General features: G+C 42.5%; 4 protein-coding genes and 3 long non-coding RNA genes across 13 annotated transcripts; 5 read left to right on the forward strand and 2 right to left on the reverse strand.

Moving 5' to 3' along the window:
- Nucleotides 1–1,418: 1,418 nt before the first annotated feature.
- Nucleotides 1,419–61,346, forward strand: LOC135542300 (interleukin-17 receptor D-like). Of its 2 annotated transcripts, XM_064969174.1 has the most exons (15): nt 1,419–1,790; nt 39,264–39,353; nt 44,456–44,522; nt 45,277–45,402; nt 51,639–51,757; nt 51,998–52,118; nt 52,338–52,382; nt 52,650–52,801; nt 53,839–53,904; nt 54,052–54,106; nt 54,350–54,460; nt 56,264–56,448; nt 57,154–57,313; nt 57,560–58,432; nt 59,175–61,346. In XM_064969174.1, the coding sequence occupies exons 1-15, from the start codon at nt 1,671–1,673 to the stop codon at nt 59,300–59,302; spliced, it is 2,418 nt and encodes an 805-aa protein (XP_064825246.1). In that variant the 5' UTR covers nt 1,419–1,670; the 3' UTR covers nt 59,303–61,346. The 2 variants fall into 2 exon arrangements, with proteins under 2 accessions (XP_064825246.1, XP_064825247.1); XM_064969175.1 differs by lacking the exon at nt 39,264–39,353.
- Nucleotides 61,347–69,399: 8,053 nt separating this feature from the next.
- Nucleotides 69,400–195,725, forward strand: LOC135542302 (rho guanine nucleotide exchange factor 3-like). 3 transcript variants are annotated; one of them, XM_064969180.1, is made up of 12 exons: nt 69,400–69,746; nt 108,273–108,339; nt 118,206–118,268; nt 175,396–175,503; nt 180,330–180,506; nt 183,949–184,011; nt 184,779–184,875; nt 185,052–185,128; nt 190,234–190,491; nt 190,610–190,780; nt 193,881–194,067; nt 194,259–195,725. In XM_064969180.1, exons 1-12 carry the CDS (start codon nt 69,712–69,714, stop codon nt 194,669–194,671), a joined length of 1,716 nt encoding a protein of 571 aa, XP_064825252.1. In that variant the 5' UTR covers nt 69,400–69,711; the 3' UTR covers nt 194,672–195,725. The 3 variants fall into 3 exon arrangements, with proteins under 3 accessions (XP_064825252.1, XP_064825254.1, XP_064825253.1); XM_064969182.1 differs by lacking the exons at nt 69,400–69,746; nt 108,273–108,339 and adding an exon at nt 113,697–114,256; XM_064969181.1 differs by lacking the exons at nt 69,400–69,746; nt 108,273–108,339; nt 118,206–118,268 and adding an exon at nt 170,543–170,935.
- A 9,015-nt stretch (nt 195,726–204,740) lies between these two features.
- Nucleotides 204,741–208,312, reverse strand: LOC135542304 (uncharacterized). Its single transcript, XR_010456045.1, has 3 exons — nt 208,211–208,312; nt 205,353–205,390; nt 204,741–204,990 (listed from the first exon to the last, which is right to left on the reverse strand). It is a non-coding gene; the product is annotated as an uncharacterized LOC135542304 (long non-coding RNA).
- Nucleotides 208,313–208,513: 201 nt separating this feature from the next.
- LOC135542301 (protein TASOR-like) lies at nt 208,514–230,107 on the forward strand. 4 transcript variants are annotated; one of them, XM_064969176.1, is made up of 18 exons: nt 208,526–208,869; nt 210,716–210,861; nt 210,961–211,053; nt 211,140–211,212; nt 211,449–211,540; nt 211,626–211,760; nt 211,940–212,070; nt 212,157–212,188; nt 212,368–212,473; nt 218,206–218,309; nt 218,983–219,086; nt 219,195–219,267; nt 219,383–219,648; nt 219,880–220,420; nt 221,328–221,608; nt 223,595–223,718; nt 225,505–227,381; nt 227,552–230,107. In XM_064969176.1, exons 1-18 carry the CDS (start codon nt 208,644–208,646, stop codon nt 227,669–227,671), a joined length of 4,524 nt encoding a protein of 1,507 aa, XP_064825248.1. In that variant the 5' UTR covers nt 208,526–208,643; the 3' UTR covers nt 227,672–230,107. The 4 variants fall into 4 exon arrangements, with proteins under 4 accessions (XP_064825251.1, XP_064825248.1, XP_064825249.1 ...); XM_064969177.1 differs by having other exon boundaries at nt 208,527–208,869; nt 221,331–221,608; XM_064969178.1 differs by lacking the exon at nt 208,526–208,869 and adding an exon at nt 208,918–209,913.
- A 6,760-nt stretch (nt 230,108–236,867) lies between these two features.
- Nucleotides 236,868–238,075, reverse strand: LOC135541159 (uncharacterized). The gene is made up of 3 exons (XR_010455926.1): nt 237,760–238,075; nt 237,154–237,310; nt 236,868–237,064 (listed from the first exon to the last, which is right to left on the reverse strand). It is a non-coding gene; the product is annotated as an uncharacterized LOC135541159 (long non-coding RNA).
- A 9,610-nt stretch (nt 238,076–247,685) lies between these two features.
- Nucleotides 247,686–250,994, forward strand: LOC135542305 (zinc finger protein 468-like). Its single transcript, XM_064969183.1, has 2 exons — nt 247,686–247,955; nt 248,407–250,994. Exons 1-2 carry the CDS (start codon nt 247,775–247,777, stop codon nt 249,324–249,326), a joined length of 1,101 nt encoding a protein of 366 aa, XP_064825255.1. The 5' UTR covers nt 247,686–247,774; the 3' UTR covers nt 249,327–250,994.
- Nucleotides 250,995–253,292: 2,298 nt separating this feature from the next.
- LOC135542306 (uncharacterized) lies at nt 253,293–261,914 on the forward strand. Its single transcript, XR_010456046.1, has 6 exons — nt 253,293–253,542; nt 254,276–254,676; nt 257,706–257,911; nt 260,202–260,313; nt 260,427–260,464; nt 260,645–261,914. It is a non-coding gene; the product is annotated as an uncharacterized LOC135542306 (long non-coding RNA).
- The last annotated feature ends 26,444 nt before the right edge of the window (nt 261,915–288,358 follow it).

Here is a 288,358-nt window from a genome sequence, read left to right on the forward strand (position 1 = left end):
ACCTCTGAGACTATCACAGTGCAGGTGCATTTATACGGAGACTTGATTACACACAGGTGGATTGTATTTATCATCATTATTCATTTAGGTCAACATTGGATCATTCAGAGATCCTCACTGAACTTCTCTAGAGAGTTTGCTGCACTGAAAGTCAGGGGCTGAATAATTTTGCCACGCCCAATTTTTCAGTTTTTGATTTGTTAAAAAATGTTTGAAATATCCAATAAATGTCGTTCCACTTCATGATTGTGTCCCACTTGTTGTTGATTCTTCACAAAAAACTCCATACAGTTTTATATCTTTATGTGTGAAGCCTGAAATGTGGCAAAAGGTCGCAAAGTTCAAGGGGCTGGGCTCCCTGCCTGTGCCATTAAACCCCTACAACTCATCCAGAACGCCGCAAGTGTTCAATACTTTTGCAAGGCACTGTATCTATACCTTATGTCATGCCTTATTGGAATGGATTTATTGATAATATCTGTTGGAAAAAAGTTTGGATGTTGCCACACACATACCTACTTGTTAACAAAATTAAGGAAGTTTCCTTAAAATGATTCATAAATATTATCCTGCCAACCACTATATGAAGAAGTTTAAGGAAAACATCAACTCAAATTGCTCCTTTTGTAATGACCACCCAGAAACAGTTGTGCATCTTTTTTGGCATTGCATGCATGTAAGAAAACTGTGGCAAGACATCAGTAGGTTTGTAATTGAACACATTTATGAAGATTTTACACTATTGTGGAGAGATGTACTGTTTGGATTCTTTACATACAATAGAAATAAGCGGAATCATTTTTAGGTAATTAATTACATTATTCTTTTGGCCAAATTTCATATACATAAATGTAAATTTACAAACAGAAAACCACATTTTCGTACCCTACAAAAAGAAATCGAACTGTATTTTAAGACGGTTAAATGCTCTACTAACAAAAAAGCTGTTAGAATTGTAAGTATATGCATGTCCCTTAAGGTAAATGTGTAATTGTAATGTGATATTGTACCCCCTAGCTCGATTGTCTATTGTTTGTAATCTATGTATGCTTGTGTTCCCTCATGTGCTTTATGTATTGATTTGATATTAAAAAAAGAAAAAAAGAAAAAAAAGTATGAGTAGTCCAACACAGCTTTGGTAAAAGGAATAATAGAGCCATCTTGCGGGTATGTTGGTTGTTGTTTTGTAATATGTAAATAATGTAAAATGTAGGCTACAGATACCGGTAGCCCTTATGGAAACTTGAAAATGTAAGGTTTTCAACCCATAGGAGTCAATTGTCAAATGTTCTCTGTATTCGCATAAGTCAACAGCCTTGGGATGCGTCAAGACATATTACAGGTTGAAAGGGGGCGTATACCTGAGGAGCAGGTGGGGACAATTTAGGAACTTTATTGGAGATTTCCAAGACAAATCTGATGAGATTGTTTTTTTTTAATTCAAAATGGTCACTTCATTTGTACAATTCCAGAGTGAAAGAACAGGCTCACATATTTGCGGTGGGCAGAAAGAAAGTGACCAAACTATATGCCAACCAACTTCAAGAGCTGTAGGTAGGCTACCAAAGGCCACAGCCCCACTTTGGGGTGGAACATTAGACCAGCATTACAGAGACATTCTGGGACGGATCGAGCTCCACAGTAGATAGTCTGCATGGACTGGAGAGGGTATGGCTGCGCGAGCGAGACTATTTCATCTAGCCACAATTGTATTCCTGTTTTCGAACTACTACTCCGCCTCCCAGGCACCAGGCACCAATAAAGGAAACTCGGACAAATGCAACAATAAGGTAAAAAAAAATTAAACATTTTTTAATCAGGGATTTCTGAAAAAGCTGCAGATAAACGTCGTGTCATGAGCGCGCGTCAAATTTCAAGTCTCGTAGCTTGCTGAGTTCTTCTCATGTTCAGTTTTGACATTTTCTTTAAACCTAGTTGTGGAAATTATAGGAATTATAGCTATTTTTCCCAAAACATTTTGGGCGAAAGTTTTTTTTAAACAAATGAAGTGAACACTTCATGAAGTCAAAGCTTTGGTTGAAAGATATGTATATTCTACTTTACCTTTTTTTCCAGTCTAGTTTACAGTGATATTTTATAATAATAGTCTATCCCAATAAACCCACGAAGGATTTACATACAACCATGTTGCCAGTGGTGGGAAAAGTACCCAATTGTCTTACTTGAGTAAAAGTAAAGAACTTGTTTTTAATTTATGGATAGGCAGGGGCACACTACAACGCGCAGACAATTTCCGAACGAAGTATTTGTGGTTAGTGAGTCCTCCAGGTCAGAGGCGCAAGGGATGACCGAGGATGTTCTCTTAATAAATGTGTGAATTGGACCATTTTCTTGTCCTGCTAAGCATTCAAAATGTATAGAGTAATTTGGGTGTCAGGGAAAATGAATGGCGTAAAAAGGACATTTATTTTCTTTAGGAAATGTAGTGAAGTCAAGTACAGATACTACTTAAGTAGTACTTTAAAGTGTTTTCACAGAAGTACTTTACACCTACAAAAACATGGAAAGGGGAAAAACGAATCTAACTAGTTATGGACAGTTGGAAATGGCTATTAGTTATATAAGGTGAAACTGTTGCAGGTGATAAGTGGTGTGTGTGTGTGTGTCTCAGATCCACTGTCTCCAAAAAGGTGTTGACCTTAGTACAGTCCCATTTCACTGCCAGTTGTCATGATAATGTTGTGACAGTAGACATGGCACAAGGGGTGTTAGGGACCTATTATTTTAGAGGGGGCATGAAGAATAATGATTAAGGAATAATCATTATGCCTATTTCTGTGTAAAAAAAAAATAAAAAAAATAATAATAATTCAAAAAGTGCCAAGAAACATTCAAAGACCTTGAAATTTTCTGGATTGACTGACCTTCATGTCCTAAAGCAATGATGCACGGTCGTTTTCTCTTTGCTTATTTGAGCTGTTCTTGCCATAATATGGACTTGGTATTTTACTAATTAGGGCTATCACAATACAACTGATTGGCTCAAATGCATTTAGAAGGAAAGAAATTCCACAAATTCAATTTAACAAAAATGTATCATGTTTAAAAATGCTTTTTAGAACTTTCTCACTGACGGCACAAACCATCATTCTGTAATGTCAGCCAAACTATGAAACATATTCATTTGCAAGTGATGGACAGTTGAAGAATGTAACTTTTTCATAATGGATATATCTGGGAATTGCATCCTAGGTTTCAGTGGAAGTCTGGAGGAAAAATGCAATCAACACATTTATATAACAGGTCATGTGTCCCAAATGGCTCCCTATATAGTACACAACTTTTGACACAAAGTAGTGCACTATAAAGGGAATAAGATTCCATTTGGGACACAAGCCAGGTGAAATCACCTCTTTGGTTTCCTTTTGTGCTTACAGCCACAGTCCCGCCATACTACATGGGACAACGAGATAGTTGCTTGAAGAGGGTCCCTGTCGTACCTCTATGGGCTGGTTAAAATGTTTAAAAACATAGCAGAGAACTCGACACTTACTGTAACGTTTCTCTGAACTAAATTAAATAAGGGAAATGCATTATTCTATTTTGAAGAGTACACGGTCCACACATAATGTGTATTTTTGTTGGCATAAAATAAATGTTTTGATTGTAATTTGGAAGGCTGCTGCCCAATTGTTTCAATGGTCTGCTGTACTTCCTATTATGTGGACAGCCATGCGATCAGAGGCAACAATAACATTGATAGCAGCAATAGCACTAATCACAATGCGACTCTGTTTTCGGTTCCTTGTTGTGAATAGACTCCAAAAGACAAAACCATAAAACAAGATGTCAATTTGTGTCTGATGTATGAGAAAAGACAGAATTGTGAATTCCCGGAGTGTAACCCTACATTAGTGTGTTTTGCACCCATTGTCAATGTCCCTATTATTCCTAGTCATGCCTTGATTTACAGTGTCAAAGGGATGGAAAGGACAATGTTTTACAATGTCTCCAGACGTACACAAACAGTGGCCTGGCCAAGTCTTTTATTGTGGTGGCCTTGGGATCTCTTACCAGCCCTGGCTTGACTGCACATGTGGGACACATGTTTCCTTCACTTTGTCTTTGTTAATCACAAACTCTCAAAAGAAATAACCCCCTCTTGTTCTCTCTTTTCTTATGTCTGTAACATCTGGCTGCAGATGATTGATGTCGGGGAGGGAGGTGCATTTGCTTCATAGTGTTGATGGTGTGTGGAGGGAGAGCGAGTTTGTAAGAGGGAGAGTGTGTTTTCCTGCTGAAATTTGTTCTGTGTATTTTTTTAATTTATCCTTTTGTTTAACCAGGTAGGCCAGTTGAGAGCAAGTTCTCATTTAAAACTGTGACCTGGCCAATATAAAGTAAAGCAGTCCGACACAGAGTTACACATGGAAACTGTGTGTGTGCCTTGCTCGCACCTGTGTGTGTGCATTGTGGTAACAAGGTTTAGAGTTATTCCTCTCCACCTCCTTGAGGGAGCATTGAAAACCACCCAACCAACTCGTATCCTTGGAGGCAGTTTTGTGTCTGTTCTGTGGGAAAGTTCCTGGTTGGCTAGCTCTGAATCGGGACAGAGCCATTGCCCCGGAGCTTTTCTCAATGAGGAGGCCTGGGCCTTTCAGATGCATGGCTGCCTGCCTTTGACAGGGAGGGAATCCTGCTCCTAGGGAAGAATGGCTGCTTGGCCCTGGTAAACGGGAGGTATGTTAAAAGTGAATTAAAAGTCCAGTGTGTCTGTCCACCCTACCAGGGTGCACTGCATTGTTGATAGGCTGGTCAGAAGCTAGCTTTATGAATGAACCCGTGCAAGAAATGAATAAATAATGACATGTTCAGAGTTAGAAATAAGTTTTGCTTTTGTGTGGAATTGTTTATCTAATTAGATTTTATACAAACGTGCGCAGCCGCGTGCACACACACACCCACGCACTTTCAATGACTGGCCGTGTCCGAATACCCATATTAGCGTTTTAAATACTATGCGAAAAAATGTTTTATATAGTATGTGAAATTTGGAAAAGAGTACTCTGAATGTGTCATCTAATGCGCGATTGCGTTGAGTCCCGTCATCCTTTCATTTTGGTACAGCGCGTAAATGTATCTGATTATCAGCTGTAGTCAAACACCCAAGTCGGGAAAGACCAGTGACTTCTACTAGATCAAATGCCGAATTAGTATGCAGTATAAGTATGTAGTACGCTAGTATGGGTATTCAGATACAGTGACTGTATGAGTCTGACAGACTGAAGTCATTACCACCAATTATCCAATCTTTCCTCTTTACCTCATCAGTGATCTGCTACCCAGGGCACTTCCTACTTCCTGCCAAAGGCTCAGAGCCCAGAATGAGATTATACAGTGGTCTCTTCAAAAGCTTGAGTCAGACATCTCTATGAAGTTACGATACAAGGTACTCGCCTGTGTTTCAATATGACCCGACTGCCCAGTAATTTAATTATGACTACAGTGACACAACGGCTCAGACCCCCAAAGTGAGATTACACAGTGCTCCCTTCAAATGCTAAAGAAACACAAGGTACATTCCGGTGTTCATTGTTACTCCTCAGTAGTTATTTTATGACTACCACCATACAATGTGGGCAGCCATAGAGGTTAGGGTGCTAAATAAAGTAGTTTGTTACCTTGTGTTGCCGTAGGAAGTGTTACTGCACTTTATGCTGTGTTGGTTTGGTCGCTCAATATCCACAATTTTAGTTGTTTTTCTTCCATGGAGTTGAACAAGTAAATATAATTTATGCATTTATTTGATTAGGGAAGAGACAAACGTGTGTATGCACATTAGTTTCTATTTCGCCCTGTCTTAATCATTCTTTCACACCCCCCCTCACACAGCTTAATGTGGGCCCTCACATTTTTCAACATGTTTTGTTTGACAAAAGGATAGATTTGGAGTGAGAGAAACTTGGATTTTTCGGCAGGTACATATGCAGGATTCTACACTCCACAGCGTGGCCTTCGCTCCAGATCAAAACTCCAAACCTACAACCTAATTTTGACAAATTTAACCAGAGAAATTACTGCTTCCAAGTTTTTATTTTTGCAAGCTATACGGAGGGTGCTCTAGTCAGCAAACAGCAGAGACCTGAGGACACCATTTCTAAGCTGGAACTGAGCCAGATACAAATTCAATTAGCACTTCGGTGTGAAGTAAAAGGTATTTGGGCACAACAAGTGTGAGTCTTTGAAGTGTCCTCTGAAGCCCCTTCCTGCTGTTCAAAGACCATTCACTGGCAATTTCAACAAGAAATCTGCCTCCAGAGATAAAAGCTTCTCCCAAGTGGGTGGGGCACCTACTCCCATTCCCTGCTGCTCTTCTAGGATTCTACCTGGTGATCTGTTCACCGTCTGGCCTATCTCCCCGTCTGGTACAGGTACCTCCACCACACTCACCCCTCTCACCTGAGCTTTCACTCACTTCCAGCACACACACACTGTTGGGGCGAGTGACTCTGAACTTACGATGCCTAGCTCCAAGTCGTGTGTGTGTGTATATATATACTTTTTTTTCTTGTGCATTTTGCAATTTGCCTCATGACTCCTGCATACTTTGACTACAAACTTTCTTTTCCCAACCGTGGGACAGGCTGTTTGTTCCCACACTCGGGAATCTCTCTCTATTGGTTACAGACTTTTGGCCTCCACATCCTATTCTAACCACCTCCTCGCCGGCTTTGTATTCATGTTACCTGATGAAAATGCTGTACAATATGATCTTGTTTCCATCTGATGCACATTCAAATGTCATAAATCTGCACTGCAGAGCTCTCCTTGTCCTATGCCGTGCCTTGATTATATTACTGTTGATGATATCTGGAAATGGGCCAGGGTATACATGCACATCTACTGTTGCTAGCCCCAATTCTGACTTGTGCTCTGATATCTGCTTCACTGATTTCTGTTCTTGTAAAAGCCTGTGTTTTCTGCACGTTAACACTCGAAGCTTATTACCTAAAATTGATCAATTGAAAGTGTGGGTTCACAGCTCCAATCCAGATGTGTTGGTCATTACTGAGACGTGGTTAAGAGTGTTTTGAATACTGATGTTAACCTTTCTGGTTATAACCTTTTTCTACAAGACATATCTTTCCAAAGGTGGGGGAGTGGCAATCTTTACCAAGGATCACCTTCAATGCTCGGTTGTCTCCACCAAGTCTGTCCCCAAACAATTTGATTTGCTGGTTTTAAGCTTTGAACTTTCTAATAGCATCCAGCAACAGTCAACAAAGAGCTATCGTCCTCCACCAGCACCGGCCTGTACCCTACCTGCCCTAAGCTCTCTCTACCTGGCCCCTTACACTAAGACTGAATTTGTCCTGCTTGGTGACCTAAAATGGGACATGCTTAAACCACCTGACCAAGTCCTAAAGCAATGGGACTCCATAAAGCTTTCTGATTTATCACCAATCCCACAAGGTGTGACTCCAACCACCCAGAAAAGGCTACTCTCCTCGATATTATCCTCACAAATAATCCTGATGGGTATCAGTCTGGTATTTTCTTTATTGACCTTAGTGATCACTGTTTTACAGCTTGTGTTCGTAATGGCTGCTCAGTGAAATGACCTGTCCTGATTTGTCATCGACGCTTGCTAAAAAACTTTAAGGAGCATGCCATCCTTCATGTACTGGCCTCTGTGAAATGGTATAGAATCAGCTTGATCCCCTCTGTCAAAGACGCTTGGACCTTTTTAATGTTTTATTTTCAGTGGTATTGTTAACACGCCCCCATAAAGAAAATGAGAATTAAATACAGGTTCAGCCCCTGGTTTGACCATGATCTTGCAGTTACTCTACCTCAAGAATTGCATTTGGCGAATGGGCTCGGCACACGCATACTCGCGTGACTAGCTCGCATTCAGCCAAATGAGAAATAAGTGCACTCAAACTATCCAGAAGGCCGAAGTTAGTTACTTTAAAGAGCAGTTCTCTCTCTGGGTCTAACCCCAAGAAGTTCTGGAAAATTGTAAAATTCCTGGAGAATAAACCCTCCTTCTCACAGCTGCCGATGTCCCTTAATATTGATGTGGTTGTTACTGACAAGAAGTACATGGCTGAGCTCTTTAATCACCACTTCATTAAGTCAGGATTCCTATTTAACTCAGCCATGCCTCCTTGCCCGTCCAACATTTCCTCCTCTCCCACCCCTTTTAATGCGACTATCCCCGATGCTTCTCCCTCTTTTCCCCCTGCCCCGCTACAAAGTTTCTCCCTGCAGGCAGTCACTGAGTCCGAGGTTCTAAAGGAGCTCCTTATACCCAAAAGAACATCTGGGTCAGATGGTTTAGACCCTTTCTTCTTTAAGGTTGCTGCCCCTATCATCGCCAAGCCTATCTCCAATGTTTTTAACCTGTCTCTCTTTCCTGGGGAGGTTCCCATTGCTTGGAAGGCAGCCACAGTTCGTCCTTTATTTAAAGGGGGAGAGCAAGCTGATCCTAACTGTTATAGACCTATTTCAATTTCCCCTGTTTATCAAAAGTGTTGGAAAAACTTGTCAATAATCAACTGACTAGCTTTCTTGATGTCTATAGTATTCTCTCTATGCAATCTGGTTTCTACTCAGGTTATGGATGTGTAACTGCAACCTTAAATTGTCACCATTTTCATAGATTCTAAGCAATATAGTGTTGCTATTTTTGACTTGGACAAAGCTTTTGATATGTTAGACAATTCCATTCCTGTGGTCCGGCTAAGGTGAATTGATGTCTCTGAGGGGTCTTTGGCCTGGTTTGCTAACTACCTCTATCAAAGAATGCAGTGTATAAAGTCAGAAAATCTGCTGTCTCAGCCACTGCCTGTCACCAAGGGAGTACCCCAAGGCTCTATCCTAGGCCCCACACTCTTCTCAATTTACATCAACAACATAGATCTGGCAGTAGGACGCTCTCTCATCCATTTATATGCGGATCGTCTTATATTCAGCTGGCCCCTCCCTGGATTTTGTGATAAATGCTCTACAACAAAGCTTTCTTAGTGTCCAACAAGCTTTCTCTACTCTTAACCTTGTTCTGAACACCTCCAAAACAAAGGTCATGTGGTTTGGTAAGAAGAATGCCCCTCTTCCCACAGGTGTTATTACTACCTCTGAGGGTTTAGAGCTTGAGGCTAGAGGTCGACCGATTAATCGGAATGGCCGTTTTTAATTAGGGCCAATTTCAAGTTTTCATAACAATCGGAAACCGGTGTATATATATATTTTTTACACCTTTTTATTTCATCTTTATTTAACTTGGCAAGTCAGTTAAGAACACATTCTTATTTTCAATGATGGCCTAGAAACGGTGGGTTAACTGCCTCATTCTGGGGCAGAATGACAGATTTTCACCGGGTCAGCTCGGGGGATTCAATCTTGCAACCTTACAGTTAACTAGTCCAACGCAATAACGACCTGCCTCTCTCTCGTGGCACTTCACAAGGAGACTGCCTGTTACTTACATGCAGTAAGCCAAGGTAAGTTGCTAGCTAGCATTACACTTATAAAAACAATCATAATTACTAGTTAACTACACGTGGTTGATATTACTAGATATTATCTAGCGTGTCCTGCGTTGCATATAATCTGACTGAGCATACAAGTATCTAAGTATCTGACTGAGCGGTGGTAGGCAGACGCGTAAACATGAATTCAAACAGCATTCTTGTGCGTTTTGCCAGAAGCTCTTCGTTGTCCGTCAAGCATTGTGCTGTTTATTACATTACATTTACATTTAAGTCATTTAGCAGACGCTCTTATCCAGAGCGACTTACAAATTGGTGAATTCACCTTCTGACATCCAGTGGAACAGCCACTTTACAATAGTGCATCTAAGTCATTAAGGGGGGGGGTGGTGAGAAGGATTACTTATCCTATCCTATTTATGACTTCAAGCCTATCAACTCCCGAGATGAGGCTGGTGTAACCGAAGTGAAATAGCTGGCTAGTTAGCGCTCGCTAATACCGCTTCAAACTTCTCTCGCTCTGAGCCTTTGGGTGGTTGTTTCCCTTGCTCTGCATGGGTAACGCTGCTTCGTTGTGGTGACTGTTGTCGTTGTGTTGCTGGTTTGAGCCCAGGGAGGAGCGAGGAGAGGGACGGAAGCTATACTATTACACTGGCAATACTAAAGTGCCTATAAGAACATCCAATAGTCAACGGTTAATTAAATACAAATGGTATAGAGGGAAATAGTCCTATAATTCCTATAATAACTACAACCTAGAACTTCTTACCTGGGAATATTGAAGACTCATGTTAAAAGGAACCACCAGCTTTCATATGTTCTCATGTTCTGAGCAAGGAACTGAAACGTTAGCTTTCTTACATAGCACATATTGCACTTTTTCTTTCTTCTCCGACACTTTGTTTTGCATTATTTAGACCAAATTGAACATGTTTCATTATTTCCTTGAGGCTAAATTGATTTTATTGATGCATTATATTAAGTTAAAATAAGCGTTCATTCAGTATTGTTATAATTGTCATTATTACAAATACATAAAAATACAAATCGGTGAATTAATTGGTATTGGCTTTTGGTCCTCCAATAATCGGTATTGGCGTTGAAAAATCATAATCGGTCGACCTCTACTTGAGGCAGTCACCTCATACATGTATTTGGAAGTATGGCTAGATGGTGCACTGACCTTCTCTCAGCCTGCAGCTTTGATATGTGCTAAAGTTAAACGTAGACTTTGTTTCCTTGATTTAGTTGCTCCTCTTTCACCCCAGCTGCCAAACTAACCCAGATTCAGATGACCACCCTACCCATGATGGATTACGGAGACATAATTTATAGCTTAGCAGGAAAGAGTGCTCTCGAGCGGCAAGACGTTCTTTACCATTCGGCCATCAGATTTGCCACCAATGCTTCTTATAGGACACATCACTGCACTCTATTATACTCTGTAATCTGGTCATCTCTGTATACCTGTCGCAAGACCCACTGGTTGATGCTTATTTATAAAACCCTCTTTGGCCTCACTCCCTCCTATCTGATACCTACTGCAGCCCTCATCCTCCACATACAAAACCTGTTCTGCCAGTCACATTCTGTTAATGATCCCCAAAGCGCACACATCACTCGGTCGCTCCTCTTTTTAGTTCGCTGCAGCTATGACTGGAACGAGCTGCAACAAACACTACAACGGGCCAGTTTTATCTCCATCTCTTCATTCAAAGACTCAATCATTGACACTCTTACTGACTGTTGTGGCTGCTTTGTGTGATGTATTGTTCTCTCCCTTTTTGACCTTTGCTGTTGTGCCCAATAATGTTTGGACCATGTTTTGTGCTGCTACCATGCTGTGTTGTCATGAGTTGCTGCCTTGCTATGTTGTCTTAGCTATCTCTCTATGTAGTTTTGTGTTTTTGCCCGATATTTGTTGTATTTATTTATTTTAATCCCAGGCCCCCGTCCCCGCAGGAGGCCTTTTGGTAGGCCGTCACTGTGAATAACAATTTGTTCTTAACTGACTTGCCTAGTTAAATTTAAAAAATAAATAAATAAAATGGAGTCAGAGGAGAGGAGCGAGACGCTTTCTTGTCATTATCCAGCATTCTTGCAGCATGAACCACAACACTCCAAATCCCACTGTCCCTCACCATGCAGACATTTACTTGTGTGTTTTGGTGTTGTAACGGTGTGTTTGGTAATGTCATTTTGCAGATTATCTCGCTCTCTCAGCTAAACCTGGCTGGCCAGGACTAGAACAGACAGGAAGCCCTTCAGCTCTTTAGTCCCTGGATCACTGGCTCAGGCTTTGGATCATCACTCCAGCGTCCTGCTTTAGCAAAACACACATTATTGGGAACCCACGTTGTTTAATTATAAGGCTCTCTTTCAGCCCACCATAGGGCTACAGTCTTCAAAAAGTCTGAGTCCAAGACTCTATTTTTTTCCACTAAGTCTTCACATATGATAAGGAAATGTTTTTTAAAACAATCAAATTGAATGTTTTATTGTTGTCTAAAGCTTCCCTTTATGGCTTTCTCCCTTTTTTTAATTGAATGTAGAGGTCAACCGATTATGATTTTTCAACGCCGCTACCGATTTTATTGGAGGACCAAAAAAAGCTGATTTAAAAAAAAAAATATTTATTTGTAATAATGACAATTACAACAATACTGAATGAACACTTATATTAAGTTAAAATAATACATCAATAAAATCAATTTAGCCTCAAATAAATTATGAAACATGTTCAATTTGGTTTAAATAATGCAAAAACAAAGTGTTTGGAGAAGAAAGTAAAAGTGCAATATGTGCCATGTAAGAAAGCTAATGTTTAAGTTCCTTGCTCAGAACATGAGAACATATGAAAGCTGGTGGTTCCTTTTAACATGAGTCTTCCCAGGTAAGATGTTTTAGGTTGTAGTTATTATAGGACTATTTCTCTCTATACGATTTGTATTTCATATCTTTGACTATTGGATGTTCTTATAGGCACTTTAGTATTGCCAGTGTAACAGTATAGCTTCCATCCTTCTCCTCGCCACTACCAGGGCTCGAACTCAAACACATCAACAGCAGCCACCCTCGAAGCAGCGTTACCCATGCAGAGCAAGGGGAACAACTACTAGAAGGCTCAGAGTGAGTGAAGTTTGAAACGCTATTAGCGCGCATCCCACTAACTAGCTAGCCATTTCACATTGGTTACGCCAGCCTAATCTCGGGAGTTGATAGGTTTGAAGTCATAAACAGCGCAATGCTTGAAGCATAGCGAAGAGCTTCTGGTAAAAAATGCACTAAAGTGCTGTTTGAATGAATGCTTACGAGCATGCTGGTGCCTAACATCACTCAGTCAGACTGCTCTATCAAATATCAAATCATAGACCTAATTATAACAACACAGAAATACGAGCCTTAGGTCATTAATGTGGTCGAATCCAGAAACTATCATCTCAAAAAAATGTTTATTCTTTCAGTGAAATACGGAACCGTTCCTTATTTTATCTAACGGGTGGCATCCATAAGTCTAAATATTACTTTTACATATCACAACCTTCGATATTATGTCATAATTACGTAAACTTCTGGCAAATTAGTTCGCAATGAGCCAGGCAGCCCAAACTGTTGCATATACCCTCACTCTGTGTGCAATGAATGCAAGAGAAGTGGCACAACTTCACCTGGTTAATATTGCCTGCTAACCTGGATTTCTTTTAGCTAAATATGCAGGTTTAAAAATATGTACTTCTGTGTATTGATTTTAAGAAAGGCATTGGTGTTTATGGTTAGGTACATGTTGGAGTAACCACAGTCCTTTTTGGCGAATGCGCACTGCATCGATTATGTGCAACGCAGGACATGCTAGATAAACAAGTAATATCATCAACCATGTGTAGTTATAACTAGTGATTATGATTGTTTTTTTATACAAAGTTTAATGCTAGCTAGCAACTTACCTTGGCTTCTTACTGCATTCGTGTAACAGGCGGGCTCCTCGTGAGGCAGGTGGTTAGAGCGTTGGACTAGTTAACCGTAAGGTTGCAAGATTAAATCCCTGCGCTGACAAGGTAAAAATCTGTCGTTCTGCCCCTGAACAAGGCAGTTAACCCACCGTTCCTAGGCCGTCATTGAAAATAAATGTGTTCATAACTGACTTGCCTAGTTAAATTAAGGTGTAAATAAATCTGCAAAATCGGTGTCCAAAATGACCGATTTCCGATTGTCATGAAACCTTGAAATCAGCCCTAATTAATCGCCCATTCCGATTAATCGGTCGACCTCTAATTGAATGTCAAATCCTAATTGACTAAACACAGCTATTGTGTCACATTTGAGCAGCTGGGGGTCAGCCCTGCTCTGCCCATGTCTGCTGGGTAAGACATGGGGGTCAGCTACGTTCTCCCCGCCTGCTGGGTGAAGCAGAGGAGTCAGCCTTGCTCTGCCCTTGTTTGCTACATGGACCAGGGGGTCAGCCACTCTCTGCCCCTGTCCACTGTGAATACCAAGGGGTCAGCTCTGCCTCTCTGGCCCTGTCTGCTGTGAATACCAGGGGTAAGCGCTGCCTCTCTGTCCCAAATGGCACCCTATTTCCTATTTAGCGCACTACGCTCTGGCCCTGTCTGCTGGTCAGGACATGGGGTTAGCAACCTTCCTCCACTGGCACGTGTAGTGTGACTGCTAAGGTTAACTGTGCAGAAGCTCCCTAAATCCATTTAACATGGAGAGAGGAGGGGAGAGAAGAGACTGTGTGTGGTTTCAAAGCTGTAAAAGCCATCAGCTTAGCAGAGAAGCCTGACAAAGAAGTCAAGCTTTCATGGAAGGATAGGACTGTGTCTGGTAAAGTCATGAGTGTTAAAACGCATGTGTTCACTTGCACTTGGCATCCCCCCTCCTGAGGGTAGTTGGGGCATTCTTCACTGCCACGGAGATTTGTCTCTTGCGGATACCAAGGAGGCCCACATTTGTGTGTGTGTGATCATTCCTCCGTGTCTAAGCACCTGTTTTTGCCTTTTGTGAGAAACTTGGCCCCTTCGTAGGTTAAAAACAGGCCCTGTGTTTACAAAAATTATCCAGTGAGTTCTTGCTCAGTAATGTCATAGCATATGGTAATGTTTCAGAGGGTCAGGCATGCAGGCCGGAAACAAAAGGGCTTGTGTCCCAAAATGCATCCAATTCCCTATATTTAATGCACTACTTTTTATCAGGGCCTATATGCCTCTAGTCAAAAGTAGTGTACTTTGTAGGGACACTGGCATACCGGACAACGCCACAGCCAGTTATAAATCTTTTTAATTTCCGCATGTACTTGGAAGCTAAGTATTTGTTTCTTGGGCTTTAAGAATGCAACTGATCAAAGTGAATCAGGCCTTGAAAAATAAATAATTTAACTGATTGAATGTAAGGGGATATCGGTAATCAAAGTCCTTGGTCAAGGCTAAGACGACGCCAGCGCAGTAAGTGGAGCTCACTCATGTTCAAAAGCGCATATTAGACCGAGAGGCTGATGGTTCTTAGGTAGACCTTTTTTCAGTTTAGAAATCGATCTCCTCGCAGAAGTGACAGTTACAAGGATGGTTAAAAACAGCTTGATTGCCGTAGCAACATCAGAGAATCTGGGAAGAAGGGAGTGGTGTTGCAGAACTGCTGTATTTGAAGCATCTTTAATTGAGCCTCACATTTGAGTGCAACCCGAGGTAAGCAACCTGTATTCGAAATAATGCTGGGATTTTTATAGTTGATCAGAAGCAAATTATAGTTGCATGTTTCAATAGCATACACAAAGTTCTTAATGATCGCTACCTGACCTGAACCAGTTCACGTTAGTTAGCTAGGTTAACTTCTAAGTTGGCAAGTTAACATTACCATCCGCTTTCCTCAGAACTCTGTTGCCTCCGCATACTTCACTTCTGTGTAATAACCCACGGAACACTTCTAAGCAGTGGAGGAAGCAAGGGAGTACATTTATAAGCTTGGTTTCTGTATTACGTAGCACAGGTAGGCAGCTGCACAAAAACGTTGTAAGTTGGGGGTGTGACGTTCCAATACTCTTAACAAGGAATAATGGTGTTTCTCATATCAAAATGAATGACTGAGCACAGAATGCATCCCTATGCGTCCTACAAATGGAATATCAGAGTAAAGAGTGTGATGTACTATCAGAATGAGAGCTTCAACCGCTGCCATAGAGGAGGACAGTGAGTGACTGTCATGCTTGCGCTTTTCAGTTATGGACAAGGAGCAAGTTTCTAACCCAAACTCCTCAACAGTTATGCTACATATTACCGGAGCAACCCCCCCCCCCCCCTTATCCCAAATTGGCGCGGATTTTACATTTTATAACCATGTCACCAGCCGTTTCAAACTACTCGCGGGCCGTGAGTTTTAAGTTTTTATAAAAAACAACCTTGTTTAGTCAATTTACCTGGCTAGCTAGCTAACATGGTACCTTGGCTATGCACAAATTTGGATGGTACAGGGAAAAATACTCAATGATATGCTTTAAATTTAGGATGCATATGCCTAATGTATTCTAAGCTAAATCTGAATTAAAAATAATCTCTTTATGGTGTGACATTCTGTTGGATGCTTAACTTTTTGGAGCTGTGTGCAATCTTTTTTGTGCGAAAAATGTATCACCTTTTTTTGACCCTCAAGTTTGCATCCCTATAGGGAATGGCGTCGAGCGTGTACATTTAAAAACAAATCTGTCCTCGGTTGCAACACCCACTACGGACTTCCAAACTGCTTCTGGAAACAACGTCAGCACCAGAACTGTTCGTGGGGAGCTTCATGAAATGGGTTTTGATGGCCGCACACGAGCCTTAGATCATAATGCGCAATGCCAAGCGTCTGCTGGAGGGGTGTAAAGCTCGCTGCCATTGGACACTGGAGCAGTGGAAACGCGTTCTCTGGAGTAATGAATCACGCTTTACCATCTGGCAGTCCAACAGACGAATCTGGGTTTGGCAGATGCCAAGAGAATGCTACCTGCCCGAATGCATAGTGTTAAGTTTGGTGGAGGAGGAAAAATGGTCTGGGGCTGTTTTTCACGGTTCAGGTTAGGCCCCTTAGTTCCAGTAAAGGGAAAACTTAACGATACAGCCTACTATTACATTCTAGACGATTCTGTGCTTCCATCTTTGTGGCAACAGTTTGGGGAAGGCCCTTTCCTGTTTCAGCATGACAATGCCCCCGTGCGCAAAGCAAGGTCCATACAGAAATGGTTTGTCGATCAGTGTGGAAGAACTTGACTGGCCTGCACAGTGTCCTGACCTCAACCACATCAAACACCTTTGGGTTGAATTGGAACGTGGACTGAGAGCCAGGCCTAATCGCCCAACATCAGTGCCCGACCTCACTAATGAATGGAAGGACATCCCAGAAATGTTCTAACATCTAGTGGAAAGCCTTTGCAGAAGAGTGGAGGCTGTTATAGCAGCAAAGGGGGGACCAACTCCATATTAATGCCCATGATTTTGGAATGGAATGAAACAACTAAATGACCATGCATTTTTCTTCTATTGGAATATTAATGCTTCCAATGGAGAACAGACACTGCCACATCCATTTGGGATATTATAACAACGAAGACTTAAAAATAAAAAATTCCCCTTGGACATCAATATGTATTGCAAAAAACATTAACATAGGTGTGGGGCAAACAGTGGTGCCGTTTTCCCCAAATGCGTATTCCATATTTAAGACGACTTAACTTATTCAACCTCCTTATCCCGAATCCAGAGAGAATTCAGTCTGGATTTAATGTGATGCATGCCTATTCATGTTCTTACCAGTCGAGGCTGCATAGGGGAGGATGGCTCATTTAATATTAACGGAGCAAATGGAATGTCTTCAAACACATGGAAACCATATGTTTTGACGTATTTTGATACCATTCCAGCCATTTCCACCAGCCCATCCTCCCCAATTAAGGTGCCACCAACCTTTATGTGGTTCTTACATCGTTGTGTGGATGAAATGCCAAGTGGAGAATTTTTATTTATCATCTCTGCATATGAATGTGGCGGTTTAAGACATCCATGACATTCTCTTTAATGCTAGTCTGTCAGTGTGAAGAACGTATTAGGTTTTGACATGGGTCTACAGAGTGGTTTCTTGAACCAGACCCCTAGAGAGATGGAACTGGGACTCCAGTGACTCATACCACCCCTGGAGCATACATCCATTCATGCACGCACACACACACACACACACACAGCTGTGAGAGAAGGGAAAAGGAGGGGAGTAAAGAGCGAGTGATTAATTAGCGTTAATAGAGCTTGATAAAGGACACAAAGGTAATTGTCCCAGGAAAAAAGGTTGGGAATGTGAAATGGGAGCCATATGTTGGGGTAATGAGAACCGCATGGTGGATAGGTACTGGAGAGCAGCTCAGGGAGGGAGAACTCTAATTAGTCCAGCCCTGACCTGTTGGAGGATGGGACTGGAGTAAGGGGAAGAACCACGGCAAAACCATAGACCAGTAGCATTGGGATAGGGCTGAAATAAAACCATATAGCCAGGGGAGGGTTAGAGGAAGGACTGAAACCAGCATGGGCATCTATGGTAGGGGCTGGGATAAGGATTGTATGTCTTATTTGTTTATTTAACTAGGCAAGTCAGTTAAGAACAAATGTCTTATTTCAATGATGGCCTACCAAAAGGCCTCCTGCGGGGACAGCGGCTGGGATATAAAATAGGACAAAACACACATCCCAACATTTGTAGAGCGGTTCAGGGGTGGAATGATTTTTATTAGGAATTACTTGTGGTACTGAAAGCATCTACAATTTGGATTTGTCGTCAACATTCTGATGTCAAGCCAACAGAATCGCATCTGCTACAGTGAAGCTCTGATTTAACTTTCTATAAGAAGGACCCTTCAGGCCAACAATCTCTCAGGCATAATCTACTATGATTGTTTATACTGCCTCACGGATAAATAAACACTGTTGAACCTTCCATTATTTAAACAATCCAAGTGTGAAAGTAAGTAGATGTGGCTGCTGCATGTGTTCTCCGTTGTTGTTTTGCTGTTCCTGATGATTTGTTGGACAAACAGAGAAGGGGTCTAGCGTTTTGGGTTTGTTTGTTTATCTTTCATCTGTCCAGTTCAGCCGTGGACTTAGTCCCTCTGGGAGCTGGCTAGCTAAGAACATCATTTTCTCAGAACAATCAGGGCCTGGTTTCCCAAAAGTGTCTTAAAGGCTACGTTCGATAGAACCTTTTGTAGGAGCAACATTAGATTCTGAGTTTCCCAAAACCAATGTTACTAAAGTTGATCTTGAAAACGATTGTTATTTAACGACTGACTCAGACCAGTGACAGAATAAGTACCCAATTGACCCTTCGCTAAACTCCGCCACCAAACGGTGATTGTCCAATCAGAGAATTGCACCCGTAAACAATGACTTGGACCTCAGACACTTTTTCAAAAAATCGTCATGGCGTCTATGGGCTGCAGGCAGAAATCCTTTCTCTGCTACAAGTGAACAGAAAATTGTGAAACGGTGGGACACATGTAAAGGCTGGTTTACAGTTTGTCTATCAACATGTCTGTAGACAATTGTCATAGCAACATCATGAACAATCTACTGTCATCTGACCTCACTTGTCATTGTAGTTTTTTTTAAGTACACTGCTCAAAACAATTAAGGGAACACTTAAACAACACAATGTAACTCCCAAGTCAATCACACTTCTGTGAAATCAAACTGTCCACTTTGAAAGCAACACTGATTGACAATACATTTCACATGCTGTTGTGCAAATGGAATAGACAACAGGTGGAAATTATAGGCAATTAACAAGACACCCCCAATAAAGGAGTGGTTCTGCAGGTGGTGACCACAGACCACTTCTCAGTTCCTATGCTTCCTGGCTGACGTTTTGGTCACTTTTGAATGCTGGCGGTGCTTTCACTCTAGTGGTAGCATGAGACGGAGTCTACAACCAACACAAGTGGCTCAGGTAGTGCAGTTCATCCAGGATGGCACATCAATGTGAGCTGTGGCAAGAAGGTTTACTGTGTCTGTCAGCGTAGTGTCCAGAGCATGGAGGCGCTACCAGGAGACAGGCCAGTACATCAAGAGATGTGGAGGAGGCCGTAGGAGGGCAACAACCCAGCAGCACTACCACTACCCCCGCCTTTGTGCAAGGAGGAGCAGGAGTAGCACTGCCAGAGCCCTGCAAAATGACCTCCAGCAGGCCACAAATGTGCATGTGTCTGCTCAAACGGTCAGAAACAGACTCCATGAGGGTGGTATGAGGGCCCGACATCCACAGGTGGGGGTTGTACTTACAGCCAAACACCGTGCAGGATGTTTGGCATTTGCCAGAGAACACCAAGATTGTCAAATTCGCCACTGGCGCCCTGTGCTCTTCACAGATGAAAGCAGGTTCACACTGAGCACGTGACAGACGTGATAGAGTCTGGAGACACCGTGGAGAACGTTCTGCTGCCCGCAACATCCTCCAGCATGACCGGTTTGGCGGTGGGTCAGTCATGAGGGGGGCCGCACAGCCCTCCATGTGCTCGCAAGAGGTAGCCTGACTGCCATTAGGTACCGAGATGAGATCCTCAGACTCCTTGTGAGACCATATGCTGGTGCGGTTGGCCCTGGGTTCCTCCTAATGCAAGACAATGCTAGACCTCATGTGGCTGGAGTGTGTCAGCAGTTCCTGCAAGAGGAAGGCATTGATGCTATGGACTGGCCCGCCCGTTCTCCAGACCTGAATCCAATTGAGCACATCTGGGACATCATGTCTCGCTCCATCCACCAACGCCACGTTGCACCACAGACTGTCCAAGAGTTGGCGGATGCTTTGGTCTGGGAGGAGATCCCTCAGGAGACCATCCACGACCTCATCAGGAGCATGCCCAGGCGTTGTAGGGAGGTCATACAGGCACGTGGAGGCCACACACACTACTGAGCTTCATTTTGACTTGTTTTAAGGACATTGCATCAAAGTTGGATCAGCCTGTAGTGTGGTTTTCCACTTTAATTTTGAGTGTGACTCCAAATCCAGACCTCCATGGGTTGATCAATTTGATTCCCATTGATAATTTTTGTGATTTTGTTGTCAGCACATTCAACTATGTAAAGAAAAAAGTCTTAAGTATTTCATTCATTCAGATCTAGGATGTGTTATTTTAGTGTTCCCTTTATTTTTTTGAGCAGTGTATAAATACAAAACGTCAACCTCTGCATGACATCAGCAGCCCAGTACTCCAGATAGAAAGTATGCTATTTTAATACCAGTAAACTACTCAGTTTAAAAAAAAAAATGATTTCAGTAAATGTCAACCTGACAAGCTAGAAAACTAAAAGCAATTTTCTAAATGTTTTGGTTGATGGCTATCCAGCTGGCTAGGAACTAACATCTTCAGCTGCTTTTTAAAAATGAATTATTACAGGAAAATATACCCACAACATTATTTACAAGGTAATGGAGAGCTTACAGCAAATAGCTCCACAATGTGACTGAATAAAAGTGGAATAAAAGTAGAATAGCCTATCTGAGAATTTTAGAACTCCTGCATCTTGTCAGGAGGATTTGGTCTGGTTGCTGTGGCAGTCCGGTAACCATGACAACAGACATTGACAGTTGCAGAGACTCAGTGGCAATATGTGGCTTTTTGGGCGACCTGACCAAATCCACATATAAATGTGAGTTTTTGGTCTATCATTTTACTTGAAAGTAAGTCTAAGAAGCGTTAGGTATGTTCTGTGTGCTATTTCTATTCATCCTGTTCCTAATTTTTGTGTTTCTTTTGTAGTTTAAAAAAATATTTTTGTTCACCAGCTTGAAACAGCTGAAACAACATTTTTGTTTATGGAAAATATACTGAATGAAAATATAAAGGCAACAATTTCATATAAGGAAATCATTCAATTGAAATGTATATAACAAATAAATATAAAACAGCTCTGGTGTACATTCCTGCAGGCAGGATGCCAATTGCACGCTTCCTCAACTTGAGACATCTGTGGCATTGTATTGTGTGACACAACTGCACATTCTTAAAGTGTCCTTTTATTGTCCCCAGGACAAGGTGTAAATAATTGTGCTGTTTAATCAGCTTCTAGATACTTCATCCACCTGACAGATTTGGCATATCTTGGCAAAGGAGAAGTGCTCATTAACAGGGATGTAAACACATTAATGGAATTTATTTCAGCTCATGAAACATGGGACCAACACTTTCACATGTTGCGTTTTATTTTTGTTCAGTGTAGATTGCACAGAGTTAAAGATGGAGTAACCAAAGTCACTGCTACTGCAACATCAAACTTATTACAACTACAAGTCTACCAACACACTGAAGCCTCTGATAATGTGATCCACATGACTCAGTTACATTTGCATCCACCAGGATCCATTTCTGACAGAGAAATATTTAAACGGTGTAATATCAGAGTTACTGCAAAGTCCGCTTCAATGTGGCTACCTTAAGAGAGATGATGGGCTCATGGCAGACAAGGGGTTTCTCATTGAGAAAGGTGAGGAGGAAATTGGCCTGAGATTGAACATTCCTTCCTTTGCAAAGTCCAACCTACAAATGCCAGAACCAGATGTCAAGATGACAAAGAGCAAAGCATAGGGTGCACGTGGAAAGGACAATAGCCAAAATTTAAGATGTATTTTTATATATGGTAAGATCCCTAACTACAGATTCAAAACATAAACCAGATATGGTTTGTGGTTAGTACGCTGTCCAACTTCCAGCCACACATTCTTAAGAAGTAGACTCGTCCTCACACACCCATGCAGACAGACATCTGTATAGGTATTCTTCCTAACATACAGTTGAATTTAAACTTAGTTTTTCACAATTCCTGACATTTAATCCTAGTAAAAATATCTGTTTTAGGTCAGTTAGGATCACCACCTTTTATTTTAAGAATGTGAAATGTCAGAATAATAGTAGGTAGAATGATTTATTTCAGCTTTTATTTATTTCATCACATTCCCAGTGGGTCAGGGGTTTACATACACTCAATGAGTATTTGGTAGCATTGCCTTTTAAATTGTTTAACTTGGGTCAAATGTTTCAGGTAGCCTTCCACAAGCTTCCCACAATAAGTTGAGTGAATTTTGGCCGATTTCTCCTGACAGTAATGGTGTAACTAAGTCAGGTTTGTAGGCCTCCTTGCTCGCACACACTTTCAGTGCTGCCCACAAATTTTCTATAGGGTTGAGATCAGGGCTTTGTAATGGCTACTCCAATACCTTGACTTTGTTGTCCTTAAGCCATTTTGCCACTATTTTGGAAGTATGCTTGGGGTCTTTGTCCATTTGGTAGACCCATTTGCGACAAAGCTTTAACTTCCTGAATTATGTCTTGAGATGTTGCTTCAATATATCTACATTTTCCGTCCTCATGATGTCATCTATTTTGTGAAGTGCACTAGTCCCACCTGCAGCAAAGCACCCCCACAACATGCTGCTGCCACCCCTGTGCTTTACGGTTGGGATAGTGTTCTTCAGCTTGCAAGCTTCCCCCTTTTTCCTCCAAACATAACAATGGTCATTATGGCCAAACAGTTATATTTTTGTGTCATCAGACCAGAGGACATTTCTCCAAAAAGTATGATCTTTGTCCCCATGTGCAGTTGCAAACCATAGTCTGGCTTTTTTATGACAGTTTTGGAGCAGTGGCTTCTTCCTTACTGAGTGGCCTTTCAGGTTATGTCGATATAGACCTCGTTTTATGAAAGTATGAAACACATACTGTTGTACCTGTTTCCTCTTCACTAGGCCCTTTGCTGTTGTTCTGGGATTGATTTACACTTTTCGCAACATAGTATGTTCATCTCTAGGAGGCAGACTGCATCTCCTTCCTGAGAGGTATGATGGCAGTGTGGTCCCATGGTATTTCTACTCGCGTACTATTGTTTGTACAGATGAACGTGGTATCTTCAGGCGTTTGGAAATTGCTCCCAAGGATGAACCAGACTTCTGCCCAGACAGTCTACAATTTTATTTTTCTTGAGGTCTTGGCTGGTATCTTTTGATTTTTCCCATGATGTCAAGCAAAGACATGCTGAGTTTGAAGGCAGGCCTTGAAATACATCCACAGGTACCCCTCCAATAGGCTAATTGACATAATTTGAGTCAATCAGAAGCGTTTAAAGCAATGACATAATTTTCTGGAATTTTCCAAGTTGTTTAAAGGCACAGTCAACTTAGTGTATGTAAACTTCTGACCCACTGGAATTGTGATACAGTGAATTATGGTTGAAATAATCTGTAAACAACTGTTGGAAAAATTACTTGTCATATACACTAACGACTTGCCAAAACTATAGTTTGTTAAGAAGAAATTTGTGGAATGGTTGAAAAAAGAGTTTTAATGACCTCCAACCTAAGTGTGTGTAAACTTCCGACTTCACTGTAGCATGTCCTGTCCTTGCCTCCAATCTGGCATTGACGCAGTGACCTTCTGCACAACGGAGAGGGCACTATTTCTAGGTCTCAGGAATGCTGTAGTGATGCACGAATACATATGTGTAAGTTCATGGACGTCTTTTATTATTATGCAGCATTTGTAATCCTGCTGTAACTCTTGTTTGTAATATTATGTATTAGTATTATGGCTGAATATGCTTGATTTCTATGAATTCTATTTTTTTTTTTTGTAAATCAAATGTTTGTTTTAAAAGTTTCCTCAATTGCTTTACCTGGGAGCTCAAGGCACTGCCTATTGGGTACTTCTCCTTACCTACTGCTACTTCTAATGGGGGCCTGTTAGCAACGTCAGGCACACCTATGAGCTAAATTTCTTTCAGTACGTTTGAATCTTCATTTGTTACTTCTGACACTGTCCTGAGAACAGTAGGCAGCAGCCTCTGAGTTAGTGATTGCTGTTTAGCAGTTGGATGGCCTTGAGATTAAAAAACTGCTTCTATCTCTCCGTCCCAGCTTTGATCTATTTGTACTGACCTCACCTTCTGGATGGTAGTGGTGTGAACAGGCAGTGGCTCGGGTGCTTATTGTCCTTGATGATCTTTTTGGCCTTCCTGTGACATCGGGTTTCATTGAGGACAGTTAGTTTACCCCAGGTGATGTGTTGTGCAGACCCTCTGGAGAGCCTTGCGGTTGAGGGCGGAGCAGTTGCCATACCAGGCTGTGACACAGCCCGACAGGATGCGCTCGGTTGTGGATCAGTAAAAGTTAGTCAAGGTTTTGGGTGACAAGCCAAATTTCTTCAGCCTCCTGAGGTTGAAGAAGGTCAGCATCCCAGAGTCACCTCTTCACTGTTGACGTGTGAGACTTTTGTGGGTACTATTTAATGAAGCTGCTAGTTTAGGACTTGAGGCGTCTGTTTCTCAAACTAAACACACTAATGTACTTGTCCTCTTGCTCAGTTGTGCACCGGGGCCTCCCACTTTTTATATTCTGGTTAGAGGCAGTTGGTGCTGTTCTGTGAAGGGAGTAGTTGTATTGTACAAGATCTTCAGTTTCTTGGCAAATTCTCGCATAGAATAGCCTTAATTTCTCAGAACAAGAATAGACTGACGAGTTTCAGAAGAAAGGGGTTTGTTTCTGGCCATTTTGAGCCAGCAATCGAACCCACAAATGCTGATGCTCCAGATACTCAACTTGTCTAAAGAAGGCCAGTTTTCTGCTTGTTTATCAGCTCAACAGTTTTCAGCTGTGCTAACATAATTGCAAAAGGGTTTTCTAATGATCAATTAGTCTTTTTAAAATGATAAACTCGGATTAGCTAACACAATGTGCCATTGGAACACAGGAGTGATGGTTGCTGATAATGGGCCTCTGTATGCATATGTAGATATTCCATAAAAAAATGGCCGTTTCCGGCTACAGTCATTAACAATGTCTACATTATATTTCTGATCAATTTGATGTTATTTTAATGGAAAAAGAGTGCTTTTCTTTAAAAAACAAGAACATTTCTAAGTGACCCCAAAATTTTGAATTGTAGCATACACACACACACAGTTGAAGTCAGAAGTTTACATACATACACCTTTGTCAAATACATTTAAAGTCAGTTTTTCACAATTCCTGACATATAACCTTAGTAAAAATTCCAGTCTTAAGTCAGTTAGGATCACCACTTTATTTTATGAATGTGAAATGCCAGAATAATATTAGTGATTTATTTCATCTTTTAATTCTTTCATCACATTCCCAGTGGGTAAGAAGTCTACATACTACACACAATTGGTATTTGGGAGCCTTGCCTCTAAATTGTTTAACTTGGTACAAATGTTTCAGGTAACCTTCCACAAGCTTCCCAAAATAGGTTGGGTGAATTTTGGCCCAATCCTCCTGACAGAGCTGGTGTAACTGAGTCAGGCTTGTAGGCCTCCTTGCTTGCACACACTTTTTCAGTTCTGCCCACAAATTTTCTATGGGATTGAGGTCAGGGCTTTGTGATGGCCACTCCAATACCTTGACTTTGTTGTCCTTAAGCTATTTTCCACAACTTTGGAAGTATGCTTGGGGTCATTGTCCATTTGGAAGCTTTAACTTCCTGACTGATGTCTTGAGATGTTGCTTCAATATATCCACATAATTTTCTTTCCTCATGATGCCTTCTATTTTGTGAAGTGTACCAGTCCCTCCTGCAGCAAAGCACCCTTACAACATGATGCTGCCAACCCTGTGCTTCACGTATGGGGTGTTGTTCTTCGGCTTGCAAGCCGCCTCCTTTATCTTCCAAAGATAGTGATGGTCATTATGGCCAAACAGTTCTATTTTTGTTTCATCAGACCAGAGGACATTTCTCCAAAAAGTACAAATCTTTGTCCCCATGTGCAGTTGCAAACCGTAGTCTGGCTTTTTTTATGGCAGTTTTGGAGCAGTGGCTTCTTCCTTGCTGAGCGTTCTTTCAGGTTGTCGATATAGGACTCGTTTTACTGTGGATATAGATACTTTTATTCCTGTTTCCACCAGCATCTTCACAAAGTCCTTTGCTTCTGGGATTGATTTGCACTTTTCACATCAAAGTACGTTCATCTCTATGAGACAAAATGCGTCTCCTTCCTGAGCGGTATGACCGCTGTGTGGTCCCATGGTGTTTATACTTGCGTACTATTGTTTGTACAGATGAACGTGGTGCCTTCAGGCGTTTGCTCCCAAGGATGAACCAGACTTGTGGAGGTCTACATTTTTTTATGATGTGATTTATTGGCTGATTGCTTGACATCATGGGAAAATCAAAAGTAAAGAGGCACTGAGTTCGAAGGTAGGCCTTGAAATACATCCACAGGTACACCTCCAATTGACTCAAATGATGTAAGTTAACCCATCAGAAGCTTCTAAAGCCATTACATTTTCTGAAAATAATTTTGGAAATAATCTCTGTAAACCATTGTTGGAAAAATTACTTGTCATGCACAAAGTAGATGTTTTAACTGACTAGTGAAAACTATAGTTTTGTTAAAAAGAAGAAATTTGTGGAATGTTTAAAAAATGAGTTTTAATGACTCCAACCTAAAGTGCATGTAAACTTCTGAGTTCAACCTTACATACATACAGGAGGGGACTGAGTATGCACCCTTGTGGGGCGCCATGTTGATAATCTGTGTCAGGTAATGTTGCCTATCTTCACCATGTGGTCCAAGGACCTAGCTTCATAGGAAGGAGTTCAGACCCAGGGCCATGAGTTTATAGAGCACTATGGTATTGAAGTCTGAGCTGTCGTCTGAACAGCATCCTCACATATGCAGTCTTTTTGTCCGGGTGGGTAAGAGCATTGTGCAGTGTAATGGCGGTTGTGTCGTCCATAGAGCTTTCAGGGCGATCGGCCAATTGGAGAGGGTTGAGTGTGTCGGGAAGCGAGGATGGTCTTTTGACTAGCCTCTTAAAGCACTTCTTGATGATGGAAGATAGTACTACTGGTTGGTTGTCATCCAGTTGAGTTACTTTCCCTTTCTTGGCACAGGGATGATCGTGGACATCTTGGAGCAGGTGGGTATAGAGGCTTGACCTACAGAGATTTGAATAATATCTGAACACCAGCCAGCTGGTCTGCACATGCTCTGAGGGCACGGCTAGGGATGCAGTTTGAGCCGGCAGCCTTGCGAGGGTTAGCACGTTTTAATGACATGCATACATCCTCAGTGTGTACCTGAACTGTAGTTTGCACGTTTTGGTTATTACTTTAAAGCATTTTGTATCACATTGGCCAGCAAGCTAGGTGTATTACTGTAGAGAAACCCTGCCTGTTTTGAAGACCAGCATTGCGTATGTTTACACCACTATGGTGGTGTTAGTACTATAGCTTGCCAGCCAGCCAAACTTGTACAGTTAGCGAGCAGCTGCTACTTGCTAGCTAGATAGGTAAAATCTTGCTGTATCACCACCATTTCACCAGCATCAGCCCATCCAACATCTCCCAGCAGTCAAAAAGCAAATTTTTGGTCATGAATTTGTACTATATAGCCAATTTGACTTTGATGCTGTGGTAACTAGTGACAATGCAGTAACTAGTGACAATGCCCACACGTGTTAGCGCTAACATGTTTGTACGTAGGTAGTTCCAAATGAACTAAAGCCAGCCCTATAACTAACACGTAAGTCAAAAAACACTTACACGTCATTGACATGTATTTCCGCAAAGTTCCTACTTCAGATTTCCGACTTCAAGCCAAAATATATCATACTTTTAGTAAAAGGTTGAAACATGGTGAAACGGCCACGTCCATTTGCGGTATTGCATCAACAACGAAGGTACTGCGAACAGTTTAAAAAATAATAATAATAAATTCCACCCCTTGGACGACATTGTGCTCTTGTATCGCGTGTGCAATGTCATACTGCTCGAAGTTCCTAAACTCTGCACCAAAAACAATGATGGTGGGGCGGCCAGTGGTGCTGTTTTCCCCTTACTTCAGATGGTTTTAATTTTCTCTTTTATTTCCTATTTGTGCTGTCCATTTGATTTCTGATTAACATATTGCTCACACAAACAAGGTCTGGCCTGTCCCTTTTCAAAAGTGGGGTGATTTGTAGTTTACAAGACACAACCAACAAATGTTACTGGTTTTAATTAAGAGCAAGTCTTTCTGTCCTTCCCTCCAGGCAGTAAGATTAGTTGCCCCCCTCCCCTTTTCCTCCCTACCTCTTCTTCCTGCCCTCCTATGCCCCCCTCCAACCTCTTCCCCTCCACCCGTTTCCCTACTCCCCAGTGGTATAAAGTAATTAAGTAAAAATACCTAAGAACTAAAGTATTTTATCTGTACTTTACTGTTTATTGTCCCAACTTTTCATTTTACTCCACTACATTCCCAGAGAAAATAATGTACTTTTTACTACATACATTTTCCCTGACACCCAAAAGTTCTCTTTACATTATGAATGTTCAGCAGGACAGGAACATTTTATAATTTACACACTTAACAAGAGAATATCCCTGGTCATCCCTACTTCCTCTGATCTGGCGAACTCACTAAACACAAAATCTTAATTTGTAAATTATTTGTAAGTGTTGGAGTGTGCCTCTGGCTATCTGTAAAAAAAGAAAAAAAAGAAAATGGTGTCTGTTTTGCTTAATATAAGGAATTTTAAATGATTTACTTTTGATACTTTAGCATATTTTAGCAATTAAATTTACTTTTGATATTTAAAACAAAATACTTTTAGACCTACTCAAGTTGTATTTTACTGGGTGACTTTCACTTTTACTAGTCATTTTCTAGTAATATATCTTTTACTTTTACTCCATGACAATTGTCTACTTTTTCCACCACTGCTCCTCCCCTTCATCTCTCCCTCCCTCCTTCCAAGGGTGAAGCTGTAATGTAAGTGTAATTCATCAGTGTTTGGGATTTCTCTCAACGAGGCGTGCAATCTATTTACCAAATGAGAGATGATGGTGTACATGTTTCTTCAAAAAAGTTTTTTTTTTTTTTTTTAAGTCTGATGTTCAGGAGAAGAAATGGATGGGGGCAGAGCATAGGCAGGAGATCAAAGAAATAGTTGCCTTTTAATTTTTTTTGTTTTTTTTTACAGATTTCTCAGTTAGTTTGTGTGGAGTTGTCTCCATATGTTCAGCTGCTAATGGGTAATTTTGAAAGGGAACCATCTCCACCTGTAATAATGCTGGATCTGCTCAGTTCTGCTGTGTTCTCTTCAATTAATTACACGTGTTGTGAGGATATTACGCCGGAAAGAAAAACAAGTTGTCTTTAATCCTCTTGGCTCTTCTGAACACTTTGCACAACTGTGACCAACCGATATAAATAATGTTCTCTTTTTGCTTTTAACTACATTATAATTTTGACCAACCTAAACATCTGTCCTTGTGAGTGGATTTAGCATAGAGGCCTGTGTTTTAACAATATCCTAACAGGGTGAGAGACGCACATGTTTCCTTAACCGAACAAGCATCTTGAAGGGTTTTGCTGGGCTCGGGGCAGAAGGCTGGCGTGCATGTGTGCGTGAGAAGCGGCTGTCTCTCAGATGATATAATTATTGTTATTCTGGAGAGAGGAGCAGGAAGGAACACCTGGTTTTGATAAGTCTGGTTCCGGCAGCTAGAGAGGAGGACGCCCATAGCAGACCTGGGTTCATATTGTATTTGAAATCCTTCCAAATACTTTAGCTGTGCTTGATTGAGAACTGGAGACAGGCTAATTACAAATGTGAAAGTATTTGAACCCAAGTCTGGCCCGTAGATAGCAGCCCTCACCTACTGTCTACCTGCTGCTGCAGAGCTGTATTCAGACAAGTCCCCACTGAGATTTTGCACACTCCTTATGATCATACCCTGTCCTGGCTACAAAGCTATTGCTGCCCACATGTTGTCTGTATAGTGGTGCAGGTTGGGTGTAGCATAAGTGCCTTTGTCTTTATTCCTATTGTGTTCAACCACAACTTCCTGGTTTGTCTCTTTTTGATCTTGGAACTCATTCCGTAGTAGTTAGGAGTCCGCTAAAGCACGTTGACCACCTGTTGAAAAAGCACTATATGAATCGAAATCTATATTTTACATTTATATTGATTTTAGTTGGAATTGTGGGCCCGCATTACCAGTTGATCCACAACTAATTAAACCCCTTTCCTCCCCTCCCAGCTCCAGAGAGTATGGTATGTTATTAGTCCGGTCCGGCCCAGCCCCCCTGTGTCCTCTACAGCCCTATAATATTCAGGGAGCAGTGTGACCGGGGCCTGACCCTCTCCTCCATCTACCTCACGCTCAGCCAACAACATGGGACCCCGCTGGTCTGCCACATGGGATACAGCCAGTTAATTGCACCACACCACCACCCCAACACCTCTCACCCTGAGCTGTTCATTTGAAGTTTTAAGATGCCAGTTGACTCTTGAGGCCATTTGACACACAGGGGTAGAGAAGGAGAGGAGAGGGAACATCAGAAGGAAGTAAGGAGTGCCTGGAGTCTTCCCTCCCTCTCTCAGTTCAATTCAAGGGCTTTATTGGCATGGGTTACATATGTCAACAATGCCAAAGCAAGTGAAGTGACCATTACACTCACAAAGTTCCAAAAGAATAAAGACATTTCATATGTCTTTCATATTCACAGTGTTGTAATGATGTGCAAGTACAAAAGGGAAAATAAATAAATCAAAAATCAAATCAAATTTATTTGTCACATACACATGGTTAGCAGATGTCAATGCGAGTGTAGCGAAATGCTTGTGCTTCTAGTTCCAACAATGCAGTAATAACCAACGAGTACTCTAACTAACAATTCCAAAACTACTACCTTATACACAAGTGCAAAGGGTTAAAGAATATGTACATAAAGATATATGAATGAGTGATGGTACAGAGCGACATAGGCAAGATGCAGTAGATGGTATCGAGTACAGTATATACATATGAGATGAGTATGTAAACAAAGTGGCATAGTTAAAGTGGCTAGTGATACATGTATTACATAAAGATGCAGTAGATAGAGTGTAGTATATACGTATACATATGAGATGAATAATGTAGGGTATGTAAACATTATATTAAGTAGCATTGTTTAAAGTGGCCAGTGATATATTTTACATCAATTCTCATTATTAAAGTGTCGAGTTGAGTCCGTGTGTTGGCAGCAGCCACTCAATGTTAGTGGTGGCTGTTTAACAGTCTGATGGCCTTGAGATAGAAGCTGTTTTTCAGTCTCTCGGTCCCAGCTTTGAAGCACCTGTACTGACCTCGCCTTCTGGATGATAGCGGGGTGAACAGGCAGTGGCTCGGGTGGTTGTTGTCCTTGATGATCTTTATGGCCTTCCTGTGACATCGGGTGGTGTAGGTGTCCTGGAGGGCAGGTAGTTTGCCCCCGGTGATGCGTTGTGCAGACCTCACTACCCTCTGGAGAGCCTTACGGTTGTGGGCGGAGCAGTTGCCGTACCAGGCGGTGATACAGCCTGACAGGATGCTCTCGATTGTGCATCTGTAGAAGTTTGTGAGTGCTTTTGGTGACAAGCCGAATTTCTTCAGCCTCCTGAGGTTGAAGAGGCGCTGCTGCACCTTCTTCACGATGCTGTCTGTGTGGGTGGACCAATTCAGTTTGTCTGTGATGTGTATGCCGAGAAACATAAAACTTACCACCCTCTCCACTACTGTTCCATCGATGTGGATAGGGGGGTGTTCCCTCTGCTGTTTCCTGAAGTCCACAATCATCTCTTCAGTTTTGTTGACGTTGAGTGTGAGGTTATTTTCCTGACACCACACTCCGAGGGCCCTCACCTCCTCCCTGTAGGCAGTCTCGTCATTGTTGGTAATCAAGCCTACCACTTGTGTCTTCCGCGAACTTGATGATTGAGTTGGAGGCGTGGGTGAACAGGGAGTACAGGAGAGGGCTCATAACGCACCCTTGTGGGGCCCCAGTGTTGAGGATCAGTGGGGTGGAGATGTGGTTACCTACCCTCACCACCTGGGGGCAGCCCGTCAGACCCAGTCTCGAGCTTGATGATGAGTTTGGAGGGTACTATGGTGTGAAATGCTGAGCTGTAGTCGATGAACAACATTCTCACATAGGTATTCCTCTTGTCCAGATGGGTTAGGGCTGTGTGCAGTGTGGTTGAGATTGTCTGTGGACCTATTTGGGCGGTAAGCAAATTGGAGTGGGTCTAGGGTGTCAGGTAGGGTGGAGGTGATATGATCCTTGACTAGTCTCTCAAAGCACTTCATGATGACGGAAGTGAGTGCTACAGGGCGGTAGTCGTTTAGCTCAGTTACCTTAGCTTTCTTGGGAACAGGAACAATGGTGGCCCTCTTGAAGCATGTGGGAACAGCAGACTGGTATAGGGATTGATTGAATATGTCCGTAAACACACCAGCCAGCTGGTCTGCGCATGCTCTGAGGGTGCGGCTAGGGATGCTGTCTGGGCCTGCAGCCTTGCGAGGGTTATCACGTTTTAAATGTTTTACTCACCTCGGCTGCACTGAAGGAGAGACCACATGTTTTGGTTGCGGGCCGTGTCAGTGGCACTGTATTGTCCTCAAAGCAGGCAAAAAAGCTATTTAGTCTGCCTGGGAGCAAGACATCCTGGTCCGTGACTGGGCTGGTTTTCTTTTTGTAATCTGTGATTGACTGTAGACCCTGCCACATACCTCTTGTGTCTGAGCCATTGAATTGCGATTCTACTTTGTCTCTATACTGACGCTTAGCTTGTTTGATTGCCTTGCGGAGGTAATAGCTACACTGTTTGTATTCGGTCATGTTTCCGGTCACCTTGCCCTGATTTAAAAGCAGTGGTTCGCGCTTTCAGTTTCACGCGAATGCTGCCATCAATCCACAGTTTCTGGTTTGGGAATGTTTTAATCGTTGCTATGGGAACGACATCTTCAACGCACATTCTAATGAACTCGCTCACCGAATCAGCGTATTTGTCAATGTTGTTTGACGCAATACGAAACATATCCCAGTCCACGTGATGGAAGCAGTCTTGGAGCGTGGGATCAGATTGGTCGGACCAGCGTTGAACAGACCTCCGCGCGGGAGCTTCTTGTTTTAGCTTCTGTCTGTAGGCAGGGAGCAACAAAAAGGAGTCGTGGTCAGCTTTTCCGAAAGGAGGGCGGGGGAGGGCCTTCTATGCGTCGCGGAAGTTAGAATGGCAATAATCCAAGGTTTTACCAGCCCTGGTTGCACAATCGATATGCTGATACAATTTTGGGAGTCTTGTTTTCGGATTAGCCTTGTTAAAATCCCCAGCTGCATTGAATGCATCCTCAGAATATGTGGATTCCAGTTTGCAAAGAGTCAAATAAAGTTTGTTCAGAGCCATCTATGTGTCTGCTTGGGGGGAATATATACGGCTGTCATTATAATCGAAGAGAATTCCCTTGGTAGATAATGCGGTCGACATTTGATTGTGAGGAATTCTAAATCAGGTGAACAGAAGGACTTGAGTTCCTGTATGTTGTTGTGACTACACCTCGTCTCGTTAAGCATAAAGCATACGCCCCCGCCCCTCTTCTTACCAGAAAGATGTTTGTTTCTGTCGGCGCGATGCGTGGAGAAACCAGTTGGCTGCACCGACTCCGATAGCGTCTCTCGACTGAGCCATGTTTCCGTGAAGCAAAGAACGTTAGTTTCTGATGTCCCTCTGGAATGCTACCCTTGCTCGGATTTCATTAACCTTGTTGTCAAGAGACTGGACATTGGCGAGAAGTATGCTAGGGAGTGGTGCGCGATGTGCCCGTCTCCAGAGTCTGACTAGAAGACCGCTTCGTTTCCCTCTTTTACGAAGTCATTTTTTTGGGTCGCCCGCTGGGATCCATTCCGTTGTCCTGGGTGAAAGGCAGAACACAGGATCTGCTTCGTGAAAGTCATATTCTTGGTCGTTCTGATGGAGAGTTGACGCTGCTCTTATATTCAGTAGTTCTTCTCGACTGTATGTAATGAAACCTAAGATGACCTGGGGTACCAATGTCAGAAATGACACGTAAAAAAAAGGCATAGTTTCCTAGGAACGCGAAGCGAGGTGGCCAGCTCTGTCGGCACCGGAATAAACGTAAATATGGGTTGTATTTACAATGGTGTTTGTTCTTCACTGGTTGCCCTTTTTCTTGTGGTAACAGGTCACAAATCTTGCTGCTGTGATGGCACACTGTGGTATTTCACCCAGTAGATATGGGAGTTTATCAAAATTGGGTTTGTTTTTCATCTGTGTAATCTGAGAGAAATATATGTCTAATATGGACATACATTTGGCAGGAGGTTGGGGAGTGCCCATCTCCCCCTATCCCCCAGGGAGGCAGGCAGGGAGGACCAAACCAACATCATCTAGCCGCATGAACAAAGGCCTATATATGGGGGCTGTAAATGGCCAACGTGTAGAGAGGGAGGGTGTCGTAGACACACACACCTACCTCTCGGCCTGTATCAGAGGTGTGATGCTGTGTTCAGGGGGCTGTGAGACTGCTGATTGGATACAGGTGAGGCGGGTGGAAAGGGTTCATTGCATGCAACTGTGTGTTTGTCATGTGTGTTGCTGCATCTGTTTGTGTGTGACCTCCAGCCTCCTGCTGAGAGCAAGGTGTTAAACCCCAGGACAGCAGGCCCAGGAGCCCATAAGTAAAACCCCAAGGCACCACTTCATTCCCCTGCTAAATGAGAAATTAGGGAGCTACCGCCTTCCTCTCTGTGGTTGTAAACATTTTGTTAGTTAGTAGTTAGCCTTGTAGCTACCGCCGAAAATGTGCCTTTTAAAACTCTGAAAAAGCCATCAGCAACGTTCATTTGACTCACAATAAAATGTCAGGTCTTTGCTCTGAAGATTGAATTCAGAGGAGTGAAGCCCAAATCACACAGATATACGCTGTCAGCCAAGTCAAAATTTGCAGGCGAGAGCAGAGAACATCAATTCACATACACTGTGTTGCGTATGCCAATGTATTTCTCACCAGCACCCATAATAAACAGTTGTATTTGTTATGTACGCTATGTAGTCAGTGTGAATTATTGTGTGTTCCTTTTTGACTCCCCTTACGTCCTACAGGAGCCACCCTACCGGTCTGCTCTAAACAGTATATAAAGAATTTAGCTAGTCTTGTTCTTTCTACTAACGGTATTCTCTCTTGAAATTGGAGTTCCTTTAGTTTCCCAGCCCATAGCCTGCCTAGGCTATATGCCTGTGATCGACTCAACACCGGTAGGCATAACGTTACTGTCTTCAAATATATTATTGGCACTGGCATTAATAATATCATAATCAACACTAAATAGACACTTTAACTAAACATGTCATAATTCCAGATGTCACAGTGCACAAAGTCTATTTTCTGGCAATTTATCCTCGTATTTGTTCCTGCGTTGCATAGCCGTGAGAATATACTTACTTTCAAATTTGACACTCATCAACACTCACGGCCTGTCTTTTCTCATTTACTACCATGCATTCTAATTCCAGCGTGTACACGCTCGTTCGCACGCATAAAAAAAAGAAAAGAAAGAAGCTTTTCGTTTGATTTGGGCTTGTTCAATTGTTAAATTCATCACGATGGAAGGGTCACGCTTCAACAAATGCCTGCAAGCCTGAGGGTTTTACATGGCTTATGTACTGGCGCATAATGCACTTCAGATTGGTCGGAACAGAACTACCCATACTTCAAATATGGCGTTAACAAAATAACAAAAATGTACAAAAATAAAGGGTTCAAATTGGTCAACAACTCAAGTTTCCTCTCCCGGAGAATGTGTCTTGGTCAGCAACCTTACTGCCCAGAGTAGGCAGAGCTCGCTTCCAGAAGAATTCCTCAGTGGAGTGGCCCTTTTTTAGCACATCCTGACCACAAGTGACGGGTTAAAACGCACACGGTATCTGACACGCACAGTACTTGAGTTCTCTCTAGGGATATACAGTATATTGGATTAGAATAATTAAGGATAATTTGCTTCAAATCTTAATCTTCAGCTCCTCGTAAAAGACTGAGGTCTGTCTTTAGCTGAACGTGTTGGATGGAGAGACTGGGAGAAAAGTGTTGAAATGTGGAAAAACATGTTTAAGAGGATGGAGCCTCTCCTGTATGACCTTTGGGAAATCTATTGATGAATAGGTTATGGTTGGGTTAAGAACACATGGAAGTGATACGGATGGTGGTGGAAGGTGGATACCACAGTTAATGGCTTCTCCTGTTCAGCCATGGTGGTCTAGTCTCTAGCCAGTCTCCCTCTTTCTGCTTCACTCCAAACACACACAAATGTTTAATTTATTTAACTAGGCAAGTCAGTTGAGAACAAATTCTTATTTACAATGACTGCCTACACCGGCCAAACCCGAACGACGCTGGGCCAATTGTGCACCGCTCTATGGGACTCCCAATCACGGCCGGATGTGATACAGCCTGGATTCGAACCAGGGACTGTCGTGACACCTCTTGCACTGAGATGCAGTACCTTAGATCGCTGCACCACTCGGGAGCCAACGTCTGTGGGTAGGGGCAGGGAGAGGTGGGAGTTTGTGTATGTTGATGGTGTGTTGATTGGGAGCGTGTGTGTGTTGGTGGGAGAAAGGTTTGAACTAGTTGGGGGCCTCCATACACATCCTGAGAGGAGGAGAGGAACAGGCAAGTTCAAGACGTGCTTAAATCATGCATTGACGTCAATGGAACATTTTTGCAACAACTCAAGTTCCACATGGGGATCTGAAGGTAGGACTCAGGGTTTTGTAAATTTGATAAGTAAATAAATGAACTGATGCAAATTCTGCTCCATTACATGTATTTACTTGATTCCATTTCACTACCTTAGGCCTCACAGTAACAAGGCTTACTATGGTCTGAATTAGAGGTCGACCGATTTTGATTTTTCAACACCGATTATTGGAGGACCAAAAAAGCCAATATATTTAAAAAATATATATATATTTTTTAAATATTTATTTATTTATTTATTTATTTATTTATAATCATGACAATTACAACAATACTGAATGAACACTTATTTTAACTTAATATAATAATCAATTTAGCCTCAAGGAAATAATGAAACATGTTTAATTTGGTCTAAATGTTTTTGCATTAATGTGTTGAGAAGAAAGTAGAAGTGCAATATGTGCTATGTAAGAAAGCTAACGTTTCAGTTCCTTGCTCAGAGCATGAGAACATATGGTGGTTCCTTTTAACATGAGTCTTCAATATTCCCAGGTAAGAAGTTTTAGGTTTTAGTTATTATAGGACTATTTCCCTCTATCATTTTTATTTCATTAACCTTTGATTATTGGATGTTCTTATAGGCACTTTAGTATTGCCAGTGTAACAGTATAGCTTCCGTCCCTCTCCTCGCTCCTCCCTGGGCTCGAACCAGCAACACAACGACAACAGTCACCATCGAAGCAGCGTTACCCATGCAGAACAAGGGGAACAACTACTAGAAGGCTCAGAGTGAGTGACGTTTGAAACGCTATTAGCGCGCGCTAACTAGCTAGCCATTTCACTTTGTTACACTAGCCTCATCTCGGGAGTTGATAGGCTTGAACGAAGAGCTGCTGGCAAAACGCATGAAAGTGCTGTTTGAATGAATGTTTACGAGCCTGCTTTCTGCCTACTACTGCTTAGTCAGATACTTAGATACTTGTATGCTCAGTCAGATTATATGCAATGCAGGACACGCTAGGTAATATCTAGTAATAACATAAAACATGTGTAGTTAACTAGTGATTATGTTTGTTTTTTATAAGAAGTTTAATGCTAGCAAGCAACTTACCGTGGCTTACTGCATTCGCGTAACAGTCTCTTTGTGGAGTGCAACGAGAGCGAGGCAGGTCGTTATTGCGTTGGACTAGTTAACTGTAAGGTTGCAATACTGGATCCCCCGAGCTGAGAAGGTGAAAATATGTGGTTCTGCCCCTGAACAGTTATTTAACTGACTTGCCTAGTTAAATAAAGGTATATAAAAATATATATATATTTGAAATCGTCAAATCTCCGCCCAAAAATACCGATTTTCGGTTGTGATAACTTGAAATCGGGCCCTAATTAATCGGCCATTCCATTTAATCAGTCAACCTCTAGTCTGAATGGTCTGTTATTGTTTCCCAGGCTTTGTATAAATCTATTTCCCTAGTTGGGGTTGATTGTGTGGCATTCTGTCTCAGCGATAAGGGCATCATTTTCTAAAATGGCAGGATGGATAAGATCTTTGATTATACTGCCAGTGCCAGCCAGCTATCCAGACTGTCAGTCAGCTATACAGTAGGGTCAGGACTCTTTAGTAGCATGGCAAGGAAACAAAACACAAAGTGAATTTAACTTATTTAGGAAAACAGCCCTAATGTTTGAAACATACATCATGTTGTCATCCAGAGTCATGTATATATTTCCACAAGCTATAATACACAAGAACCAGAGTTTGGTCCACTTTGTTAGAATTTTTGCACTGGAAAAAATATTGCGATACTGTAATCTTCCCGGCCCTACTATACAGTCAGCCAGTTATACAGCCAGGCAGCCGATCCCCATCCCCCAACTGTAGGGTCTAGTTTACATTGCGTTTTCCTTATTTTGTATAATTCACCTTTTAAATTGTAGTAACAGCAGTGGTGTAAAAATACTTTGAAGAACTAAAGTAGTTTTTGGGGGTATATGCACTTTACTATTTATTTTTAACTACTTTTACTGCACTACATTCCTTAAGAAAATAATATACTTTTTACTCCATACATTGTCATTGACACCCAAAAGTACATTTAGAATGCATTGACAATTCACAGATTTATCAACAGAGAATATCCCAAATGCAAAATTCTTTACATTTTTTAATTATTTTTTCTTTAAAAATTTTTAAAAAATATATATTTTTCCCCCAGAAACACAAATGAGCATACAAGTATGTTTAAGCATACATAACTGTTGGGAGTGTGTTGCCATACCTTTTTTACCCCCAGGTGCAGCAGAGCCTGCACACTAAAGATGAAGTTGCAGCAGATGTCTTGACCACACCCAGGCTGCTGTCCAGACAGTGGAAGTGCTGGAAGGTGTGTCCCCGGCACTGTTTCATGTCCATGTCACCTCCCTCAGAACCAGTGAATATCTCCAGGTTCTTACAGCAGGGCATCATCTATAGAGTGCACAACAATACAGGATATGGAATTAGGTTTAGTATGGAGTTGAATTCTCAATTTTAAAATCCTTAGACATTGGTAAAAAGGTAAACAAATGTCGGGCACTGGAGTTTGAGGAAGGTTGAGCGATACAGTATGTGCTAAGTAGTGTATGCAAGGCATAGGAAGACTTGGCGATTCAATGGTCCAAACCTGGCGTTCTCTCAGCGCAATGAGGTAGAAGCCATCATTGTCAACTTGAACGATAGTTTTGTTACAAACTGTTGCCTGTGCCTACTCTGGTGTTGGCACGTCCCTCCGAGCCAACAACTTGCAGAAAGGCCTACAGTGCGGGGTAGGCACTGCGGGTCGGTTATGATGAGATTATTATGGATAATATTTGTATTTGTCAAACGGCATCAAATCATCGATCATCATGTCACTAGAATAAGACCTTTGACATTTATTCGAAAGGAGCATCAAACTCATACTGAGCACTTTCACCATCCAGTGAAATCATTATTTATTTAAAGGTGAAATAAAATAATAAAATTAATCTGTAGCCTAATGAACTGCATGGTTTCCAGAGTCGTAAATGGGAGGACCACACTTTTCATCACGACTCCCAAGTTTACTTCGGTATGATGGTTATTATACAAGATACATTTTTACAGACACAATGTCCCACCATACAGTATAGAAGCATCTTTCTAACCAATAGACAGAAGCTGGTCATCCTCTCTACATTACAAATGTCCTGTGCACAATGTCTTCATACAGCATCAAAGAAATTGGAGGAACACTCAGTATCACTAGTGATTAAGTTACGGGATGATTGGTGGATGACCTGGTTACCTACAGGAAGTCCCCAGAGTGCTGTGTATAGAGGAAAGCCAAGTTACCTTACTTGGAACAGAATTGACACTTGTCTCTGTCAGCTGAGCAGAGAACAACTTCAAATTGTATGCGGTTAGCCAACATTGTAAACCGCTATCATTTGATTCCGAGCCTGACGTCTGTTGGCTCCCCCTTCTCAGTCACTGACCTCTTCCCTGTCTGTTCTCAACCTACCTCTCTTCTGCCACCCAGTCATGCAAATCCTCCTCCTCTACTAAGCTCCTCGACTTAGGTACAATGCTCTTAGTTAAGCCAGAGTTGTATAGAAAACTAAACCACCTTGGCTTTGGTTAAACCACATGGCTAGATGGCTAACATTAACCTCGCTTGCCCTTATCAATAGCCTGCTTTTAATAACAGAAGAACAAATAGCTACTTCAATATCAATATTGAAATCCATATTTGATTATCTAGCTAGTTGGTTAGCTAGTTTCTCTACTGGAAAACTATCAAACTTACCTCTTGTCAGCCATCATTCACCAGCGTTGGGTGTTTTGCCCAACATTTTGTGTGTAAGGCGTCACTTTCAATCACCAGAGGGGTGACTTCCGCATGTCTTTCAACTCTTAGTCACTGGAAAAGTCCCTCGATCTTCGTTCCTGGCATTCCCTTAGGGGTAGTGGTGACGACAGATGCGTCACTCACGGGCTGGGGCACAGGTCATCAGGGAAATGCAAAAAAACAGCGTATGGGCCTCATCTCCATATTGCTCACATAAATGACCTTGAATTTCTGACGGTGCTTAAAAAAAAAAAAAAAAAAATATATCCCATTTAGCAGACGCTTTTGTCCAAAGCGACTTACAAGTCGGCTGGGGCCACTACTTTTTGCATATGGGTGGCCCCAGTGGGAAGCGAACCCACGACGCTTGGCGTTGCAAGCGCCATGCTCTACCGACTGAGCCACACAGGACCTTCTTTCAATGAAAAGATCACGTCTTGATCAGAATGGACAATACGACTGTAGTGGCGTACATCAACAGCCAGGGTAGCACTCACTTCCTGTGCTTACAGACTATCCGTCAGGATTATTTTGCTGAGCAGAGCACACCTACCGTCTCTACATGCGACTCATGTTTGGGCATACTGAACATAGGAGCAGACTTATTGTCCAGAGGGAATCCCCATCAAGCGGACTAGAGACTCCTTCCCTCAGTGGTGAAACGGATCTCTTTGCGTCTCAACAAAACATGCACTGCTCGTTGTTCTTTGTGCTAGCGGGAGACACACCACTGGGGGTGGACGCTCTAGCACACCCTTGGCCGAGGATTTCACTTCACTCTTTTCCTCAGCCTCGTACTCCCCACTCTGGCCAGAGTGAGGGAAGAAGGCATATCTCTCATCTTGGTAGCCCATCGATGGCAAGGCAAGCTCTGGGTAGCAGAGATGATGCTCTTGCTATACGGTGAGCCTTGGCAACTCCTGTTAGAGGGCTCTGCTGACCCAAGTGAACAGAGCTATTTATTAAAAAAAAAAAAAAAAATCCAACCTCAACCGGAAACCATGGCCCTTTGGGCCTGGCCCGTGACAGGTTAAATCTGGTTGCGAGAGGCTTGCCTCTCGGGGTCATAGACTATCCATAGTGCTAAGGCCCCTCCTACATGCTCAATGTATGGAAATAAGTGATTCATTTTGACAAGTTGTGTGACTGAAAAGGGGATCATTCCTTACCAATGCTCTGTATGCAAGGTTGCATGCTTCCTGCAGGACCTTTTGGACAGAGGGAAGGCTTTCTTCACTGTTAAGGTCTATCTCGGCCTGTCATGTAAGCTTGTAAGCTTTGGAAAGAACACGGTGGGACACCCCTCCCCCGTTATGTTGTTTCATGATTGGGGCATGTTGCTTACATCCAGTTCCCAAGCATTTAGTCCCGTCATGGGATTTGTCAATTGTGCTTGAGGCTATTTCACAGCTGGCTTTTTTTGAGCTGCTGGAATGCGTGGAGATGAAGCATCTCTCCATTTTAAGACGCTCTGCTGGTCATCCTTACACCACAAAGTGAGTGAATGAGCACGGTAGTTCACCATTCTTACAGCACGGTAGTTCACCATTCGTGCCTACAGTTTGCCCAGGGCTTTTCCAAGGTTACATATTTGCCCAAGCCCGCCTTTATGCCTAAGGTTAGCAGCAATTACAATCGTCTCGCCTTGGCGCTTGTGGTGTTCCAGCCTGCCGCCTTTTCTATGTCCAGTACGCTCATTGCGCATATACTTGGATAGGATGAGAGCTTTGCACAAGTGTGTCCAACTCTTTGGCCCGGGCACCTCCCTTTCTCGTTAACAATTGTCACATTGCATTGTGAAAGCTAATATATTGGCCCTATAATAGCAAGGGCTTACTGCCTCCGCAGGGCCTATGGGCTCACTCCACCAGGGGTATGGCACTGTTCAAGGTCATCTCCTTACAGGGTATTTGCGATCCGGCTTGTTGGGCATCCCCTGTTACTTTCGAGGTTCTACCGACAAGACGTCACCGCACCTGTGTAGCCTACGGGTTGATACGTTGGAACTACCTGGCTTCGAGCTCGTGTGCGATCCGAGAGTTGGCCATATATCCCACCGTTTTTATTTATTTTATACATTTTTTTATTTCACCTTTTATTTAACCAGGTAGGCTAGTTGAGAACAAGTTCTCATTTGCAACTGCGACCTGGCCAAGATAAAGCATAGCAGTGTGAACAGACAACACAGTTACACATGGAGTAAACAATTAACAAGTCAATAACACAGTAGAAAAAAAAGAGTCTATATACATTGTGTGCAAAAGGAGGTAGGCGAATAATTACAATTTTGCAGATTAACACTGGAGTGATAAATGATCAGATGGTCATGTGCAGGTAAAGATATGGTTTGCAAAAGAGCAGAAAAGTAAATAAATAAAAACAGTATGGGGATGAGGTAGGTAAAATTGGGTGGGCTATTTACCAATAGACTATGTACAGCTGCAGCGATCGGTTAGCTGCTCAGATAGCAGATGTTTGAAGTTGCTGAGGGAGATAAGTCTCCAACTTCAGCGATTTTTGCAATTCGTTCCAGTCATAGGCAGCAGAGAACAGGAACGAAAGGCGGCCAAATGAGGTGATTGGCTTTAGGAATGATCAGTGAGATACACCTGCTGGAGCGCGTGCTACGGGTGGGTGTTGCCATCGTGACCAGTGAACTGAGATAAGGCGGAGCTTTATCTAGCATGGACTTGTAGATCACCTGGAGCCATTGGGTCTGGCGACAAATATGTAGCGAGGGCCAGCCGACTAGAGCATACAGGTCGCAGTGGTGGGTGGTATAAGGTGCTTTAGTAACAAAACGGATGGCACTGTGAAAAACTGCATCCAGTTTGCTGAGTAGAGTGTTGGAAGCTATTTTGTAGATGACATCGCCGAAGTCGAGGATCAGTAGGATAGTCAGTTTTACTAGGGTAAGTTTGGCGGCGTGAGTGAAGGAGGCTTTGTTGCGGAATAGAAAGCCGACTAGATTTGATTTTAGATTGGAGATGTTTGATATGAGTCTGAGATGTTGAAACACAAAATTGAAAGAGAACTTCAGGTTACTTGCATAACCCCGATTCTCTGATATTATGAGGGAGACATCTCACCACATTCCCCTACTTGCAAGTGATCATCTCGAGCAAACCAAACGTCCTCACACAGAGGGCAGGCGAATAGCTCTTTTAGTGTGAAGGTAGGGGCTTCCTCATTCGCCACTCGACCTGTCTCCGACAGACGTGTATGATTTTGGTTCTTCAAGCTACTTAGGAGATTCTGGTGAATCCCGCTGTAAGATGACTCACTCATAATTTAAGAGAACTGGGGTCACTCAAGTGACCTAAAGTTTTTCGTTGGATTACATTTTAAAGTGAAAAATCTAGAGACCTTGCCGTAATTCCGTTACCGTGGAATTGCCCCTCTTACTTTCAGTTTGGCTGGCAATACAACAGTATTCCAACTGCTGGGTTATTGTGTACTGATCCAATATTTCATGTTATGTACGTAATTCTATGGATTATTGTTCAGGCTGATTTTCTTCGCATTCCTGTGAGGCCGCAGCCTGTCCGTCTGAGCATCGGCAACATGAGGTGGTTGTATTGATGTGTATTACTGTCTGCCAGTTGTCCTTGTGGTTTCACCATCTTTCTTTCTTGCAGGGGCTCCAGGTCCAGTCAAGTTCTGACGGGAATGGTCGGAAGCGAGGGGTCACATTCCGAACAGACAGTGAGTCCTTTCTTTTTCTCTCTCTCTCTCGTTATCGCTCTCAATGTGTTCACTATTTCACATGGCCTAGCATGTAAACTGCCTTCCCTTTCCATTCCATACTAAAGTTGACCTTTTACCACCTCAAGTTGCCAATTCTGTCTCAGACCCTCCGTCAACAAGAAGCTAATATCTTGAAGTCAACGTTTTCTCTCCTGTAACAAATCCTGATCCTTTTCACCCCCCACCACCCCAGCAGTCAGCTGCTATTATCCATGACTGTCAGAGGGAACAGCTTTTCTGAAAATCCCCTCTGGTTTAGCATCACAATTGACTGCAGCTCAAAGCCAGGGGGTGTGTGACACAGCCCACTGCTCCTCTTCCTATACCTGAGCAGACATAGGGATCATAGTCAAAAGAGGGGACAGCTCCTTACATGGCTGCACATTCTTGTCCCCAGGCTTGGCTCAGAGAGAATCTCACCCACTCACCTGTCCATTAGTCTTCATCCAGGGGGCCCTGTTCTGAGCTTCCCATCTTAACCACGCTCTGTGATCCATCCTCTTTCTTCTCTTTAAGGTGTGATTTGGGGGTGATTCTCTGTGCGGTAGAAGAGGGAGTCTAATTTTAGGACTCAACACTGTAAACAAGTTTAATTGTGACAATAAGGTTGTTTTGACTTTAAAAAATCAACAACCTCTCCTCTCTGTCATTAGCATACTCTAACTCTGATATCCTCTTTCTTGTCGTCTCCTCCTCTGTTCTCCTCTGCCAGACTGCTCTGTGAACTGGAGTCCATTGGGGAAGCATGCCATCCATGGGGTGAACAATATGACATTCAGCCACCTCTCCTGTGACAGCCAGGCTGCTGTGGTGGTCCACTGGATGACCAGCCCTCTAGGTATGAACCATATGCCCTACGCATTTTACATTCTTCCATATGATAAAATAGTAATTATACAGACTAGAGATCAACGGGCAAAATCGAATCCAGTGTCTGAGGTTAGAGTTGAGCAGTCACTCCTAGTGTGCGGAAATCTGTATCCAGAAGTTAGTGGTCGACCTACTTTGAAATGTTTCTACCAAGATTGTTTTGGGTAGATCATATTACATCTGGGAGACACTAACATTTTAAAACCCTCTGTATGTGTGCGGGAAGACACGTGTGCTTCCTACACCTGGTTGCACACAGGAGTTGTTTGTTTATCTTCATTATCTCAGACCATGGAGAGTCATTTGTAGAGGTAAGAGGTTCGAGAATAGGAGGGTAAAGAAAAGGCTCATCTTCAAAGCCCCGTGCTGTGCTGTGTTTTTGCGCCTGTCCTCATCAAAGACCCAGGGCAGTTTACCTTCCCCCAGTAGGCTTACTCTGCTACCCTGACAGTCACAGGTCTGCCCCTCAGAGGGAAGAGAGGAGGAAGGGATCCATATCTTACTTCTTCAAACAGATCAGTGTTGATGTGTGTGTGTGTGTGTGTGTGCAAGCACTGTGTGCGCACGCGCAAGCACTGTGTGTTTGTCTTAAGTGTCTCTGTTGGCATGCTATATGTGCGTGTGTGTGACAGAGAGAGCAAGACTGAAAGGGAGGCTTCCTCTTCTGTCAACTGAGGCACTGCTGAAGCCATGGCTGATCCTCATGACAATGTAGCCTGTTATTCTCCAAGGGTTAATCCCTAGGACAGGGGCACCACTGCTCAGGTAGAGGGTTAAAGAAAGAAGCAGGAAAAATAAACTAAAAGGGCAGAAGAGCGAGAAAGAGGGGGGGGGGCTCTTTCCTACTTTGAATCAAGTAGTTAGAAAGCTGAAGCTACCGACGCCAGGGGGGCGGGGGAAACACTCCGGAAGACAGCCCAACCTGTCTGACAGCTTTTTCCTTCCAGTTTTTTCTCTCTCCTCTGTGTCTGATGTGGTGACGGTGAGGCTGATGGTATCTGTGTGGCGGTAGAAGAGGTAAAGGACGGAGTGGAGGAGGTGTAGAGTTACCACCACCACAAAGAGGAGGCTCTTTCAGCTTCTAAGCGTACACACACACAGCCTCCGCTCCCCACAGTGGTAATAGAAGCCACAGGGAATGTGTGTTTTCTGCCTCTGCTGATGCCTTGGACTGATAAGGAAGAAATGTAATTAACGTGGGAGGTGCGCTGGCACACTTTGAAGGGCACGGGAATACTTCCTTGGCACGCAGACACCCTCTCTCTTGTCCTCTGCATACCTGGGTTCAAATACGATTAAAAATACATTTCAAATGCTTAGCTGTGCTTGCTTGAGCTTGCCTGTTGATATGAATAAATGGAGAAGTCCTAAAAGTGCAAATCCTGCCCACCTGGTACTCCAGAAAGGCTAAAACAAACACACAGTATTTTAAAGATTTCAAATGGTCTTTGAACCCAGGTGTGGTTCTCTGCCAGGGCACAGCCTCTCTCTCCTGCCAGCTCAAATTATGGTCTCTCATAAAAACATGTCTTATACTATGCCCTTACCTCAAGTGTGTGTGTGTGTGTGTGTGTGTGTGTGTGTGTGTGTGTGTGTGTGTGTGTGTGTGTGTGTGTGTGTGTGACTAGCTAATGTGTGTGAACTCCTACTAACTTCACAAACAACATCTGCTTCATGATTAGGATTTACATTTTCCTCACAAAATTTGTACTTTGGTCATGTTTTCGCAATGTTTTTATTCTTTGTTTTGGGCCCCAGTTAATATTGTTTGTGCTTTATGGAAGTTACCCTAGAAGTTAAAGTACAGTTGCTAACGGTAATATATTGTGACCTTGGGTTTTATCTGACATTTTTGGGTAAAAAAATGTGTTATTCACATAGTTGCTCTTTTTAGATGGTCCTTTACATGCGAGATACAGTGAGCTCCTAGTATTGGGCCAGTGACACCATTTTTTGTTGTTGTTTTGGCTCTGTAATGATACAATGCCTGAGGCTGAAGTGCAGCCTGTCAGCTTTCATTTTAGGGTATTTTCATTCATATCGGGTGAACTGTTTAGAAATTACAGCACTTTTTGTACATAGTCTCTCCATTTTAGGGGACCAAAAGTATTGGCATATATATGTGTGTGTGTGTGTGTGTGTGTGTGTATATATATGTATGTGTATGTGTATATATATATATATATGTATACACACACACAGAGAGAGTTGAAGTCATAAGTTTACATACACTTATGTTGGAGTCATTAAATCTCGTTATTTCAACCACTCCACAAACTCTGTTAGGACATGTACTTTGTGCATGATACAAGTAATTTTTCCAACAATTGTTTACAGATTATCTCACTTATAACTCACTGTATTACAATTCCAGTGGGTCAGAAGTTTACATACACCAATTTGATGGTGTCTTTAAACAGCTTGGAAAATTGTCATGGCTTTAGAAGCTTCTGATAGGCTAATTGACATCATTTGAGTGAATTGGAGGTATACCTGTGGATGTATTTCAAGGCCTACCTTCAAACTCAGTGCCCCTTTGCTTGACATCATGGGAAAATCAAAAGAAATCAGTCAAGACCTCAGAAAAAAACATTTGTTGACCTCCACAAGTCTGGTTCCTCCTTGGGACCAATTTCCAAACGCCTGAAGGCACCATGTTCATCTGTACAAACAATAGTACGCAAGTATAAACACCATGGGACCACGCAGCCATCATACTGCTCAGGAAGGAGACGTATTCTGCCTCATAGAGATGAACGTACTTTGGTGTGAAAAGTGCAAATCAATCCCAGAACAACAGCAAAGGACCTTGTGAAGATGCTGGAGGAAACCGGTACAAAAGTATCTATATCCTTCCGGTTACTAGTCCAACGCTCTAACCACTAGGCTACCCTGCCACCCCTCCTCTGTCAGGAGGAATGGGCCAAAATTCACCCAACAATTGTGGGAAGCTTGTGGAAGGCTCCCTGAAACGTTTGACTCAAGTTAAACAATTTAAAGGCAATGCCACCAAATACGAATTAAGTGTATGTAGACTTCTGACCCACTGGGAATGTGATGAAAGAAATAAAATATTAAATAAATCATTCTCTCTACTATTCTGACATTTCTCATTAAAATAAAGTGGTGATCCTAACTGACCTAATAAAGGGAATTTTTACTAGGATTAAATGTCAGGAATTGTGAAACTGAGTTTAAATGTATTTGGCTAAGGTGTATGTAAACTTCCGACTTCAACTGTATGTTAAAGTAGTCATAAGTTTAGTATTTGGTCCCATATTCATAATTACATCAAGCTTGCACACATATTATTTTGTGCCCAAAATAATTGAATGGTAAATAATGTTTTGTCTCATTTTTGGAGCCACTTTTTTGTATATATGAATATATGTTGCTCAACACTTCGACATTAATGTGGATGCTACCATGATTATGGATGGTACGGAATGAATCACACATCATAACCCCTCGTCATCAAAACTTGTTCCTACTTTAATACACACAAGTGAATTTTCCCCAATACTTTTGGTCCCCTACTGTTGGGGGTACTATTTACAAAAATGTCTATACGGTTCTCTCGATGTGGATGAAAATACCCTCAAATTAAAGCTGACAGTTTGCAGTTTAACCTCATAATCATTTCAAAGTCAGTGCTGGCACACTGAGCCAAAACATATATGTCAGATTTTTTGAAAATAATCCATTTATGATATAACAAAAAAAAGGGAAAATATGGAAGTTCTCTGTGCAAATACCTTTTTAACTTGGTGCTATAAGGTTAAATCCAATTACACAATGCTTGGTAGGCAGTCAAAAAGAATTGCATGTAAGAGCTACTTATTGAGTCATGAAAGATGAAGACGAAACTACAGTGCATTCAGGTTTCAGACCCCTTCCCCTTTCCCACATTATGTTACGTTACAGCCTTATTCTAAAATTGCTTAAATGCATGTTTTCCATCGTCAATCTATACACAATACCCCATAATGACAAAGCTAAAACAGAGAAAAAAACCTGAAATAGCTTATTTACATTTGTATTCAGACCCTTTTGCTATGAGACTCAATTGAGCTCAGGTGCATACTGTTTCCATTGATCATCCTTGATGTTTCTACAACTTGATTGGAGTCCACCTGTGGTAAATTCAATTGATTGGACGTGATTTGGAAAGGCACTATATAAGGTCCCACAGTTGACAGTGCATGTCAGAGCAGACACCAAGCCATGAGGTCGAAGGAATTGTCCGTAGAGCTCCGAGACAAGATTGTGTCAAGGCACAGATCTAGGAAAGGGTACCAAAACATTTCTGCAGCGTTGAAGGTCCCAAAGAACACTGGCTTCCATCATTCTTAAATGGAAGACGTTTGGAACCACCAAGACTTTCTAGAGCTGGCCGCCCGGCCAAACTGCGCATTCAGGGGAGAAGGGCCTTGGTCAGAGAGGAGACCAAGAACCCCATGGTCAATCTGACAGGGCTCCAGAGTTGCTCTGTGGAGATAGTTGTCCTTCTGGAAGGTTCTCCCATCTCTGCAGCACTCCACCAATCAGGCCTTTATGGTAGTGAGCAGACGAAAGTCACTCCTCAGTAAAAGGCACATGACAGCCCGCTTGGAGTTCGCCAAAAATTACCTAAAGGACTTTCAGACCATGAGAAACAAGATTCTCTGGTCTGAAGAAAACAAAATTGAACTCTTTGGCTTAAATGCCAAGCGACACGTCTGGAGGAAACCTGGAACTAACCCTACGGTGAAGCATGGTGGTGGCATTATCATGCTGTGGGGATGTTTTTCAGTGGCAGGGACTGAGAGACTAGTCAGGACCGAGGGAAAGATGAATGGACCAACGTACAGAGAGATCCTTGATGAAACTCTGCTCAGGACCTCCAACTGGGGCGAAGGTTCATCTTCCAATAGTACAACGACCCTTAGCACACAGCCAAGAAAACGCAGAGGTGGCTTCGGGACTAGTCTCTTGAGTCACCCAGCCAGAGCCCGGACTTGAACCCATCGAGCAGCTCTGGAGACACTTGAAAATAGCTGTGTAACGACTCTCCCCATCCAACCTGACAGAGCTTGAGAGGATCTGCAGAGAAGAATGGGAGAAACTCCCCAAATACAGGTGTGCCAAGATTGTAGCGTCATACCCAAGAAGACTCGAGGCTGAAATCGCTGCCAAATGTGCTTCAACAAAGTACTGAGTGAAGGGGTCTGAGTACTTATAAATGTGATATTTCCATTTTTCTACATTTCTAAAAACCTGTTTTTACTTTCATTATGGGGTTATTGTGTGTAGATTGATTAAATCGTTTACAGCCTCATTCTAAAATGGAGAATTTTAATGTAACCAAATGTGGGAGAAGTGAAGGGTTATGAGTACTTTCCGAAGGCACTGTTACTATTGTCCCTGTTCTCGCCTAGTAAGCTATAGGCTGTCTAAAATGCATTGGTGCTTTTATTGGAATAGAACCACCATAATATGAATTAAGCTAAAATATCAGAAATACTTTTTTAAGTAATAAAGGCAGAAAAGCAAGCGTGAAAGCTTAATTATATAACGGAATGTTAGTGGGATTATAGCCATATCGACACAAGAATGGAACGGGGAATTGAATGAGTCGCATTTAAATTGAAATGACCCAACTTTTGTCAGCCTTTGACCATACAAATATTTTATATAGTATTCTGCCCATTTTCTATTTTTGAAGGACTTGTATGTACAGTTGTTTTTAGGTACAGTGAGCTACAGGCCTACATAGGCAAGTGTAAAATGCATTTTGTTATAGAAACACAAATTCATTCATGTTAGGGAAACACCATAATATTCAGCTGAAATATCAGAAGTAAATCTTAAAGGCCAGGATCGGCTTTCTTTTCGTCGAGGAGAAAAGGGAATACATCTAATTGCAGCGGTCAAATGGTGTGGTAGATGCGCTCAACCATCCCCTCTGGTGGTGTGAACAAGCATTAACGGTAAACACATAAAGTGCCACAGCATACCGCACGCTATACTGCTGTATGACTCAACTTTTAATCGAGGAACTCCTGTATGTGATACGTGGGGGGGATAGTGTCACGGGTGTGGTGCTGTCATCTGACATGGGTGCATTTTTGTCACCGATTTTGAATGTGCATGTTTCTATTCAGGTATTGAACGTGTGTGTGTGTGTGTGTGTGTGTGTGTGTGTGTGTGTGTGATTCTGTCCAGGTATTGAGCATGTGAAGGGCTTCAGAGTATACCTAGAGGATAAGAACCCAGAGGGCAAACGGTGTCAACACATGATCCTCAAAGACCCACGACCGCTCAACTTCTCCTACAAGACTGTGGTAAGTCACACCGCACTCTGCTAAACAGGTTTTTTTTTCTTCCATGCATCTGGACGTAAGGTGTGCGAATGAGCTTAGCTCAAGTCTTACCAAGTCTGTGTGTTTGGGTGCCGTAGCCGTTCAAAGACTTGATGACTGAAACGCATCCATTTTGACTGCTGATAATACATTGAAGCAATACTTAATTTGTGAGTGCTGGCTGATTTTTACTCCGAAGTATGCGCTGTTATTCCCTGACAGAAGATGAGCTCACAGCCCTTCCCTGGCCTGGCCTATGAGACCGATTACATGGTCCGTGTTGTTCCCTTCCCCACCGTCATGAACGACAGCTTCTTCCCCCCATCCTTCCTGCGCACAAACTGTAAGTGGAATACAGCTCAAACTGCAGGCCCTATTTGTAGGCTAGATCTCGAGCTCAGAGCTAAAGTCACGACCACCAACTTGGAATGTCAATACAGCCAGGACAGGAGTTTTTCTTGACCTGATCGGGAGGAAAACTCTTGGCCCTATTGATAACGTTGTAGCTAACAGTAATAGTATTCTAACTGTTGTTGAAGACTCCTGTTGTCTTTGTTTTCAGCCTGTGAAGTTCTACTGGGTCCAGACAACCTGGTCTGCAAACCATGTAAGTAATCAAGTTTCCCATATCTGTTTGCTAATACTGTAATTACTCTCGTAACAGCATTGTTAAAATGTAATATATTGTGTAACATAGGATATAATATTACTAATTGTTTTGTAATTGAGTTGCGTGTCCGTTACGGTTTATTGAAATAATGTTATGAAAGAATTTTGTGAAAAAAATGATTATGGATGAAACCACCAGAAATTCCTATAATGCTCATATACATGGATTAATCTCTCTCTGCCTCTGTCTGGTGGTTGTGACCAGTCTGGAAGCCCAAGACTCTCAACATCTCCCAGCTGGGCTCCAACCTCCATGTTGTCTTCGACCACGCCCCCTCCACCTTCGGCTTCACCATCTACTACCTGTACTACAAACTACGACAGGAAGGACCATTCAGGCTTAAACGCTGCAAACCGGTAAGAGCATGATTACATTATGAGTTAGCCACGTCGTTTTTACTGGTGAGGCTTCGCTACGAGTGCCGATCTGTCCAGTGCTGATCTGCCCCAAAGTCCATATCTCATTCATTATTATCTAATAGGGTCAAGGTAAAATCCGAGATAAGCACTCCCACTCTGAGACATTTTTTTTGTAACATGGACCCTGAGCGGCTTTGAATGTGTTTCACAGACATTGAGGAGGGATGTTGTACGGTTATGGTATGTTGACGTGTCTTGTCCTCGACCTCTATCTTCCGGGCCCCTACCGCCTGGGCCTCTCTCTGATGTCTTATAACCTCCTGGGACACACCATAGACTATCCTACTTTGACAGTCAGTCAGTGACAATTCGAATCACTGAGGTAGACCACGGTTTAAATACCATTTAAATCATTTCAATACTTGACAGGTGCTTGTTTAGGTTTACCTGTTGAAATTGAACATTTTGAAAAGTGAAGGTGCAAACCCTGTCCATCTGGCTGGCAAAAGCAAATCACATATGAAAGGACGCGTTTGATCAGACTCCCGCTGAGTTACTGAAGATATTCCCAGCAGAACATAACTTCATTAATCAGGGCTGGAGGAGAGAAGAGTCTCCTCTCTCTCACACATGTTGCCAGAACAGACAGCACTTTGTATCCAGGATGCGTTGTTTTAGCTGTGGAGAGAAAGAGAAAAATCATATCTCCCCTGTTCCTCCTACTGTCGGGCAAGTCTTCTAGTGGCCCTGCCCTACTTCTTCTGTCTTTTGAACAATGATAAAAGCCAAAGCCCCCCCCCTAGCTAGCTGTAGCTCTCATTCAGGTCCCCTCTCTCACATACTGTGTTTTAGAAACAGGACCTGATTAGGTCCTCAACCATATGATTGGTTTAAGAGGTGAGAAAAATCAACTATTATGATGTCAGTATTCCAAACCCTCAGTCAGAAATGCATGAGACTCCTCAGCTCTGGACATTGTATCACTACAGAAACGGCATGACAATAATGCACCGTTCTACTCTATTTTTGCAAAGGAGTTTAATCTGCCCATAACGACATGCGTTCTTCAAGATGTGATACCAGGAACCTATGCGATTGAGGTAAAGCATGATTCTCACTGCGCTGGTTAAAAGTAGTGCACTACAGGAAATAATGAGGTGCTATTGTGGACGCAGCACTGATGGAAACCCACTGAAGCCATCTCAGCTGACACACATTTCCTTCCATATATGTAATTTGTCCTTCAGCTGAGAGATGACACCAACACTACCAGAAGACAGGCCCAGTACCACGTAAGCCAAGGTGAGCTGCCTGCTACTAGCTAACATCACAGTATTGCCTCTGGACTGACACCCTCTTACTGAACTCACATTACATTACATTACATTACATTACATTACATTACATAAGCCTGGATGACTGGGGCGTTACCAAAGTCTCCCGGGTGTTTTATGTTCACATTGCTGAGTAAAAAGCCCATTCATAGTTTATTGGTAATGTATTTGCTTGTTATTTAAATGCCTTTCTGTCTGTTGTCCGTCTCAGTCCACTCCCCGTGGGCAGGGCCTATCAGAGCCATGGCCATCACTGTCCCTCTAGTCATCATGTCTGCCTTCGCTACACTCTTCACTGTAATGTGCCGGAAGAAACAACAAGGTACTTTTCGTCATTCATAATAATGAAACATTTCACACTCAGGGCTCTATTTGCAGGTGGTATTTTAAGCCAGTGCAATTGTCAGATGCAATTTTTTGACCTGTTAAAGCTGTCTTCTATTTTCAAACCCTAGCACCAGGATTGGTAATTTATCCGTCTTGTCTTAACAGTCACTTCCGCTGAGGTGGGATGGGTGGCAATATCTGAGGTGCGTCCTTAAAAACATGCGCCAAAGTGCCAATTTCAGTATACGCTGGTGGGGATATTTAAGACCAACTTAAGTCTGGTCTTAGCGGTAACGCGGTTGGTTATGGTGTGGATTCTGACAACGGAAGCACAGCCTATCCAGCCATGACGTACAGTGCCCATATACACACGGAACAAGAGACGTGCATTTTGTGCCCCTAAACCTCATATCTAGAAACATAAGAAACAAATGTTTTTTTTCCCCCTGTTTTTGTTTTGATTATAAAGCATAGCCTCCCCTATCAATTAATTTGTATTTTGTCATGCCCACTACATTCGCCAAGTAGTCAAGACTATCGATAAAGGGTTTGGCTTATGAGACTGCTTTGGAATCATTCTTAATCACCAAACTTTTATTAAAAGATCAAGTTTGGCAGCTGCAAAACAGTGAGCAGGTGCCCCCTTTTGTAGGCTATTCCATTATATTAGCCAGCTCCTGTTATTATTTTGGATGTATGTTAAAAAAAATAAAAATAATAATAATTAGGCTATATGCCCATCATGGAAGGAGAGGTGAGATAATCTGGTATTTAGATTTTCCTTGAACAATTGCTTGTTTTCCATTTTAGTTTGATTAAAAAACAAACCGTTAGTAGGCTACTATAACAAAAGATGGATCAACAACAATCCGTCAGGTGTCTGTCTTATCCTGGACATGGATTATCTAAGTAGCCGATCCATAAAAGTTTTCTAAATGGTCAACTTGTGTGGCTTTTGCCAACATGCTTTTGCATTATTCACAGGACTACCTGCAGTGCATACTCCACTTCGGCTTGGATCCATCCCATTCCCAAAGAGCGCCTCCTTGTTCCGTCACCAAAGATGTGCTCCTTCAAACACAGGCTATAAACAAATGTCAGTCCTATAATGCCATCTCAGTTGTAGGCCCAGGTTACAGTATATCTTGCCTATTAAGAACGTTACGTGCCCCACACATACAACTAGTATTTCTATTTGAGGAGATTCCTAAAGGCCTATACTCGTTGAAGACAATTACGACAATGTTGACTGGCAGCACTAGATAGCAACAATAAAACATGTTTATTTTTATCACTCGTTACTGTAGTCTGTGCTATTTAATAAACCGTAGTAGTCTATCAATCCACAATGGACTAGGATGATAATACTCCGTGCCCCCAGCCGATTGAAGTTGATGACAATGCAAATACTGTCAAATCCTACAGAACTAGAGACAAATGCATGCAGTATTAAGCCATGAAATGCCTTGATTGGCCAAGCCCTCGTCACACCTACAACTTGTTTATTCATCAAACCCAGCTCATAATAACGGCTGTTAGAATAGCAACAAAAAACAATCTGACACACTCCCGGACCTATAATGCTACTTACCGCCAGCACTTAGATTTACCAATGACTTAGGTTTGTAAAAAAAAAAGAAGAGTCCCTCAGAATGTAGACTGTCTGTTTACTGAATCTACCTCCGTATCCAACATTTACAAACATTAGTAGACGTTTAGTAGAATAGGCCAATGCATTTCCCTTCGCCTTTCTTTGTCTTCATATTGTATTAATACTGTTGTAACTTGATCTGTGCAGAGAATATCTACTCCCATCTGGATGAGGAGAGTGCCGAGTCATCGTCTCACACCACAGCTCTGAATGCAGACAGACCCTGGCCCCGGACTAAGGTGTTTGTCTGCTACTCTACTAAGGACTGCCCCAAACACCTCACAGTCGTACAGAGCTTCGCCTTCTTCCTCCAGGACTTCTGTGGCTGTGAGGTAGGAACTAAACTTCCCAAATAATGTTCCTTCAAGCACACAACTTTGTAGCTAGGTTATGGCTCCAAGGGCTGGCTCCAAGGGCTGGCTCCCCCGGCCAAGGGCTGTGCTTTGTGCCTCCTGCTGGTTGATCCCATGAAGTGTGTGTCAGGACCCGGTGGGGTCTCCCAGTCACTTAACCAACTGAGCCAGAATAGTCAGCAGAACCCAGAAGATGAGGCAGACACAGCAGTACTTAAGACGGTGTATTTAATAAAGTAAAAAGTCCTTCAAATTCAAATCCAATATGTGATGGGGTTGGAAAATGAGATAAAAAAAATGAACAAAAACAAAAAAACAGAATTCCACAAGAGTGTGCTTTGTGTCAAAGGGTTTAAATAATAATCCTGCAAATGGGGATCAAGGGAAAAAACACAAGGTCAAAAAGATCCCATGAAATCCTGTGTGTGACTTCATAGTAGAATTAGTAGTAGCAGCATATATTTTATAATAGTAATAGTCTCGTCCACCAGCCCGATGTGATGAGTTTAGCTCAGTAAATACTCAAAAATGGTTTACTATTCTGTAATATTAATCAATAATAGTGATGATGATATACCATTGGAATCTGACAACGTCTCTCTGTGGTGGTTAGTCCTGCAGGTGATATTATAGTTTAACCTCGCCTATTCCATTCGCCAGTTCCTATTTTAGAATTTTTTTCAGGTGACTCTGGACCTGTGGGAGCACCTGCAGATCTGTAAGGAGGGCCAGATGTCCTGGCTGAGTCGGCAGATAGATGAGGCTCACTACATCATCACTGTCTGCTCCAAAGGTCTCAAGCACTATATAGAGAAGAGCCGCAGGGGGAAATCACCAGCCAGAGGTGATTTGATATATTTTTGGGGGGAATGATTGTTTGATTTAATTTGTTTGACAAATGAAAACCAAAAGTGACCAAAACATTGTCAGACATCTACTGAATTAACAACGGCAGTTACAACAGGTGTCCTTTTGGTTATGTTCAGTTGAATAAATGCATATACAGCCAAGTACATGCATTTTAACAAACTATCAAGGATAAACTCAAAGTCACTGATTTACTATATGTCCATTGTCTCTTTTGGTGTAGGTGGAGCAGCTGCAGCAAACGGAGCAGAGCTCTTCATCGTCGCAGTGGCCATGATTGCGGAAAAGCTCTGTGAGGCGCGCAAGAAAGACCAGGACCTGTCTCGCTTCATGGCCGTCTACTTCGACTACTCCCACGAGGGCGATGTCCCGACCATGCTGAGCCTGGCTCCCAAGTTCAAGCTCATGGATCAGCTCCCTCAGATGTTTGGCCGCCTCCACTCCCGCCAGCTCAGTTTACCGGAACGCGAGCCGCAGCCGCTCAACATCAGCAAGAGGAACTACTTCCGGAGCAAGTCAGGGCGGTCTCTATACGTGGCCATCTGCAACATGCACCAGCACATCTCATTGGAGCCTGATTGGTTCGAGAGGCAGGTGAAACCCGCTCCTCTGGCACCGCGTGACGGTGCCGGAGCATCATTGTCATCATCGTCGCTTCGCATGGAGAAGTTTGACTCTGGGCTGGTGCTCAACGAGGTTTTATTTAAGTTGCCATCAGAAAGCGAGGGTACTCTGAAGAGGAATGTGCTGCTCACGTCTCTCCCTCCCAGCCTCAGCCTGGCCCACTGTTCCCTGGACAGACCCGGGGGGCCTGGGAACAGCCTCTCCAGCTCCAGCTTTTCTCAGGGGGAATCTGGGTTCACGTCGGGGGCCTCGTCTGGTTTGGGTCCTCTGCCTCTGAGTTCTCTGAGGCCTGTCGTAACTCCCCAGGCTGGAGATGGGTCAGCCAGTCCCCCAGAAATGCCCCGGGACTCTGGGATCTATGATTTGTCAGTGCCCTCTTCTGAGCTGTCCATCCCCCTCATGGAGGGACTGTCACCTGACCAGGCTGACTCCTCCTCCCTGGCTGACAGCGAATCATCTTCTTCTGGACTGGGTAAGAGACCAATGATGTTTTATGTCTAAAAATTCCTAAAATTCTGACATTTTCATTGCAAAATAGTAAGTGGTCAAAGTAAGTCCAAATTGAGAATGATTCAGATTTAAAGCCCTATGCCTAAAATTATGCTACATTTAAGTACAATAGGACTGATAATGAACTAGTCAGATTTAAGAATGAGTCATCGGATTCGGAGATGATTCAGTCAGTGACATCATTTCAGACATATACGGACATCATACCAAAGATATTTCTTAATCCACTCCTCACTCATATCCACCACTGGTTGTTTCTATTCCACCATTAGTGCCATTTAAGGTTGCAAAACTACTGTTAATTTACCAAAATTACCAGAATCTCCTGTAATTAACAGGTAATCTATGGTAACTTTGGTCATTTATACTTGAATAACTTCTAAAAAATAAAAAAGTTTGTCGTCCATGAGTTTCTAGCGGATAGACCAAATGGTTCAAGAGAAAATTGTCTAATTAAAAAAGCATCTAATCAACAATGGCATCTCTTCCAACTATTGACTGCCACCAGTTTGGCACCAAAACATTTAAAACAAAGACATATTGACATAGTAAAATAATCGAAGTGTGTAAAAACAATGTAAAGGATATTTTATGCTGAAACCCTCATATTAAACACCAACGTTATTCACTAGTGAAGTCCAGTGTGTGTTTGTGCCTCTGAAATTTGCTGAATATCTCTTCATTGTGTGTCTGTTTATCTCCAGGTGATGAGGAGCCCCCTGCTGTCAGCTCTCTGCACTACGCCGTGCCCACCATCTGTAAAGCTGAGCTTCACCACCACCATCTAGAGCAGTCTGAAGGACTGGGACTCTTTCCTGTTCCTCCCTTGTAGTGAACATTACATTACCTGGACATGCATGGCCTGTTCATAAGGAATCATTGGATCAAGCCCAGTGACCAAGCCCATGGAATCAAGTGATGTCATCTGCTTCAGAATCTCTGTGGGCTGATAAAACACGGAGGAATGATGTCACGTTTTAGAACGCCGAGGGTGATGTCACTGTTTTGTGAACCTTCTAAGTAGTGGTTGTGTGACTGTGAAGGCAATGCATTATTAAACAATGGTTGTATGTTTTGCAGTGCTGTCCTGTAATTGTTAGTGGTGTAAAGATGTTGAATTCAGACTACACCAGATCTGCTTTTTAAAACACCCCACCCCATACCAGGTTACCAGTTCATCAAATGGCCAACATCAATGTTTCTCAACCTTGGTCCTCTGGTGCATCAAAGATGTGACACATTTTTGTTCCAGTGCAGAAAAACCTGCTTCAACTCCTCTACTGATAATCAAATCCATGATTACTCGAATCTGGTGTGTTAGTGCTGGGCTTGAACACAAATGTGTGACTTCAACGATGTAGTTTGTTAAATACAGGGACAATTATGTTTTGAATGAAAGATCATTTGTTTGTTACTTTATTTTAATTTATTGTCAATGATGAAATAACTTTTTAAAGTATTGTACACCAACACAAGGATACAAGGTGCTGGAACTGAGTGTCAAAGCACTTTTACTTGTTTAAAAAAATGTAATTCTCGCTCCAATTTGGTTTACTGATAGAAAAGGTTTTGACAACTTGTGTAAGAGAGCAGATAGGTTGGGAGTACTCACATTTGTATCATATTTTTCAAACCAGCAGTTATGAAAATGTTATCTCACAGTAATGTACAGGTTTGATTTTAGGAGCATTCTCATTTTATAAACTAAATGCCTTTATTTGGAACTTGGGAAATATACTGTTATTCAACTCTTACAGAGCAAAAAAGTAACCCCATCTTTGTGGGTCTACTTCAGTGTATGTTCTAACAATGTTTTAATGTTTTCCAGTGCCAGTCATTTTGACAACACATTGTTTTTGGAAATAATTAGTTTTATTCCAGTTTTGTATAGTTTTTAGATCCTTTTTTTCTCTGTTTTATATATACACTTTGTACTGTTTTATAGTACTCTAATGTAGGAAATAAGCAAAAAATGAAATTGTAATTTGTTCATTATTGACGCCTCGGACAACCAAGTCAAGGAGACGAGATTTAGAAGGATGGCTCGGTGAGACACAACCCATTTTCCTGCTCAAAGTGTGTAACTAAACATGTCATTGCAAGAACACAATCTGAAATATCATTTACACCCTTTTAGATGGCAACATAGATGTATATTTGATATCTGCCCATTTGAAGTGGCAACCGATTTCACCAGTAGCACTGTGCCAAGTGCACCGTAAGTCCAAGGTCAAGATACAAACTGGTAGTTAAAATACAATGTAACCTATTGCATGTTTTAGTAACTGTCAAATGTGGTGTAATAATTGGTTGGGATAGAAATATTTTTTCACCCTACCCCTACATAAATCACGTTAGTTTGCCTATTATAAACTTTATGGCTTGCATTAGGACTGACAGTCCGTCAGCACTGCTCAAGTTCAGTAGCAATATGGGAAGTTTATTAACCATTATTAATCTACATTCAAAAAATTAAAAAAAGATTATGTAGATTACCATCCCATGGTGAATAGACTCTACTATTCAAAAGAGAAAATCACTGTAGAGAGAGGATTAGAAATCACACCAATGACTACATTTCCTATAGGCCTACTTGGTGCTGAGTAATGTAGTGTGTTACACTCTACACAACTCGATTCTGATACGGGGGTCCGGAACATAATTACAGATCATTTGACTGCAAACCTTGCTTACATTTGTATACGATCACGTCTCTATTATGTGTGGGAATACTTGAACAGATTTCCAAAATTAAAATCTCTTGAAGCAGATGAAACAGTGAAAAATCTATAAAACAAGCATGTTTTTATTTATTATGTTTTGCTCAAAACTTGGGGGTCCAAATAAAATCACTGGCCACCAGTTGGGGAACCCTGCTATACTGTATCTCACTGTAAAAGACCCCTTGCTCTCTCTCACACACACACACACATGGTAAAAGTAGTTTAATATTGAATATTCGGTTTTCTCTCGTCAACAGCAATTGAAATAAGCATGCCAATGACTATGAAAATGTTACATTCTGAATCGGGGTTGCATGGAGAACAAAACACAACTTAAAAACAAATTTTAAAAATGATTTTGGATTTCAATCTTCAATAGCTCTTAAAGAGTGCAGTGCCTATGGAAAATTATATTTTCTGAATTGGGAAGACGGCGAAAAATACAATTTTATTTGGATTATCGGATTTCCACATTCAATAGCTCGTAGCTCTTTACACTGGTACCCGTAGACGGGATGCAAATATCCAATATTTTGACAATGATAATCGCCTAAATTGGAATGCAGTGGCTGTACAGTAATATGCTATACATGACGTCAGAGCTCATGTTCTCCACTTCACAGCTCTGTATGGGTTTTGACTGACAGACATTCTGAATAGGAGTACAGCGAGCGACAAGAAGTTGCCCCCATCCCTCCCTCTAATTGGACAATGCTGTAAATTACGCTGACTCAATGTATTTTGTAAAATGAGATGTTGAGGATTATAATAAATCCAGCTTTGTCATACAAGCAAGTCAAACACCAGTGTGTCCAAACGTGCACTTCTCATTTCCACATCATAAAACTTAAATAATATACCGTGTCAATGTTTTTGATCACAATGTTTGGTGTAACATTCCAAGATGACATGGCGTTATACCCTGGGTTGTCCTGAACAGAATGAACTTATGTTTGCTTGTTGTACTGTATACTTCAGGTATTGTATATGTACAGTGCCTTGCGAAAGTATTCGGCCCCCTTGAACTTTGCAACCTTTTGCCACATTTCAGGCTTCAAACATAAAGATATAAAACTGTATTTTTGTGAAGAATCAACAACAAGTGGGACACAATCATGAAGTGGAACAACATTTATTGGATATTTCAAACTTTTTTAACAAATCAAAAACTGAAAAATTGGCCGTGCAAAATTATTCAGCCCCCTTAAGTTAATACTTTGTAGCGCCACCTTTTGCTGCGATAACAGCTGTAAGTCGCTTGGGGTATGTCTATCAGTTTTGCACATCGAGAGACTGAAATTGTTCCCCATTCCTCCTTGCAAAACAGCTCGAGCTCAGTGAGGTTGGATGGAGAGCATTTGTGAACAGCAGTTTTCAGTTCTTTCCACAGATTCTCGATTGGATTCAGGTCTGGACTTTGACTTGGCCATTCTAACACCTGGATATGTTTATTTTTGAACCATTCCATTGTAGATTTTGCTTTATGTTTTGGATCATTGTCTTGTTGGAAGACAAATCTCCGTCCCAGTCTCAGGTCTTTTGCAGACTCCATCAGGTTTTCTTCCAGAATGGTCCTGTATTTGGCTCCATCCATCTTCCCATCAATTTTAACCATCTTCCCTGTCCCTGCTGAAGAAAAGCAGGCCCAAACTATGATGCTGCCATAACCATGTTTGACAGTGGGTATGGTGTGTTCAGGGTGATGAGCTGTGTTGCTTTTACGCCAAACATAACATTTTGCATTGTTGCCAAAAAGTTCAATTTTGGTTTCATCTGACCAGAGCACCTTCTTCCACATGTTTGGTGTGTCTCCCAGGTGGCTTGTGGCAAACTTTAAACAACACTTTTTATGGATATCTTTAAGAAATGGCTTTCTTCTTGCCACTCTTCCATAAAGGCCAGATTTGTGCAATATACGACTGATTGTTGTCCTATGGACAGAGTCTCCCACCTCAGCTGTAGATCTCTGCAGTTCATCCAGAGTGATCATGGGCCTCTTGGCTGCATCTCTGATCAGTCTTCTCCTTGTATGAGCTGAAAGTTTAGAGGGATGGCCAGGTCTTGGTAGATTTGCAGTGGTCTGATACTCCTTCCGTTTCAATATTATCGCTTGCACAGTGCTCCTTGGGATGTTTAAAGCTTGAGAAATCTTTTTGTTTCCAAATCCGGCTTTAAACTTCTTCACAACAGTATCTCGGACCTGCCTGGTGTGTTCCTTGTTCTTCATGATGCTCTCTGCGCTTTTAACGGACCTCTGAGACTATCACAGTGCAGGTGCATTTATACGGAGACTTGATTACACACAGGTGGATTGTATTTATCATCATTAGTCATTTAGGTCAACATTGGATCATTCAGAGATCCTCACTGAACTTCTGGAGAGAGTTTGCTGCACTGAAAGTAAAGGGGCTGAATAATTTTGCACGCCCAATTTTTCAGTTTTTGATTTGTTAAAAAAGTTTGAAATATCCAATAAATGTCGTTCCACTTCATGATTGTGTCCCACTTGTTGTTGATTCTTCACAAAAAAATACAGATTTATATCTTTATGTTTGAAGCCTGAAATGTGGCAAAAGGTCGCAAAGTTCAAGGGGGCCGAATACTTTCGCAAGGCACTGTAACTGAACTAAATGACTATCGCCCCGTAGCACTCACTTATGTCATCATGAAGTGCTTTGACAGGCTAGTTAAAGACCATCTCACCTTCGCCTTACCTGACACCATAGACCATATTTGACCAAGAAGGAGCGTGATGGTGCTGCATCAGATGACTTGGCCTCCACAATCCCCTGACCTCAACCAAATTGAGATGGTTTGGGATGAGTTGGACCGCAGAGTGAAGGAAAAGCAGACAACAAGTCAGTGTTCAGCGTATGTGGGAACTCCTTGAAGACCGTTGGAAAAGCATTCCTTATGAAGCTGGTTGAGAGAATGCCAAGAGTGCAAAGCTGTTATCAAGGCAAAGGGTGGCTACTTTGAAGGATCTCAAATATATAAAATATATTTAGATTTGTCTAACACTTTTTTTTGGTTACTAGATGGTTCCATATGTGTTATTTCATAGTGTTGTCTTCATTATTATTCTACAATGTAGAAAATAGTAAAAAATAAAAACCCTGGAATGAGTAGGTGTGTCCAAACTTTTGAATGGTACTGTATATTTATATTTCGCTCTGACATTGGTCATGATATTTCTTAACTGTAAAAATGTTCAGGTTTATGTGTATTTGTTATTTTAATTGTATTGCTTTAGGTGTTACTGCACTGTTGGAGCTAGAAACAGAAGCTTTTCGTTGTACACGCAATAAAATATGACAAACTTTGTCCGCAACCCATAAACCTTTATTTTATTTGTGAAGAAAATATTCCACAGATCATGCATCTGAATGCACTCATGACTCCATTCTAGGTGTACTGGAATTACTGTTTCTCTGAATTGCATTGTGAAAGCCTAACACTTTAAGATCATATTTTATGATTTAGCTGGGCATGTTGGCAAAAAAACAAATGTTCAAATTATGCCCCCCTGACCCAGATTGCAATTTATAATGGAACATTTTGGGATAAGTATTGTTGTTTACGCAATCCCAAAATGTTCCATTATAGATTGCAATCTGGGTCGGGTGGGCATAATTTGTAAAGGTAGGGATGCAGGGCTGTGTTCCAAACAAAACAACTACAAGTGTGCCTCGTCTAGTTACTTGATGGCACAGCTACTGTAGAAGGATTCAAAAAGCATCTTTAAATTAAAGACTTTTTTAACGTTTATTTAACTAGGCTAGTCAGTTAAGAACAAATTCTTATTTACAATGACAGCCTACCCCTTTCTTTGAGTGATACAAGTGCATTGAAATGACTTAGGAACTGTACACACTTTGGAGAGGTGTGGCCATTGAAAACACCAGTTAAATCTCTCACTCAAACCCCCATCATTATTTTGTCCATTGTTGCACCTAGCCCATATTTTCCAATAATATTCTTATCATGCTACTGAATGTATCCAGAATATTTTCAGATTTCGTTATCAACAAATGAGGTGAAACGTACAGTAAATAGAAAATGCACATGAATCAACAGTGTAATGTTTTTGGAATCAGTCTCGTCCGGTGAACTGTTGTGTCCTCACCTTTAGTCTAGTAATTTTACCATAATCTCCAAACTGTTACTTTTTAATTGCTACCATGTTTTTTTCCAGTGGTGTAAAGTACTTAAATAAAAAATACTTCAAGGTACAACTTAAGTAGTTTTTTGGGGTACTACTTTACTTAACAATTTATATTTTTGACCAATTTTACTTCACTACATTCCTAATGAAAAGTATGTACTTTTTAATCCATACATTTTCCCTGACATCCAAAAGTACTCTTTACATCTTGAATGCTTAGCAGGACAGGAAAATGGTCCAGTTCACACATTAATCAAGCCTAAACTCAGGAAAAAAAGAAAAGTCTTCTCACTGTCAACTGCGTTTATTTTCAGCAAACTTAATGTGAAAATATTTGTATGAACATAAGATTCAACAATTGAGACAAACTAAACAAGTTCCACAGACATGTGACTAACAGAAATGGAATAATGAATCCCTGAACAAAGGTGGGGGTCAAAATCAAAAGTAACAGTCAGTATCTGGTGTGGCCACCAGCTGCATTAAGTACTGCAGTGCATCTCCTCCTCATGGACTGCACCAGATTTGCCAGTTCTTGCTGTGAGATGTTACCCCACTCTTCCACCAAGGCACCTGCAAGTTCCCAGACATTTATTGGGGGAATGGCCCTAGCCCTCACCCTCGGATCCAACAGGTCCCAGACATGATCCGGGCTCTTCGCTGGCCATGGTAGAACACTGACATTCCTGTCTTGCAGGAAATCACTCACAGAACGAGCAGTATGGCTGGTTGCATTGTCATGCTGGAGGGTCATGTCAGGATGAGCCTGCAGGAAGGGTACCACATGAGGAAGCAGGATGTCTTCCCTGTAACGCACAGAGTTGAGTTTGCCTGCAGTGACAAGCTCAGTCCGATGATGCTGTGACACACCGCCCCAGACCATGATGGACCCTTCACCTCCAAATCGATCCCGCTCCAGAGTACAGACCTCGGTGTAACACTCATTCCTTCAACGATAAACGCGAATCCGACCATCACCCCTGGTGAGACAACTGTGACTCGTCAGTGAAGAGCACTTTTTGCCAGTTCTGTCTGGTCCAGCAAAGGTGGATTTGTGCCCATAGGCGAAGTTGTTGCCGGTGCCTTACAACAGGCCTACAAGCCCTCAGTCCAGCCTCTCTCAGGCTATTGCGAACAGACTGAGCACTGATTGGGGGGGTTGTGCGTTCCTGGTGTAACTCGGGCAGTTGTTGTTGCCATCCTGTGCCTGTCCCGCAGGTGTGATGTTCGGATGTATCGATCTTGTGCAGGTGTTGTTACACATGGTCTGCCACTGCGAGGACAATCAGCTGTCCGCCCTGTCTCCCTGTAGCGCTGTCTCAGGCGTCTCATAATCCGGACATTGCAATTTATTGCCCTGGCCACATCTGCAGTCTACATGCCTCCTTGCAGCATGCCTAAGGCACATTGACTCAGATGAGCAGGGACCCTGGGCATCTTTCTTTTGGTGTTTTTCAGAGTCTGTAGAAAAGCCTCTTTAGTTTCCTAAGTTTTCATAACTGTGACCTTAATTGCCTACCATCTGTAAGCTGTTAGTGTCTTAACGACCGTTTCACAGGTGCATGTTCATTAATTGTTTATGGTTCATTGAACAAGCATAGGAAACAGTGTTTAAACCCTTTACAATGACGATCTGTGAAGTTATTTGGATTTTTATGAATTATCTTTGAAACACAGGGACCTGAAAAAGGGAGGTTTCTTTTTTGCTTAGTTTCCGTGTTGTGATAATTGCGTTGTTGTTCTACAACCTGTTAGTTCATATGTCTTGCCACCATGATATATAAGCCTAAGGCCGATAAAATAAGAAAACACAGTGGCAAAATAAATTCAACCACACCTTTGTTTCATCACAAAATTGGAGAGCAACATCTGTCTGGCATATTGCATGTAACAAACTGTTACAGGAACCTACCAATCAATCAAGTTAATATTTCCGATGTTTACGGACCACTAAACAACTATTGATTTAGAACCCCGGAGTTACCGCAAGTCGCAAAGAAAACAAGAGCTGCCTCCACTATTCCAGCACCATTTCAACTTCAACATTTCAACAGCATTAAATCAAAAGATTCCAAAAACAAATTAGTCCGATCAACGTAAGCTAAATATCATGTGTCTGTCCAAGGTACTGATTTGTGTGTGTGTGTGTGTGTGTGTGTGTGTGTAAGTATAAAAAACAAGTTGACCCACCCTGCTTGTAAAGAAACACCAATGCTATCCTCCTCTCTTTCATGTTGCCGAAACGGTCTATGACTCTGTCATACAGTACCCGATTTTAGTTTTTGTCGTCCAAGGCTACCTGGCTAACATGCTTTCTTGCTTGCCTAATAGGAGCTGGCAGGGTGAAAAATGCACTAAAATAAGACCTGTTTTTTCGCGGTTACTTCAAAACAACGGCAAGCAGTTGGGAATATAGTCATCTTATGAAACTAGACTCCACGGCGGATGCAATAAACTAGTTTCTATCAGAAAAGAACATTGTTAAAAATGTCATGTGTCCAGGCTACTATCTACACGGATTTCAGAGCACTCTCGTCTGAGTGTACCAGAGCGCAGAATATCAGAGCACAGTAGCCTAATAAACAAATAACCACATTTCGTTAATAAAATAAAGATAAAAAATACTCTTTCAAAATGCAGATGTTTCCTTAGTTATGGATCCATAACAAATTACTATGGGAATAAATATCACTGATTTACAGAAATATTGGGACAAAGTTGTCTAATGAAGGCAAATCATTTTGAATCCTCCAATCCTGTAGCTTACTCCCGACAATCATGTTGTACAGCGCCATATTTTACATCCCAACCTAACGGAAACCCTTAGGGTTTCATTTTTCTCTGAATGGAAACACCATAAGCCAAATTTCTTAAAATCAATCCCATATACTATGTTATTACAAAAAAGGTTTTAAAATCTCTGTTAATGCCAATACGGAATACTATCAAATGGTTCTCAAAGATGCCCTCTGGTGGTCAAACTAGCAATAACTTGCATTAACAGAAGAAATGGCTGAGAATTAAATGACGTGCCACAGAATGCTGCAACAGCACGCAGGGTGTGCCGCAGTATGACACAACTTTTAAAGGAGGAACCACTGTAACTTCCTTTCATGGGCAACGATTAGCCAGGTAGTTAACATTAACCTACTACATCGAACTACATATTGATCTTTCATTCTTTCAGGCAAGAGGCACAATGTATGAATTTATGGTTGGATCAGAATCACCATTATTATCATTGGTCCAAATCCCGATCTCCATCCATGGTTAATTTAGGAAAGGGCAAGTTTTAGCTACCTAGCTAGACACCAGTAAACAACAAAACCACAAGATGCAACAATTCAATTTATTTTTCTGTAAATGACATTTGGCTTCTGATGTGATTGTTGTGAAGCCAAACCACACACAACAATGGTGTGATAAGACGATTCAGACTAAAGCTCACTCAGTTTAGCTCAACACTGAATTGCTATTATTGTATTTTTTTTATCAAGGGAGGCCAAATGATCGCTGGCTTCCCTTTTGTTCAATGCCACGGGCAGCAACACTATCATACTATTTTTGACCAGACAGCATCAGATAGATGGGCTACACATACAGTGACAGAGGGGCGCTGTTGTGCTCGCTCGGATGCTTTCTCCAGCAAGATACATTGTCTCTTTTGAATTGAATGAAAATTAGGAAACACAGAGAGAAGAAATATAAATAATTGCTGGGGTTTTTTTTCATCCTTTTTGGGGGATGAATCTTTTGGTATCCATGAATACACGCCACTGTTTCATCATCATGGCATGTTTGGTTCAATAACTATTGACGAGAGAACCGAATATCCAATATAAAACACATTTTACCTTGGTCTCTCGCTCTCTTGCACACACACACACACACACACACACACACACACACACACACACACACACACACACACACACACACACACACACACACACACACACACACACACACACACTGTTGATGGGCGGTGCTTGAAGCGGCGATACAACTCCACAGTGGACCATAGTCTCTGTTTCATGATGCGTCAACGCATGAAACAACTGTAGCCACAGAAAAAAATCAACCAAAAACCTGATGGTTAAAAAACGAAGCCATGCTACTTCAAGGGCGATGCGTTATGGATGTAGATTTTGACGAGTCAAAGTGAAAGTTTGCCATTGACGACTTTTTTTTATTATGATCGGAAAAACTGTTTTATTCAGATTTTATGATCGGACTGTTTTGAGTTTACAGTCCATGTATGACGACAGAAGATCATAGTCTTATTTCCTCTTTCCAATAACTTGACCGTTTTTCGGGGAATAACCTACATCACGTTGGAACACATCAAATCACATGCAAACAGGCAATGGAAACAAAGAAGTTTCAAGGTAAGATGTTTTTTCTATCATACAAACTTTCTTATGTAGATAGCGGAAACCCAACCAACAAGATTTGCCATAATTGCTTAATCCATACAGTTGATACCAACTACGAAGAAGTTATTATATGATACTTTTCGTGGGATACATTGTGATGTTGCAGCCTAGTGTCAATAAAAACAGGTTTTCATCATAAAGTATTATATCCATATTCTGACTTGAGCAAATTATACCTTGCCTGAACCTGAGGAAACTCATCAGCGACACTAAAAATGTACTTCCGGGTCACGGAATTTCAAAACGTTCTAAATAATAGTCCTCTGCTTAATAGTAGAAGTGTCAATAATCTGTATTTATTAATAATATATGAAAAATAATTGTCTAAACATGAATAATGATTCATATTGGTTCATATTTAAGTGACATTTGCATTACATTTAGGTTTTAAAATGTCTTCCAATGAGAAATAAATGCCACCAATGCAAATAACTGGATATGAAATACATATTGGCTTATAGAGCAAAAACAATTCTAGGTGCCACAGTAAAAGTGGTTTATTGAATACTCAGTAGGGTCTGTAGAATGCATAGATGGTGTCCTTTCATTTGGCACTAAATAATTAGATCCCCTATACTGGTCTTGACAAGAAGAAGAAAAACTACTGTCAGTGGAGTTTCTCTTCTGCACTGTTCAACAGTGGTGGGGAAAAAGTACCCAATTGTCATACTTGAGTACAGATAACTTAATACAAATTTACTCAAGTAAAAGTGAAAGTCACCCAGTAATATAGTACTTGAATAAAAGTGTACAAGTATTTGGTTTTAAATATACTTACATATCAAAAGTAACATTGCTAAAATATACTTAAGTATCAAAAGTTAAAGTATAAATAATTTCAAATTCCTTATTAAGCAAACCAGATGACACAATTTTCTTATTTTTTTTGTAATTTATGGATAGCCAGAGGCACACTTCAACACTCAGACATAATTTACAAACGAAACATGTGTGTTTAGTGAGTCCACCAGATCAAAGGCAGTAAAGATGACCAGCGATATTCTCTTGATAAGTGCGCAAATTGGATCATTTTCCTGTCATGCTAAGCATTCAAAGTGTAACAAGTACTTTTATGTGTTAAGGAAAATGTATGGAGTAAAAAGTACATACTTTTCTTTAGGAATGTAGTTAAGTAAAAGTTGTCAAAAATACTTAAGTAGTACTTTAAAGTATTTTTATTTAAGTACTTTACACCTCTGCTGTTCAACAAATCCAGTAAATGTATATGAGGAGTGTCACCAGAGATACTTTGGAAGAGATCGGAAACTACATTTGAATTGTATTAATGGCCATTGTGTATGTTGCCCATGCATCGTCAATGGGCCATGCGGTGCATTCTGCAATTATGAGACAAGGAGAACTCTCCTTGGAGTCAATTGGGCGCTAGCTCAAAAACTCAACATGAGCATGAATTTCGTCAACAAGAAGTACAATATTACAAATCTTTTATGAGATGAGAGAAAATTAACTCTGTAATATCATACGGCTTTGGAATCTTGGCATTATGTACTTTTTTGAGGAAAATCGGAAGGTTTCTCCACTCATACCCTGACTAGCTTAGCATAACAATGTGAACGCGATTGGTCGATAGTCTGCTGGGCGTTATGCATTCCTCCATTCATTGCCTAATGCGATTCCTATCTCCTCCTTTCTCTAATATCTCTGGTGTCGCAGAGGCTAGAACCTGAGTGACATTTTTATTTTACCTTTATTTAACTAGGCAAGTCAGTTAAGAACAAATTCTTATTTTCAATGACGGCCTAGGAACAGTGGGTTAACTGCCTGTTCAGGGGCAGAACGACAGATTTGTACCTTGTCAGCTCGGGGGTTTGAACTTGCAACCTTTCGGTTACTAGTCCAACGCTCTAACCTACGCTGCCGCCCCACATTGAGTAATATTCTTATTCTTCTGTAGTAACATAGTCATTGAGTAGGTTGGGTAGTGCTATGACCAGTTAGTATATTGTAGACTCAGTGACTGTGATGAGGATGATAATGATATAGTAGTTTATAATAGGAAGTGTATCTCAATAAGGCATCTCCATCTCCAAACATTCTCCAATTGTCTTTTTGTCCACATATTGACCAGAGTGAGGTCAGTATGAGCTTACAGTGTATAATTTACATTTACATTTTACATTTAAGTCATTTAGCAGACGCTCTTATCCAGAGCGACTTACAAATTGAATAATGCCACTAAGGAGTTAAAACGTGTCAGAACATCTCCTTGTTCTACTGTAGCTGATGACTCAGGTTTCCCTAGTCCTCTGTGATTTACTGTCTGTGTCTGTCTATCTACCCAGCAGAGTCAGTCCTCATGGTCAGACACTGATGGCCTCTGCTACATGTAATGTTTTGTCACATCTTTGTCCTCCCATTTGTGGTCTTTAGGAAAGCAAATATAGCATCAAGGTGTTGATGCCTCTCTGTGGCTTGTTTTTAAAAATATTTATTTAACCTTTATTTAACTTGGCAAGTCAGTTAAGAACAAATTCTTATTTACAATGACGGCCTACACCGGCCAAACCTGGGCCAATTCTCCGCCCTATGGGACTCCCAATCACGGCTGGTTGTGATACTGCCTGTATCGTTGGAACCTTCAGGAATTCCAGCTACTGCCTGAGAGTTCTGATTCTTCTTCACAATTCCATTTGTTCCAGTTCTCAGAATGCTTTCTGTTCTATTCTGTCTCATCCATGTGCTTATGACTGTCACATGATGACAGAAATGAACTATAAAGGAACTGTATGATTGTTCTGATCGGCCTCTGCCTTTCATAACAATTTTAGATGTCTTTGATTGAGAAATAGGAATGTTTCTCTGGTTAAGCTCCGGTCGGTATACTAAGCAGTCAAAAGCCACCACGACGGACGAGGCTACTGGCTGTTCACCTGTTGTATCTTTCTAAATCAGCAGTTGTTCAGGCCTCAGCTCTTAAGGCAACTGTTAAGTTGAGTTGTGGTAGTACCCTGGTTGTCTACACTGTCTCGGGCTTGTGCATACCAGGATTTGTCCGGTATGTGGGCAAGTCACGTTTTTTGGGGGGCTGTGAACACATGGTGCGAACTGAACAGAACAGCAGTGGGTGAACCCAGGTGCGTGTTCCAATTGGCACCCTATTCCCGACACAGTGCACTACTTTTGACCAGGGAGAGAATAGGGTGCCATTTGGGACCAGCCATGCCAGGGCCAGGCCAGAGGAGAGGACCAGCGGAGCGTGCTCACCAGTAATCCCCAACCTAATCCCCTTTCAATGTGTCAGACAAAATCATCTTTTGATATGGACTGACGGCCGCGCTGCTCCTCCGCTGGTTCGCGCTCCACGTCCCTTCCCGGGATTAGCTCTCTCGCCTCCAAATTCTCGCTCTCTCAGAATCCTTCCCTGTGTTTTCTACAGATGGTAGGAGTTCTCACTCTGTCCGGCTTCCCTCAGCCCAGTCCTCTCACAGTCAGCCTCTACTTATATGGTTGCTCCTGCCTCTATTTGCCCCAGGGTAGATAGGGACTTTCTATCTCTTCCTCACACACAAGTTCACTCACTGAGTTCAGCATGGCCAGTGAGGTAATGGCAGATTTCGGGAAGATTGTGTGCATGCCTGATTGCATAGTGGTAGTGGGAATGCTGCTGGAAACCTTCTGCGGAGGACTGGACCATCTCCCTCCCTCTCTACCCTCTCTCCCTCGATCGCCATCTCTCTCACTTGTAGGGCAGAAGGTGGCTGTGTGTTTAGTAGCTGTCTGTAATACAGTATTCCACTCCCCTCTTTAAAAACAATCCCCATATACTGTAATTATTCATTTTCTGTTACAAATCTCAAGGATCCAATGGACAAAGCATTTCTCTCTGGAAAGAAAGGGAGATTCTTTTCACGGTTATGGTTACAACACTTCTCTATTAGGTTCAAGTGAAAGGGAACAATCAAGATTATGTCGCCCCTATTATGCCCTGCTGTCCTTAATGAGGAAGAAATTAATTCTGCTCATGTTGCATGCAGTCTCTATGTAGTGCCTCAGTTGATAAAGTGTCTTATTACTATAGTATTATATAATAATTATCATTATATAATAGCTCATTTGATGGGGTTGTCCTTTGCCCTTGAACCATATGTGTTGTAGAGTGAGTCAATGCTGTATTCCCACAGGAAATGGAGGCAGGCGGAGTTCTGAGAACACATTGTGGTGTTCAAATCAAATCAAATGTATTTATATAGCCCTTCGTACATCAGCTGATATCTCAAAGTGCTGTACAGAAACCCAGCCTAAAACCCCAAACAGCAAGCAATGCAGGTGTAGAAGCACGGTGGCTAGGAAAAACTCCCTAGAAAGGCCAAAACCTAGGAAGAAACCTAGAGAGGAACCAGGCTATGTGGGGTGGCCAGTCCTCTTCTGGCTGTGCCGGGTGGAGATTATAACAGAACATGGCCAAGATGTTCAAATGTTCATAAATGACCAGCATGGTCCAATAATAATAAGGCAGAACAGTTGAAACTGGAGCAGCAGCACGGCCAGGTGGACTGGGGACAGCAAGGAGTCATCATGTCAGGTAGTCCTGAGGCATGGTCCTAGGGCTCAGGTCCTCCGAGAGAGAGAAAGAAAGAGAGAGCACACTTAAATTCACACAGGACACCGAATAGGACAGGAGAAGTACTCCAGATATAACAAACTGACCCTAGCCCCCCGACACATAAACTACTGCAGCATTAATACTGGAGGCTGAGACAGGAGGGGTCAGGAGACACTGTGGCCCCATCCGAGGACACCCCCAGACAGGGCCAAACACGAAGGATATAACCCCACCCACTTTGCCAAAGCACAGCCCCCACACCACTAGAGGGATATCTTCAACCACCAACTTACCATCCTGAGACAAGGCTGAGTATAGCCCACAAAGATCTCCGCATCTGCACAACCCAAAGGGGGGGGGCAACCCAGACGGGATGACCATATCAGTGACTCAACCCATTCAGGTGACGCACCCCTCCCAGGGACGGTATGAGAGAGCCCCAGTAAGCCAGTGACTCAGCCCCTGTAATAAGGTTAGAGGCAGAGAATCCCAGTGGATAGAGGGGAACCTGCCAGGCAGAGACTGCAAGGGCGGTTCGTTGCTCCAGGGCCTTTCCGTTCACCTTCCCACTCCTGGGCCAGACTACACTCAATCATATGACCCACTGAAGAGATGAGTCTTCAGTAAAGACTTAAAGGTTGAGACCGAGTTTGCGTCTCTGACATGGGTAGGCAGACCTTTCCATATAAATGGAGCTCTATACGAGAAAGCCCTGCCTCCAGCTGTTTGCTTAGAAATTCTAGGGACAATTAGGAGGCCTGCGTCTTGTGACCGTAGCGTACGTGTAGGTATGTACGGCATGACCAAATCAGAGAGATAGGTAGGAGCAAGCCCATGTAATGCTTTGTAGGTTAGCAGTAAAACCTTGAAATCAGCCTTGCTTTGACAGGAAGCCAGTGTAGGGAGGCTAGCACTGGAGTAATATGATCAAATTTTTGGGTTCTCGTCAGGATTCTAAGCAGCCGTATTTAGCACTAACTGAAGTTTATTTAGTGCTTTATCCGGGTAGCCTGAAAGTAGAGCATTGCAGTAGTCTAACCTAGAAGTGACAAAAGCATGGATTAATTTTTCTGCATCATTTTTGGACAGAAAGTTTCTGATTTTTGCAATGTTACGTAGATGGAAAAAAGCTGTCCTTGAAATGGTCTTGATATGTTCTTCAAAAGAGAGATCAGGGTCCAGAGTAACGCCGAGGTCCTTCACGGTTTTATTTGAGACGACTGTACAACCATTAAGATTAACTGTCAGATTCAACAGAAGATCTCTTTGTTTCTTGGCACCTAGAACAAGCATCTTTGTTTTGTCCGAGTTTAAAAGTAGAAAGTTTGCAGCCATCCACTTCCATGTCTGTTTCAATGATATACAGTATCGTGGTCTGGGGCTTGGGGCTGGTCCTCCTAGCAGTTACAGGGAGGAGGTTGTGGGCAGTGTGAATCTGTCCCTCCCTGCCAACTATGGTACACTGCTACTAACAGAAAGGGTGATACCTAGTCAGTTGTACAACTGAATGCATTCAACTGAAATGTGTCTTCTGCATTTAACCCAACCCCTTTGAATGAGAGAGGTGTGGGGGACTGCTTTAAATCGAGATCCACATCTTCAGCGCCCGGGGAACAGTGGGTTAACTGCCTTGTTTTGGGGAAAAAGTACAGATTTTTACCTTGTCAGCTCAGGGATTCAATCAAGCAACCTTTTGTTTATTGGCCCAACACTCTAACCACTAGGCTACCTGCCACTCAAATACTAGGGCTGCATGATATGGGCCGAAAATCTTATTTGCGATTTTGTACCAAATTTGCGATTTTACACTGAACAAAAATATAAATGCAACATGTAAAGTGTTAATCCCATGTTTCATGAGCTGAAATAAAAGTTCCCATAAATTTTCCATATGCACAAAAAGATGATTTCTGTCAAATTTTCTGCACACATTTGTTTACATCCCTGTTGTAATGGCAGATTTCCTCCTCTTCTTCTGAAGAGGAGTAAGAATTGGACTAAGATGCGGCGTGGTAAGTGTTCATGACGATTTTAATTAAAAATAACGATAAACAGCTGCCTCTGATTGAGAACCATATCAGGCCAAACACAGAAATAGAAAAAACCTAGAAACACAAACATAGACTGCCCACCCCAACTCACGCCCTGACCATACTAAATAAAGACAAAACAAAGGAAATAAAGGTCAGAACGTGACAACTGTTAGTGATCATTTCTCCTTTGCCAAGATAATCTGTCCACCTGACAGATGTAGCATATCAAGTAGCTGATTCAACAGCATGATCATTACACAGGTACACCTTGTGCTGGGGACAATATAAAATAAAAATGTGCCGTTTTGTCACACAACACAATGCCACAGATGTATCAAGTTGAGACAGCGTTTGCAATTTGCATGCTGACTGCAGAAATGTCCACCAGAGCTGTTGCCAGAGAATTTAATATTATTTTCTCCACAATAACCCGCCTCCATCGCAGTTTTAGAGAATCTGGCAGTACGTCCAACAAGCCGCAGAACACATGTCCCGGTTAGGGGAGGCCCAGCTGGGATGTCTTTGTCCCATCACGCTCTAGCGACTCCATGTGGCTGTACAGTGCCAGCTGTATGGTGTTTCCTCTAATACATTGGTGTGGCTGGCTTTCGGGTTAAGCGAGCAGTGTGTCAAGAAACAGTGCAGCTTGGCAGGGTCGTGTTTCGGTGGATGCATGGCTCTCAACCTTCACGTCTCCCGAGTCCATACAGGAGTTGCAGAGATGGACAAGACTAACTGCCAATTGGGGAGAAAAGAGCTCAAAATAAATACAAATAAAACATAAATAAAAACATGTAATTGACCCATTGTCAAATGCACTGTTTAAGATCCACAATGCAGAAATCGCTCTGGCATTTTTTGGTTGCAAATTCTTTTGTTTCAGTTTGTGACAAAACAAGCACGTATAGTGTATAGAATCATTGTACCATCTAAACCGCTGTGAAATTGTAAGGGTTTTCCTCTGGTGAAAGAGAAGCAGACCAAAATGCAGCGTGGTGGTTATTCATGTTCTTTAATAAAAGGAACTCGACATGAAATAACTAACAAAAACAATAAATGTGTGAAAACCTAAACAGTCCTATCTGGTGAAAACACAGAGACAGGAACAATCACCCACAAACACAGTGAAACCCAGGCTAGCTAAATATGGTTCCCAATCAGACACAATGACTAACACCTGCCTCTGATTGAGAACCATATCAGGCCAGACATAGAAATAGACAAACAAGACATCCAACATAGAATGCCGGCAGCAGCACCGGACAGGCGGGAGACTCAGGCAGCAGCGCCGGACAGGCGGGAGACTCAGGCAGCACAGGAGAGGAGGAAGGCTCTGGCAGATCCTGGCTGGCTGGCGGTTCTGGCAGATCCTGGCTGACTGTCGGATCTGGAAGAGTCTGGCTGACTGGCGGTTCTGGCAGACTAGCGTATCTGGAAGAGTATGGCTGACTAGCGGTTCTGGCAGATCCTGGCTGACTAGCGGATCTGGAAGAGTCTGGCTGACTGGCGGATCCTGGCTGACTGGCGGATCTGGAAGATCCTGGCTGACTGGCAGATCTGGAAGAGTCTGGCTGACTGGCAGATCCTGGCAGACTGGCGGCTCTGGCTGCTCCATGCTGACTGGCGGCTCTGGCTGCTCCATGCTGACTGGCGGCTCTGGCTGCTCCATGCTGACTGGCGGCTCTGGCTGCTCCATGCTGACTGGCGGCTCTGGCTGCTCCATGCTGACTGGCGGCTCTGGCTGCTCCATGCTGACTGGCAGCTCTGGCGGCTTCTTGCAGACTGGCAGCTCTGGCGGCTCCTTGCAGACTGGCAGCTCCTTGCAGACTGGCAGCTCCTTGCAGACTGGCAGCTCCTTGCAGACTGGCAGCTCCTTGCAGACTGGCAGCTCTGGCTGCTCCATGCAGACTGGCAGGTCTGGCTGTTCCATGCAGACTGGCAGCTCTGGCTGCTCCATGCAGATTGGCAGCTCTGGCTGCTCCATGCAGACTGGCAGCTCTGGCTGCTCCATGCAGACTGGCAGCTCTGGCTGCTCCATGCAGACTGGCAGCTCTGGCTGCTCCATGCAGACTGGCAGCTCTGGCTGCTCCATGAAGACTGGCAGCTCTGGCTGCGCTGAACAGGCAGGAGACTCCAGCAGCGCTGTAGAGGAGGAAGGCTCTGGCAGCGCTAAACAGGCGGGAGACTCCGGCAGCGCAGGAGAGGAGGAAGGCTCTGGCAGCGCCGGAGAGGCGAGGCGCACTGTAGGCCTGATGCGTGGTGCTGGCACTGGTGGTACTGGGCCGAGGACACGCACAGGAAGCCTGGTGCGGGGAGCTGCCACCGGAGGGCTGGTGCATGTAGGTGGTACTGGGTAGACCGGACCGTGCAGGCGCACTGGAGCTCTTGAGCACCGAGCCTGCCCAAGCTTACCTGGTTGAATACTCCCAGTGCGGCAAGGTGGAATAGCCTGCACTGGGCTATGCAGGCGAACCGAGGACACCGTGCGCAAGGCTGGTGCCATGTAAGCCGGCCCAAGGAGACGCACTGGGGACCAGATGCGTAGAGCCGGCTTCATGGCATTTGGCTCGACGCTCAATCTAGCCCGGCCGATACGCGGAGCTGGAATATACCGCACCGGGCTATGCACCCGCACTGGGGACACCGTGCGAACCACAGCATAACACGGTGCCTGCCCGGTCTCTCTAGCCCCCCGGTAACCACAGGAAGTTGACGCAGGTCTCCTACCTGGCTTCGCCATACTTCCTGTGAGCCCCCTCCCAAGAAAGTTTTGGGGCTGACTCTCGGGCTTCCATCCACGTCGCCGTGCTGCCTCCTCATACCAGCGCCTCTCCGCTTTCACCGCCTCCAGTTCTTCCTTGGGGCGGCGATATTCTCCAGGCTGATCCCAGGGTCCTTTACCGCCCAGTTCGTCCTCTGGTGTCCATTACTTCGCTTGCGGCACCTTGGGGCGGCTACACTCCCCTGCTTTAGCCCAGGGTCCACTCCCGTCGAGGATTTCCTCCCATGTCCAAGAGTCCTGTGTCTTTGGCCGCTGTTGCTGCTGTCTGTTACCACGCCGCTTGGTCCTGTTGAGGTGGGTGATTCTGTAAGGGTTTTCCTCTGGTGAAAGAGAAGCGGACCAAAATGCAGCGTGGTGGTTATTCATGTTCTTTAATAAAAGGAACTCGACATGAAATAACTAACAAAAACTATAAACGTGTGAAAACCTAAACAGTCCTATCTGGTGAAAACACAGAGACAGGAACAATCACCCACAAACACACAGTTGAAACCCAGGCTACCTAAATATGGTTCCCAATCAGAGACAATGACTAACACCTGCCTCTGATTGAGAACCATATCAGGCCAGACATAGAAATAGACAAACAAGACATCCAACATAGAATGCCCACTCAGATCACACCCTGACCAACCAAAACATAGAAACATACAAAGTAAACTATGGTCAGGGTGTGACAGAAATATATTGTCCATAACCAAACATATTGCATTTTCAGCTGGTGTACAAAACCGAAAGTAAAAAATGCAAAAATGAAACTTAAGAATAAGAAGCATAGCATTAACACACATAGAACATATTTACTGCTTCTTAGACTTGCCTTCAATGCGAATGACATATCTATAACACACATTTCTATGTGAAATTGGTCCGGTCGCCCAAAAAGTGACATATTGCAGCTTTAAGAATGGGAAGCATAGAAATAATGCACATAGAACAGATCTACTGCTTCTTAGACTTGCTTTCAATGTGAATGACAGATCTATAACACACATTTCGATGTGCATTTGGTTCTTTCCATACTATGGACTTGGTATTTTACCAAATAGAGCTATCTTCTGTGTACCACTCCTACCTTGTCACAGCACAACGGATTGGCACAAACACATTAAGAAGGAAAGAAATTCCACAAATTAACTTTTAACAAGGCACACCTGTTAATTGAAATGCATTCCAGGTGACTACCTCATGAAGCTGGTTAAGAGAATGCTAAGAGTGTGCAAAGCTGTCATCAAGGCAAAGGGTGGGTACTTTGAATAATCTCTTTTGTTGAATACTTTTTTGGTTACTACATGATTCCTTATGTGTTATTTCATAGTTTTGATGTGTTCACTATTATTCTGCAATGTAAAAAATAATAAAATAAATAAAAACCCTTACATGAGTAGGTGTGTCCAAGCTTTTGACTGGTACTGTATGCGCATACAACAGACCTAAGATTAGGGCAGGCTATAGCCATGCCTCTTTCTGCTGTAGTTGTCTGCCAACACGTGTGTGTGTGTGTGTGTGTGTCTTTGTGCTGGAAGTGTTTAGATGCCAGTTTTCCTCGCTGCAGAATGGAAAGTGTGTGTTGTTGGAAAGTGTGAGAGCAGCACCCTTGGGTCTGGGCTGGAAGGCCTGCTGACACACACACACATGCGTACACCCACTCATGCTCATGCTTACTCAAACACTCACAACATCCAACAGGCTCTACCCACACGCACATGCACACTGAGGACTGAAAATGTACATTATGAAGATACACATTCAGACAATCCAGCCAATAAATCCAATCGTATTATTTTACATCCAAAGCCCTTCTTTAATTTCTGCTCCTAATCCGACCGTGATATTAATGAACCCAGACTGTGATCGTTGCAGCTATAGGGCTGAGACTGCAGCTATAGGGCCAAGACTGCATCTCATGACTTTAGCAGGTGTAGACAAATAGCCATAGAGCATAATCCTAAAATAAGACGTATTCTCCCCTGCAGCACATTTGAAGCCTAGGGTCCCAGACACTGGATAGCCCTGTATTGCCGGGGCCGTGGACTGGCCTCCATCCCATAATACGTCATATTCTGCTGCTGTGAAGAGAGACTTTCTCAGACTGAAACCTGAGAGCTAGGCCAACGCTTTGAAATGGAGCTGAGGGGCGAGAGGGGGAGGGAATGAGGGATAAAGGGATGGGAGAGAGGGGGAGTGTGGAGAAGGAGGGGTGAGGTGAATCGGTGGCATTCTGTCAGATCATAACATACCGCAGACAGGAGCTCTGGCTACCTCTCTCCTCCTCCCTCTCGCTCTCGGTCGCTCTCTCAATTCAAAGGGGCGTTATTGGCATGGGAAACGTGTTGACATTGCCAAAGCACGTGCAATAAACAATAAACAAAAGTGAAGACAAAACAACGTCAACAAAAAAATGATTAGAATTTAACAGTAAATATTGCCCTCAAAAAGGTTTTTAAAATATAGACATCAAGTGATCTGTTATCAGCTATGTACAGTGTTTTAGCGATGTGTAAATAGTAGTACAAATAGTAGGGGAAGATAAATAAACATACATATTGGTGGTATTTACAATGTTGTTTGTGTTCCACTGATTTCCCAAGATAAAATATTTAAGTGCCTTTGAAAGGGTTTATGGTAGCAGGTGCCAGGATCACCGGTTTGTGTCAAAAAATGCCATGCTGCTGTTTTCTTTTTTTTTTACATTCAATGGTTTCCTGTGTGTATAAAGAATGGTCCACAACCCAAAGGACATCCAACTCAATATCAGGAAGGTGTACCTAATGTTTCGTACAAAATCCATGTCTCGATTTTCTTAAGGCTTAAAAAAAATCCTTCTTTAACCTATCTCCTCCCCTTCATCTACACTGATTTAAGTGGATTTAACAAGTGACATCAATAAGGGAACATAGCTTTCACCTGGTCAGTCATGGAAAGAGCAGGTGTAATGTGCAGTGTGTATCTGCTGTTTACTTATTTAACTCACCTCAACGACATTGCTTTCAACGTGTAGGGACGTGTATGAATCCGTATCACCAACCAACATAGATACATCCTCTTCCACAGTGAAAAGTCATGGCCGCTTAGGCATGATCATTTTTGAGTAATGAAGTGATTAAAAAATATATATATATACTGTATAAACAGTGGGGCAAAAAAGTATTTAGTCAGCCATCAATTGTGCAAGTTCTCCCACTTAAAAAGATGAGAGAGGCCTGTATTTTTAATCATAGGTCCACTTCAACTATGACAGACAAAATGAGAGAGAAAAAAAACAGAAAATCACATTGTAGGATTTTTAATGAATATATTTGCAAATTATGGTGGAAAATAAGTATTTGGTCAATAACAAAAGTTTCTCAATACTTTGTTATATAACCCTTTGTTGGCAATGACAGAGGTCAAACGTTTTCTGTAAGTCTTCACAAGGTTTTCACACACTGTTGCTGGTATTTTGGCCCATTCCTCCATGCAGATCTCCTCTAGAGCAGTGATGTTTTGGGGCTGTTGCTGGGCAACACGGACTTTCAACTCCCTCCAAAGATTTTCTATGGGGTTGAGATCTGGCTAGGCCACTCCAGGACCTTGAAATGCTTCTTACGAAGCCACTCCTTGGTTGCCCGGGCGGTGTGTTTGGGATCATTGTCATGCTGAAAGACCCAGCCACTTTTCATCTTCAATGCCCTTGCTGATGGAAGGAGGTTTTCACTAAAAATCTCACTATACATGGCCCCATTCATTCTTTCCTTTACACGGATCAGTCGTCCTGGTCCCTTTGCAGAAAAACAGCCCCAAAGCATGATGTTTCCACCCCCATGCTTCACAGTAGGTATGGTGTTCTTTGGATGCAACTCAGCATTCTTTGTCCTCCAAACACGACGAGTTGAGTTTTTATTTTTCTATTTTGGTTTCATCTGACCATGACATTCTCCCAATCTTCTTCTGGATCGTCCAAATGCTCTCTAGCAAACTTCAGATGGGGCCTGGACATGTACTGGCTTAAGCAGGGGGACACGTCTGGCACTGCAGGATTTGAGTCCCTGGTGGCGTAGTGTGTTACTGATGGTAGGCTTTGTTACTTTGGTCCCAGCTCTCTGCAGGTCATTCACTAGGTCCCCCCGTGTGGTTCTGGGATTTTTGCTCACCGTTCTTGTGATCATTTTGACCCCACGGGGTGAGATCTTGCGTGGAGCCCCAGATCGAGGGAGATTATCAGTGGTCTTGTATGTCTTCCATTTCCTAATAATTGCTCCCACAGTTGATTTCTTCAAACCAAGCTGCTTACCTATTGCAGATTCAATCTTCCCAGCCTGGTGCAGGTCTACAATTTTGTTTCTGGTGTCCTTTGACAGCTCTTTGGTCTTGGCCATAGTGGAGTTTGGAGTGTGACTGTTTGAGGTTGTGGACAGGTGTCTTTTATACTGATAACAAGTTCAAACAGGTGCCATTAATACAGGTAACGAGTGGAGGACAGAGGAGCCTCTTAAAGAAGAAGTTACAGGTCTGTGAGAGCCAGAAGTCTTGCTTGTTTTTAGGTGACCAAATACTTATTTTCCACCATAATTTGCAAATATATTCATTAAAAATCCTACAATGTGATTTTCTGTTTTTTGTCTCTCTCATTTTGTCTGTCATAGTTGAAGTGGACCTATGATTAAAAATACAGGCCTCTCTCATCTTTTTAAGTGGGAGATCTTGCACAATTGGTGGCTGACTAAATACTTTTTTGCCCCACTGTATATATCAAATGACTGCATGCCCTATTTTCTGGTGGATGATAAGTTGTAAGCAAGTTCATTTTGCAATATTGACACAGATATTGTTAGAAAAACAAGGCCATTAGCGGGCCGCTATACTAATTAAAAGAAAGGCCGTCGGCGACCGCCATGGGTTTTATTTATCAGTTGTTTATGATCTGATGAGGTGTGGAGTTGAAGTTGTATTGTGTACCTCGCGAGGTGTATCGTGTGTTCCCAGGAGTTGCAATGCTGAAGAATGTTGGGTGGGGTTAGGAGGGCACACATTGCTCAGGAAGCAGCTGTAAGGGGGAGTGTGTGTGTGTGAGAGCTGACTTTCCTTTCCGGACCCAGGTACAGTGAGCGAGATCAGGAAACAGAGCACTGTGAATCTCTCACGGTGCCCCTCCCTTCTCTTGCTCCCTTCTCTCTCTCTCTCGCTCTCCAATTCAATTCAAAGTGGCTTTATTAGCATGGGAAACATTAGAATCAAATCAAATTTATTGATCACATGCACATATTTAGCAGATGTTATTGCGGGTGTAGTGAAATGCTTGTGTTCCTAGCTCCAACAGTGCAATAGTATCTAACAATTCACAACAATACGCAAATCTAAAAGTAAAATAATTTAATAAAAAAATATTTAACTATTAGGACAATCAATGTCAGAGTGGCAAAATCCAGTAAAATAGAATACAGTATAAGCATATGAGATGAGCAGTATGTAAACATTTTTAAAGTGAGGAGTGTTCGATTATTAACGTGGCCAGTGATTCCATGTCTATGTATACAGGGCAGCAGCCTCTAAGGTGCAGGGTTGAGTAACTGGGTGGTAGCCAGCTAGTGATGACTATTTAACAGTCTGATGGCCTTGAGATAGAAGCAGCTTTTCAGTCAATCGGTCCCAGCTTTGATGCACCTGTACTGACCGCGCCTTCTGGATGATAGTGGGGTGAACAGGCCGTGGCTCAGATGGTTGATGTTCTTGATGATCATTTTGCCCTTTCTGTGACATCGGGTGCTGTGATGAGCTTAATGATGAGCTTGAAAGGTACTATGGTGTTGAAGGCTGAGCTGTAGTCAATGAACAGAATTCTGACATAGGTATTCCTCCATTTGAGTTACGGCAGTGTGATGGTGATTGCATCGTCTGTGGATCTATTGGAGTGGTAAGCAAATTGTAGTGGTCTGGGGTGTCTGGTAAGGTAGAGGTGATATGATCCTTAACTAGCCTCTCATAGAACTTCTTGATGACAGAAGTGAGTACTGTGGGGCGATAGCCATTTAGTTCAGTTACCTTTGCTTTCTTGGGTACAGGAACAATGGTGGACATCTTGAAGCAAGTGGGGACAGCAGACTGGAATATGGAGAGATTGAATATGTCCGTAAACACTCCAGCCAGCAGGTCTGCACATGCTCTCAGGACGCGGCTGGTGATGCCATCTGGGCCGGCAGCCTTGCAAGGGTTAACACGCTTAAATGTCTTACTCATGTTGGCCATGGAGAACGAGAAGCTACAATCCTTGGGGACGGGCTGCGCCGGTGGCACTGTGTTATTCTCAAAGCGGGCAAAGAAGGTTTTTAGCTTGGGAGCAAGACGTCGGTGTCCGCAACATGTTGGTTTTCACTTTGTAATCCGTGATTGTCTGTAGACCCTGCCACATAAGTCTCGTGTCTGAGCCGTTGAATTGCGACTCCACTTTGTCTCTGTACTGATGTTTTGCCTGTTTGATTGTCTTATGGAGGGAATAACTACACTGTTTGTATTAGACCATATTTCCACTCACCTTGCCATGGTTAATTGCGGTGCTTCGCGCTTTCAGTTTTGCGCAAATGCTGCCATTGATCGACAGTTTCTGGTTTGGGTAGGTTTTAATTGTCACAGTGGGAACAACATCCCATATACACTTCCTGATGAACTCAGTTACCGTATCCATGTAAGCGTCAATGTTATTCTCAGAGGCTACCCGGAACATATCCCAGTCCGTGTGATCAAAACAATCTTGAAGCATGGATTTCATTTGGTCAAACCAGCGTTGAATAGACTGTAGCATGTGTACTTCCTGTTTGAGTTTCTACCTATAGGAAGAGATGAGGAAAATGGAGTTGTGATCTGATTCGCCAAAGGCAGGGCGTGGGAGGGCATTATAGGCATTTGTCAATGTGTTGATATAACTTCGGTAGCATTTTCCTCAAATTTGCTTTGTTAAAATCCACAGCTGATTTACAGTTTACAAAAAGTCCAGTGTAGTTCATTAAGGGCCGTCGTGGTATCGGCTTGAGGGGGAATGTACACGGCTGTGACTATAACCAAAGAGAATTTCTTTTGGAAGTAATACATTTGGCATTTGATTGTGAGGTATTCTAGGTCGGGTGAACAAAAGGACTTTCTTTATGTTATCACAATCACACCATGAGTAGTTAATCATGAAGCATACACCCCCGCCTTTCTTCTTCCCAGAGAGTTCTTTGTTCCTGTCTGCACGATGAACTGAGGACAATATATGGGGATAGTATATCCCGAGAGAGCCATGATTCCGTGGAAGAGTATGTTACGGTCCCTGATGTCTCTCTGGAAGAGGATCTTCGCCCTGAGCTCGTCTACTTTATTGTCCAGAGTGTAACGGTTGTCGTATGAAGGAGAGGAGCAAAGCGCAGCGTGGTAAGTGTTCAACTTGATATTTAATAAGAAACGTGGACACTGAATCAAAAACAATAAACGACAACGTGAAATAACTAAACCGAAACAGTACCGTGTGGAGCAAACACTGACACGGAAAACAAACACCCACAACTCAAAAGTGAAACCAGTCTACCTAAGTATGATTCTATATCAGAGGCAACGATTGACAGCTGCCTCTGATTGAGAACCATACCAGGCCGAACACAGCAATCCCAAATCATAGAAAAACGAACATAGACAACCCACCGAACTCACGCCTTGACCCCCCTCCCTCCCCCCAAAGGTGCGGACTCCGGCCACAAAACCTAAACCTATAGGGGAGGGTCTGGGTGGGTGTCTGTTCGCGGTGGCGGCTCTGGTGCGGGATGTGAACCTCACACCACCATAGTCCTTCTCCGCCTCTCTACCCACCTCCGTGGCCTCTTTAACGCGGCGACCCTCGCCGCCGACCTCGGGCTGGGGACCCTAGCCACGGATCCCGAATGGACAGGAGATTCCGGCAGCACCGGACGGACGGGAGATTCCGGCAGCAACGGACAGGCGGGAGACTCCGGCAGCTCCGCAGTGAAGGGCGATTCCGGCAGCTCCTGGCTGACGGAGAGCTCTGGCAGCTCCTGGCTGACTGACGGCTCTGGCAGCTCAGGACAGACGGGAGACTCTGGCAGCGCTGGGCAGGAGGAAGGCTCTGGCAGCGCTGTACAGGCGGGAGCACCTGTAGGAAGGAGACGGAGAGACAGCCTGATGCGGGGGGCTGCCACCGGAGGGCTGGTGCGTGGAGGTGGCACCGGATAGACCGGACCGTGAAGGCGCACTGGAGGTCTCGAGCACCGAGCCCGCCCAATCCTACCTGGCTGAATGCTCCCCATAGCCAGGCCAGTGCGGCGAGGTGGAATAGCCCGCACTGGTTTGTGCTGGCGAACCGGGGACACCATGCGTAGGTCTGGTGCCACGTACCCCGGCCCGAGGAGACGCACTGGAGACCAGATGCGCACCTGGCTCGATGCCCACTCTAGCCCGGCCGATCCGGGGAGCTGGGATGTAGTGCACCGAGCTAAGCACGCATACTGGGGACACCGTGCGCTCCACCGCATAATATAGTACCTGACCAGTACGACGCCCGCCACGGGAAGCACGGGGAGTTGGCTCAGATCTCCTACCTGACTTAGTCACACTCCCCGTGTGCCCCCACCCAAGAAATGTTTGGGGCTGCCTCTCGGGCTTCCAGCCGCGCTGCCGTGCTGCCTCCTCATACCACCGCCTCTCCGCTTTCACTGCCTCCAGCTCAGCCTTGGGGCGGCGATATTCTCCAGCCTGTGCCCAGGGTCCCTTGCCATTCTGGGCAAATAATGTAAGAAATAACACACAAAAAGACAAAATACTGCAAAGTTGCTTCGGAGCTAGAAGCAGAGCTGCCATGTCTGCCTGCGCCATCTTACTCTGTTTACATCTTACATATCTTTACATTGCCAAAGAAAGTGAAATAAACAATAAACAAAAGTGAGAACAAACAAAAAACTACATCAACAACAAAAATATAAAATAATATACAGTTAACATTACACTCAAAGGTTTCAAAAGGATAAAGATGTTCCAAATGTTATTCACAAATTATTTATTATTTACATTTTTAAATAGTTTGGGCAACTGAGAAAAACAAATTGATACAATTTAAGGCCAAGTGGCAAACAATAATGGAGGCACTAAAAATGGGGATGTGATTATGCAGGTCTGGGCAGATTAGATGTAGTCATTGTTTGTGTGTGTCAGTAAGTTGTTGTTCGTATGTATAAGTTGAAAGGATCTTTATGTCCTGAATACAAAGTGTTATGTTTGGGGTAAATCCAACACAACACATCACTAAGTACCACTCTTCATATTTTCAAGCATGGCGGTGGCTGCATCATGTTATGGGTATGCTTGTCATCGGCAAGTACAAGGGAGCTTTTTAGGATAAAGAGAAATGGAATAGAGCTAGGCACAGGCAAAATCCTGGTAAAACCTGGCCTTCCAACATACACTGTGAGCAAATTCACCTTTCAGCAGGACAATAACCTAATGTAAAACACAAGGCCAAATATACACTGGAGTTCCTTGCCAAGACGACGTTGAACGTTACTGAGTGGCCTAGTTACAGTTTTGACTTAAATCAGCTTAAAAACCAATGGAAAGACCTGAAAATGGCTGTCTTGTAATGATCAACAACCAATTTGACAGAGCTTGAAGAATTCTGAAAATATTGTACAATCTAGGTTTACAAACACTTAGAAATTTACCCAGAAAGACTCACAGCTCTAATATTTACCAAAGGTGATTCTAACATGTATTGACTCAGGGATGTGAATGCTTATGTAAATTAGTTATTTCTATATTTGATTTTCAATACATTTTCTAAAATGGAAAAAAAATATGTTTCCACTTTGTCATTATGGGGTATTGTGTGTAGATCGGGCTCGTGGTAATGACTGGAGCGGAGTATGTGGAATGGAATCAAATACATCAAACACATGGTTTCCAGGTGTTTGATGCCATTCCATAGGAAAAACTCCTTAGAAGACAGGAACCTAGGGAGACACTGTGGCCTCATCCAGGGGCCAACCAGAAAGGATATAACCCCACCCACTTTTCCAAAGCACACCCCACACACACACAACTTAAAGGATATCAACAGACCACTAACTTACGACCCTGAGACAAGGCTGAGTATAGCCCAGGAAGAAGTATAGTATGTTTTCTTAGATTGACTTTTGCAACCTGACAGTCAGTTATGGCCTGTAGTGGGTTAGTTTTGTTTTAAAGGGAAGGTTCATCTTCCCTCATATGCTGTTACTGGGCCATGAGTTGTTCCAAGTCAGGTCCCCTGGTCAGAAAAAAAATAACTCTGTTGATCAGGAAATCTCCTGGCCATACTCTGTCATAACTGCATAACCGTTCAGTGTCGACGAGAGATGCATTGGTTGATGTTGGGCACCTTTTGACCACTAGATGGCCCCAGAGGTTTGTTTTACTGAGAGGGGGATTGACTGTTGAATGGAGGAACATGAGTGAAGTTGTGGCATTTTGTCTGCCCTTTCTAAACAGATGGAAACGGTCACCCTATTCTCATCAGGCCTGTTCTAGCCATCCATTTTCAAGATGCATTGTACTGTCACCATTTTATCTAAAAGTATTTTTAAATATCCTTATCTTGCATTCTGAAGTGCTGTTTTGGCAAATGTTCATGTTCTGCATGAAATTTGTTAATCTTTAGTTATGGAGCTTTCCATTACTTTGCTTTTAATGGATTACATAAAACATGCAAAGGGGATAAGGGAGTACAGTAGTGTGTATGGAACAATGGAAGCAGAACTCCCCTGAGAGTTCTGAGTGAATCACAGACATAGCCTGTTGAGTGGACATGGGCTCATTAGACTCCAGTCCATTTATGGTCATTTCCTGCTCAAGGGCTAGGTGTAAAATAACAAAGGTTAAAGGCAAACTCCACCCAAAAACAATCTTTTAGTATTTGTTTCATTCGTCCATTATTGACATAGTCCCAAAATGTTTTGCTTGTCATCAATCATGTTTTCATATGTAACTTTCAAAGTACAGAAATTATCCCCATATGATGTGCGTGTTTTCTACAGATGGAGGACAGGAGAGAGGCTTTGTTTGTGGAGTCATCTAACTGAAAGAAAGACAAGGTGATACTGAATTTGGAACTCAGCATAAAAATGTACTTTTTATTGTCTTTTGTTATTATTGAATCAAATGGTACTATCAGGGGGGGGGGGGGTAAAGGACACAACACAGGAAGGAATAACGACTGACGTCATTTGGCAAGATAGCCCCAGCACCACCAGACAAACTGTTGAAATTGGCTGTGAATGACAGCAAAAGATGAGAGAGGTGTAATATTTGCACATTGTTATGTTAGCAGATCACTGCTTCTACCGTTTTGTGTTATGGTTGGTTTATTCTATATGGAAGCGATACGCTTGAAAGTTATCAAAACACTTTGTTTAGAATATCTACACAAGTTGAGCAATTGCTTTCTTCTCATATTACTCTATGTAGGTTACTCAGTATGAGAAGATGGTCATCCTCCTGCATCTCACATCTGCCTGTAGTTATTCAACTCTGCCTGCCAGACCCGTGAGGCAAACTCTGTCATATCCAGGATGGAATGGCATGCACTCATGTCCATTACCTGTAATACATTGCATAGATGGAATGGACTATATCACCCACTGGAGACATGAAGAGAGAACCTCACCCAGAGAGCTGTGCATGTCAGTGTGTTAGACAGAACCTCACTAACTAGCTAGCGAGCATAGACTAACAATGCTACTGGCTCCCATAAGAGGAGATCTGCAAATTGATACTAATCTATTAGCCCTATAATAAATTATATTCTGAAATTTCATCTGATGGTTTCTTTGAATCAGTACACCACACACGATTTCTAGCCAGTGACAGCCACCCAGCTGGAACTGACTCGCCCCTACCAAAGCGTAAAAACCTACCTAGCTAGCATTAGCATGAAGCAATATATTTGTGCTACCTGCTCCCAGTAATTTATACTAGCTTTAAATCTCTTATCCCTATAATGAATATAATCCCTATACTTTTATTCTGACATTCAATGGGCTATTTGAATCGGTAACATTCCACCACACAAACGATCTCTAGCCAGCTGACAGTCAGTTGGACGTGCACCCAATACTGAATTGTCAAAAGCCACGCTCACTCGTTTTCTGGTTGAGCACACACACAGCATTGCTACCTCATTCATAATATATCTTTTATATTCCAGTATTGAGTAACTGTCCCGGTCAGGAAAGTTAAAATCCAACATTTTATCCATTACCTTTGTTGGTGGTGTATGTACAGTGCCTTGCAAAAGTATTCATCCCCCTTGGCGTTTTTCCTATGTTGTTGCAAGTGACACCATGAAGACCAAGGGAGCTCTCCAAACAGGTCAGGGACAAAGTTGTGGAGAAGTAAAAGATCAGGGTTGGGTTATAAAAAAATATACTAAACTTTGATCATCCCACAGAGCACCATTAAACCATTAAAAAATATGAATATGGCACCAGAACAAACCTGCCAAGAGAGGGCCGCCCACCAAAACTCACAGACCAGGCAAGGAAAGCATTAACCAGAGAGGCAGCAAAGATACCAAAGATAACCCTGAACGAGCTGCACAGCTCCACAGTGGAGATTGGAGTATCTGTCCATAGGACCACTTTAAGCCGTACACTCCACAGAGCTGGGCTTTACGGAAGAGTGACTAGAAAAAAGAACATTGCTTCAAGAAAAAAGTAATCAAGCACCTTTGGTGTTCACCAAAAGGCACGTGGGAGACTCCCCAAACATATGGAAGAAGGTACTCTGGTCGGATGAGACTAAAATTGAATTTTTTTGGCAATCAAGGAAAACGCTATGTCTGGCCCAAATCTAACATCCCTCATCACCCCGAGAACACTTTTTCATCAGCAGGTATTGGGAAACTGGTCAGAATTGAAGGAATGATGGATGGCGCTAAATACAGGGAAATTCTTGAGGGAAACCTGTTTCGGTCTTCCAGAGATTTGAGACTGGGACGGAGGTTCACCTTCCAGCAGGACAATGCAACACTCAAGTGGTTTAAGAGGAAACATTTAAATGTCTTGGAATGGCCTAGTCAAATCCCAGACCTCAATCCATTTGAGAATCTGTGGTAAGACTTAAAGATTGCTGTACACCAGCGGAACCCATCCAACTTGAAGGAGCTGGAGCAGTTTTTAATTGAAGAATGGGCAAAAATCCTAATGGCTATCTGTGCCAAGCTTAAAGAGACATACCCCAAGAGACTTGCAGTGCTAATTGCTGCAAAAGGTGGCTCTACAAAGTATTGACTTTGGGGGGGTTGAATAGTTACGCACGCTCAAGTTCTCAATTTTTTTTGTCTTCAAGGTGACATGTTGTGTAAATCAAATGATATAAACCTAAAAAAGATATATATTTTAATTCCAGGTTGTAAGGCAATTAAATAGGAAAAATGCCAGGGGGGGTGAATACCTTCACAAGCCACTGTAATTAGCACAACAAGCTGTGGCATGCCCAATGTGTGCTCAATGTGTCTGCTTAGGTGCCATCATTACATGAAAGCGGGAAAAAACTGTTTTGCAAAAAATGACTTCCACCAATCCCTGTGGCCTAGATGATTGTACTATCTATGTGAATCAACGTTGCCATGTGAGGGTGCATTAGGACTGTACAACCACGTCAATACTAGGTTTTTTGCCTGTCAATGTCTATCCATGCAATCTAAATAAGCAATAGGGCAATAAGAGTCCAAGAAGTTGGACATCATCACGAAGCTGTGTCCTCTGATGCCTGCAAATCTAAGTTCTGGAATGCCTTGACTGTGAACAGCATTGCTGACGATGAGGAGTGATATGGAGGAGCACTGTAGGTTTACTTAATAATGAAATGAAAATTATACTTAAAAATAAAATGTAACTATTCAGCATTTTATCAATTGTTGCTACTGTAAATGTAATTTGTGTTCTCTTATGAATATGAAAATGTAAATATGTTTAAAATACATTTTTAAAGCTGTTATTTATTCAAAATGGTCTATGTAACGAAATATATATATATTTAATATATTCGAATAATTTAATTTGCAATCTCATGCTAATTGTTTATAATTAGTATCACCTTACATCGTACTTCTATCATGTTCCAATACATCATTATATATTGCAAGTTAGGTCATCCTTTCATGTAATTCAAACAATTGCAGTGCTGCTTTTCACGTTTATTCTTATAAAAAGACATGGGCAACATGTAAAACACAGTATGTTATGTGACTGACGCAGAACCTACGTCTCCATGTAAATGTAACTGGTATCTTAGTGGAAGACATACAAAGGATGCTGTTTAACACCCTGTTACACTGTCAGTAATTACACTGCTATTTTATTAATAGCATAAATGAGAAGTATAGTAAACTAACAAATTAAAATGGCAGATACTGCTTTTTGCTTTGGTATTACCCTGCAATTTGTAAAATATCATGCCAAGAAAGAAGGCAGTAACTGCCATTTAAGGGTCAAAGGTCATGTCAGAGGTCAGGGTCAACATGAATTAACAAATTGCTTACAGTAAGACAACAGATCACTACATCTCCAATCTCCCGAGAATTCATTTGGCTGGAGAATTAAAAAGCCATTTATCTCAGTTCCACGCTATGAGCAGTTACTGCCTTTGAGCAGCGCGGTTGTCAGTGTGTTAGACAGACAGAATCTCACCCAGAGAGCTGTGCACGTCAGTGTGTTAGAAGACAAATCCTTAGATATGGGCAAATAGACCATTGAACTAGAAATGCCATTCTAGTTCTGTTTAGATAGCTGAAGTTGTACTCTACACACAACTGATTTGTATTTTGGACGAGATAGGTCCCATTATGTCTTGCGAAAACCAAACACTGCATTCCATAGTAAGAACCTCATACCAACGGACCTGGATGACATGCTTTGATAGAAGGAACCATGAATTCTGCTCTGTATCAAAGAATTCTGCAGGGGAATGTCAGGCCATCCGTCTGTGAGCTGAAGCTGAAGCGCAGCTGGGTCATGCAGCAAGATAATGACCCAAAACACACAATCAAGGCTACATGAAACTGGTTAAAAGGCAACAAATTTGACGTTTTGGAAGTCCAGACCTAATCCCAATTGAGATGTTGTGGCAGGACTTGAAACGAGCAGTTCATACTTGAAAACTCACAAATGTCGCTGAGTTAAAGCAGTTCTGCAGGCAAAAGTGGGCCAACATTCCTCCACAGCGATGTGAGAGACTGATCAACAACTACAGGAAGCATTTGGTTGCAGTCATTGCAGCTAAAAGGTGGCACAACCAGTTACTGAGTGTAAGGGGGAAATCACTTTTTCACACAGGGGAATTGGGTGTTGCATAACTTTGTTAATTAAATAAATAAAATAAGTATACTTTTATTTTGTTATTTGTAAACTCAGGTTCCCTTTATCTAATATTAGGTTTTTGTTGAAGATCTGATAACATTTAGTATCAAAAAGATACTTTTCACACCACTGTGTGTAAATAAGATTGTTCTGTATTTCATTTTCAATAAATTTGCTAAATTTTGAAAAAAAATGTTTCTACTTTGTTATTTAGGGGTCTTGTGTGTAGATGAGTGAGTAAAAAAATACATTTAATACATTTTAAATTCAGGCTGTAACACAACAAGTCAAGTGGTATGAATACTTTCTGAAGGCACTGTATGTAAAGAAGCACGTTACTCTTCTATGAACCAACAACACATGGAATGGTCAGATATACACTCTTGAGGAGGGATAGGGTTCTACCAAGAACCATTTTGATCAGTATAACCCTTTTTGGGAAGGGTTCTTTGTAAGTCAAAGGTTTCTACTTAGAACGTTTATCATCCTAATAACTGTTTTTGGAAGAAAGGGTTCTTTGATGATTCATTGGAAGGCAAGAAGGATTGTTTGGAAGGCAAGAAGGGGTTCTACATAGAACCATATATAATATTTCCCAGCATGCTCTATTGCAGGGAGATTTAAGGAATTGTTTGTGTTACTGAAATATCTGTGTTTTTGATTGGTTGATACATTTTATACTACACAAAGATAACATACCATTTTCTAAACTAATCCAATCTGTTAGTAATTGGATTTATTGCAACTGTTACTGAGATGGTTGTTCCAGTTTAGATGACTAGGGTAGTCTTAATAGTCAGTCATTCTGAATGCAGGTTTGAGTAATTAACAATTCCACTTGTTGGACAACCTAACTCTGGATTCCAATAGGAATTACACGGCAGCATGATGTAATCACTTTACAAGGCAGCATGATGTAACTTGCAGGTGTGATGTGGCCTGTAAACCAGGAGATTCCCAACACCACTGTGTTAGGATGTACAGTTAAAGTCGGAAGTTTACATAGATTTGAGTCATTAAAACTCGTTTTTCAACCACTCCACAAATGTCTTGTTAACAAACGATAGTTTTGGCAAGTCGGTTAGGAAATCTACCATGTGCATGACACAAGTAATTTTCCCAACAATTGTTTACAGACAGATTATTTTCACACTCAGAAGTTTACATATACTAAGTTGACTGTGTCTATAAACAGCTTGGAAAATTCCAGAAGATGTTGTCATGGTTTTAGAAGCTTCTGATAGGCTAATTTACATAATTTGAGTCAATTGGAGGTATACCTGTGGATGTATTTCAAGGCCTACCTTCAAACTCAGTGCCTCTTTGCTTGACATCATGGGAAAATCAAAAGAAATCAGCCAAGACTTAAGAAACAAATTTTTAGGCCTCCACAAGTCTGGTTCATCCTTGGGAACAATTTCCAAATGCCTGAAGGTACCATGTAACAAACAATGTTACGCAAATATAAACTTGGGATCACGAAGCTGTCATACCGCTCAGGAAGGAGAAGCATTCGGTCTCCTAGAGATGAACGTACTTTGGTGCAAAAAGTGCAAATCAAACCCATAACAACAGCAAAGGACCTTGTGAAGATGCTGGAGGAAACAGGTATAAAATTATCTATATCCACAGTAAAACGAGTCCTATATTGACATAACCTGAAAGGTAGCCCAGCAAGGAAGAAGCCACTGCTCCAAAACCACCATAAAAAAGCTGGTTTGCAACTGCACATGGTAACAAAGATTGTGTTTTTTAGAGAAATATCCTCTGGTCTAATAAAACAAAAATAGAGCTGTTTGGTCATAATGACCATCGTTATCTTTGGAGGAAAAAGGGGGAGGCCTGCAAGCCGAAGAACACCATCCCAACCGTGAAGCACGGGGGTGGCAGCATCATGTTGTGGGGGTGCTTTGTTGCAGGAGGGACAGGTGGACTTCACAAAATAGATGGCATCATGAGGTAGGAAAATAATGTGAATATATTGAAGCAACATCTCAAAACATCAGTCAGGAAGTTAAAGATTGGTCTTCCAAATGGACAATGACCCCAAGCATACTTCCAAAGTTGTGGCAAAATGGCTTAAGGACAACAAAGTCAAGGTATTGGAGTGGCCATCTCAAAGCCCTGACCTTAAGCCCATAGAACTTTTGTGGGCAGAACTGAAAAAGCGTGTGCGAGCAAGGAGGCCTACAAACCTGACTCAGTTACACTAGCTCTGTCAGGAGGAATGGGCCAAAATTCACCCAATTTATTGTGGAAGGCTACCCAAAACGTTTGTCCCAAGTTAAACAATTTAAAGGCAATGCTACCAAATACTAACTGAGTGTATGTAAACTTCTGACCCACTGGGAATGTGATGAAAGAAATAAAAGCTGAAATAAATCTCTTACAGCTCTGGCTGCTCCATGCAGACTGGCAGCTCTGGCTGCTCCATGCAGACTGGCAGCTCTGGCTGCTCCATGCAGACTGGCAGCTCTGGCTGCTCCATGCAGACTGGCAGCTCCGGCTGCTCCATGCAGACTGGCAACTCCATGCAGACTGGCAGCTCTGGCTGCTCCATGCAGAATGGCAGCTCTGGCTGCTCCATGCAGAATGGCAGCTCTGGCTGCTCCATGCAGAATGGCAGCTCTGGCTGCGCTGAACAGGCAGGAGACTCCAGCAGCGCTGTAGAGGAGGAAGGCTCTGGCAGTGCTAAACAAGCGGGAGACTCCGGCAGCGCTGGAGAGGAGGAAGGCTCTGGCAGCGCTGGACAGGCCTGGCGCACTGAAGGCCTGGTGCGGCCTGGTGCGTGGTGGCACTGGTGGTACTGGGCCGAGGACATGCACAGGAAGCCTGGTGCGGGGAGCTGTTACCGGAGGGCTGATGCGTGGAGGTGGTACTGGATAGACCGGACCGTGCAGGCGCACTGGAGCTCTTGAGCACCGAGCCTGCCCAACCTTACCTGGCTTGATGCCAACTCTAGCCCGGCCGATACGAGGAGCTGGTATGTACCGCACCGGGCTATGCACCCGCACTGGAGACACCGTGCGCTCCACAGCATAACATGGTGCCTGCCCGGTCTCTCTAGCCCCCCGGTAAGCACAGGAAGTTGGCGCAGGTCTCCTACCTGGCGTCGCCATACTCCCTGTGAGCCCCTCCCCCAATAATTTTTTGGTGCTGACTCCTGGGCTTCCTTCCACGCCGCCGTGTTCGTCTCGCCAACCTCATTCTCCTGTAACCTTCCTCGGACTGCTCCATCGAATCCCAGGCAGGCTCCGACATTCTCCCTGGGTTGACCGACCACCTGTCTATCTCTTCCCAAGTAGTGTAGTCCAGATTCTGCTCCCATGTCCCAAAATCCTGACATCGCTGCCTCTCCCGCTCCTCGTAATGCCGCCTCTCTGTTTTCGCTGCCTCCAGCTCTGCTTTGGGGCGGCGATATTCCCCAGCCTGTGCTCAGGGTCCTTTACCATCCAGGATCTCCTCCCAAGTCCAGAAGTCCTGTGATCGCTGCTCCTCCTGCCGCTGCCTGTCACCACGCCGCTTGGTCCTGTTGTGGTGGGTGATTCTGTTACGGTTTTCTTCTATCTCCTCCTCTGACGACGAGATGTAGCAAGGATCGGACCAAAATGCAGTGTGGTAATTTTCATACATGTTTAATAACGAATAAACACGAACAATACAAAAACAAGAAACGTAACACGAAAACCAAAACAGCCTATACTGGTGCAAAGTAACACAGAGACAGGAACAATCACCCCCCACAAATCACTCAAACAATATGGCTGCCTAAATATGGTTCCCAATCAGAGACAACGATAAACACCTGCCTCTGATTGAGAACCACTTCAGGCAACCATAGACTTTTCTAGATAACCCTACTAATACACAAACCCAATACCTACAAAAAACCCAAGACAAAACACACCACATAATAAACCCATGTCACACCCTGGCCTGACCAAAATAATAAAGAAAACACAAAATACTAAGTACCAGGGCGTGACAGACTTCCGCCGAAGTCGGCTCCTCTCCTTGTTTGGGCGGCATTTGGAGGTCGACGTCACCGGCTTTCTAGCCATCGCCGCTCCATTTTTTATGTATGTGACATCTCTCTACTATTATTCTGACATTTCACATTCTTAAAATAAAGTGGTGATCCTAACTGACCTAAAACAGGGAATTTTTACTCGGATTAAATGTCAGGAATTGTGAAAAACTGAGTTTAAATGTATTTGGCTAAGGTGTATGTAAACTTCCGACTTCAACTGTAACTAGGCCCTTAAAGAAGGGCCTTATGGTATACACTACCGGTCCAAAGTTTTAGAACATCTACTAATTTAAGGGTTTTTCTTTATTTTTACTATTTTCTACATTGTAGAATAATAGTGAAGACATCAAATCTATGAAATAACACATATGAAATCATGTAGGAAGCAAAAAAGTGCTGCACATCAAAATATATTTTATATTTGAGATTCTTCAAATATCCACCCTTTGCCTTGATGACAGCTTTGCACACTCTTGGCATTCTCTCAACCAGCTTCATGAGATAGTCACCTGGAATGCATTTCAATTAACAGGTATGTCTTCTTAAAAGTTAATTTGTGGAATTTATTTTCCTTCTTAATGCGTTTGAGCTAATCAGTTGTGTTGTGACAAGGTAGGGGTGGTATACAGAATATAGTCTTATTTGGTAAAAGTCCATATCCAAGTCCATAAAAGTCCAAGTCCATAGTCCATATTATGGCAAGAACAGCTGAAATAAGCAAAGAGAAATGACAGTCCATCATTACTTTATGACATGAAGGTCAGTCAATTCTGAAAATGTCAAGAACTTCGAATGTTTCTTCAAGTGCAGTCGCAAAAAACATCAAGCGCTTTGATGAAACTGGCTCTCATGAGGACCGCCACCAGAATGTAATACCTAGACTTACCTCTGCTGCAGAGGATAAGTTCATTCGAGTTACCAGCCTGAGAAATTGCAGCCCAAATAAATGCTTCACAGAGTTCAAGTAACAGACACATCTCAACATCAACTGTTCAGAGTTGACTGCATGAATCAGGCCTTCATGTTCGAATTGCTGCAAAGAAACCCCTACTAAAGGACACCAATAATAAGAAGAGACTTGCTTGGGCCAAGAAATATGAGCAATGGCCGTTAGACCGGTGGAAATGTGTTCTTTGGTCGGGAGTCCAAATTGGAGATTTTTTGTTTCAACCTCTGTGTCTTTGTGAGACGCAGTGTGGATGAACGGATGATCTCCGCATGTGTGGTTCCCACCGTGAAGCATGGAGGAGGTGGTGTTATGGTGTGGGGGTGCTTTGCTGGTGACACTGTCTGTGATATATTTAGAATTCAAGGCACACTTGAGCAGCATTTCTACCACAGCATTCTGCAGCGATATGCCATCCCATCTGGTTTGGGTTTAGTGGGTCTATCATTTGTTTTTCAACAGGACAATGACCCAACACATCTCCAGGCTGTGTAAGGGCTATTTTACCAAGAAGGAGAGTGATGCAGTGCTGCATCAGATGACCTGGCCTCCACAATCCCCTGAACTCAACCATATTGAGATGGTTTGGGATGAGCCGGACCGCAGAGTGAAGGAAAAGCAGCCAACAAGTGCTCAGCATATGTGGGATCTCCTTCAAGACTGTTGGAAAAGCATTCCAGGTCAAGCTGGTTGAGAGAATGCCAAGAGTGTGCAAAGCTGTCATCAAGGCAAAGGGTGGCTATTTGAAGAATCTCAAATATAAAATATATTTTAACACTTTTTTGGTTATAACATGATTACATATGTATTACTTTTGATGTCTTCACTATTATTCTACAATGTAGAAAATAGGAAGAATAAAGAAAAACCCTTGAATGAGTAGGTGTTCTAAAACCTTTGACCGGTAGTGTATGTTATGTATTGTCATAAATCGTTACATTTTAAAGGCTAATAAGGCTGGTGGGTTCTACCCGTTCATAGAAGGTTCTCTGAAGAAACCTCCAAAGGTAAAAGGGTTCTTGTTAGAACCCTTTTTATATTTTTTAAATCTTTATTTAACTAGGCAAGTCAGATAAGTTCTTATTCTTATTTTCAATGACAGCCTAGGAACAGTGGGTTAACTGCCTGTTCAGGAGCAAAACGACATATTTGTACCTTGTCAGCTCGGGGATATGAACTTGCAACCTTTCGGGTACAAGTCCAACGCTCTAACCACTAGGCTACCCTGCCTCCCCTTCATAGATGGTTGTAGGAAGAACCTTCAGAGGATAGAATGGTTCTAGGTAGAACCCTTCATAGAGGGTTCTAGGTAAAACCCTCAGTAAAGGGTTCATCCCAGGACTAAAAAAGGTGGTTCCCCTATGGGGACAAACCGAAGAACCTTGTATGGTTCTACTAAGCACCTTTTTTTCTAAGAGTGTACTATTCTGTGTAATGATGATGAAAAACAGAACTAGATGAAGTAAGGCAACAGACTCATATCAAAACATACAAGGAATCACACAGGATCAATCTTTCATCCAGGGAGTTAGAAGGAGAATATCGGAAAATAATATTAGTATTATAATATTAGATTATACACTAAGATCATATTATTAATATACACTTACATCACATTATGATTTTATATTTATCTCATAATTAAGTTACCCTTAGGAAAATGAAGCACAAATCTAATCAGTTATACTGACTAGAATATTATTACTGTCAAACAGTGGGTTAATGTTCTTCCTGAGTGTCCTAAACTGACTTATATTTGTCTAAGGTGTGCAGTAACGAATGGTTAACCCATGTTGTCAGTAGGTGATTTTTGTGGAGAGTTTCGCAGGGTGTCAATAGCTCCTGGTCATAGTTTGGAGCAGAAGCTAAGGTAAAGTTTTTAGTTGAGATACAGGAGTGTTTTCTTCCTGCAAGGGGTGAGGGAGAGAGGGAGAAAGTGTGAATGAGAGAGGTAGATAGAGAGAGAGAAGAGGAATGTTGGTATGTGGATGATGATTGATGCTTGGTGTTCTCAGACAGAGAACAGTATTCTTCTCTACTAGCCTCGTCCTCAGAGCATGCACAGACCAGCTGGCTGGTGTGTTCACGGACATATTCAATCTCTCCCTATCCCAGTCTGTTGTCCTCACATGCTTCAAGATGGCTACCATTGTTCCTGTACCCAAGAAGGCAAAGAAAACTGAACCAAATGACTACCGCCCCATAGCACTCACTTCTGTCATCATGAAGTGCTTTGAGAGACTAGTCAAGGATCAAATCACCTCCACCTTACCATCCACCATAGGCCCACTTCAATATGCATACCACCCCAACAGGCTATTGCCATCACAAAAGGATTACCTATGTAAGAATGCTGTTCATTGACTACAGCTCGGCATTCAACACCATTGTACCCTCCAAGCTCATCATCAAGCTGGAGGCCCTGGGTCTCAACCCCGCTCTGTGCAACTGGGTCCTGGACTTTCTGACGGGCTGCCTCCAGGTGGTGGAGGTAGGAACAACATCTCCGCTTCGCTGACCCTCAACACTGGGGCCCCACAAGGGTCCATGCTCAGCCCCCTCCTGTACTCCCTTGTCACCCATGACTGCGTGGCCATGCACACCTCCAACTCAATCATCAAGTTTGCAGACGACACAACAGTAGTGGGCTTGATTACCAGCAACGACGAGACAGCCTACAGGGAGGAGGTAAGGGGACTCAGAGTGTGGTGTCAGGAAAACAACCTCTCACTCAACGTCAACAAAACAAAGGAGATGATCGTGGACTTCAGGAAACAGCAATGGGAGCACCCCCCTATCCACATCGAAGAGACAGCAGTGGAGAAGGTGGAAAGTTTTAAGTTCCTCGACGTACACATCTGAAATGGTCCACCCACACAGACAGCGTGGTGAAGAAGGCACAGCAGTGCCTCTTCAACCTCAGGAGGCTGAAGAAATTTGACTTGTCACCCAAAACCCTCACAAACGTTTACAGATGCACGATGGAGAGCATCCTGTTGGCAAATGCATCGCCCTCAACCGCAAGGCTCTCCAGAGGGTGGTGCGGTCTGCACAACGCTTCACCGGGGGCAAACTACCTGCCCTCCATGACACCTACAGAACCCGATGTCACAGGAAGGCCAAAAAGATCATCAAGGACAACAACCACTGAGCCACTGCCTGTTCACACCTCTACCATCCAGCAGGCGAGGTCAGTACAGATGCATCAAAGCTGGGACCAAGAGACTGAAAAACAGCTTCTATCTCAAGGCCATCAGACTGCTAAACAGGAATCACTAACTCAGAGAGGCTGCTGCCTACATTGAGACCCAATCACTGGACACATTAATAAATGGATCACTAGTCACTTTAAACAATGCCACTTTCAAAATGACACTTTCATAATGTTTACATTTCTTACATTACTCATATCACATGTATAAATGGTATTTTATACCATCTATTGCCCCTTGCCTATGCCGCTCAGCCATCCATATACTTGTATGTAAATATTCTCGTTCACCCCTTTAGATTTGTGTGTATTAGGTCGTTGTTGGGGAATTGTTAGAATACTTGTAAGATATTACTGCACTGTTGGAACAAGAAGCACAAGCATTTCGCTACACTCCCGTTAACATCTGCTAACCATGTGTATGTGACCAATAAAATTTGATTTGATTCAATATTTTACTGACATGTGCGTAGCTTGTTGACAGACTTAGGCCTGAAGTTTTTTTTATCTAACTCTGACCTTACGGAGGTGCCAAGACCTATGGTAGTTTAACTCGGTTATTGTATTTGTGTGCTAGTGACTACTGACTGAACTTATTTCCTATTGTGTGACCCTGACTGTTGTTTATTTCAGCTCGTAGCTACTTACTGGCTGCCCACCTTTTGGACAAAGGTCTGAACCCAGAACAAAATCTCCCGTGCGCTGGCCAGTTAACATTTATGTTACAGTGTGTCACAGGAGACTAACCTGGGAGTAGAGGTTGGAATCGTGTCTGTCCTTCAGACCATCCATGGCACACACTCCACACACCCCTGACCCCCAAACTCCCTGGAGAGCTCACCCCCATAGAATTAGGAATTAAAATACTACATAGAAGGGACATGAACCTGCTTATGATGACATAAAGTTCAGCCATTTTGGTCAGGGAGTTGGTCGACCATGGTTTGCCAGTACTTTGATAAGATAGTGTAAGATAATGAATTTGAAGATTTTATCTGCACTGTAGGCTTATGTTTGTTAGCTAGTTAGACAGCCAGTTGTAGAGGAATGATTCCAGACATTTTTCTAATTAACTGCCAATACATCAACATTCCACTTAAACAATGCAGTCAATCCATAGCCATACACTGGTTGAAATCAGTAGCTGATAGGACTTAGACCATTTGTAAATGCAACAAGTACTGATATTGTATCATATAATAGCATGCTTAGCTTTCCAGGAAAACAACAATTGAGACATTTATGGTCTGTTTACATATACAGTGTATTTTAGAGGCTATTTATTCAGAAAATTGGTATTAAACCTATAAACACGGCTCTTTCCATGACATAGACTGACCAGGTGAAAGCTATGATCCCTTATTGATTTCCCCTGTTAAATCCACTTCAAGGGGAGGATTTAATCATCTTCGGATTAAAGAAGGATTTTTAAGCCTTGAGACAACTGACACAGGGATTGTGTATGGGTGCCATTCAGAGGGTGAATGGGCAAGACAAAACATTGAAGTGCCTTTGAATGGGGTATGGTAGTACCACGTGCACCGGTTTGAGTGTGTCAAGAACTGCAACGCTGATGGGTTTTTCAAGCTCAACAGTTTCCCGTATGTATCAAGAATGGTCCGCCACCCAAAGGACATCCAGCCAACTTGACACAACTGTGGGAAGCACTGGAGTCAATCTGGACCAGCATCCCTGCGGAGCGCTTTCGACACCTTGTAGTCCATGCCCTGACGAATTGAAGCAGTTCTGAGGGCAACTCAATATTAGGAAGGTGTTCCTAATGTTTTTTTACACCAATATAAACTGTATTTATGATTATATGACTATATTTTAGGTTTATTTTGCACAATTTGTGATATAAGTAAAATCAGATTATGCCTCTACTGCCACACTTACTCATTCAAGGGTTTATCTTTATTATTCTTTTTTACTATTTTCTACATTATAGAATAATAGTGAAGACATCAAAACTATGAAATAACACATATGTAATCATGTAGTAACCAAAAAAAGTGTTAAACAAATAAAAATATATTTTATATTTGAGATTCTTGAAAGTAGCCACCCTTTGCCTTGATGACAGCTTTGCACACTCTTGGCATTCTCTCAACCAGCTTCACCTGGAATGCTTTTCCAACAGTCTTGAAGGAGTTCCTACATATGCTGAGCACTTTTCCTTCACTCTGCGGTCCAACTTATCCCAAACCATCTCAATTGGGTAGAGGTCGGGTGATTGTGGAGGCAGGTCATCTGATGCAGTTCTCCATCACTATCCTTCTTGGTGAAATAGCCCTTACACCGCCTGGAGGTGTGTTGGGTCATTATCCTGTTGAAAAATAAATGACAGTCCAACTAAGCGCAAACCAGATGGGATGGTGTATCGCTGCAGAATGCTGTCGTAGCCATGCTGGTTAACCTCTCTGGGATCGTTCGGGACGCTAGCGTCCCACCTCGCCAACAGCCACTGAAATTGCAGGGCTCCAAATTCAAAACAACAGAAATCTCATAATTAAAATTCCTCAACCATACAAGTATTTTACCCCATTTTAAAGATACACTTCTCGTTAATCCAACCACAGTGTCCGATTTCAAAAAGGCTTTTCGGCGAAAGCAGAACATATCATTATGTTAGATCAGCAAGTAGTCATCGAAAGCATTCAACCATTTTCCAACCAAAGAGAGGTGTCACAAAAAGCAGAAATATAGATACAATTAATCACTAAACGTTGACGACCTTCATCAGATGACACTCCCAGGACTCAATGTTACACAATACATGTATGTTTTGTTCGATCAAGTTCATATTTATAACCAAAAACCTCCGTTTACATTGGCACCATGTTCAGAAATGCCTCCAAAACATCCGGAGAAATAGCAGAGAGCCACATCAAATAACATAAATACTCATAATAAATTTTGATGAAAGATAAAGGTTTTACAAAGAATTAAAGATAAACTTGTTCTTAATGCAACTGCTGTGTCAGATTTCAAAAAAGCTTTACGGCAAAAGCACAATATTCAATAATCTGAGAACAGCGTTCAGCCACAAAAGCAAGCCATACAGTTACCCGCCAAATTGTGGAGTCAACAAAAGTCATAAATAGCATTATAAATCTTCACTTACCTTTGCTGATCTTCGTCAGAATGCACTCCCAGGACTCCCACTTCCACAAGAAATGTTTGTTTTGTTCGATTACGTCCATATTTATGTCCAAATACCTCTGTTTTGTTCTTGCGTTTAGTTCACTATTCCAATCGCACAATGCGCAAGCGCAACATCCAGACGAAATGTCAAAAGAGTTCCATTACAGTTTGTAGAAACATGTCAAACGATGTTTACAATCAATCCATAGGGTGTTTTTATAATAAAACTTCAATAATATTCCAACCGGACAATAGTGTATTCATTACAGAGGAAAAAGAAGGAACGGCGCACCCGAGTGACCGCGCAGTAAACAACTGATTGGCCACAGCCTAGTCCACTTGTTGAAACAGCTCTTATTCAACACTCTTTCACAATAGAAGCCTCAAAAAACGTTCTAAAGACTGTTGACACCTGCTGGAAGCCCTGGGAAGTGCAATCTGGCCCCATAGACACAGCATATTTTATAGGCAATCACTTAAATGAAACTACAAACCTCAGATTTCCCACTTCCTGGTTGGATTTATCTCAGGTTTTTGCCTGGTATATGAGTTCTGTTATACTGACATACATCATTCAAACAGTTTTAGAAACTTCAGAGTGTTTTCTATCCAATACTACTAATAACATGCATATATTAGCATCTGGGACAGAGTAGCAGGCTGTAACGACGTTCTTCTTTTGTTGAAAGAGAGTCGGACCGAAATGCAGCGTGTAGGTTACTCATGTTTATTAGTGAAGACAAACAAACAAACTATACATGAACAACTAATCAATACAAAACAACAAACGGAACGTGAAACCTATTACAGCCTGACTGGTGAAACTAACACAGAGACAGGAACAATCACCCACGAAATGCAAAGCGAAACCCAGGCTACCTAAATACGGTTCCCAATCAGAGACAACGAGAATCACCTGACTCTGATTGAGAACCGCCTCAGGCAGCCAAACCTATGCAACACACACCCCTAATCAGCTACAATCCCAATGACTAAAGAACCCCACTAAGAATACAACAAACAATAAACCCATGTCACACCTTGGCCTGACCAACTAATAAACTAAAACACAAAATACTAAGACCAAGGCGTGACACAGGCAGTTTACAGGGCACCTTATTCATAAAGCTACTCAACACTGCCCCCCTGTCACCAAGAAGTTAAATGTGCCTTGAATTCTAAATAAATTACAGACTGTGTCACCAGCAAAGCATCCCCACACCATAACACCTCCTCCTCCATGCTTCACGGTGGGAACCCCACATGCAGAGATAATCCATTCACGTACTCTGCGTCTCACAAAGACACAGAGGTTTGAACAAAGCATCTCAAATTTGGACTCATCAGACCTAAAGGACAGATTTGCACCAGTCCAATGTCCATTGCACGTGTTTCTTGGCCCAAGCAAGTCTCTTCTTCTTATTGGTGTTCTTAAGTAGTGCTTTCTTCGCAGCAATTTGACCATGAAGGCCTGATTCCCGCAGTCTGCTCTGAACAGTTGATGTTGAGATGTGTGTGTTACTTGAACTCTGTGAAGCATTTATTTGGGCTGCAATTTCTCAGGCTGGTAACTCGAATGAACTTATCATCTGCAGCAGAGGTAACTCTGGATCTTCCTTTCCTGTGGCGGTCCTCATGAGAGCCAATTTCATCATAGCGCTAGATGGTTTTTGCGACTGCACTTGAAGAAACATTTGAAGTTCTTGATGTTTTCAGAATCGACTGACCTTCATGTCTTAATGTAATGATGGACTGTAATTTCTCTTTGCTTATTTGAACTGTTCTTGCCATAATATGGACTTGGTCTTTTGTATACCACCCCTGCCTTGTCACAACACTGATTGGCTGATTGGCTCAAACTCATTAGGAAGGAAAGAAATTCCACAAATGAACTTTTAACAAGGCACACTTATTAATTACTTTGAAGAATCTCAAATATAACACATATTTTGATTTGTTTAACACTTTTTTGGGTTACTACATGATTCCATATGTGTTATCTCATCGTTTTGATGTCTTCACTGTTATTCTACAATGTAACAAATATTTAAAAAATAAAATAAACTTGAATAAATGTTTAGGGACCTGCATGGGGGTGTCGGTTCCGTCAGCTGTGTGTGTATGTGTGTGTGACTGAGAGAGAGTGTGTGCATGCGTGTGTTCAGGCTCCATTAGCTGTTTCCTGAAGTTCAAAGGGCCACTCCATCAGTGCAAGTTCCCATTAACATTAACAGAGTGGTGATGTCATTTGTTTGGTCTCTGAGGGTATGTCTTGAGTGAATGTGATTAGAGGCTGGGGCTGCTGCAGTATCTTTAGTGTCTTTGTTTGGACTGTGTTGTGGTTTAATGGACAGAGATTTACACTGCTTTTCTTTTCTTTCTCTGACCCTCTCTTACTCTCTTCTCCTTCTTCAGGCAGACACTGGAAAAAAAGAGCTCCTTCTCTCTCCGCCCGTCGCCCGACAGCTGGATGTTCAGAGGGGTAAGTGGTTTACACAATGTTAGAACTATTGTTAGTCAGCATCTGAATGAGACTGTGCATGCGTGTGTGTGTGCGCGTGTGTGCGCGCACATGGGTGAATGCATTAACACAGTCATATTCATACTCCCCTGAATCTTCCTCAGAGCAATTTCATTGATTAATTCCCAATCTTTCTGACAATGATGGATCTCTTATCCCCACTTAAATTAAGTAATGTCTGTTTATTTTTAATTTACCAGTAGGGCATTATGTAATTTTATCATGCTAATCATGCATGATTTGGGCTCCCGAGTGGCGCAGCGGTCTAAGGCACTGCATCTCAGTGCAAGAGGTGTCACTACAGTCCCTGCTTCGAATCCAGGCTGTATCACATCCGGCCGTGATTGGGAGTCCCATAGGGTGGCGCACAATTGGCCCAGTGTCGTCCGGGTTTGGCTGGGGTAGGCTGTCATTGTAAATAAGAATTTGTTTTTAACGGACTTACCAATTTAAATGAAGTTATTTTTTTAATCCTCACCCAGGATCCCCTGCAATTGTCTCTCCCCTGTATGTGTGTTTGGTGTTAGATTGAAGGTCTGCCTCTGCCTGAGAGAGAGGTGCCTGTATGTTCCCTGGTCAAAATTAGTGCACTCTTATGTATGGAAATGGGTGCAATTTCAGCTTAAGTGTGTTTTGGCCTACAGAATAATTTTGCTTTCACTCTGAAAAGTGTGACAAACTGGATTGATCTTTAAAGCATTTGATTACGGTTTATATATCAAATGAAACTGAAGGGCAGAGGAATTAAGAACTTGCCGGTTTTGCTTTTGAGATTCTCGAATTGATTTATCACTACTGTCAGGCAGCAAGGAAACAAAGACATCAAAATGTATGTTGTGTAACGTTTTCGAACACAATGGCCTTATGTAAGAGCATTTATTATTACATTGTAATGATACGATAGGTAGGCCCAGAGCTTTGTATTTAGATTATATCCAAGACTTCTATAAGGAATATGTTTGGAATATCTAAATCTTAGGCTCTGGGTAGGACTAGTGTCTTTGGATGTAACATCATCTTCAACACTTACACACTGTGGCTGTAGATCAGTTGACTCAGGTCAAAGAACCTATCATCTGAGGTCCTAGTAGCTTGAGGACTCTTGACAGTCAATACGAAGACATTCCTGTCCTGCCTGGCGGTCAATATGACAAAGAGAGCGATTCATTGCCCCGCCTTTCCTCTTCCTGCTATGGCTTTCGGGCCTCAGCTCAGTGTCTCCCTCCTACACATTGCTGCGACGCTAGCGTCGGGACCGAGACATTGTCGGCTGGGCGAGCAGACGGTGAGTATGGTGGTCGGAACAGCCAACGTAAACAAAGGCCAGGGGCTGGCACCTCTCTGGCACCTCACCTCTCTAGGACACACCACTATTTGTCTGCTCTGCTGCGTCTCTGGTCAGGATGTTGTAGAAGATGAAAGTTTGTTTGAAATATTGGTGTTGTATTGTTTAGCCCAACACATTTAGGAAAATGCCTTCTTTTGGGGTCTGAAGTGTCAGAATGTCATGTTGCACTTCAAGGCTTCGGCGTTTTAAACATTCCAGAGATTTCACGTTGGAGCCACAGTGTATGCTGTGTCTTTGATATATCAAACACTTCATGACCTATTTATTATCTCTTCGGTAATTACTGGCTTGTTACTTATTTGTTAACCTATTATTATTGTGCCTTGAAAAGAACAATCCTGCGGGTGTCAAGTGGATCTTTAACATTCTTGAGTCCTTTACAACAGCTTTGAAGAACAGACCAGCACTTATTCTCACTTGTTTTTCCTTGATTCTCCTCGCAGTTGCTTTTGATTGCATACAGTTTTCGTTTGGGTTTGTATGATTAGAACAACTTAGCATGACTTGGGTGTACATTGGCAGTGAGTGGATGTTTGATGGTATCAGACTCTGAGGCCTTATTGTACCCGTGACTGTGCCAGTCCATGCCTGGAAAGCACACTGTGTTGTCAGGATAGGAACCGGGTTTGTCTGGGACTGGGGGGGGGGGGTGCTGGAAGAGGCTTGAACACAAATAGGAGTTTCCCCCATATACGATGCTTTATAGACACAACAACATCATTTACAGCAGCCAAGTTATCTTAGAGAACGTTCAAATCAATGTTATACAGTTAGGATTCCTTCAAATAAAATAGAAGGTTTTCATTAGATTTGTTTTATCTAGCTAAAGAATAAACGTTTTGGGCATTTGGAGCACATTGGAAATTTGTCCATTTTTGATCACAGGTCATTAACCCTTGCCTTAGACTTGGGCCTTCTTAATCTAGCTAGGCCTATAGTTCTTTGTCATTGCTATTCACTGTCAAGATAAAAAAAAACAATCCTTGTCAATGTCTCATTTGGCAGAGTTCTCTCTCAGTTTTGTGATAGTCAGGAACAGGAGATCAGAACAGGGCAGCAGGGCAGGCCTCCTCTGAGTCTGGACCGGGACCGAGTCATGCTGCTGCAGCACTTGTTTCTGTCTGGTCAGCTCCTAACGGACAGGACAGCGTGACCACTGACCGTTTCTCCTACCTGGCTCCTCATCAAAGCCTTTTGTCTTCAACACACACACACACACACACACACACACACACACACACACACACACACACACACACACACACACACACACACACACACACACACACACACACACACACACACACACACACACACACACACACACACACACACACACACACACACACACACACACACACAACTGACCAATTTGTCTTTGTTTTTCCCCCTACTCCAACGGAGGGAAAGCAGCCAAGTCGAGTATGAAGAGAATAGAAAGGCAATAGCCTCTACTCTTTGAGATGTCGTATCTATCTCAAAGAGAAGGCCATGTCCTGACTAGATAAGGGGCCTGGAGGCATGCTATATCTAAACCATGGTAACCAGAACAGCTTCTCTCTGACTGTTTTCAATAGCTGAGTAATAGAGGAGGAATGAATGAAACAACGTGTTTCAGCGTCAATCCTTCATCAGGGTGTTATCGTCTGATATTTTAGGGTCCCATCACATTGTTAGCTGCTATAAGTGCCTGATCTGAAGAATGTACGTCGTTGTATAAAATAAGTATCCTTGCTTAAAGACACAGAGTGGGAAGAAGACTGTTGTGTAGTATCCTCACTTGAAGACACAGGGTGGAAAGAAGAATATTGTATAAGAGACTAACTAGTACCTACCTCCTTATGGACTGACAGGGTATTCTTGGTTTATTTCAGTCTTTCCTGGCTCCTGGTACATAACAGCACAGAACTTGGGAGTAGTCCTGCCTCACAGTCTCCTCCCTGCCTTATTCTGCCTGTCATGTCATAGCAGGGAGAGCTGGAGGGGAGTTGATGCAGTTTTCCACTCATCAACTCAGCCTTTATCCAACTCAGATTATGTATCTCTGCTTACTGAAGAGGTTCCCTTTTGTTTTCTGATTTGTTCATTTTTGAATGACCTGGCTATGTAGCCCAAAATTAGAATGGCACACATAACAAAATGCTCACCCAAATTCATTAGTGCATAGTTCATACACTAAGGCCTGCAAATGATTATTCATGATATACTGTAACGTTACAGTAAATCCTTTTAAAGTGAGGCCGTGTTCTTTGTTGCGTTAAGTCCCAAGACAACACTATCTTTCTCCAGGGCATGAATGTCCTGTTCCCTCAACCAGGAGCTCAGCCAACCAGGTGTGCGTCCCAAATGGCCCCCTATTCCCTATATAGTGCACTAGGGAAAAGGCAGCCATTTTGGACATGGACCTAATGATTTATATTATTATAATTTATGTTCACTGCTGTCCTCACCAACTCTCCCCTCCACCATTTAGACTGACACAGAGTTAGAAGGAAACCTGTTCTGGCTAAATGTTGCTCCATTTCCCCATAAATAGTTTGTGCTTTTAATAATTTTCCTCTTACACTTCTTAGTGAGATGTGTTGTTTGCGTGACCTCTCATTTTAGTGTTATTGGAGCTGTCTGATACATTGGTTTGCCCTATTCCTAAGAGTGCAATAGACACTATTGAAAACCTATTTTGGCGTGGCAGGTAGCCTAGTGGTTAGAGCGTTAGGCCAGTAACCGTAAAGGTTGCTAGATCGAATCCCCGAGCTGGCAATGTAAAAATCTGTTGTTCTGCCCCTGAACAAAGGCTGTTAACCCTGTTCCTAGGCCGTCATTGTAAATAAGAATGTGTTCTTAATTAACTGACTTGCCTGGTTAAATATATTTTATTTAATCCCATATACTTTAGTAATGCACAGTTACACGGGGTGATTTTCTGACAGACTTGCTTTATTCAAGTTTAAAAGCCCAGCACAGTCAAAAATGTGCTTTTCCTGTGTTTTATATATATTTCCACAATATGAGGTTGGAACAATACTGTTCAATTGTAAAACATTATGATCATGCTCTTTTAGTGTAAGAGCTGCTTGAAAGGACTGCCTGAAATGTCAGCCTGCTTTGGTGGTTTGGCCTGCCTTGTGACATCACCAAGAGGTATATTAGTTAATAGACCAATAAGTGTGAAGTAGTAAGGTTGGACCCAGGTGCAGAGAAGAGACCAGACGAGGAATCAGTGTTTTAGGATAAACATAATACTTTACTGAGAAACGGTAGCCGCAGGATCACAGTACACTGGAAAAAAACAAAACACTACATTTTCAAAAACTGACTCTGGAAACAACCACACATGTTAAACAATTCAAACGTCTGCAAAAGGACAACAGAAAACACACTTCTTTTAACAGGGAAATCATAATGTGAAAATTGGACACACCTGAGTGTAATTAATGTCTCTAGGACGGTCTCTGCTGCCCTCTGGTGACAGGTGGAAACATGACAATAACAAGGAGATTTCCAAGCCAATAACAGCTAGTTTTCAGTTTGGTGTATGATTGACTAAATACTTTACCATCCACTGTACAGTATGACATGTGTTTTATAAGGCCTAGCCCTGCTATGTGTATTTATGTCATAAGGGTTAGAATGACACATTTTTGAATAAACTTTATTTCCCCAAAGGAAAGGCAGTGAGATAAAATTGATCGTGAGGGTAAACATTGATTTGCAGGATATAAAAGTATTTCATACTATCATACATTTCCAACAGCATGGATTTTTCTGTGGAAATAGAGCTTTTAAGGCTTGTACTACTGCCAGATCATTATTGACCCCCCAGTAGTGGCCTACCTAATGGATGCATTGTACTTTTCATAGGGAGAGGGCAGAAGCAGGGCTTTTCACACTTCCGAACCAATCAGAACTGAGCCAAAACAAGCTGTAGTTACTGGAAGCCATTACATTGCGGTTCAGGTTGGCAAGATAGTGTGGTGGGGGTATTTCTGTGACCAGGGACAGAACTGTCTGCCTGTGTGTCCGAGAGGTTGCAAGCAAGGCAGTTCACAAACTCTCCGGACAACGAAAAGAAAAAAAAAACCAAGGTTGTCTACCGGCCATTGTGGCTCCACAGGCCGATATAGCATCGGCTCAGTTTCCCCTCTCGCTAGCACATCCTGTTGCGAAGCAGCGCACCTCGGCCTCTCTCTCACACACACTCATACGGATACAGACACACACCCTGTGTGTGAAGAGCAAGCTGGATGTGAAATCTTGTGTCCTTGGCTAGCAGAGGAGCAGACTAGATTTGAGTCTGTGTGCCTGGGCTAACGGTGGTAGAAGCCTGGATCGAAATGTGTGTGTCCGTGGGCTAGCTGAGGAGCTGGATCAGAGCGTGTGTGACCCTCACTATCTAAGGAGCGGGCTGGATCCGGGCTAGCAGTGGCCCTTACTGTGGAGGGAAAGCATTGCCGTGACTTTGTGACTCTGGGGAGCAAACCGGCTCAGGGGTCCCTCATGATGGGGTGCTGTCTATTTGTGCATCAGAAGGTGAGTGAGAGGATAGATCCTATATGTACCAACCATGCTGTGAAAGATATTTATGGTGAGAGAGTCCTACCAGAGCCGCTCTTTTGTTGAGTACAGTTATTGTCCTACAGTAGTCTGGTAACACTGACAAAATGGTACTCCTGATGTTTGAATCAGAGCATAGCATGTAATTACCATGTATTTGACAGATTTCTGTTTCAGGCTGCATTATAAGGTCAGCGGTAGTTGAGTTGCATAACTTGTTAGTAGTCGCCAGGCAATGTTCGTACATGATATGCATAAATGCATAAACAAGCATGTCTCGAAATAATAGATTCTTTATTCAACCTTGAATTCTGCAATGTTCTATCGGTAGGTTATCCAATTTTAGCTGACCTTTTTGTTTTTTTGCTGCATCATCCAATCACATACTTACTACCTTTTAGGACAGACCGGTCACATATTAGTGAGACAAACAGGTGTGCTCAACATCCTCTGGTCTGGAGGGAACAGAGGTAGTTTCACTGTACAGATGTGGGATCTTAATTTAAGCAAGTTTGTTACAGCAGGAAAATAACGTGTAGGGGTTGATACATTTTTTGTAAGGGGAAAATCAAGTCTGACATTTCAAAGTGGAAGTTACACTTCAGAAGCCTTTTAAAATCTCAAAATCTCAAATACACTACAATTGTAATTGAAATGTAACATTTAAGTTCTCCTGCAACAGGGTGATCAAATTAAGATCCTACATCTGTATAGTGAAACAGAGAGCTACAGTAGTCACCATCTTTTGTGTCCCCATGCACTCAGTGCACTGTGTGTGTGTGTGTGTGTGTGTGTGTGTGTGTGTGTGTGTGTGTGTGTGTGTGTGTGTGTGTGTGTGTGTGTGTGTGTGTGTGTGTGTGTGTGTGTGTGTGTGTGTGTGTGTGTGTGTGTGTGTGTGTGTGTGTGTGTGTGTGCTCAGTGTGTGCCTGTGTGCGTTTGTGGAGGAAGGCTCTTGTCGCCTGTTACTCTGCACAGGAAGTGTTGTTGCATGTTCCCTGGTGCGGCTGCACCTGCTGTGCCTCTGCAGCAAAGACCTGAGTTACCATAAACTAGGCTGAGTAAAAGTTTTGAAACTAAGTCAGGTCGACAGGTTATATGTGTATGATTTCTTTCAAATATTGACCGCTGAGTTTTATACTGGATAAAAATAGTTAAATTGCCTTTTTACCTAGCGATGGGGAGATGGGGGCTGGGAGTTATAGGGCTGGGGAAGTTGCACTGGAGAAGGAGAGGGGGTTGGTGATGAAGATGCTAAATTGTTTCCAGGCTTCATCATATTCTCCATGTCAGAAAGTCTCTCAGCTAACTAACTGTGGAAAATAATGTGTGTAGGGGTTGTTCCATTTTTTGCAAGGGAAAATCAAGTCTGACATTTCAAAGTGGAGATTGCATACAGGTAAATATCAAATACAGAGCTCTGACTAAGGATTGGACCCTTTTTTTAAATGTTCACCTAAAATGACAAATCTAACTGCCTGTATCTCAGGACATGAAGCAAGGATGTGCATATTCTTGATACCATTTGAAAGGAAACGCTTGGAAGTTTGTGGAAATGTGAAATGAATGTAGGAGAATATAACACATTACATCTGGTAAAAGATAATACAAACATTTTCAAGTACATAACTATAGAGAACATACAACAATTCTATGGTAATAAAACATTTCTGTTTACACACTCCCAGGAATGTCATACATGATGGATCATTAGCTTATACACTAACTCTCACACATCTAGGTCCCGGACGGGGTTGGTGTGGAGCCAGAGACAGCAGGGGTTCAAACTGTAGAACCCAGTTCCTACATTTCAAATATAAAATAGATTTTATCAAACAAAACAATGCTATATTTTATCTCTGGGACCCTCAGGATGACAAATCAGAGCAAGATTACTGAATGTAAGTACATTATTTACCTTCAGAGGTGAATGTTTCAGACCAGTTGCCGTGATAAAAGCGTTTTGTTGTTGTGCATTCATCTCAAACAATAGCATGGTATTCTTTCACTGTAATAGCTACTGTAAATTGGACAGTGCATTTAGATTGACAAGAATTTAAGCTTTCTGCCCTTATAAGACATGTCTATGTCCTGGGAAATGTTCTTGTTACTTACAGCGTCATGCTAATCACGTTAGCGCACGTTAGCTCAACCGTCCCAGTATAGGGACATCGATCCCATAGAGGTTCAAATATGAGCAGGAAATGTTAATCATAAGGAAATATCTCTGATGCAGATGATAGTTAAACCTTCGGAAATGTATTAAGACAGTGACCCACTCTTCCACGAACCATTATTAATTATGTTTTCAGTCTGACTGACCAGTTGTTTCCCTCTGAATGCTCAATAAAATAGTTAAAGGATGATCGAGAACAGTCCGATTACAGGAAAACATTTACTTCAGAAACTACAGTAGGCCGATGGGCACCAGTCCTTCCCTGTTAAATCCCCTGTGTATTTCCTGAGCAAAATAAATAGACCTACATCACAGGAGGTTGGTGGAACCTTATTGGGGGAGAACGGGCTCTGGGAATGAGTGGAGCGGAATCAGTGGAAGGGTTTCAAATACATCAAACACATGGTTTCCAGGCGTTTGATGCCATTCCGTTTGCTCCTTTCCGGCCATTATTATGAGCCATTTTTCCCGTCAGCAGCCTCCTGTGACCTACATTTGTTTGGGTCTGTTGGATGTTGTGTTCAATCAGCAAAAAAATGAATTCTGGAATGAGTTTCTGGCCAGTCTTCAGCAATCAGAGAAATGAATGTAGCTTTATCTGGACTTCAGAGTTCTTTGAGTTCACATACGTTAGAGAAAAGTGTTTACATCATATGTAACGTAATTGTAACAATGCCCTTTGCGTAAGGGTTCCATACGTAACAACTCCAACCAACACGTGTAGGTTGAGCTCCACATGCCCGATTGTTCAGTCTGGAAGATCAGTTGGAGTGTGTTGTGGAAGTTCTGTTGTAGGAACGATGTGTCATTGTTGTGTTCAGCTCCATACGATTTGTGTGGGTCAGCTCTCCTGTTAGAAGGCTATGGAATGTTGTGTTCCATTATAGAAGGACTTCTATCTGTGTCATATAGCAAGTAGTCAGGCCTCAGAAATATGCAGATTTATCTCAGAGTTGTTCTGGGCTCATATTCACCAAGAGTAGAACTGCTGTTTTAGGATATTTGCCTTCTTGTTTGCCTATTCATTTTTTTTTATCATACTGAATACAATTATATGGACAGAGGGGACTCAGGGGAGGTGATCCTAGATTAGTGCTCCTAGTCTAAAATATATTTTTTTAAACAGGCTTGAGTTCATACTGTATACATTACGTACCTCAACTCAACTCTCTTTCAGACACAACTCCTTGCTTCCCATGTCCCATTGTTCAACTCCTCTCCCTGACCTCAGAAAAGCCTCCCGGTAGCCAGGCAGGAGAATTCTTGTTGTCATGGGAATTAAACTGTTATACAGCAACAATAATAACACACTACAACTTGTGTAGAATACAATGCCAAGTAGAAAGAAACAGTGAACGGAATCCATTTAGATTGACTGCTGCTATGCCTGTAAATATAGCATCCTAGTTTATCTACTAAATGGTTGGAGACGAGCCAAAACTATTAAGTGCTCCACTGATTGGCTTATTATATGTTGGATTTGTGTTAGCCTAAAGGCATCAGCATGCTTCAGTTCGGCTGGCGGCTAGCCGAAGTCAGCTAGGCGACCTGAACGAGTGTGCTTGCATACTCCCTTAAAAGACCATTGCTTGAAAAACCTCTTTTGGTTTTCACAGGGCAACCTGTAGTTTAGCAAACGTATTGAGTGTGTGCCAGTCAATTATTTTTATCCAGTTCCTCACATGTTACCTTGCTTCCATGTTCTCTATAAAAAAACTCACCCTTTGTGTTGTTGTTGTTGTGTGTTTACAGAAGAAGAGGAAACAGAGGAGGAGGGATGTGAACTCTCTCAGCCTGTGCAGCCTGGACATCAACGTGAGTACAGCTCATTCTCAGAATACTGGCTTTTCCTTTGCCCCTTCCTCCTCACTCTCTTCCTCTCTCACTCTCACTTTCTGAACCACTGAATGCTGAACTACTGTGCGTCTTGTACTGAAGTACCTTACAATACTACACAGCAAATTTTCCAGTGTTAAAAAAGGGCCTCCCTAAGGTACTGCATCGCAGTGCTATAGGCGTCAAACAGATCCGGGTTCGATCCCAGGCTGTGTCACAGCCAGTCGCAACTGGGAGACCCATGAGGTGGCGCACAATTGGTCCAGCGTCGTCTGGGTTAGGGGAAGGTTTGGCCGGATGGGATGTCTTTGTCCCATCACGCTCTAGCGACTCCTTGTGGCGGCCTGGCAAATGCACGCTGACTTCGGTCGCCAGCTGGACAGTGTTTCCTCCAACACATTGGTGCAGCTGGCTTCCAGGTTAAGCGAGCAGTGTGTCAAGAAGCAGTGCATCTTGGCAGGGTCGTGTTTTGGAGGACACATGGCTATCCACCTTCGCCTCTCCCGAGTCCGTATGGAAGTTGCAGCGATGTGACAAGACTAACTACTGTACCAATTTGATATCACTGGAACAGTGTTAAATTAACACACTGCTTAGTGTAAAGCCTTATTCAAATATTTCCATGAGCTTTTCCCATTTTCGGTCCTATGGACCAAGTGAGAACTTCAGCGAATGTGTTATCATGAAAAAAATACATTATTTAACACAATACCATACATATTTCATAAAGCCTTATTTTGAGGGCCTAGTTTTACCCTATCTCAGAAGCCTGAAACTTATAAACATCCCTTTGAATCAAAACCACATCCATCATTATCATATTTCCCAGCATGCTCTATTGCAGATAGTTTTTTAGAATGGTTTGTTTCAATATCTATGTTTTTTGCATGTACACTGATTGATTGATCCAATTACTTAGTTAGATTTTCTGCACCCGTTTCTCAAATGTTTGTTCCAGTTTTAAAGGTGGTCCTCAAAATGGTCCGAACCTTGGTACTCATTCTGAATAGAGAACGACTGATATGGATTTGTTTTAGAACCAATACTGATTTTGGAGGGTCAAGGAGGCCAATATTCAATATCAATTAAATTACAAAATGTTGACAAACATTTCCCAGAGACAGCCATGTATGCATTAATGCATACATTTTTTTTACCAAACAAAGATTTAACTTTTCCAATCTAACTACATATAAACATAATGGTAATAATTGTATTTTAATGATACATTTTTGATAAACTGGGTAAATTAAGATGGCATAGGCCTACTCACAATACAGGTGAATACATATTCAATAGGAGTGTGTGCATGCATTGTGTTATTGAGTTTGTTTTGGCTGATCAGTGGAGTCTATGGTGCCACTGATGACAAACAATGAATATGCCTTCCATTTGGGACAGCTGAAAATCGTTGTGCTGATTTAAAGAAGAAATAAAACTGTCCTTCTTTAGGCTAGTTGAGTATTGGGAAGGCAGGTAGCCTAGTGGGGCGGCAGGTAGCATAGTGGTTAGAGTGTCAGACTAGTAACTGAAAGGTTGCAAAATCAAATCCCCAAGCTGACAAGGTAAAAAATCTTTTGTTCTGCCCCTGAACAAGTTACCCACTGTTCCTAAAAATAAGAATTTGTTCTTAACTGATTTTCCTAGTTTAATAAAGGTAAAATAAAAAAATCTGGAGCATCAGTATTTGTTGGTTCGATTACAGGCACAAAATGGCCAGAAACCAAGAGACTTTCTTCGTCTATTCTTGTTCTGAGAAATTAAGGCTATTCCATGCGAAAAATGGCCAACAAACTGAAGATCTCGAACATTGCTGTGTACTACTCCTTTCACAGAACAGCGAAACTCTAACCAGAATAGAAAGAGGAGTGGGAGGCCCAGGTGCACAACTGAGCAAGAGGACAAGTACACTAGAAGGCGAGCATCCCAGAGTCTCCCCTTCACTGTTGACATTGAGACTGGTGTTTTGCGGGTACTATTTAATGAAGTTGAGGACTTGTGAGGCGTTCCTGAAGTACCACACAATGCTGTTGGCTCTTTGGCTGCTTGTGTTGACGTGGACATTAATTAGCAGCCATTTCAACATTTTTAGAAGTAAGAGAACTCTACTTAGTTAACAGCATAAAAACCACGACAACATTAATTTGCTCAAAGGATGTACTTTTAAAGCCCAGACTGAAGAAGCCTTGCTTTCCATCTCAGACAACAGCACAGTCAGTGTCGTTTTGGGTGGTGTCAGGAAAAGGCTTCCAAAGCATTGGTGCTAAATTATATGCCTTGAACTTGTGTTGGGCTGTTGGCTGTTTCCACAGAGTACATTCAGCGTGTCCTAACACAAAGCCAAGCTGTGGAATCTGGTTCAAGGTGTTTTGCTACTTAGGTTTTTAAGTATTGAGGCAGTAGGGAGAGAATAGTTAAGGTCTGGGTGATAAGGGAAGATGTGAGCATCTCTGAGTGGGGTGTCAGTTGATTGACAGGTCCAGAGCTGGGTAAGACAGATCTGGGTGTTTTACTGACACAGTGAGGTCAGATCTGAGGTGGAACTGTGGTGTTTAAATGCAGACCATTGTGATGAGTACCGTCCGATCATTGTTTTTAAAACAGCACTCCTCCCCTTACTGATTCTAATGACTCAAGGGTGTAAACTCAGACAGAAATAGGGAAAAATATATCCATGGAATAAATTGTTTATTTAAGATCCAAAATTATATTAGAAACAGTTTGCATTATCTTGTAAACTCTTCAACGTGTTATCGTCAGCTACAGATAGTCAAACTTGTGCTGTTTTCAGTACTCTAGTCAACATGTCCATTGTATTAAAAAGGTCCCCACAGTACCTACTATTACCAATACTAAACTATTATTTTAGGATTGACAGCCAAGGCAGGTCCTGTGTACTGTAATCTATAGGCCCAGTGTTAGTTAGACTGGAGTCCAGGGTACACAGAGTGACTGTAGAGCCAGGGCAGGGCTAGAGCCAGGGGTAGGGGGAAAGGTGGTGTCACATGCCTGCTTGGCGTATGTTCAGCAGGGTGACTGACTGGCTGGCTCACACAATGGCCGGGCTCATACCCCGCTGCTGGTGGGGACCACTGGAAAAGGAGGCTAATGCTATTATTTCCCCCCTTGCTCCTTCTGATGAGGGAAATAGCCTATTGGTTGATATCAAACGACTCTAGAGTAAATCCACGTGTATAGTCTATGTAGGACTCTGGACTCTATAAAAGCTCCACTCTCCAGGTCGTCATTGTACATACACAGTTGTTTTTAACTGACTAGCCTGGTTAAATAATGGTTAAATATAAAACCTATGTAATTCTGGACTACACTTTTTTTGACAGGGTTCAACATGAGTATTCATCCACTGTCACACCCTGACCATAGTTTGCTTTGTATGTTTCTATGTTTTGTTTGGTCAGGGTGTGATATGAGTGGGCATTCTATGTTACATGTCTAGTTTGTCTAATTCTATGTTTGGCCTGATATGGTTCTCAATCAGAGGCAGGTGTTAGTCATTGTCTCTGATTGGGAACCATATTTAGGTAGCCTGTTTGGTGTTGGGTTTTGTGGGTGATTGTTTCTGTTCCTGTGTTAGTTTGCACCAGTTTAGGCTGGGTTGGTTTTCACGTTACGTTTATTGGTTTTATATTGATTCGTGTTGCCTTTGTTTTATTAAACATGAATCTCAATAGCCACGGCGCATTTTGGTCCGACTCCTTCACATAAAGAAAGCCGTTACATCCACTCTTTGAGGACAATTGAACAAATCTGTAGTTAAATTAACCCTAGTCTTGTGCTTCCATTTTTTTCCAAGTCTCGTTTTTGCTCGGCTATTGGAACAAACTTGCGAAAGCGGGAAATTGAGGTTAATTTGACTCGAACTGGTGTTTACCTGTCTTGGGGCAGCAGTAAGTAACAACTGTTTATTTTTTCTGTCTAAACCTGTCTAATCCTCTTGTGCTCTCCCTAGATGCTGAGAAAGCATTTTACCATGTGGAGTGGTCTTACCTATTCTTTACTCTGACTAAATTTGGTCTAGGGGACAACGTTATAAAATGGTTTAAAGTTTTATATGATGATCCTCAGGATGCTGTCCTTACTAATGGACTAAGGTCAAATAGCTTTTCTATACACAGGTATCAGACATGGCTGTCCTTTGTCCCCTCTCCTATTTGCACTCGCTATGGAACCACTGGCCGAGGCCATCAGAGTAACGGCTGCTATACAGGGGCTGCTCATTGGTGACGTTCACCATAAAATAAGCTTGTATGCTGATATTCATCTCTAGTCCCGAGACTTCAATTAAATCTCTTGTTAATATTATTGAATTATTCTGTGAATTCTCAGGCTACAAGATTAACTTAACTACATCAGAGTCTATGCAACTTGGTAACCTTCATTCTGTACCTAATACTTCTCCCCCTTTCCTTTTAAATGGTCTCCTTCAAGTTTTACGTATCTGGGTAAATTTGTAACTCCTAAATTCCAGCAAATTTCCAAAGCCAATTTTGTTCCCTTGTTTGATACAATAACACAGGATCTGTAGCGCTGGAACTCTCTTCCGATTTCATGGTTGGGTAGAATATCCCTCTTGAAAATTAACATTTTACCTAGACTACTTTACCAAATCCAAATGATCCCACTCTTACTCTACAATAAGGTAATAAAGGATGTGCATGGATGGCTAAGTTCCTTTATATGGAATAAACGCAAGCCGAGACTTATATGGCAATATTGCAGCTGCCAAGTTCTATGGGCGGCTTGGATCTGCCCAATATTAGGTTCTATCAGTGGTGTGCCCACCTGTTATATTTCTGACTGGATCACAAATGATGATGACTCTATTTGGTTAGACATAGAGACTTCTTTTTCAAAATACCCCTTACAGGATCGTTTATTTTTCAGAAGTTTCAAGTTCACTGCAATAACCCCATTACACTTAACACACAAAGTATGGAGATCAGGTCAACGTTTTTTGGGAAGGTCCAAACTAACCTCTGCTCTTACCCCAATTCTTAACAACCCAGATTTTGGTCCAGGATTGCTGGATGCTGGCTTAATAAGGGCACAGTCAGACTAATTTATTTGCTGATACGATTTTGTCATTTGAGCAGATAGTTGAGAAATACCGACTCCCAAAGCAGGACTTTTTCCGCTTTCTACAAGTAAGACATGTTTTGAAGAGCACCACCTTAATTGACAACCCTGATGTGCCTGTCATTGAAAGAATGCTTTTTACCCCACAAAGGGAAATGTCTGTAAGTTTGTTTTATGATGCTTTAAGGTCATTTTCTACTGTTGAAACAGAGGGTGAAACAAGTGTGGGAGAAAGAATTGTCTGTTAATATTGACGAATAGATGTGTGAGGACATTTGGAGATATGCAAAAACAATATCTATATGTAATCGTACTAGAGCATTTCAGTTAAGAATAATACATAGATTGCATATATCCCCAAATCACAGACATGCTCTTAACAACTCTTCTCCTCAGTGTCTTAAATGTAAAACTGATACAGGCACCCTAACACAAAATACGAAGATACTGGTGGATACAGTGGATTAGTGATCAGGTTCCTTCTATTAAAGATTGGCATAAGATACTATTAGAATGGGTGCCACTGGAATATTTGACATGTACATTGCATTCTAAAACAGATCAGTTCTACAAAGTATGGGAACCTCATCTAAATGATCTAGAACCTGGGGTATCAGCCATTATGCTGCAAGGATTTTCTGCGAATGGTGGTTATCTTTTTGTTTCAGAGTTACACTGTACGTTCCGTGTGTTGAACCTAACTTCTTGGTTTAAACTGAGCTTTTGTTTAATTTCTGTTTGTATGTTTTTAAAATGTATGTATTGAGAGACGCAATGATGGGGTGAGAGAAGCGCCGGGAGGGGAAGATGTGTATGTACTGTTTTTGCTTCGTCTTTGTAGCTCTTAATTGTGAAATTCCAATGAAATAAATGCTGTTTAAAAAAAAGAAATTCTGTCTAACCCAGCATGAGAATAGTTTAATCTGGATATGAGGACCATGGCATTGTTTCTAGGAACTAGCTTCCCACAGACCTGTATAAGGTAGTGGGGAGAATGTGTGCAGGACTTCAATCACCAGACAACAAGCCTAATGAGACGTTTAAAGTATCCAATCTGGACCAAACACGATCCCTATATTCTTAGCTACAAATATCCTCTGAAGACAATTACTGGAGTTTCATGTGAGAATGTTGTTCTGGGCTGTTAGTCAAGTTTATGTATCTACTCCTGTCCACATTTACGAGTTGGCAGTGTATCCCTCTTGTGTATCCAAGATTGCCTATTTTTGTTTGCAATGACGCTCTGTGTGGTGTGTGTTTGGTTAGATTCAGGAGTGCGAAGAGCTGACTATTTAACAGGAGACAGAGGAATAAACACAACCGAAACAACCTTCAACTGTCAAGACCGTTTATACAAACAGAACAGTCTCTCTTTGTCACTAAAATATATGGATGTGTGCGAGAGGGAGACAACAGATTAAATGTAGAAACATTTATACGAGTTGAACCATTTAGTGTGCCATATTGTATACTCTATCCAAGTTGGTCCAAGCCTTCTGTAACAGACTCCCTTGGTATCACGACAAACAAAAACGACACCTCACAAGAATGACAAACACAACTTCAGTGTAACAAGAAGCAGAGCAGAAATATACACTGTAGTAAAGACTACAGTAATGTCCCCCAAAACACAACACTTTTTTTTAAACTAAAGTAAAAACTTGCATATACCCTGCCCATTCTCCTCCCCATATTGCAATTTGTGGCACCCATAAGTAAGACACTTACATGCCAAGTATAGACCATATACTGTATCATATTCCTTACAGATAATAGAAAGAAGTCCTGAATTAGCCATTCAGACTGCAGTCCTACCTATCTACAGGTCATGGAAAATGTGTATTTCTCCAGTAGGTCTCTGGAAGGAGAAAGCAAAAACACTATAGTAAATCCTACAGTAATGTCTACAATAACACTACAGTATACTACAATCTTCAAAAACACTACATTAATTACATTAAATACTCTTATACCTTAGTATTTATACCCTTGCTATTATAGTATTTGTTTATTTTGGACAGTGCCCAAGAGGTAGCCAGACCCATGACAAATCTTTTCAGTCTCCTGGGGGGGGGGGTTGTCATGCCCTCTTCACGACTGTATTGGTGTGTTTGTACCATGATAGTTTGTTGGTGATGTGGACACCAAGGAACTTGAAGTGCTCAACCTGCTCCACTACAGCCCCGTCGATGAGAATGGGGGCGTACTCGGTCCTCCTTTTCCTGTAGTCCACAATCATCTCCTTTGTCTTGATCACGTTGAGGGAGAGGTTGTTATCCTGGTACCACACGGCCATGTGTTTGTCATTGATCAGGCCTACCACTGTTGTGTCATCGGCAGACTTAATGATGGTGTTGGAGTTATGCCTGGCAGTGCAGTCATGAGTGAACAGGGAGTACAGTAGGGGACTGAGCACGCATCCCTGAGGATCAGCGTGGCAGATGTTGTTACCTTCCATTACCACCTGGGGGTGGCCAATCAGGAAGTCCAGGATCCAGTTGCAGATTGGAGATGTTTAGTCCCAGGGTCCTTAGCTTAGTGACGAGCTTTGAGGGCACTATGGTGTTGAACGCTGAGCTGTAGTCAATGAATAGCATTCTCACATAGGTGTTCCTTTTGTCCAAGTGGGAAAGGACAGTGTGGAGTGCAATAGAGATTGCATCATCTGTGGATTTGTTGGGCGGTATGCAAATTGGACTGGGTCTAGGGTTTCTGGGATTATGGTGTTGATGTGCCATGGCCAACCTTCAAAGCACTTCATGGCTATAGATGTGAGTGCTACGGGTCGGTAGTCATTTAGGCAGGTTACCTTGGGCACAGGGACTATGGTGGTCTGCTTGAAACATATTGTTATTACAAACTCCGTCAGGGAGAGGTTGAAAATGTCAGTGAAGACACTTGCCAGTTGGCAATTCTAGCCTGGCATCGAGGAAGCCAGGTTAGTTAAGCCCTGCAACCTAACTAGCCAAGCCTCAGCAGCTAACTGTGTGATGCTAGCTACAACAGGAGATGAACCCAACACAAAAGACGAGAGCAAAAAAACCTGTGAACAGTTCAACTGTAAAACAGATCAAGTCATGCTGAGGAGAGCTAAGTATAACTCTTCTGTGAGGAAGAGAGGTGAGAATGATCAGAAGGCAGGCGAGTGGCTCTTTAAAATGAGGGGAGAGGCTCCTTAAATCGCCACCCGACCTGTCTGTCTCCGACAGATGTGTATGATTGGTTCTTCGAGCTACTTAGAGATTCTGGTGAATCCCAGTAGTGAGATTATAAAACTGTTTAGGCAGGTCTTAAGAAACATAAGACAATGTTTTTTCAAAATAATAAAATAGCATATTTTGAGTTTAATTATATTACTGGTCTGTGAAAAGCCAATAGGCTACATGGCTGCACCATGCAAATTAAATCAATAGTTTGTTATTTTGTTCATTAAACAGACAAGACACTTACATTCACCTGCCCTGATCACAGTCAACACACATATACGGTGCATTCGGAAAATATTCATAACCCTTGTATTTTTCCACATTTTGTTACATCACAGCCTAATTCTAAAATAGATTAAATTATTTTGCCCCCTCAATCTACACACAATACCCCAAAAAGACAAAGCAAAAACTGTTTTTTTAAACATTTTTTGCAAAAGTATATAAATAAAATAAAAAACGAAATATCACATTTACATAAGTATTCAGACCCTTTACTATTTTGTTGAAGCACCTATTGCAGCGATTACAGACTCAAATTTTCTTTGGTATGACGCTACAAGCTTGGCACACCTGTATTTGATGAGTTTCTACCATTCTTCCCTGCAGATCCTCTCAAGCTCTGTCAGGTTGGATGGAGAGCGTCTCTGCACAGCTATTTTTATGTGTCTCCAGAGATTTTTTTTGATCGGATTCAAGTCCACGCTCTGGCTGGTCCACTCAAGGACATTCAGAGACTTGTCCTGAAGCCACTCCTGCATTTTCTTGGCTGTGTGCTTAGGGTCGTTGTCTTGTTGTCCGGCGCCGACAGAGATGGCCGCCTCGCTTCGCGTTCCTAGGAAACTATGCAGTTTTTTGTTTTTTTTTTACGTGTTATTTCTTACATTAGTACCCCTGGTCATCTTAGGTTTCATTACATACAGTCGAGAAGAACTACTGTATATAAGATCAGCGTCAACTCACCATCAGTACGACCAAGAATATGTTTTTCGCGACGCGGATCCTGTGTTCTGCCTTACAAACAGGACAACGGAATGGATCGCATGCAGCGACCCAAAAAAACGACTCCGAAAAAGAGGGAAACGAGGCGGTCTTCTGGTCAGACTACAGAGACGGGCACATCGTGCTCCACTTCCTAGCATTCTTCTTGCCAATGTCCAGTCTCTTGACAACAAGGTTGATGAAATCCGAGCAAGGGTAGCATTCCAGAGGGACATCAGAGACTGTAACGTTCTGTGCTTCACGGAAACATGGCTCACTGGAGAGACGCTATCCGAAGCGGTGCAGCCAACGGGTTTCTCCACGCATCGCGCCGACAGAAACAAACACCTTTCTGGTAAGAAGAGGGGTGGGGGCGTATGCCTTATGGCTAACGAGACATGGTGCGATGAAAGAAACATACAGGAACTCAAATCCTTCTGTTCACCTGATTTAGAATTCCTCACAATCAAATGTAGACCGCATTATCTACCAAGAGAATTCTCTTCGATTATAATCACAGCCGTATATACCCCCCCCCCCCCCAAGCAGACACATCGATGGCTCTGAACAAACTTTATTTAACTCTTTGCAAACTGGAAACCATTTATCCGGAGGCTGCATTCATTGTTGCTGGGGATTTTAACAAGGCTAATCTGAAAACAAGACTCCCTAAATTTTATCAGCATATCGATTGCGCAACCAGGGGTGGAAAAACCTTGGATCACTGTTACTCTAACTTCCGCGACGCATATAAGGCCCTGCCCCGCCGCCCTTTCGGAAAAGCTGACCACGACTCCATTTTGCTGATACCTGCCTACAGACTAAAACCAGAATCTCCCACGCTGAGGTCTGTCCAACGCTGGTCCGACCAAGCTGACTCCACACTCCAAGACTGCTTCCATCACGTGGACTGGGACATGTTTCATATTGCGTCAGATAACAACATTGACGAATACGCTGATTCGGTGTGCGAGTTCATTAGAACGTGCGTTGAAGATGTCGTTCCCATAGCAACGATTAAAACATTCCCTAACCAGAAACTGTGGATTGATGGCAGCATTCGCGTGAAACTGAAAGCGCGAACCACTGCTTTCAATCAGGGCAAGGTGTCTGGTAACATGACCGAGTACAAACAGTGCAGCTATTCCCTCCGCAAGGCTATCAAACAAGCTAAGCGTCAGTACAGAGACAAAGTAGAATCTCAATTCAACGGCTCAGACACAAGAGGCATGTGGCAGGGTCTACAGTCAATCACGGACTACAGGAAGAAATCCAACCCAGTCACGGACCAGGATGTCTTGCTCCCAGGCAGACTAAATAACTTTTTTTGCCCGCTTTGAGGACAATACAGTGCCACTGACACGGCCTGCAACGGAAACATGCGGTCTCTCCTTCACTGCAGCCGAGGTGAGTAAAACATTTAAACGTGTTAACCCTCGCAAGGCTGCAGGCCCAGACGGCATCCCCAGCCGCGCCCTCAGAGCATGCGCAGACCAGCTGGCTGGTGTGTTTACGGACATATTCAATCAATCCCTATACCAGTCTGCTGTTCCCACATGCTTCAAGAGGGCCACCATTGTTCCTGTTCCCAAGAAAGCTAAGGTAACTGAGCTAAACGACTACCGCCCCGTAGCACTCACTTCCGTCATCATGAAGTGCTTTGAGAGACTAGTCAAGGACCATATCACCTCCACCCTACCTGACACCCTAGACCCACTCCAATTTGCTTACCGCCCAAATAGGTCCACAGACGATGCAATCTCAACCACACTGCACACTGCCCTAAGCCATCTGGACAAGAGGAATACCTATGTGAGAATGCTGTTCATCGACTACAGCTCGGCATTCAACACCATAGTAAGCTCGTCATCAAGCTCGAGACCCTGGGTCTCGACCCCGCCCTGTGTAACTGGGTACTGGACTTCCTGACGGGCCGCCCCCAGGTGGTGAGGGTAGGTAACAACATCTCCTCCCCGCTGATCCTCAACACTGGGGCCCCACAAGGGTGCGTTCTGAGCCCTCTCCTGTACTCCCTGTTCACCCACGACTGCGTGGCCACGCACGCCTCCAACTCAATCATCAAGTTTGCGGACGACACAACAGTGGTAGGCTTGATTACCAACAACGACGAGACGGCCTACAGGGAGGAGGTGAGGGCCCTCGGGAGTGTGGTGTCAGGAAAATAACCTCACACTCAACGTCAACAAAACTAAGGAGATGATTGTGGACTTCAGGAAACAGCAGAGGGAACACCCCCCTATCCACATCGATGGAACAGTAGTGGAGAGAGTAGTTTTAAGTTCCTCGGCATACACATCACAGACAAACTGAATTCGTCCACTCACACAGACAGCATCGTGAAGAAGGCGCAGCAGCGCCTCTTCAACCTCAGGAGGCTGAAGAAATTTGGCTTGTCACCAAAAGCACTCACAAACTTCTACAGATGCACAATCGAGAGCATCCTGGCGGGCTGTATCACCGCCTGGTACGGCAACTGCTCCGCCCTCAACCGTAAGGCTCTCCAGAGGCGTTGTGCAGACCTCACTACCATCACCGGGGGCAAACTACCTGCCCTCCAGGACACCTACACCACCCGATGTTACAGGAAGGCCATAAAGATCATCAAGGACATCAACCACCCGAGCCACTGCCTGTTCACCCCGCTATCATCCAGAAGGCGAGGTCAGTACAGGTGCATCAAAGCTGGGACCGAGAGACTGAAAAACAGCTTCCATCTCAAGGCCATCAGACTGTTAAACAGCCACCACTAACATTGAGTGGCTGCTGCCAACACACTGACACTGACTCAACTCCAGCCACTTTAATAATGGGAATTGATGGGAAATGATGTAAATATATCACTAGCCACTTTAAACAATGCTACCTTATATAATGTTACTTAGCCTACATTATCCATCTCATATGCATACGTATATACTGTACTCTATATCATCGACTGCATCCTTATATAATACATGTATCACTAGCCACTTTAACTATGCCACTTTGTTTACATACTCATCTCATATGCATATACTGTACTCTACCATCTACTGTATCTTGCCTATGCTGCTCTGTACCATCACTCATTCATATATCCTTATGTACATATTCTTTATCCCCTTACACTGTGTATAAGACAGTAGTTTAGGAATTGTTAGTTAGATTACTTGTTGGTTATTACTGCATTGTCGGAACTAGAAGCACAAGCATTTCGCTACACTCGCATTAACATCTGCTAACCATGTGTATGTGACAAATAAAATTTGATTTGAGGTGAACCTTCGACCTAGTCTGAGCGCTCTAGAGCATGTTTTCATCAAGGATCTCTCTCTGTACTTTGCTCTGTTCATCTTTCCCTCGATCCTGACTAGTCTCCCAGTCCCTGCCGCTGAAAAACCATCCATATAGCATGATGCTGCCACCACCATGCTTCACCATAGGGATAGTGCCATGTTTCCTCCAGATGTGCCGCTTGGCATTCAGGCCAAAGATTTCAATCTTGGTTTCATCAGACCAGAGAATCTTGTTTCTCATGGTCTGTGAATCCTTCAGGATTATTTTGGCAAACTCAACGCGGGCTGTCATGTGCCTCTTACTGAGGAATGGCTTGTGTCTGGCCATTCTACCATAAAGGCTTGACGTGTGGAGTGCTGCAGAGATGATAGTCCAGAGGAACGCTGGAGCTCTGTCAGGGAGACCATCGGGTTTTTGGTCACCTCCCTGACCAAGGCCCTTCTCCCCCCCCGATCGCTCAGTTTGGCCGGGCGCCCAGCTCTAGGAAGAGTCTTGATGGTTCCAAATGTCTTCCATTTAGGAATGATGGAGGCCACTGTGTTCTTGGGGACCTTCAATGCTGCAGAAATTTTTTGGTACCCTTCCCCAAATCTGTGCTTTGACACAATCCTAACTCGGAGCACTACAGACAATTCTTTCGACTTCATGGCTTAGTTTTCACTCTGACTTGCACTTTCACTCTTGCACTTGCACTGTGGGACCTTATATACAGGGGTGTAAAGTACTTTAGTAAAAATACGTCATTTTTTGGGGTATCTGTACTTTCCTATTTATATTTGACAACTTTTCCTTTTTACTTCACTACAGTCCTAAAGAAAAGTATGTACATTTTACTCAATAAATTTCCCCTGACACCCAAATGTACTCGTTACATTTTGAACACTTAGCAGGACATGAAAATGTTCCAATTCACACACTTATCAAGAGAACATTCCTGGTCATCTCTACTGGCTCTTGTCTGGCGGACTCACTAAACACACATGCTTGATTTGTAAATTATGTCTGACTGTTGGCGTGTGTCCCTGTTTGTCTGTCGATTAAAAAACAATAACATTGTGTCATTTGGTTTGCTTGTACATTGATTAATTCATCTTATGCTACTCAAATATACATTACTAATATTTTCTAAACTAATCCAATATGTTACGTGTTACATGCACCTGTTACTGAAATGGTAGTCCTATAGCTTAGTCTTCCCTACCCAGGCAGTCATTCTGAATACAGGTTGCGGATGATTAAAAACTCTTAGACATCCGCACACCGGGTTTGATCCCTGGCTGTATGACAACCGGCCGTGATCGGGAGTCCCATAGGGCGGCGCACAATTGGCCCAGCGTCGTCCGGGTTAGGGAGGGTTTGGCCGGGAGGGGGGAGGGGGCTCATCACGCTCTAGCTACTCCTTGTGGCATCCGGGCGCCTGCAGGCGACTATGTCGTCAGTTGAATAGTGTTTCCTCTGACACATTGGTGTGGCTGGCTTCCAGGTTAAGCGGGTCGGTGTTAAGAACTTCTTAGGGCTAGGCCCCTTTTTTCTCAATTTCCGCCTGAATGACGTGCCCAAAGTAAACTGCCTATTGCTCAGGCCTTGAAGCCAGGATACGCGTATAATTGGTACTATTGGAAAGAAAACACTTTGAAGTTTGTACAAATGTTAAAATAATGTATGATAATATAACACAAAAGATATGGTAGGAGAAAATCCAAAGAAAAACCAACCAGAATTATTTTTTGGAGAGAGACCATCCTCTTAAAATGGCAAGCGTAAGGTCATACTGAAAGTTAGCTCACTGGATGCAATTCCTATGGCTTCCACAGGGTGTCAGCAGTCTATGTTCAAGGTTTCAGGCTTGTAACTTCAAAAACTAATAAGAAATAACTGTTTTGTAGAAGGACACAGTCTTGAAAATTGGTATGCGTGCGCCATGAAGACAGGACGCACCTGCTAAAATCGGTTTCCTGTCGAACATACTACTTTCTGTAAGAAATATTATAGTTTGATTACACTTTAGGGTATCTAAGGAGTATATAGAAACGTATTTTGATAGGTAGATTTTCTGATTCCTTTCTCTGCATGTTGAACGAGTGGATTACTCAAATCGATGGCTCCAACTAAACAGATTTTTGGGATATAAAGAAGGATTTTATATAACAAAACGACATGTTATAGCTGGGACCCTTTGGATGACAAATCAGAGGACTATTTTCAAAAAGTATGCGTTATTTGTGAATGTATGAAACCTGTGGTTGTGGGGCGCTGTCCTCAAAACAATCGCATGGCATGTTTTCGCTGTATTAGTTACTGTAAATCAGACAGTGTAGTTAGATTTAAAAATAATTTAAGCTTTCAACCGATATAAGACTCTTAGATGTACCTAAATGTTTATTATCCATAATTTTTGTGCTTATTTATTTGAATTGCGCACCCTAGCGGGACACCTAACCCTAAAAGGAAGCACGGTTAGGTGGGTCATGTTCCGGAGGATGCGTGACTCGACCTTCGCCTCCTGAGGCCGTTGGGGAGTTGCAGCAATGAGACAAGATCAAAAAATGGGGTACCGCTATTTTTTTTAAAGGGTGTAATTGCAGACCGTAATTATGGTTGTTTTCTGATATTGGTGTTTCTCGATGTCAACCTACACCCATTGATGCTCGCCATTGGTCTGTGGCCATTTCTTTCACATTGTGAACAAGTTATTCGACAACTGTAGCATTGAGGGGATTCGATTAACTTCTTAAGGCTAGGGGGCACTATTTTCACGTCCGGATGAAAAGTGTGCCCAAAGTAAACTGCCTGCTACTCAGGCCCAGAAGCTAGGATAACGTGTTCACGCTACACGTTCCCCAAGGGCACCCCCACCCCCTCAACTCAAAAAGTGGCGCACAGAATGCAAAAATATTCTTAGAAATATTTAACCTCCACACATTAACAAGTCCAATAGCTCAAATGAAAGATAAACACCTTGTTCATCTACTCAGCGAGTCAGATTTCTAAAATGTTTTACGGCGAAAACATAGCACATATGTATGTCAAACCACCACAGACACAGACGATATGTAGCCATTTTGTCGAACAAAAGATGCAATCACAAACGCAGGATTAAAAGAAAAATAATTCACTAACCTTTTGAAAATCTTCATCAGATGACAGTAATAGGACATGTTACACAGTACATTTGTTTTTTTCAATAATATGCTATTTATATCCATAAATCTCCGTTTACATTGACGCCATGTTCAGAAAATGCTAAAAAATGTCCGGAGAAATTATAGATAACTCCGCCAGATAACAGCAATACACATCATAAACTTTGACTAAATATACATGTTCTACATATAGTTAGAAAGAGACACTGCTTCTTAATGCAATCACTTTGTCATATTTATTTTTAACGTTACAGAAATCGTTAACTATTCAATAATCTGAGACGGCGCTCAGACATAAGCAATATTTCTCCGCTATGTTGGAGTCAACAGAAACACAAAATTACAACATAAATATTCCCTTACCTTTGATGGTCTTCGATCAGAATGTAGTGGAAGGAGTCATACTTACCCAAAACAGAGTTTGGATTCAAGTCGTGTGTCTATGTGTTAGCAAATGCGACAGTTCCAGCTGAAATGCATCCAAAATTACTTCTGGTCCCGAACAGTTGCGCATCAAAACTTCAAAATTACATATTATATGTCGACTAAACTGGTCAAACTAAGTGCAGAATCAAGCTTTAGGATGTTATTAACGTACAAAACAATTCTCAAATCGACCGGACAAACTGTACTCTTCTCGTGCATGTTGGAACAAAGGGAGCTCTGTGCGCAACGCGCGCCTGAAAGTGCATGTATTTTCTCGCGACACCCAGTATTTTGCCTGCCAAAGGGTCAAAGCTCGCGGGATTTGCACAATTAAACGCTCTACTGATAGAAGACATCTCGAGGAAGACATAGAAACTGATCCCAGATCCATAGCTGGTTGGGAAGGGTGGGGGCGATGACGTCAAAGTTGGCCCAACTTTCCTGATGAGAACTAGTTTGGGAGATTGGCTGCCCTGTGAGTTCTGTTATACATACAGGCATAATTCAAATGGTTTTAGAAGCTTTAGAGTGTTTTCTATTCAATAATAATTATTATATGCATATATTAGCAATTTTGGACAGATTTTGTTTCAGTTTACTATGGGCACGCAATTCTTCCAAAGGGGGCAGTATTGTCCCGAGCCTTAACAGGATAAGCATATAATTGGTAGATGTGGATAGAAAACACTACAGTTTCTAAAACTGTTAAAATTATGTCTGGCGAAACCCCAAGGACAAACCATCCAGGAATTTTTGTTGTTGAGGTCACTCTCTTTTCAATGGGTTTTCTATGTGGATCTAGATTTCTAAGGCACTTTCTTGCAGTTACTATCGCTTCCACTAGATGTCAGTCTTTAGAAATTGGTTGATGTTTTTCCTTTGAGAAATTAAGAAGTAGGGCTGTTCAGAACGAGGGTCGAGTCTAGTGTACTGTGTGGTTGGGGCGCACGACCTGAAAGCTCACTCCACTTTGTTTTCGTCCGGTATTGAACACAGTTTATCCCGTGTTAAATTTTAGCTATTATTTACGTTTAAAAATACCTGAAGTTGGATTCGTAAAGTTGTTTGAAATGTTTGGATCAAGTTTACATATTAGATACTTTGTAGTCATGTTGCGCGAGTTTGAACCAGTGTTTTTATGGATCAAATGCGCCAAATAAATTTACATTTTGGAGAGATAGTGACAGAATTTATCGAACAAAAGGACCATTTGTGATGTTTAATGGACATATTGGAGTGCCAACAGAAGATCTTCAAAGGTAAGGCATGAATTATATCTTTTTCTGACTTTTGTGTCGCACCTGGCAGGTTAAAATGTGATTTTCATGTGTTTGTTTGATGGGGTGCTGTCCTCAGATAATAGCATGGTTTGCTTTCGCCATAAAGCCTTTTTGAAATCTGACACTGTGGCTGGATTAACAAGAAGTCCATCTTTAAACCGATGTATAACACTTGTATGATTCATGAATTATTATTATGAGTATTTCTGTTTTTGAATTTGGCGCGCTGCTATTTCACTGGGTGTTGTGCACACAGGATTGATTTGACGAAGGGATCACTAAGACGTTAATCTGACCCAGGTGCCCGGGTAGATGTGTTTTGCATCACGTGAAAATGGATTGCATTCATTTTGAAAGCAAGCTGCCTCCTGGGTGGCTCAAAACAAAAGTGACGTAATTAAGCACATGGAGAAATGAGGAGGATTCTGTGTTTTCACATGCAAAACTGATTGCTTTTGATAAAAACGCTTTATCTGCCATCCCAATGAAAACTAGTTAGAAAATTCAAACATATATTTTATGGAAAAGAGAAGTATGTTTCTGGACAATGCACCATGCTGCCTTGTTAACAACATGACCGAGCAGTGCAGATTACGGTTCGATTTGAGACGGGTGCTCCTCCCTCACCACTTTTGCCCATTCACATCACCCCGTGGCTCAGCATAATCAAATCCGCCCATAGTGGCTAAGCCTAACACTAACCTCCTTCTCCAGAGGGGTTGGGTTAAATGCGGAAGACACATTTCCGTTGAAGGCATTCAGTTCTACATCTGACTAGGTATCCCCCTTTCCCATTTCCCCCTGTTCAGAGAATAGTCCTCTCTGAACAGTTGATGTTGACGTGTCTGAGGCTGGTAAATCTAATGAATTTATCCTCTGCAGCAGAGGTAACTCTGTCTTCATTTCCAGTGGCGGTCCTCGTGAGAGCCAGTTTCATTTGCTGCAAATAAATGCTCTAAAATGACAATATTTTTATTTGGAATTTGGGAGAAATGTTGTAAGTAGTTTAGTTTATAGAATAAAACTAAAATGATCATTTTACCCAAACACAAACCAATAAATAGTAAAACCAGAGAAGCTGATAAATTAAGAGACCTGTTATGTACTTGAGTGAAGACCCAAAAGCGGTTTTAACAGAAAACAGAGTTCTTTAATGAAAAACAGGAATGGCATAAATCCTCTTCCAACGTTGACAATGGAACAAAAAGAATGTAGTATAGTGCAGGATGCACCTGCCAGGCAGACTCCGACAGGATAGGACAAGGTGGAAGCAAACGAGACGACAGCTTGCTTCTGGCATCAAAAACACAAACAAGAATCAGACACTGAAAGTAGCAGGAACAGAGAGAGAAATAGAGACCTAATCAGAGGGGAAAGAGAGAACAGGTGTGAAAGAGTGAATGAGCTAGTTAGGGAAGATGTAGAACAGCTGAAGAATGAGAGACAGAGAAGGTAACCTAAAAAGACCAGCAGAGAGAGACAGAGTGAAGAGAAAGGACAGGAACAGACATAACAAGACATGACAAGACCACTGCAAAGATTTTCCAGAGCTGTATATAAAAAGAAGTTCTAAAACAAAAATTGCGCCCCTGGCTATTTGTAGTCCCATTTGTTATCGGCATTCACAGGAAGACAGCGAAACATCTTGATTTTGTGTTCAATGGAGATCTTCTGTGTGTAAAGTGATGTGGAAGGGCAAAAAAGCATCTAACCTCCCCGGGACTGCCGCACAGAAGAAATATTAGCCCACAGAGAGAAGCAGGAGATTGAACTTCGCTCAACTTTCTCGAGCAGTGGTCACCAACCGGTCGATCGCAATCGACTGGTTGATCTCCAAGGCTTGGGTCTTTTTTAATATTGAGGAATATTTAACTTTATCTGTTCATCGGAGTAACAACATGAATTTGTGCATGAGGCAGAAATGATACAGTGTGACTCGAATTTCGCCATCAGCTGGAAGACGTGATCCTTTTTGGTGTGTCAGTTGAGGAAAGGAAGAGCTGAGACTGACCATCAGATGCAGGCACCATAAGCCCAGTAAAATAAAAAGGAAAAGCAAATTATTTAAATGTATGCTCACTCAGCTGTGCTTTACAAGTAATACAACAACAGATCTGTTGCCGGTGTGATCATATAGCCTCAAATTTTGAAACCTGATTTTAAAAAATTGCCCGAACAACAATTCATTGGCAGGGCAATTCAAGCAATATCCAGTGATAATGTATTGGGCTTATAGTTTACTGGACATACATCATTGCTACAGTACTGTTTTTTTAATTGGTTAATGTTGCATAGGCTCAGGTTTTTAAGTCATGTTAACAAAACATCTGAGTGGTAGATCTCAGCTTGCATTTTGACTCAAAGTGACCTTGACCAGTAAAGGTTGGTGACTACTGTTCTAGAAATTTCCCTGTTTACACTATCAATGTTTCAGGTTTACTTTGGCATGTTCTGCACCCCCCCCCCCCCCGCAGCTACTTGCCCAAGCATCTCCAGCTTCTCCTTCACCCAAATCCAGATAGCAGATGTTCTGAAAGAGCTGCAAAACCTGGACGCGTACAAATCAGCTGGGCTAGACAATCTGGACCCTCTCTTTCTAAAATTATCCACTGCCATTGTTGCAACCCCTATTACCAGTCTGTTCAACCTTTCTTTCGTATCGTCCGAGATCCCTAAAGATTGGAAAGCTGCTGCGGTCATCCCCCTCTTCAAAGGGGGTGACACTAGACCCAAACTGTTATAGACCTTATAGACTATATCCATCCTGCTGACTTTGTAAAGTTTTTGAAAGCCAAGTTAATAAACAGATCACTGACCATTTCGAATCCCACCGTACCTTCTCCACTGTGCAATCTGGTTTTCGAGCTGGTCACGGGTGTACCTCAGTCACGCTCAAGGTACTAAACGATATCATAACAACCATTGATAAAAGACAGTACTATGCAGCTGTCTTCATCGACCTGGCCAAGGCTTTCGACTCTGTCAATCAACGTATTCTTATCGCCAGACTCAACAGCCTAGGTTTCTCAAATGACTGCCTCGCCAGGTTCAACAACTACTTCTCAGACAGAGTTCAGTGTGTCAAATCGGAGGGCCTGATGTCTGGACCTCTGGCAGTCTCTATGGGGGTGCCACAGGGTTCAATTCTCGGGTCAGCTCTTTTCTCTGTATATATCAACGATGTCGCTCTTGCTGCGAGTGATTCCCTGATCCACCTCTACGCAGACGACACCAGTCTGTATACATCTGGCCCTTCTTTGGACACTGGGTTAACTAACCTCCAAACAAGATTCAATGGCATACAACACTCCTTCCGTGGCCTCCAACTGCTCTTAAATGCTTGTGAAACCAAATGCATGCTTTTCAACCATTCTCTGCCTGCACCCGCCCACCCTACTAGCATCACTACTCTGGACGGTTCTGACTTAGAATATGTGGACAACTACAAATACCTAGGTGTCTGGCTAGACTGTAAACTCTCCTTTCAGACTCATATTAAACATCGCCAATCCAAAATTAAATCTAGAATGGGCTTCCTATTTCGCCGTTGTAAAACTGACTATCCTACCGATCCTCGACTTTGGCGATGTCATTTACAAAATACCCTCCAATACTCTACTCAACAAACTGGATGCAGTCTATCACAGTGCCAACCGTTTTGTCACCAAAGCCCCTTATACCACCCACCACTGTGACCTGTATGCTCTCGTTGGCTGGCCCTCTACATATTCGTCGCCAGACACACTGGCTCCAGGTCATCTATAGGTCTATGCTTGGTAAAGCTCTGCCTTATCTCAGCTCACTGGTCACGATATCAACACCCACCCGTAGCATGCGCTCCAGCAGGTATATCTTACTGGTCATCCCCAAAGCCAACACCTGCTTTGGCCGCCTTTCCTTCCAGTTCTCTGCTGCCAATGACTGGAACGAATTGCAAAATCGCTGAAGCTGGAGACTAATATTTCCCTCACTAACTTTAAACATCAGCTATTTGAGCAGCTAACCAATCGCTGCAGCTGTACATAGCCCATCTGTATATAGCCCACCCAATCTACCTACCTCATCCCCATATTGTTTTTATTAACTTTTTTGCTCTTTTGCACACCAGTATTTCTACTTGCACATCACCATCTGCTCATCTATCACTCCAGTGTTAATTTGTAAAATTGTAATTCATTCGCTACTATGGCCTATTTATTGCTTTACCACCTCACGCCATTTGCACACAATGTATATAGACTTTCTTTTTTTCTATTGTGTTATTGACTGTACGCTTGTTTATACGCTTATATATTTATGTGTAACTCTGTTGTTGTTTGTGTTGCACTGCTTTGCTTTATCTTGGCCAGGTCACAGTTGTAAATGAGAACTTGTTCTCAACTAGCTTACCTGGTTAAATAAAGGTGAAATATTATCTGTAATTTTTTTTAATTGATAAAATGAAGGTAGGTTTGATTAATTAATCAATGCATTTATCCTATGCTACACAAAGATAAATAACTAATCCAATCTGTTAGTTGGACTTAGTTATACCTGTTACTAAGTGGTTGTTCGGTTTTATTTAAATATTCTCAATTATCTATCTAACTCTCGCAGTCATTCTGAATGCAGATTGTGGGAATCCACTCTGACTGAAGTCCAATAAGAATTAAATAGCACTTTGCAAGCCTGCATAATGTGACTTGATGCTTGCTTGCTTTTAGTTTTATGCTGGTCACCAGTGTCCAAAAACACAGCAAAGGCTAGTCACCAGCAAAAACACAACAAAGGCTGGTCACCAGTGGCAACACAATAAACATTGGTCACCATCGAAAACACAAAGGCTCGTCTGCCAGCATAACCAGCTAGACCATGCTGGTCAGACCAGCTTGGAATTTATGCTGGTTTATGCTGTTTTTTGTTTTTTTGGCCGGGGTTAATGTGCTACTCAGATTCTTCCTTGGCAGCTCTGTGTTTGTAGTTGTTGTGAGTTGCCTCTCTCTTGCTCTCGCTTTCGCTCTCTCACTCTGTCTGTCATCTAGACAAACTGTAAACTGTATGTGTATACTCTTAGAGATGTTTTACATATCCAGATGTTTGGGCTTTCAAGAGCTTTCCATTCAAAGTCTGTGTTATCAACCCAGTTGAACAGATTGTCAAACCTGATTTTGAGTTCTAACGTCTGTGTAATTAGACACAGAAAGAAACCTCTCTGCTCCTCGGTTTTAATCAGCTATGGTTCTGATTCCTTGACGGGTTGTAGTGTCTAGCGCTATCTCGCTGTTGGAATAAAGCAGTGTTTTTCTGAAAGAAATAGACAATAAAGAAATGCACACAAACACATGTGTGCACACGTACATATATACACACACATATTTTGTTATTCTATCCTTGTGGGTACTTAAAATTGATTTCAAAATACTATTTCCCCAAAACCTAACCCTAAACATAACCGTAACCCAAACTCCTAACTGCTAAATAATTCTAACCCTAATTGTAACATTAACATTAACCCTAAACCTAACCCCTAATCTTAAAATAGCCTTTGTACTCATGGGGATGTGGGAAATGTACCCATGAGGGAGCATTTTCCTTGTTTTACTCTCCTTGTGAGGTCAAAATAAAATAACTAACCCACACAACACACCCTACTGCCAAGAACTCTACTGCCTGTACCCTACTGCCTTACCCTACTGCTTAGCACCCTACTGCCTAGCACCCTACTACCTGTACCCTGTTGCATAGTACCCTACTGTCTACCACCTTACTGCCTAGCATCCTACGGCCTGTACCCTACTGCCTATGCCCTACTGGCTGTACCTTACTGCCTAGTACCTTACTGCCTTGTCCCCTACTATCTGTACCCAACTGCCTAGTACCCTACTACCCAGCACCCTACTGCCTAGTACACTACTTTCTGTACCCTACTACCTAGTAACCTAGTGCCCTACTACCTAGTGCCCTACTACCTAGTGCCCTACTACCTAGTGCCCTACTGCCTATTGCCCTACTACCTAGTACCATACTTCCTAGTATCCTACTGCCTAGTACACCCACCAGCTCCTGACCCAGATTCTAGCAGGTTGTTTGATAAAACAGCAAAGCAAGAGCTGTTTTTACTGCTCTTTGAAGGCCACTTTACTTAGCTGATTAAGCTGAGCCATATCAAAACAACTGTGATCTAAACCTAGATATCTTCTGAAGAGCTTATTCATCCATTCCTTTGCTCAGAGTCACTATCCATCTCTTTTATCCTCTCATCTCATTTCTAGTTCACAGAGATGGTTACAGAGCATGATTACAATTGTGAATTAAAGGCACTTAAATGTGAACTACAGCGAGCTCTTATAAATATATGGATGAGCAATGACAGTGGCATTGGCGAGATGCAATAGATGGTGTAAAATACAGTATATACATATGAGATGAGTAATGCAAGATATGTAAACATTATTAAAGTGGCCAATGATTTCAAGTCTGTATGTAGGCAGCAGCCTCTCTGTGTTAGTGATTGCTGTTTAACAGTCTGATGTCCTTGAGATAGAAGCTGTTTCTCAGTTCTAGGATTCACCTGTACTGACTTCGGTGTGAACAGGCAGTGGCTTGGGTGGTTGTCGTCCTTGATGATCTTTTTGGCCTTCCTGTGACATTGGGTGCTGTAGATGTCCTGGAGGGTAGGTAGCCTGCCCCCGGTGATGCATTATGCGGACCGCACCACCCTCTGGAGAGCCCTGCGGTTGTGGAGTTGCCGTACCAGGTGGTGATACAGCCCGACAAGATGCTCTCAATTATGCATCTGTAAAAGTTAGTGAGGGTTTTAGGTGACAAGCCAAATTTCTTCAGCCTCATGAGTTTGAAAAGGCGCTGTTGCACCTTCTTCACCACACTGTCTGTGTGGGAGGACCATTTCAGTTTGTCTGTGATGAGTACGCCTAGGAACTTAAACTTTCCACCCTCTCCACTGCTGTCTGGTTGTTGTGGATAGGGGAATGCTCCCTCTGCTGTTTCCTGAAGTCCACAATCATCTCCTTTGTTTTGTTGACGTTGAGTGAGAGGTTGTTTTCCTGACACCACACTCCGAGTGCCTTCACCTCCTCCCTGTAGGCTCTCGTCGTAGTTGGTAATCAAGCCTATTACTGTTGTGTAGTCTGCAAACTTGATGATTGAGTTGGAGGCGCACATGGCCACGCAGTCATGGGTGAACAGGGAGTACAGGAGGGGACTGAGCACGCACCCTTGTGGGGCCCCAGTGTTGAGGATCAGTGAAGTGGAGATGATGTTTTCTACCTTCACCACCTGTGAGTGGACCATCTAAGTCCAGGACCCAATTGCCCAGGGTGGAGTTGAGAGCCAGGGCCTCCAGTTTGATGATGAGCTTGGAGGGTACTATGGTGTTGAATGCTGAGCTGTAGTCAATGAACAGCATTCTTACATAGGTATTCCTCTTGTCCAGATGGGATAGGGATGTGTGCAGTGTGATGGCGATTGCATCGCCTATGGACCTATTGTTGCGGTAAGCAAATTGAAGTGGGTCTAGGGTGACAGGTAAGATGGAGGTGATATGATCCTTGACTAGTCTCTCAAAGCACTTCATGATGACGGAAGTGAGTGCTACGGGGCGATAGTCATTTAGTTCAGTTACCTTTGCTTTCTTGGGTACAGGAACAATGGTGGCCATCTTGAAGCATGTGGGGACAGTAGACTGGGATAGGGAGAGATTGAATATGTCCGTAAACACACCAGCCAGCTGGTCTGCACATGCTCTGAGGACGCGGCTAGGGATTCCATCTGGGCGGGCACCCTTGCGAGGTTTAACATGTTTAAATGTCTTTCGTCAGCCAGGGAGAAGAAAAGCCCACTGCCCTTGGTAGCAGGCCGTGTCGATGGCACTGTATTATACTCAAAGTGGGCAATGAAGGGGTTTAGTTTGTCTGGATGCAAGACATTGGTGTCCTTGTTGTGGCTGGTTTTCCTTTTGTAGTCCGTGATTGTCTGTAGACCCTGCCACATATGTCTTCTGTCTGAGCCGTTGAATTACGTGTCCAATTCATCTCTATACTGACATTGTGCTTGTTTGATTGCCTTGTGGAGGGAATAACTATACTGTTTGTATTCGGCCATATTCCCAGTCACCCTTCCATCGCTAAATGCTGTGGTTTGCGCTTTCAGTTTTGCACGAATGCCGCCATCTCTCCATGATTTCTGGTTAGGGTAGGTTTTAATAGTCACAGTGGGTACAACATCTCATAAACACTTCCTTATAAACTTACTCACCGAATCAACTTATGCAATATTATTCTCTGAGGCTACCCAGAAAATTTTCCAGTCCGCGTGATTAAAACAATCTTGACGCGTGGATTCCGATTGGTCAGACCAGCTTTGAATAGTCCTTAGCACTTCCTGTTTGAGTTTCTGCCTATAGGAAGGGAGGAGCAAAATGGAGTCATAGTCAGATTTGCCTAAAGGATAGCAGGGGAGGGCCTTGTATGCATCGCAGATGTTAGATTAGCAGTGATCCAATGTTTTTCCAGAGCGAGTGCTACAGTAAATATGCTACTAGAATTTCGGTAGCCTTAGGATGTATGGTTTCCAGTTTGAATAAAGTCCAGTGAAGTTCCTTGAGGGCCATCGTGGTATCGCCTTGAGGGGGGATATACATGGCTGTGACAATAACCAAAGATAATTATTTTGGGAGATTAATATGGTCGGCATTTAATTATAAGGAATTCTAGGTCAGGTGAAGAAAAGGACTTGAGTTCCTGTATGTTGTTACAATTACACCAATCATGAAACATACACCCCCACTCTTCTTCTTCCCGGAGAGATGTTTATTCTTGACGGCGTGACGCACAAAGAATCCAGGTGTCTGTAACGACTCCGACAGCATATCCCGAGAAAGCCATGTTTCCATGAAACAGAGTATGTTACAATCCCTGATGTCACTCTGGAAAGCAACCCTTGACCTGATTTCGTCAACCTTGTTATCTAGAAAATGGGAATTAGTGAGTAATAAGTGGTGGGTGGTGTGTGCACGCTTCCGAAGTCTTACCAGAAGACCGCTCCGTCTTCCTCTTCTCCGGCGGCGTTGTTTTGGGTTGGCCTCTGGAATCAGTTCAAATGCCCTGGGTGGTTTGGACAAGTGATTCACTTCGGGAAAGTCGTATTCCTGGTTGTAGTGCTGGTAAGTTGACATCGCTCTGATATCCAATAGTTCTTCCCGGCTGTAACTAATAACACTTAAGATTTTCTGGGCTAACAATGTAAGAATGAATACATAAAAAAATACTGCAAAGTTTCCTAAGAACTAGAAGCGAGTCATCCCTCTCTGTCGGCGCCATCTTGACCTCAGTTTGTTTTTTTATAATCAAATATCGCACATTTTCAGAAGAATACTAAATTTCACAGAGACCTTTATGGTTAGTTGATGAAAACGGGCCTCACTCAACCCCATTCATTCTACATTCACAGACTGTCACAATGTTGGAAACTAGACAAATGTAGCATGTTTTTTGTTAACTCTGTCTATGTGCAGGTGGGTGATTAGTATCCCCCAGGCTTTAGACCTTCACTTTATACCCAGCATGACCTCATATATAGTGTTTTCGTGAAAGGGAGATTGATGTTCAAAAGAAAATTGAACACTTAGTTAACACTGATAGATTTCCAATCAGCAGTGAGGTAGAAAGAGGCCTTCCGCCTTTGTAGTGTTGATGTGTATGAAGTGTCAGGTTTGCATTAATTTCTGACATCAAAGAACTGTTTTGCTCTTTTTTATCACCCTTTCCTGCAGTCAAATGATGAAAGAGCCTTCTAGTGCCCTCTTGGGTGGAATGTTATTCATGTTTTTCATAATTAATCAAAATAAAACAAATACATTAAAAATCCATTGTTTTTATGTTAACTTCAGTCTTCTATGATGTACTGTATGAAAGTGTAATATTGGGATGCAAACTCAAAATTGAATACATTTCAACTCTATATCTGAAGCGGTACAAATGTTTTCTTTTCTTTTTTCAAGACACATAATATCTAATACCTTTGTCATCTGGAAAGGGAGGTCGAGGGGTGACTTTGGGAGTCAAAGCTGCAATAGCTTAGTCCCCCAAACTTTCAAACCACCTTGAAGCAAAGGTGTTGTGTATTATGTTGGCAACAAGAAACTGTAGATGAGATGTGGTGCGATGTGGTATGAGAATGAACCTTTTAACTTCTGTTATATTTCATTAGAGAGCATTGATACAATATTGAAAATTTAAAACATGTATTTTTCTATAAAGACACACCCTATGTGTTTGAATAAAATCAAATATATGTACTTAGCTCGTCTGATGCTTTAAGCGCACTGTTCGATTAAATAATTAAAGCACACAAATGGCTCAAGAGGGAGCCTGATGGCCACACTGTGTTACATTTTTTTTATAGCGAATAGGCCTCTGTGACTGGCACACATTGTCTCTCTCTCCTCCCTTCTGCAGCGAAAAGGTACCACAGCACAGCAAGTGTTCATAGAACTGTCTGTGCTGAAGCTGCAACATAATTTCAGCCATTTACGGTAGTTTCTTGCTATTTTCTTTGACTGAAAAGTTCTGTTACCTGAATCCCTCATTTGTTGAGGAAAAACATTCCCTATTCCCTCAACCCTTTCTCTCTTTATATGAAACATGTTTGCACGTGACCAATGCGGCCTGACCTATAGCCTATTATAATCACATAAATAAATTGGTTATAACAAACTCTGAACACCGTAACTCATGGCCGCAAAATGGAAGTGGAGGACATGAAAAATAAACTTGAAACGGGCGAATGTTTACTGGTTGCTCAGGAGGGAAAGGGGAAGTCAGATCTGTGGAAGACATTTTACTTAGTTGTGGAAACTACTGAAAATCAAGAAAAGCTACCGTTGCGTGAGTTTTGTGTGTGGCAAACAGGTGCTGTTAGATTACAATATTATATTTTTTGGTGAACATTTGGAACAGTGTAAACAGTAAATACATTAAGTGTACCAGAGAGTCTGTTCTAACAAGAAAAAAATATATAAAGCCTTTATTACAGCAAAGACTAAAAACAGTTGCATGAATTTGAATTGTGGTTTATTGTTTATGCTAATTATTCAAAGCTCCCTATTTAATTTTAAAACTAAAACGCTTGATTGCATTTCAAAGCATGAATGACTCGTATGCTGTGTGATGACATAAACGAATGAATGATTGATACATACAGTAGCCTACATATTAAAATATATCCCTAAGTAAGTTACTGTATTAAGACTAAACAGGACATGCTCTTAGGCATACAGCTCGATAGTGATTATACACTACTATACAAAGCCTACTAATGACAATGACATGAGTTATTATTATAATAATGAAGATCATAATAATTGTAATAATAGCAATAAGAACAAGGTCAAGAGAAAAAAAGAGGGTATAGGAGTGAGAGCTGTGTGCATATTATGTGTACTGTTAGATTACAATATTATTTTTCTGCCCATTTGGAACAGTGTAAACAACTAAGTAATGCCAATTATACCAATTATAAGTAATACCAGAGTCTGTTCAGGAAGAAAGTGTATAGCAAAGATTTAAATCATACAGATTTGTGAAATTGCTTTCTGACATTTTGCGGTTGTGTGAGGCTTGGTGCTCGCGGGATCAGTATGCTATTAAACAAACAAATAGGCAACAGGAGCAGGATCTGTTTTATTTCTGTAGATATATATGGAAGATTTTATAAAACAAGGCACATTTAAAGGTTAGGCTATTGATTTATAGACCTAATTAAGTTGGTTTCCTCTAGCCTCAATTTTAATAGACAATTAAGGCAAGGGCTGTTTCCTCGTCTCCTTAGTCCACTGCTGCCTCCGCCACTGTCACGGTCTTCCTCCTCTTCATTTGAAGAGGAGAGGCGAGAAGGATCAGAGGACCAATATGCGGCGTGGTATGTGTTCATAGTGAATTTTAATAAAGAGAACACTGAACACTATACAAAAGAGTAACAAAAAACAATCAACCAAATACGACCGTGACGCTACAAATGAGACCTGTGCTGACACAAGCCACTAACATAGACAATCACCCACAAACAAACAGTGCAACCCAGGCTACCTAAGTATGATTCTCAATCAGAGACAACTAATGACACCTGCCTCTGATTGAGAACTATACTAGGCCGAAACATAGAAATCCCAAATCATAGAAAATCAAACATAGACTGCCCACCCAACTCACGCCCTGACCATACTAAATAAATACAAAACAAAGGAAATAAAGGTCAGAACGTGACAGCCACATTGTTCTCAACACCAATATGCTTGTATAACTTTGCTGTTATGCACATAGCAACATAGGGAAAGGCACCAATTCAACGGCACACTGAAATTTGTTTCAGAACCGCGGTCACTGTCCAACACAGGGGAATGCGCATTTGTTATAAAATAATATTACATTTATTAGTGTTGTACAATTATTTTTACACAATATAACCATATACAATTTCAGTATCACATGTCTTAGACCAGGCCTGGGCAACTCCAGTCCTCGGGGGCCTGATTGGTGTCACACTTTTGCCTCAGCCCCAGCTAACACACCTGACTCCAATAATCAACTAATCATGATCTTCAGTTTAGAATGCAATTAGTTTAAAATCAGCTGTGTTTGCTCGGGATGGGGCAAAGTGTGACACCAATCAGGCCCCCGAGGACACAGTCTTAGAGTGTTGGACTGTGCCATCCCCGTGGCCTCTGCAATGGATTAGTCCGCCGAGACTGGTACAAGACACCTGTCTGAGCTACACCTATGAAAAATATAATACATTCGCACTGCTCGACTAAAGACATCTCGGTCGACCAACAGCCTAATCGACCAAACAATCCACAAGTTGATTAAATGTGGTCAGTTCTAGATTTGATGTTGAGTCAAGGACTCAGTCGTACCTTCCACATCCACAGTAGCCTTTAGCAAATAGTCTATAACTGTGTATGTAGGTTTTCACTGTGAGGGCCAAGGACTGGTTTCACCTTCACAATTGTCTATAATAGCCAGAAGTTAAACACTTAAGGGTCATAAATGCCCCCCCATCCTGTGTTGCATGACATACCCAGCAAACATGACCCCATTTGCCCCATGTGGGTATTCGGTGGCAAAGTGGGCATGGGCTAGCCCACATCAGCCCAACACAGGCTAGCCCACAACATGCCCATCATGGGCTAGGCCAGAGTGTCCCAAAGTCGGTCCCCCCTCCCCCAGCTGATTCAAATAACCAAATTAGCTTTGGTTATTTGAATCAGTTGTGTAGTGCTAGGGTAAAAACCAAAACGTGCACCCGGGGGGGACTTTGGGAAACCCTGGGCTAGCCGCCACCAAGCCCAGCTACAGGCAGGGGCTCATTTGATTATTTGGAGGTGTCCACAGTTCTTTTTGTGCGAACTTTACTAAGAGTGTTGTTCCAGTTTAAGGGTTCTGTTGTGCGATGCCCACATTTTTTGTATTGTACACAGCCAATGATGAAGTCTTTAAAAAGATACAGTAAGTGCATGTTACATTCTGTATGAGAAGGTTAACATTTTATCTTAAAAAAAATATATGTATGATAGTAATCACCTAATTTGCTTTCTGATACACTGGCCATGTCAGAATACACATACTTGTGTCTTTAATAGTAGGCTGTTTGAGTATGAAAAAAGTGTTATAGTATGTGACATTTTGAAAATCAAGTGTACTTTAAATGCCCGCACGTCATACTCATTTTGGCTTTGGGGGATGCACTACCGAAATCAACAAATAGCAGGAAACAATGTAATCGCACACGATTGAGTATGCTTTAAATGCCAGTATGTTATACTCATGTCGGCTTTTCATCTAGTAGAATTCACTGCACACTTTTGGGGAATTTCACAGCCACTGTGCTTTTGAAGAGGGGGGGGGGCTGCGAGTTCTGATTGCTAGATCTGTTCAAGTAAACAACAAAACAACTTGGAAGATGGCGAATAGCGATGCTTCTTCGGTGGTGTTCAAATGTAAGTAGCTTTTGTTCTTAAAATGATCACAACTATTTCATCATAACGTTACATCTTTGAAAACAAATTTGCTGCCTGCTGTGCCTTTTAGCTAGCTACGTGCTTCAGTAGGACTCAAGGGTGAAAGTAGATTTAATTTCTTCCCAGGACGGGACCTCCAAATAATTTTATGGTCGCAATCAAAGAACTACATTGTAATGGTTTTCTTCCGCTGAAGGAGAGGAGGACCAAAATGCGGCATGGTTAGTGTTCAACATCTTTAATAGACGAAAAACGAGAACACTACAAAATACAAAACAAATGTGAAAACCGAAAGTCCTATCTGGTGCAATGACAGAAGACAACCACCCACAAAATACCCACAGAATATGGCTGCCTAAATATGGTTCCCAATCAGAGACAACGATAGACAGCTGCCTCTAATTGAGAACCATAGTTTGTATGTCTATCTAGAAAGGAAACAGCCCCACAAACATACAAATACTCCTAGACCAGACGAAACACATAAATCCCCCATGTCACACCCTGATCTAACCAAAATAATAAAGAAAACAAAGATAACTAAGGCACCCGCACTGGAGACACCGTGGGCTCCACAGCATAACACGGTGCCTGCCCGGTCCCTCTCACTCTCCGGTAAGCACAGGAAGTTGGCGCAGGTCTCCGACCTGGCTTCGCCATACTCCCTGTGTCCCTCCCCCAAAGACATTTTTGGGGCTGACTTTCGGGCTTCCTACCGCGCCGCCGTGCTAGTTTCTCCAACTCCATTCTCCTGTTACCCTCCTCGCACTGCTCCAGTGAATCCCAGGCGAGCTCCGGCACTCTCCCTGGGTCGACCGCCCACCTGTCTATCTCTTCCCAAGTTGTTAGGTCCTGATTCTGCTCCCATGTCCAGAAATCCTGACATCACTGCCTCTCCTGCTCCTGCCCATCACGCTGCTTGGTCCTGTTGTGGTGGGTGGTTGGTTCTCTAATTGGTTCCCAATCAGAGACAAAGATAGACAGCTGCCTCTAATTGAGAACCAATCTAGGCAACCATAGACATACAAACTACCTACAACTTAAACAGTCACATAAATATACAAAAAACCCTAGACTAGACAAAAAACATAAATCCTCCATGTCACACCCTGACCTAACCAAAATAATGAAGAAAACAAAGATAACTAAGGCCAGGGCGTGACATACATATAGAATCCTGATTAATTCAATAGGATCTCTGTGGGCCAAGTCGTAAAGATGTGTGATTTAACTTTTAAAAAGTGTTAACTTTTATTGTGGCATAAACACAACCAGTCATGATGTTTTCTTCTGATTTGTCAAACAACTACTCAAAACAGTGGTGAATGGAAAGAGACATCTTCTCCACAGAACACCAACAAGCGTAATGACATTTGGCAATTTTCATTAGGCCAGAATTTATGTCCACTGCTGTCTGCAGTGTCGGGCATTTATCTCGGCCTTGGAAAAATGTAGGTGTTCTCATCGAATCACATCGTATTTTGGAGCGTTTTCAAGTCCATTCTGACATAATGGTGTAATAGCCTACCGTTTTCTTGACATTCTGTTGTAAATACTGTTATGGGCTCATGTTTAACCAGTACGGCATACCTACACTATTTATTTTGCCGGGATTCCGTACCGGATCGTACCGCCTTACTTTCACTCCTGGTCGGACTAGAAGTTAACTGTTCGAACAGTAATGTTAGGTACAGGGTTAACGGTAACGTTACTTGCTGTTGAGCAATAACTTCATATTTAACATTAGCGTAGTTCGCTAGCTAGCTACTTGTTGTAAATACCATTGCTTGTGTTCAAAACTATGCACTAGCTATAATGTTAGTCACACGGTAACCTATATTCCTATTTTCCACAGCGGTGCTGGTCCCAACACTTATCTTTTCTTCTAGTTCTCCAAATTTGACACTTCATTTTATCTGTGATAAGCTGAACGGTTACAGTCTGAATGGGTCTTGATAGTTTCATTGCACATGACCTGTTATGGTGAAAGTAATGGTAAGCTGCACTCCTTACTTTATCAAATTTGGAGTGCCAAGGTGAAACAGTATGTGGCAGTCTAGCTATCTTCGGAAAGTTCACACACTCTACTTTGCTCATGTTTTGGTTAATGTTGTACATCTGGTGTCTTTTCAGGATCTATGGTAAGGAGTGTGAGCTGGAGGGGCAGTTGTCACCTGTAAGGGTGAAAAAGAAGTAAGAGAACCTTTAGCAAAAACACACTGTACGCTGCTGTTTGTTATCTTGACATGTATTGCGGTACTTGGCTAATAAAGTTATCCTTTTCGTGCAACAACACTTTCCCATCTATTTCCTATGTTTCACCAGAAAATGAATATACGTGTGCTAGAAAGTATTCCAGAGAAATGTACTGCAATTTTAAAGTATTAGTTTTGATGCTGAAAGCTATCCTTTTCCATATTTTTTAGTAATTAAAAGCTCTCCACACCGGAGTCAGCATCGAGGGACTGGAGGCCATAGACGCATCCTGGAAGTGGTATGCGGTGATGGATGAAGTGCTAGCGGGCTGCCACTTCATTGCCCCATCGGTCATCATCTCCTCATCCTCCCAAGGTGCAGCTATGAGCTCCCCTCCTTTCCAGAATGGCCCAAATGTGGGCTGGAGTAGGAGGAGGTGACTGCGGGGAGGCATGACTTATGGCCGTTTTAGAGACCATGATTAAGAAGTAGTTTTATTTATTTTGTATGTACAGTATTGTATTTCTTTTTATAAACGCAAAGTGAATTTCGTTGTTTTTTTTAAGTGTTTTCTTCTTTGTAATAAAAAATCAAAAGTGATACAGGTACATCTACTGTTGGTGTGTTTTATTTATTTTTTTAAAATGCACTTGCACATCTGAGCTATCTTGTTGCAGAAACCCGAACACTGCTCTTGCTAGTACCACTTTTTTATTGAAGTTTATTTGTCGGCCTCTTGGCCTTGGTTTTTTGCTCTACGAAACTAAAATAAACCATCTGTGGCATAATAATAATTGATGACATTTTTATAGCTCTTTTCATAACAATCTCAAAGATCATCAAAAGTATAAAAACGAAAAATAAGCAATACATGATCACAAGTAGCCTAGCTATAGGTCAACCACGAGAGGCCAAGTCTGAGTGCATGGATCCTCCAACGATGGAGAGGGAGAGTTCATGGCTTGATCAGAGTACGGTGGTCAGGGAGATGGCTGATGAAGATGGAATTTGGTAACGATCTTGTAGAGGTCTACTCTGGGAACCAGCCTGATTCATGTAGCCACTGGACTTCTCCGTCACAATATATGGCACCTACTTGGCTGATGCCTCAGCAGCTGTGGGTACCTTACTCATTACGAGCCCTCTGCCTCAGCACTGCATTCCCCTACTGCATCTCCCCTTACTCTCAAGCTTCAGGTGACTCTTCAGTTGATATACACGTAGGCCTACACTCAAGTTTACTCCAAATACGTCATTCCAAATGCTAGCTACTTAGCTAACGTTAGCCCAAAACAACAACACTCTGGCGAATTAAACTGTCAGTGGGTGGGGCTACAGACATTTCTTTCCAGTCCATGTGAAGCCGTTACTGATGGTGTGTTCAAGACATTGAGGTATAAAAGAACAAGACAGCTGGGAATTTGGGAAAAGAACGTGCTTTGAAATGGATGATATATTTTTTACGGCCAGCCAACTCGGAATTACAAGTGACAAACTCTGCATCTTCCTAGAGCTTCTATTTCGCTGACCTAAAGATCACCGACGTCACGATTTATCACTGTCTTAGCTGGTTTTGCTTCTGAGTTCCCAGTTGTCTCGAATGCACCAAAAGTAATACGTTTCGGCTGTGGCATACTGCGTACAGTTTTTGCTAAAAAGTACGTAGTACGATTAGTAAACAGTATGCAGTTTAAGTAAGTAGTATGCAAGTGTAATGTAGATGCTGGGAGGCAAGAAGCAGGTGGGTTTAATATAATAAAAAACATGGAGCGAAACAACGTAGGAGTAACGTCTAGACATGAACAAAAAAACAATAGCGCCTGGGGAAAGAACTTAAGGGAGTGCCAGATAAAGGGGGGGTAATGGAGTCCAGGTGTGCCAAATGATAAAGCGCAGGTGCGCGTAATGATGGTTCCCAGGACCGGTGGTTAGTAAACTGGCGGTGTCAAACGCCGGAGGGGAGGAGCGGGAGTAGACGTGATAGCAAGCCAGATTTCATACACTGCCATTGTATCACGTTCCTTAAATACCTTTATGGCTCAAAGTATGCAATTCATGCATTCCATTAAAAGTGTCATAAATAAATGATAAAATAATTCCTAAATAGCAAAGGCGCATCGGCCCAATGTTGGGCAGCCTACATGGGGTCAATATTTTAGCCTGCATTGGGCCCACATCGTGTCAATGTGGGCATGTTTGCTGGGAAAAAACTGGGTTATTTCTGGCAAAGTGAGCGCTACCTTCACCAGAGGGCTGCCTATAATGGGCCACACTGAGCAAATGCCTTGGGGGCCAACGTGCAGCCAATATCTTAGCCCGCATTGGGTCTACATCGTGCCAATGTGAACATATTTTCTACAGCTAGAAGCCAGTGTGTTGTTCTTTACTAGATGCTTATTGGAGTAATGGCTTCTAATTTCTACCTCTGTCCTGATGTATGGCTTTGAGCGCAAGAGGTGAGCGATGTGGACAGGAAAGGCGCACGTGTGTGTGTGGTGTGAATTCCGAACTGTGTGTGAACTGAGGACAGGCAGTGTGTGTGTGTGGACAGCCTTGTGTTTATAGCCCACATATTACTACTTGTCTATTTTGAAACTGACAATACATCAGGTAGAATGTGAAATCAAACAAAGCACATAAAGACATTGTGAAGCTAAACATTCTGTTACAATACATGCTGGTTGAACAATGAGTGACTATGATTAGCAATTGTTCAATAATGGGGAAAACACATGTGTTTGTGTTGAGATTGGGTTTCTCTTTGGATACTAAAATAGGTTATTTGTTCCATGGGGTTGAGGCACTCATTGATCTAAACTAAAGGTTTACAATACAAACATGGTTGAACAAACATTGGTTGAATTAATTTGTGCATACCGTTGCAAAACATTTGAAACTGAAAACGAAAACAAGCATTTGTTATTGGACAGGTCTCTCCCTGTTTGCCTGTTTTCTTCCATTTGGTGCCTAATGAACATGACCCTGTTGTGATAAAGAAAGCAAGGTCTTGACTAAGAGCCCTCCTCTATAACACTGACCTACTGTGCGAAAACAAATTCCATGCCCTGAGATTAGGGATGGGCAACCCCAGTCCTCGGGAGCATGATTGGTGTCACACTTTTGCCCCAGCCCCAGCGAACACACCTCCAATAATCAACTAATCCTGATCTTCGGTTTAAAATGCTAATCATTTAGCTGTGTTTGCTAGGGATGGGAAAAAGTTGTAACACCACTCCGGTTCTGAGGACTGGAGTTGCCCATCCCTGTCCTAGATGTACTAGAAAAGCCAATATGGACATGGCTACAACGCTGAAGGGCCGTTGACATGATGAGACGGTGAAAAGAACCCTGATGCAGAGTAACACACACACATGCAGCATTCACTGAAACGTACGCATAATGACAATAAATTCTGAAAGTCACTTAATCCGTCAAACAAGTCAGGAGTACTTTATCGTTACCCAAAGATTATGATCACTTGCCCGAAAATTTCAATGAACTATTTACACGCAGAAGTGCAATATACAGCATTGCCTGCCTTTCACCTACATATACAGTATGGGAGGAATCAGAAAGATCAGTACTGGAATTCTTTGTATGTTGGTTGCTACCAGAAAATAATTCTCAGAGTAAAGCTCAATTTGCCCAACTGCAGCAAATTATCTGTACTTCACTTAAACAATGGGGATGAACCAGAAATATAATTTGTAGGCTAGGAATTCTTTGCAGTTTGGTTGTTTTCATATAACTTACCCAACTGCTCAGTTCACCTGCCCCAGGCAATAGGACAACCCTATTAGGACAACCCAATAGGACAATGTCAATCGCTGGAACTAATAATGACAACCGTGATGAGTGGGTGTCAGCCGAGGAGGGTGGGGTGGGGGTTTAATTGTATTGTATTGCATTGTAGTCATATGCCACATGAATAGTAAAATAGCAGGCTGTTAGACATGGACAGAGAACGCCCAGTCAGTCAGTCCTGTCATTTGCACTACGGTAAATCGACATACTGGATGTAACAGAGTATAATTTGATTGTCGGGACACAGAGCTGCTCTCCTGGTGTGAGTCTTGTTTGTAGAACACCAAGCCTGCCTACACACACACAAACTCATCTTTGTTTCACACACACACACACACACACACACACACGTTGCCTCTAATCAAATTAATGGACAATGAAGAATTAAGCCTCTTTTATATGGTTCAATAAGTCTTCCTTTCACCCCCAACAACACCCACACAATGCCATCTAAAACACATACACACACGCAAAAACACACACACACTCCTCTCAACATCATGGGACTATGTGAGTCCCTAGCTAATTAGCACAGTCTCATCTCCACTCATCAGAGCATCAGACCAATGCAATATGTAGGAAGTTCAGTCGACTGCTTCACTCTGCACTTCACCAGGCTCACACAGCATTACTCAACCCTGCCAGACAAGCTTGACTGAGCTGAGCTCCCTCAGTGTTCAGAACTCACACCATAGAAATATAATATTGGGTTGGATAGATCAGAAATTACATCTATCTGACACACATTCAGGTTTCCAATACATTCTAATTTTTTTAAATGAATAAAAACATAGAAGCATGAATCTGTCTTGTGTTCCCTCATTCAATGTTGTTTAAAAGTCACTTTCAGGTTAATACAGGTTACAGAGGGCAGGTTTTTGTACAGACATGGGGTGTGAAGAGTTATCATGATCTGCTTGGACTGACATGGATCTGCAGAGCTGCCATTTGATCTCTCTGGTGGGTGGAAGGTTATCATAAAGGTCATGTATTAATAGTGTACCTTCAGAACACCATCATATCAGATTTTCCTTTCTCACTGATAACAAACTGACACAGGGTTCAGTCAGGATCAGAAAGCCTGTCTGACTGACTGACTGCTCTAGTATGTTGTTTAATAAGGGGGGGAAAAACATCACAAGCTTAAAATAGTCTTGGAATTATCTAATAGATCTTTGTTAACCCTGATGAAGTCTGGAAAAAGGCACAAACAGCTATTGGATAACATACTGTAATCATCACACATCCTTCCTGATATTCACACTTCTTTGTTTTAATCACACATCATTTACCCACTTTGAGGGAAATCTGGTTAGCAGACTTACATAAAGAAATATATATAGATCAAATAAAATAAATACTGCTTTGCTTATAACCATTATGTAAAATAAATGTTTTTTGTGTTTTTTTTAAATATGACAGCTGAGGTCAGATGTCTATCAGCATCAGTAGGATGCTTGAGAAGAGTATAAACAATATATCAAAGTCTCTGAGATATCACATATATTTGCCAACAACCATAAAAATCTGTTTTTTATTTGATTAGCTGTATTAACATAACTTGATTTGTGTATTGATTGTCCTTATTGACACAACTTTACAAGGTTACACTGACCAGCTAGTCGAGTCCTATTGAAATGTGATACTGAGAGCTGGATGGATACTATTCTGCCTTTACACAGAGTCGTTGACCCGTGTAGCAGTCCTGACATCTGACCGACACACAAACAGACACAGACACCTCCCCATCCCCCCTGGCCCTGTGACAAACACAGTCACAGGGCCAGAGACAAACACGCAGTCTACTCATCATCATCAGCGTCCTCGTATCCTCTCAACTCTTTCTCCACCTGAAAACAGGATGTAATCACAGGCTGAATCTAGCACGTCACCTCAGCACGTCATTTCCTGTCACAAACTCCTGTCACAAATTCAGATACCCCATGTGCCTCGACCTGTTGTTTCTGCCTGTTGTTTCCGAAATGGTATTTTTTATACGTTTTTAGCAAATATATCTTAAAAGACACAGTGCAGTCAAAAACGGGATTTTTCTGTTTTTTTTAATCTACACTCAGTGGCCAATTTATTATGTAATTCAAAATGGTTCGCTCCTACAGGCAATGAGTCACGTGGCCGTGGCTTGCAAGCAGGCATCAATGCATTCAGTTACTGTTTGGTTGAATGTTAGAATGGGCAAAAGAAGTGACCTAACCGACTTTGAGCGTGGACTGAGCGTCGGTTCCAGTATCTCAGAAACGGCCGGCCTCCTGGGATATTCACACACACAACAGTGTCTAGGGTTTACCGAGAATGGTGCAACAAATGAAAAACATCTAGTCAACGGCAGTCCTATGGGTGAAAACAGCTTGTTGATGAGAGGTCGAAGGAGAACGGCAAGAATCGTTCAAGTTAACGGGCTGGCCAAAAACCAGACAAATAACGGCGCAGTACAACAGTTGTGTACAGAACGGAATCTCAGAACGCGCAACTCGTCGATCCTTCTCACGGATAGGCTATTGCAGCAGACGACCACACCGGGTTCCACTCCTATCAGCTAAAAACAAGAAGAAGCGGCTCCAGTGGGCACGCCATCACCAACGCTGGAAAAACATTGCCTGATCCGACGAATCCCGGTTACTGTTGCGTCATGCTGATGGCAGAGTCAGGATTTGCGGTGAGTCCATGGCCCCATCCTGCCTGGTGTCAACAGTACATGCTCTACCAACTGAGCTACACAGGTCCATAATGTTATTTTAGTGTAAGAGCTGATTGAAAAGACCGCCTGAAATTTCAGCCAGTTGTGTTGGGATGGGGTTTTGGCCTGCCTGGTGACATCACCAGACAGTAAATTAGTTAAAGACCAATCAACCTCTGCCATGAACAGCTTCTTTTTTTCCCCCATTACACCCTTCCCACTCAGACTACTCCCAAGCTTAGTTCTTGCTTGAGAAATTGCTCATTGCTAAGAAGTTATTTTTGCTTATTTTTGACCATTTTTAATTGAAAACAATCACACTAAGGTACTTAATTGTTACCCAGAAGTGGTTTGATACTGTGATGAAAACGGCTGCAAATGGCTGCATTGGACCACACTTCAGTTTGGAGAATGAATAAGCAAGAAATTGCAGAAAAAGTGACTCAAGAAGGGATTGACATGAATACTCTGTAGTTGTTATAAATATTAAGAAACTGCAAGTTCCCAGCAGATGCTTCCTATTTTGTATCAAAGCATCCTTCACTCATGCTGCCAAACATACGCTCGTAAAATTGACCATCCTACCGATCCTCGACTTTGGCGATGTCATTTACAAAATAGCCTCCAACACTCAACTCAACAAATTGGATGCAGTCTATCACAGTGCCATCCATTTTGTCACCAAAGCCCCATATATTACCCACCACTGCGACCTGTACGCTCTCGTTGACTGGCCCTCGCTTCACTCTTGTCACCAAACCCACTGGCTCCAGGTCATCTACAAGTCTCTGCTAGGTAAAGCCCCACCTTACCTCAGCTCACTGGTCACCATAGCAGCACCCACTCGTAGCACGCGCTCCAGCAGGTATATCTCACTGATCACCCCCAAAGCCAATTCATCCTTTAGGCCGCCTTTTCTTCCAGTTCTCTGCTGCCTATGACTGGAACGAACTGCAAAAATCACTGACGCTGGAGACTCATATCTCCCTCACTAGCTTTAAGCACCAGCTGTCAGAGCAGCTCACAGATCACTGCACCTGTACATAGCCAATCTGTAAACAGCCCATCCAACTACCTCATCCCCATACTGAATTTATCTTGCTCCTTTTCACCCCAGTATCTCCACTTGCACATTCATCTTCTGCATATCTACCATTCCCGTGTTTAATTGCTATATTGTAATTACTTCGCCACTATGGCCTATTTATTGCCTTACCTCCCTTATCTTACCTCATTTGCACTCTTTTTGTTCTACTGTATGTTTTATTTATTCCATGTGTAACTCTGTGTAGTTGTATATGTCAAACTGCTATGCTTTATCTTGGCCAGGGCTCAGTTGCAAATGAGAACTTGTTCTCAACTAGCCTACCTGGTTAAATAAAGGTGAAATAATAATGTTTTTTTTAAATGTAGTTCTACTACCTCATGGTGATGCAAAAAAAAATATCAACCCTCGGGTGGACAATAAATATATTATATTGTACTCTATTTTACTCATGTAGTGTGCTTCAACACCATGCTCACCGTGATGCCAATGACTGCCAGAGGGCTGTTCCACCGTAGAAGTACACTAATTAGAACAGGTCTCCATGTTGATCTTTAATTAGATGGAGCAACATCACAAGTTCAACTGGGTCACTAGCCACTGGCAACAATATGACACATGAATAGTATAGTTCTAATTCTTGGTAATTGTACCTATTCTTTCCTCTTGAGCTCTTTTTGAGTTATATCACCTACTGTATATCATGTTTGTATGTGTCATCTCACTGTACCTGTGTTTTATCTATTGACCTATTTAATAGGCTGATTGCTGAACAAACAGGAAGCTGTAGATTGGACAAAAACAGGTTGAACCGAGACATAATCCAGGGGTCAGTGAGTTATCCTATAAAGTCCCCAGCCAGCCAGCCAGGTCAGGATAGACCGAATATTTTCTTTTGTCTGATTTTGGGTACCCTGAGGAAGGCACAGTGATGCTAAAATGTTGATAAATACCCATTACATTGGTGGGAGATTACATATGGAGTGTGCGACTTTATGATAGTTTATTCGCCGTTAGTCAGCACCTCCACACAAACTATTATTCTGCGTGTGCGCCAGCTCATCTTTTTCTTTTATGATGCTGATAAAGACAGCAGGGCCAAGATTCAAACAAAAATTTCTTATGCAAAAACTTAAAAATATAAGAGTTCGTAATTGCAATACCTCAGCAATATCTTAAGATTTAATGATTTTCTTACAAACCTTCTTAAGATGTTTGTTACTAGGCAACCATTTTAGCTACCTACAGTTGAAGTCAGAAGTTTACATACACTTAGGTTGGAGTCATGAACCACTCCACAAATGTATTGTTAGCAAACTTTAGTTTTGGCATATCGGTTAGGACATCTACTCGGTGCATGACACAAGTAATTTTTCCCAACAATTGTTTAAGTATTTCACTGTATCACAATTCCAGTGGTCAGAAGTTTACATACGCTAAGTTGACTGTGCCTTTTAAAAAGCTTGGAAATTTCCAGAAAATTATGTCATGGCTTTAGAAGCTTCTGATAGGCTAATTGACATAATTTGAGTCATTTGGAGGTGAACCTGTGGCTGTATTTCAAGGCCTACCTTCAAACTCACTGCCTCCTCAGTTGACATCATGGGAAAATCAAAAGAAATCATCCAAGACCTCCACAAGTCTGGATCATCCTTGGGAGCATTTTCCAAATGCCTGAAGGTACCACGTTCATCTGTACAAACAATAGTACGCAAGTATAAACACCATGGGACCACGCAGCCGTCATACTGCTCAGGAAGGAGACGCATTCTGTCTCCTAGAGATGAACTTACTTTGGGGCGAAAAGTGCAAATCAATCCCAGAACAACAGCAAAGGACCTTGTGATGATGCTGCAGGAAACAAGTACAAACGTATCGATATCCACCATAAAACGAGTCATATATAGATATAACCTGAAAGGCAGCTCAGCAAATCAAATCAAATTTTATTTGTCACATACACATGGTTAGCAGATGGTAATGCGAGTGTAGCGAAATGCTTGTGCTTCTAGTTCCGACAATGCAGTAATAACCAACAAGTAATCTAACTAACAATTCCAAAACTACTGTCTTATACACAGTGTAAGGGGATAAAGAATATGTACATAAGGATATATGAATGAGTGATGGTACAGAGCAGCATAGGCAAGATACAGTAGATGGTATCGAGTACAGTATATACATATGAGATGAGTATGTAAACAAAGTGGCATAGTTAAAGTGGCTAGTGATACATGTATTACATAAGGATGCAGTCGATGATATAGAGTACAGTATATACGTATGCATATGAGAAGAATAATGTAGGGTAAGTAACATTATATAAGGTAGCATTGTTTAAAGTGGCTAGTGATATATTTACATCATTTCCCATCAATTCCCATTATTAAAGTGGCTGGAGTTGAGTCAGTGTCAGTGTGTTGGCAGCAGCCACTCAATGTTAGTGGTGGCTGTTTAACAGTCTGATGGCCTTGAGATAGAAGCTGTTTTTCAGTCTCTCGGTCCCAGCTTTGATGCACCTGTACTGACCTCGCCTTCTGGATGATAGCGGGGTGAACAGGCAGTGGCTCGGGTGGTTGATGTCCTTGATCTTTATGGCCTTCCTGTAACATCGGGTGGTGTAGGTGTCCTGGAGGGCAGGTAGTTTGCCCCTGGTGATGCGTTGTGCAGACCTCACTACCCTCTGGAGAGCCTTACGGTTGAGGGCGGAGCAGTTGCCGTATCAGGCGGTGATACAGCCCGCCAGGATGCTCTCGATTGTGCATCTGTAGAAGTTTGAGTGCTTTTGGTGACAAGCCGAATTTCTTCAGCCTCCTGAGGTTGAAGAGGCGCTGCTGCGCCTTCTTCACGATGCTGTCTGTGTGAGTGGACCAATTCAGTTTGTCTGTGATGTGTATGCCGAGGAACTTAAAACTTGCTACTCTCTCCACTACTGTTCCATCGATGTGGATAGGGGGGTGTTCCCTCTGCTGTTTCCTGAAGTCCACAATCATCTCCTTAGTTTTGTTGACGTTGAGTGTGAGGTTATTTTCCTGACACCACACTCCGAGGGCTCTCACCTCCTCCCTGTAGGCCGTCTCATCGTTGTTGGTAATCAAGCCTAGCACTGTTGTGTCGTCCGCAAACTTGATGATTGAGTTGGAGGCGTGCGTGGCCACGCAGTCGTGGGTGAACAGGGAGTGCAGGAGAGGGCTCAGAACGCACCCTTGTGGGGCCCCAGTGTTGAGGATCAGCGGGGAGGAGATGTTGTTACCTACCCTCACCAACTGGGGGCGGCCCGTCAGGAAGTCCAGTACCCAGTTGCACAGGGCGGGGTCGAGACCCAGGGTCTCGAGCTTGATGACGAGCTTGGAGGGTACTATGGTGTTGAATGCCGAGCTGTAGTCGATGAACAGCATTCTCACATAGGTATTCCTCTTGTCCAGATGGGTTAGGGCAGTGTGCAGTGTGGTTGAGATTGCATCGGCTGTGGACCTATTTGGGCGGTAAGCAAATTGGAGTGGGTCTAGGGAGTCAGGTAGGGTGGAGGTGATATGGTCCTTGACTAGTCTCTCAAAGCACTTCATGATGACGGAAGTGAGTGCTACGGGGCGGTAGTCGTTTAGCTCAGTTACCTTAGCTTTCTTGGGAACAGGAACAATGGTGGCCCTCTTGAAGCATGTGGGAACAGCAGACTGGTATAGGGATTGATTGAATATGTCCGTAAACACACCAGCCAGCTGGTCTGCGCATACTCTGAGGGCGCGGCTGGGGATGCCGTCTGGGCCTGCAGCCTTGCGAGGGTTAACACGTTTAAATGTTTTACTCACCTCGGCTGCAGTGAAGGAGAGACCGCATGTTTCCATTGCAGGCCGTGTCAGTGGCACTGTATTGTCCTCAAAGCGGGCAAAAAAGTTATTTAGCCTGCCTGGGAGCAAGACATCCTGGTCCGTGACTGGGCTGGATTTCTTCCTGTAGTCCGTGATTGACTGTAGACCCTGCCACATGCCTCTTGTGTCTGAGCCGCCAGTACTTCCGGCGCCGACAGAGATGGCCGCCTCGCTTCGCGTTCCTAGGAAACTATGCAGTTTTTTGTTTTTTTTACGTGTTATTTCTTACATTAGTACCCCAGGTCATCTTAGGTTTCATTACATACAGTCGAGAAGAACTACTGTATATAAGATCAGCGTCAACTCACCATCAGTACGACCAAGAATATGTTTTTCGCGACGCGGATCCTGTGTTCTGCCTTACAAACAGGACAACGGAATGGATCGCATGCAGCGACCCAAAAACGACTCCGAAAAAGAGGGAAACGAGGCGGTCTTCTGGTCAGACTACGGAGACGGGCACATCGTGCCCCACTTCCCTAGCATTCTTCTTGCCAATGTCCAGTCTCTTGACAACAAGGTTGATGAAATCCGAGCAAGGGTAGCATTCCAGAGGGACATCAGAGACTGTAACGTTCTGTGCTTCACGGAAACATGGCTCACTGGAGAGACGCTATCCGAAGCGGTGCAGCCAACGGGTTTCTCCACGCATCGCGCCGACAGAAACAAACACCTTTCTGGCAAGAAGAGGGGTGGGGGCGTATGCCTTATGGCTAACAAGACATGGTGCGATGAAAGAAACATACAGGAACTCAAATCCTTCTGTTCACCTGATTTTAGAATTCCTCACAATCAAATGTAGACCGCATTATCTACCAAGAGAATTCTCTTCGATTATAATCACAGCCGTATATATCCCCCCCCCCCCCCAAGCAGACACATTGATGGCTCTGAACGAACTTTATTTAACTCTTTGCAAACTGGAAACCATTTATCCGGAGGCTGCATTCATTGTTGCTGGGGATTTTAACAAGGCTAATCTGAAAACAAGACTCCCTAAATTTTAATCAGCATATCGATTGCGCAACCAGGGGTGGAAAAACCTTGGATCACTGTTACTCTAACTTCCGCAACGCATATAAGGCCCTGCCCCGCCCCCCTTTCGGAAAAGCTGACCACGACTCCATTTTGCTGATACCTGCCTACAGACAAAAATAAAAAAAAAGAAGCTCCCACGCTGAGGTCTGTCCAACGCTGGTCCGACCAAGCTGACTCCACACTCCAAGACTGCTTCCATCACGTGGACTGGGACATGTTTCATATTGCGTCAGATAACAATATTGACGAATACGCTGATTCGGTGTGTGAGTTCATTAGAACGTGCGTTGAAGATGTCATTCCCATAGCAACGATTAAAACATTCCCTAACCAGAAACCGTGGATTGATGGCAGCATTCGCATGAAACTGAAAGCGCGAACCACTGCTTTCAATCAGGGCAAGGTGTCTGGTAACATGACTGAATACAAACAGTGCAGCTATTCCCTCCGTAAGGCTATCAAACAAGCTAAGCGTCAGTACAGAGACAAAGTAGAATCTCAATTCAACGGCTCAGACACAAGAGGCATGTGAAGGAAGGAAGAAGCCACTGCTACAAAACCGCCATAAAAAAGCCAGACTATGGTTTGCAACTGAGCATGGGAACAAAGATCGTACTTTTTGGAGAAATGTCCTCTGGTCTGATGAAACAAAAACACAACAGTTGGCCATAATGACCATCGTTATGTTTGTAGGAAAAAGGGGGAGACTTGCAAGCCAAAGAATATCATCTCAACCGTGAAGCACGGGGGTGGCAGCATCATGTTGTTGGGGTGTTTTGCTGCAGGAGGCACAGGTGCACTGCTCAAAATAGATGGCTGCATAAGGACGGAACATTATGTGGATATATTGAAGGAACATCTCAAGCATCAAATCAAATGTATTTATATAGCCCTTCGTACATCAGCTGATATCTCAAAGTGCTGTACAGAAACTCAGCGTAAAACCCCAAACAGCAAGTAATGCAGGTGTTGAAGCACATTGGCTAGGAAAAACTCCCTAGAAAGGCCAAAACCTAGGAAGAAACCTAGAGAGGAACCAGGCTATGATGGGTGGCCAGTCCTCTTCTGGCTGTGCCGGGTGGAGATTATAACAGAACATGGCCAAGATGTTCAAATGTTCATAAATGACCAGTATGATCAAATAATAGGTCTGGGACAGGTAGCACGTCTGGTGAACAGGTCAGGATTCCATAGCCGCAGGCAGAACAGTTGAAACTGGAGCAGCAGCATGGCCAGGTGGACTGGAGACAGCAAGGCGTCATCATGCCAGGTCCTGAGGCATGGTCCTAGGGCTCAGGTCCTCAGAGAGAGAAAGAGAAAATTAGAGAAAGCATACTTAAATTCACACAGGACACCGGATAAGACAGGAGAAGTACTCCAGATATAACAAAATGACCCTAGCCCCCCGACACAAACTATTGTAGCATAAATACTGGAGGTTGAGACAGGAGCGGTCAGGAGACACTGTGGCCCCATCCGATGATACCCCCCGGACAGGGCCAAACAGGAAGGATATAACCCCACCCACTTTGCCAAAGCACAGCCCCCACACCACTAGAGGGTTATGTTCAACCACCAACTTACCATCCTGAGACAAGGCCGAGTATAGCCCACAAAGATCTCCGCCACGGTATTACGCACGCCTCTATGAAGAGGGAACGCAACACCCTGCTACAACTAAACGCTCCGTGAAGTGAAAGAGGTATGGACTGTAGGCGTGAGTAAGGATGACAACAGGCAGAATGTGGTACCGTTTACAAGGACTTTATTCCTTTACACGGTAATATGGGGAAAAGGGGCTGGACGGAACCAAAGCAAAGAAAGTAAATCTCAAAGCCCCCCCCCTCTCCTATCTTACCTGCCTACCCACTACTTACCTACTTTAGCACCACCTGGTGCCCTAACCAAAATACGGGGGGGGTCCGCCCAGGTCTTACCTATTGTGCCTAGACAATGAATATACTACGGGTATATGTATGCCCGCGGGCCTCTTGCCTAAGCACTCCCTAGGTGCCTTCCCTTTCCCCCTGGGAACAAATGAAACAGGAGAACAAATCATTTCTCAAACAAACAAACATCAAATAAGCTCTATCTGAGCAACAAACTCACAGAACATACCAACTGCTACCAACAACTAACGCAGTAAATTATCCACAGCCATCAGCCTCCTCTCTCAGCAATGACCTCCCTCACATTCAATCTCTCTGCAATGACTATCTATCACTCTGCGATGACCTCCCTGCAATGACCTCCCTGCAAAATCTCTCTCCTGAACAGAACACTGGCTTTATATATAGCTTCAGACGGAATAGGTAATTGGCGACAGCTGTGGGGTCAGCTCTCCAATTAGCCATGAAGTCGACCAATCAGCTGCTTGGGGGATTTCAGGAAGCCATTTCCCGAAATAAACACATGCAAATACACAAACTACAACACATAAACTGGGGAACGTAACACAGCCCAAGGGGGTTGTCTTCCAGACAGGAAGATCACATCAGTGACTCAACCCACTCAAGTGACGCACTCCTCTTAGGGATGGCATGAAAGAGCACCAGTATAAGCCAGTGACTCAGCCCCTGTAATAGAGTTAGAGGCAGAGAATCCCAGTTGAAAGAGGGGAACCGGCCAGGCAGAGACAGCAAGGGCGGTTTGTTGCTCCAGAGCCTTTCCGTTCACCTTCACACTCCTGGGCCAGACTACACTCAATCATATGACCCACTGAAGAGATGAGTCTTCAGTAAAGACTTAAAGGTTGAGACCGAGTTTGCGTCTCTCACATGGGTAGGCAGACCATTCCATAAAAATGGAGCTCTATAGTAAAAAGCCCTGCCTCCAGCTGTTTGCTTAGAAATTCTAGGGACAATTAAGAGGCCTGCATCTTGTGACCGTAGCGTACGTGTAGGTATGTACGGCAGGACCAAAACAGAGAGATAGGTAGGAGCAGCCCATGGAATGCTTTGTAGGTTAGCGGTAAAACCTTGAAATCAGCCGTTGCCTTGACAGGAAGCCAGTGTAGGGAGGCTTGCACTGGAGTAATATGATATTTTTTTTTGGTTCTAATCAGGATTCCAGCAGCCGTATTTAGCACTAACTGAAGTTTATTTAGTGCTTTATCCGGGTAGCTAGAAAGTAGAGCATTTCAGTAGTCTCACCTAGAAGTAACAAAAGCATGGATGAATTTTTCTGCATCATTTTTGGACAGAAAGTTTCTGATTTTTGCAATGTTACATAGATGGAAAAATGCTGTCCTTGAAACAGTCTTGATATGTTTGTCAAAAGAGAGATCAGGGTCCAGAGTAACGCCGAGGTCCTTTACAGTTTTATTTGAGACGACTGTACAACCATTAAGATTAATTGTCAGATTCAATAGATCTCTTTGCTTCTTTGGACCTAGAACAAGCATCTCTGTTTTGTCAGAGTTTAAAAGTAGGAAGTTTGCAGCCATCCACTTCCTTATGTCTGAAACACAGGCTTCTAGCGAGGGCAATTTTGGGGCTTCAACATGTTTCATTGAAATGTACAGCTGTGTGTCATCCGCATAGCAGTGAAAGTTAACATTATGTTTTCGAATGACATCCCCAAGAGGCAAAATATATAGTGAAAACAATAGTGGTCCTAAAACGGAACCTTGGGGAACACCGAAATGTACAGTTGATTTGTCAGAGGACAAGCCATTCACAGAGACAAACTGATATCTTTCCAACAGATAAGATCTAAACCAGGTCAGAACTTGTCCGTGTAGATCAATTTGGGTTTCCAATCTCTCCAAAAGAATGTGGTGATCGATGGTATCAAATGCAGCACTTCAGTCAGGAAGTTAAAGCTTGGTCGCAAATGGGTCTTCCAAAAGGACAATGACCCCAAGCATACTTCCAAAGTTGTGGCAAAATGGCTTATAAGGACAACAAAGTCAAGGTATTGTAGTGTCCATCACAAAGCCATGACCTCAATTCTATAAAATATGTGTGTGTCGAACTGAAAAAGTGTGCGCGAGCAAGGAGGCCTACAAACTTGACTCAGTTACACCATTACTGTCAGGAGAAATGGGCCAAAATTCATCCAACTTATTATGGGAAGTTTCGGCTACCCGAAACATTTCGCCCAAGTTAAACAATTTAAAGTCAATGCTACCAAATACTCACAGAGTGTATGTAAACTTCTGACCCACTGGGAATGTGATGAAAGAAATAAAGGCTGAAATAAATCATTCTCTCATCTATTCTGACATTTCACATTCTTAAAATTAAGTGGTGATCCTAACTGACCAAAGACAGGGAATTTTTACTCAGATTAAATGTCAGGAATTGTGAAAAGCTGAGTTTAAATGTATTTGGCTAAGGTGTATGTAAGCTTCAGACTTCAACTGTATCTAGCTAGCAAAGGCAATCATGTTAGCAAATATCTTACTAAGATTACTGTTCTAAAATATGTTCTTGGGTTTAAAATAATCAATACGTAAACTTTCAGATGACGTTTGTGAGTGAATTAAACATGTTAAATTACACTTCACTGAGTGACAATATGAAAGCCAGTGTTTGTTTACAGGCAGGCAGTAGCTTTAGGGTTAAGGACTGGCTGGGGCCTGGGCTCGTCCACACATGCACACTATTACGCACACACACACACACATGCAGGCACACATGCACAGACAAACACATGCATGCACACACACGCACACTTTCCTCACCACTGGCTTTGTCCCTAGCCTACACACTTCCCTGGTCTGTTAGGAAAACACAAAGCCAGGAACTTCTCAGCCCTCCAGAACAAAGACTTAACACTGGGATCAATTTCTTGTTGGCTGAAACAGGAGCTGCAGATGTGATGTGCTTTCAAGGGGAGCTACTTGCGATTGACCTATAGTTGTTGTTTTCCCTCCTTTAATACAATAATTACTTTACCAAATCATAAAATGCAACATGCAAGGGAAGGCAAGGCACCCCACCTCTGCTCACTGAAGCAGAAGCTGCTGCTGTTCATGGCGAGCTACTAGGAGATTGAATTAATACCTGTTGTTTTCCCTGATTTTATTTCTATAATAATTACTGTACCAAATCATAAAAGGAAAACATGCAAGACAAGGAACCCCATGTGGAGGCGACAGATTTAGGTTCATGTCTCAAGACTTTGAGACAAATATTTGACTCTGATGTGTGCCACAGAAAGCATTTGACTCTAGTGACAAAATTAAGGAAATTGGGAGGTGAGGTGAGGCATTTTCTTGCCTGCCAAAATGCCCCCCTTCTAATTTCCTTAATTTTGTCACTAAAGTCAAATGCTTTCAGTGGCACACATCAGAGTTAAATACTTTCTATAGAACAAACTTCTTATCAGGATAGGCAACTGAAATGAATCATTAATGTATGTGTGTTATATTAAACATAGAGGGAGTGAAATGTAGGAAAGCAATAAACATTTCAATACAACTACTAGTCGAATCAGACATGGGAGAGATGCCGATTTTTTGGGCAAAGAGATGTATTGCTAGACTAATACACTTGAATCAAATAGTCAAACCGAAAACTGCAGACATTATGAGTGCCACACCCGCGATCAAAACGCCATTAAAAATACAATGAAACGCTGCCTTGAAAGACACAAATAAAAAATGCTTTCTGCTACTAAGATCAGTGAAATGTAGGCTAAACTGAAAACGGAGTAAAGAGCAGAAATCTCAACTAGCAAGCACGTCGGAGCAATGAAGAATTGAGTTTGTGTGCGTTCACGTAAAGGGGGATTCTGGCAAAGGGGGAGATTTTCTGCACAATACCTGTTACTTGCAAAGAGAGAGGGTGGAGCTCTTCATTCCGCTTCTGATCCTTGTTCAATCTTTTCTCTCAACAGGTATGGACCCAGAATTTAATCGAGCGTCTGACCAATTACACTAGACTTTAGTTCTGGGTTAACCGACATTACTCTTAATATTAAACGGATAACTGGCTTTCCCATACTGCACAGAACACAGTGAAGTCATTAGAACAAGGTAGCGGAGAGGTGTGCTTGAGAGTCCATCATGACAGAGGATATGTTTCAAATGGCGCAAATAGAACATCGGATGCACCTGCAGTGCTTTAAAAGTATAAGCAAATAGGCCTAACGCACGGCTGGGCACATTCTGCAGCTCAGTTTAGCGCTATTCAGATCGGATGTGGGTAAGGAGATATTTCTTTCTAATGCGCGACGCCCTCGCCCGCTCTCTGATCCTGAGTGTAATTTACACACTGAGCGCATATAGTAGGAGGATTTCGCTCCTGGCAGTCGCAGTTTCCACAACAGCGGAGTAGGCGCACACAACTCGCCTGGGATGAGTTGGCAGGAAGAGCGGTTTGATTTTACACTACTTGAACTTTACTTGTCGTAGCCCTGGCGAGCACCGTAACTGCTGGAAGACGTGCATGTGACTACCCTGCTGTGTTTATAACCTCCGTGGACGGGGAAGGTGACAGCAGCATGGTGGCCAAGGATTACCCCTTTTACCTCGTCGTGAAGAGGATGAACTGTTCACTGGAGGTGCAGACAGTCAGCAGCAACATCCAACCGGCTAAGGAAGTGGAGGTAGGGAGTTTAATTTGCGATATAACTTATCGATTGCATTCAATTGTTGCAGTTTGTATATGGTGAAAATGTACTTTCGCGAAATCATGTACTTGCACACTAAGTGGAGGCAGACAGTTTATAGGACATACACTGCACTACTACTTTGTTGCGCGTTTGTTGTGGATATTTAATCAAACTGTTGAAAAATGTGGAGTCCTAAGGAATACATTTAATATTTTATGAAATGTTGACTAAACAATATAGTGAAGTACCGCGATAGAGCATATTTAATGCCACGCTGCACTGGTTTGGATGATTTCACTATTTTTCAAGTGAAAAAAATGAAATACAAAGTAAATGTCATATAGGAGTAAATCAGATGAATCGCATTGGTAGTGTTATTATTGCTTTTGAAGTATGGAATATTTTTTATATATAGAGTACCAGTCCGTTTGGACACACCTACTCATTCAAATGTTTTAGTTTATTTTTACTATTTTCTACATTGTAGAGTAATAGACATCAACACTATGAAATAACCCATGGAATAATGTAGTAACCAAAGAAGTGTTAAACAAATTAAAATATATTTTAGATTCTTCAAATAGCCACCCTTGGCCTTTAACAGCTTTGCACACTCTTGGCATTCTCTCAACCAGCTTCACCTGGAAGGCTTTTCCAACAGTCTTGAAGGAGTTCCCACTTATGCTGAGCACTGGTTGGCTGCTTTTCCTCTCTGCGGTCCAACTCATCCCAAACCATTGCAATTGGGTTGAGGTCGTGTGATTTGTGGAGGCCAGGTCATCTGAGCAGTACTCCCTCTGTGAAATATTGACATTTCTGTATGGACCTCACTTTTTGCATGAGGGCATTGTCATGCTGAAACAGGAAAAGTCCTTCCCCCAACTGTTGCCACATTGTTGGAAGCACAGAATTGTTCTAGAATGTCATTGTATGCTGTAGCGTTAAGATTTCCCTTGACTGGAACTAAGGGACCTAACCCGAACCATAAAAAACAGCTCTAGACCATTATTCCTCCTCCACCAAACTTGACAGTTTGCAATATGCATTGGGGCAGGTAGTGTTCTCCTGGGTTCCACCAAACCAAAATTAGTCCGTCGGACTGCCAGATGGTGATGCGCTTTCAATGACCCCAGAGAACAAATTTCACTGAGCTCTTCAGTAAGGCCTTTTGTACTACTAATGTTTGTCTATGGAGATTTCATGGCTTTCTGCACAAAAAGGGCTTCACAGGCAAGAATATTGCTGCCAGTAAGATTGCACCTAAATCAACCATTTATCGGATCATCAAGAACTTCAAGGAGTGCGGTTCAATTGTTGTGAAGAAGGCTTCAGGGCACCCAAGAAAGTCCAGCAAGCACCAGGACCGTCTCCTAAAGTTGATTCAGCTGCGGGATCGGGGCACCACCAGTACAGAGCTTTCTCAGGAATGGCAGCAGGCAGGTGTGAGTGCATCTGCATTCACAGTGAGGTGAAGACTTTTGGAGGATGACCTGGTGTCAAGAATGGCAGCAAAGAAGCCATTTCTCTCCAGGGAAAACATCAGGGACAGACTGATATTCTGCAAAAGGTACAGGGATTGGACTGCTGAGGACTGGGGTAAAGTCATTTTCTCTGATGAATCCCCTTTCCGATTGTTTGGGGCATCCGGAAAAAAGCTTGCCCGAGAAGACCAGGCTTGTCCGGAGAAGACGACTCTACCATCAGTCCTGTGTCATGCCAACAGTAAAGCATCATGAGACCATTCATGTGTGGGGTTGCTTCTCATCCAAGGGAGTGGGCTCACTCACAATTTTGCCCAAGAACACAGCCATGAATCAAGAATTGTACCAACACATCCTCCGAGAGCAACTTCTCCTAACCATTCAGGAACAGTTTGGTGATGAACAATGCCTTTTCCAGCATGATGGAGCACCTTGCCATAAGGCAAAAGTGATAACTAAGTAGCTTGGGGAACAAAACATCAATATTTTGGGTCCATGGCCAGGAAACTCCCCAGACCTTAATCCCATTGAGAACTTGTGGTCAATCCTCAAGAGGTGGGTGGACAAACAAAACCCCTCAAATTCTAACAAACTCCAAGCATTGATTATGCAAGAATGGGCTGCCATAAGTCAGGATGTGGCCCAGAAGTTAATTGACAACGTGCCAGGGTGGATTGCAGAGGTCTTGAAAAAGAAGGGTCAACACTGCAAATATTGACTCGTTGCATCTTCTTCATGTAAATTGTCAAAAACCTTTGACACTTATGAAATGCTTGTAATTATACTTCAGTATTCCCATAGTAACATCTGACAAAAATATCTAAAGACACTGAAGCAGCAAACCTTGTGGAAATTGACACAAATTATTCTCAACTTTTGGCCACGAATGTACATATCAGTCAATATTTTTTTTATTTTTAAGGCAGCCTTCCGCACCTCTCTGATTCAGAGGGGTTTGGTTAAATGCGGAAGACTCATTTTATTTACTGCATTCAGTTGTACAACTGACTAGGTATCCCCATTTCCCTCATCTCTCTCTCCCCTGTAAAGATCAACAACTAAATGACTGGCATTTCATTGAGATGCTGCTGCTGATGATATTGATTGGCACATGAACAGATTGCTGAGCCCGAGGTCCTATCGCTAATATCAGATGGTCTGCAGATTATGGGGGTTGGATTCCATAAGAAGAATTTAAACAACAGATTGAGTTCACAGTAATGAATCTCTGCTGACAAGTCATATTCCCTACATAGTGCAAATAGGGGACTTGGGTGCCATTTGGGATTCAGCCTAAGTAAGCAAGTAGTGTTTCATTATACCATTTTGTAAAGTCTGATTTGTACTGCCACTCACTTTTCTCCAGTCGAGAGAATATAAGGGATATATATATATACGAAATACCAACAAAGTGTCTTTTAAATCGGGGTTTGGGCCACCACAAGCCCGAACAGCTTCAAAGTAGAATCCATGCAGGAGTGCAAGTGTTTGGAACTCTATTGGAGGGATGCGACTCCATACGTCCACCATCCTTTAGTGTTTTGTTGACGGTGGTGGGAAATGCTGTCTCAGGCACCGCTCCAGAATCTCAATTGCGTTGCGATCTGGTGACTGACACAGCCATGGAATAGGGTTTACATCGTTTTTCATGCTCATCAAGCCATTCAGTGACCGCTCGTGTCCTGTGGATGGGGGGGGGGCATTGTCGTCCTATGGGGCCATAGCCATGGTAGCCAAAATAATGGCCTGCCCAGCATTTTTTTATACATGTCCCTGAGCACGGTGGGATATGAATTGCTTAATTAACTCAGGAACCACACCTGTGGGGAAGCACCTGTTTTCAGTGTACCTTGTATCCCTCATTTACTCAAGTGTTTCCATTATTTTGGCAGTTACCTGTATCTTTTATGAGTCACAATGGCCCTGCTTTTGTTGCTGCATAGCCTGGCCTATCGTGTGTGTGTGTGTGAATTGTGACGAGGGGGTACCCAGTCTGAAAAGACTGCGTTCCCAGAATACTGATCAACGTCACAAGGAGAGAGCAGGAGAAGGGAGAAAAGGAGGATGGGAGAATAGAGCAACGATGCTGCTGCCAGGGGTGTTTTGCAGGTTGCAGATATTTTTCCGTCAGTCTGTCCCCCCCCTGATGATTCTGACTGACTGCAGCAACTGGAGGTCGGATCTCATCTTCTAATGTTATCCTGATGGAGTGCTGTGGAAGGAAACAAAGGGCATTCTAAACCTCTTTTCACTGCTGTAAGGTCAAATCGTCTGTCGTGGTAAGAACAGGACACTGACGCCAAGGCACAGCCGGGGAAACCTGCAGAGGTGACAACGAGGGAGGGAATGAAGAGGGGATGGGGAGTCATAGAAAAAGGGAACCATGCACCTCACTGGTTAAGATGCTGGAATTGCGGACAAGACATCCTTGATTTCTCGATCACCTACCGGCTACCTGTGTCTGTGTTTTGATTACAGGAAACCTTGTATGTTTGACAGACTCTGTATACTGTGACCTTGAGGGGCACCGAGGAGAGGAGAACACCGTACATGTTTTTGGATGCATGTAGATGGGACAGGGGTAACCCCTGGTTGACGGTGCAACAGCTGGTCAGGAAGGCTGAGGCTCCGTGGTCGTGATGGGGGCGGGGGGGGGGGGGGATAGAGAGAGGACGAGGTGCGATGAGGATGAATATTATCCTCCTGGTCTCAGATCTGGTCAGTACTGCTGGTTCACCTAAACTGGCTCCAGTCTTGAAGCTTTGGTGTTGATGGGATCCAATGGAGATTGGGACGCAGAAGGTATTAACTACTGTGACTCCACAAAACCTGCAATGTTAATCTGCACCACCACCTTTTCTTTCTTCATCTTTCCTGTTTTTTAAAAATTGTTTAAAAAAAATCTGCTGTCTCCCCTCTGCCATTTTAACACAGTCAGATACAACCATTAATCAGTGTCTTTGGTCTCTCCAGGAGCCCTGTAACAAGCGGGTGAAGCCTCTTTCTCGGGTTACATCGCTGGCCAACCTCATACCTCCAGTCAAGGCTGCACCTCTGAAGCGGATCGGACAAACACTGCAGGTACAACACTACACCACCATTTATAGTCTACTGAAATACCTATTCTGACAAATACGAGCACAGGACAAAACACTACAGATAAAGTGTTAAATATCATTGGTAACATTAACTTTTTTTAGCCTGAAGGTATGAGGCATTATGATGAGGTAATAATGCATTGTTAGACTTGTCATGAGTACAGATCCTTCAGAAAGTATTTATACCCATTGACTTTTTCCAGATTTTCTTTTGTTACAGCCTGAAATTAAAAATTGATTTAAATTTAGCCCTATAATGTCAAAGTGGAATTTGTTTTTTTTTCTTCAAAATGTTTACAAATGAATACAAAATGAAAACCTGAAACGTCTTGAGTCTTAAGTATTCAACCCTTTTTTAGGAGAACCTAAATAAGTTCAAGATTAAACATTTGCTTAAAGTCAGTGCATTCGGAAAGAATTCAGACCCCTTGACTTTTTCCACTTTTTAAAATGGATTAGATTGTTTTTATTCCTAATCAATCTACACACAATACCCCATAATGACAAAGCAACAACAGTTTGTATATGTATAAAAACCTATCACATTTACATAAGTATTTATATCCTTTACTCAGTACTTTGTTGAAGGACCTTTGGCAGCGATTACAGCCTTGAGGCTTGTGTATAACACTACAAGCTTGACACACCTGCATTTGGGGAGTTTCTCCCATTTCTTCCCTGCAGATCCTCTCAAGCTCTGTCAGGTTGGATGCGGAGCGTTGCTGCACAGCTATTTTTAGGTATTTCCAGAGATGTTCAAGTCCGGGCTTTGGCTGGGCCACTCAAGGACATTCAGAGACTTGTTTTTTATTTTTTTATTTTACTAGGCAAGTCAGTTAACCTCTTGAAACTCCCCATCCCGGATCCGGGATTGTGACTAAGCCTCAGGCTCATTAGCATAACGCAACGTTAACGATTTCTGAAAATCGCAAATAAAATTAAAATAATGCGTTTGCTCTCAAGCTTAGCCTTTTCTTAACAACACTGTCATCTCAGATTTTCAAAATATGCTTTTGAACCATAGAAATTGACTAATTTGTGTAAGAGTATGCTAAGCTAGCATAGCATTTTGTGTAGCATGTAGCACGCAACATTTTCACAAAAGCCAGATAACCAAATAAATAAAATCATTTACCTTTGAAGAGCTTCTGATGTTTTCAATGAGGAGACTCCCAGCCACATACCAGATGCGCAGTGTTTCCTGAAAGCGTCTGTGTGTAGGAGAAATCGTTCCGTTTTCTACATTGCGCCTGGCTACCGAAACGAACCGAAAATGCAGTCACCTACAACGTGAAACTTTTTCCGGATTAACTACATAATATCGACCGAAACATGGCTAACGTTGTTTGGAATCAATCCTCAAGGTGTTTTTTCACATATCTCTTCATTGACATGCAGTTCGTGGAAGCTTGCTTCTCTCTCTGTGCCCCATGGAAAAATACTGGCAGGTGACTTTTGCGCACCAATTTCGGCGCAGGACACCGGGCGGACACGTGGTAAATGTGGTCTCTTATGGTCAATCTTCCAATGATCTGCCTACAAATACGTCACAATGCTGCAGACACCTTGGGGAAACGACAGAAAGGGCAGACTCATTCCTCTTGCGTTCACAGCCATATAAGGAGATCATGAAAGACAGAGCCTCAAAAATCCTTGTCATTTCCTGGATGCCAAGTCATCTTGGTTTTGCCTGAAGCTCACGTTAAAGGGCACGCACAGAGAAGATATTTGTATTTCTGGACACGTCAGAGTGTTTTCTTTCGAACAGTAGCAATTATATGCATAGTCGAGCATCTTTTTGTGACAAAATATCTTGTTTAAAACGGGAACGTTTTTCTTCCAAAAATGAAATAGCGCCACCATAGGTGTAAGAGGTTAAGAACAAATTCTTATTTTCAATGACGGCCTAGGAACAGTGGGTTAACTGCCTGTTCCCACTGCCACTTGTCCTGAAGCCACTCCTGCATTGTCCTTGCTGTTTGCTTCCTGTTCGAAGGTGAACCTTCACCCCATTCTGAGGTCCTGAGAGTTCTGGAGCAGGTTTTCATCAAGGATCTCTGTGTACTTTGCTCCATTCATCTTTCCCTCGGTCATGACTGGTCTCCCAGTCCCTGCATCTGAAAAACATCCCCACAGTATGACGCTGCCACCACCATGCTTCACCGTAGGGATGGTGCCCGGTTTCCTCCACACGTGACGCTTGGTATTCAGGCCAAAGGATTCAATCTTGGTTTCATCAGACCAGAGAGTCTTGTTTCTCATGGTCCGAGTCCTTTTAGGTGCCTTTTGGCGAACTCCAAGCGGGCTGTCATGTGCCTTTGACTGAGGAGTGGCATTCATCTGCCCACTACCATAAAGGCCTAATTGGTGGAGTCCTTCTGGAAGGTTCTCCCATCTCCACAGAGTAGCTCTGTCAGTGACCATCGGGTTCTTGGTCACCTCCCTGACCAAGGCCCTTCTCGACCGATTGCTCAGTTTGGCCGTGCGGCCAGCTCTAGTAAGAGTCTTGGTGGTTCCAAACTTCTTCCATTTAAGAATGATGAAGGCTACTGTGTTCTTGGGGACCTTCAATGCTGCAGACATGTTTTTGGTACCCCTTCCCCAGATCTGTGCCTTGACAGCTCCTGTCTCGGAGCTCTACGAAAAACTCCTTGGACCTTATGGCTTGGTTTTTGCTCTGACATGCACTGTCGATTGTGGGACCTTTTTGTATAGACAGGTGGGTTCCAAATCATGCCCAATCAATGTAATTTACTGCAGGTGGACTCAATCAAGTTGTAGAAACATCTCAAGGATGATCAATGGAAACAGGATGCACCTGAGCGAGCGCAATTTCAAGTCTCATAACAAAGGGTCTGAATACTTATGTAAATAAGTTATTTCTGTTTCATTTTTAACAAATTTGCAAAAATGTCTAAACCTGTTTTCGCTTTGTCATTGTGTGTCAATCTATTGTGTGTCGATTTGATAAGGAAAACAATTAATTTAATGCATTTTAGAATAAGGCTGTAACGTAACAAAATAAAGGGGTCTGAATAATTTCCGAATGTACTGTAAGTTGCATGGACTCACTCTGTATGCCAGAATAGTGTTCAACATCTCAACCTCATCTCTGTACCCATCACATAGTTCTATCTGTAAGCTACCTCAGTCGAGCAGTGAATTTCCAACACAGATTCAACCACAAAGACCAGGGAGGTTTTCCAATGCCTCGCAAAGGGCCCCTCTTGGTAGATGGGTTCAAATAAAAAGCAGACATTGAATATCCCTTCAAGCATGGTGAAGTTATTAATTACACTTTGGATGGTGTAGCAATAGACCTAGTCACTACAATACAGGTGTCCTTCCTAACTCCGTTGCCAGAGAGGAAGGAAACCGCTCAGGGATTTCACCATGAGGCGAATGGTGACTTCAAAACAGTTTGAGTTTAATGGCTGTGATGGGAGAACTGCGGATGGACACCACAATACTAACCTAAATGACAGCGTGAAAAGAAGGACGCCTGTACTGAATAGAAATATTCAAAAACATGCGTCCTGTTTGCAATAAGGAACAAAAGTTAAACTGCACATAATGTGTGGTAAAGAAATTCACTTTATGTCCTGAATACAAAGCGTTGTGTTTGGGGTAAACACAACTGAGTACCACTCTTCATATTTTCAAGCATATTGATGGGTGCATCATGTTATGGCACTAGGGAGTTTTTTAGGATAAAAAGAAACGGAACAGAGCTAAGCACAGGCAAAATCCTCGAGGAAAACCTGGTTGTCTGCTTTCCAACAGATACTGGGAGACAAATTCACCTTTGAGCAACACAATAAGCTAAATCACAAAGCTAAATATACACTGGAGTTGCTTACCAAGACGACTTTGAATGTTCCTGAGTGGCCTAGTTACAGTTTTGGCTTGAAAATCTGTGGCAATACTTAAATGGCTGTCTAGCAATGATCAATTTGACAGTGCTTGAATCATTTTTTAAAGAATGTGCAAATATTGTACAATCCAGGTGTGCAAAGCGAGCGACTTGAGACTTTTCCAGAAATACTCTCAGCTGTAATCACTGCCAAATGTGATTGTAACATGTATTGATGTGACTACTGTAAATGAGGTATTTAATTTGTACATTTGCAAAACGTTCTAAAAACCCTTTATAATTATGGGGTATTTGTGGGGTGTGTAGATGGGGGGGGGAGAGAGAGAGAGAGAGAGAAAGAAATTAACTTAGGCTGTAACGTAACAATGTGAAATAACTCAAGGGCTATGAATACTTTCTGAAGGCACAGTATGTATGACCCTCATAATGACTTAACAGACAGCCATTTGTGTCGAGGCAATTGAAATTACACCACACATGTCTAGAAAAACATAAAACATGAATAGCGGGATTGGCCGACCTAGAAGGCCCAGCCCTAGCCAGCATATCTGTTATGTTCTGTTGTTAAGTCCAAATCAATCACTTTCCAGACCATCATCCACTAAGTACGCCAGCCCTCATCTGACCTGTGTATGATGTGTTGTGTTCTGAATTATTCTGGCCTCACTATCGTCGCACAGTGCTTGAATAGCATTACAGACAGGATAATTTAGACAATTGTACAGTAACCTACAGATATCAGAAATAAGGTAAGTGGCATATGAGAACAAATGTGTTGGTATGGTCTTTTTATATCCTTCCTAGTTGATGTCCTATGAAGTACAATTTTTCTAATCTTTATGAAAAGACACTCTTCTCTCAATCAATCACACAGGACCACTCACCTTCCTGTGTGTCTCTCTCTCTCTCTCTCTCTCTCTCTCTCTCTTCCGCAGCGTTCCATCAGTTTCCGCAGTGAGAGTCGGACAGAGTCGGTCATGCCTCCCAGACCATGGACGCGGCCGGCCCCGCCTGCCAACACCAAGCGGCGTGACAGCAAGCTGTGGAGCGAGACCTTTGACGTGCGGCTTGGACACCAGATGCTGTCGTCCAAGGAGATCAATCGCCAAGAGGTGCGGAAAGCTTTTCAACAGGGGTAGTACGGGAGGTTACTATGTCCGAGCACTGCTACTAACACTAGGGTAGCCTTGTCTCCAGAGAGCCGGCTTATGGACGAGACTATCAGGGTTACTAAAGGGAGTACACAGTTACTATCAGAGGAATAGAAATACTGTCAGACTTGTATTTGCACCTTTATAGTGTATTGCATAGTTTTGGCTGGAAGGTTTGTCTGGCTTTGATTTCAACCGACATTAAAATGGAGGCCATGTCATAAACTTTTGGAATAGCATGGCTATACCAAGGATGTGCATCTCCTAGAATGCATGGAAGACTTTAGTTTGAGGGCTCATAGCAAAATCCAAAACTAGAGAGAGAATCCCTGGATCCTTGTCCGGGGATGGGCAACTGTCGGCCTTTTATTTCCAAAAACCGGGCCCCGGCCCCAAAACAATTAAATCTATTTTTTAGGAACTCAGTCGGGCTCTTAACTTACTGTTGAGAGTTAGCATGGTAGTATACACAAGGTGACATTTTCATCAGTAGTTTCTCGTTATGTAAGTCACTCAATAAGACATGTCGGCTAATGATTTTTTTTTTGCCAGCTATCTAAACTTGTAGTAATGATGTTCTGAATACCGTCTGGGCAATCAATCAGGGCATGTGACCAGGGACAATGACCTAAAGGGGGCCCCCATTGATATCATATTAACATGGCATAAGTCATGGCAATATGTGTAGAATTGTTGCTATTTTAAAGCAAATTTTCTATGTTTTCGCTCCGCCCCATAGCAAAATGTGTAGAATTGCAGGAAATAAACATTTTAAAAAAAAACACAAAAAAACGTATCTTCGTTGTCAAGATGGGAGCCAGTAAAATGCATTGCACGCAAACCTCACTTAGGGCCCCCAAAAGGCCCGGGCTAGCCCTGGCTACTGGTATAATGCATTTAGTTTAAGGTCTAGTGCAGCTGTTTTTATCTTGATATCATTTCTGGGTAACAATTAATTATCTTACTCTGTTTTCAAGTAGCCCTTTACACTCGTACGGGTTGGAAATGGCAGATGGAGGCACTAATAGCCGTGAACATTGTATTGTAATTGGCTGTCCAGTAACATACTATACATGACGTCAGAGGTCTGGCCCTGCACTTCAAAGCGCTGCATGAGTTTTGACTGACAAACATACTGAATTTGAGCACCGCATGCAACAAGAAGTTGACTCCATCCCTCCCGGTAATTGGGCAACTTTTGCCCCAAATAATTGTCAGAGGGAAATGCTGTAAATTTTAAGATTAACATTTTATTTTGAAAGATGAGACATTGAGGATTATAATAAATATCGATTTGAAGCTAGCCAAAAACACATGTGCGCTTCACGTATCCAAATCATCAGTGTCACCATTTGTGATCACCATGTTTGATGTCCAGCTACAAGATTACATGTCGTCATACCCTGGGTTGTTCTGAACAGAATGAGCCTATTATTATTATTAAAAAAAAAAAATTGTGAAGCATGTGCAAAGGCAAATGTTCAACTGTCGGCACTGATGACTGCTTTCTATGCGCACCAAAGTTACCATCTGTTTCTCTGAATTGCCTTGCGAAAGCCTAACACTGTAAGATCATATTTTATAATTTAGCTAGTCATGTTGGCAATAGAACAAGCTTTCAAATCCTGCCCAACTGACCCAGATTGTGATTTTATATTAGTCTGTTTTTGGATTGCGTTAACAACAACAGTAATTGTGTACAAGTGTGCTTGCTCTAGTTTCTGAACGGCACAGATAGGAGAGCTCAAAAAAGTGCCTTTATAGTTGAAGACTATTCTTTGAGTCATAAAAGTGCATTGAAATTGCTTCGGAACTGTGTACATTTTGGAGAGGTGTGTGTGTGTGTGTGTGTGTGTGTGTGTGTCGACTTGGGAGACACCTGTTAGTCCTCTCACTCAAACCCTTGTCATTTTTTTTGTCTTATGTTGCACCTACTCCACATTTTCAGATTTCGTTATCAACAAATACAGCAAAGTATAGTAAATCTAAAATGCACATAAAATCAACAGCGTAATGTTTTGGATTCAGTCTTGTCAGGTGAATTTCCCTCACTTTGTCCTGTTTTTCAGGTCCTAGACCTCTCTAGTCAGGTCATCTATTATTTGAAATTGTCAAAACACTGTCGCTTCTGCTTGTAGAACAATTTTTATTTGTTTAAAAGATCCTTCAGCTGTGATAGAGAGACCCCACTGTCCTCAACAGTATTCCCGCTGGCTTTGGTCTTTGTCATGGTAGCCGGCAACGTAGGTTACGCGGTTACACCTCGCAGTTAAACAGGGCAGGTCACAGGGATGATTGAACACAACAAACAGCAGGGATTTAGACAGCCACAAACTCGGTACAATCCACGGTCCCAGCCACAATGGCTAACCGTGTCACAGGCTGCTTTCAAGCCCTCAAGAAACCCTGCTAGCTTGATAGGCAGCTAGCTGAAATTTCAGCCTGTTTTGTTAGGATGGTGTTTTGGCCTGCCTGGTGACATCACTATGCAGTAAATTTGTTCCAAACTTTCAGCAAATGACAACTAGTTTTCAGTTTTCCCTTCCCTACTCAGATCGATCCCAGACAGTCGTAGCAAAATTCTTGCTCAAGAAATTGCTCTTTGCTAAGGACCTATTTTTGTTTCTTTTTGACCACTAACACTTTACACTCGTGGGAATTGGCCTATATAGAAAGGGCTACATTGAAATGTTTCTTACAGAAAAAATATGAAATCATATGCTTAACCATGGTAGCAATTGAAAGGGAACAGTTTGGAGATGATGGGAAAATTATTAGACCAAAATGTGAGGACAACAGTTCACCTGACAGTTACTGTAAAGAGGAGCAGCAGGAGTGCGTGAAGGGGCTCCATTGATTCTCCGCCTGGTTCACCACTCTACCAGGTCAGAGCATAGTCAGAGGGGAGACACTAGACTAGAGGATCAAATGCTATATAATTCAGTTTTCACCGTTCAAATTAGTCAGGCCTTTCTGAAACAACATGCCCCACCAACTTCCACTCAAACTGGGACTCCACCTCTCAGGCCACACAGAGTAGACATCAAAGGACAGTGAAAATGGAATAGGGTGTTTTAGAAAATAATCCATCTGTGCATTGGGAAGTATTGAGGGGTCAGTGGGGGTCCTGTGTTTTCTTCTGTGCAACAGAAGTCTGGTGGTAAAGTCTTGTGGCTTTAGAGCGGTGACACGATGAGCGCTTTAGATTAGTCTATCACTGTTGTGAAACGCGCATACTTCATATCGACTCCTTTTTCTAGAAAAAGATTTAAAAAATAAAACATGCAATCTTTTGAAGGTGGTGCATGAATTGTTGTTTCTCACTGAGATGTTTGTCTACGTGGAGACCCTTGTTTCACCGTTCTCTCTTTGTTTATCTTCTGTCTTCCTCTGTGTTTTGCAGGCGATCTTTGAGCTTTCTCGAGGGGAGAAGGATCTCGTTGAGGATCTGAATCTGGCCAAGAAGGTACAATCTGCTTTTCCAATAAAGATAATTTCCCTTTTTGTTGAGTGTCACAGCTGAGTTATTCTACCCTGCTGATCAGCCAGGCTCCAGTTTCTCCTGCGCTCCGACAATCACACACTTGAGACCCGTTGTGTGTGTGTGTGTGTGTGTGTTTTTGACCATTACAGTAGATGTACAACAATATGCCAACAGATGTTTGGTCTATTTATAAGTCAATACTGTTGCGAAAATGTATTTTATATCTGATGGAGATGTCCCATATTTATTAAACCCTTATTTAACTAGGCAAGTCAGTTAAGAACAAATTCTTATTTTCAATGACGGCCTAGGAACAGTGGGTTTAACTGCCTTGTTCAGGGGCAGAATGACAGATTTTTACCTTGTCAGCTTGGGGATTCAATCTTGCAACCTTTCGGTTACTAGTCCAACGCTCTAACCACTAGTCTACCTGCCAGCCCCATTTGACGTCTGTTTTCTTTTTTTAGTGCTGTTTTGTCAAGGGGATAAAGTTTTTTTTTTCCACTAATATTGGATGTGTTGTTTTATATTACGTCTGCGCTATGATCAAGTAGCGTATCAAACACTTGTTTATTTGTAGCTTATGACATGGATGTCTACATTTTCTACAGTTTTTCATCTTCAGGGCTCACACTTGATTCAGGTTTTAGTGCTTCTAAAACTTGTTTTAATGTAACAAGTGAGAAAAGTAGTGTTGGGTTGCATTTCTGTGACTCCAACTTAACATTCTACTTTCTCTGTACCTGTAGGCATACCATGACCCAATGCTGAAACTGTCCATCATGACAGAACATGAGCTCAACCAGATCTTCGGAACCCTGGAATCTCTCATTCCGCTGCATGAAGGTGAGAATGAATGCTTACAAAGGACCGAACCACAAGAACAGGCAATTGCAAAGAAACACAGTTGCTCACACAAACACAGAAGTCAACACACAGTCATATATACACACACACACACACTAACACCCAAATGAACCATTAGACAGAGGTTGAGACCGCTCCTTCTACTCACTATTCAGATCTGCTGAGTCGACTGCGAGAGGCCAGGAAACCAGATGGCTCCACAGAACATGTGGGACACATCCTAGTGGACTGGGTAAGACCATCCGTTATGATCATATGTAGGGGATGAGGGTTTTCCTGACCATGTGACCTAAACAGGAAAAACTGATGGATCAACTTGATTTATATTACAGTTTTCAATACTGATTATACTTTGCAATCAGTTGTATGTTCATACTACACATGCCCGAGGTGGGAATATCTAACAGTAAACAAGTTAGACATACTGACAAATTTTCTAAAACGATGTTGGAGGTGAGTTATGGTGGAGAAATAAACATTAAATTATCTGGCAAAAGCTCTGGTGGACATTCCTGCAGTCAGCATGGCAATTGCACGCTCCATCAAAACTTGAGGAATCTGTGGCATAGTGTTATGACACAACTGCACATTTTAGAGTGGCCTTTTATTGTCCCCAAGGTGCACCTGTGTAATGAACATGCTGTTTTAACCAGCTTGTTGATATGCCACACCTGTCTAGTGGATGGATTATCTTGGAAAATGATAAATGCTCATTAACAGGGATGTAAACAAATTTGTGCACAAAATTTGAGAGATACGTTTTGTGCTTATTGAAAATGTATGGGATCTTTTATTTCAGCTGATGACAAATGGGACCAACACTTTACATGTTGCATTTTTATATTTTTGTTCAGTATACATATGAAATGGGTAAAACAGTATGTAAACATGATTCAAGGTACCAGTGTTCCATGTCTAGTCCTTGCCAATGACAAGCATACTCATAACATTATGCAGCCATCACCATGCTTGAAAATATGAAATGTGGTACTCGTTATTGCATCCATGCAACTTATTATGTGACCTGTTAAGCACATTTTTACTGCTGAACTTATTTCGGCTTGCCATAACAAAGGGGTTGAATACTTATTGACTCAAGATGTTACAGCTTTTCATTTGTAAAGAATTCTTAAAATATAATTCCACTTTGACGTTATGGGGTATTGTGTGAAGGGCCAGTGGAAAACAAATCTAAATTTAATAAATTTTAAATACAGACTAACAGTACAAAATATGGAAATATTTAAGGGGTGGTGTTTGTGGCAAATCAAAAACAGTAAACTGAATTGGCCTGTGGGGAGAGAGGGAGCTAGATTTGTCCTTGTTTCACTGGCAAACTAAGTGCTTTTGTGTCACTTCAACAGCATCAATTTACTCAATACTTTTCTGAGGATGGATTCAGCCATCGAGAACCCTCAAAACAGCTAGTTCATGAGGCAGCCTGAGATGCTTGTTTTTCGTAGCATAGCTAGCTTATGAAAACAGAGTCATTGTGTCTTATTGGCCCGGTGTACTTCAACCGGTGTACTTCAACTGCCGCGTGTGTGTGTGTGTGTGTGTGTGTGAGATCAGAGCTCTGTGTAGTGTGTGTGCACTCCAAGCTCAGTAAGTTGACATCTGGGGTTTACACACCCACAGTAGCCGTTGTTGCAACACCCAGAGAAATCTCCTACTGGTGTGGAGTTTGGTTACCCTGTGGGGAGGTGAAAACAAGGCTCTTAGGTAACGTCATGACTTCCTCGGAATGTGTGCAGTGACACTTTAGCTGGACACGTTAGCAAAGAGCTGGAATCGGGTTAGTTCTGCAGTGCTGTGGAGTGTGTCCAAGGCTCTTAGTGTATTGATGCTGAGCGGCTCCTCTCCATCCCGCCTTCGCTTCATCCCTACTTTTTGTTTACACTAGGTAGTTATGGGGAACAATGTATGCCTGACAAGGATGCGGAGAGCCTCCTCTGCTCCCCTGCTTCTCAGGGGTTTACTTGCCCTTCTCCTCTGAACTCTGCTCCACCACGGAAAGATGTCAATGTGGTTGCGTAATAGAGTAAAGATTTCCAAATTCCACAGAACTAACGGGAACTTCCTGACGGGCCGCCCCCCAGGTGGTGAGGGTAGGCAACAACAGTCAAAACTGTTCGCTGCTCTGGCCCCCCAATGGTGGAACAAACTCCCTCACGACGCCAGGACAGCGGAGTCAATCACCACCTTCCGGAGACACCTGAAACCCCACCTCTTTAAGGAATACCTAGGAATATCTAAATGATTTAGATGCACTATTGTAAAGTGGCTGTTCCACTGGATGTCATAAGGTGAATTCACCAATTTGTAAGTCGCTCTGGATAAGAGCGTCTGCCAAATGACGTAAATGTAAATGTAACATCTCCACCCCGCTGATCCTCAACACTGGGGCCCCACAAGGGTGCGTTCTGAGCCCTCTCCTGTACTCCCTGTTCACCAACGACTGCGTGGCCACACACGCCTCCAACTCAATCAAGTTTGCGGACGACACAACAGTGGTAGGCTTGATTACCAACAACGATGAGACGGCCTACAGGGAGGAGGTGAGGGCCCTCGGAGTGTGGTGTCAGGAAAATAACCTCACACTCAACGTCAACAAAACTAAAGAGATGATTGTGGACTTCAGGAAACAGCAGAGGGAACACCCCCCTATCCACATCGATGGAACAGTAGTGGAGAGGGTAGTAAGTTTTAAGTTCCTCGGCATACACATCACAGACAAACTGAATTGGTCCACCCACACAGACAGCATCGTGAAGAAGGCGCAACAGCGCCTCTTCAACCTCAGGAGGCTGAAGAAATTCGGCTTGTCACCAAAAGCACACAAACTTCTACAGATGCACAATCGAGAGCATCCTGGCGGGCTGTATCACCGCCTGGTACGGCAACTGCTCCACCCATAACTGTAAGGCTCTCCAGAAGGTAGTGAGGTCTGCACAACGCATCACCGGGGGACACCTACACCACCCGATGTTACAGGAAGGCCATAAAGATCATCAAGGACAACACCCACCCGAGCCACTGCCTGTTCACCCAACTATCATCCAGAAGGTGAGGTCAGTACAGGTGCATCAAAGCTGGGACCGAGAGACTGAAAAACAGCTTCTATCTCAAGGCTAACATTGAGTGGCTGCTGCCAACACACTGACTCAACTCCAGCCACTTTAATAATGGGAATTGATGGGAAATGATGTAAAATATATCACTAGCCACTTTAAACAATGCTACCTAATATAATGTTTACATACCCTACATTATTCATCTCATATGTATACGTATATACTGTACTCTATATCATCTACCGCATCTTTATGTAATACATGTATCACTAGCCACTAACTATGCCACTTTGTTTACATACTCATCTCATATGCATATACTGTACTCGATACCATCTACTGTATCTTGTCTATGCTGCTCTGTACCATCACTCATTCATATATCTTTATGTACATATTCTTTATCCCCTTACACTTGTGTGTGTATAAGACAGTAGTTTTGGAATTGTTAGTTAGATTACTTGTTGGTTATTACTGCATTGTCGGAACTAGAAGCACAAGCATTTCGCTACACTCGCATTAACATCTGCTAACCATGTGTATGTGACAAATACATTTTTATTTAATCTCTAAAGCATCTATTGATCACTTTTTAAACAATGAAAAGTGAAACAAAGCAAGTTCTCTGTCCTACATTTCCTCATGCTAGAACTTCAGATCAATCTACCATGAAAATGACCTTCAAAGATTAAATGATCATCCTAAGCCTTTTTTTTCTCCACGAAGAACGAGGTGATTGTTAGTGGTGTTCCTATGAAAAAGGGTTGTGAGGCTAGTGCTGCCTCCGGGTTAGTCATGTGGATGTATGAATGTGAACATGCACCCATCAACCCCTCTCCCATCGACATCACCTCCCAATACACTGCACAGAATGAAGAAATAGAAATAAGTACTATTTTAGAGTTCTTCTTGCCTCTGACTGTATTAGAGGAGGTCCAATGTCCTTCCCTTCTCCAAAGCAGTTTAAAAAGGAGGTGGAGAGATTATTTGAGGAATCAAGGAAAGATTAATTGAGAAAGAGCCTCTGGCTCACAGTAAAAAACATATTTAAAAAAAATAAAAAATCCTGGTCAAACTCTTGGCTCTATAATAGAATATACCAAGAAAGCTTCTCTGATTATTTACTTGAAAGAGCATGATCGATGTCAGGGCCTATGATGAGTGTGTTCAGTCTTAGTTGAGTGATGGTTTTGACTGGACATACTTCACCTACTGTAGTTTATTAAATACGCTGTACAAAGTACATTCAGTGTATGTGGTATGTGAAATGTATTAAGTTCTTTATGCTTGAAATGCTATTTTGGCTTTTCATCTATTTGAATTCTCTGCACACTATTGATGAAGAGAAATGAGTTTGACATGCGTGTGTTTGACAACAGCTGATAATCTGATAATTTAGATTATGATCACTTTATTGGTCAATTGCACACAATGTCAAACCCCCTTCCTGAAAGACAGACATACATATACAGGTTTTTGAAGAGGTGTGGAGGGCTGCCACACTGGGTGCCTGTGGGGGGGGGGGGGGGGTTAGTGCCTTGCTCAAGGGCACAACGGCAGGCAGGATTTGATGCAGCAACCCTCCGGTTGCCAGCTCGCTTACCGACCAGATTTTTCCTGTCGGACCTGGGATTCAAACTGGCAACTCCGGCTGCTGGCTCGCCTCTAACCCCTAGGCTACCTGCCGCCCCTTCAGATAAGGGGAGGTGCTAACAAAATTAACGAATGGGGAAACAGCGCAATTCCGCATTAGATGACACATTTTCAGTTAGGGTGAGCATAGTATGTTGATATTTGTTGCTTACTGAATACATTTTTACTAAGCCGTATGTTCGAAATAGTATGAGTGGTACACAGAATGTAGTTGTAGTAGGCAAGAGATTTCATCCCCACTCACTTAGCCCCTCCCTCCCTCTCTCTGTACTTCTGTTCATCTGCTGTGCTCTGGCTGCACATGCCCAGTTACAGTACATTCCTAAAGCTTTCAATGTGATGTCGTCCAGGTATATGGAAGAGCAGTTTGACAAAAACTCCAGCACACTGGTACTCCATTCTTGTATTCTTCCCAATATATAAAGACTTGGAGTCGTTGGTCATACGGGAATGCTACACAGAGCTAGACCAGGAACGTATGGAGGCCTAACATCTCTGAAACGTGCACAATAAATAAGAGCTACTTTGCAAAGTGTGCACTTATCTGAAGCAGAGACATCATTACTGACCTCTTCCTTGATCTACGTCCCTCTCTCTCTCTCCTCTCCAGCTTCCCTGTCTAGACTCCTACAACTCATACTGCAGTAATCAGGTGGCAGCCAAGGCTCTGCTGGACCATAAGAAGCAGGACCACCGGGTGCACGACTTCCTGCAGCGCTGCCTGGAGTCGCCCTTCAGCAGGAAGCTGGACCTGTGGAACTTCCTGGATATACCCAGGAGCCGGCTGGTCAAATACCCCCTGCTGCTCAGGGAGATCCTCAAACACACGCCGAACGACCATCCAGACCGACAGTACCTGGAGGAGGCAGTGAGTAGAGGGGCAGAGATTGAGAGACCCACATATCCGCAAACACACTGACACCCCCACACAAACACATACATTCTCACTCACAACCCCCCCCATCTCTCCCTCTCCCTCTCTCCAGATCAACATTATCCAGAGCATCGTGGCAGAGATCAACACCCAGACGGGCGAGTCAGAGTGTCGTTTCTACAAGGAACGTCTCCTCTACCTAGAGGGCAGCCAGAGAGACCTACTCATTGACAGCTCCCGCATCCTCAGCTGTCACGGGGAACTGAAGAACAACAGGGGTGCTGTGAGTAGTGATCTGTCGATCATAATAACACAACACTTTGGAGTGGCAGTGGGATAGGGTAGGGAGGGATACAAAAGGATAGGATGGACATTTGCCTGAATAATAACATGGACGCTGTGAGTGTCTATGTCCATTTACTTTTCAGTATCACTCACGAAAAGCAGTAACAGTACTATAACACTGCACTGTAATATCCACTGACAGTCAATTAAAATGCTTACTGACACGCCACTGCTAGCTATGTCCTCTGACATAAGTAAAGTCAATGGTGAGGTGTTTTTATTCTTAAGAGCGGGGGCAGTGTCTTCCTCTAATAGATTGACCTTATTGCCATTTAAATATATGAATAGCCTCTGAATCCACACCGACCTGTGATGGTACGAGTAAACCCTTTGACCATGACCCTTAAAGCACCTCTCTCACCACATATCAATCGGTCTACTGGAGGTCAGGAGTCAGCTCTGAGAGAGTAGGTTCACCTCTAGGCATTCGCTGGGTCATCTTTCCTTCTGAGATAACAACCGAGTAGAGGGGGAGACGTCCTGACCTTGGTTCAAATACTATTTGAAATCCATTTTAAATGCAGGGCAGTCCATAAGTGCAGATGATGGACGTTAAGGATCTGGAAAATTCTGTATGGAGGAATGGTCTAAGATCCATCCCAATGTGTTCTCCAAGCTCAAAGAGGGTGGCAGGTAGCCTAGCGGTTAGAGCGTTGCGCCAGGATCCGAAATGTTCCAGGTTCGAATACCCGAGCTGTCAAGGTGAAAAATCTGTTGATGTGCTCTTGAGCAAGGCACTTAACCCTAATTTGCTCCAGAGGCGCCTTTACAACTATGGCTGACTCTGTAAAACAACACATTTCACTGCTCCTATCCGGTGTATGTGACAAAATAATAAGTAAATACTTTTAGAAAAAGGCTGTCTTTTTAAAACTTTATCAAGGGCGCCGAAAATGTTGGACCTGACTGTATCTCTGAGACTTGTGTATGAAATACAGCACGGCAACTGGAGTGTATTTAAAGTAAAATACCTTCCACACTGGTGTTAACTATTTTCTAGTCTGAGGAGTATAGAGCAGTTGATATACACTGCTCAAAAAAATAAAGGGAACACTTAAACAACACAATGTAACTCCAAGTCAATCACACTTCTGTGAAATCAAACTGTCCACTTCTGAAGCAACACTGATTGACAATACATTTCACATGCTGTTGTGCAAATGGAATAGACAACAGGTGGAAATTATAGGCAAATAGCAAGACACCCCCAATAAAGGAGTGGTTCTGCAGGTGGTGACCACAGACCACTTCTCAGTTCCTATGCTTCCTGGCTGATGTTTTGGTCACTTTTGAATGCTGGTGGTGCTTTTACTCTAGTGGTAGCATGAGACTGAGTCTACAACCCACACAAGTGGCTCAGGTAGTGCAGCCCATCCAGGATGGAACATCAATGCGAGCTGTGGCAAGAAGGTTTGCTGTGTCTGTCAGCGGTGTCCAGAGCATGGAGGCGCTACCAGGAGACAGGCCAGTACATCAGGAGACGTGGAGGAGGCCAACAACCCAGCAGCAGGACCGCTACCTCCGCCTTTGTGCAAGGAGGAGCAGGAGGAGCGCTGCCAGAGCCCTGCAAAATGACCTCCAGCAGGCCACAAATGTGCATGTGTCTGCTCAAACGGTCAGAAACAGACTCCATGAGGGTGGTATGAGGGCCCGACGTCCACAGGTGGGGATTGTGCTTACAGTCCAACACCGTGCAGGACATTTGGCATTTGCCAGAGAACACCAAGATTGGCAAATTCGCCACTGGCGCCCTGTGCTCTTCACAGATGAAAGCAGGTTCACACTGAGCACATGTTACAGACGTGACAGAGTCTGGAGACGCCATGGAGAACGTTCTGCTGCCTGCTACATCCTCTAGCATGACCGGTTTGGCGGTGGGTCAGTCATGGTGTGGGGTGGCATTTCTTTGGGGGGCCGCACAGCCCTCCATGTGCTCGCCAGAGGTAGCCTGACTGCCATTAGGTACCGAGATGAGATCCTCAGACCCCTTGTGAGACCATATGCTGGTGCGGTTAGCCCTGGGTTCCTCCTAATGCAAGACAATGCTAGACCTCATGTGGCTGGAGTGTGTCAGTAGTTCCTGCAAGAGGAAGGCATTGATGCTATGGACTGGCCCGCCCGTTCCCCAGACCTGAATCCAATTGAGCACATCTGGGACATCATGTCTCGCTCCATCCACCAACACCACGTTGCATCACAGACTGTCCAGGAGTTGGCGGATGCTTTAGTCTAGGTCTGGGAGGAGATCCCTCAGGAGACCATCCGCCACCTCATCAGGAGCATGCCCAGGCATTGTAGGGAGGTCATACAGGCACGCGGAGGCCACACACACTACTGAGCCTCATTTTGACTTGTTTTAAGAACATTACATCAAAGTTGGATCAGCCTGTAGTGTGGTTTTCCACTTTAATTTTGAGTGTGACTCCAAATCCAGACCTCCATGGGTTGATACATTTGATTTCCATTGATAATTTTTGTGATTTTGTTGTCAGCACATTCAACTATGGAAAGAAAAAGTATTTAATAAGAATATTTGATTCATTCAGATCTAGGATGTTATTTTAGTGTTCCCTTTATTTTTTTGAGCAGTGTGTGTGTGTGTGTGTGTGTGTAGATAGATATATCTGACAAGAATATAGATTTAAGCTATCTGAATGGACAATAAATATATATAAAAATGTAATCACAATATCAATGACTTCGATCAGAAGAGTCCAACATTGATGCACTATTCAAATCTATTTTTCATGTACGTAAATAAAAATGTCAAATTATAGGTGATATGCATATTGGCTACAGCTTCATGTCCAAACCGATGCTGGCATGAGGCAGGAACCAGAAAATGTAGCCAGACTTTAACCCATTACAGTCAAAGCCCTGTCAAAGTATGTATGTATCTATCTATCTGTTTGGTCCAATTACATTATTTCCAATGCAGTTAATTGTTTTGTACCTCCATTAGAAACCTTGATAAATATATGTTTTAAATTAGGCAAAAACACTATACCCTAACACCCTCCTCTCCCCTCGTTCTCCAGAAGCTGCATGTGTTCCTGTTCCAGGACGTGCTGGTCATCACTAGAGCCATCGCCCACAATGAGCAGCTGTACTACCAGCTGTACCGCCAGCCCATCCCCATCAGAGAGCTGCAGTGGGAGGACCTGCAGGACGGGGTGATACGCCTGGGAGGCTCCATCAGAGGAGCCTTCAGCAACAACGAGAGGAGTAAGTGTTTACCCCCATAGACTTACATATAGAACATTTTTAATATGAATTCTAGGATCTCTTTGGTTCATCACTAGCGGTGAAGGACTGTTGCCGCTGGGCACCCCTGGTCTATTAATGCTGTGGTCATTTAACTTGCAATCTGCTTGTATCGAATTTCCCCTGTCTAACCTCGTCTCTCCTCTCCTCAGCCAAGAACTTCTTCAGAGTGTCGTTTCATAGCAGTAGCCAGCTCCACTCCCACTCCTTCCAAGCCAGCGATGCATTCAACAAACAGCAGTGGCTCAACTGCATTCGACAGGCCAAAGGAGCTGCTGAGTCGGCCATGGGGGTTGTGGGGTTTGGGATTCCTGTCGGGGTGGAAACCAGTATCAGTGACCCAGAGCCCCCTCCAAGCCTACTCAGCCCCCACGGCCCTCTGAGCCCTACAACACCTCGCCTCTCAGGACCACTGTCCCCCCAGCCAAAAAGCATGGACCATTGCGACAGTGATTCGTCTGTCGACTCTCCAGGCTGTAGCATGGACATGGACACAAGCGAGGCTTTGGCCTGTGCCCTGATGGACCAAACAGACTCTAGTAGTAGCAGGCCATCAGAAGTGTGACCTTCGGGGTGTCATGGCCTCTCTGGGTTAGAGAGGCTAGAGTCTAAACCTTGGCAGTATTGGTGGCAACATGGCAATGCTCCCTATATACGGGAGGGAAGAAATACACTGTGGAAAATTGGAGCACTTTTTTTTTTATTCTGCCCACTTTTTTCATTTGTTAGTTTTCTTTGTTGCTGAACTTGGGGGAAAAAACAACTCTCATTCTCTCTCTTGAGCATCTTTATATGAGACTGAGGTGTTGTCTGTAGCAGTGACAACCATGTATCTTAGCTGTGACTGTCAGGTCTACTGTGGATGTCTACCTGGAGAGGAGGGAAGGCAGACATGACTGGGACCACAGGACTGTATTTTTGTTGTCTCTCCTGGTCCGACTCTGGGCCTCTACAGACTCTGCAATCACACGTTATCCCACTGCAGTACTACTATGGCCTCCCAGAGCTTAATAGAATACACTGATGATATTCACATCCCTGTTAGTGAGCATTTCTTCTTTGCAAAGATAATCCATCCACCTGACAGGTGTGGCATATCAAGAAGCTAATTAAACAGCATGACCATTACACAGGTGCACCTTGTGCTGGGGACAATAAAAGGCCACTCTAAAAATGTGCAGTTTTGTCACACAACACAATCACAATGTCACAAGTTGAGGGAGTGTACAATTGGCATGCTGGCTGCAGGAATGTCCACCAGAGCTGTTGACAGATAATAAAATGTCAACTTCTCTACCATAGGCCGCCTCCAATGTTGTTTTAAAGAATTTGGCAGTACGTCCAACCGGCCTCACAACCGCAGACCATGTGCAACCACGCTAGCTCAGGACCTCCATATCAGGCTTCTTCACCTGCGGGATCATCTGAGACAAGCCAGCAGGCCAGCTGAAACAGGAATATTTTTGTCTGTAATACACACCATTTGTGGGGGAAAGACCTGTTCTCAGTGGCTGGGCCTATGCCCAGTCATGTGAAATGCATAGATTAGGGTCTAATGAATATATCAATTGACGGATTTCCTTATGTACTGTATCTCAGTAAAATCGTTAATTCTTGCATGTTGCGTTTTATATTTTGTGTGTGTGTGTGTGTGTGTGTGTGTGTGTGTGTTGATGTAAGAATCTAGAGAACATAGTGTTTGCAATACCCAGTCAAAATGACCAGCAGAATGTTTTCAAAGACAATCAATATGATGTTATTATTGTAGTACTTGACATGGGGTTGCAGGGGGGTTCGTTAAGGACAGGTTACCGCAACGCTGTAAAAGAGGTCAAAGGTGTTCACCTCAGAATCTTCCCACATTTTGGCCAAAATTGAAAGCTATGGTGTTCCATAAGTAAGGAACTGGCAATTCTAGAACAGGCCCCATATACGGCCCCTTGGTTGTGTAACCTAGTATAAACACATGTCACTCAGAGGGGAGAGCTGTTGGTGGGGTTTGATTCATTTCATAATCAATTGTGTTTATTTAAATCTCTATAAGGTAAATTAGTCTGAGGTAAGCACAACATTAAATTATTACATGCATTTCCAAATTATGTAGAACAGATTGAACAGATTCCATAGTTGGGCAGTTAGACGTAGTCAATCTCTACTAGATTCTGCAAGAAGTGGGACACTTAACATTTTACAGCAAGTAAAGAACCCATCCTGGAGGAAGCAGGATTTTCCATGGTGTTAAGAGTCAATGTCTTAAAGATACATTTTGGATTAAAGCCAGTATTGAATGAATTACTGTTGGTGTGTTTAATGGTCACGTTTATCACCCACAAAGTGACTCACTGGTCGCTCCTGTAAAAAGCGAAGCGGAGACCTTTTATTGTTTAAAAGAAGTAGTCACTTGTTTATGTATTTGTACTCTGACCAGTTCTCTCTCACTGGGTGCTCTGTGTTGAACTGAGTCACTGCTAAATTCTTTTTCCACATTTTGTTACGTTACAGCCTTATTCTAAAATGTATTTAAATTGTCCCCCCCCCCCAATCTACACACAATACCCCATAATGACAAAGCAAAAAAAAAAAAAGTTTAGACACCTACTCATTCAAGGGTTTTAATTTATTTGTACTATTTTCTACATTATAGAATAAAAGTGAAGACATCAAAACTATAAAGTAACACCTATGGAATCATGTAACCAAAAAAGTGTTAAACAAATCAAAATATATTTTATATTTGAGATTCTTCAAAGTAGCCACACTTTGCCTTCATGACAGCTTTGCACACTCTTGGCATTATCTCAACCAGCTTCATGAGGGATGCTTTTCCAACAGTTTTGTTCCCACATATGCTGAGCACTTGTTGGCTGCTTTTCCTTCACCCTGCGGTCCAACTCATCCCAAACCATCTCAATTGAGTTGAGGTCGGGTGATTGTGGAGTCCAGGTCATCTGATGCAACACTCCCATCACCCTCCTTGGTAAATAGCCCTTACACAGCCTGAGAGGTGTGTTGTGGGTAATTATCCTGTTGAAAAAAAATGATAGCCCAACTCAGTGCAAACCAGATGGGATGACGTATCGCTGCAGAATGCTGTAGTAGCCAGGCTGGTTAAGTGTGCCTTGAATTCTAAATAAATCACTGACAGTGTCACCGGCAAAGCATCCCCACACCATAACACCTCCTCCATGCTTCACGGGTGGGAACCACACATGCGGAGTTCAACTACTTTGCGTCTCACAAAGACACGGCGGTTGGAACAATAAAATCTCAAATTTGATCAGACCAAAGGACAGATTTCCACCAGTCTAACGTCCATTGCTCGTGTTTCTTGGACCAAGCAAGTCTTCTTATTGGTGTCCTTTAGTAGTGGTTTCTTTGCAGCAATTCGACCACGAAAGGCCTGATTCACGCAGTCTCCTCTGAACAGTTGATGTTGAGATGTGTCTGTCACTTGAACTCTGAAGCATTTATTTGGACTGAAATTTCTGAGTCTGGTAACTCTAATGAACGTATCCTCTGTAGCAGAGGTAACTCTGGGTCTTCCTTTTCTATGGCGGTCCTCATGAGAGCCAGTTTCATCGTAGCGCCTATAGGCAGAAACTCACAGGATTTACTGTTGACAAGAGCCATTCAATGCTGGTCTGAACAATCAGAATCCACACTTCAAGATTGTTTTGATCACGCGGACTGGGAAATGTTCCGGGCAGCCTCAGAGAATAACATTGATTTATACGCTGACTCGGTGAGTGAGTTTATAAGGAAGTGCATTGGAGATGCTGTACCCACTGTGACTATTAAAACCTACCCTAACCAGAAATCATGGATAGATGGCGGCATTCACGCAAAACTGAAAGTGCGAACTACCACATTTAACCAGGGAAGGTTGACTGGGAATATGGCACATTTATAAACAGTGTAGTTATTCCCTCCACAAGGCAATCAAACAAGCGAAATGTCGGTAGTGGGACAAATTGGAGTCATAATTCATCGGCTCAAACACGAGATGTATGTGGCAGGGTCTACAGGCAATTACGGGCTACAGAAAGAAAACCAGCCACGTCACGGACACCGACGTCTTGCTTCCAGACAAACTAAACACCTTTGCCCACTTTGAGGATAATACAGTGCCACCGACGTGGCCCTCTACCAAGGACTGCGGGCCCCCCCTCTCCTTCTCCGTGGCCGATATAAGACATTTAAACATGCTAACCCTCACAAGGCTGCTGACCCAGACAACATCCCTAGCCACGTCCTCAGAGCATGCGCAGAACAGCAATCTCTCTGCTGTCCCCACATGCTTCAAGATGGCCACCATTGTTCCTGTACCCAAGAAAGCAAAGATAACTGAACTAAATGACTATTGCCCCGTAGCACTCACTTCTGTCATCATGAAGTGCTTTGAGACTAGTCAAGGATCATATCACCTCCACCTTACCTGCCATTGTCCACAGACGATGCAATCGCCATCACACAGCACAATCCCATCTGGACAAGAGGAATACCTATGTAAGAATGCTGTTCATTGACTACAGCTCAGCATTCAACACCATGGTATCCTCCAAGCTTATCATCAAGCTGGAGCCCCTGGGTCTCAACCCCGCCCTGGTTCTGGACTTAGATGGGCCGCTCACAGGTGGTGAAGGTAGGAAACATCTCCACTTTGCTGATCATCAACACTGGGGCCCCACAAGTGTGCATGCTCAGTCCATTGGTGTACTCCCTGTTCACCCATGACTACGTGGCCATGCACGCCTCCAACTCAATCATCAAGTTTGCAGATGACACAGCAGTAATGGGTTTGATTACCAATAACGATACGGCCGCATACAGGGAGTAGGTGAGTGCACTCGGAGTGTGGTGTCAGGAAAACAACATCAACAAAACAAAGGAGATGATCGTGGACTTCAGGAAACAGCCGTGGGAACACCCCCCTTTCCACATTGACAGGACAGTAGTGGAGAAGGTGGAAAGTTAAGTTCCTCGGCGTACACATCACAGACAAACTGAAATGGTCCACCCACACAGTGTGGTGAAGAAGGCGCAACAGATTCTCTTCAACCTCAGGAGGCTGAAGAAATTTGGCTTGTCACCTAAAACCCTGACAAACTTGTCCAAATGCACAATTGAGAGCATCCGGTTGGGCTGGTATGGCAACCGCAAGGCTCTCCAGAGGGTGGTGCAGTCTGCACAGCGTTTCACTGGTGGCAAACTACCGGGCCTCCAGGACACCTATAGCACCCGATGTCACAGGAAGGCCAAAAATATAATCAACTACAACAACCACCCGAGCCACTGCCTGTTCACCTCGCTACCATCCAGAAGGCGAGGTTAGTTCAGGTGCGTCAAAGCTGGGACCGAGAGACTGAAAAACGGCTTCTATCTCAAGGCCGTCAGACTGTTAAACAGCATTCACTGACGCAGAGGGGCTGCTGCCTACATAGACGCAAATCATTGGCCACTTTAATAAATGGAACACCAGTCACTTTAAATAATGTCACCATAATAATGTTTACATATCTTACATTACTCATCTTATATGTACAGTACATACTGTATTTTATACCATCTATTGCATCTTGCCTATGCCGCTCGGCCATCGCTCATCCATATATTTATATGTACATATTCTTATTCCATCCCTTTAGATTTGTGTGTATTAGGTGGTTGTGGAATTGTTAGATTACTTGTTAGATATTACTGCACTGTTGCAACTAGAAGCACAAGCATTTCGCTACAGTTGCATTAACATCTACTAACCATGTGTATGTGACCAATAACATTTGATTTGAGCTGTTCTTGCTATAATATGGACTTGGTCTCTTACCAAATAGGGCTATCTTCTGTATACCACCTCTATCTTGTCACAACACAACTGAATGGCTCAAAAGCATTAAGAAGGAAAGAAATTCCACAAATTAACTTAACAAGGCACACCTGTTAATTGAAATGCAGTCCAGGTGACTACCTCATGAAGCTGGTTGAGAGAATGCCAAGAGTGTGCAAAGTTGTCATCAAAGCACAGGGTGGCTACTTTGAAGAATCTCACATTAAATATATTTAGATTTGTTTAACACTTTTTTTTGGTTACTACGTGATTCCATATGTGTTATTTAATAGTTTGTCTTCACTATTATTCTACAATGTACAAAATTGTCAAAATAAAGAAAAACCCTTGAATGAGTAGATGTGTCCAAATGTATTATCAGACCCTTTACTCTGTACTTTGTTGAAGCTCCTTGGGCAGAGATTACAGCACTAATACTTCTTGGGTCTGACACGACAAGCTTGGCAACCTGTATTTGGGAAGTTTCTCCCATTCTTCTCTGCAGATCAACTCAACCTCTGTCCGGTTGGATGGCAGGCATTGCTGCAAAGCTATTTTCAGGTCTCTCCAGAGATATTCGATCAGGTTCAAGTCTGGGCTCTGGCTGGGCCACTCTAGTACATTCAGAGTCTTGTCCTGAAGCCACTACTACGCTGTCTTGGCTGTGTGCTTAGGGTCATTGACATGTTGGAAGGTGATCCATGGCCCCAGTCTGAGGATCTGAGTGCTCTGGAGGTTTTCATCAAGGATCTCTCTGTACTTTTCTCCATTCATCCTCCGTACTCTGCTCCATTCATCTTTCCCTCGATGCTGACTGGGGTCCCTGCTGCTGAAAAACAACCCCAAAGCACGATGCTGCCACCACCATGGTTTTTCGTAGAGATGGTGCCAGGTTTCATCCAGACGTGACGCTTGGCATTCATGCCAAAGTGTTCAATCTTGGTTTCATCAGACCAGAGAATATTGTTTCTCATGGTCTGGGAGTCTTTAGGTGCCGTTTGGCAAACTCCAAGCGAGCTGTGATGTTCCTTTTACTGAGTAGTGGCTACCGATTGGCCACTTTACCATAAAGGCCTGATTGGTGGAGTTCTGCAGAGATGGTTGTCCTTCTGAAAGGTTCTCCCATCGCCACAGAGAAACTCTGGAGCTCTGTCAGAGTGACCATGGGGTTCTTGGTCACCTCCCTGACCAAGGACCTTATCCTCCAATTGCTCACTTTGGCCGGGTGGCCAGGTCTAGGAAGAGTCTTGGTAGTTCTAAACATCTTCCATTTCAGAATGATGGAGGCCACTGTGTTCTTGGGGACCTTCAATGCTACAGAAATGTTTTGATACCCTTACCCCTCGACACAATGCTGTCTCGGAGAGCTATGGCTTGGTTTTTACTCTGACGTCAACTGTGGGACCTTATGTAGACAGGTGTGTGGCTTTCCAAATCATGTCCAATCAATTGAATTTACCACAATCAAGTTGTAGGAACATCAAGCATAATCAATGGAAACAGGATGCACCTGAGATCAATTTCGAATCTCATAGCAAAGGGTCTGAATACTTATGTAAATAAGGTATTTCTGTTTTTAGTTTTAATTTTTGCTAAAATTAAAAATTAAAAAAACTTTTTGCTTTGTCATTATGGGGTATTGCATGTATATTGCTGAGGGATTTATTTGATTTAATCTGTTTTAGAATAAGGCTGTTACATAACAAAATGTGGAAAAAGTCCAGGGGTCTGAATACTTTCCGAAGGCACTGTATGCGGCAGGGACTCCAGACAATCATGGATTATAAACGGAAAACCAGACACGTCGCGGACACTGACATTTTGCTCCTCTACAAGCTAAACACCTTCTTCCCTAAACACCTTCTTCATACACTCCAGCCGCATCCTTAGAGCATATGCAGACCAGCTGGCTGGAGTGTATGAACATATTTAATTTCTCCCTATTCCAGTCTGTTGTCCCCACTTGCTTCAATATGTCCACCATTGTTTGTGGACCCAAGAAAGCAAAGGTAACTGAACTAAAGGACTATCACCCTGTAGCTCTCACTTCTGTCATCTTGAAGTTCTTTCAGAGGCTAATTAAGGATCATATCAGTTCCACCTTACCTGCCACCCTAGACCCACTAATATTTGCATCCCGCCCCAACAGATCCACGGATGACACAATCGCCATCGCACTGCACACTGCCCTATCCCATCTGGACAAGAGGAAAAACTATGGAAGAATGCTGTTCATCAACTACAGCTCAGCATCCAACACCATTGTGCCCTCCAAGCGCATCACTAGGCTCCGGGCCCTGGGTCTGAACCCCACCCTGTGCAACTGGGTCCTGGACTTCCTGACAGGCCGCACCCCAGGTGGTGAAGGTAGGCAACAACATCTCCGCTCCACTATTCCTCAACACAGGGGCCCCACAAGGGTGCGTGCTCAGCCCCCTCCTGTAGTCCCTGTTCACCCATGACTGTGTAGGAACTTTAGTGGTCTAATAATCGGTAACTTAATGAACGAATATGCCTACTATTTCAAATGAATAACGTTGAATAAGGGCACCAGTAATAGTTTTTATTCAAAGAGAAAATTCACTTGAAACTCTGATTAGCAGTTTAGCTTCCGTTCATCAAGTCTAATAACAATCTTAAAGGATACGTAAGGTATTAGAGACAGAATTTGGCAAAGCAAAGCTAGAGAGAACCACACTTCTTTATTACGCTAAGAAACACACAAAAGAAACAAAGATTATGATTGATCTATTAAGGTTATAATTTTGCAATGCCGAATAGTCAAAGAGGAAACAGAGATGCTGTCATTACACTGAACAAAAATATACACTGCTCAAAAAATAAAGGGAACACTAAAATAACACATCCTAGATCTGAATGAAAGAAATATTCTTATTAAATACTTTTTTCTTTACATAGTTGAATGTGCTGACAACAAAATCACACATAAATTATCAATGGAAATCAAATGTATCAACCCATGGAGGTCTGGATTTGGGGTCACACTCAAAATGAAAGTGGAAAACCACACTACAGGCTGATCCAACTTTGATGTAATGTCCTTAAAACAATTCAAAAATTAGGCTCAGTAGTGTGTGTGGCCTCCACGTGCCTGTATGACCTCCCTACAACGCCTGGGCATGCTCCTGATGAGGTGGCGGATGGTCTCCTGAGGGATCTCCTCCCAGACCTGGACTAAAGCATCCGCCAACTCAGATGTGCTCAATTGGATTCAGGTCTGGGGAACGGGCAGGCCAGTCCATAGCATCAATGCCTTCCTCTTGCAGGAACTGCTGACACACTCCAGCCACCATGAGGTCTAGCATTGTCTTGCATTAGGAGGAACCCAGGGCTAACTGCACCAGCATATGGTCTTACAAGGGGTCTGAGGATCTCATCTCGGTACCTAATGGCAGTCAGGCTACATTTGGCGAGCACATGGAGGGCTGTGCGGCCCCCCAAAGAAATGCCACCCCACACCGTGACTGACCCACCGCCAAACCGGTCATGCTGGAGGATGTTGCAGGCAGCAGAACGTTCTCCACGGCGTCTCCAGACTCTGTCACGTCTGGCACATGTGCTCAGTGTGAACCTGCTTTCATCTGTGAAGAGCACAGGGCGCCAGGGGCGAATTTGCCAATCTTGGTGTTCTCTGGCAAATGACAAACGTCCTGCACGGTGTTGGGCTGTAAGCACAACCCCCACCTGTGGACGTCGGGCCCTCATGGAGTCTGTTTCTGACCGTTTGAGCAGACACATTTGTGGCCTGCTGGAGGTCATTTTGCAGGGCTCTGGCAGTGCTCCTCTTGCTCCTCCTTGCACAAAGGCGGAGGTAGCGGTCCGGCTACTGGGTTGTTGCCCTCCTACGGCCTCCTCCACGTCTCCTGATGTACTGGCCTGTCTCCTGGTAGCGCCTCCATGCTCTGGACACTACGCTGACAGACACAGCAAACCTTCTTGCCACAGCTCGCATTGATGGGCCATCCTGGATGAGCTGCACTACCTGAGCCACTTGTGTGGGTTGTAGACTCCGTCTCATGCTACCACTAGAGTGAAAGCACCGCCAGCATTCAAAAGTGACCAAAACATTAGCCAGGAAACATAGGAACTGAGAAGTGATCTGTGGTCACCACCTGCAGAACCACTCCTTTATTGGGGGTGTCTTGCTAGTTGCCTATAATTTCCACCTGTTGTCTATTCCATTTGCACAACAGCATGTGAAATGTATTGTCAATCAGTGTTGCTTCCTAAGTGGACAGTTTGATTTCACAGAAGTGTGATTGACTTGGAGTTACATTGTGTTGTTTAAGTGTTCTCTTTATTTTTATGAGCAGTGTATTACGCAACATGTGTTTGGTCCCATGTTTCATGAGCTGAAATGAAAGATCCCAGAAATGTTACATATGCACAACAGGCTTGTTTCTCTCAAATGTTGTGCACAAATTTGTTTACATCCCTATTAATGAATATTTCTCATTTGCCAAGATTATGCCACACATGTCAGGTGGGTGGATTTCAGGAAGCTGATTAAACAGCATGATAATTACACTGGTGCACCTTGAGCTGGGGACAATAAAAGGCCCCATTAAAATGTGCAGTTTTGTCACACAACACAATGCTATAGATGTTTCAAGATTTGAAGGCACGTGCAATTGGAATACTGACTGCAGGTATGTCCACCAGAGCCGTTGCCAGATAATTGAATGTTCATTTCTCTACCATAAGCTGCCTCCACAACATCGTTTTAAAATATTTCGCAAAACGTCCAACTGGCCTCACAACCGCAGACCACGTGTATGGTGTCGTATAGGCAAGCAGTTTGCTGATGTCAATGTTGTGAATAGAGTGCCCCTTGGTGGCGTTGGGGTTATGGTATGCGCAGGCATAAGCTACGGACAATGAACACAATTGTCTCATCGCGCTCTAGCGACTCCTGTGGCAGTCTGCTCGCAGTGCACGCTAACCAGCTCGCCAGGTGCACAGTGTTTCCTCCTACACTGTGGTTGGGTTGTGTTTCGGAGGACGCATGGCTTTCAACCTTCGTCTCTCCCGAGCCGGAGCTGTAGCGATGAGACAAGATAGTAACTACTAACAATTGGATACCATGAAATTGGGGAGAAAAAGGGGGTAAATATATATTTTTAACTATTTGATTTTGATTTGAATTCACCTCTCAGCAGGACAATAATCTAACACACAAGGCCAAATCTACACTGGAGTTGTTTACCAAGAGGACAGTGAATGTTCCTGAATGGCTAAGATACAGATTTTACTTAAATCTGCTTGCAGATCTATGGCAAGACTTTTAAATGGTTGTCTAGCAATGATCAATTACCAATTTGACAGAGCTTGAATAATTTTTTAAAAGAATAATGGGCAAGTATTGTACAATCCATGTGTGCAAAGCTCTTGAGACACTTACCCAGAAAAATTCACAGCTGTAATCGCTGCCAAAGGTAACTAAACATGTATTGACACAGGGGTGTGAATAATTATGTAAATTATACATTTAATTTTCAATACATTTGCAAAAATGTCTAAAAACTTGTTTTCACTTTGTCATCATTGGGTAAGTGTATATGTAGATGGGTGAGAAAAACAAATGTAATCCATTTTGAATTCAGGCGATAACAAAATCAAACAAAATGTGGAATAAGTCAACGGGTATGAATACTTTCTGAAGGCACCGTATATTCCATGTGATTACTTATAATTTTTCATATGTACCTGTGTTAAATATCCATTTCTAGCTATTGAATGTAATTACTATTCTACTTATTACAGATTCTGGTAGTACATTACATCAATAGGTCTGTAAAAACTTTGGCGGAGCGGGACTAACAAAGATCATCCACCCCCACTGTTGTCCATGTAGGATATGTAATGGTCAGCTATTGGCTTGCAATGCCCCCTAGTGACTGATTACTACTACCATATTAGGTGCTTGCCAGATTCATAGCACTCCACCCCAGAGTTGTGTCCGAGATGCAGCAGCTGTGACTACTATCTTTGAGTCCCTATGTGTAACAACATGTTAATACAATGTGCTACTAGATTAATTACAGTGTTACTACACGTATTAAATAACAGGATTTTTGTGTTACCTTCCAGGAAAGTAAACATCTCTCAACCACATTGGTACAAACCATGTTTAAGATCTAGTACACAAAGAGGGGGAATTATACCATCATGGGAACAGCCAGTTGTTGGAGTGGTTGATCACTGCTCCTCATGGGACCTCTCTTAGCCAATAGTAGTTGTTGGCGCCCTCTTAGGAGGGTCATCCATGAGTAGGCTTACTTTGGCACCTTGTCTCCCATGGGCCTTGCCTTGTTTTTTATTTATTTAACCTTTATTTAAAAAGGCAAGTTAGTTAAGAACAAATTCTTATTTACAATGACAGCCTACACTAGCCAAACCCGGAAGACGCTGGGCCAATTGTGTGCCGCCCTATGGTACTCCCAAGCACAGCCGCTTGTGATATAGCCTGGATTCGAACCAGGGTGTCTATAGTGATGTCTCAAGCACTGAGATGCAGTGCCTTAGAGCGCTGCACCTCTCGGGAGCCCATGTCAGCTCAGCCTTATGTAGGCTCAGGTTTCTTTTGTCTGTCTGAACACCATACTCTCCTTACATCTGTTCAGTAGTATTTTCTCAGGGGCAGCACCAAGACTTTGTATAAATCTGGATATTTGTTTAGGCCAACAGAACAAAGAGCATTCAAGAGCTGATTATTTTAGTCCGTGAATTTCAAATAAAACAAGCTACTTAAAAAATATATAAAAAATCTCACATGTAAAGGACAGCACAGCGTGGCTATTCCCAAACTGGAGGTACGCACAATGCCGTCGGGGGTACGCCAAATAGAAATGTGATTCACATTTTCAAACAGTCCATTTAGATTTTCCAACGGGGCTATACATTTGTGTGATGTTTTTCTCTCTCGCCTGAGTAGCCTAGTTTCACTGCCAAAAATAAAATGTAACCATCTCGTGCTCAGTGAAATAACACAATGTAAAGCGTCTGTGTGTAGCTAGTGAGATGAGTCAGGCACAGGACAGCAGATATGAGTAATGAAAGCAATTTTACTCAATAATATCACGTAGTATAAATACAATTACACAAATACGGATCGCAATACAATAAACAATTACTCACAAACAAACATGGGGGAACAGAGGGTTAAATAATGAACAAGTAATTGGGAGATTGAAAGCAGGTGTGTAAGACAAAGACAAAACAAATGGAAAATGAAAAGTGGATCTGCAATACTAGAAGGCCGGTGACGTCGACCGCAGAACGAACAAGGAGAGGGACCAATTTCGGTGGAAGTCGTGACAGTACCCCCCCATATAAAATCCACAATTGTTTCATTACCAAATATTGCACCAGAAATCTTAGATGTAAAAATGCGCAACTAACATTAATGACAGATTTCTTGACTTAATTTAGATACATTTGGACTATTTCGAGGACATACACTGGCAACGGCGTCTTAAAATGGACAAACAGTACTATTGGCGCTTTTTTCACGTATTTCAAGTGAGAATGTATTTTAACGGAGTATGTGACCACACGCGTTCGGTTCCCAAACCGTGTGCCCGAACAGCCGGAAAAAAACCTCACCGAAGTCCATAACATCACAAATGCCGTCATATTATATGCACGAACTCTACCGAACCGTTTCGGCTGGGAAGCATGCGGACACATTTAAGTTGCTCTGGTTAAGAGCTTCTGCTAAATGACTAAAATGTAAATATAAACTGAGTCATCAGACCTTTCAAATAGCAGCAGACGGCGCCAAAACCCTACGGATAAAACATCGGCTGCGTTTCAAACTCTATAAAAGACACACCCTCCTCCATTTACCCTCCCTTTGTGCCATTAGGGGAATCCCCGCGGGTAACTTTGTCGTTGGTCCAAATAATTAGCCAAGCAAGGGAAATTGTCAACGTACGCCTCTTAGCCCTCGCTTTGATACAGTTTACGAGTGTACAATTATGTTCACTCCGGCTCTGAAACGCCCCATATTTCAATTCGTGACAATTGTACTAAGAAACGTACGTCAACTTAAAACCAACATTAATATGGCGAAGTCAACATAGAAGTGTGTATAAAAACGAATGTAAATAAGTTGAAATGGTGCTACTAATGATCATGACGGCTCAAATACGTATCATAAAAGTAATGATGTTTCTGTTTGGTAAGCTTTTGGAAACGTTAACTTGCGCACATAACTTTTCCTGACATCACACTTATACATTATAATTTTCGATTTACCTGATATGGTAGAATGGCTAACATTCGATGTCTGTGGATGCGTTGTCTTCAAGCCAAGATATGAAATGCAATCATAATTGACTGTAACCATATAAGGCACACAACAATTTCATGAAGACTCAAAACACAACCGCGGGCTGAACGAGTGACAACTTTCCGGGCATTAGCGGACCGTTTAAAATTAATTAATTCTTCCCTCGTCCTGCAAGTGTCAACACGTCAGAAGTGTCCACTTAATTTGAGGGGAGAGGGTAACTATTTTAAGAGTTTGAAACGCAGCCCTCGATTGAGAATCCAAGCGTCGAATACGTACATCCGTGAAAAAGAACGGCCGATATTTTTTTGAGTGTCTGCGCTCAGTGTACAGGAAACCAACACTCCGCCGATTTACAAATAAATATAGCTACGTTTGTTGACAAATTGTTTAACTCAGATGGAGAGCCACAGTGGTGACAACATCCCTGCATCGAAATGCAGCTCAGTGAAATATTACACAACGTTACCCTCCGAGACTACACCAACTGAAGATGGCGAGCATTCTTCCGAGCAAGCTGGTGGTACGGAGACGAGACCGAGAAGTGAAACTTCGACTCAATATATTCCAAAAGCGCGGGGCAACTTACACTTTCAGATACCGAGAAAGAACAAAGAAATGAGAGGTACTTTCTCAATGGCTAAATACTTTTAAAAATTAGCTGTAACAGTTGGCTCCCGAGTGGCGCAGCGGTCCAGGGCACTGCATCTCAGTGCTCGAGGCGTCACAACATACCCTGGTTCGATTCCAGGCTGTATCACAACCGACCGGCTGGGAGTCCCATAGGGTGGCACACAATTGGCCCAGCGTCGTCCGTTATAGGGTATGCCCGTGGTAGACCGTCATTGTAAATAAGACTTTGTTCTTAACTGACTTGCCTGGTTAAATAAAATAAATACTTTAAACGTTAATATGCTAGTTAGCCAGCTGATGTTTTTGGTGCTACTGTTACTGCGAAAGATACCCATGTTGTCTGGAAGCTAACGTTACTTGTAGCGGCAGGTAGCCTAGTGGTTAGAGCGTTGACCGGGTCAAAATCTGTCGTTCTGCCACTGAGCAAGGCAGTTAACCCACTGTTCCCCGGTAGGCCGTTATTGTAAATAGAAAATGAGTTTAACTGAATTGCCTAGTTAAATAAAATACATATTTTACATTCCAATGGCTATATATATTACTTACTTGTAAACAGTGTTTCAGCTGTCAGATCATTAAATTTGACACGGGTCACTGTTCAGGTAGACTATTTAGCATGTTCTTCGTTTGCTTAGTTAGGTCACCTGCTTTTATTGCACCTGGAAGGGAAACATGGTTTACTTGGCCAGGTAGGGAGCTAGATAGCCATTGGAATGTAGAGTTTTGGTGAGCGTTGTGTACAATAAACTTTAGAAGTGTAAGTAGATAGACAGATGTATTGTGTAAAATGTGATATGCAGGTAGATCAGCACACTACTGTCGGCTAGCCTACATATTGCACACTGTTTCTGCAGGCTGATAACAGTGTTAATCTCTCTAGGACAAGGTGATTTTAATCAATATATTTGCCTGTATTCCCCCCCCCCAAAAAAAATATACATTTAAAAAAATGAAATGCTTATGTAAAGCGAAGGTATATCATAAAGAACTGTAAATGCCATAATGATTTGGACGAGGCTGCCGAATCGAGACAAAGGTAAGAATCTCTGGATGAACTTCTTGTTAGCAGTTTTTCATATGTTGTATATTATATATTGTGGTATTTTTTCATTATTATTATTAATTATTTTTTCATCGCCAACCACCAGAACGATAGACAGATCAGGGAGCTACCACTCTCCATGATTGCTGTTGCATATCCTTCCCCACAAACTCTGTTCAACAGGACACAATTTATGCAGATGTGTACATCTCTTGAGCCCCAATGTCGTAAAAGAGTGCACTGCCAAAATGTTCTTGATGGATCTATGAATATTGTAGAGGAAGTGTTATTCATGTCAACCAACACAGATGATACTACATTTCATAATGTGGTTTAATTTGTGTAAGGCCTGCATCCCAGCACATCATACACTGTGGTGCACAGTGGAAGATGTTACCACATTGAGACAGGCTTCCTGTTATTTGAGTCACTTTTGAGAGTGTGGTTTTTCTCACTTCTATAAAAGTAGACTTCACAATGTCTCGTCAGAAATGGCACCCAGTCATATTTTCCTGTTATTTTGGCCAATGTAGCTTTATATAAGCCTAGCATCTGTAGTTGCATTTCTGGGAGAGAGAGAAATGGTTGAAAAAACACTGTCTTGCTAACACAGAGGGGGTGTTCTTTGTGTTGCGTGATGGCTTACCAAGTTTGTTTTTGTGTGTGGGTCAATATTCTGACTGAGCATAGAATAGACTGTGCATTATTTTGTCTCCGAAGACAAACATGTTTAGATTGGGATTTGGGAAAGAACTGAACTGACCGACCTGACTGTCTCTCGTCTCTGTCCCTGTAGCGTTGTTCCAGTATGTGTCCTCAGAGTCCAGGGAGTTTGAGGACATCTTGACTATTCTGTCTTCCAGCTACATAGAAGCCAGCTCCAATGGGACGTTCACATACACCAAGCTAAGAATCGTCCACAGCGAACTGCTGGAGAAGAATGTAAGCAATGCTTTAGGGTGACATTTTCGTGACACAAAAATGCCACTCATCCCCAGCAGCGCTGATGGTTCATCTTTTTGATCGTTGTTTGATTGACAGTTTGTAGAGAAAAGGAGGGAGCTGAAGCTGGATGGGAGGACGGAGAAGGAGCTGGAGGAGACCCACTGTTTCCTGACTGCTGACTCCATCAAGGTGAAGGACATATAGTATCGCCACGTTTATATGTGTATTGAATGTACATATTACGTGTAATGATACTGTTACATGCCTGGTTATAGCTACCATGGATCTGTGAGAATGGACTTCTTGTGGGGCACAGCTGGATCACCGCTCTGGGAAATCCAGCTAAGGGTAAGGTCATCATCCAAGCCATAGTGGGCTATTTAAACCTGAGTGTTGAAGTGTTGGCAGATGCTAGTTTATCTTTGGTGTAGTTATTGTTTGTATGTGTATATAGGGAGATCTAAGCTGAAACTGTTGTGAGGATTATACCTAAGTGTTGTGATATCGTATTGAAAGGTCCCAGCCCAAGTAAAAAATGGTTATGCGGAGGAATAAGACTGAAATGTTTCCGTTGTATCTTCCAGGTGTTTATTTGTCTAAATACTCAGACTTACTGCAGATCAATCCTTTTAACCCTGGAGTCATGGGAGAGATCATCATATTCAAGGTTATCAAGGTAAGAAAACCTTGTTGTCTTTTGTAAAAAAAAAAGTGGTCCGAATATGAATGAAAATAAACAAGCAAATCTCTCTCTCCAACAGGGTAAAGTAAAGAGCATCTATGATAACATGGCTAAGAAGCTTTTGGATCCCACACCCAAGTTTGACAGCCATTCATCGAAGAATGCCAGCATAGTCACATCTCTCACCTCCTATAGTGCCTATGAGCTCACTCAGGTACTGGTACTAACTACATTGCATGTAGAGGTTAGGTCTCTCATTTGGATTATAAGCGATTATTATCCCGGCAATATTTGTAAATATTAAGAGGGAAAATCAAACTAAAATGCACGTGTGGCGTAGAGATTTCTTGTATTTACTGTACGTCTCATTCTGGCCTACCCCCCCCCACACAGCAATACTTCTATGAGTATGACGTTGATGAGCTGAAGGCTCGACCGAGGCATGTGTGTCCCTATGCAGTGGTCTCTTTCCAGTTCAAAGGCAAAGATGCTCCGTTACAAGCCAAGCCCATGGCTCCCCTAAGGTACAGGTCTATGTCAATTATGTATGAGTGTTGATGTAGAAATATCAACCAATCCACAAAATGATTTTGTTTATGTTCTCTAACAGGTCAAACAGCCAAACATCTGTAGGAAGTAAAGGTAATGTCATAATGTGTTATGTGGAAGTAGGATTATGATATTATTACCACGTGTAATTTACATTTTAATCATTGAGCAGATGCTGTCATTCAGAGCAAAGTACCTGGTAAGTACTCTCATGGTGTCCATGTTATCTACTGATGGATGTTTGACTGTCATGCCCTTGTCTGTGTCTACAGGCAGGAGTAAATACATAGTGTGGAGTGGAGAGCTTGTGAATGAGGGTAGAGCAGTGTCCCAGGTCTCCTTCTGCTCCTTCTCTCCCCCCTTCCTGCCTTTCAAACTGTGAGTCATGTGACCTTTTTACATATCAATGTCGACTTGATAATGAAGTCACTATTATTTTTATTGTTAAAAAAATAAAAAATAAATCACAGACACCAAAAACATATGAACAACAATTTACAGACGCACACAAACAACAACTACATCGCCTCTGCCCAGACCCTCATGCTCACATTTCCATCCCTATTGCTTATGTTATTTTTTGCCACATGGCCTTAAATTGTACCAATTTGTTTTTCTTTGTTGCCCTTGCTATTTCAATAAGAAATCACTTGATTTTTCCATTGATTTAATGATGGCAGATTAATTGATTTCCAAGTTTTAAAATAACCTTTTTAAAGATCAGTGATGAGAAGAGAATCGTCCAGCCCATTGGGTATGTCACTACACCCCCATATGCCATGTCTTGAAATATGCAGACAGACGGATTAAAAATATGTTTACATTGCACATTGCATTTGGAAAGTATTCAGACCCCTTCCCTTTTTCCAAATTTTGTTATCTTACAACCTTATTCTAAAATGTATTAAATGATTACTTTTCCTCAATCTACACACAATATCCCATAATGACAAAGCGAAAACAGGTTTAAGAAATGTTAGCAAATGTATTAAACATTAAAAAAACATAAGTATTCAAACCTTTTGCTATGAGACTCAAAATTGAGCTCAGGGGCATCCTGTTTCCATTTATCATCCTTGATGTTTCTACAACTTGATTGGCATCCACCTGTGGTAAATTCAATTGATTGGACATGATTTGGAAAGGCACACACCTGTCTATATAAAGGTCCCACCATTGACAGTGCATGTCAGAGAAAAAAAACAAGCCAAGAGGTCAAAGGAATTATCCATAGAGCTCCGAGACAGGATTGTGTCGAGGCACAGATCTGGAGAAGGGACACCAAAACATTTCTGCAGCATCGAAGGTCCCAAGAACACAGTGGCCTCCACCGTTCTTTAATAGAAGAAGTTTGGAACCACCAAGACTCTTCCTAGAGCTGGCTGGCCGCTCGGCCAAACTGAGCAATTGGGGGAGAATGGCCTTGGTCAGGGAGGTGACCAAGAACCCAATGGTCACTATGACAGAGCTCCAGAGTTCCTCTGTGTAGATGGTAGAACCTTCCAGATGGACAACCATCTCTGCAGTACTCCACCAACCAGGTCTTGAAAGTGGAGTGGCCAGACAGAAGCCACTCCTCAGTAAAAGGCACATGACAGCCCGCTTGGAGTTTGCCAAAAGGCTCCTAAAAGACTGTCAGACAATGAGAAATACGATTCTCTGGTCTGATGAAACCAATAATTAACTCTTTGGCCTGAATGCCAAGCATCACGTCAGGAGGAAGCCAGGCACCATCCTTACGGTGAAGCATGGTGGTGGCAGCATCATGCTGTGGGGTTGTTTTTCAGTGGCAGGGACTGGGAGACTAGTCGGGATCGAGGGAAAGATAAACAGAGCAAAGTACAGAGGTCCTTGATGAAAACTTGCTCCAGAGCGCTCAGGACCTCAGACTGGGGCAAAGGTTCACCTTCTAACAGGACAATGACCCTAAGCACATAGCCAAGGCAACGCAGGAGTGGCTTCAGCACAAGTCTCAATGTCCTTGAGTGGCCCAGCCAGAGCCCGGACTTGGACCCGATCGAGCATCTTTAGAGAGACCTGAAAATAGCTGTGGATCGACACTCCTCATCCAACCTGACCGAGCTTGAGAGGATCTGTAGAGAAGAAAACTCCCCAAATACAGGTGTGCCTGTATTGTAGTGTCATAACGCAAGAAAACTTGAGGCTGTAATCGCTGCCAAAAGTGCTTCAACAAAGTACTGAGTCAATGGTCTGAATACGTATGTAAAAACCTGTTTTTGCTTTGTCATTATGGGGTATAGTGTTTAGATTGATGAGGGATTGGTCCTATTAGTCACATGCATGCGATGCATACATGTTTCATGTAAAGAGGGTTGAGGGAATAGCCTTTCGCTGGAGTAGGGAGTAGAGTGAGACGTCGTGGCCATAAAACTAAAATGCTTGATTGCATTACAAAGCATGAATGTCTCGTGTGCTGTGTAATTGCATGAACTAATTAATGATTGATTGATTGATACAGTATCCTGTATATTGAAATATAGGCCTAAGTTCGTTCCGGTATTAAGACTGAACAGGACGCACTCTTAGGCCTACAGCTCTCGATGGTGCTTATACAAGGAAACTATACAAAGCCTTCTAATGATAGACATGAGTTATTACTATAATGATGATCATAATAGTTGTAATAAGGAGATCAAGAAAAAGGAGGGTAAAGGAGCAAGCTCTGCGTGCATATTATGTATGGCAAACCGGTGTTGTTAGATTACAATATTAATTGTTCTGCCTGTTTGGAACAGTGTAAACAGCAATAAATAAATGAGCAATACCACTGATCTAACTTTTTGTTGTTGTTATACAGCCTTTATTAGACCATAGCAAAGAATAAAGGCAGCTGAACCTGTGAAATTTTGCTGTTGCCATGAGGCTTGGTGCTCACGGAATCAGTAGGCTATTAAACAAACACTCAAACAGGCAACAGAAGCAAGAGCTGTCTTATTTCTGTAGATATATAAATGGATGATTTATAAAGCCAGGCACATTTTAACAATTAGGCTATTGATTATAGACCTAGTTAAGTTGGTTTCCTCTCTCCTCAATTTTCTTAGACAACAAGGCAAAGGCAAGGGCTGTTTCCTTGTCTCTGCTGCTACCTCCGCCACATTGTTCTCCATCCCAATATGCTGGTTAATTGAGCTATTATGCACATAGCAACATAGGGAAAGGCGCCATTTCTACAGCCCACTGAAGATAGTTTGAGAACTGTGGACAGTGACCGTATCGAACGCGGGAGAAAGCACGTTTGTTATAATATTAGATTTTTCTTTTAGTGTTGCGCCATTATTTTTGCATAACTCAAGCATATATCATTTCAGTATTGCATGTCAGAGTGATGGACTGTGCCATCCCCATGGCTTCTGCAAAAGATTAGTCCAGTTAATATTTATTTAACCAGGAAGGACTCATTTGAGATTTGAAATCTCTTTTTCATGAGCATCCTGGCCAAGATAGGCAGCACCAAGTCATTACATAATTACAGACAGACATGAAAAAAAAGTAATCAAGTAAAAAACATAAATTCACAAGAGTATAACAAAATCATAAAACAGCAAATTAAAAACATTAACAGGTCAGGGAATCAGTCAAAATCCTTCATCAGTGATTTAAAAACACCAATTGGGACAAGAGGCTTGGAGGTATTGGAGAGAGGCTCAGTCTTAAATTATTTTCCACACAGTCTGTGCCTTTTCATGCTAGTGAGGGCCGAGAATCCTCTCTCACATAGGCACGTGGTTGCAAAGGGCAACAGCTTCTTAACAGCTTGATTGGCCAAGGCAGAATACTCTGAGTGCAGCCCTATCCAGAAATTTGGCAGTGGCTTCTGATTTAAATGACATTTTCACAGAACCGCTTGTTTCAATTTCGATGAGGCTCTCTTGTTCAGATATCGGTAAGTGGACTGGAGGCAGGGCATGCTTGTGTCAACCGTTTCGGGAAAGTACCTGCGTAGTTGCGCAACCAACTCACTCAGGTGCTTCGCTCTATCACATTTGACATTGTCCGTAAGCTTGAGTTCATTTGCACACAAAAACCATACAATGATGGAAAGACCTGTGTGTTGTCCTTGTTAATGCAGAGAAGAGCTCCAACTTCTTAATCAGCCTCAATTTTGTCCCTCACATTGAATATAGTTGCGGTGAGTACCTGTAATCCTAGATTCAGATCATTCAGGCCAGAAAAGATCACCACCCAGATAGGCCAGTTGTGTGAGAAACTCATCATCATGCAAGCAGTCAGACAAGTGAAAATTATGGTCAGTAAAGAAAACTTTAATCTCGTCTCTCAATTTAAAAAAAACATGTCAATACTTTGCCCCTTGATAACCAACGCACTTCTGTATGCTGTAAAAGTGTTACATGGTCGCTGCCCATATCATTGCATAGTGCAGAAAATACACGAAAGTTCAGGGACATTGCTTTAACAAAGTTAACCATTTTCACTGTAGTGTCCAAAATGTCTTTCAAGCTGTCAGGCATTCCCTTGGCAGCAAGAGCCTCTCGGTAGATGCTGCAGTGTACCCAAGTGGCGTCGAACTGCTTTCATGGCTTTTGCACCATCAGTACAGATACCAACATGAGCAGCAGCTACATTTGGCTACATATGTACTGTTAGTGGAATTCCCGCAAGAGAGTAACGGTTAATGTGATTGGATGTAATTTATTTGACTAGGCTACCTGTTTTTGACATTGTGTTGTTATTTCGCTGAACACTAGATGGTTTAATTAGATTTTTGGCAGTGAAATGAGGCTACTCAGGCGAAGGGGAAAAAACATCACCCAAATGTAAAGCCCCGTTGGAAATTATAAATTGACTGTTTGAAAATGTGAAGAACAAAATGTGTTAATTATTGTTTTTTCCAACTGTGAATCACATTTTTATTTGGCATACCCCTGACGGCATTGCACATACCCCAGTTTGGGAATACCTGCTCTAATAGATTGTCAGTTGGATATGCTCTCCGCAAGGTTTTGTTTATCTTCTTGATCATATGATTTTTTTTTTCTGAATCAAATAAGATTCCCTCAAGGTTGCTCTGATGTCCAAAAGATTTCAAATAAAAATGTTGTGATATGTAACTTTTTTAAGTTGCATGTATTTGAAACTATCTACATTGGTCAGTTCAAATGACTTCTGAGTACTTTCATGGAAATAAATGTATTTCCTGTTACCAAGTCATTTACAGTTTCTATGCCTTTTGTTTTCCATGTGGACCAATTCATTGGTAAATTCTGATGCACCTCGACTAAAGACACATCTTTTTACGTTGTCTATTTTCAAAAGATAAAGTTAAGAACACATGAACAATATTGTTGAAAATGAAACGTATTCTACAAGAACCAATATCATTCCATAAAAACACAACCTTTTGGAACAATCCTTGGATACGTTTCATTTTCAGCAATATTGTTTAGTGTTCTTAACTATGAAGTTGTTAATGTTCTTAGCTTGCCGAGTATGAGATTGCATCCCCCTAAAGTACACTTTAAAGGCATCCCAAATTAGTTGAAGTCAGAAGTTTACATACATTAAAACTTGTTTTTCAACCACTCCACAAATTTCTTGTTAACAAACTATAGTTTTGGCAAGTCAGTTAGGACATCTATTGTGTGCATGACATAAGTCATTTTCCCAACAATTGTTTACAGACAGATTATTTCACTTATAATTCACTGTATCACAATTCCAGTGGTTCAGAAGTTTACATACACTAAGTCAACTGTGCCTTTAAACAGCTTGGAAAATTCCAGAAAATGTCATGGCTTTAGAAGCTTCTGATAAGCTAATTGACATAATTCGAGTCAATTGGAGGTGAACCTGTGGATGTATTTCAAGGCCTACCTTCAAACTCCATGCCTTTTTGCTTGACATCATGGGAAAATCAAAGGAAATCAACCAAGAGAAATAAATAAATTAAGCCTTAATCTATGGGTTTCACATGACTGGGCAGGGCTGCAGCCATGGGTGGTCCTGGGAAGGTGTAGGTCCATCCACCCACTGGAGAGCCAGGCACAGCCAATCAGAATGAGTCTTTCTCCACAACAGTGCTTTATTACAGAAAGAAGGTAACCAGTGTCCTTGTGTGTCCGTTCTAGGCCAGAGAAGCTGGAGCTGGGTCTGGTGATGAGTATGGACCAGGTAACTCAGATGATCCCCTCGGCTCTGTTCTCCTGGAATCTGTACGCAGGCAGCCACCAAGGTACACATTACAAGGGGATCACATTACACAAGTGCTGGAGATCAAATAATATATATGCAGTACTGTATGCTCAGCAAAAAGTAAAAGACTGCATCATCACACTGCGATCTATGCTCCCATGTTGTACGACATGGGTACCTTTTGTCATTCTTACTTGTGACTACACTGGCCACATGTGCTTGTATGCCATCATGCGCATGTTAATGTATGCCATCATGCACATTGATTGATGTTGATAATTTTCACCAGGAGTGATCATGACGCGCATGTTAAAATACCCAAATCGATTGTTAATTTCTGGGCAGGTCGACAAACACATGAACCATTCATGGACATTTAGCTAGCTAGCGGTTGCTACGCGTGTGCAAGCAGTTGCTCCCGACGCCACTTGGGTACACTGCAGCATCTACCGAGAGGCTCTTGCTGCCAAGGGAATGCCTGACATTGGGTTGTTATTTTGCCTGTCATGCATATGGTCCTCTTTTTAGCTAGTTCTTTGTGGAATTTTGACCCGGAGTCATACAAAGTCGTGTTTCTCTACACTGACAATTAATCCAATTTAGATTTCATGTGTCTATACATGTGCCATTTTCTGCGATTTGAAGAAGACTCACTGATACAGGGCTTCAAACGTCTCTAATGGTGTGTGTGTGTGTGTGTGTGTGTATTGTAGTGTTGAAGAGTGGGACACACTGCAGTCTGCTGGAGGTGGTGGATAAGAGCAAGTCAGGAGACTGTCTGGCAGCATTGCTTCAAGGCATGGAGACACAGCGACTGGTAGGTCCAGGTCTAGCACATCTTAATTAGACCAACCCTCCTCCTGGAGAGCTATTGGGAATGCAGGCTTTTTCTCCAGCCCTGCTCTAACACCGCTTCTATGTGCAGGTTCTTGTCCACATGTTGGCTGACAAAGGATTCCTGTTCCTCCTGTCTTCAGTTCAGATGGCCATTCCAACTGGTGAGTCAAATCACTTTACATTTAAGTTGTTCTATGCCTGTGTAGTAACTATGTAATAACTTAGTATTAATGTGTGCCAGTTATTCACTAATTATTTACTATTTTTATTTTTCAGAAAGAAGAGATGGGTTGAAAAAATGCCTTCAAGCGCTATTTGTTTTTCAGGAGTCCAGGGACGTGGCAAAATACAGTTCAAAGTGTCCAACTTCCCAGGAGCCTTTACAGACGTCCTCCCGTGACCCCGCCATGCCCCAGCTGAACAGCTTTGTCCCAGCCCTGCATCACGCCCTGGTCAAGGTGCGCTGCAACCCGCCCGCTGACCTCTCGGCCGGGGTCGAGCGCCAGGCCAGGGACTACCTCAGTGGACTCCACCATGGAAAGGTATAAATGTGTGATTATATGATAATATAAGCATATTGATGACATGTTTTGTGTTTTGACTAGTCAAACTTTTAACTCGATTTTGACTAACCATATGTGGATGTTATTGACATGTGTTTTGTGATGATGCGTTGAATGTTATGTGGTGTTTTACTTTGTACCTTTTTTGTGTGACATGGAGCTTATTTCCATTTAAGAATACAGAAAAGTTTTGTATCATCTCCTCTCTAGCGCCGCCACATCCCCATGACTGAATACGACACCAAGCTGGATGACCGGGGGAAGCTGTTCCCGGCTCCCAAACACCACAAACTCAACATGGAGGGCTACCTGCGCTCCTACATCTACAACCCCAACCTCTACACCATGCCTGTGGTCCAAGCCAAGGAGATGGTAGAGAGTTACTGCACTGTGCCTGATGACAACAGCCCTGTAATAGGCTGGGAGGGCAGTGGAGCCAAGTCAGTGGTAGGGTCAGAGGTAAATCCTTATGGTGCCACTGCTGCCCAGTCCCCGGGGTTCCAGGTCAACCACTCTCCCTCTCAGTTTCCCACTGACGCCAAACCTCAGAAGTTGAAGGAGCTGATTAACCTGATACTGTGTTGGAGGAACACAGAGGGGGACGTCCGGAAGAAGGGAGTGCCGCAGGGAGGACGAAAGCAGGGGGCAGGTGGGTTGGACCCCCGAGGACTGAAGAGGAAGACTGCAGAGAGGACTCTGAACTACCGGAAGAAGGCCTCACAGGAAAGAGGCAGAAGGGATAGGAGAACAGGTATGGAAAGCCTTACTGAGGATTGGCCTTACACGGAACCCAAACTGGCTGCGCGCGTGCGCCATCGTGCGTACATGTATATTGTCCCCCCCACACCAAACGTGATCACGACACGCAGGTTAAAATATCAAAGCAAACTCTGAACCAATTACATTAATTTGCGGACAGGTCAAAAAGCATTAAACATTTATGGCAATTTAGCTAGCTAGCTTGCACTTGCTAGCCTATTTGTCCTATTTAGCTAGATTGCTGTTGCTAGCTAATTTGTCCTGGGAAATAAACATTGAGTTGTTATTTTACCTGAAATGCACAAGGTCCTCTACTCCGACAATTAATCCACAAATAAAACGGTCAACCGAATCGTTTCTAGTCATCTCTCCTCCTAGGCTTTTTATTCTCTTGACTTTCTATTGCGATTGGCAACTTTCATAAATTAGGTGCATTACCACCACTGACCTTGTTTGTCTTTCAGTCACCCACATGGGTATAACCAATGAGGAGATGGCACATGGGTACCTGCTTCTAGAAACCAATGAGGAGATGGGAGAGGCAGTACTTGCAGCGCGATCTGCGTCAGAAATAGAATTGACTTCTATTTTATTTTCTTGGCAATGCAGACTCCCGTTGGCACGCGCGAGCAGTGTGGGTGCAATAATTGAATAACAGAGATTTCTAAATTTATTTTGCAATGCTCGCACACGCGAAGCGAGTGGTTTAGTCAGCCTGTTCAGTATAAGTAGTGGAAACTAGATTAAATTAACTTGAAATCCAGTCCTTCAGATGTTCAATCCAGTTCCTTAAATGTGTTTCATGGATAGTTTGCTGGCTCACCTAGCAAAAGAGATCCACAAAGTGTTAATGCAGTAAATGTCTCTTTTTTTCTCTCTTTCTTTTCTCTCCCTCCCAGCAGCAGCTGCTGAAAAGGGCCAGAGCCCTTCTTGTCTGTCCTCTGTGATGCTGCAGAGTGTTGGTCTGAGAGACGTGGACCTGAGGAGAGACCGCTCAGAGGCTGCTTTCAAGTTGTCTGAGGGGAGAAGAGGAGGAGGAGGATGGTCAAGAGATGGGACAGAGCAGAATAAAGCTCTGCTGTTTGATAGGATGATCAAGCTGGGCCTGCCGCCCAATCAGGACATTGACCTGAGGAAACGACCTTCTGGGGGCCTGCAGGTCAAGGCTGACTTCCTGGAGGTAATAAATCGATAACTTTGTTTCCTAAACCTTTCCTCTGCTCAAGCCATACCACTTAATTGATCTATTCTAGAACCAGTTTAATGACTGTGAAAGTGTGGTAGAACGGCGTTGGAGGGTAAGGCTGACGTTTTACATGCTCCTAACCAACTTATTTATTTTTTATTTTTTTTGCAACTTATTTTTAACTTATTTTGTACATAATGTTGTTGTTACCATATTTAATGACCGAAAATAACTTCTGGACAACAGAACAGCGATTATTCACCACGAACTGGTAGAAGCTTTTTCCTTTAACCCGTCTAGGACTGGGGTTCACTAACGGACCCCCCCCCCTGCAACAGCCAGTGAAAGTGCAGGGCGCCAAATTCAAAACAACTAAAATCTCATAATTAAAATTCCTCAAGCATACATGTATTTTACACCATTTTAAATATAAAATTCTCATTAATCCAGCCACAGTGTCTGATTTCATAAAGGATTTACATCGAAAGCACCACAAACGATTATGTTAGGTCACCACCAAGCCACAGAAAAACACGGCCATTTTTTCCAGTCAAAGAGAGGAGTCACAAAAAGCAGAAAGAGATAAAATGAATCACTAACTTTTGATGATCTTCAGATGACACTCATAGGACTTCATGTTACACAATACATGTACGTTTTGTTTGATAAAGTTCATATATATATATATCAAAAAATCTGAGTTGACATTGGTGCATTACGTTCAGTAGTTCTAAAACATAGATATTGCAGAGAGCCACATCAATTTACAGAAATACTCATAATAAACATTGAAAAAGATGGAACTTTAGATAAACTTCTCCTTAATGCAACCGCTGTGTCAGATAAAAAAAACATGCAATAATCTGAATACAGCCTTTAGACAACAAAGCAGCCAAAAAGATACCCGCCATATTGGGTAGTCAACATTACTCAGAAATAGCATTTTAAATATTCACTTACCTTTGATGATCTTCATCAGAATGCACTCCCAAGAATCCCAGTTCCACCATAAATGTTTTGATTTGTTCGATAATGTCCATCATTTATGTCCAAATATCTTCTTTTGTTAGGGCGTTTGGTAAACAAATCCAAAAGCGCATTCAGGTCGCGCTGAACGTCGGACAAAAAGTTCCAAAAGTTGCGTTACAGCCCGTAGAAACATGTCAACCTAAGTATGGAATCAATCTTTAGGATGTTTAACATAAAACTTCATTAATGTTCCAACCGGACAATTCCTTTGTCTATACAAATGAAGTGGAACCTTTCACGTGAGCGCGCCAGACCGAGGCTGTGGCACTCTGCCAGACCACTCACTCAAAGAGCCCTTATGAGCCCCTCCTTTAGAGTAGAATCCTCAAAACAGGTTCTAAATACTGTTGACATCTAGTGGAAGCCTTGGGACGTGAAACATAACTAATATCACCCTGTATCTTCAATGGGGGCTGAGTTGAAAAACTACAAACCTCAGATTTCCCACTTCAACACCATTATCCCAGAAATTGTCAAAGACTCCATCTACCCTAATCATAGACTCTTCTCTCTGCTACCGCACAGCAAGCGGTACCGGAGCGCAAGTCTAGGTCCAGGAGGCTTCTAAACAGCTTCTACCACCAAGCCATAAGACTCCTGAACATCTAATCAAATGGCTGCGCAGACTATCTGCATTGCCCCCCCCCCTTACACTGCTGCTATTCTGTTTATTATCTATGATAGTCACTTTAATAACTCTACCTACATGTACATATTACCTCAAGTAACCGATACCCCCTGTATATAGCCTCGCTATTATTTTACTACTGCTCTTTAATTATTTGTTACTTTTATTTCTTATTCTTATTTTTTAACTGCATTGTTGGTTAGGGCTTGTAAGTAAGCATTTTACTGTAAGGTCTACACCTATTGTATGTTACAAAGTTTGATTTGAATATGTGTACATAACTTTGTATTGTTCTGTCTCTCTCTCTCTCTGTGTAAGAGCAGACAGCAGGGAGCACGAACAGTCTGGAGGGCTTCAGCCCCAGTTCCAATGGTGAAATGCCCAGAAGATCACAGTCCAAATATCAGGGGGAAGAACAGATGCCATGGGTCCTCATCCCCATCACAGGTATGGACCGTCACTGCACATACAGCAGAACTCGGGCCGGGCAAAAGTTTTACCAATTACGATCACATATCACAAAGTTAAAGCTATATGTTCCCATAGTATATCCCCACAGGTATGGACTATCACATAACACATAGGCTTTCCCTGTAATGTGCACTTGTTCCTTTGAAATATGTTTGAAGAAATGTATGCACATTCAGTACCAGTCAAAGGTTTGGACGCGCCTACTCATTCCAGGGTTTTTCTTTCTTTATACTATTTTCTACATTGTAGAATAATAGGGAAGACATAGAAACTATGAAATTACACATATGGAATCATGTGGTAAGCCAAAAAGTTTAACTAATCAAAATGTTTTATATTTGTAGCCACTTTTTGCCATGATGACAATTTTGCACACTCTTGGCATTCTCTCCACCAGCTTCACCTGGAATGCTTTTCCAGCGGTCTTGAAGGAGTTCCCACATATGCTGAGCATGTGTTGGCTGCTTTTCCTTCACTCTGCAGTCCAACTCATCCCAAACTTTCTCAATTGGGTTGAGGTCGGGAGATTGTGGAGGCCAGGTCATCTGATTCAGAACTCCATCACTCTCCTTCTTGGTCAAATAGCCCTTACACAGCCTGGAGGTGTGTTGGGTCATTGTCCTGTTGCAAAACAAATGATAGTCCCACTAAGCACAAATCAGATGGGATGGAGTATCACTGCAGAATGCTGTGGTAGCCATGCTGGTTAAGTGTGCCTTGAATCCTAAATATATCACTAACAGTGTCACCAGCAAAGCACCATCACACCACCTCCATGCTTCACGGTGGGAACCACACATGTGGAGTTCATCCGTTCACTTACTCTGCGTCTCAAAAAGACGGCGATTGGAACCAAAAATCTCAAATTTGGACTCATCAGACCAAAGGACAGATTTCCACCGGTCTAATGTCCATTGCTCATGTTTCTTGGCCCAAGCAAGTCTCTTCTTATTGGTGTCCTTTAGTAGTGGTTTCTTTGCAGCAATTCCAACCATGAAGGCCTGATTTCATGCAAGTCTCCTCTGAACAGTTGATGTTGAGAAGTGTCTGTTACATGAACTCTGAAGCATTTATTTGGGCTGCAATTTCTGAGGCTGGTAACTCTAATGAACTTATTCTCTGCAGCAGAGGTAACTCTAGGTATTACATTCTGGTGGCGGTCCTCAAGAGAGCCAGTTTCATCATAGTGCTTGATGTTTTTAGCGACTGCACTAGAAGAAACATTTGAAGTTCTTGACATTTTCCGCATTGACTAATCTTCATGTTATAAAAGTAATGGACTGTTGTTTCTCTTTGCTTATTTGAGCTGTTCTTGCCATAATATGGACTTGGTCTCTTACCAAATAGGGCTATCTTTTGTATACCACCTTGTCACAACACAACCGATTGGCTCAAAATCATTAAGAAGGAAAGAAATTCTACAAATTAACTTTTAACAAGGCACATCTGTTAATTGAAATGCATTCCAGGTGACTACCACATGAAGCTGGTTGAGAGAATGCCAAGAGTGTGCAAAGCTGTCATCAAGGCAAAGGGTGGCTACTTTGAAGAATCTCAAATATGAAATATATTTATGATTACTGCATGATTCCATATGTTATTTCATAGTGTTGATGTCTTCACTATTATTCCAGAAAAGCCCTACAATGAGTAGGTGTGTCCAAACCTTTGATTAGTACTGTATATTTTCATTTCTGTGAGATAATTTGGCTGATATGTGAAACTATTATGATATTTACTAATACCTTTTACTCCTGTGCAGGGCTGAAGTCAAACAAGTACTGCCTGAGCGAGAAGGACAACCCTCAGGACCCACGCTTTGTTCCCAAGATCCCCATGGCAAACAGAAGCTACCCCCCCTGTGTCCCGGAACGACGGGAAAGAAGCATCAACTCTACGCTAGAGGAGCTCCCACAGCATAGCCTCAGTACTTCCCTAGCGGTGTCAGAAGAGCCCTACCCCAGTCCCTGCTCTTGCTACAGTCCCATGGAGGATGAGCAGCAATTAGCTAAAACCTCCTGTGACCCCACAGAAATAAGCGGCAACCATAAGACGAGCACAAACCAGAGCTTCTTTCAAATCCCTGGTGCTCCAGCGAGCACCAGGCTACTAGACAAGTGCCGCAGCCCCTCACCTGAGCCAAAGCCAAATGGAGAACCAACCTGTACTATCCCTAACCCTGTGGAGGCTGGGCAGGAACAGGTTGAAGGCAGCACAGGAAAAGTTATATCTGGCGTGGTTGCTGAAGATCCAACCACAATGGATGTTGGACAAGAAGAGGGAGAGGAGGTAGAGGAGGAAGAAAAAAAGTTGGAGGAGGACGATGTGATTGAAGTGGTAGATGAAGAGGTGGAGACGGTTATAAAGCAGACAGAAGAGGTGTCACCACCCTCTCTTGACCTCAGTTCTCCTAAGCAGACTCCCATCCAAAATCCTCCCCCCGTCCAGAAGACTCCTCCCGTCCAGAGGCCTGTGCTGAGCAGAGTGAACTGTGTCCTGGACCAGCAGTTCAGCGACTTCTCTACAGAGATGCAGATCCTCCTGCTCAGAGAGAGTGTCCACTACATCTCCCCCCTGATCTCTAGCCACAGTCCTCCAGGCCATCCCCCCATCCTGTCCTTCTCTGAGTATGTCTCCTTCTACAACTCCTCCCCGCCTATGCATGTCTACGTCAGCTCCCTGAGAGACCGCATGGGCACCGTCATAGACACACAGGAGCAATGGATTCCTAGCATGGTGGCCACTGACTCTCCCCTGGTATTTTCGAACAATAACCACCACCATGCTAGCCACGTTCATAGAACTACTTACAACTGCTACCCTTCTTCTCATGGCCCTGTTTCTCACTCTGTCCCCAGCCCTCACCCTCCGTCCCTGTCTGCCCCTGGTCATGCTAGTTCAGACTCTTACAATTCTCTACCGGTGTCTCATTCTGTCCCCAACTGCCACTCTCCTGCCTCTCCTTCTGGCCCCGGCCTTAACCTTGCTAGTTCAAACACTTACAGTTCTTTATCAGTTTATCAGTTTCCCTCAGCTGTGTCTCAGTTTAATAGTAATAATAACAATAATGTTATTATTCGCTCTTCATCCTTCCCCGGTCCTGGCACTGCCTCTCCTTTTATCCCTCCCCTCTACAACAACCCAGCCCAGACAGAGCTGCCTCTATCTCAGCTGCACTCTAGTCTAGCGCCCCTCCCCATCCAACCACTGGCACTGGGCAACCAGTGGATAACAACAGCGCAAACAACAACAGAGAACCCGGACTCAGACTGCCGAGAGCTACTGGGAACGTGCAAGCCAAGTGCTATGTCAACCATGACAAAGAACACTGACTTAGATGCTCGAGGGCTACGGGGAAAGTGTAAGGCACAAACGAGTGCAATGTTTCAATCAAAAGACCATGTCATAATTGTTGATCCTCCGGTTTCAGAAGCCACCATGGTGGCTCCACATCACCTCACTCAGATGATTGAGAGTTCTTCAGGGGTGGGAGGGCCTTTCCCAAGCTCAGGGCCGGATCCACCTGCACCCATCAGTAGTCTGATTAGCCAGCTGAAACCTGAGCTGTTCAGTAACCTGGTGAAGATTATAAAAGATGTCCAGAAGAACTCTGTCCAGTTCTACATCCACCATATCAAGGTACTAAACATTTGGGGTTCTTGTAAAAAGGGTTTTATAACTACATTTGAATAATTGAATGGGGTGCACACATGCAGTCACACACACCAACCTCTCTTTTTCATTGCATGTTTATGTGCAGTGCCACTGTATGAAAAATACCTTGTTTCTCTCTCTCATTGTCCTACCAGGAGTACCTCCAGAGATTGGGGAACATAGAACACAGTCCTGGGAGTTTCTTGGAAAGAGAGAACCGTTTGGAAAAGTATGGTTCTCATGCAGAACAAGGAAATCACAGCTCACGTTCGTAAGGTACTTGACAACAATATCAGTCATTCCACGAAATGAGTACCTTTTGTGTCCCTTTGATATTTTAAGTAGAAATTGTGCACCGATATTGGATTTTAAATTATGAAGTGCCCTTACTTCAATACATTTTTGAATGAATATAGACTTCTACTTTGAAGAATCTCAAATATAAAATATGTTGATTTGTTTAACACATGATTCCATGTGATATTTCATAGTTTTGATGTCTTCACTATTATTCTACAATGTAGAAAATAGTAAAAATAAAGAAAAACCCTGGAATGAGTAGTTGTCCTAACTTTTGACTGGTACTATGTATACATACATACAGTGAGGGAAGAAAGTATTTGATCCCCTGCTGATTTTGTACATTTGCCCACTGACAAAGAAAGCGTCGGTCTATAATTTTAATGGTAGGTTTATCTGAACAGTGAGAGACAGAATAACAACAACAAAAATCCAGAAAAACGCATGTCAAATGTTATAAATTGATTTGCATTTTAATGAGGGAAATAAGTATTTGACCCCTCTGCAAAACATGACTTAGTACTTGGTAGCAAAACTCTTGTTGGCAGTCATAGAGGTCAGATGTTTCTTGTAGTTGGCCACATCTCAGGGTGGATTTTGTCCCACTCCTCTTTGCAGATCTTCTCCAAGTCATTAAGGTTTCGAGGCTGACGTTTGGCAACTCAAACCTTCAGCTCCCTCCACAGATTTTCTATGGGATTAAGGTCTGGAGACCGGCTAGGCCACTCCAGGACCTTAATGTGCTTCTTCTTGAGCCACTCCTTTGTTGCCTTGGACGTGTGTTTTGGGTCATTGCCATGCTGGAATACCCATCCACGACCCATTTTCAATGCCCTGGCTGAGGGAAGGAGGTTCTCACCCAAGATTTTACGGTACATGGCCCCATCCATCGTCTCTTTGATGCGGTGAAGTTGTCCTGTCCCCTTAGCAGAAAAACACCCCTAAAACATAATGTTTCCACCTCCATGTTTGACGGTGGGGATTGGGTTCTTGGGGTCAGAGGCAGCATTCCTCCTCCTCCAAACACGGCGAGTTGAGTTGATGCCAAAGAGCTCCATTTGTCTCATCTGACCACAACACTTTCACCCAGTTATCCTCTGAATCATTCAGATGTTCATTGGCAAACTTCCGACGGGCATGTATACGTGCTTTCTTGAGCAGGAGGACCTTGCGGGCGCTGCAGGATTTCAGTTCTTCACGGCGTAGTGTGTTACCAATTGTTTTCTTGGTGACTATGGTCCCAGCTGCCTTGAGATCATTGACAAGATCCTCCCGTGTAGTTCTGGGCTGATTCCTCACCGTTCCCATGATCATTGCTACTCCACGAGGTGAGATCTTGCATGGAGCCCCAGGCCGAGGAAGATTGATAGTTATTTTGTGTTTCTTCCATTGCAAATAATCGCACCAACTGTTGTCACCTTCTCACCAAGCTGCTTGGCGATGGTCTTGTAGCCCATTCCAGCCTTGTGTAGGTCTACAATCTTGTCCCTGACATCCTTGGAGAGCTCTTTGGTCTTGGCCATGGTGGAGAGTTTGGAATCTGATTGATTAATTGCTTCTGTGGACAGGTGTCTTTTATACAGTTAACAAACTGAGATTATGAGTACTCCCTTTAAGAGTGTGCTCCTAATCTCAGCTTGTTACCTGTATTAAAGACACCTGGGAGCCAGAAATCTTTCTGATTGAGAGGGGGTCAAATACTTATTTCCCTCATTAAAATACAAATCAATTAATAACATTTTTGACATGTGTTTTTCTGGATTTTTTTGTTGTTATTCTGTCTCTCACCGCTCAAATAAACCTACCATTAAAATTATAGACTGATCATTTATTTGTCAGTGGGCAAACGTACAAAATCAGCAGGGGATCAAATACCTTTCCCCCTCACTGTATATATTTATTAATTTAATGGCACATGAGACACCTGTCTGATTTGCACCTGTCTAAGTGGACTAATCCATTGTGTAGGCCACGTGGATGACACACCTGTATCACCAGAAGTACATTTAGCCTACCGTTAATTCACATAATTTCTCATCTACAATGTTTGTTTGGTTGTGGTCATTTCTGTGAATGCATTCAATATATTATTATTAAGAGTATATTACTGTTCTCATTGTCGGAGTGGACATGTTGTTAGGGGAGCGCACAAGCTATGCTACACTTGTGAGAAACAAGTTTTGGTTTATTTCATTCCATTTACGCGTTTTGTCAATTTTCTTCATTGTCTTTTTGTTTGAAGCGCTCATGTCAGTGTTGTGTATGGACGTGCACCTGATTATGCATAGAAGTAGGCCAAGGCTACCTGGCCTGCGTGCTAATGTTGGCCAATAAATGTGCCCATTTGGGGATCTGATTGTCTGATAGTACCTGCAAAACATGAGTCGCAACGTCAACAGTGAAGAGGCAACTCCGGCACACTGGCCTTCTAGGCAGATTTCCTCTATCCGGTGTCTGTGTTCCTTGGCCAATAAAAAGAAAAGATTAAGATGGGCAAAGGAACACAGACACCGGACAGAGGAAATCTGCCTAGAAGGCCAGCATGCCGGAGTCGCCTCTTCACTGTTGACATTGAGATTGGTGTTTTGCAAGTACTATTTAATTAAGCTGCCAGTTGAGGACTTGTGAGGCATTGGTTTCTCAAACTAAACACTTTATTGTACTTGTCCTCTTACTCAGTTGTGCACCGGGGCCTCCCACTCCTCTTTCTATTCTGGTTAGAGCCAGATTGCGCTGTTCTGTGAAGGGAATATTACTGAGCTTTGTAGGAGATCTAAAGTTTCTTGGCAATTTCTCTCATGGAATAGTCTTCATTTCTCAGAAGAAAGTTCTTTGTTTCTTGCCATTTTGAGCCTGTAATTGAACTCACAAAAGAGGCAAGGTGAAGGAGAGCTTTTTAGGTCAGGAGGATCTTGTAATTAATGCGGTGGGAGACAGGGAGCCAGTGGAGTTCAGAGGATGGGGGTGATATGCTACCAGGATGATTTAGTGTGGGTTAGAAGATGGACTGCTGAGTTTTGAACCATTTGGAGCTTATCGAGGGAGTTTGTGTTAGTGCCGGGGAGTAGTGAGTTGCAAAAGTCTATTCGGGAGAGGAAGCATGGATTAGAGTTTCGGCCGGCAGGACAGGAGAGGGAGGGGCTGACTTTGGCGGATTTGCGTAAGTTGAATAATTTGTTTTTTACAGTCTGACGGATGTGGTGGTTGAGGGATAGGGTCTTAAGGTAGACAAGCATACATATTTCTGTCCAAATACTTTTCACAATTGCCTCATACATCATACAACCTTTGGATTGCTGCCATTGTGGTCTGATTCATCATACCACTGTGGGACAGTGCCGTTGACGACAAAATGTTATCCCTCTTCCTCTTCCTGAGGAGTAGCATGGGGTACACTCCTACCTTGTGGAACCTATCTACCTGGAATCATTAATGACAAAATAACTTCCAGAAACACAACAAATATCAGTCAAATAATGACATTTAGATTTACAGTCTTAAATGAGACAACAACAAATAAGTGCATAGGGCCTATCATTTCCCTAAGCTAGAAATGCAGAAATCTTTTTAATTGAAAACATAATAAAGCTTACCAGCTTGTTTGCTGCATTAACCATGGTTGCATATCTTCCATGTTTCATTGTCTTATTTGCCCATTCATCTGTTGCCTTCATTTTTTGGGCCTCTAACTTGACCTTTAGCTGTATTTTTGCACCACAGAACTGGCACTTCTTTGATGCTCCTCCTATTGCTGTTTTACAACTAGGACACAGCTTACGGCTGGAGCTATTCTGCATGAAAGATGGATACAAACGTGTCTGAAAAAATAGCCCTATACACATAACTTTGACTGATGTTGCACCAGGGAGGTCCACTCTGGCAATGGGGCTTGAATTGCCAAGGAGAACTAGAGATTGTGAGATATAAACTATACTAACAATAGCAATTAATAAAGAGAGTTTGGCCAACTAAGGAGCTGACGACGAGTTCACATTAAACATCAAGCCCCGACCCTTCTCAACCCATTAAAGAAGTGCTATGTGTGTTTTGAAGGTAACGTGGGTTTCAATGACTCAATCACATGGGTCGGATCTGATAATGGACCTCACCTGGTACTTAAACAAAGCCTGAGACTTTAACATTACCCCACATGCCACACTGTAATGTAAAAATGTGCCATACTAACTGTTGTAACCTCGATATAGGCTGCCTGCCATAGCCTCAGGAGCATAGTGCAATGAGTGTCGTTAGTTCACAGATGAAACAGTACCTGGGCCAGTGAGATGTTTACTTATTTTAAGCTACAAATTTTGAATAATCTCCTCCAGTTGGTTGGCATTTTGAAACTACAACCCGGTTTGGTTTTTGAAAACAAAATAAATGGGAAGAAAGATGAATTAATTAAAAGCGAAAAAGTCTCCAGTTACTTAAAATGCAGCCAGAGGATGGATCAAGAGATCTGTATCAAGAGGATGGAGAGAGAGAGCAAGAGAGACGAAAGGTGTCAGCCGTATGTCTGAGTGGTCTGAATAGAAGGGTGGTAGGTGTGAAGGGTCTTTATTTGGAGCTGCAGGGTAAACAGAATAGAACAAGTTTAGAATTGTATTTAGGATGTAGGATGTAGGATACTTATTTTAATAAACATGTTTAATTGAGCATTAAGATGTACAAAAACTACAGGTGATGTACAAAAATGTAAAGAATGTGAATGATGGATAATAAGATGACCATTGGATAGATACACATTCACTGTGGATGGGAGCATTGCTGTCTGGTGAGTCCAATTCATCCATTGTTTGCCGTTTTAGATCTTGTGGAGCAAACAATTGTCTTTAGAAAGGCTTTGAAAAGACAAGTTGAACGAGCTCTATTAGACAGGAGTGTCAAACTCATTCCACAGAGGGAGGAGTGTCTGTGGGTTTTTGGTTTTTCATTTCAATGAACACCTGGACAACCTAACCAGGTGAGCGGAGTTCCTTGGTCATTTTTGACCTTCATTTATCAATCAAGGGTGGTGTCACGACTCCCGCCGAAGTCGGCTCCTCTCCTTGTTCGGGCGGCGATCGACGTCACCGGCTTTCTAGGTATCGCCGCTCCAGTTTCCATTTGTTTTGTCTTGTCGCATACACACCTGGCTTTCATTCCCTAATCATTCTACATGTATTTAGCCCTCTGTTTCCCATCATGTCTTTGTGTGTAATTGTTTGTTTGGTATTGTGGATTATTGTCGGGCGCTTTACTTTTGTCATGTTCCGTGTTTTTGGCATGTTATTGTTTTTAAGTGCTGTGTATTTTGGAACGGAATTAAAGTGCGCCTGTTCACAACACTCTGCTCTCCTGCACCTGACTTTGCCTCCCGTACACCCCTTTTGACAGTTGGAGCAAAAACCTGCAGGCACTCGGACCTCCCATGGTAGGAGTTTGACACATGTAGATTAAAGTAATTAACCACTCAAACTATTTTAATCAGGTGTGTAGATGTTGCCCAGAACAAAACCCCCCGCCCACCATGAAACTCCATTGACTGCCTAGTTTGCTCTAGCTAGTTTGCTCTAGCTAGTTTGCTCTAGCTAGTTTGCTCTAGCTAGTTCGCTGAAAATGTTGAGTAGGCCTATAGCTAAGATGTTCATTGAAAACCTTAACAGATCAGTGAAAATACATAGTGGTTTGAGAAATGTCGTAAAAAGCTAGAAATCAATCTCCATAACATTACATACTTGCGATTACAACCACGTTGTTTTATTGCATACTTCACTTTCCGGGAAAGAGAATGATCGGGTACGTTCCAAGTTGCCTTTGTTGTAGGCATGATGCGCATTTGTGTTGTAGGTCAATATACACAGATTCTGCACAGACTAAGAATATACATTCAAACTACCTGGAAATGCGTATATTTTATTTTTTTATAATCCGAACAACGCATAAAGTAACCTCCCTTGCAGCCGACTGTGTTGACGTGCTGGAACGCGCTCCGCATTACATTGGGTTGAAGTTGTCTATGTATAGTACTGATCTTGGGTCAGTTTTCCGTTATTTTTTCGTACGATTTAGGGAGAGAAAGCAACGTCAGCCGCAAGGGTTTTGATCGGCCAACATATGTTTTGACTGCAATGAGCGCAACAACACCCACACAAAGTGAAATCAAGCATAGAAAACAGTATTTGCCATTGGGATGTAGGCTAAACATTGGAACCGCTCCAATATTATTGTGTAGATATGACTTGGTCTTAAAGCAACCAAACATTTGTTAGTAATTTTTTGCATTTCATTATTACTTTTTTACTTTAGTCTTAATTATATAGTTATTGTTTGTATAGCCTGTATCTGACTACCAGAACCTTAATAATAATCACCATACTTACTTCACAAGCAATTACACTAGTTGACTGCACAGACACATAGTAGGATACTGACACTCACTCCGCGGTGGTCGTGAATGGGTATGAAGGCTGGACAAGTCGGAGTTCTCGGAAATTCCTCGTCCCGAATAGGACGTTTTCACTTGAATGACCCTCCAAGTGGGAAATTAGAAAATAATGTTGCCAATCTTATTGGTTTAAGAATTGTTCCGACTTCAAAAGCACTTGAACACAATCACGTTGGAGTTACAACTTCCCATTTTCCCACGAGAATGTGAAGCCAGTATAATACTGCATTCAAGTGCTAGTCGGTACCAGGAAACTGACATTTCTGACTTGCTAACTGGTTGAACGCGTTACAGTATCCTAAGTATATAACATGATTGACATGACCGTAATTCATTATTTTACATTAACTTGTTTAACATGTAATAAATGCATTGAAGTAAATTGAAATGGGTTATGAAGAAAATCGTGTACGGTTGCCTACACGACAATTGCCTTTCTGATTACAAGTGCACCAGTATACCAAAGTATTAAGCGAAATCAAGCATAGAAAACAGCATTGGCATTAATAAAACCATTTTTTTACGTAACTGTATTTTCTCAACAATTATGATCAGCAAGTCTAAAACGGTGCATATGCATACGACACATTATAAAACAAAGACAACATTTATGTATATTCACAACGTTGAATTAGCCATAAAAAATAACAAAATTAAATAGACTATCGCGTCTATGGTTGTTACAAATTTAACCAGTAGGCGTTTGCATCTTTTTGCACGAATTTAGAAACATATAAATTCGTGTCTTTTCTCACGAATTAAGCCACACAAAAACGCACGAAATATGCTGAAATGCATTATGTACATATATGCACGAATTGAATGTGAGACTGTTGCAACTACAGACGACATTTAAAAAAAACGTTGAGGTCCCTCAAACAGCAAATAATGTTTCACTACACGATTTGAATGACCCTTACTAAATGAGTGTAAACATCGAATTTAAATGGAAAATAGCTAAATTATACAGGCAATAATAAAAACGATATGCTTCACTAGACAATAGGTGATTTTGTTTGTGAGTAAAATGAAGAGAATATTCAAGTTAAGTTCAAGTTTATTCGTCTATTGCTTTTCCATCCGCACAGAGACGAGAGAAGCAAGGAACAGAGAAATAGAAACATCACATTTAACAAAAATATAGCTTATGCAGAGTGTGCAGTTGCTTCGATAAAGATGCAATTAGGGTTTTATTATAGGCTCAGAGCAGTGAATATGTGATGATTACATTTACAAAAAAAGCCAATGTTTGAGTCCAAGAACGCAGTAGACAAAAAGGAGGAAATGCTTGTCCAAATTAAGAGCAATATACCAAACGAGAATTGCTTTGAGAACTTATACATTTTCAATAAGTCCTATGGTCAACAACGAAATGACACAGGCGCAAATGAGGAAAAACATATGCGCACTTTAAACAGGCACATCAATTGTTTTAGACAAAGTACAATAGACAGAATTTAACACGATAAACACACAAGTTGCTACCATGACTCGGGGCTCGAAACGATAGGCATCCCGCCATAATTGATGATACATATATATTTTTATCATTTTAACGGGCTGTTCAACAAAGCACACAAACCCTGTAATTATTAAGAAGCCATGCCCACGGTGCAGATAAATGCTTTGATATCTTGTATCTTAAAATGTTGACTATTTCTTCACATTATAAGTGCAGCAATCTCACACCGCAGTTGGCGATACGCGCGGATGTTCCCAAAATTCAACCGGCGGGAAAACACGTTCTCCAAAGCGCACAGTTCTCCCAAAGCGCACCGGTGCCTCAAATGCTAGATGTGTCATGTGACCGAGATGCCACTATTCGCGAGAGAAAAAATAAAGAGAAGATCTAACTATCATGGGCAGTTAATATGATTAGGATTGCATTTTTGGCTTCTGGACATCGAAAATAACGTTTATTTGAAAATCAACAGAACAAGAGGTAATGCTGATTTCAATGGCACAATGTTAATGAGGAACTGTTTTGTCAATGGTCGGATTTTGGTTAGGCTACTTTGAACCAAAGTAAGACATGCCTAATAAAATGACATATAACGTCCAGGTGATGTACTATCAGGGGCGCAACCAGGGATTTTGGGCCCCATGAAAAGATATCATTGGGCCCCACCACCACAGGCCACACCAACCCTGGGCAATTGCTGTAACCACACACATCTAGAACCCAATCAAAGCTTTAAATAACTCTACCTTTGCAAGCTTGCAACTCTCTTGTAGTCCAATATTTACTGTACGATATTTCCTGACAGTGAGCTGTGAAAATATAACACTGTACAGACATGCATGCAACGTTCTGCATACAGTGGAATTCACTATTTGATGCAAAACTGATACCCTCTAAGAATTGTGCTAAAGGCCATATTTAACAGTCTAGATGTAATTTTAATGGTAAAAGTTTTGAATGGAACATTTTCTTAACGAATAAATAACTGAAATATACATTAACCTCTTCAATTAAAATAAATTAACATTATCATCTATAGAATTATATAACAAACAAAATAGTACAATCTGCAGCAGATTATTGAACTAAGTACACATACCAACTAGAAAATAAGCAGCTGTAAAAGTGGAAATGGAAAACAAAATGGAAATAAAGGCCTGATGGTGGCGCTAGAGGAAAGGTCAAGTGGTCATCACATCAATAGGTTTCTTCCACTTGGTCTTGTGCACAACAAATATTATGGCATTCCAGGCATTACTTTGAGATATATCTTGTTCTCAGCCTGTGGGCATCATGCATGTAGGGCTCATATCAGCATCGCAGTCTCATCATAGTAGAGCTACATTTTATACTCATTCAAGTCACGAGTGTGTCCCAAAGTTGAAGGGTTTATTCATTCCCTTGCCAATGGAGCAAGTTGGTGGTGGCAAGGGGTTCGTTTGGGATTCAACAAAAGTCTGCTGGCAGACTTGAACCCGACTGTTTGGGAGAGGGAGACAAACAATAACTTATTATAGATTGGTATATGAGAAGCTCCATCTCTGCTGTAGCTTGATCAGTAGGCCTACCTTTCATCACTTTCTTGTTCTGCTCTCTTCCATTAGTCCACTGGGCCTTATTTCGCCTCCCTGTTGCTCCGTCTTGGCTCAGCCGGAGCCAATTTAACAGGTTTCTCTACATCAGCCTCTGTCATTTCTAACAGAGCTGCATTTCTAAGAACTGACACTAGAAGGGAAAATATTAAGCAAAAAAGTATCAGTACATTTCGATTCAACAAGAGTGGTGATACATCCCAATTCTCCACACTTTTCCTTAAGTATGCACTTGTACACTCCTTCTCATGGGTTTTAAAGGCATTTAATATGTGTGGGTATTGGCTGGAGGGATTGATGGATTTAATTGACAACTAAAAAAGTACAAGGCTGCTCCAGCCAGAGACAACCGAACATGCACAGCATAATTATTGAGGATAAGAAGAAGGCAAGGTGGAATATACCACATTTGTTGTGGTTGTTAGAACAGTGGGTGCTGTGGGTGGGCTCTCTCTGTTGTCTTTACACTAGCTGATTTCTAAGAGCTTCTGTATAATAACAGCCATTTCATTTACAAAAGGTCTTTGCTTTCATTTACTAAATCATAAAACAGAAAAATATCACAGTAATAGTTGAACCTACCCACTATGTTGTCCTTCACATGTCGCGTCTTGATGCCCTCTCCCGCACCAATTTAATTGGGTGGCTAGGTCAGATCCGAAAATACTGAGACCGGAAAATAAAATGTTAATGCAAACAATTATTGTCTTTCAAATCTGCCTGTTATACTTTCAGAACATAAAAGTTCAAGTCTTACCAGATATGTTTCTGCACACTAATACAGTTCCAACTTAGCACTAACACCAGACTCAACTAATCAACTCATTTTAGTTGAATGAGTTGTGTTTTGAGGTAAACTAGAATAGCCTTTCTTAACCCATTCCACCGGGGCACTGCAGCCAATTCCTATCCAACACTACCAATTCCAATCCAACACTACCAATTCCTATCCAACACTACCAATTCCTATCCAACACTATCCAACACTACCAATTCCTATCCAACACTACCAATTCCTATCCAACACTACCAATTCCTATCCAACACTATCCAACACTATCAATTCCTATCCAACACTATCCAACACTACCAATTCCTATCCAACACTACCAATTCCTATCCAATACTACCAATTCCTATCCAATACTACCAATTCCTATCCAATACTACCAATTCCTATCCAATACTACCAATTCCTATCCAACACTACCAATTCCTATCCAACACTATCCAACACTACCAATTCCTATCCAACACTATACACACTTTAACTGCTGCTGGGTGAGCTCGTGTGAAGGTAGATCAAATATAAAGAACTGTTGGGCTAGAACACAAAGGTTATTAAGAATTATACTGTAACACAGTTGTTGTGAATCCCTCTGTAGCCCATGAAAGGGTTAGAGAACATATTATAAAAATATTTAATGTGCTGGTCCAAGTCATAGAGCTCCTACAATGTAAGTTGTGGCAGTATGGGTTTCCTGTCCTCCTCATCCCTCTGTGGTTCTTGGCCCGGTAGAGCTATTGCAGTTCTTACTTGTACAATTTTAGTCAGATGCGCCACCTTGAGCTGAAGCTCCCCCAGCTTTTCAAGTTCGATCCTTTCAACTGCTGTTAGATGAAAACTTTCAATTCCATTAGTACTAATACAAAGCAGTTTTCTGATTTCAATAGAAAGATGAGGCCAGATATACCAGTGCAATTTGATGGGATAAGCCGTTGGGTGACCTAGGGAAAGTTGAGAGACCGTTGTGAGTACCATTGTGAGAAAGAGAGTAAAGAGTTATTGTTGTTATTTTTAATTTTATTCATTAAATAGCTTACATTCAAGAGAGGCTTCCTCATGGGGCAGCAGGTAGCCTAGTGGTTAGTGTTGGACTTGTAACCAAAATGTTGCAAGGTTGAATCCCTGAGCTGACAAGGTAAAAATCTGCCATTCTGCCCCTGAACAAGGCAGTTAACCTACTGTTCCTAGGCAGTCACTGGAAATAAGAATTTGTTCTATAACTGACTTGCCTAATTAAATACATGGACATGGTGGCTTAAGGAGAACAAAAATATATATATATTTTAAAATCACGTTGTTGTTCACAATGTATTTGGACAGATCCCTAAATACTCTACGATAAAGTTTACTTTATGGTAAGTTAGTGGTTAGTCAGTTGGTAGTGGAAGGCCTAGAGAGTTAACTTTTATAAACCATCTGTAAGGGACACTTACATCCTGAAAAGGTCGGCCCTTGATACCCGACTGACGCTGCTCTTGTCTCCATCTCTGGTCTCCAACTGGGTCTTGTGGCTTGAAGTGAACAATCATTCATTCATGTTGTTGATCACACTGTATTTGGACCGATCCCTAAATATTCTAAACCATATAGATACTCAAACTATCAACACTGCAAATGGTTAGGGTTAAGTTTACTTTAGGGTAAGTAAGTGGTCAGTTGGTAGTGGAATGCCTGGAGTTAACTTTTATAAACCATCTCTGTAAGGGGCGCCTATATTTTGTAAAAGGGGTTGGTGGAGGCCGAGGTGAAGATGAACATGGGGGTGGGTATTCTTCCTCCTCCGAGGACGGCGGGGGTGATGAGGACAATGAGGGTCTAAATATGTAAATTAATCATTATTAGAATTTATACAGTGGGTTGGTCAAAACAAGCATAGCAATGGGTAGACAGGCTACTGGTTTTCTGATCTGAGAAATCCCTGCACATCCACTGTCCCATCAGCCCAGTCAGGCAATTCATTAACTTGTTTACACTTTCTTACCACATGCATACCACTTTTAAATTGAAAGAAGGCTGAATACTTATGGCAAACCATTCATCATGCAAAAAAAAACCACACATTTTAAAACACTTGCTGCAATGTAGACGAAACAAATTAAAATGTGGAGAAATTCAGTCAAACAAATACGTGCTCACTTGTTAAATTTTCTGAAGTGTTAAGGTCTGGATGTTACAAATTACATCCCACCGCTTTACAATGATTCTGTAAATAGAAGCCTGTTAAAACACATGGCGCCATTCAGCATGAATGAAGATATCAGCGCCAGACACCAATTAGTGGGTATGTGTAGTGATATTAACAATATCAGAACATCATCCGGACATCCGAACATCAGAAGGGCTGTACACTGAGCCTTTTTGGAATGACCTGTTTGGAAGAGCAGGCGTGCAGCAAACTGCTTACAGCTTTTTGTGGGGGTTTGGAGTTTACCTTTTTTGACAGTCAATAATTGTATTCCTGTCTTACATAAGGAGGCCACCATTCCAGCCCATCTTTAAACCACTCCTGTGCCACTGGTCCAGTTGTGTTTTCCTTCACAAATAGAACAATGAGGTACATATCTAATACAAAAAAACAAACAAAAATATTTCATTCAGTAAATCAGCTGGGTAGACTTGATTATACTACCTGGGACAGGTTAAGAGATCCAAAGACAAGACAGTGTGGATTGATAGAATTACTTGCAGGTAACTGCTCACTGTATTTTGGAATGGCAGATCACAGGGCAGCTCAGGAGAACAGGCTTTGGTGGACGGTGAGGCTGCAAGCAGGGGAAAAGGTGAGTTTGTAAGACAGCTGTTTGTCTACTGCTAATTACAAATACAACTCAAAATAAAATGTAGAAAAAGGGCTAAATATACAGATTCTTATTGAATCATTCTTAGTGGCCTACATGAGGCTAACTTGTGACATGTAACTGTTTGCAGTTAACCATTTAGCTGTGGTCAAGTAACTAACAGTTCCACTTACTGAATGTATTGAGATGTGAGGAGGGCCAAAACAGATCAAGGCAAGACACAGAGTTGTTGTTGTTGTATGGACAAGAGGCTGAGAGTTGTTGTTGTATGGACAAGAGGCTGAGAGTTGTTGTATGGACAAGAGGCTGAGAGTTGTTGTATGGACAAGAGGCTGAGTTGTTGTATGGACAAGAGGCTGAGAGTTGTTGTATGGGTGGGATGGTGCAGGTGTGGGGGTGGATTCAAATGGTCAGTCGATGTGTATGAGTGGCACAGCAACAAATTGTCTTCCATGACGTATTAGGAAAGCCTTACCTTCTACCAGTCCAACATTGCAGTAGTATGCTGTGTCCAACAGGCCATTTACTAAGTGTATGCCAAATGTAGAAGAAGGCATTGGGTATTCAAGACTTGATGGACAAATTCTGAGTACACCAGATATGCCTCCTCCTCAACAATGGTATTCCTGATCTTTGCGACCTTCTCCTGAATAAATACATGGCTCTTGGCTTGGTCTAGTTTGAGGGTGAAAAGCTCTGTCGCGTTGAGTGTACTGCCGCGCACAATGAAAGATTGGTGGCAGAGGCCCTGATGCATGTTCTCCTCTTGCACCTAAATGTTCTACTCTCCGCACTCCCACAGCTGCGTTCTCAGAAAGCCTCTCAACAACCTGACAACAGTAAGCTCCAGGTTCTGACAAGCCTCTTAACTTTTGCATAAAACTTTCAAACTCGAAGGCACCGAAAGAGTCGACTCCCATGCACCTCGACGTCTTGTGCAAGATACACAAGCATTTAGCTACACCGGCAACAACATCTGCTAAACACATGTATGTGACCAATACAATTGGATTTGTCCAAGAGGCCATCTATAGGTGTTTGCCAAATGCAAGGCATGGGATATTCAAAGAAATACTCTTGATGGGAGAATTCTGAGTAGATCAGAAAAAGCTGATGGTTTTAATCGGCATTTCTCATCTGTTACCTCATAATAATTCCAACCACAATACCATACATGCTAGGTATACATCGAACCAGGGGCCGGATTCACAAAACACTACTTATGAAAAAACGTAAGAAGTTTAAGGAAAAAAATAAGTTCATATGATAGTTCGGAAATGCAATTCCTCAATGTTCTAAGGAACTTTGTAAATATTAGTGACATGCTTGAAACCAATAAATAAGCCGATATGACAGGGAGTATAGAATTTGGCCCACTATAATAAAGCATTTCCATTTCATTACATTTATTTATCTGCTTTATGTCTCGAATATTACTTTTTTTTGTTGGCTCGCAAAGCCTTTATACACAAAAACAAACGTTATGTTTCACATATTATACCCATCAGACTAGCTTTATCAAAAACAAAAATGGATAACAAAGGCAAGCGCAATACAAACTTCAACAAGCGAGAGCTTTAAGTGACGGTGGAGGAAATAGCAGCCAGGAAAAGGTTGCTGTTGGGGAGACTTGATAACTGCGGGGTCACTGCAGAGACCAAAAAGAGAGGATGGGCGAGATTGGCCGAGTCTGTCTCTGCCGTCAGGGGTATGGCAAAGGACAGTGACGCCGTAAAATCAACTCGGATGCTAAGAAGGGAGCTGAGAGAAGCAGAGAGTTGAAGAAGACTGGAGTTAATAGGGAGGCTATATACAGGGGGTACCGGTACAGAGTCAATGTGCGGAGGCACCGATTAGTTGAGATAATATGTACATGAGATATTAAAGTGACTATGCATAGATAATAAACGGAGAGTAGCAGCAGCATAAAAGTGTGAGGGCAATGCAAATAGTCTGGGTAGCCAAAGGCTTCTCAACAGCTTCTACCCCCAAGCCATTAGACTCCTGAACAGCTATTAAAAGGGATACCCAGGCCCCTCTTTTACGCTGCTGCTACTCTCTGTTTATTATCTATGCATAGTCACTCTAACAACTCTATTTACGTGTACATATTACCTCGACTAACCGGTGCCCCCGCAGATTGTACCAATACCCCCTGTATATAGCCTCGCTACTGTTATTTTACTGCTGCTGTTTAATTAATTGTTACTTTATTTCCATTATTTTACGAAACACATTTTTTCTTAAAAGCATTGTTGGCTAAGGGCTTGTAAGTAAGCATTTCACTGTAAAGGCTACACCTGTAGTATTCGGCATATGTGACAAATAAAATTTGATTTCAAAACCTCCCAAACCATCCGCCATTTGTCATCGGACAGTTTTGTGGAAACAGCTAACCATGGCCACATGACTATCTAGAAGACTTTGTTGCTGACGTCTTGCAGTTGGATATGGGATTCCTGTTCCAAGGCGAGATGTTCCTTTCATACAATGTCCACAACCTTGGACACGACATATCCATTGTCTCTTGCCCAATCTATTGTCTCTCAGCCTGAAGATGAAATGTGTTTTTTGTTGTTGTGCATTTACCCCCTTTTTCTCCCCAAATGGTTAGTCTTTTCCCCCATCGCTGCAACTCCCGTACGAACTCAGGTGAGGCGAAGGTCGAGAGTAATGTGTCCCCGGAAACACGACACTGCCAAGCCGTACTGCTTTTTGACACACTGCTCGCTTAACCCGGAAGCCAGCTGCATCGATGTGTCAGGAGGAAACACCGTACAACTGGCATCCGAAGTCAGCTTGCCCACCACAAGGAGTCACTATAGCACGATGGGACAAGGAAATCGCAACCGGTCAAACCCTCCCTTAACCCGGACAATGCTGGGCCAAATTGTGCGCCGCTTCATCGGTCTCCCGGGTCGCGGCCTGCTGTGACATAGCCTCGGATCGAACCCGGGGTTGTAGTGACGCCTCAAGCACTGTGATGCAGTGCCTTTGACCGCTGCACCACTCCGGAGAGCCTGAAGATGATATTGACAACCATTAGGAAAATCTGAAGTATTTGTGGATGTGTAGGGGTTCACGCTGTTACAACATGGTAGGTATGGGACCAAAACAGAAGAGAAGTTTAGGTTAAATGGTTTCCAGATCTATGCACGGCTAGGTATGTGCGCGGGAGCGCAACACCACATACCTTCAGAAACAGGCCCGGATGACCAACGGTTGGAGTCATGATGATGGTCGCTTCTTGAAGGAACGAAAAGAAGAGCAAGAGAAACACACATGAATACATATAGAAAAAATACTTATTGGAAGCAAGCCTATATCCTGCCAGAGATTGAATGATTTTAGTTTAATGGAAACAGTTATACAGTACAGTGTATGATAGAGAACACAGTGAAAGTCTAGGGAGCGGCAGGCAGGGCTAGTTTTCAATACCCCTTCTACATGTGCAGTACTTTCAATTACATCAGAAGACGACATGAATACTGAGGTTACACGCCAAATGGTACTCTATTCCCTTCGTAGTAAACTACTTTAGACCAGCAACCTATAGACCATGGACAAAAATAGTGTGCTATATGGAGAATAGAGTAGAAACATCGTAAAGCTAATCAGTAATGTTTCCCTTGTCGAACAGATGGATAACGTTGTGTGAGACTCGTCTTCTTATCTGCTTGAGGTTTCCCCCCCAACCTAGGACATTTCGATCGATATCGCCTGAACCTAATGTAGCTACGGTTAGCTAGTTATATAAAAGGAATGAACAACGATTATATGAGCTTGTCACGCGGCCCTGCATGGCGAGTAAAATGCAATAACTAGCAACAAGTGAGTGTTCTTCAGTCCAAAGTTTTAGATAGTTAACGTTATCGGTGCTAGCTACATTAGCTACTGTAGCTAGCAACCGTCCTTAAATTGACGTTATCATTACAACTCCGCGGCCCGATAGCATAAATGTGATTGAACGTAATTGCATTTTAATCTAATATGTGCGATAGCTAGCAAACTATCTACCGTTAGCTAACGCTAGATTAATTTGCAGCTACAGCTAATCTAACGTTACCGTTAGCTATACAGGCGGCCGACGGTACAGTAGCTACCTAGCTAGCTCCACTAGATGATATAACGCTAACTATGATATTTTAACGTTAATGTTAGTTAGCATTTGCAAATTAGATGTAATAATAATAGATAATTACCCAATTTGACAGTTAACGTTAGCTTCTTCACCTTCAACGAGTAAACTACTGGCAACACAGGCAAACAAACAGTCAAATAATTCTGAGCCTTGCCTGAGTGCTAGCTTTGCTCATGACTGTACTGTCTTTTTATATTTACCTGTAGATGACAATCCTCAATTATTTGAATTTATTTGTATTATTTCAATACATTTATTGGAATTATATGACTGGATAATTTGATGTGGTGGCTGCATGCATTCTATACTGGATCCGTTTGTAATTTAAACCTATTTCGTAAAAATTGCTTTATTAATCCTAGTCCAGATCTCCCCATTTTTTGGGGATAAAATTTCTTCCATCAAATCCACTCATGTATGCCGTTACCCTAATCCCTTTATATATTATAGAGAACATCATATTTGATGTCTGAATGTAGCCTACTTCTTTATTGATTACTTAGCTTAAAATATATATTTTAGTCATTTTAAGATTTGCATCATTTTTTAAAAAGTGCTACGAGTAAAATGTGGTGGATGTCAAATGTGGTCTCTCGCTTGAGAATCCCGTTTTGAGAACCCATTGACTTCAAGTGTTAAGCATTGTTATAAAATGCAATGTGGATGGATGATTCAGTGATTTCATTTCACATTGTCAACTAATTTCTTCGGATTTCTCATCTTCTACACAGTTCAGTAGAGGTGGCCACTTGGTTTATAATATGCCAAATGGACTCCTGCACTTATGTTCATTTATTTAAGCCTATGGGCTTTATTATACAGATTTTCGGATAAAAAATATTGCCAACCATGACCCGATAAGGTTTGGGTATGCGATGGTTATAATGTGTGAAACGTAGGTGAGGAATGATTATGCATTGGGAGAAGGCAGCCATTCAATCAAGCTGCATTTTAGGCGTTCTCTGCCGGTCGTTAGTTATTTTTGCATTGACTGGCATTGTCATATTCATATTCAAACATACGGAATTGTAATTGGATGCATTTTACCGCCATATCATACTGTGCTATGATTGGTTATGACCACCCAAATGGTTAGGTCATGGTCAGTTTTGATCCTGGTTGGCGATACGTGAACATGCCAGTTATAGCTACCTAATAAAGAGCTACCTTAAGAAATATCCTGTAGTACTGCATTTTATTATTTTGTGCAAAACAAGACAGGCATGTTAACCAAAACTGCCCAAGCGATGGGCGATAGTTCCAGAACCTTGGTTTCTAGGGATGCTGTCCATGGTTCTGAAAACAGCGCACGTCTGGTCTGTGCATAGAATGTCAGATCAAAACATTGTATTGGGCCGCTGTCCATGGATCTGAAAATAGCGCTGAAACGTTGTAGCATTTGCTACAGCAGATCAGAACAGAAACGACAATAATTATTTTCCCCGGATGGTCCAGCATCAACGGTTATTTATTTATGATACTGAATTGCACATTTTCACGGGGCAGAAGTTGTTCTCATACATGCAGCCACAACGATTCACTCTGTCTCTTTCCATTGTGTTTTTGTGGTTCTTGGTTTCTTCATTTTTGTATTTTATCACGAATGAGTCTGTCTTCAGTTTGCGATTTCCTTCATTGCCTCTTCGGCCAAAGTGCAACTGCAAATCACACAAAACCTTATTCAGGTGGCGTTGAAACTCCGGAGAATATTACCCATCTCCTGTTTTGCAACAGTTGCCCGATCGATGTTCATCCCTTTTTGTGACAGCCATTCCAGAAAGCACTTCACTGCCCAGTTGGTTTGTCTTGATGTAGCTAGCTCCTTAATTTCTCTAATTTTCTATGTCGTCTATAGCAGCGCTAACGTTACGGATTTCTGCATGTCTAATGTTAAAGCTAATGTTTTTCTCATTTTCAAAAGCTTTATTCACCCAATTGTGTGTGGTTATCCTTAGATTTATACTTCAGACTTGCCTAAAGGGAATTGTTGATATGTTGTCAATTTTGTCTTGTGGATAACATTTACTCTGGATAAATCCGGTTATGGAGTGTCTTAACAACATTAAACCAACATATTTAGATTGAAAGTGTCAAGATTGTTTTTCTTCTTGCGTGATAGGCAAATATACTTAATGAGATCGCTACATTTGCATATTTTAATAAGACAATTCAGAACAATCATAATACAAAAACGTATTATTGTGTCTACATTAAACTGGTGAAAGTGGATTGTGATATGATTACCGGGGGGAAATGACCCTATTAGGGTGTGATACCTGGCCTTAAAAAACTATTTGGTTTCCTAAACCGTATCGCAAGCGAGGCGTATTTGTGTTTAGGCAAAAAGGGACCTTGAATGACGACTGTAAACACAGGCAATTTAATTTTAGTAATGATTATACAACATTGAGTTAATATTTTTATTTAAACTTTATTTGACTAGACAAGTCAGTTATAAGAACAAATTCTTATTTACAATGACGGCCTTCACCGGCCATACCCGAAATTGTGCGCCACTATATGGGACTCCCAATCACGGCCGGTTGTGATACAGCCTGGGGGTAAAAGGGTTTTAAAAAATCTAGCTCTTGTAAAAAATAAAAGTAAACTCGCAGCATAAGGACTTGACTGTATCGTGTACATATACACTGGCATTTCGTTTTGCTAAATCTTGAATGTATTCCATTGATAACAATAACACTCAAATAGGCTATGAGCTGAACATATATTTTGGTACCATTAGATTTAGGGCCTCGCGTTTTGCTATTATTACGGTAACAGCGGGCATTCCTTGTCACGTGATCAACGAGAGCATCTTTTTGGTCCATTTTGGATGATAGCTGAGTCCTTGTAGCTAACCACGACCCGAAAATGACAAAACTGCAGTTTTTAAACGTATTTTTGACCGAGCGGCTTATGCTCGCTGCCCAGGAGATCTACAAATCTGTCGAAGACACGATTTTGGAATACCAAGAGGAGATTGCGCTCAGGGAAAGGGAGAACGACCATCTGAGACGCAGACTCCGAGACGCTGGGATTGAAATATGGCCAGGTTAGTAGCTAGCGTAGGCTATTATGCTAACGTTAAAGTTAGCGCCGAAGCCGCACGCTAAAGCAAAGTGGTTACTAAACTGTTGTAACGGTACATGCATTGCCAAGCAACTAAAAGGCAATCATTTAAAAAATGTTTTTGACACCCTTGTATTAATGTTGCGAGAACTAACTAACGTTAGCTAGTTAATGTTTTTCAGAAAGCTAATAATGGCAGCTACGCTAACGTAGCTCCTTCACGTAACTAGCTAACTAGCCACCTTTGTTCGTTAGCCAGCTAACTAGCTAGCCAACAAGTTATCTAGCTAGCTGCAGAGATTCAGACTCATTTGACTCAGCTGTTTTGTTTATCATTTCTGAAATCTAGTTCCTTTGATACGTAAATGTAATTGATAGTGTTTTTCCTCGATCGTAAATCATGACTGCCAAGTCCCTCCCTCTCTTCCATCCAGACCGTCAGTCTATGGCACTATTGGAGGAGGAGGATGGCGAGCATCCTCGCCGGGAGTGGAGCCCCAGCATGGGCCATGAGGAGCGAGTCCCCATCCTGATCAAGGAGAAACGGGAGCTCAGGTCCAGCCAGGGGGACGAGCAACTCCGGGGCCACGGCTCCTGCAGCACCCCAGAGTCCATCTTCACTCCTCCCCGCGTCACCAACGAATACCCCCAGGACCCTCCCCACTCCTCTAACCTGCCCCAGAACCCATCGGTGGAGAACAGAGAGCGGGACCCTGGTCCCAGAAGCTCATCCAGACACGTCAAGTCAGAAGTGTCCCACAGAGGCTCCTCATCATCTTCGTCCAACAGCGTCCCGCAGCCCCTCGCCACAGTCAACCCCAACTGCTCCAACGAGAACAACATTGACATCATTGGAGTGGAGAACGGAGGACAGATGTTGGTGTCTGGGTCGAAAGGACGAGCTGGTGGGAGCAGAGGTCAGGCCTCCCATTTAGGTGACCAGGGCAGTAACGCGGCCGCAGAGTGTGGAAAATCCCCCCTCCAGGTGCACGTGTCATCGTTCTGCTGCAAGGTGTGTGGGGAGGCATTCAGCCACATTGGACACCTGCATGTCCATGTCCAGGTGCACACCCGGGAGAAGCCGTACCGCTGCGGGGTGTGTGGGAAGTGTTGCAGCTCCTCCGGCAGGCTCCAGGAGCACGCCAGGAGTCACACTGGAGAGAAGCCGTTCCGCTGCCAGATCTGTGGGAAGGGATTCACCCAGATGGCCCATTTGAAGGTCCACATGCGGATCCACACGGGAGAGAAACCATACAGCTGCCCAGTGTGTGGAAAGTGCTTCAGCCGCTCCGACAAAATCAAACGTCATCTCCAGACCCACAGCCGTGAGGGCACTTACTTCTCAGGGCAGTAAGATGAGGGAGACCACCGGTGGTTGTTAATGAGCGACTGAGTCTGTATGAATGAATTACTGATTATGGGACATTTTTTAAAAGCTAAAATTGCTGCCATTAAGACGGCTTGTTATTTTTCTCTTTCTCTCAAAGAGCTAGGGATTCTGTGACTTTCTTAGAATGTTTTATCTCCTAGTTAACACTTCTCTCCATGCCATAGTTTCTCTCTCATGCAGTAGATTTGTATAGTCGATTTAGTATGTGTCCATTTACTTTTTGTACTTGTCACTGAATGGGATAATAGGGAATCTTTAAACACCAAATTGAACGACTTAGTAGCTAGTCTTTCTGAATGATTTAGTCTTTACTTTTAGTAATGAACTTGGTAGAATGATGATAATGAAGTCTTCCACTATGCGCCTTGAAATGGAGATGCGTTCAGGCTTGCAACAATAAGCAGCATTCCAAAACGTGGTGGTCTTGCCCCAGACGATTTGCACAGGGCCAATTTACACATTTCTAAACTAAATTGTTTGTTTTTTTTCATTAATTTTTAAAAAGTATATCACAGCTTCTTCTAAAACCCACTAATCTTATTTCCTCAGTCAGCTGGCTGAAGTACATAAGATGTTTTTATTTGTAATTCTAATTAACAATGGCTAACCGTATGGGCATTGACTAAACAGTTGTCCATTCCTTGAGTTTACAAATATGGATATAAGTACACATGTTCACCATTTGTTAGTTAGGGTCGGGTAGGTTAGGCAATAGCCCTGCCTGCTCGATTCAAGGTTTCTGTACAGTCACCTAAAGCCTCCCTGATACAACTGATGTTAAAGGACCATTTGCCTCTCTCGTCATCATTGCAGAACTGTGTACTGCCACCTGAATTTCAGTCAACTAACTTATCTTACAATTAAAAACATACTTATCAGTGAGGATTCAATGCAAAGACTGCTATTTTGCAAGATAAATGTTGCCTTCATAAGGATTGTTTGCTAATTCTGTATATGACCACTATCTATCCCCCCACCTCTGATGCATATAGTGTGTGTCCTCTCTATGACCCGCACTACAGAATTTGACCAACACGGTGCAGAGACCAACAGATTCCCCAGCTGAGCCATACAGTATTACCCTGTATCTGAGCTGCTTGTTCCTGATTGTTGGTCCTGAGCTCAGCACTGCACATACTGTATATTCACTATAGTAAAGATCTGTTCTTGATGGCCAGTTTAAGTGTAACATACGTTTTGTTACAGACAGATCAAGCCTACTCCTGGAATCAAAAGCACTTTAGATAGTTTATATTGCAAGTGCTTGTAATCTAGGGGTAGACTTAATGCAAGTCTCTACCTTTTTAGAAGTTTTTATCAGAACTTGAGCAGTGCCTAGCTGAGAACGAGGCACATGAACAAGCAGTAGGCCTATGGCCTGGACCAGAGACAAACCATTGCCCAATCCCCTAGGCAAGTGTCTTGGGCAATAGGTGCTTGGGGTTGTTACTAGTAGACAGGGTCTTTATCTCCTCTCAGGACTGAGGCTACTACAGTAGGCCCTCTAATTTAACCAGCATTCCTCCCCTTCTCTCCCACACAGTTTATTCTGGGACACCGCTGCTCCCACACACACACACACAACTGTACAGTGTTGTATCATTATGTAATAAATGTAATTTTTTAAATAAAGTAGTCTGAGTACCTTGTCTAAATTGTCAGGTTCCTTCCACACAAGGCACAGCTGAGCTTCAGATTGAATAATGCGAGAGTGCATTATCGGACAGCGGATCAAATGAAAGTTTGAATACTAACTATCCTTAACCTAGAAGTACAGTGTAACAAACTTAACTTTTATATCTTATGTTTAACTCTGCATTGTTGGAAGAGGACCTGTAAGTAAAAGTTTTACTGTTAATCTACATCTGTCAACAAAGCATGTGACAAATAACATTTGATTTCGATAGCCACTGCAGAGAAGCTCAATCCCCAATCAAGATGGTGCTACCCATGCCTATCCAAACCTTTCCGATCTACAAAAGTGGTTAGGGTTTGATTTGGGATTCAGGGTTTAGGTACCACATACATTCTGGAATAGATATATCTATAGAGCCTCACAGTGGTGTCAAAACCTAGCTGAAAAACAAGGAAATGGGTCCAATTGTTTTTCGAGCATACATTTTTCACAGGGGATTTTGGAAATACTCCAAAGGCTGTGTTTTGTGTAGGCATACGTACCCAGGCGTGATGTTTAGATAACCATGTAAATCTCAGACATGGTGACTTATCAATATAGTTGGCTCTATTTACTCTGATTTGAAAATGCTAATTAGTGTCGAAGCAGACATCATGCAAAACTACAGATCCCTGCAGGCTCCTGCATGTCATCTCTAGCTGACATCTTGGCTAACAGGTATTGTGTCAATTTTAAACTTGCACAAAACAGTTCACAGAATTGTCCATTTCAAAGAAATGTAGCCAATTTATGAATTACTACATTTAGCTAATCCAGATTGTCTTACCTTTGCCTCGATTCGCCAGTCTTGCCCAGATCGTGGCATTTGTAGTTATTTAATGATAGCCACATTAGGATAATTTATTTCATTTTTGGGGGTAAATACAGGCGAATATATTGACAAGTCTCCTTTTCCTATAAATTTACAAGGCTATCAAAACCTCATGCCAGGGTAAGCCTACATGAAACACAGACCTTATTTGAAGTGTTTCTAAAATCCCCTATGGGAAAAACGATTGGAACCATTTCCCTGTTAGATCACTAGGTTTTATGGATATTATGACAAACTTTTGTACGCTAATAATCTATTGTATTCCATGTGCTAATTAATTTGTCTCTGATGGTACAATTATTTCAACTGCCCCAGGTTCTCAAGTACTTACGGTAACTAACAATTTCTGATTGCGTCACATTCTCAAGGCGTTTTGTTGTGTTGAAGATTATCTATTATATTGACAAGATGGTCTATAGACCGCTTTAACAATGGAAATACATGGAAACATTCTTGATCTAGCCCATGATTTAATGTAGAAAATATCACAGGAGGTTGGTGGCCCCTTATTTGGGGAGCACGGGCTGGTGGTAACAGCTGGAGCGGCATAGGTGGAATGGCATTGTAAATTACACGGGCAGGGAGCAGGTCTCGAACCCTCAACCTCCCAGCCCGAAGTCCAGCGCGCTATCGATTGTGCCCCAAAAGCATGCTCAAGCGGCAGTGGCGATATCTACACTTTTTAACCCAGGTTCGTTTCAATTTGTTTGCCATTCCATTTGTTCCATTCCAGCCATTATTATGAGCCGCCATCCCTTCAGCCGCCTCCACTGATTTCAATAAACAACCAGAAGTTATGACGCTAGTAATAGCCTAAACCACATGTGTCAAACTAATTCCACGTATGGTCGAGTTTCTAAAGAATTCCCCTCACCTGGTTATCTAGGTTTTATTTAAAGGAAAAAAACTAAAAACCTACGGACCCTCGGCCGTCCGCTTCAAGCCAAGCGTCCTCCATGTCCACTCTTTTCTCTCTCCCCACCCGTGAAATTTCAGTCGCATCTCACCCCTGCATTTATTTGTCCATCAAACATGTAGACAACTCGTTTAGCCACGCTAATTGGAGTAATGTAATTAGCTAAAATGTAATACTGTTGATTTCACAGGTACAAAATGAAGGAAAAGGAACTATAAGAACCGTTACTTTTGGGGTGTTAAACCGGTTCAGAACTTCATGCTGGTTGGACCACTGGGACAGGACGAAATATATAGGGGTTCTGCTCAGAGAAGAACGATAGGAAACCGTTAACAACCCAAAGATTATGAAACGTCCATTAGATCAAATAACGCTCACATATCAAAATAGCAATTCACTTTTATCATGACCAAATTCGACACTCGTTGCCCCTCATAACAAACAAAAAAAGAATACTCACTTGACACGTTGTGTGCTTAAGGCTATAAATCTAGGCGGAGTCGAACCTCCCGCTTCGCCTCTTTCCTCTCCGCTTGTGTTTAGCGGGTAAATGTGCCCTGGCTACCATCGACCCTCAAAATGACGAAATTACAATTTCTAAATGTATTTTTGACAGAAAAGTTGATGTTAGCTGCCCAAGATATATATAAGCAAGTGGAAGAGACCATATTAGAATACCAGGAGGAAATATTCCAGGGAAAGCGAGAGAATGACAAACTGAGACGCAAGCTTCACGATAATGGGATTCCATGGCCAGGTTAGTAGCTAGCTTGCTCTAAGAAAAATAACCCCGGGGTTTTATAGGCGATAATTTGTGAAAAACTGGGCCAAGGTGTTCGGAGCATGCTATAGATACCCGATTAGCACAGATGGTCGCCTCTGTCTAATGATTTTTTTTTAACGCTGTAAACATGAAACTATGGCATTGTGGGAATCCTAACCTTATAAAGGTGTGTAGTAATTTAACCTTTTCGTTTTTTGACTTCTTTATCGCTGATATGAAAGATAAGGGCCTTACGGTAACAAAACCGTACTACACCACGCATCACTTAACGCTCAGACCGAGTCGGGGCTCTTATTAAAACAGAAGATACTTTCGTGAATAGACGCTATAGTTAGTGTCTATGAATAGGCTAGTAGATAGCTAACGTTTGCTGACTAGCAAGCGGTGCTAGCGAGGATAATATGCACACATTGTCATTTGTTATTTTATCTGAAATACGCCGTTATGCTTCAGCTAACCAACAATTAACGTGCCATATGCCAGTGGCTATCTTGGCAGATTAGCTAGATAATTTAACTCTTTGCAGAGACTGCTAGCTAGCATTCATGCCTAGCAAATCCCATAGTTGTCAATACATTCTGTGTATTCTGTTTCTCGCTAGCTGTGAGTTGGTTAACTCAAACTCAGAACTGGGTGGTAGCAGGTCGTGATGCCCAAGTAAAGGTGCCTAGTTAACAACACTACGTTTTCCCTTCTTGACTTTCAGACCAAGAACCCTTTTCTCCTGTAGAATCTGAGGAGGAGGAGGGAGCCATTGGGCATAAGCAGGAACCAGACCTCGGACAGACTTTGGAGAAACAGGAGGGAAGGGCCAGAAGGGAGGAAAAGCTGTTTAGGGGACTGGTCCCGCTGTCTAGATTCGTTCCTTCTGATGGAAATGATGACTATGATCAGAACCCACCTCAACCCACCTCGCATCAGTTCCAAATACAAACTCACACTGGGAAGACTATAGAGGGAGGCTTTCTATCAAGCTCAACAACCTCCAATCCAATCAAAACAGAGACTGATAGATTGGGCGTCTGTCCATTAGATGATACATCAAGTGACCCAAATACTTTCTCTTCAGGGAACCTCGACCTTTCGGCAGCACAGAGTGAGAACAGTGTAAGTATGATGGGGGTGGAAGGTGGTGACGAACTACTGTCAGGATTTGAGGCTCTACAGATACCGCTACACACTGAAAATTCAAATTCCCTTCAAATCCACCACGACACGTCATTGTGTTGCAAGGTGTGTGGGAAACCCTGTAGACACATGGGCCATTTAAATGCACATGTGCGAATGCACACGAAGGAGAAGCCATTTCTCTGTGGCTTGTGTGGTAAGTCCTTTAGCTCGTCTGGGAGGTTGAAAGGCCACCAGAGGATTCACACAGGGGAGAAGCCCTACCAATGTCATATCTGTAGGAAACGTTTCAATCAGACGGCACACCTGAAGGTACACCTGAGAGTCCACACAGGGGAGAAACCATTTAGTTGTCCCGTCTGTGGGAAAAGCTTCAGTCAATCCAACAAGGTGAAAAGACACCTTGTGACACATTCTAGAGATGGTTCGTTCCTACCAGGCCTATAACGGAGATGTTTGTTTAATGAAGATGTTTGTTCAATGATGTTTGTTTAAGGAGATGTTTGTTCAAATCCATTCTGGTGTAGGAAATATTTAGGCTACTGGTTTATAAGGAGGATTTTAACATGTCTTCCCAACCATACAGTGCATTTGAAAAGTATTCAGATCCCTTCACTTTTTTCACATTTTGTTACGTTACAGCCTTGTTCTAAAATGGATTAAATACATTTTCCTCATCAACCTACACACAATACCCCATAATGACAAAGCGAAAACAGGTTTTTAGAAAAAAAATAACTGAAATACCTTATTTACATAAGTACTCAGACCCTTTGCTATGATTCGAAATTGAGCTCCGGGGCATCCTGTTTCCATTGATCATCCTTGAGATGTTTCTACACGTTGATTGTAAATTCAATTGATTGGACATGATTTGGAAAGGCACACATCTGTTTTATATAAGGTCCCAGAGTTGACAGTGCATGTCAGAGAAAAAACCAAGCCATGAGGTCGAAGGAATTGTCCGTAGATCTCAGAGACAGGATTGTGTCGACTCACAGATCTGGGGAAGGGTACCAAAAAATGTCTGCAGCATTGAAGCTCACCAAGAACACAATGGCCTCCATCATTCCTAAATGTAAAACGTTTGGAACCACGAAGACTCTTCCGAGAGCTGGCCGCCCGGCCAAACTGAGCAATCGGAGGAGAAGGGCCTTTGTCAGGGAGGTGACCAAGAACCCGATGGTCACTGATAGAACCTTCCAGAAGGACAACCATCTGTGCAGAACTCCACCAATCAGGCCTTTATGGTAGAGTGGCCAGACAGAAGCCACTCTTCAGTAAAAGGCACATGACAGCCCGCTTGGAGTTTTCCAAAAGGTGTCTGAAGGACACTCAGACTATGAGAAACAAGATTCTCTCATCTGATGAAACCAAGATTGAACTCTTTGGCCTGGATGGCAAGCGTCACATCTGGAGGAAAACTGGCACAATCTCTACAGTGAAGCATGGTGATGGCAGTGTCATGCTGTGGGGATGTTTTTTAGTGGCAGGGACTGGGAGACTAGTCAGGATCAAGGGAAAGATGAACGGTGCAAAGTACAGCGAGATCCTTGATGAAAACCTTCTCCATAGCGCTCAGGACCTCAGACTGGAGGTTCACCTTCCAACAGGACAACGACTAACACAGCCAAGACAACGCAGGAGTGGCTCCAGGACAAGTCTCTGAATGTCCTTGAGTGACCTAGCCAGAGCCCGGACTTGAACCCGATCGAACATCTCTGGAGAGACCTGAAAAAGCTGTGAAGCGACGCTCCCCATCCAACTTGACAGAGCTTGAGAGGATCTACAGAGAAGAGTGGGAGAAACTCCCCAAATACAGACGTGCCAAGCTTGTTGCATCATAGCAAAGAAGACTTGAGGCTGCAATCGCTGCCAAAGGTGCTTCAACAAACTACTGATCAACAAACTACTGAGTAAAAGGTCTGAAGACTTATGTAAATGTTATATTTCAGTTTTTTTTATTTAGATACCTTTGCAAAAATGTATAACCTGTTTTTGTTTCATCATTGAAGTATTGTGTGTAGATGAGGGGTAAAAAAAAACAATTTAATCAATTTTAGAATAAGGCTGTAGCGTAACTTGATGTGGGAAAAGTCAAGGGGTCTGAATACTTTATGAATGCACGTTGTCTATGTAATACTTTACCTCAATGGCATTGTCTATGTAAAGAAATGGTCAAATGTATTATTATTTTTAAATTGGTATGCCTACAAGTACAGAAATATAATTTCCTGTTATACATTTTGTTAGTCAAAGGACTCAAACATCCAAACTATTCTCTTCATTGACTGACATCTATTGGTAATGCATTTCAATGTTATTTACTTTGAATATTCTTCAAGCATTTGACTCCTTTCACACTGCATTTTGATACCTTTTGAAAAATCGAAATAATGCTATTTTGTCATTTTAGACCTTTAGGCAATTAGCCTAGTGTAGGCTAGTGACCTTCATAAACAGAAGTGCAATGTGATCTTGGTGAAAACAGTTATTGGACAGTTTGATGTAAATGGGATGTTTTGGAAATTTTTGTGTTGTGTATTTTTGTAAATAAAGGCCAGAATTGTTGAAACAAAACATCAGATTTTTTTTGTTTTTATTTAGTTGTGGGTGTTTTTGGATGATAGTCGTCCCTTAAAATGTTAAGCCGAGATGTCAAGAAGGTTTTAGATTCTGCGAAGTCGGGTGAATGATGGTAGCTGCTGATTCAATGCCAAGAAACAACGCTCCAAAGTGGGAAAGCTTCATAATCACTCAGAATCAGCTTCACAGTGGTCGGCTGACTTAATATTCCTTTAGTTGAGTTCAGTATGTAGAACATATAGAATGTATTCTGGGAACAGACAACTATACAGTCTATGTGTGGTTTTGTGGCCAATCCACCACCTCAACTGTTCACCCCTCTTCTGAATTGTGAGGTCCCTCCCAGAAAATGTTAAACCATTCATAATAAATGTAATAATCAAGAAAGTCTTGTATACATTTTCTACCTATGTGGGTTCCAGGACTATGAGAACACTGATGACTTCTGGTGCTGTGCTGTGCTGTGCGGTGTGGAAGGAAAGCAAGGAGGAAGTGGAGGGTGTGGTTCCCAGTACCTGGGTGGTGGGCAGGAAGGTAATTTCACCTCCAGCCAATGGCAGGAAAGTCCTGAAAGAAAGACACAAGCCAGGAGCCAATTGGACAGCATATGAGGTCAAACTATTCTCAGGTACTGAAGCATCCAACCCACCACGTACAGTGCATTCGGAAAGTATTCAGACCCCTTGTCTTTTTCCACATTTTGTTACATTACAGCCTTATTCTAAAATTGATTAAATTTGTTTTTTTTCCTCAATTTATAAAAATACCCAATAATGACAAAGTAAAACAGGTTGTTAGAAATTTTAGCAAATGTAAAAAAAACAACAACTGAAATATCACATTTACGTAAGTATTCAGACCTTTTACGCAGTACTTTAAAGCAATTCTGGCAGTGATTACAGCCTCCAGTCTTCTTGGGTATGACGCTACATACTTGGCACACCTGTATTTGGGGAGTTTCTCACATTCTTCTATGCAGATCCTCTCAAGCCCTGTCAGGTTGGATGGGGAGCGTCGCTGCATAGCTATTTTCAGGTCTCTTCAGAGATGTTCGATTGGGTTCATGTCCGGGCTCTGGCTGGGCCACTCAATGACATTCTGAGGCTTGTTCGGAAGCCACTCCTGTATTGTCTTGGCTTAATGCTTTCGGTCGTTGTCCTGTTTGAAGGTGAATCTTCACTCCAGTCTGAGGTCCTGAGCGCTCTGGACCAGGTTTTCATCAAGGATCTCTCTGTAATTTGCTCTGTTCATCTTTCCCTCGATTCTGACTAGTCTCTCAGTCCCTGCTGCTGAAAAACATCCTTACAGCATTATGCTGCCGCCAACATGCTTCACCGTATGGGATGGTGCCAGGTTTCCTCCAGAATTGATGCTTGGCATTCAGGCAAAAGGGTTCAATCTTGGTTTCATCAGACCAGAGAATCTTGTTTCACATGGTCTGAGTCTAAGCGGGCTGTCATGTGCCTTTTACTGAGGAATGGCTTCTGTCTGGCCACTCTACCATAAAGACCTGATTGGTGGAGTGTTGTAGAGATGGTTGTCCTTCTGGACGTTTCTCCCATCTCCACAGAGGAACTCTGGAGCTCTGTCTGTGACCATTGTGTTCTTGGTCACCTCTGACGAAGGCTCATCCCCCCCCATTGCTCAGTTTGGCCGGTCGACCAGCTCTAGAAAGAGCCTTGGTGGTTCCAAAATTCTTCCATTTAAGAATGATTGAGGCCACTTCTTGGGGACCTTCAATGCTGCAGACATTTTTGTCACCCTTCCCCAGATCTATGCCTCGACACAATCCTGTCTCGGAGCTCTACGGACAATTCCTTCGACCTCATGGCTTGGTTTTTGCTCTGACATGCATGAAAATGTAATTATGTTGAAACCATTGGAAATATAACTGATGGGCGCCACTGCACTGTATAGAGATTGAGGTGCAAGCCGTTGCTGTGCGCTCATTGGCTCTTATTTGAGCCGCTTCTCGCTCTGTTTGCTAGAAATATACACTACCGTTCTAAAGTTTGGGGTCACATAGAAATGTCCTTGTTATAAAGGCCCTTTTTCCCCCCATGAAAATAACATCAAATTGATAAGAAATACAGTGTAGACATTGTAATGTTGTAAATGACTATTGTAGCTGGAAACGGCAGATTTGTTTATGGAATATCTACATAGGCGTACAGAGGCCCATTATCAGCAACCATCACTCCTGTGTTCCAATGCAATGTTGTGTTAGCTAGTTTATCATTTTAAAAGGTGAATTGATCATTAGAAAACCCTTTTGCAGATATGTTAGCACAGCTGAAAACTGTTCTGCTGATTTAAAGAAGCAATAAAACTGGCCTTCTTTAGATTAGTTAAGCGTCTGGAGTTTCAGCATTTGTGGGTTCGATTACAGGCTCAAAATTGCCAAAAACAAAGGACTTCTGAAACTCATCAGTCTATTCTTGTTCTGAAAAATGAAGGCTATCCCATGCGAGAAATTGCGAAGAAACTGAAGATCTCGTACAATGCTGTGTACTACTCCCTTCACAGAACAGCGCAAACTGGCTCTAACCAGAATAGAAAGAGTGGGAGGCCCCGGTGCAAGTAAATCTCACTTTTAAAAGTTAATATTCTGTTAACTCATACCCAAATAATGTTGACTCCTCTTATACTGGTATTTGTGGCCAAAGTATAAATTGGATCATTTTTTTTTTTTTTAAACACCTCAAACAAAATTGCTTGCTGTTTCCTCATAGAGGTTGTCAGTAAATGTAAGAGATAAAAATATTACCTTATTTGGGGTCACTGAATAAGATACAATTATGCTGGTCTCACATCCCTCTTTAGTTTTGTTTACGCTAAGGCTTGGTCATATACTATTGGTTAACAACCAATACTCTAAATGCTTTAAATACAGCCGGAGCTACTCTGTATGGTTTCAGAATCTCTGGAGGAGTGTGAAGGGCACAGTAGGTCCAGTGATGAGCTGACTGACAACGGAGACAACATGTGAGCCTAACACGCAGAGGAAGATGGGCGAGGGACGCATTACTGGTCAGTGTGAGAAGTCCTAAACATAGACGTGGATTAATTAGGATTGTTTATGTAGAACAGTGTGTTTAACTAACATTTTATTTCCATAAACATTTACAAAATACACTATGCAGATACCTCAAGGAGGACCCCATGGAGATGAAACACACAGGTGAGAGAATGTTTAGATTGTGTTCGGCCACTGTTTTACATTCACTGTTCTAGCTATATGTATGAAACACAATTTTGTAGTGTTACATGAAGTGTAAGTGTATTCATACATGTATACTCATTGCCTGTTTGTTGAAAGTTGTGGCAGGTTCATCAAACTCCCCTCTGCTCTCCTCTTCAGAAATGTCGAAATCTGGAACCCTGGAGGAAAGTTCTGCAGTTCTACAAGCAGAACCTCATCTCGATCCATCTGATGTCAGAGGGCAAGTTAGGTTACCCTATATCTACCAGTGTTATTTCCAATTGGTTTGCCACACACATGGTCTATGTCATTTTGAGACGCTGTACACTAAATGACCAAAAGTATGTGGAACATCTCATTCCAAAATCATGGGCATTAATATAGAATGGTAACGCTCATGCAAGCGGTTGCTCCCGACACCACTTGGGTATACTGCAGCATCCACCGAGAGGCTTTTGCTGCCAAGGGAATGCCTGGCAACTTGAAAGACGTTTTGTACACTACAGTGAAAATGGTTAACTTTGTTAAAGCAAGGCCCCTGAACTCCCGTGTATTTTCTGCACTATGCAATGATATGGGCAGCGACCATGTAACACTCGTTATCTAGGGGCAAAGTATTGACACTTTCTTTTTTTTAAATTGAGAGACCAGCTTAAAGTTTTGACTGACCATAATCTTCACTTGTCTGACCGCTGGCATGATGACGAGTTTCTCACACGACTGGCCTATCTGGGTGATGTTTTTTCCCGCCTGAATGATCTGAATCTAGGATTACAGGGACTCTCCGCAACTATATTCAATGTGCAGGACAAAATTGAGGCTATGATTAAGAAGTTGGAGAGCTTCTCTGTCTGCATTAACAAGGACAACACACAGGTTTTTCCATCATTGTATGATTTTATTTGTGTGTAAATGAACTCCAGCTTATGGACAATGTCAAATGTGATATAGCGAAGCACCTGAGTGAGTTGGGTGCGCAATTACGCAGGTACTATACCAATGCGGATGACAAACAACTGGATTCGTTATCCCTTTCATGCCCTGCCTCCAGTCCACTTGATATCTGAACAAGAGAGCCTCATCGAAATTGCAGCAAGCGGTTCTGTGAAAATGTAATTTAATCAGAAGCCACTGCCAGATTTCTGGATAGGGCTGCACTCAGTTTCTTGCCTTGGCAAATCGCATTGTTAAGACACTGATGCACTTTGCAACCACATACCTATGTGAGAGTGGATTCTCAGCTCTCACTAGCATGAAAACTAAATACAGACACGGACTGTATGTGCAAAATGATTTAAGACTGAGCCTCTCACCAACACAACCCAACATTGCAGAGTTATGTGCATCCTTTCAAGCACATGCTTCTCATTACCCGTGGTGAGTTATTCACAATTTTCGATGATCAAATAAGGTTTTATATGTAAGATGGTTAAATAAAGAGCAAAATGATTGATTATTATGTTATTATTTGTGCCCTGGCCCAGTATGAGCTGTTTGTCACTTCCCATGAGTCGGGTTGTGACAAACTCACACTAATTCTTATGTTTAATAAATGTATTGTATAGTGTGTGTGTGGCAGGCTTACAATGACGGCAAAAAACAACATTTGAGAGTGCGCTGACCCTGGTGCCAGAGGGTATGCAGCTGGACGGGTATGAGACTATAAAAAAAAAACATTTGGGAACCACTGCATTAGATGTTAGAACATAGCTTTGGGGACTTGCTTCCATTTTTTTTTATTTTACCTTTATTTATCTAGGCAAGTCAGTTAAGAACAAATTCTTATTTCAGTGACGGCCTAGGAACAGTGGATGAACTGCCTGTTCAGGGGCAGAATGACAGATTTGTACCTTGTCAGCTTGGGGATTTGAACTTGCAACCTTTTGGTAACTAGTCCAACGCTCTAACCACTAGGCCATTCAGCCATTCAGCCTTGAGCATTAGTGAGGGCGGGCACTGATGTTGGGCGATTAGGCTTGGCTCGCAGTCGGCGTTCCAGTTCATTCCAAAGGTGTTTGATGGAGTTGAGGTTAGGGCTTTGTGCAGGCCAGTCAAGTTCTTCCATGGCAATCTCAGCAAACCATTTCTGTATGGGCCTCGCTTTGTGCCCGACAAACAGTTATTGTGCTGACGTAGCTTCCAGAGGCAGTTTGGAACACGGTAGTTTGTGTTGCAACCGAGGACAGACGATTTTTATGTGCTTCAGCACTCGGCAGTCCAGTTCTGTGAGCTTGTGTGGCCTACCACTTCCCTGCTGAGCCGTTGTTGCTCCTATATGTTTCCACTTCACAATAACAGCACTTACAGTAGACGTTGGAAACTCCAGAAGGGCAAGGTGGCATCCTATGACTTTCACACGTTGAAAGTCACTGAGCTCTTCAGTAAGGCCATTCTGCAGCCAGTGTTTGTCTATGGAGATTGCAAGGCTGTGTGCTCGATTTTATACACTTGTCAGCAACGGGTGTGGCTGAAATAGCTGAATCCACTAATTTGAAGGAGTCTCCACAAACTTTTGAATATACAGTTGAAGTCAGAAGTTGACATACACCTCAGCCAAATACATTTCAACTCAGTTTTTCACAATTCCTGAAATTTAATCCTTGTAAAAAATCCCTGTTTATGTTTTATTATTTTAAGAATGTGAAATGTCAGAATAACAGTAGAGAATTATTTCAGCTTTTATTTCTTTCATCACATTCCCAGTGGGTCAAGTTAACATACACTCAATTAGTATTTGGTAGCATTGTCTTTAAATTGTTTAACTTTGGTCAAATGTTTCGGGTAGCCTTCCACAAGCTTCCCACAATAAGTTGGGTGAATTTTGGCCCATTCCTCCTAACAGTGCTGGTGTAACTGAGTCGGGTTTGTAGGCCTCCTTGCTCGCACCCCCTTTTTCAGTGCTGCCCACAAATTTTCTGTGGGATTGAGGTCAGGGCTTTGTGATGGCCACTCCAATACCTTGACTTTGTTGTCCTTAAGCCATTTTGCCACAACTTTGGAAGTATTCTTGGGGTCATTGTCCATTTGGAAGGCCCATTAGCGACCAAGCTTTAACTTCCTAACTGATGTCTTGAGATGTTGCTTCAATATATCCACATAATTTTCCAACCTCAGATGCCATCTATTTTGTGTAGTGCACCAGTCCCTCCTGCAGCAAAGCACCCCCACAACATGATGCTGCCACCCCTGTGCTTCACGGTTGGGATGGTGTTCTTCGGCTTGCAAGCCTCCCCCTTTTTCCTCCAAACATAATGATGGTCATTATGGCCAAACAGTTATATTTCTGTTTCATCAGACCAGAGGACATTTCTCCAAAAAGTACGATCTTTGTCCCCATGTGCAGTTGCAAACCGTAGTCTGGCTTTTTTATGGCGGTTTTGGAGCAGTGGCTTCTTCCTTGCTTAGCGGCCTTTCAGGTTATGTCAATATAGGACTCGCTTTACTGTGGATATAGATACTTTTGTACCTGTTAACTCCAGCATCTTCACAAGGTCCTTTGCTGTTGTTCTGGGACTGATTTGCACTTTTCGCACCAAAGTACGTTCATCTCTAGAAGACAGAATGCTTCTCCTTCCTGAGCGGTATGACGGTGGTGTGGTCCAATGGTGTTTATACTTGAGTACTATTGCTTGTACAGATGAACGTGGTACCTTCAGGCGTTTGGAAATTGCTCCCAAGGATGAACCAGACTTGTGGAGGTCTACAATTTTTTTCTGGGGTCTTGGCTGATTTCTTTTGATTTTACCATGATGTCAAGCAAAGAAGCTCTGAGTTTGATGCTAGGCCTTGAAGTACATCCACGGGTACACCTCCAATTGACTCAAATTATGTCAATTAGCCTATCAGAAACTTCTAAAGCCATTACATAATTTTCTGACATTTTCCAAGCTTAAAGGCACAGTCAATTTAGTGTATGTAACCTTCTGACCCACTGGAATTGTGATACAGTGAAATAATCTGTAAACAATTGTTGGAGAAATGACTTGTCATGCACAAAGTAGATGTCCTAACCGACTTGCCAAAACTATAGTTTGTTAAGAAGAAATTTGTGGAGTGGTTGAAAATCGAGGTTTAATGACTCCAACCTAAGTGTATGTAAACTTCAAAGCCTCTTTTGTGTTATTCAAGCCTTTGACAACTCATTCAACAAGGAGAGCTACCTCATAGAGGGTGGACCACACTCTTCTACCTCATGTAAGACGGGCACAGTCTAATGGGACTGTGTGAATGTTCCCCATATGAGGGTATTGATATGTTTAGTAATACATATTAATATGTGACACGTTTTATTGTATATAGTTGAAGAGAATACATAAGTATGTGATTTACTTCCTTGCTAATTCCACTCTTGCTTTTTTTAGGGAATGCAGTTTTTCCTTCCTCACAGTTCAGAGAGGGAGCATACCTAAGGTATGTGCTGCTGCTGAAGAATGTAACCTCGGCACTACCAATGCCAAAGCAGATAGATAAGAAGTGCTGTGGAATGAAATGTCCTCCATATGAAAAATAATGTGTGTGTTTTTAGTGGACAGGATATGATAGGAAAACTTTTGAATCCAACCAAAAGTTTTCCTCTTCCAAATGACCGTGAGTATAACGTTTATTTTTTCAATCTGGTCAGTCACACAGAAATGCTTAGGCCCTGTGTCACGGAACCACATTAAGCCTATTCCATGTTTAAAAGCCATTTCCATTGAGCATGCTTTTCAGTCCAGGTTTAGGTTTAATCAGGATCTGGGAAAATGACCCATAAAGATACCATTCCACTGTACCACATTCTGACTCCTCCAGAGTTCCAGGAGTTGGTCCTGGGTCTGCTGGTGGACATCAGTCAGTCAGTGAAGGTGCTGGTAGGATGGGTGGGAGTTTTGTAACACTGGGATTCTGCTGAGGGTTCTGGACCTGGAACAGACTTCCAGTTTGATGTGTGTAGAATCCTGGAAGACATGGCCAACCTGGAGAGAGTTCTAGAGACTCCGGAGGTAGCTGCCCAGATGGTATGTGGATCTGCAGAGGAGCATTGAATGACAAACTGACATCAATGAATTTACCTCCACTTGAAGTTGTAGGTGCAACTCCAATACATATTGAATAATACATTTTTTGGTAGTTAATTATTATTATTTTTTCAGAAACAGTTCCTGAGTAGCATCGGTGGGAACACTTTGTGGGACAATGTCACCGGAGTGATGGAGAGGTGGACACACACTGCCTAAAATACTGTTGTACTCCTGTGTAAATCTCTCTTTCTGTGACTGGTATTTGATGGGTAACAGTCTTCTCTTACTAGGCTGATAACCAATGAACTGATGAGCAACTTCAACATGAAAGGAAGGAAATGGACCAAGAAGAGTTTTCTCACACACTCCCTGAGCAAACTCTTTATTGGTACGAGTACAGAGTATATGAGCAGAGTGGAGGGTCGGAAGTAACTTATCGCTCACTGAACCAGCGCTCCACATCCTTTCTGACCACACCGCAAAAAAACGTTCCTCAAACACAGGAAGATAAAAAAAATAAAAATTAAAACCTGCTCAAAATTTACTCCATTCTTTCAAATCACCATTTCACCAACACCCATCTATTTTTGTGACTACCTGGACCTACCATTTGATTTTGAAATATTGGAACCAAACTTTATGATTTGAATCAAATGTATTTTAATAAACATGACTGTAAGAAGCGCTTATCATTTCACATAATGATAAGTCGTATTAAACAACATCTGAACACTCTAAATAGGTCAGAAGCCAGACAGGAGGTTTAGGAAGGAATGGAAATTAATTATTTTGGCCAGTGGTTCCCAGACTTTTTTTATAGTCCCGTACCCCTTCAAGCATTCAACCTCCAGCTGCATACCTCTCTAGCACCAGGGTCAGTGCACTCAAATGTTTGTTTTTTTGCCATCATTGTAAGCCTGCCACACACACACTATACGATACATTTATTAAACATAAGAATGAGAATGAGTTTTTGTCACAACCCTGCTCGTGGGAAGTGACAAATGGCTCTTATAGGACCAGGGCACAAAAAATAATAGTCAATAATGTTGCTCTTTATTTAGCCTTCTTACATATAAACCCATATTTATCCATCAAAAATTGTGAATAACTCACCACAGGTTAGTGAGAAGGGTGTGCTTGAAAGGATGAACATAACTGCAATGTTGTATTGGAGAGAGTCGGTCTTAAATCATTTTCCACATACAGTCTGTGCTGTATTTAGTTTTCATGCTAGTGAGGGCTGAGAATCCACTCTCACATCGGTAAGTGGTTGCAAAGGGCATCAGTCTCTTAACCTGCACAATTTGCCAAGGCAGGATACTCAGAGCACAGCCCTGTCCAGAAATATGGCAGTGGCTTCTGATATAAATTAAATTTTCACAGAACCGCTTGTTGCAATTTCACTGTCCATATCATTGCATAATGCAGAAAATACACGAGTTTGCTTTAACAAAGTTAACCATTTTCACTGTAGTGTCGAAAACGTCTTTCATGCTGTCAGGCATTCCATAGGCAGCAAGAGCCTGCTTGCACATGCGTTACCACTCCACTATGTCTCCCTGTCATGGCTTTTGCGCCATCAGTACATATACCAACACATCTTGACCACTTTTTCTTTTTTCCATTTGATGTCACAAAGCTTTAAAACTTTAAAAAAAATATCCTCTCCTGTTGTCCTGGTTTCCAGTAGTCTGCAGAAAAGGATGTTAGACATCTACCAGAAGCTGTGCCAGGCCTGCCATTTCTGTTGACTCATCCAGCTGTAACGCATAGAATTCATTAGGTTGTATGCAAGCAGTAATTGTTTCAAATCATCTCCTGCAATGTCACTGATGTGTCGTGAAACGATGTTGTTTGATGAAGGAATTGTCTGTATAGTTTTTTGGGCATCTTCCCCCAGCATTGTCCCAGCCATATCAGCGGCAGCAGGAAGACTTCGTATGGGGCTTGCCTGTCCGAGCCACTCAGTAGCTTACTATATAAGACACTTCTAGACCCCTTTTATTAATGGTATCTGTTGATTTTATACATGTTTATTCCTCGAAAGTCGTCTTAATTGTCGCTCAAAAAACTCCCGTGGCTTATTTTTCAAATTGGCATGTTTCGTTTCTAAATGTCTGCGCAAGAGTGAAGGTTTCCCACGAAAGAGTAACGGTTAATGTGATTGGATGGCCATTATTTGACAGTGTTATTTCGCTGAGCACTAGATGGTTTAATTTTATTTTTGGCAGTGAAACGACGCTAGTCGGGCGAGAGAAAAACATCACCCAAATGTATAGCCCCGTTGGAAAATCTAAATGGGACTGTTTGAAAATGCGAATCACATTTTTATTTGGCGTACCCCGGACGTCATGGTGCGTACCCTTTTTTGAGAATAGCCGTTTTACGCTATATTATTTCAAGGCTATAGCGTGCAAATACATATTTATTTATTTTACCATTTGCGAGTGTGACACACGAGACTGGCAGGAATATTAAGCGCTCAGCATTTATAAACATTGTTGTTTTAAATCATTATAGTCTAGACATTGCGAATATAGGCTGTGACTTAGAATGAACTTTTAGAAACGTGAGTGGCCAACGTCTGTGGCTTCAGGCTTGAGAGCAGGCCAACAGCCGTCGAATACCTTCTCCGCGCTTGCAGAGCCAGTGGTGATGCTAAACACCCTTCAGGCCAATCTTGCCAGGCTGAGCATTAATGCGGATATATATTTTTTCAATAGGTAGACCTAAAGATTTTTAGGCAAAATAACCCTATCAAAACGGAAAGCTTATTGAAAGAGGTAACAGGCCTATTGTGTAGATAATAGAATGAAAATGAACTCTACTTTTAAGAACATATTTTTGTTGTTTCTAAATAATTTTCTACAATAACACTAGCAACCCATCAAGCTCCTTTCCGTTAGCATGTGCACGTAGGACACCATCATGCTTTCGGGGTGCGTGTCTTCAAATTCCACAATAATTATTTAGTTGTGGACACAACATCATCGCACTCCCTCTCTTGCTCTTGGTCCTCATTTTTGTAAGTCACCTTGATTTTGCACCTGTATGTTTTGATCAGTTTCTTTATGATAATATTTAACTAACTCCATGACAGTAGCTAAAGCAAGGGGCTATAGCAGCACACAAGTAGACTTTAAATGCATGTTGGGCCCGGGCATGCCCTGAGCAAGTGAAGTGAATTGAGCACTACTGGAGTTAAATTGGAGCGGACGAGAAGACGACGATCCAGCCTTTGGGAAAACTCACTCTCGCTTCAGTTAAATTGGGCACGCTCTGCTCCGCTCTGCTATACTCTTTACGAGTTACACAGCAAATTAGAAAATAATTTTACATCAGTAGTTCTGCATGACATGTTATGTGATTTGAATGAGCTCAGTGGTAGGCAATTATGTCTTCAATGCCTTATCTGATTATCATTTTATGTACCAAGTTTAATTGAGATTTGTTTTCGATTGTCTTGCAGGGTTTCAAATGGTATATTGCTGGTAACCTTTGCAAACTTAAAAAAAAAATGTAAATGTATCACATGACATCTAGTGTCCTTTTTGGGTACTTGGGCTTTTGACAGGTGTCTATATCTGGCCCTCAAGATTTTTACAAAAATAGTAGAATGACTAAGCTGTAAAACTTTATCCTAAATATAAACCATTAACTTGGTGAATACCGTTGGTGTTTAATAGGATTTCAACATGAAATATCCTTTGTTTTACACATTTGACAATGTCAATATGTCTTTATTTTAAATGTTTTGGCACAAATGGTGGCAGTTGTGAAAAAAATCAATAGTTGGAAGAGTTGCAGAGTTAATTGAAATAATGCCATTGTTAAATAGATTTGATTGACTAATTAGGCTATTTTCTCTTTATGCATATCGTCTATATAATAGAAACTCATGGACATAGAAAGTAAAAAAGATATACTATATATGTGTATATATACAGTACCAGTCAAAAGTTGACACCTATTCTTTCCAGGGGTTTTATTTTTACTATTTTCTACATTGTAAAATAATAGTGAAGGCAAAACTATGAAGTTACACATGGAATCATGTAGTAACCAAAAAAGTGTTGAACAAATTAAAATATATTTGAGATTCTTCAAAGTAGCCACCCTTTGCCTTGATGACAGCTTTGCACACACTTGGCATGCTCTCCTTTCGAACCGCTTTGCACACACTTGGCATGCTCTCCTCTCGAGCCTGGCAATTCAATGCAAGGTGCCCTCAAATCAAATTTATTTATATAGCCCTTCTTACATCAGCTGATATCTCGAAAGTGCTGTACAGAACCCCAGCCTGAAACCCAAACAACAAGCAATGCAGGTGTAGAAGCACGGTGGCTAGGAAAAACTCCCTAGAAAGGCCAAAACCTAGGAAGAAACCTAGAGAGGAACCAGGCTATGTGGGGTGGCCAGTCCTCTTCTGGCTGTGCCGGGTGGAGATTATAACAGAACATGGCCAAGATGTTCAAATGTCCATAAATGACCAGCATGGTCAAATAATAATAATCAGAGTAGTTGTCAAGGGTGCAGCAAGTCAGCACCTCAGGAGTAAATGTCAGTTGGCTTTTCATAGCCGATCATTAGGAGTTTCTTTACCGCTCCTGCTGTCTCTACATTTACATTACATTTAAGTCATTTAGCAGATGCTCTTATCCAGAGCGACTTACAAATTGGTGAATTCACCTTCTGACATCCAGTGGAACAGCCACTTTACAATAGTGCATCTAAATCATTTAAGGGGGATTACTTATCCTATCCTAGGATAAGAAGAGAAGGATTACTTATCCTATCCTAGGTATTCTAGAGAGTTGAAAACAGCAGGTCTGGTAGCACGTCCAGTGAACAGGTCAGCGTTCCATAGCTGCAGGCAGAACAGTTGAAACTGGAGCAGCAGCACAGCCAGATGGACTGGGGACAGCAAGGAGTCATCATGCCAGGTAGTCCTGAGGCATGGTCCTCCGAGAGAAAGAAAGAAAGAGAATTAGAGAGAGCATACTTAAATTCACACAGGACCCCGGATAAGACAGGAGAAGGACTCCAGATATAACAAACTGACCCTAGCCCCCCGACACAAACTACTGCAGCATAAATACTGGAGACTGAGACAGGAGGGGTCAGGAGACACTGTGGCCCCATCCAATGATACCCCTGGACAGGACAAACAGGAAGGATATAACCCCACCCTCTTTGCCAAAGCACAGCCCCACACCACTAGAGGGATATCTTCAACCACCAACTTACCATCCTGAGAGAAGGTGGAGTATAGCCCACAAAGATCTCCGCCACAGCACAACCAAAGGAGGGGCGCCAACCCAGACAGGAAGATCACGTCAGTGACTCAACCCACTCAAGTTATGCACCCCTCCTAGGGACGGCATGAAAGAGCACCAGTAAGCCAGTGACTTAGCCCCTGTAATAGGGTTAGAGGCAGAGAATCCCAGTGGAGAGAGGGGTACCGGCCAGGCAGAGACAGCAAGGGCGGTTCGTTGCTCCAGAGCCTTTCCGTTCAACTTCACACTCCTGGGCCAGACTACACTCAATCATATGACCCACTGAAGAGAGGAGTCTTCGGTAAAGACTTAAAGGTTGAGACCGAGTCTGCGTCTCTCACATGGGGAGGCAGACCATTCCATAAAAATGGAGCCCTATAGGAGAAAGCCCTGCCTCCAGCTGTTTGCTTAGAAATTTACACAAATCCGACACGGACATTATTGTATTAGCTCGGTTTTACGGCTGTTTCTTTATTTTTTTTAACAAAGGGAAAATAATAGGTCTTCCAGCATATCGTCTTCTGTGCTCCGGGGTCTTGCTGTATCCTGTGGGGAACAAAACCGAACTCCCTCTTTTATCTCTTGTACTTAGCATGACTATACAGAAGTAACCTCTCTTCCCCAGTCCCCACCCCCATATGCTGCCCTTTTGGCAGCTTTGTGGTACTCGTCCAGCTGGTGAGCAATCAGCCCCTTGATTACTCACCAACCACAATCAGCCCCAATTAGTCCTGGCCGGAGAGCCCTTCGAGACCTGGCACGTCCAGCAGAGAGACCCATCGCCGCGTGATGTCGACTCCATCTGTCACCAGGCCTCGACAAGTCTCCCCCTGGTGGCCAACCTGCGGTACGCCACAATCCCTAATCCCTAACTAGTTTTCTCTCCTCTCTGAACCTCTGTCTATATTCTAGACATCATCATGATCACCCACCCATATGCCACTGAGTCTGCTGTCCTGCACCTGATGGTCAACGTACTGAATATGCCCCAGACAGACGTGGAGGGGGAGGCCTACAAAACAGTTGTCGGTATTATTTATTCTCTGCGGTAGTAAACATTGCTAATATATCATCAACACCGAGGGCATTATCACTTTTATTCAACGGGTTACCAACGTATCAAATAATGATTTACATATTTTCATATTTTTATTTTATTTTGATTAATTTATTCATACTATTTCATCCTTCCACAAGATAAAGATATAGTCCCAACATAAATATAGGGTCGTTACCCATGTAGGCTGGTTGTTCGTTCTAAATGTTCCATTGCCACACTGGCTGGGAATGTTCTTATTGCTTGCTTAGCTAGCCAACTACGGCTAACTTACAGTCATGTCAAACATTGCAGACAGAATAACAGCAAAATAGCTGCATTTGTGTTTAAGCTGTTTTTAGCTACATTTATTTACATACATCCATAACAATGAGCTTATGATACGCCATTTTGCCTGGCATAGAAAATGTGCTTTCTCATCAGGATACTGTTGTTCAGAGGAGCTAGCCAACAACACAACTAACACAATCACGTCAAACTGAAGCTGGAAAGACAGCAAACTAGCTGAGTTTTGTTTGACCTGTTTTCTATTCACATTTCTTTCTATTCACATATATATCCATAAAAATAATGCCAGCTGATTCATAATTTCGACCAGCTGAGAAAAGCTGTCTGCTTTTCTATCTCGTCTCGACTCCCAAGTTTATTACTATGAGACAGCTGGAGACCGAATTTCAATATGGAAACAATGTTGCAAATGTCAGAGAGACAGACAGCAAGGTTTATACAACTCTTTTCTGTTGAAAATCAAATGCTAGTCTAAAAGAAATGGGATATAATGTCTAGGCTGGGCTGATGAGACAGTTGATTGCGCTGAGAGATCAAACAGAGTAAATAGGCATATCACCGTCATAGCTTTAGCCGGTGGTAACTTGTGGAATACTAAAGGTTGTCAAAGTACTGTGTAAATTTTTTTATTTTTTTTAATACATTTGCAAAAATTTCTGAATCTGTTTTTGCTTTGTTATTATGGGGTATTGTGTGTAAATTGATGAGGATATATATTTTTTAAATCCATTTTTAGAATGAAGCTGTAATGTAACAAAATGTGGAGAAAGTCAAGGGGTCTGAATACTTTCCGAATGTGCATTATTTTAAGTCTGGTTATGACCCCTACATAAGAGTGTCAAAACCTACCACACAAGGCATAACATTCCATTACACCATAGCCTACTTGTCAACAGTATGTTTATGTTATTTGAAACATGTTAAATTGTCATTGTAATTGCGCACATGTTGATTTCAGACATGCACCTACTCCACTACCACTGCTCTGTTGCTGATAACTGGGATGAATGCAGGAGCAGATTTCCGGAGCAGCACAAGACACCCTCTTTGTGACTGATGACTGACATAAGGGCATGTACGTGATAGGCCTATATGGCTTGTATGATTATGATGGTCCTAGTGCTTCTTGTCAAAGTTTATTTTCTACAAGTTATTTAAAATATAATGAAAAAAACATGCCTGTAAAGGCTTCATTACAACAACAAAGTTCTTAAAAACAAACTTTAAAATGAAAGGAAAGTTCTTGGCAAGGCAAAAACACATTTGAATAAATGTGGGTTTTGACAGTTATATAGTGGTCATAACCAGCAATAAAATAATGCAAAATATGTCACAACAGGTGTAAATATATGGGTCATGACAATGTTATGTCAGCTGTTCTTACTTATTATGACATAGTTATGACCATGTCATAACATGTTATGACGCTGGGTGTCAAGTGAAGTGTTAGTGAAAAATCAGATTTTGGTACCTGTCCTATTGGACTGGAACAAGAATCCAATAGAAAAACCCTATCAGGTTTTGGAACCAATATAATAGGATTAAATCGTGTAGGATGGGTCCAAAACCTGATAGGATTTTCTTTTGGATTGTAATGGGATTTTTTAAATTTAAGTTCTATAGGAATTTTTGACTAGGGAGAATGCATAAGAGGAAATGGGAGTCACGTGGAATGACTCATGGCTGCAGGTGTGGCAGTAATATGGTAACAGCAACAGCCCCAGTCCAGACACAAGGAGGAATCGCCGTTGATGTGTATGCGGGATGGCTGTTCCCGACAGCCCTGGCTAGTCAGCAAAATACACCAACTACTGCTTTATGGATGATGCCACAATGGACTTGAGTCTCTCTTTCCTCTCCAGCAGCATACTACCCTGCATCCCACTGCTAGCTTGCTTCTGAAGCTAAGCAGGGTTGGTCCTGGTCAGTCCCTGAATGGGAAACCGGATGCTGCTGGAAGTGGTGTTGGAGGGTCAGTATCAGGCACCCTTTCTTCTGGTCTAAAAGAATAGCTCAATGCCCCAGGGCAGTGATTGGGGACATTGCCCTGTGTAGGGTGAAGTCTTTTGGATGGGACGTTAAACAGGTGTCCTGACTCTGTGGCCACTTAACTTCTTAAGGCTAGAGGGCACTATTTTCACATTTGGATGAAAAGTGTGCCCAAAGTAAACTGCCTGCTACTCAGGCCCAGAAGCTAAGATGTGCATATAATTGGTAGATTTAGATAGAAAACACTCCAAAGCTTCTAAAACTGTTAAAATGATGTCTGTGAGTATAACAGAACTTATACGGCAGGCGAAACCTCGAGGGTAAACCATCCAGGAATGTTTCTTTTTGAGGTCACTCTCTTTTCAATGGGTGTTCTATGTGGATCTAGATTTCTAAGGCACTTGCTTGCAGTTCCTATTGCTTCCAATAGATGTCAACAGTCTTTAGAAGTTGGTTGATATTTTTCCTTTGAGAAATGAAGTAGCCATTTCCTATCTGGGTGGATAGCCAAGTGTACTGTTGTGGTTGGGGCGTTCGACCTGAAAGCTCGCTCCAATTTGCTTTCGTCCGGTATTGAACACAGTTTATTCCGTCTGAAATTTGATCAATTATTTACATTTAAAAATAACTAAAATTGGACAAGGAAAGTTGTTTGAAATGTTTGGATCAAGTTTACAGGTAACTTATTAGATACTTTGTAGTCATGTTGCGCGAGTTGGAACCGGTGTATTTTCTGAATCAAACGCGCCAAATAAATTGACATTTTGGGGATACAACGACGGAATTTATCGAACAAAACAACCATTTGTGATGTTTAATGGACATATTGGAGTGCCAACAGAAGAAGATCTTCAAAGGTAAGGCATTAATTATATTGTTATTTCTGACTTTTGTGTCGTGCCTGGCGGGTTGAAATATGATTTTCATGTGTTTGTTTGATGGGGTGCTCTCCTCAGATAATAGCATGGTTTGCTTTCGCGGTAAAGCCTTTTTGAAATCTGACACTGTGGCTGGATTAACAAGAAATTCATATTTAAACCGATGTATAACACTTATGAATTATTATTATGAGTTTTTCTGTTTTTGAATTTGGCGCGCTGCTATTTCACTGGGTGTTGTCTTAATGGGATTGGCGCACGAAGGGATCACTAAGAAGTTTTGAAGATCGAATGGCACTTATTGTAAGAGTAGGGGTGTTAACCCTGGTGTCCTGGCTAAATTCCCAATCTGTCCTTCATACCATCATGGCTACCTAATCATCCCCAGCTTACAATTGGCTCATTCATTCCCCCCTCCTCTCACCTGTAACTATTCCCCAGGTCAGTCTCAGTGGAGGGAGGAATGCCTTGGACATCAGCAGTGGTCACCATCTGGTCAATCGTGGTGGACTGGTCAAGTTCAGTGTTCCCTCTAAACTGGGTGCGCAGTAGCCCGAGACTGCTATACAGGGAGAAGAAACATTAGCCCGAGACTGCCGTGCAGGGAAAAGAAACATTAGCCCGAGACTGCCGTACAGGGAGAAGAAACATTAGCCCAAAGAGATTGAACTTCACTCAGCTTTCTAGAGCAGTGGTCACCATCCGGTCAATCGCAGTAGACTGGTCGATCTTCAAGGCATTCCTAGTCGATCACCAAACATTTCTGTAACAAACCCAGCGATAAAGCCTTGTGTTCCTATTTTCTTTGTATTGTTGATAGTAGGTGCACCCGATTCAGCTGCTCTGTGCACCGGGTAAGCAACTGTTGCCATTTTGAACCATTTCATGTGTCTGAAGGTAGAAACTCTGCCTCCCCAGAGAGCAAATCAAGTGCACTATAGGTTTACCACTGGCCAATCAGATGGCTCAGATTACCGTGTATGCAGGAATAAGCAGGCATAAAAGAAAGCTAAAGCAAAATTCACACTGTGGGTTTTCAAAAAGTTTAAAACCATGACTAGAGGGAGACTGTCTACGAATACAGCAAAGAACTGTTATAAATGTGAGTTCTTCTTATTTCCACTCAGCACTACAATGAGCACTGCAGCAGTAATGAATGTGTAGGAAAGTTTATCTATAGTCTTGCGTTATTATTAGAGGCTTGGGTCTTTTTTAATATCAAGGAATCTTTCACTTTCTCTGTTCATAGGAGTAACAACATGAATTTGTGCATGAGGCAGAAATAGTGCGGTGTGACATGTGTTTTGCCATCAGCTGGAAGACGGTGTCCCTTTTTTGGTCCGTATCAGTGGAGGAAAGGGAGAGCTGAGGGAGGTTGAGAGGCGGACCTTCAGTCTCCTGCTCTCTCCCTCCACTGAGACTGACCATCATATGCAGGCACTATAAGCCCAGTAAAATACAAGTTACAAAGGAAATTATTTAAATGTATGTTCACTCAGCTGTGCCTCACAACGGATCTATTACTGGTCTGATCATATAGCCTACCTCAAATTTTGAAGTATATATATATTTTTTTAACAGCCCCAACAACAATGCATTGGCAGGGGAATTCAAGCAAAGCCAATATGCATGTATAATGTATTGGGTCTATAGCTTACTGCACAAACCTCATTGCTACAGTACAGTTTTTAATTGGTTAATGTTGCATAAGCTTTCGTTTTTTAAGTCGTGTAAATACAAAAACTGAGCGGTAGATGTCGGCTTGCATTTTGACTCAGAAAGTGATCTTGACTCAGAAAAGGTTGGTGACTACTGTTAACACTATCAACATTACCATTTAATGTGGCAATTTCGATCTGATAAATGCAATATTAGCCACTTTCAATGCTTGTTGTAGGCAGAATGCATCGAAATCGGATTTTATTGCATTGACACTCACGACTCAGCCCATACTCTACACAGACCAGTGCAGCATAACCAATCAGAGCTGCAGTAGGCCTATATGCAAATAGGCCATTGCCGTATATGGATCTGTGCCATTTAATTTGAACTGGACTGTGTTTACACTACAGTATGAGCGGTCATGAGTAGATGCGCTTGTTTTGATATCAAAGCGAGAGCTGCATGAAGCCACGTGTGCCCATTTTTTCATATCCTTTGTTAGTGAGTTATTAGCCCGGTGTTACGTTCCCCAGTTTCTGTGTTGTTGTGGGTTAATGTGTGTATTTCAGAAAATGGCTTCCAAAGTCCAAAGCAGCTGATTGGTTGGCCACATTGCTAATTGGAGCTCTGACCCTGCCCCCTTGTCAGGGGATACAGCTGTCTTCAATTACAGACTCATTCTGCAGCTGGATATAAGCCAGTGTTTCTTTGTTAGGAGGAGAGAGAGCATCTACCTCCCCGTAGCACTCACTTCCATCATCATGAAGTGCTTTGAGAGACTAGTCAAGGACCATATCACCTCCACCCTACCTGATACCCTAGACCCACTCCAATTTGCTTACTGCCCAAATAGGTCCACAGACGATGCAATCTCAACCACACTGCACACTGCCCTAACCCATCTGGACAAGAGGAATACCTATGTGAGAATGCTGTTCATCGACTACAGCTCGGCATTCAACACCATAGTACCCTCCAAGCTCGTCATCAAGCTCGAGACCCTGGGTCTCGACCCCGCCCTGTGCAACTGGGTACTGGACTTCCTGACGGGCCGCCCCCAGGTGGTGAGGGTAGGTAACAACATCTCCTCCCCGCTGATCCTCAACACTGGGGCCCCACAAGGGTGCGTTCTAAGCCCTCTCCTGTACTCCCTGTTCACCCACGACTGCGTGGCCACGCACGCCTCCAACTCATTCATCAAGTTTGCGGACGACACAACAGTGGTAGGCTTGATTACCAACAACAACGAGACGGCCTACAGGGAGGAGGTGAGGGCCCTCGGAGTGTGGTGTCAGGAAAATAACCTCACACTCAACGTCAACAAAACTAAGGAGATGATTGTAGACTTCAGGAAACAGCAGAGGGAACACCACCCTATCCACATCGATGGAACAGTAGTGGAGAGAGTAGCAAGTTTTAAGTTCCTCGGCATACACATCACAGACAAACTGAATTGGTCCACTCACACAGACAGCATCGTGAAGAAGGCGCAGCAGAAATTTGGCTTGTCACCAAAAGCACTCACAAACTTCTACAGATGCACAATCGAGAGCATCCTGGCGGGCTGTATCACCGCCTGGTACGGCAACTGCTCCACCCTCAACCGTAAGGCTCTCCAGAGGGTAGTGAGGTCTGCACAACGCATCACCGGGGGCAAACTACCTGCCCTCCAGGACACCTACACCACCCGATGTTACAGGAAGGCCATAAAGATCATCAAGGACATCAACCACCCGAGCCACTGCCTGTTCACCCCGCTATCATCCAGAAGGCGAGGTCAGTACAGGTGCATCAAAGCTGGGACCGAGAGACTGAAAAACAGCTTCTATCTCAAGGCCATCAGACTGTTAAACAGACACCACTAACATTGAGTGGCTGCTGCCAACACACTGACACTGACTCAACTCCAGCACTTTAATAATGGGAATTGATGGGAAATGATGTAAATATATCACTAGCCACTTTAAACAATGCTACCTTATATAATGTTACTTACCCTACATTATTCATCTCATATGCATACGTATATACTGTACTCTATATCATCGACTGCATCCTTATGTAATACATGTATCACTAGCCACTTTAACTATGCCACTTTGTTTACATACTCATCTCATATGTATATACTGTACTCGATACCATCTACTGTATCTTGCCTATGCTGCTCTGTACCATCACTCATTCATATATCCTTATGTACATATTCTTTATCCCCTTACACTGTGTATAAGACAGTAGTTTAGGAATTGTTAGTTAGATTACTTGTTGGTTATTACTGCATTGTCGGAACTAGAAGCACAAGCATTTCGCTACACTCGCATTAACATCTGCTAACCATGTGTATGTGACAAATAAAATTTGATTTGATTTGATCTGGGTATGTCCTGTATTGGTTGTTGCTCAGAGAGAGACAAGGCAAGAAGGGCATTCTAAGCCATCAAAAGGAACATAAAATTCAACATACCAATTAGGATCTGGCTAAAAATACTTGAATCAGTCATAGAACCCATTGCCCTTTATGATTGTGAGGTCTGGGGTCCGAACACCAACCAAGATTTCACAAAATGGGACAAATTGAGACTACATGCAGAGTTCTGCAAAAATATCCTCTGTGTACAACGTAGAACACCAAATAATGCATGCAGAGCAGAATTAGGCAGATACCCACTAATTATCAAAATCCAGAAAAGAGCCTTTAAATTCTACAACCACCTAAAAGGCAGTTATTCCCAAACCTACAGAGAGATTAACCTGGAGAAGAGTCCCCTAAGCAAGCTGGTCCTGGGGCTCTGTTCACAAACACAAACACACCCCACAGAGCCCCAGGACAGCAGCACAATTAGACCCAAGCAAATCATGAGGAAACAAAAAGATAATTACTTGACACATTGGAAAGAATTAACAAAAAAACAGTGCAAACTAGAATGCTATTAGGCCCTAAACAGAGAGTACACAGTGGCAGAATACCGGACCACTGTGACTTGACCCAAACTTAAGGAAAGCTTTGACTATGTACGGACTCAGTGAGCATAGTCTTGCTATTGAGAAAGGCCGCCGTAGGTAGACATGGCTCTCAAGAGAAGACAGGCTATGAGCACACTGCCCACAAAATTAGGTGGAAACTGAGCTGCACTTCCTAACCTCCTGCCCAATGTATGACCATATTAGAGACACATATATCCCTCAGATTACACAGATCCACAAAGAATTCAAAAACAAACCCAATTTTGATAAACTCCCATATCTACTGGGTGAAATACCACAGTGTGCCATCACAGCAGCAAGATGTGTGACCTGTTGCCACAAAAAAAGGGCAACCAGTGAAGAACAAACACCATTGTAAATACAACCCATATTTATGCTTATTTATTTTCCCTTGTGTACTTTAACCATTTGTACATTGTTACAACACTGTATATATACATAATATGACATTTGTAATGTCTTTATTGTTTTGAAACTTCTGTGTGTATAATGTTTGCTGTTAATATTTTGTTTATTATCTACCTCACTTGAGAGAGCGCTTCTTGGTATATCCTGTATTTTGTTGTTGGTCTGTATAATTTGTGAAGTATATTGTAGCCTGTCCTGCTGATGTTTGTGTATGCCATAGGACTGTGTTTTTGATTAGTGAAATTGTTCACTTTTTAAGTTTGTATTCTGTTTCATTTGTTCCCAGGGGGGAAGGTACCTTGGGAGTGCTTTGGCAAGAGGACTGAGGGCATACATTTACCAGTAGTATGTGCTATGTCTATGCACACTAGGTAAGACCTGGGTGGACCATCCCCTGTATTTTGGTTAGTGTGCCAGTTGGACCTAGTTAGGTAAATAATGGGTAGAAGAGGGGGCTCTAACTTTCTTTGCTTTGGTTCCGTCCAGCCCCTTTTCCCTAAATTACCACGGTGTGAAGGAATAAATTCCCTGTAATATATTCTGTCTCTGTCATCCTTACCCGCACCTACAGTCACATACCTCTTTAACTCCATGGGGGAGTTGAGCGTAGCAGGGTGTTGCGTTCCCTCCAAGAGGCATGTGTAACACCAGATCTTTAAAATGTGTAGTCGGCAATAGGGGAGTGGTTGCTTACTACAAGCACAAAAGGTGTAGATTTCTAGACATCTTTGAAAAGCGAGTCAGGTAAAGAGCTTTTTTTTTGTCTTAAAGGCGCAGTGATGTGTTTTGAGACAGCCTTGAATATGCTAAGTATCCAATAGGCAGAGGGTAGAATACTTTCTGATTCTCTGTAATAATGGTATGGGAATAATACATCTGATTTTGTAAAGGGGTTTCTTGCATCAAACACAACAATATTTTCAGTAGGCCTACATTTAACACCACACAATGGCTGCTGCAGTAGGCTGAAGAACAGCTATTTCCATGTTAAAATGTTATGGGATGCATTTTCCTTGTTTTTGATGGTAGGCCACTCTGGTAGGCCTACATTATGATCTATTAAAACTGTTACTTGAAGCAGGTACAGCCTCAGTGTTCACAGTAAACGCACGCTGGAAGTTGCACCGAATTTTCAAAATGTTCAAGTTTGAACTCAGCAGACTTGACATTTGGTTGGTTTTGAAAGGGGACTTGAGTATTTGCTAGACGATGGAGTTAGTGTAGATGTGGTGGCCAATGACAGAGCACCATACGTCCGCAAGAAGATGCGCGAGTCATACCCTGACATCAAACATGAGTTTGACACCTGGCATGTAGCTAAAGGTAAGTTACACATCTGAGATTTGAGGCAATGCAACATTGCATATACTCTAGGTCTTATTCTAATTATCTTTTTGTATTGTGGTGACCTTGTTTTGTAAGCAGAGAGACCCTACCAAACAGCATATATCTATGGTGGCAGAGTTGATAGTGCGCTGGGCTTTGAGCCGGAAGGTTGAGGGTTTGCACAACACGCCATACATGTGTCAGTGGTGTCACAAGTGTAATGATGGATGTCAGGCCATCAGAATTCACGGACCACTGTGTAAGGTGGCTGAGATTATGTTGTGGTGCATTCCAGGTCTTGCAGGGTCCAGCATGCCAGACAACTTGCTGCTAAAGGACTGCCTGGGATGTTTTGACAGTGGGGAACTGGACGGAGGGCCAGCCATATCAAATTCTGATGTATTGCTACAGTTGGAAGTTTACATACACCTTAGCCAAATACATTTAAAGTTTCACAATTTCTGACATTTAATCCAAGTAAAAATTCCCTGTTTTAGGTCAGTTAGGATCACCACTTTATTTTAAGAACGTGAAATATCAGAATAATAGTAGAGTGATTTATTTAAGCTTTTATTTCTTTCATCCTATTTCCAGTGGGTCCGAAGTTTACATACACTCAATTAGTATTTGGTAGCATTGCCTTTAAATTGTTTAACCGGTAACAAGGACACCAGCCAGCTTCAGCTCGGTCAATACCTGCCAATCTGTAGAGCGCAATATCAACCCAGAGCATATCGGTCTGCTTTTTCTCTATCACATCACTGGATTCCTACTGCAAGCTCTGGACCAGTACACCGGATCATCGCAGTTAGTTAGCTGCAACTTGAGTAGCTACTGCTGGCTAACTCTTCTGTCCCGAAGCAAGCACCAGATGGGCCTAGCTCAAGGCAAGCTCAAGGCTATCCCCCGGCTAGCTGAAGAGGTCTACCAGCTAATTATTGGGATACAATACCTTTTGCTAATTGGCCTGGACCCTTTTGGCCAACAAGGAGCCTCGCCGATCCATCACGACTGGTCTGCCGACGGAATCATCCAAGGAGGTTTCAACAGGCTTTTCCGTTGCGACATCACCGTAGACACATCTGCTAGCCTCGGCCCGCTAGCTTTCTGAATCGCTCTGTCTACAGCTCGCCTAGCAAAGTAGCGACTACCGAACGGCTCCCTCACCCACCTATTGCTGCTCATTGGACCCTATGATCACTCGGCTACACATGCCTCTCCCTAATGTCAATATGCCTTGTCTACTGCTGTTTAGGTTAGTTATTATTTTATTTCACTGTAGGGCCCTCAGCCCGCCCTACTGGCCTTAGGTCTTTTGTCCCCACACACACACGTGGAGACCTCACCTGGTTTAACTTGTGCTATCCTACCGACTGTACTCACATCTTACCATACCCTTGTCTGTACATTATGCCCTCAATTTATTCCCCTCACCCCCAGAAATCAGCTACTTTTATTCTGTTTCCAACGCACTAGACAACTAGTTCTTATAGCCTTTAGCCGTACCCTTATCCTACTCCTCCTCTGGTGATGTAGAGGTTAACCCAGGCCCTGCAGTTCCCAGAACCACACCTATTCCCAGGCGCCAGGCACTCTCATTTGTTGACTTCTGTAACCGTATAAGACTTGGTTTCATGCATGTTAACATCAGAAGCCTCCTCCTTAAGTTTGTTTTATTTACTGCTTTTCACACTCCCTGATGTCCTAGCCGTGTCTGAATCCTGGCTTAGGAAGGCCACCAAAGGTTCTGAAATTTCCATCCCCAACTACAACATTTTCCGACAAGATAGAACTGCCAAAGGGGGCGGATTTGCAATCTACTTCAGAGAGCCTGCAGAGTTCTGTCTTACTATCCAGGTCTGTGCCCAAACAATTTGAGCTTCTACTTTTAAAAATCCACCTTTCCAGAAACAAGTCTCACCATTGCATTGTTTTTGACCATCCCCAGCTGTGCCCTGGACACCATATGTGAATTAATTGCCCCCCATTTTTTATTTTTTTATTTCACCTTTATTTAACCAGGTAGGCTAGTTGAGAACAAGTTCTCATTTGCAACTGCAACCTGGCCAAGATAAAGCAAAGCAGTGTGACACAGACAACAACACAGAGATACACATGGAGTAAAAAATAAACAAGCCAATAACACAATAAACAAATCAATGAAAGTCTATATACAGTGTGTGCAAAAGGCATGAGGAGGTAGGCAATAAATAGGCCATAGGAGCGAATAGTTACAAATTAGGAGATTAACACTGGAGTGATAAATGAGCAGATGATGATGTGCAAGTAGAGATACTGGTGTGCAAAAGAGCAGAAAAGTAAATCAAATAAAAATAGTATGGGGATGAGGTAGATAGATTGGGTGGGCTATTTACAGATGGATTAGGACAGCTGGAGTGATCGCTTAGCTGCTCAGATAGTTGAAGTTTAAAGTTGGTTAGGGAAATAAAAGTCTCAAACTTCAACGATTTTTGCAATTCGTTCCAGTCACTGGCAGCAGAGAACTGGAAGGAAAGGCGGCCAAATTAAGTGTTGTCTTTGGGGATCATCAGTGACATACCTGCTGGAATGTGTGCTATTGGTGGGTGTTGTTAAATCCGTAACCATGGGCACCCTCATAGATATCATCCTGACAATCTTTCCCTGTAAATACATCTCTACTGTCTTCAGCCAGGATCTTCGCGATCCTCTACCTGTGTCCATAATGGGTACACTGTCAAACGACCACCCCTCATCACTGTCAAAAGCACTTCAGTGAGCAGGCCTTTCTAATCAACCTGGCCCGGGTATCCTGGAATGATATTGACCTCATCCCGTCAGTAGAGGATGCCTGGTTGCTCTGCAAAAGTGTTCTCCTCTCCATCTTAAATAAGCATGCCCTATTCAAATGTAGAACTAAGAAAAGATATAGCCCTTGGTTCACTCCAGACTGGACTGCCTTTGGCCAGCACAAGCATCCTGTGGCGTACTGCATTAGCATCGAATAGCCCCTGTGATATGCAACTTTTCAGGGAAGTCAGGAAGCAATATACACAGTCAGTTAGGAAAGATAAGGCTAGCTTTTTCAAACAAAATAGCATCCTGTAGCACTAATTCCAAAAAGTTTTGGAACACTAAAGTCCATGGAGAATAAGAGCACCTCCTCCCACTGCACTGGGGCTAGGAAACACTGTCACCACTGATAAAAATACCATAATCAATCATTTCAATAAGCATTTTTCTACGACTGGCCTTGCTTTCCACCTGGCTACTCCTACCTGGCCAACAGCTCTGCACCCCCGCAGAAATGTTCCCAAGTCTAGACAGCTCAAGTTCTGAAAGAGTTGCAAAATCTAGATCCCTACAAAGCAGCTGGGCTAGACAATCTGGACCCTCTCTTTTAAAATTATCTACTGAAATTATTGCAACCGCTATTACTTGCCTGTTCAACCTCTCTTTCGTATTGTCTGAGAATCCCATAGATTAGAAAGCTGCCACATTCATCCCCCTCTTCAAAGGAGGAGACACTCTTGACCCAAACTGCTATATACCTATATCTACCCTACCCTGTCTTTCTAAAATCTTTGAAAGCCAAGTTAACAAACAGATTACCGACCATTCCGAATCTTACCGTACCTTCTTCGCTATGCAATTTGGTTTCAGAGCGGGTCATGGATGCACCTCAGTCACGCTCAAGGTCCTAAACGATATCATAACCGCTATCGATAACAGACAATACTGTGCAGCTGTCTTCACCTGTACGCACTCGTTGGCTGGCCCTCGCTTCATACTCGTCGCCAAACCCACTGGCTCCATGTCATCTACAAGACCTGCTTGGTAAAGTCCCCCCTTATCTCAGCTCGCTGGTCACCATAGCATCTCCCACCTGTAGCACACGCTCCAGCAGGTACAGTGCCTTGCAAAAGTGTTCGGCCCCCTTGAACTTTGCGACCTTTTGCCACATTTCAGGCTTCAAACATAAAGATATAAAACTGTATTTTTTTGTGAAGAATCAACAACAAGTGGGACACAATCATGAAGTGGAACGACATTTATTGGATATTTCAAACTTTTTTAACAAATCAAAAGCTTAAAAATTGGGCGTGCAAAATTATTCAGCCCCCTTAAGTTAATACTTTGTAGCGCCACCTTTTGCTGCGATTACAGCTGTATGTCGCTTGGGGTATGTCTCTATCAGTTTTGCACATCGAGAGACTGAAATTTTTTCCCATTCCTCCTTGCAAAACAGCTCGAGCTCAGTGACGTTGGATGGAGAGCATTTGTGAACAGCAGTTTTCAGTTCTTTCCACAGATTCTCGATTGGATTCAGGTCTGGACTTTGACTTGGCCATTCTAACACCTGGATATGTTTATTTTTGAACCATTCCAATGTAGATTTTGCTTTATGTTTTGGATCATTGTCTTGTTGGAAGACAAATCTCCATCCCAGTCTCAGGTCTTTTGCAGACTCCATCAGGTTTTCTTCCAGAATGGTCCTGTATTAGGCTCCATCCAACTTCCCATCAATTTTAACCATCTTCCCTGTCCTTGCTGAAGAAAAGCAGGCCCAAACCATGATGCTGCCACCACCATGTTTGACAGTGGGTATGGTGTGTTCAGGGTGATGAGCTGTGTTGCTTTTACGCCGAACATAATGTTTTGCATTGTTGCCAAAAAGTTCAATTTTGGTTTCATCTGACCAGAGCACCTTCTTCCACATGTTTGGTGTGTCTCCCAGGTGGCTTGTGGCAAACTTTAAACAACACTTTTTATGGATATAAGAAATTTTAAGAAACTTTAAGAAATGGCTTTCTTCTTGCCACTCTTCCATAAAGGCCAGATTTGTGCAATATACGACTGATTGTTGTCCTATGGACAGAGTCTCCCACCTCAGCTGTAGATCTCTGCAGTTCATCCAGAGTGATCATGGGCCTCTTGGCTGCATCTCTGATCAGTCTTCTCCTTGTATGAGCTGAAAGTTTAGAGGGACGGCCAGGTCTTGGTAGATTTGCAGTGGTCTGATACACCTTCCATTTCAATATTATTGCTTGCAAAAAAAGTTTGAAATATCCAATAAATGTCGTTCCACTTCATGATTGTGTCCCACTTGTTGTTGATTCTTCACAAAAAAATACAGTTTTATATCTTTATGTTTGAAGCCTGAAATGTGGCAAATGGTCGCAAAGTTCAAGGGGGCCGAAATACAGTGCCTTGCGAAAGTAATCTCTCTAGTCACCCCCAAAACCAATTCTTTCTTTGGCTGCCTCTCCTTCCAGTTCTCTGCTGCCAATGACTGGAACGAACTACAAAAATCTCTGAAACTGGAAACACTTATCTCCCTCACTAGCTTTAAGCACCAACTGTCAGAGCAGCTCACAGATTACTGCACCTGTACATAGCCCACCTATAATTTAGCCCAAACAACTACCTCTTTCCCTACTGTATTTAATTAATTTATTTATTTTGCTCCTTTGCACCCCATTATTTTTATTTCTCCTTTGCACATCTACCATTCCAGTGTTTTACTTGCTATATTGTATTTACTTTGCCACCATGGCCTTTTTTTGCCTTTACTTCCCTTATCTCACCTCATTTGCTCACATTGTATATAGACTATAGAAAAAAAGGAGAATAAGGACACATATGGAAAATCGATTTCAATACTCCCAACTCACGAGGAAAATGTATGGGGGAGGGGGGACAAACAAACAAGGAAATATACATTTTTTTTGACTGTATGTTTGTTTTACTCCATGTGTAACTCTGTGTCGTTGTATGTGTCAAACTGTTTTGCTTTATCTTGGCCAGGTCGGAATTGTAAATGAGAACTTGTTCTCGACTTGCCTACCTGGTTAAATAAAGGTGAAATAAAAAAAATAAAAAAATTTACCTGGCCAAGGATTTTGACTCTGTTAATCACCGCATTCTAATCGGTAGACTAAATAGCCTTGGTTTCTCAAATGACTGCCTCGCCTCATTCACCAAATACTTCTCAGAGTTCAGTTCGTCAAATCGGAGGGCCTGTTGTTAGGACCTCTGGCTGTCTCTATGGGGGTGCCTCATGGTTCAATTCTCAGGCCGACTCTTTTCTTTCTTGCTGCTGGTAATTCTCTGATCCACATCTACGTAGACAACACCATTCTGTATACATCTGGCCCTTCGGACAACAAACCTCAATGAGCTTCAATGCCATTCAACACTCATTCTGTGGCCTCCAAATGATTTTAAAATGCTAGTCAAACTAAATGCTTGCTCTTCAACTGATTGCTGTCCGCCTGACTAGCATCACTATTCTGGACAGTTCTGACTTAGAATATGTGGACAACTATAAATACCTAGGTGTCTGGCTAGACTGTAAACCCTCCTTCCAGACTCACATTATGCATCTCTAATCCAAAATTAAATCAAGAATCGGCTTCCTATTTCACAACAAAGCCTCCTTCACTCATGCTGCCAAACATATCCTCCTAAAACTGACTATCCTACCGATCTTTGAATTCGGTGTCCTTTACAAAATTGCCTCCAACACTCATCAAATTGGATGTAGTCTATCACAATGCCATCTGTTTTGTCACCAAAGCCCCATATACTACCCACCACTGCAACCTGTATGCAGTGGTTGGCTGGCCCTCGTTACATATCTGTCGCCAAACCCACTGGCTCTAGGTCATCTATAAGTCTTTGCTAGGTAAAGCCCCACCTTATCTCAGTTCACTGGTCACCATAGCAACACCCACCCGTAGCACGCACTCCAACAGGTATATTTCACTGGTCATCCCCAAAGCCAACACCTGCTTTGGCCGCCTTTCCGTCCAGTTCTCTGCTGCCAATGACTGGAACGAATTGCAATAATCACTGAAGCTGGAGACTTATCTTCCTCTGACTTTAAGCATCAGCTGTAAGAGCATTTTACCGATCACTGTACCTGTACACCGCCCATCTGTAAATGGCACACCCAACTACCTCATCCCCATATTTATTTATTTTCTCTTTTGCACCCCAGTATCTTTACTTGCACT

The sequence above is a fragment of the Oncorhynchus masou genome, chromosome 6, assembly GCF_036934945.1.
Source record: "Oncorhynchus masou masou isolate Uvic2021 chromosome 6, UVic_Omas_1.1, whole genome shotgun sequence".
In the NCBI taxonomy this organism is placed as follows: Eukaryota; Metazoa; Chordata; class Actinopteri; order Salmoniformes; family Salmonidae; genus Oncorhynchus; species Oncorhynchus masou.

Bases quoted from the DNA above. Each gene is read 5' to 3' on its own strand.
- LOC135542300 (XM_064969174.1), top strand. From the start codon at position 1,671: ATGGCTGCGCGAGCGAGACTATTTCATCTAGCCACAATTGTATTCCTG. The intron at 1,791-39,263 runs GTAAAAAAAAAT...TTTTACCCCCAG, and splicing joins CGGACAAATGCAACAATAAG to GTGCAGCAGAGCCTGCACAC. The intron at 53,905-54,051 runs GTAAAGCATGAT...TTTGTCCTTCAG, and splicing joins CAGGAACCTATGCGATTGAG to CTGAGAGATGACACCAACAC.
- LOC135542305 (XM_064969183.1), top strand. From the start codon at position 247,775: ATGACAAAACTGCAGTTTTTAAACGTATTTTTGACCGAGCGGCTTATG. The intron at 247,956-248,406 runs GTTAGTAGCTAG...TCTTCCATCCAG, and splicing joins TGGGATTGAAATATGGCCAG to ACCGTCAGTCTATGGCACTA.
- LOC135542302 (XM_064969180.1), top strand. From the start codon at position 69,712: ATGCAAACAGGCAATGGAAACAAAGAAGTTTCAAG. The intron at 184,012-184,778 runs GTACAATCTGCT...CTGTACCTGTAG, and splicing joins ATCTGAATCTGGCCAAGAAG to GCATACCATGACCCAATGCT. The intron at 190,492-190,609 runs GTGAGTAGAGGG...CCCTCTCTCCAG, and splicing joins GACAGTACCTGGAGGAGGCA to ATCAACATTATCCAGAGCAT.
- LOC135542301 (XM_064969176.1), top strand. From the start codon at position 208,644: ATGGAGAGCCACAGTGGTGACAACATCCCTGCATCGAAATGCAGCTCA. The intron at 208,870-210,715 runs GTACTTTCTCAA...CTGTCCCTGTAG, and splicing joins AAAGAACAAAGAAATGAGAG to CGTTGTTCCAGTATGTGTCC. The intron at 223,719-225,504 runs GTATGGACCGTC...ACTCCTGTGCAG, and splicing joins GGTCCTCATCCCCATCACAG to GGCTGAAGTCAAACAAGTAC.